We start from the raw sequence: 288358 nt of genomic DNA, 5'->3' as shown, positions 1-288358 counted from the left end.
TTTTAGAAAAAATCGTGCCGAAAAAAAGTAATTTTTTCAAAACTATTTCCCACCCAATCGAGATATACATCAAAAGAAAGGTGTTTTAATGCGTTTTAACTCCTCAACCAAGCTTCCAAACAAGATGCGCTTTTCACTATAATATACTTCAATACAGAGCATCGACTTTCCTTTCAATTGATGCATAAATCTCGAAAATTATTTTTTGTCAGTTTTTAGAAAAAATCGTGGGCTAACCCCTTGCCGAAAAAAAGTGATTTTTTCAAAACTATTTCCCACCCAATCGAGATATACATCAAAAGAAAGGTGTTTTAATGCTCTAAGCCCAACTGCAAACCAAAAGCTTCTGCGAGCTCTCGTTTCGGAAATATTGGTGAAAAAGTAAAGTTACAGAATTTCGCAAAGCCTATCACAAACTGTCTATCGATTGGTCTAACTCCTCAACCAAGCTTCCAAACAAGATGAGCTTTTCACTGCAATATACTTCAATACAGAGCATCGACTTTCCTTTCAATTGATGCATAAATCCCGAAAATTATTTTTGGTCAGTTTTTAGAAAAAATCGTGGGCTAACCCCTTGCCGAAAAAAAGTAATTTTTTCAAAACTATTTCCCACCCAATCGAGATGCACATCAAAAGAAAGGTGTTTTAATGCTCTAAGCCCAACTGCAAACCAAAAGCTTCTGCGAGCTCTCGTTTCGGAAATATTGGTGAAAAAGTAAAGTTACAGAATTTCGCAAAGCCTATCACAAACTGTCTATCGATTGGTCTAACTCCTCAACCAAGCTTCCAAACAAGATGAGCTTTTCACTGCAATATACTTCAATACAGAGCATCGACTTTCCTTTCAATTGATGCATAAATCCCGAAAATTATTTTTGGTCAGTTTTTAGAAAAAATCGTGGGCTAACCCCTTGCCGAAAAAAAGTAATTTTTTCAAAACTATTTCCCACCCAATCGAGATGCACATCAAAAGAAAGGTGTTTTAATGCTCTAAGCCCAACTGCAAACCAAAAGCTTCTGCGAGCTCTCGTTTCGGAAATATTCGTGAAAAAGTAGTAACAGAATTTCGCAAAGCCTATCACAAACTGCCTATCGATTGGTCTAATTCCTCAACCAAGCTTCCAAACAAGATGCGCTTTTCACTATAATATACTTCAATACAGAGCACTGACTTTCCTTTCAATTGATGCATAAATCTCGAAACTTATTTTTTGTCAGTTTTTGGAAAAAATCGTGGGCTAACCCCTTGCCGAAAAAAAAGTAGTTTTTTCAAAACTATTTCCCACCCAATCGAGATACACATCAAAAGAAAGGTGTTTTAATGCTCTAAGCCCAACTGCAAACCAAAAGCTTCTGCGAGCTCTCGTTTCGGAAATATTGGTGAAAAAGTAAAGTTACAGAATTTCGCAAAGCCTATCACAAACTGTCTATCGATTGGTCTAACTCCTCAACCAAGCTTCCAAACAAGATGCGCTTTTCACTATAATATATTCCTTTCAATTGATGCATAAATCTCGAAAATTATTTTTTGTCAGTTTTTCGAAAAAATCGTGGGCTGACCCCTTGCCGAAAAAAAGTAATTTTTTCAAAACTATTTCCCACCCAATCGAGATACACATCAAAAGAAAGGTGTTTTAATGCTCTAAGCCCAACTGCAAACCAAAAGCTTCTGCGAGCTCTCGTTTCGGAATTATTCGTGAAAAAGTAGTAACAGAATTTCGCAAAGCCTATCACAAACTGCCTATCGATTGGTCTAATTCCTCAACCAAGCTTCCAAACAAGATGCGCTTTTCACTAAAATATACTTCAATACAGAGCATTGTCTTTCCTTTCAATTGATGCATAAATCTCGAAAGTTATTTTTTGTCAGTTTTTCGAAAAAATCGTGGGCTAACCCCTTGCCGAAAAAAAGTAATTTTTTCAAAACTATTTCCCACCCAATCGAGATGCACATCAAAAGAAAGGTGTTTTAATGCTTTAAGCCCAACTGCAAACCAAAAGCTTCTGCGAGCTCTCGTTTCGGAATTATTGGTGAAAAAGTAAAGTTACAGAATTTCGCAAAGCCTATTACAAACTGTCTATCGATTGGTCTAATTCCTTAACCAAGCTTCCAAACAAGATGCGCTTTTCACTAAAATATACTTCAATACAGAGCATTGTCTTTCCTTTCAATTGATGCATAAATCTCGAAAGTTATTTTTTGTCAGTTTTTCGAAAAAATCGTGGGCTAACCCCTTGCCGAAAAAAAGTAGTTTTTTCAAAACTATTTCCCACCCAATCGAGATACACATCAAAAGAAAGGTGTTTTAATGCTCTAAGCCCAACTGCAAACCAAAAGCTTCTGCGAGCTCTCGTTTCGGAAATATTGGTGAAAAAGTAAAGTTACAGAATTTCGCAAAGCCTATCACAAACTGTCTATCGATTGGTCTAACTCCTCAACCAAGCTTCCAAACAAGATGCTCTTTTCACTACAATATACTTTAATACAGAGCATCGCCTTTCCTTTCAATTGATGCATAAATCTCGAAAATTATTTTTTGTCAGTTTTTAGAAAAAATCGTGGGCTAACCCCTTGCCGAAAAAAAGTAGTTTTTTCATAACTATTTCCCACCCAATCGAGATACACATCAAAAGAAAGGTGTTTTAATGCTCTAAGCCCAACTGCAAACCAAAAGCTTTTGCGAGCTCTCGTTTCGGAATTATTGGTGAAAAAGTAAAGTTACAGAATTTCGCAAAGCCTATCACAAACTGTCTATCGATTGGTCTAATTCCTCAACCAAGCTTCCAAACAAGATGCGCTTTTCACTACAATATACTTCAATACAGAGCATTGACTTTCCTTTCAATTGATGCATAAATCTCGAAAAAAATTTTTTGTCAGTTTTTCGAAAAAATCGTGGGCTAACCCCTTGCCGAAAAAAGTGATTTTTTCAAAACTATTTCCCACCCAATCGAGATGCACATCAAAAGAAAGGTGTTTTAATGCTCTAAGCCCAACTGCAAACCAAAAGCTTCTGCGAGCTCTCGTTTCGGAAATATTCGTGAAAAAGTAGTAACAGAATTTCGCAAAGCCTATCACAAACTGCCTATCGATTGGTCTAATTCCTCAACCAAGCTTCCAAACAAGATGCGCTTTTCACTATAATATACTTCAATACAGAGCACTGACTTTCCTTTCAATTGATGCATAAATCTCGAAACTTATTTTTTGTCAGTTTTTGGAAAAAATCGTGGGCTAACCCCTTGCCGAAAAAAAAGTAGTTTTTTCAAAACTATTTCCCACCCAATCGAGATACACATCAAAAGAAAGGTGTTTTAATGCTCTAAGCCCAACTGCAAACCAAAAGCTTCTGCGAGCTCTCGTTTCGGAAATATTGGTGAAAAAGTAAAGTTACAGAATTTCGCAAAGCCTATCACAAACTGTCTATCGATTGGCCTAACTCCTCAACCAAGCTTCCAAACAAGATGCGCTTTTCACTATAATATATTCCTTTCAATTGATGCATAAATCTCGAAAATTATTTTTTGTCAGTTTTTCGAAAAAATCGTGGGCTGACCCCTTGCCGAAAAAAAGTAATTTTTTCAAAACTATTTCCCACCCAATCGAGATACACATCAAAAGAAAGGTGTTTTAATGCTCTAAGCCCAACTGCAAACCAAAAGCTTCTGCGAGCTCTCGTTTCGGAAATATTCGTGAAAAAGTAGTAACAGAATTTCGCAAAGCCTATCACAAACTGCCTATCGATTGGTCTAATTCCTCAACCAAGCTTCCAAACAAGATGCGCTTTTCACTAAAATATACTTCAATACAGAGCATTGTCTTTCCTTTCAATTGATGCATAAATCTCGAAAGTTATTTTTTGTCAGTTTTTCGAAAAAATCGTGGGCTAACCCCTTGCCGAAAAAAAGTAATTTTTTCAAAACTATTTCCCACCCAATCGAGATGCACATCAAAAGAAAGGTGTTTTAATGCTCTAAGCCCAACTGCAAACCAAAAGCTTTTGCGAGCTCTCGTTTCGGAATTATTGGTGAAAAAGTAAAGTTACAGAATTTCGCAAAGCCTATCACAAACTGTCTATCGATTGGTCTAATTCCTCAACCAAGCTTCCAAACAAGATGCGCTTTTCACTACAATATACTTCAATACAGAGCATTGACTTTCCTTTCAATTGATGCATAAATCTCGAAAAATTTTTTTTGTCAGTTTTTCGAAAAAATCGTGGGCTAACCCCTTGCCGAAAAAAGTGATTTTTTCAAAACTATTTCCCACCCAATCGAGATACACATCAAAAGAAAGGTGTTTTAATGCTCTAAGCCCAACTGCAAACCAAAAGCTTCTGCGAGCTCTCGTTTCGGAAATATTGGTGAAAAAGTAAAGTTACAGAATTTCGCAAAGCCTATCACAAACTGCCTATCGATTGGTCTAATTCCTCAACCAAGCTTCCAAACAAGATGCGCTTTTCACTATAATATACTTCAATACAGAGCACTGACTTTCCTTTCAATTGATGCATAAATCTCGAAACTTATTTTTTGTCAGTTTTTGGAAAAAATCGTGGGCTAACCCCTTGCCGAAAAAAAAGCAGTTTTTTCAAAACTATTTCCCACCCAATCGAGATACACATCAAAAGAAAGGTGTTTTAATGCTCTAAGCCCAACTGCAAACCAAAAGCTTCTGCGAGCTCTCGTTTCGGAAATATTGGTGAAAAAGTAAAGTTACAGAATTTCGCAAAGCCTATCACAAACTGTCTATCGATTGGTCTAACTCCTCAACCAAGCTTCCAAACATGATGCGCTTTTCACTATAATATATTCCTTTCAATTGATGCATAAATCTCGAAAATTATTTTTTGTCAGTTTTTCGAAAAAATCGTGGGCTGACCCCTTGCCGAAAAAAAGTAGTTTTTTCAAAACTATTTCCCACCCAATCGAGATACACATCAAAAGAAAGGTGTTTTAATGCTCTAAGCCCAACTGCAAACCAAAAGCTTCTGCGAGCTCTCGTTTCGGAAATATTGGTGAAAAAGTAAAGTTACAGAATTTCGCAAAGCCTATCACAAACTGTCTATCGATTGGTCTAATTCCTCAACCAAGCTTCCAAACAAGATGCGCTTTTCACTATAATATACTTCAATACAGAGCATCGACTTTCCTTTCAATTGATGCATAAATCTCGAAACTTATTTTTTGTCAGTTTTTGGAAAAAATCGTGGGCTAACCCCTTGCCGAAAAAAAAGTAGTTTTTTCAAAACTATTTCCCACCCAATCGAGATACACATCAAAAGAAAGGTGTTTTAATGCTCTAAGCCCAACTGCAAACCAAAAGCTTCTGCGAGCTCTCGTTTCGGAAATATTGGTGAAAAAGTAAAGTTACAGAATTTCGCAAAGCCTATCACAAACTGTCTATCGATTGGTCTAATTCCTCAACCAAGCTTCCAAACAAGATGCGCTTTTCACTATAATATACTTCAACACAGAGCATCGACTTTCCTTTCAATTGATGCATAAATCTCGAAAACTATTTTTTGTCAGTTTTTCGAAAAAATCGTGGGCTAACCCCTTGCCGAAAAAAAAGTAGTTTTTTCAAAACTATTTCCCACCCAATCGAGATACACATCAAAAGAAAGGTGTTTTAATGCTCTAAGCCTAACTGCAAACCAAAAGCTTTTGCGAGCTCTCGTTTCGGAATTATTGGTGAAAAAGTAAAGTTACAGAATTTGGCAAAGACTATCACAAACTGTCTATCGATTGGTCTAACTCCTCAACCAAGCTTCCAAACAAGATGCGCTTTTCACTATAATATACTTCAATACAGAGCATCGACTTTCCTTTCAATTGATGCATAAATCTCGAAAATTATTTTTTGTCAGTTTTTCGAAAAAATCGTGGGCTAACCCCTTGCCGAAAAAAAAGTAGTTTTTTCAAAACTATTTCCCACCCAATCGAGATACACATCAAAAGAAAGGTGTTTTAATGCTCTAAGCCCAACTGCAAACCAAAAGCTTTTGCGAGCTCTCGTTTCGGAATTATTGGTGAAAAAGTAAAGTTACAGAATTTCGCAAAGCCTATCACAAACTGTCTATCGATTGGTCTAACTCCTCAACCAAGCTTCCAAACAAGATGCGCTTTTCACTATAATATATTCCTTTCAATTGATGCATAAATCTCGAAAATTATTTTTTGTCAGTTTTTCGAAAAAATCGTGGGCTAACCCCTTGCCGAAAAAAAAGTAGTTTTTTCAAAACTATTTCCCACCCAATCGAGATACACATCAAAAGAAAGGTGTTTTAATACTCTAAGCCCAACTGCAAACCAAAAGCTTCTGCGAGCTCTCGTTTCGGAAATATTGGTGAAAAAGTAAAGTTACAGAATTTCGCAAAGCCTATCACAAACTGTCTATCGATTGGTCTAACTCCTCAACCAAGCTTCCAAACAAGATGCGCTTTTCACTATAATATATTAAAATACAGAGTATCGTCTTTCCTTTCAATTGATGCATAAATCTTGAAAATTATTTTTTGTCGTGGGCTAACCCCTTGCCTAAAAAAGTAGTTTGTTCAAAACTATTTCCCACCCAATCGAGATACACATCAAAAGAAAGGTGTTTTAATGCTCTAAGCCCAACTGTAAACCAAAAGCTTCTGCGAGCTCTCGTTTCGGAAATATTGGTGAAAAAGTAGTTACAGAATTTCGCAAAGCCTATCACAAACTGTCTATCGATTGGTCTAATTCCTCAACCAAGCTTCCAAACAAGATGCGCTTTTCACTATAATATACTTTAATACAGAGCATCGACTTTCCTTTCAATTGATGCATAAATCTCGAAAATTATTTTTTGTCAGTTTTTCGAAAAAATCGTGGGCTAACCCCTTGCCGAAAAAAAGTTGTTTTTTCAAAACTATTTCCCACCCAATCGAGATACACATCAAAAGAAAGGTGTTTTAATGCTCTAAGCCCAACTGCAAACCAAAAGCTTCTGCGAGCTCTCGTTTCGGAAATATTGGTGAAAAAGTAAAGTTACAGAATTTCGCAAAGCCTATCACAAACTGTCTATCGATTGGTCTAACTCCTCAACCAAGCTTCCAAACAAGATGCGCTTTTCACTATAATATACTTTAATACAGAGCATCGCCTTTCCTTTCAATTGATGCATAAATCTCGAAAATTATTTTTTGTCAGTTTTTAGAAAAAATCGTGGGCTAACCCCTTGCCGAAAAAAAGTGATTTTTTCAAAACTATTTCCCACCCAATCGAGATACACATCAAAAGAAAGGTGTTTTAATGCTCTAAGCCCAACTGCAAACCAAAAGCTTCTGCGAGCTCTCGTTTCGGAAATATTGGTGAAAAAGTAAAGTTACAGAATTTCGCAAAGCCTATCACAAACTGTCTATCGATTGGTCTAACTCCTCAACCAAGCTTCCAAACAAGATGCTCTTTTCACTATAATATACTTTAATACAGAGCATCGCCTTTCCTTTCAATTGATGCATAAATCTCGAAAATTATTTTTTGTCAGTTTTTAGAAAAAATCGTGGGCTAACCCCTTGCCGAAAAAAAGTTGTTTTTTCATAACTATTTCCCACCCAATCGAGATACACATCAAAAGAAAGGTGTTTTAATGCTCTAAGCCCAACTGCAAACCAAAAGCTTTTGCGAGCTCTCGTTTCGGAATTATTGGTGAAAAAGTAAAGTTACAGAATTTCGCAAAGCCTATCACAAACTGTCTATCGATTGGTCTAATTCCTCAACCAAGCTTCCAAACAAGATGCGCTTTTCACTACAATATACTTCAATACAGAGCATCGACTTTCCTTTCAATTGATGCATAAATCTCGAAAATTATTTTTTGTCAGTTTTTCGAAAAAATCGTGGGCTAACCCCTTGCCGAAAAAAAGTAATTTTTTCAAAACTATTTCCCACCCAATCGAGATGCACATCAAAAGAAAGGTGTTTTAATGCTCTAAGCCCAACTGCAAACCAAAAGCTTCTGCGAGCTCTCGTTTCGGAAATATTGGTGAAAAAGTAAAGTTACAGAATTTCGCAAAGCCTATCACAAACTGTCTATCGATTGGTCTAACTCCTCAACCAAGCTTCCAAACAAGATGCGCTTTTCACTATAATATACTTCAATACAGAGCATCGACTTTCCTTTCAATTGATGCATAAATCTCGAAAATTATTTTTTGTCAGTTTTTCGAAAAAATCGTGGGCTAACCCCTTGCCGAAAAAAAGTAATTGTTTCAAAACTATTTCCCACCCAATCGAGATACACATCAAAAGAAAGGTGTTTTAATGCTCTAAGCCCAACTGCAAACCAAAAGCTTCTGCGAGCTCTCGTTTCGGAAATATTGGTGAAAAAGTAAAGTTACAGAATTTCGCAAAGCCTATCACAAACTGTCTATCGATTGGTCTAACTCCTCAACCAAGCTTCCAAACAAGATGCGCTTTTCACTATAATATACTTTAATACAGAGCATCGACTTTCCTTTCAATTGATGCATAAATCTCGAAAATTATTTTTTGTCAGTTTTTCGAAAAAATCGTGGGCTAACCCCTTGCCGAAAAAAAGTAGTTTTTTCAAAACTTTTTCCCACCCAATTGAGATACACATCAAAAGAAAGGTGTTTTAATGCTCTAAGCCCAACTGCAAACCAAAAGCTTCTGCGAGCTCTCGTTTCGGAAATATTGGTGAAAAAGTAAAGTTACAGAATATCGCAAAGCCTATCACAAACTGTCTATCGATTGGTCTAACTCCTCAACCAAGCTTCCAAACAAGATGCGCTTTTCACTACAATATACTTCAATACAGAGCATCGACTTTCCTTTCAATTGATGCATAAATCTCGAAAATTATTTTTTGTCAGTTTTTAGAAAAAATCGTGGGCTAACCCCTTGCCGAAAAAAAGTGATTTTTTCAAAACTATTTCCCACCCAATCGAGATACACATCAAAAGAAAGGTGTTTTAATGCTCTAAGCCCAACTGCAAACCAAAAGCTTCTGCGAGCTCTCGTTTCGGAAATATTGGTGAAAAAGTAAAGTTACAGAATTTCGCAAAGCCTATCACAAACTGTCTATCGATTGGTCTAATTCCTCAACCAAGCTTCCAAACAAGATGCGCTTTTCACTACAATATACTTCACTACAGAGCATTGACTTTCCTTTCAATTGATGCATAAGTCTCGAAAATTTTTTTTTGTCAGTTTTTCGAAAAAATCGTGGGCTAACCCCTTGCCGAAAAAAAGTAATTTTTTCAAAACTATTTCCCACCCAATCGAGATACACATCAAAAGAAAGGTGTTTTAATGCTCTAAGCCCAACTGCAAACCAAAAGCTTTTGCGAGCTCTCGTTTCGGAATTATTGGTGAAAAAGTAAAGTTACAGAATTTCGCAAAGCCTATCACAAACTGTCTATCGATTGGTCTAACTCCTCAACCAAGCTTCCAAACAAGATGAGCTTTTCACTACAATATACTTCAATACAGAGCATCGACTTTCCTTTCAATTGATGCATAAATCTCGAAAATTATTTTTGGTCAGTTTTTAGAAAAAATCGTGGGCTAACCCCTTGCCGAAAAAAAGTAATTTTTTCAAAACTATTTCCCACCCAATCGAGATGCACATCAAAAGAAAGGTGTTTTAATGCTCTAAGCCCAACTGCAAACCAAAAGCTTCTGCGAGCTCTCGTTTCGGAATTATTGGTGAAAAAGTAAAGTTACAGAATTTCGCAAAGCCTATCACAAACTGTCTATCGATTGGTCTAATTCCTCAACCAAGCTTCCAAACAAGATGCGCTTTTCACTACAATATACTTCACTACAGAGCATTGACTTTCCTTTCAATTGATGCATAAGTCTCGAAAATTTTTTTTTGTCAGTTTTTCGAAAAAATCGTGGGCTAACCCCTTGCCGAAAAAAAGTAGTTTTTTCAAAACTATTTCCCACCCAATCGAGATACACATCAAAAGAAAGGTGTTTTAATGCTCTAAGCCCAACTGTAAACCAAAAGCTTCTGCGAGCTCTCGTTTCGGAAATATTGGTGAAAAAGTAAAGTTACAGAATTTCGCAAAGCCTATCACAAACTGTCTATCGATTGGTCTAACTCCTCAACCAAGCTTCCAAACAAGATGCGCTTTTCACTATAATATACTTTAATACAGAGCATCGCCTTTCCTTTCAATTGATGCATAAATCTCTTTACTTAACTTAACTCGTGGGCTAACCCCTTGCCGAAAAAAAGTTGTTTTTTCAAAACTATTTCCCACCCAATCGAGATACACATCAAAAGAAAGGTGTTTTAATGCTCTAAGCCCAACTGTAAACCAAAAGCTTCTGCGAGCTCTCGTTTCGGAAATATTGGCGAAAAAGTAAAGTTACAGAATTTCGCAAAGCCTATCACAAACTGTCTATCGATTGGTCTAATTCCTCAACCAAGCTTCCAAACAAGATGCGCTTTTCACTACAATATACTTCAATACAGAGCATCGACTTTCCTTTCGATTGATGCATAAATCTCGAAAATTATTTTTTGTCAGTTTTTCGAAAAAATCGTGGGCTAACCCCTTGCCGAAAAAAAGTAGTTTTTTCAAAACTATTTCCCACCCAATCGAGATACACATCAAAAGAAAGGTGTTTTAATGCTCTAAGCCCAACTGTAAACCAAAAGCTTCTGCGAGCTCTCGTTTCGGAAATATTGGTGAAAATGTAAAGTTACAGAATTTCGCAAAGCCTATCACAAACTGTCTATCGATTGGTCTAACTCCTCAACCAAGCTTCCAAACAAGATGCGCTTTTCACTATAATATACTTCAATACAGAGCATCGACTTTCCTTTCAATTGATGCATAAATCTCGAAACTTATTTTTTGTCAGTTTTTGGAAAAAATCGTGGGCTAACCCCTTGCCGAAAAAAAGTAGTTTTTTCAAAACTATTTCCCACCCAATCGAGATACACATCAAAAGAAAGGTGTTTTAATGCTCTAAGCCCAACTGTAAACCAAAAGCTTCTGCGAGCTCTCGTTTCGGAAATATTGGTGAAAAAGTAAAGTTACAGAATTTCGCAAAGCCTATCACAAACTGTCTATCGATTGGTCTAACTCCTCAACCAAGCTTCCAAACAAGATGCGCTTTTCACTATAATATACTTTAATACAGAGCATCGCCTTTCCTTTCAATTGATGCATAAATCTCTTTACTTAACTTAACTCGTGGGCTAACCCCTTGCCGAAAAAAAGTTGTTTTTTCAAAACTATTTCCCACCCAATCGAGATACACATCAAAAGAAAGGTGTTTTAATGCTCTAAGCCCAACTGTAAACCAAAAGCTTCTGCGAGCTCTCGTTTCGGAAATATTGGCGAAAAAGTAAAGTTACAGAATTTCGCAAAGCCTATCACAAACTGTCTATCGATTGGTCTAATTCCTCAACCAAGCTTCCAAACAAGATGCGCTTTTCACTACAATATACTTCAATACAGAGCATCGACTTTCCTTTCGATTGATGCATAAATCTCGAAAATTATTTTTTGTCAGTTTTTCGAAAAAATCGTGGGCTAACCCCTTGCCGAAAAAAAGTAGTTTTTTCAAAACTATTTCCCACCCAATCGAGATACACATCAAAAGAAAGGTGTTTTAATGCTCTAAGCCCAACTGTAAACCAAAAGCTTCTGCGAGCTCTCGTTTCGGAAATATTGGTGAAAATGTAAAGTTACAGAATTTCGCAAAGCCTATCACAAACTGTCTATCGATTGGTCTAACTCCTCAACCAAGCTTCCAAACAAGATGCGCTTTTCACTATAATATACTTCAATACAGAGCATCGACTTTCCTTTCAATTGATGCATAAATCTCGAAACTTATTTTTTGTCAGTTTTTGGAAAAAATCGTGGGCTAACCCCTTGCCGAAAAAAAGTAGTTTTTTCAAAACTATTTCCCACCCAATCGAGATACACATCAAAAGAAAGGTGTTTTAATGCTCTAAGCCCAACTGTAAACCAAAAGCTTCTGCGAGCTCTCGTTTCGGAATTATTGGTGAAAAAGTAAAGTTACAGAATTTCGCAAAGCCTATCACAAACTGTCTATCGATTGGTCTAACTCCTCAACCAAGCTTCCAAACAAGATGCGCTTTTCACTATAATATACTTCAATACAGAGCATCGACTTTCCTTTCAATTGATGCATAAATCTCGAAAATTATTTTTTGTCAGTTTTTGGAAAAAATCGTGGGCTAACCCCTTGCCGAAAAAAAGTAGTTTTTTCAAAACTATTTCCCACCCAATCGAGATACACATCAAAAGAAAGGTGTTTTAATGCTCTAAGCCCAACTGTAAACCAAAAGCTTCTGCGAGCTCTCGTTTCCGAAATATTGGTGAAAAAGTAAAGTTACAGAATTTCGCAAAGCCTATCACAAACTGTCTATCGATTGGTCTAATTCCTCAACCAAGCTTCCAAACAAGATGCGCTTTTCACTACAATATACTTCAATACAGAGCATCGACTTTCCTTTCAATTGATGCATAAATCTCGAAAATTATTTTTTGTCAGTTTTTAGAAAAAATCGTGGGCTAACCCCTTGCCGAAAAAAAGTAGTTTTTTCAAAACTATTTCGCACCCAATCGAGATAAAAATCAAAAGAAAGGTGTTTTAATGCTCTAAGCCCAACTGTAAACCAAAAGCTTCTGCGAGCTCTCGTTTCGGAAATATTGGTGAAAATGTAAAGTTACAGAATTTCGCAAAGCCTATCACAAACTGTCTATCGATTGGTCTAACTCCTCAACCAAGCTTCCAAACAAGATGCGCTTTTCACTATAATATACTTTAATACAGAGCATCGCCTTTCCTTTCAATTGATGCATAAATCTCTTTACTTAACTTAACTCGTGGGCTAACCCCTTGCCGAAAAAAAGTTGTTTTTTCAAAACTATTTCCCACCCAATCGAGATACACATCAAAAGAAAGGTGTTTTAATGCTCTAAGCCCAACTGTAAACCAAAAGCTTCTGCGAGCTCTCGTTTCGGAAATATTGGCGAAAAAGTAAAGTTACAGAATTTCGCAAAGCCTATCACAAACTGTCTATCGATTGGTCTAATTCCTCAACCAAGCTTCCAAACAAGATGCGCTTTTCACTACAATATACTTCAATACAGAGCATCGACTTTCCTTTCGATTGATGCATAAATCTCGAAAATTATTTTTTGTCAGTTTTTCGAAAAAATCGTGGGCTAACCCCTTGCCGAAAAAAAGTAGTTTTTTCAAAACTATTTCCCACCCAATCGAGATACACATCAAAAGAAAGGTGTTTTAATGCTCTAAGCCCAACTGTAAACCAAAAGCTTCTGCGAGCTCTCGTTTCGGAAATATTGGTGAAAATGTAAAGTTACAGAATTTCGCAAAGCCTATCACAAACTGTCTATCGATTGGTCTAACTCCTCAACCAAGCTTCCAAACAAGATGCGCTTTTCACTATAATATACTTCAATACAGAGCATCGACTTTCCTTTCAATTGATGCATAAATCTCGAAACTTATTTTTTGTCAGTTTTTGGAAAAAATCGTGGGCTAACCCCTTGCCGAAAAAAAGTAGTTTTTTCAAAACTATTTCCCACCCAATCGAGATACACATCAAAAGAAAGGTGTTTTAATGCTCTAAGCCCAACTGTAAACCAAAAGCTTCTGCGAGCTCTCGTTTCGGAAATATTGGTGAAAAAGTAAAGTTACAGAATTTCGCAAAGCCTATCACAAACTGTCTATCGATTGGTCTAACTCCTCAACCAAGCTTCCAAACAAGATGCGCTTTTCACTATAATATACTTTAATACAGAGCATCGCCTTTCCTTTCAATTGATGCATAAATCTCTTTACTTAACTTAACTCGTGGGCTAACCCCTTGCCGAAAAAAAGTTGTTTTTTCAAAACTATTTCCCACCCAATCGAGATACACATCAAAAGAAAGGTGTTTTAATGCTCTAAGCCCAACTGTAAACCAAAAGCTTCTGCGAGCTCTCGTTTCGGAAATATTGGCGAAAAAGTAAAGTTACAGAATTTCGCAAAGCCTATCACAAACTGTCTATCGATTGGTCTAATTCCTCAACCAAGCTTCCAAACAAGATGCGCTTTTCACTACAATATACTTCAATACAGAGCATCGACTTTCCTTTCGATTGATGCATAAATCTCGAAAATTATTTTTTGTCAGTTTTTAGAAAAAATCGTGGGCTAACCCCTTGCCGAAAAAAAGTAGTTTTTTCAAAACTATTTCCCACCCAATCGAGATACACATAAAAAGAAAGGTGTTTTAATGCTCTAAGCCCAACTGTAAACCAAAAGCTTCTGCGAGCTCTCGTTTCGGAAATATTGGTGAAAATGTAAAGTTACAGAATTTCGCAAAGCCTATCACAAACTGTCTATCGATTGGTCTAACTCCTCAACCAAGCTTCCAAACAAGATGCGCTTTTCACTATAATATACTTCAATACAGAGCATCGACTTTCCTTTCAATTGATGCATAAATCTCGAAACTTATTTTTTGTCAGTTTTTGGAAAAAATCGTGGGCTAACCCCTTGCCGAAAAAAAGTAGTTTTTTCAAAACTATTTCCCACCCAATCGAGATACACATCAAAAGAAAGGTGTTTTAATGCTCTAAGCCCAACTGTAAACCAAAAGCTTCTGCGAGCTCTCGTTTCGGAAATATTGGTGAAAAAGTAAAGTTACAGAATTTCGCAAAGCCTATCACAAACTGTCTATCGATTGGTCTAACTCCTCAACCAAGCTTCCAAACAAGATGCGCTTTTCACTATAATATACTTCAATACAGAGCATCGACTTTCCTTTCAATTGATGCATAAATCTCGAAAATTATTTTTTGTCAGTTTTTGGAAAAAATCGTGGGCTAACCCCTTGCCGAAAAAAAGTAGTTTTTTCAAAACTATTTCTCACCCAATCGAGATACACATCAAAAGAAAGGTGTTTTAATGCTCTAAGCCCAACTGTAAACCAAAAGCTTCTGCGAGCTCTCGTTTCCGAAATATTGGTGAAAAAGTAAAGTTACAGAATTTCGCAAAGCCTATCACAAACTGTCTATCGATTGGTCTAATTCCTCAACCAAGCTTCCAAACAAGATGCGCTTTTCACTACAATATACTTCAATACAGAGCATCGACTTTCCTTTCAATTGATGCATAAATCTCGAAAATTATTTTTTGTCAGTTTTTAGAAAAAATCGTGGGCTAACCCCTTGCCGAAAAAAAGTAGTTTTTTCAAAACTATTTCGCACCCAATCGAGATACACATCAAAAGAAAGGTGTTTTAATGCTCTAAGCCCAACTGTAAACCAAAAGCTTCTGCGAGCTCTCGTTTCGGAATTATTGGTGAAAAAGTAAAGTTCCAGAATTTCGCAAAGCCTATCACAAACTGTCTATCGATTGGTCTAGCTCCTCAACCAAGCTTCCAAACAAGATGCGCTTTTCACTATAATATACTTTAATACAGAGCATCGACTTTCCTTTCAATTGATGCATAAATCTCTTTACTTAACTTAACTCGTGGGCTAACCAATTGCCGAAAAAAAGTTGTTTTTTCAAAACTATTTCCCACCCAATCGAGATACACATCAAAAGAAAGGTGTTTTAATGCTCTAAGCCCAACTGTAAACCAAAAGCTTCTGCGAGCTCTCGTTTCGGAAATATTGGTGAAAAAGTAAAGTTACAGAATTTCGCAAAGCCTATCACAAACTGTCTATCGATTGGTCTAACTCCTCAACCAAGCTTCCAAACAAGATGCGCTTTTCACTATAATATACTTCAATACAGAGCATCGACTTTCCTTTCAATTGATGCATAAATCTCGAAAATTATTTTTTGTCAGTTTTTGGAAAAAATCGTGGGCTAACCCCTTGCCGAAAAAAAGTAGTTTTTTCAAAACTATTTCCCACCCAATCGAGATACACATCAAAAGAAAGGTGTTTTAATGCTCTAAGCCCAACTGTAAACCAAAAGCTTCTGCGAGCTCTCGTTTCGGAAATATTGGTGAAAAAGTAAAGTTACAGAATTTCGCAAAGCCTATCACAAACTGTCTATCGATTGGTCTAACTCCTCAACCAAGCTTCCAAACAAGATGCGCTTTTCACTATAATATACTTTAATACAGAGCATCGCCTTTCCTTTCAATTGATGCATAAATCTCTTTACTTAACTTAACTCGTGGGCTAACCCCTTGCCGAAAAAAGTTGTTTTTTCAAAACTATTTCCCACCCAATCGAGATACACATCAAAAGAAAGGTGTTTTAATGCTCTAAGCCCAACTGCAAACCAAAAGCTTCTGCGAGCTCTCGTTTCGGAAATATTGGTGAAAAAGTAAAGTTACAGAATTTCGCAAAGCCTATCACAAACTGTCTATCGATTGGTCTAACTCCTCAACCAAGCTTCCAAACAAGATGCGCTTTTCACTATAATATACTTCAATACAGAGCATCGACTTTCCTTTCAATTGATGCATAAATCTCGAAAATTATTTTTTGTCAGTTTTTGGAAAAAATCGTGGGCTAACCCCTTGCCGAAAAAAAGTAGTTTTTTCAAAACTATTTCCCACCCAATCGAGATACACATCAAAAGAAAGGTGTTTTAATGCTCTAAGCCCAACTGTAAACCAAAAGCTTCTGCGAGCTCTCGTTTTGGAAATATTGGTGAAAAAGTAAAGTTACAGAATTTCGCAAAGCCTATCACAAACTGTCTATCGATTGGTCTAATTCCTCAACCAAGCTTCCAAACAAGATGCGCTTTTCACTACAATATACTTCAATACAGAGCATCGACTTTCCTTTCAATTGATGCATAAATCTCGAAAATTATTTTTTGTCAGTTTTTAGAAAAAATCGTGGGCTAACCCCTTGCCGAAAAAAAGTAATTTTTTCAAAACTATTTCCCACCCAATCGAGATACACATCAAAAGAAAGGTGTTTTAATGCTCTAAGCCCAACTGCAAACCAAAAGCTTCTGCGAGCTCTCGTTTCGGAAATATTGGTGAAAAAGTAAAGTTACAGAATTTCGCAAAGCCTATCACAAACTGTCTATCGATTGGTCTAACTCCTCAACCAAGCTTCCAAACAAGATGCGCTTTTCACTATAATATACTTTAATACAGAGCATCGCCTTTCCTTTCAATTGATGCATAAATCTCTTGACTTAACTTAACTCGTGGGCTAACCCCTTGCCGAAAAAAAGTAGTTTTTTCAAAACTATTTCGCACCCAATCGAGATACACATCAAAAGAAAGGTGTTTTAATGCTCTAAGCCCAACTGTAAACCAAAAGCTTTTGCGAGCTCTCGTTTCGGAAATATTGGTGAAAAAGTAAAGTTACAGAATTTCGCAAAGCCTATCACAAACTGTCTATCGATTGGTCTAATTCCTCAACCAAGCTTCCAAACAAGATGCGCTTTTCACTACAATATACTTCAATACAGAGCATCGACTTTCCTTTCGATTGATGCATAAATCTCGAAAATTATTTTTTGTCAGTTTTTCGAAAAAATCGTGGGCTAACCCCTTGCCGAAAAAAAGTAATTTTTTCAAAACTATTTCCCACCCAATCGAGATACACATCAAAAGAAAGGTGTTTTAATGCTCTAAGCCCAACTGCAAACCAAAAGCTTCTGCGAGCTCTCGTTTCGGAATTATTGGTGAAAAAGTAAAGTTACAGAATTTCGCAAAGCCTATCACAAACTGTCTATCGATTGGTCTAACTCCTCAACCAAGCTTCCAAACAAGATGCGCTTTTCACTACAATATACTTCAATACAGAGCATCGACTTTCCTTTCAATTGATGCATAAATCTCGAAAATTATTTTTTGTCAGTTTTTAGAAAAAATCGTGGGCTAACCCCTTGCCGAAAAAAAGTAGTTTTTTCAAAACTATTTCGCACCCAATCGAGATACACATCAAAAGAAAGGTGTTTTAATGCTCTAAGCCAAACTGCAAACCAAAAGCTTCTGCGAGCTCTCGTTTCGGAATTATTGGTGAAAAAGTAAAGTTACAGAATTTCGCAAAGCCTATCACAAACTGTCTATCGATTGGTCTAATTCCTCAACCAAGCTTCCAAACAAGATGCGCTTTTCACTACAATATACTTCAATACAGAGCATCGACTTTCCTTTCAATTGATGCATAAATCTCGAAAATTATTTTTTGTCAGTTTTTAGAAAAAATCGTGGGCTAACCCCTTGCCGAAAAAAAGTAATTTTTTCAAAACTATTTCCCACCCAATCGAGATACACATCAAAAGAAAGGTGTTTTAATGCTCTAAGCCCAACTGCAAACCAAAAGCTTTTGCGAGCTCTCGTTTCGGAATTATTGGTGAAAAAGTAAAGTTACAGAATTTCGCAAAGCCTATCACAAACTGTCTATCGATTGGTCTAATTCCTCAACCAAGCTTCCAAACAAGATGCGCTTTTCACTACAATATACTTCAATACAGAGCATCGACTTTCCTTTCAATTGATGCATAAATCTCGAAAATTATTTTTTGTCAGTTTTTCGAAAAAATCGTGGGCTAACCCCTTGCCGAAAAAAAGTAATTTTTTCAAAACTATTTCCCACCCAATCGAGATACACATCAAAAGAAAGGTGTTTTAATGCTCTAAGCCCAACTGCAAACCAAAAGCTTCTGCGAGCTCTCGTTTCGGAAATATTGGTGAAAAAGTAAAGTTACAGAATTTCGCAAAGCCTATCACAAACTGTCTATCGATTGGTCTAATTCCTCAACCAAGCTTCCAAACAAGATGCGCTTTTCACTACAATATACTTCAATACAGACCATCGACTTTCCTTTCAATTGATGCATAAATCTCGAAAATTATTTTTTGTCAGTTTTTAGAAAAAATCGTGGGCTAACCCCTTGCCGAAAAAAAGTTGTTTTTTCAAAACTATTTCCCACCCAATCGAGATACACATCAAAAGAAAGGTGTTTTAATGCTCTAAGCCCAACTGCAAACCAAAAGCTTTTGCGAGCTCTCGTTTCGGAATTATTGGTGAAAAAGTAAAGTTACAGAATTTCGCAAAGCCTATCACAAACTGTCTATCGATTGGTCTAATTCCTCAACCAAGCTTCCAAACAAGATGCGCTTTTCACTACAATATACTTCAATACAGAGCATCGACTTTCCTTTCAATTGATGCATAAATCTCGAAACTTATTTTTTGTCAGTTTTTAGAAAAAATCGTGGGCTAACCCCTTGCCGAAAAAAAGTAATTTTTTCAAAACTATTTCCCACCCAATCGAGATACACATCAAAAGAAAGGTGTTTTAATGCTCTAAGCCCAACTGCAAACCAAAAGCTTCTGCGAGCTCTCGTTTCGGAAATATTGGTGAAAAAGTAAAGTTACAGAATTTCGCAAAGCCTATCACAAACTGTCTATCGATTGGTCTAATTCCTCAACCAAGCTTCCAAACAAGATGCGCTTTTCACTACAATATACTTCAATACAGACCATCGACTTTCCTTTCAATTGATGCATAAATCTCGAAAATTATTTTTTGTCAGTTTTTAGAAAAAATCGTGGGCTAACCCCTTGCCGAAAAAAAGTTGTTTTTTCAAAACTATTTCCCACCCAATCGAGATACACATCAAAAGAAAGGTGTTTTAATGCTCTAAGCCCAACTGCAAACCAAAAGCTTCTGCGAGCTCTCGTTTCGGAAATATTGGTGAAAAAGTAAAGTTACAGAATTTCGCAAAGCCTATCACAAACTGTCTATCGATTGGTCTAATTCCTCAACCAAGCTTCCAAACAAGATGCGCTTTTCACTACAATATACTTCAATACAGACCATCGACTTTCCTTTCAATTGATGCATAAATCTCGAAAATTATTTTTTGTCAGTTTTTAGAAAAAATCGTGGGCTAACCCCTTGCCGAAAAAAAGTTGTTTTTTCAAAACTATTTCCCACCCAATCGAGATACACATCAAAAGAAAGGTGTTTTAATGCTCTAAGCCCAACTGCAAACCAAAAGCTTTTGCGAGCTCTCGTTTCGGAATTATTGGTGAAAAAGTAAAGTTACAGAATTTCGCAAAGCCTATCACAAACTGTCTATCGATTGGTCTAATTCCTCAACCAAGCTTCCAAACAAGATGCGCTTTTCACTACAATATACTTCAATACAGAGCATCGACTTTCCTTTCAATTGATGCATAAATCTCGAAACTTATTTTTTGTCAGTTTTTAGAAAAAATCGTGGGCTAACCCCTTGCCGAAAAAAAGTAATTTTTTCAAAACTATTTCCCACCCAATCGAGATACACATCAAAAGAAAGGTGTTTTAATGCTCTAAGCCCAACTGCAAACCAAAAGCTTCTGCGAGCTCTCGTTTCGGAAATATTGGTGAAAAAGTAAAGTTACAGAATTTCGCAAAGCCTATCACAAACTGTCTATCGATTGGTCTAATTCCTCAACCAAGCTTCCAAACAAGATGCGCTTTTCACTACAATATACTTCAATACAGACCATCGACTTTCCTTTCAATTGATGCATAAATCTCGAAAATTATTTTTTGTCAGTTTTTAGAAAAAATCGTGGGCTAACCCCTTGCCGAAAAAAAGTTGTTTTTTCAAAACTATTTCCCACCCAATCGAGATACACATCAAAAGAAAGGTGTTTTAATGCTCTAAGCCCAACTGCAAACCAAAAGCTTCTGCGAGCTCTCGTTTCGGAAATATTGGTGAAAAAGTAAAGTTACAGAATTTCGCAAAGCCTATCACAAACTGTCTATCGATTGGTCTAACTCCTCAACCAAGCTTCCAAACAAGATGCGCTTTTCACTATAATATACTTCAATACAGAGCATCGACTTTCCTTTCAATTGATGCATAAATCTCGAAAATAATTTTTTGTCAGTTTTTAGAAAAAATCGTGGGCTAACCCCTTGCCGAAAAAAGTTGTTTTTTCAAAACTATTTCCCACCCAATCGAGATACACATCAAAAGAAAGGTGTTTTAATGCTCTAAGCCCAACTGCAAACCAAAAGCTTTTGCGAGCTCTCGTTTCGGAATTATTGGTGAAAAAGTAAAGTTACAGAATTTCGCAAAGCCTATCACAAACTGTCTATCGATTGGTCTAACTCCTCAACCAAGCTTCCAAACAAGATGCGCTTTTCACTACAATATACTTCAATACAGAGCATCGACTTTCCTTTCAATTGATGCATAAATCTCGAAAATTATTTTTGTCAGTTTTTAGAAAAAATCGTGGGCTAACCCCTTGCCGAAAAAAAGTTGTTTTTTCAAAACTATTTCCCACCCAATCGAGATACACATCAAAAGAAAGGTGTTTTAATGCTCTAAGCCCAACTGCAAACCAAAAGCTTCTGCGAGCTCTCGTTTCGGAAATATTGGTGAAAAAGTAAAGTTACAGAATTTCGCAAAGCCTATCACAAACTGTCTATCGATTGGTCTAACTCCTCAACCAAGCTTCCAAACAAGATGCGCTTTTCACTATAATATACTTCAATAAGAGCATCGACTTTCCTTTCAATTGATGCATAAATCTCGAAACTTATTTTTTGTCAGTTTTTGGAAAAAATCGTGGGCTAACCCCTTGCCGAAAAAAAGTTGTTTTTTCAAAACTATTTCCCACCCAATCGAGATATACATCAAAAGAAAGGTGTTTTAATGCTCTAAGCCCAACTGTAAACCAAAAGCTTCTGCGAGCTCTCGTTTCGGAAATATTGGTGAAAAAGTAAAGTTACAGAATTTCGCAAAGCCTATCACAAACTGTCTATCGATTGGTCTAACTCCTCAACCAAGCTTCCAAACAAGATGCGCTTTTCACTATAATATACTTCAATACAGAGCATCGACTTTCCTTTCAATTGATGCATAAATCTCGAAACTTATTTTTTGTCAGTTTTTGGAAAAAATCGTGGGCTAACCCCTTGCCGAAAAAAAGTAGTTTTTTCAAAACTATTTCCCACCCAATCGAGATACACATCAAAAGAAAGGTGTTTTAATGCTCTAAGCCCAACTGTAAACCAAAAGCTTCTGCGAGCTCTCGTTTCGGAAATATTGGTGAAAAAGTAGTTACAGAATTTCGCAAAGCCTTTGACAAACTGTCTATCGATTGGTCTAATTCCTCAACCAAGCTTCCAAACAAGATGCGCTTTTCACTACAATATACTTCAATACAGAGCATTGACTTTCCTTTCAATTGATGCATAAATCTCGAAAAAAAATTTTTGTCAGTTTTTAGAAAAAATCGTGCCGAAAAAAAGTAATTTTTTCAAAACTATTTCCCACCCAATCGAGATATACATCAAAAGAAAGGTGTTTTAATGCGTTTTAACTCCTCAACCAAGCTTCCAAACAAGATGCGCTTTTCACTATAATATACTTCAATACAGAGCATCGACTTTCCTTTCAATTGATGCATAAATCTCGAAAATTATTTTTTGTCAGTTTTTGGAAAAAATCGTGGGCTAACCCCTTGCCGAAAAAAAGTAATTTTTTCAAAACTATTTCCCACCCAATCGAGATACACATCAAAAGAAAGGTGTTTTAATGCTCTAAGCCCAACTGCAAACCAAAAGCTTTTGCGAGCTCTCGTTTCGGAATTATTGGTGAAAAAGTAAAGTTACAGAATTTCGCAAAGCCTATCACAAACTGTCTATCGATTGGTCTAACTCCTCAACCAAGCTTCCAAACAAGATGCGCTTTTCACTATAATATACTTCAATACAGAGCATCGACTTTCCTTTCAATTGATGCATAAATCTCGAAAATTATTTTTTGTCATTTTTTAGAAAAAATCGTGGGCTAACCCCTTGCCGAAAAAAAGTTGCTTTTTCAAAACTATTTCCCACCCAATCGAGATATACATCAAAAGAAAGGTGTTTTAATGCTCTAAGCCCAACTGCAAACCAAAAGCTTTTGTGAGCCCTCGTTTAGGAATTATTGGTGAAAAAGTAAAGTTACAGAATTTCGCAAAGCCTATCACAAACTGTCTATCGATTGGTCTAACTCCTCAACCAAGCTTCCAAACAAGATGCGCTTTTCACTACAATATACTTCAATACAGAGCATCGACTTTCCTTTCAATTGATGCATAAATCTCGAAACCTATTTTTTGTCAGTTTTTGGAAAAAATCGTGGGCTAACCCCTTGCCGAAAAAAAGTAGTTTTTTCAAAACTATTTCCCACCCAATCGAGATACACATCAAAAGAAAGGTGTTTTAATGCTCTAAGCCCAACTGTAAACCAAAAGCTTCTGCGAGCTCTCGTTTCGGAAATATTGGTGAAAAAGTAGTTACAGAATTTCGCAAAGCCTTTGACAAACTGTCTATCGATTGGTCTAATTCCTCAACCAAGCTTCCAAACAAGATGCGCTTTTCACTACAATATACTTCAATACAGAGCATTGACTTTCCTTTCAATTGATGCATAAATCTCGAAAAAAAATTTTTGTCAGTTTTTAGAAAAAATCGTGCCGAAAAAAAGTAATTTTTTCAAAACTATTTCCCACCCAATCGAGATATACATCAAAAGAAAGGTGTTTTAATGCTCTAAGCCCAACTGCAAACCAAAAGCTTTTGCGAGCTCTCGTTTCGGAAATATTGGTGAAAAAGTAAAGTTACAGAATTTCGCAAAGCCTATCACAAACTGTCTATCGATTGGTCTAACTCCTCAACCAAGCTTCCAAACAAGATGCGCTTTTCACTATAATATACTTCAATACAGAGCATCGACTTTCCTTTCAATTGATGCATAAATCTCGAAAATTATTTTTTGTCAGTTTTTAGAAAAAATCGTGGGCTAACCCCTTGCCGAAAAAAAGTTGTTTTTTCAAAACTATTTCCCACCCAATCGAGATATACATCAAAAGAAAGGTGTTTTAATGCTCTAAGCCCAACTGCAAACCAAAAGCTTTTGCGAGCTCTCGTTTCGGAATTATTGGTGAAAAAGTAAAGTTACAGAATTTCGCAAAGCCTATCACAAACTGTCTATCGATTGGTCTAACTCCTCAACCAAGCTTCCAAACAAGATGCGCTTTTCACTATAATATACTTCAATACAGAGCATCGACTTTCCTTTCAATTGATGCATAAATCTCGAAACTTATTTTTTGTCAGTTTTTGGAAAAAATCGTGGGCTAACCCCTTGCCGAAAAAAAGTAGTTTTTTCAAAACTATTTCCCACCCAATCGAGATACACATCAAAAGAAAGGTGTTTTAATGCTCTAAGCCCAACTGTAAACCAAAAGCTTCTGCGAGCTCTCGTTTCCGAAATATTGGTGAAAAAGTAAAGTTACAGAATTTCGCAAAGCCTATCACAAACTGTCTATCGATTGGTCTAACTCCTCAACCAAGCTTCCAAACAAGATGCGCTTTTCACTATAATATACTTCAATACAGAGCATCGACTTTCCTTTCAATTGATGCATAAATCTCGAAAATTATTTTTTGTCAGTTTTTAGAAAAAATCGTGGGCTAACCCCTTGCCGAAAAAAAGTGATTTTTTCAAAACTATTTCCCACCCAATCGAGATACACATCAAAAGAAAGGTGTTTTAATGCTCTAAGCCCAACTGCAAACCAAAAGCTTTTGCGAGCTCTCGTTTCGGAATTATTGGTGAAAAAGTAAAGTTACAGAATTTCGCAAAGCCTATCACAAACTGTCTATCGATTGGTCTAATTCCTCAACCAAGCTTCCAAACAAGATGCGCTTTTCACTACAATATACTTCAATACAGAGTATCGACTTTCCTTTCAATTGATGCATAAATCTCGAAACTTATTTTTTGTCAGTTTTTAGAAAAAATCGTGGGCTAACCCCTTGCCGAAAAAAAGTAATTTTTTCAAAACTATTTCCCACCCAATCGAGATACACATCAAAAGAAAGGTGTTTTAATGCTCTAAGCCCAACTGCAAACCAAAAGCTTCTGCGAGCTCTCGTTTCGGAAATATTGGTGAAAAAGTAAAGTTACAGAATTTCGCAAAGCCTATCACAAACTGTCTATCGATTGGTCTAATTCCTCAACCAAGCTTCCAAACAAGATGCGCTTTTCACTACACTATACTTCAATACAGACCATCGACTTTCCTTTCAATTGATGCATAAATCTCGAAAATTATTTTTTGTCAGTTTTTAGAAAAAATCGTGGGCTAACCCCTTGCCGAAAAAAAGTTGTTTTTTCAAAACTATTTCCCACCCAATCGAGATACACATCAAAAGAAAGGTGTTTTAATGCTCTAAGCCCAACTGTAAACCAAAAGCTTCTGCGAGCTCTCGTTTCGGAAATATTGGTGAAAAAGTAGTTACAGAATTTCGCAAAGCCTTTGACAAACTGTCTATCGATTGGTCTAATTCCTCAACCAAGCTTCCAAACAAGATGCGCTTTTCACTACAATATACTTCAATACAGAGCATTGACTTTCCTTTCAATTGATGCATAAATCTCGAAAAAAAAATTTTGTCAGTTTTTAGAAAAAATCGTGCCGAAAAAAAGTAATTTTTTCAAAACTATTTCCCACCCAATCGAGATATACATCAAAAGAAAGGTGTTTTAATGCGTTTTAACTCCTCAACCAAGCTTCCAAACAAGATGCGCTTTTCACTATAATATACTTCAATACAGAGCATCGACTTTCCTTTCAATTGATGCATAAATCTCGAAAATTATTTTTTGTCAGTTTTTAGAAAAAATCGTGGGCTAACCCCTTGCCGAAAAAAAGTGATTTTTTCAAAACTATTTCCCACCCAATCGAGATATACATCAAAAGAAAGGTGTTTTAATGCTCTAAGCCCAACTGCAAACCAAAAGCTTTTGCGAGCTCTCGTTTCGGAATTATTGGTGAAAAAGTAAAGTTACAGAATTTCGCAAAGCCTATCACAAACTGTCTATCGATTGGTCTAATTCCTCAACCAAGCTTCCAAACAAGATGCGCTTTTCACTACAATATACTTCAATACAGACCATCGACTTTCCTTTCAATTGATGCATAAATCTCGAAAATTATTTTTTGTCAGTTTTTAGAAAAAATCGTGGGCTAACTACCCTTGCCGAAAAAAAGTTGTTTTTTCAAAACTATTTCCCACCCAATCGAGATATACATCAAAAGAAAGGTGTTTTAATGCTCTAAGCCCAACTGCAAACCAAAAGCTTTTGTGAGCCCTCGTTTAGGAATTATTGGTGAAAAAGTAAAGTTACAGAATTTCGCAAAGCCTATCACAAACTGTCTATCGATTGGTCTAACTCCTCAACCAATCTTCCAAACAAGATGCGCTTTTCACTACAATATACTTCAATACAGAGCATCGACTTTCCTTTCAATTGATGCATAAATCTCGAAACTTATTTTTTGTCAGTTTTTGGAAAAAATCGTGGGCTAACCCCTTGCCGAAAAAAAGTAGTTTTTTCAAAACTATTTCCCACCCAATCGAGATACACATCAAAAGAAAGGTGTTTTAATGCTCTAAGCCCAACTGTAAACCAAAAGCTTCTGCGAGCTCTCGTTTCGGAAATATTGGTGAAAAAGTAGTTACAGAATTTCGCAAAGCCTTTGACAAACTGTCTATCGATTGGTCTAATTCCTCAACCAAGCTTCCAAACAAGATGCGCTTTTCACTACAATATACTTCAATACAGAGCATTGACTTTCCTTTCAATTGATGCATAAATCTCGAAAAAAAATTTTTGTCAGTTTTTAGAAAAAATCGTGCCGAAAAAAAGTAATTTTTTCAAAACTATTTCCCACCCAATCGAGATATACATCAAAAGAAAGGTGTTTTAATGCTCTAAGCCCAACTGCAAACCAAAAGCTTTTGCGAGCTCTCGTTTCGGAAATATTGGTGAAAAAGTAAAGTTACAGAATTTCGCAAAGCCTATCACAAACTGTCTATCGATTGGTCTAACTCCTCAACCAAGCTTCCAAACAAGATGCGCTTTTCACTATAATATACTTCAATACAGAGCATCGACTTTCCTTTCAATTGATGCATAAATCTCGAAAATTATTTTTTGTCAGTTTTTAGAAAAAATCGTGGGCTAACCCCTTGCCGAAAAAAAGTTGTTTTTTCAAAACTATTTCCCACCCAATCGAGATATACATCAAAAGAAAGGTGTTTTAATGCTCTAAGCCCAACTGCAAACCAAAAGCTTTTGCGAGCTCTCGTTTCGGAATTATTGGTGAAAAAGTAAAGTTACAGAATTTCGCAAAGCCTATCACAAACTGTCTATCGATTGGTCTAACTCCTCAACCAAGCTTCCAAACAAGATGCCCTTTTCACTATAATATACTTCAATACAGAGCATCGACTTTCCTTTCAATTGATGCATAAATCTCGAAACTTATTTTTTGTCAGTTTTTGGAAAAAATCGTGGGCTAACCCCTTGCCGAAAAAAAGTAGTTTTTTCAAAACTATTTCCCACCCAATCGAGATACACATCAAAAGAAAGGTGTTTTAATGCTCTAAGCCCAACTGTAAACCAAAAGCTTCTGCGAGCTCTCGTTTCCGAAATATTGGTGAAAAAGTAAAGTTACAGAATTTCGCAAAGCCTATCACAAACTGTCTATCGATTGGTCTAACTCCTCAACCAAGCTTCCAAACAAGATGCGCTTTTCACTACAATATACTTCAATACAGAGCATTGACTTTCCTTTCAATTGATGCATAAGTCTCGAAAAAAAAATTTTGTCAGTTTTTAGAAAAAATCGTGCCGAAAAAAAGTAATTTTTTCAAAACTATTTCCCACCCAATCGAGATATACATCAAAAGAAAGGTGTTTTAATGCGTTTTAACTCCTCAACCAAGCTTCCAAACAAGATGCGCTTTTCACTATAATATACTTCAATACAGAGCATCGACTTTCCTTTCAATTGATGCATAAATCTCGAAAATTATTTTTTGTCAGTTTTTAGAAAAAATCGTGGGCTAACCCCTTGCCGAAAAAAAGTGATTTTTTCAAAACTATTTCCCACCCAATCGAGATACACATCAAAAGAAAGGTGTTTTAATGCTCTAAGCCCAACTGCAAACCAAAAGCTTTTGCGAGCTCTCGTTTCGGAATTATTGGTGAAAAAGTAAAGTTACAGAATTTCGCAAAGCCTATCACAAACTGTCTATCGATTGGTCTAATTCCTCAACCAAGCTTCCAAACAAGATGCGCTTTTCACTACAATATACTTCAATACAGACCATCGACTTTCCTTTCAATTGATGCATAAATCTCGAAAATTATTTTTTGTCAGTTTTTAGAAAAAATCGTGGGCTAACTACCCTTGCCGAAAAAAAGTTGTTTTTTCAAAACTATTTCCCACCCAATCGAGATACACATCAAAAGAAAGGTGTTTTAATGCTCTAAGCCCAACTGCAAACCAAAAGCTTCTGCGAGCTCTCGTTTCGGAAATATTGGTGAAAAAGTAAAGTTACAGAATTTCGCAAAGCCTATCACAAACTGTCTATCGATTGGTCTAACTCCTCAACCAAGCTTCCAAACAAGATGCGCTTTTCACTACAATATACTTCAATACAGAGCATCGACTTTCCTTTCAATTGATGCATAAATCTCGAAAATTATTTTTTGTCAGTTTTTAGAAAAAATCGTGGGCTAACCCCTTGCCGAAAAAAAGTTGTTTTTTCAAAACTATTTCCCACCCAATCGAGATACACATCAAAAGAAAGGTGTTTTAATGCTCTAAGCCCAACTGCAAACCAAAAGCTTCTGCGAGCTCTCGTTTCGGAAATATTGGTGAAAAAGTAAAGTTACAGAATTTCGCAAAGCCTATCACAAACTGTCTATCGATTGGTCTAACTCCTCAACCAAGCTTCCAAACAAGATGCGCTTTTCACTATAATATACTTCAATAAGAGCATCGACTTTCCTTTCAATTGATGCATAAATCTCGAAACTTATTTTTTGTCAGTTTTTGGAAAAAATCGTGGGCTAACCCCTTGCCGAAAAAAAGTTGTTTTTTCAAAACTATTTCCCACCCAATCGAGATATACATCAAAAGAAAGGTGTTTTAATGCTCTAAGCCCAACTGCAAACCAAAAGCTTTTGCGAGCTCTCGTTTCGGAATTATTGGTGAAAAAGTAAAGTTACAGAATTTCGCAAAGCCTATCACAAACAGTCTATCGATTGGTCTAATTCCTCAACCAAGCTTCCAAAAAAGATGCGCTTTTCACTATAATATACTTCAATACAGAGCATCGACTTTCCTTTCAATTGATGCATAAATCTCGAAAATTATTTTTTGTCAGTTTTTAGAAAAAATCGTGGGCTAACCCCTTGCCGAAAAAAAGTTGTTTTTTCAAAACTATATCCCACCCAATCGAGATATACATCAAAAGAAAGGTGTTTTAATGCTCTAAGCCCAACTGTAAACCAAAAGCTTCTGCGAGCTCTCGTTTCGGAAATATTGGTGAAAAAGTAAAGTTACAGAATTTCGCAAAGCCTATCACAAACTGTCTATCGATTGGTCTAACTCCTCAACCAAGCTTCCAAACAAGATGCGCTTTTCACTATAATATACTTCAATACAGAGCATCGACTTTCCTTTCAATTGATGCATAAATCTCGAAACTTATTTTTTGTCAGTTTTTGGAAAAAATCGTGGGCTAACCCCTTGCCGAAAAAAAGTAGTTTTTTCAAAACTATTTCCCACCCAATCGAGATACACATCAAAAGAAAGGTGTTTTAATGCTCTAAGCCCAACTGTAAACCAAAAGCTTCTGCGAGCTCTCGTTTCGGAAATATTGGTGAAAAAGTAGTTACAGAATTTCGCAAAGCCTTTGACAAACTGTCTATCGATTGGTCTAATTCCTCAACCAAGCTTCCAAACAAGATGCGCTTTTCACTACAATATACTTCAATACAGAGCATTGACTTTCCTTTCAATTGATGCATAAATCTCGAAAAAAAAATTTTGTCAGTTTTTAGAAAAAATCGTGCCGAAAAAAAGTAATTTTTTCAAAACTATTTCCCACCCAATCGAGATATACATCAAAAGAAAGGTGTTTTAATGCGTTTTAACTCCTCAACCAAGCTTCCAAACAAGATGCGCTTTTCACTATAATATACTTCAATACAGAGCATCGACTTTCCTTTCAATTGATGCATAAATCTCGAAACTTATTTTTTGTCAGTTTTTGGAAAAAATCGTGGGCTAACCCCTTGCCGAAAAAAAGTAATTTTTTCAAAACTATTTCCCACCCAATCGAGATACACATCAAAAGAAAGGTGTTTTAATTCTCTAAGCCCAACTGCAAACCAAAAGCTTTTGCGAGCTTTCGTTTCGGAATTATTGGTGAAAAAGTAAAGTTACAGAATTTCGCAAAGCCTATCACAAACTGTCTATCGATTGGTCTAACTCCTCAACCAAGCTTCCAAACAAGATGCGCTTTTCACTATAATATACTTCAATACAGAGCATCGACTTTCCTTTCAATTGATGCATAAATCTCGAAAATTATTTTTTGTCATTTTTTAGAAAAAATCGTGGGCTAACCCCTTGCCGAAAAAAAGTTGTTTTTTCAAAACTATTTCCCACCCAATCGAGATATACATCAAAAGAAAGGTGTTTTAATGCTCTAAGCCCAACTGCAAACCAAAAGCTTTTGTGAGCCCTCGTTTAGGAATTATTGGTGAAAAAGTAAAGTTACAGAATTTCGCAAAGCCTATCACAAACTGTCTATCGATTGGTCTAACTCCTCAACCAAGCTTCCAAACAAGATGCGCTTTTCACTACAATATACTTCAATACAGAGCATCGACTTTCCTTTCAATTGATGCATAAATTTCGAAACTTATTTTTTGTCAGTTTTTGGAAAAAATCGTGGGCTAACCCCTTGCCGAAAAAAAGTAGTTTTTTCAAAACTATTTCCCACCCAATCGAGATACACATCAAAAGAAAGGTGTTTTAATGCTCTAAGCCCAACTGTAAACCAAAAGCTTCTGCGAGCTCTCGTTTCGGAAATATTGGTGAAAAAGTAGTTACAGAATTTCGCAAAGCCTTTGACAAACTGTCTATCGATTGGTCTAATTCCTCAACCAAGCTTCCAAACAAGATGCGCTTTTCACTACAATATACTTCAATACAGAGCATTGACTTTCCTTTCAATTGATGCATAAATCTCGAAAAAAAATTTTTGTCAGTTTTTAGAAAAAATCGTGCCGAAAAAAAGTAATTTTTTCAAAACTATTTCCCACCCAATCGAGATATACATCAAAAGAAAGGTGTTTTAATGCTCTAAGCCCAACTGCAAACCAAAAGCTTTTGCGAGCTCTCGTTTCGGAAATATTGGTGAAAAAGTAAAGTTACAGAATTTCGCAAAGCCTATCACAAACTGTCTATCGATTGGTCTAACTCCTCTACCAAGCTTCCAAACAAGATGCGCTTTTCACTATAATATACTTCAATACAGAGCATCGACTTTCCTTTCAATTGATGCATAAATCTCGAAAATTATTTTTTGTCAGTTTTTAGAAAAAATCGTGGGCTAACCCCTTGCCGAAAAAAAGTTGTTTTTTCAAAACTATTTCCCACCCAATCGAGATATACATCAAAAGAAAGGTGTTTAAATGCTCTAAGCCCAACTGCAAACCAAAAGCTTTTGCGAGCTCTCGTTTCGGAATTATTGGTGAAAAAGTAAAGTTACAGAATTTCGCAAAGCCTATCACAAACTGTCTATCGATTGGTCTAACTCCTCAACCAAGCTTCCAAACAAGATGCGCTTTTCACTACAATATACTTTAATACAGAGCATCGACTTTCCTTTCAATTGATGCATAAATCTCGAAACTTATTTTTTGTCAGTTTTTGGAAAAAATCGTGGGCCACCCAATCGAGATACACATCAAAAGAAAGGTGTTTTAATGCTCTAAGCCCAGCTGTAAACCAAAAGCTTCTGCGAGCTCTCGTTTCGGAAATATTGGTGAAAAAGTAGTTACAGAATTTCGCAAAGCCTTTGACAAACTGTCTATCGATTGGTCTAATTCCTCAACCAAGCTTCCAAACAAGATGCGCTTTTCACTACAATATACTTCAATACAGAGCATCGACTTTCCTTTCGATTGATGCATAAATCTCGAAAATTATTTTTTGTCAGTTTTTCGAAAAAATCGTGGGCTAACCCCTTGCCGAAAAAAAGTAATTTTTTCAAAACTATTTCCCACCCAATCGAGATACACATCAAAAGAAAGGTGTTTTAATGCTCTAAGCCCAACTGCAAACCAAAAGCTTCTGCGAGCTCTCGTTTCGGAATTATTGGTGAAAAAGTAAAGTTACAGAATTTCGCAAAGCCTATCACAAACTGTCTATCGATTGGTCTAACTCCTCAACCAAGCTTCCAAACAAGATGCGCTTTTCACTATAATATACTTCAATACAGAGCATCGACTTTCCTTTCAATTGATGCATAAATCTCGAAAATTATTTTTTGTCAGTTTTTGGAAAAAATCGTGGGCTAACCCCTTGCCGAAAAAAAGTAGTTTTTTCAAAACTATTTCCCACCCAATCGAGATACACATCAAAAGAAATGTGTTTTAATGCTCTAAGCCCAACTGTAAACCAAAAGCTTCTGCGAGCTCTCGTTTCCGAAATATTGGTGAAAAAGTAAAGTTACAGAATTTCGCAAAGCCTATCACAAACTGTCTATCGATTGGTCTAATTCCTCAACCAAGCTTCCAAACAAGATGCGCTTTTCACTACAATATACTTCAATACAGAGCATCGACTTTCCTTTCAATTGATGCATAAATCTCGAAAATTATTTTTTGTCAGTTTTTAGAAAAAATCGTGGGCTAACCCCTTGCCGAAAAAAAGTAATTTTTTCAAAACTATTTCCCACCCAATCGAGATACACATCAAAAGAAAGGTGTTTTAATGCTCTAAGCCCAACTGCAAACCAAAAGCTTTTGCGAGCTCTCGTTTCGGAATTATTGGTGAAAAAGTAAAGTTACAGAATTTTGCAAAGCCTATCACAAACTGTCTATCGATTGGTCTAATTCCTCAACCAAGCTTCCAAACAAGATGCGCTTTTCACTACAATATACTTCAATACAGAGCATCGACTTTCCTTTCAATTGATGCATAAATCTCGAAAATTATTTTTTGTCAGTTTTTAGAAAAAATCGTGGGCTAACCCCTTGCCGAAAAAAAGTAATTTTTTCAAAACTATTTCCCACCCAATCGAGATACACATCAAAAGAAAGGTGTTTTAATGCTCTAAGCCCAACTGGAAACCAAAAGCTTCTGCGAGCTCTCGTTTCGGAAATATTGGTGAAAAAGTAAAGTTACAGAATTTCGCAAAGCCTATCACAAACTGTCTATCGATTGGTCTAATTCCTCAACCAAGCTTCCAAACAAGATGCGCTTTTCACTACAATATACTTCAATACAGACCATCGACTTTCCTTTCAATTGATGCATAAATCTCGAAAATTATTTTTTGTCAGTTTTTAGAAAAAATCGTGGGCTAACCCCTTGCCGAAAAAAAGTTGTTTTTTCAAAACTATTTCCCACCCAATCGAGATACACATCAAAAGAAAGGTGTTTTAATGCTCTAAGCCCAACTGTAAACCAAAAGCTTCTGCGAGCTCTCGTTTCGGAAATATTGGTGAAAAAGTAAAGTTACAGAATTTCGCAAAGCCTATCACAAACTGTCTATCGCTTGGTCTAATTCCTCAACCAAGCTTCCAAACAAGATGCGCTTTTCACTATAATATACTTTAATACAGAGCATCGCCTTTCCTTTCAATTGATGCATAAATCTCTTTACTTAACTTAACTCGTGGGCTAACCAATTGCCGAAAAAAAGTTGTTTTTTCAAAACTATTTCCCACCCAATCGAGATACACATCAAAAGAAAGGTGTTTTAATGCTCTAAGCCCAACTGCAAACCAAAAGCTTCTGCGAGCTCTCGTTTCGGAAATATTGGTGAAAAAGTAAAGTTACAGAATTTCGCAAAGCCTATCACAAACTGTCTATCGATTGGTCTAACTCCTCAACTAAGCTTCCAAACAAGATGCGCTTTTCACTATAATATACTTTAATACAGAGCATCGACTTTCCTTTCAATTGATGCATAAATCTCGAAACTTATTTTTTGTCAGTTTTTAGAAAAAATCGTGGGCTAACCCCTTGCCGAAAAAAAGTAATTTTTTCAAAACTATTTCCCACCCAATCGAGATACACATCAAAAGAAAGGTGTTTTAATGCTCTAAGCCCAACTGCAAACCAAAAGCTTTTGCGAGCTCTCGTTTCGGAATTATTGGTGAAAAAGTAAAGTTACAGAATTTTGCAAAGCCTATCACAAACTGTCTATCGATTGGTCTAATTCCTCAACCAAGCTTCCAAACAAGATGCGCTTTTCACTACAATATACTTCAATACAGAGCATCGACTTTCCTTTCAATTGATGCATAAATCTCGAAAATTATTTTTTGTCAGTTTTTAGAAAAAATCGTGGGCTAACCCCTTGCCGAAAAAAAGTAATTTTTTCAAAACTATTTCCCACCCAATCGAGATACACATCAAAAGAAAGGTGTTTTAATGCTCTAAGCCCAACTGGAAACCAAAAGCTTCTGCGAGCTCTCGTTTCGGAAATATTGGTGAAAAAGTAAAGTTACAGAATTTCGCAAAGCCTATCACAAACTGTCTATCGATTGGTCTAATTCCTCAACCAAGCTTCCAAACAAGATGCGCTTTTCACTACAATATACTTCAATACAGACCATCGACTTTCCTTTCAATTGATGCATAAATCTCGAAAATTATTTTTTGTCAGTTTTTAGAAAAAATCGTGGGCTAACCCCTTGCCGAAAAAAAGTTGTTTTTTCAAAACTATTTCCCACCCAATCGAGATACACATCAAAAGAAAGGTGTTTTAATGCTCTAAGCCCAACTGCAAACCAAAAGCTTCTGCGAGCTCTCGTTTCGGAAATATTGGTGAAAAAGTAAAGTTACAGAATTTCGCAAAGCCTATCACATACTGTCTATCGATTGGTCTAATTCCTCAACCAAGCTTCCAAACAAGATGCGCTTTTCACTAAAATATACTTTAACACAGACCATCGACTTTCCTTTCAATTGATGCATAAATCTCGAAACTTATTTTTTGTCAGTTTTTAGAAAAAATCGTGGGCTAAGCCCTTGCCGAAAAAAAGTTGTTTTTTCAAAACTATTTCCCACCCAATCGAGATACACATCAAAAGAAAGGTGTTTTAATGCTCTAAGCCCAACTGTAAACCAAAAGCTTCTGCGAGCTCTCGTTTCGGAAATATTGGTGAAAAAGTAAAGTTACAGAATTTCGCAAAGCCTATCACAAACTGTCTATCGATTGGTCTAATTCCTCAACCAAGCTTCCAAACAAGATGCGCTTTTCACTACAATATACTTCAATACAGACCATCGACTTTCCTTTCAATTGATGCATAAATCTCGAAAATTATTTTTTGTCAGTTTTTAGAAAAAATCGTGGGCTAACCCCTTGCCGAAAAAAAGTTGTTTTTTCAAAACTATTTCCCACCCAATCGAGATACACATCAAAAGAAAGGTGTTTTAATGCTCTAAGCCCAACTGCAAACCAAAAGCTTCTGCGAGCTCTCGTTTCGGAAATATTGGTGAAAAAGTAAAGTTACAGAATTTCGCAAAGCCTATCACAAACTGTCTATCGATTGGTCTAACTCCTCAACCAAGCTTCCAAACAAGATGCGCTTTTCACTATAATATACTTCAATACAGAGCATCGACTTTCCTTTCAATTGATGCATAAATCTCGAAACATATTTTTTGTCAGTTTTTGGAAAAAATCGTGGGCTAACCCCTTGCCGAAAAAAAGTTGTTTTTTCAAAACTATTTCCCACCCAATCGAGATATACATCAAAAGAAAGGTGTTTTAATGCTCTAAGCCAACTGCAAACCAAAAGCTTATGCGAGCTCTCGTTTCGGAATTATTGGTGAAAAAGTAAAGTTACAGAATTTCGCAAAGCCTATCACAAACTGTCTATCGATTGGTCTAACTCCTCAACCAAGCTTCCAAACAAGATGCGCTTTTCACTATAATATACTTCAATACAGAGCATCGACTTTCCTTTCAATTGATGCATAAATCTCGAAAATAATTTTTTGTCAGTTTTTAGAAAAAATCGTGGGCTAACCCCTTGCCGAAAAAAGTTGTTTTTTCAAAACTATTTCCCACCCAATCGAGATACACATCAAAAGAAAGGTGTTTTAATGCTCTAAGCCCAACTGCAAACCAAAATCTTTTGCGAGCTCTCGTTTCGGAATTATTGGTGAAAAAGTAAAGTTACAGAATTTCGCAAAGCCTATCACAAACTGTCTATCGATTGGTCTAACTCCTCAACCAAGCTTCCAAACAAGATGCGCTTTTCACTACAATATACTTCAATACAGAGCATCGACTTTCCTTTCAATTGATGCATAAATCTCGAAAATTATTTTTTGTCAGTTTTTAGAAAAAATCGTGGGCTAACCCCTTGCCGAAAAAAAGTTGTTTTTTCAAAACTATTTCCCACCCAATCGAGATACACATCAAAAGAAAGGTGTTTTAATGCTCTAAGCCCAACTGCAAACCAAAAGCTTCTGCGAGCTCTCGTTTCGGAAATATTGGTGAAAAAGTAAAGTTACAGAATTTCGCAAAGCCTATCACAAACTGTCTATCGATTGGTCTAACTCCTCAACCAAGCTTCCAAACAAGATGCGCTTTTCACTATAATATACTTCAATAAGAGCATCGACTTTCCTTTCAATTGATGCATAAATCTCGAAACTTATTTTTGGTCAGTTTTTGGAAAAAATCGTGGGCTAACCCCTTGCCGAAAAAAAGTTGTTTTTTCAAAACTATTTCCCACCCAATCGAGATATACATCAAAAGAAAGGTGTTTTAATGCTCTAAGCCCAACTGCAAACCAAAAGCTTTTGCGAGCTCTCGTTTCGGAATTATTGGTGAAAAAGTAAAGTTACAGAATTTCGCAAAGCCTATCACAAACTGTCTATCGATTGGTCTAATTCCTCAACCAAGCTTCCAAAAAAGATGCGCTTTTCACTATAATATACTTCAATACAGAGCATCGACTTTCCTTTCAATTGATGCATAAATCTCGAAAATTATTTTTTGTCAGTTTTTAGAAAAAATCGTGGGCTAACCGCTTGCCGAAAAAAAGTTGTTTTTTCAAAACTATTTCCCACCCAATCGAGATATACATCAAAAGAAAGGTGTTTTAATGCTCTAAGCCCAACTGTAAACCAAAAGCTTCTGCGAGCTCTCGTTTCGGAAATATTGGTGAAAAAGTAAAGTTACAGAATTTCGCAAAGCCTATCACAAACTGTCTATCGATTGGTCTAACTCCTCAACCAAGCTTCCAAACAAGATGCGCTTTTCACTATAATATACTTCAATACAGAGCATCGACTTTCCTTTCAATTGATGCATAAATCTCGAAACTTATTTTTTGTCAGTTTTTGGAAAAAATCGTGGGCTAACCCCTTGCCGAAAAAAAGTAGTTTTTTCAAAACTATTTCCCACCCAATCGAGATACACATCAAAAGAAAGGTGTTTTAATGCTCTAAGCCCAACTGTAAACCAAAAGCTTCTGCGAGCTCTCGTTTCGGAAATATTGGTGAAAAAGTAGTTACAGAATTTCGCAAAGCCTTTGACAAACTGTCTATCGATTGGTCTAATTCCTCAACCAAGCTTCCAAACAAGATGCGCTTTTCACTATAATATACTTCAATACAGAGCATCGACTTTCCTTTCAATTGATGCATAAATCTCGAAAATTATTTTTTGTCAGTTTTTAGAAAAAATCGTGGGCTAACCCCTTGCCGAAAAAAAGTTGTTTTTTCAAAACTATTTCCCACCCAATCGAGATATACATCAAAAGAAAGGTGTTTTAATGCTCTAAGCCCAACTGCAAACCAAAAGCTTTTGCGAGCTCTCGTTTCGGAATTATTGGTGAAAAAGTAAAGTTACAGAATTTCGCAAAGCCTATCACAAACTGTCTATCGATTGGTCTAATTCCTCAACCAAGCTTCCAAAAAAGATGCGCTTTTCACTATAATATACTTCAATACAGAGCATCGACTTTCCTTTCAATTGATGCATAAATCTCGAAAATTATTTTTTGTCAGTTTTTAGAAAAAATCGTGGGCTAACCCCTTGCCGAAAAAAAGTTGTTTTTTCAAAACTATTTCCCACCCAATCGAGATATACATCAAAAGAAAGGTGTTTTAATGCTCTAAGCCCAACTGCAAACCAAAAGCTTCTGCGAGCTCTCGTTTCGGAAATATTGGTGAAAAAGTAAAGTTACAGAATTTCGCAAAGCCTATCACAAACTGTCTATCGATTGGTCTAACTCCTCAACCAAGCTTCCAAACAAGATGCGCTTTTCACTATAATATACTTCAATACAGAGCATCGACTTTCCTTTCAATTGATGCATAAATCTCGAAACTTATTTTTTGTCAGTTTTTGGAAAAAATCGTGGGCTAACCCCTTGCCGAAAAAAAGTAGTTTTTTCAAAACTATTTCCCACCCAATCGAGATACACATCAAAAGAAAGGTGTTTTAATGCTCTAAGCCCAACTGTAAACCAAAAGCTTCTGCGAGCTCTCGTTTCGGAAATATTGGTGAAAAAGTAGTTACAGAATTTCGCAAAGCCTTTGACAAACTGTCTATCGATTGGTCTAATTCCTCAACCAAGCTTCCAAACAAGATGCGCTTTTCACTACAATATACTTCAATACAGAGCATTGACTTTCCTTTCAATTGATGCATAAATCTCGAAAAAAAAATTTTGTCAGTTTTTAGAAAAAATCGTGCCGAAAAAAAGTAATTTTTTCAAAACTATTTCCCACCCAATCGAGATATACATCAAAAGAAAGGTGTTTTAATGCGTTTTAACTCCTCAACCAAGCTTCCAAACAAGATGCGCTTTTCACTATAATATACTTCAATACAGAGCATCGACTTTCCTTTCAATTGATGCATAAATCTCGAAACTTATTTTTTGTCAGTTTTTGGAAAAAATCGTGGGCTAACCCCTTGCCGAAAAAAAGTAATTTTTTCAAAACTATTTCCCACCCAATCGAGATACACATCAAAAGAAAGGTGTTTTAATGCTCTAAGCCCAACTGCAAACCAAAAGCTTTTGCGAGCTCTCGTTTCGGAATTATTGGTGAAAAAGTAAAGTTACAGAATTTCGCAAAGCCTATCACAAACTGTCTATCGATTGGTCTAACTCCTCAACCAAGCTTCCAAACAAGATGCGCTTTTCACTATAATATACTTCAATACAGAGCATCGACTTTCCTTTCAATTGATGCATAAATCTCGAAAATTATTTTTTGTCATTTTTTAGAAAAAATCGTGGGCTAACCCCTTGCCGAAAAAAAGTAGTTTTTTCAAAACTATTTCCCACCCAATCGAGATATACATCAAAAGAAAGGTGTTTTAATGCTCTAAGCCCAACTGCAAACCAAAAGCTTTTGCGAGCTCTCGTTTCGGAATTATTGGTGAAAAAGTAAAGTTACAGAATTTCGCAAAGCCTATCACAAACTGTCTATCGATTGGTCTAATTCCTCAACCAAGCTTCCAAAAAAGATGCGCTTTTCACTATAATATACTTCAATACAGAGCATCGACTTTCCTTTCAATTGATGCATAAATCTCGAAAATTATTTTTTGTCAGTTTTTAGAAAAAATCGTGGGCTAACCCCTTGCCGAAAAAAAGTTGTTTTTTCAAAACTATTTCCCACCCAATCGAGATATACATCAAAAGAAAGGTGTTTTAATGCTCTAAGCCCAACTGCAAACCAAAAGCTTCTGCGAGCTCTCGTTTCGGAAATATTGGTGAAAAAGTAAAGTTACAGAATTTCGCAAAGCCTATCACAAACTGTCTATCGATTGGTCTAACTCCTCAACCAAGCTTCCAAACAAGATGCGCTTTTCACTATAATATACTTCAATACAGAGCATCGACTTTCCTTTCAATTGATGCATAAATCTCGAAACTTATTTTTTGTCAGTTTTTGGAAAAAATCGTGGGCTAACCCCTTGCCGAAAAAAAGTAGTTTTTTCAAAACTATTTCCCACCCAATCGAGATACACATCAAAAGAAAGGTGTTTTAATGCTCTAAGCCCAACTGTAAACCAAAAGCTTCTGCGAGCTCTCGTTTCGGAAATATTGGTGAAAAAGTAGTTACAGAATTTCGCAAAGCCTTTGACAAACTGTCTATCGATTGGTCTAATTCCTCAACCAAGCTTCCAAACAAGATGCGCTTTTCACTACAATATACTTCAATACAGAGCATTGACTTTCCTTTCAATTGATGCATAAATCTCGAAAAAAAAATTTTGTCAGTTTTTAGAAAAAATCGTGCCGAAAAAAAGTAATTTTTTCAAAACTATTTCCCACCCAATCGAGATATACATCAAAAGAAAGGTGTTTTAATGCGTTTTAACTCCTCAACCAAGCTTCCAAACAAGATGCGCTTTTCACTATAATATACTTCAATACAGAGCATCGACTTTCCTTTCAATTGATGCATAAATCTCGAAACTTATTTTTTGTCAGTTTTTGGAAAAAATCGTGGGCTAACCCCTTGCCGAAAAAAAGTAATTTTTTCAAAACTATTTCCCACCCAATCGAGATACACATCAAAAGAAAGGTGTTTTAATGCTCTAAGCCCAACTGCAAACCAAAAGCTTTTGCGAGCTCTCGTTTCGGAATTATTGGTGAAAAAGTAAAGTTACAGAATTTCGCAAAGCCTATCACAAACTGTCTATCGATTGGTCTAATTCCTCAACCAAGCTTCCAAACAAGATGCGCTTTTCACTATAATATACTTCAATACAGAGCATCGACTTTCCTTTCAATTGATGCATAAATCTCGAAAATTATTTTTTGTCAGTTTTTGGAAAAAATCGTGGGCTAACCCCTTGCCGAAAAAAAGTAATTTTTTCAAAACTATTTCCCACCCAATCGAGATACACATCAAAAGAAAGGTGTTTTAATGCTCTAAGCCCAACTGCAAACCAAAAGCTTTTGCGAGCTCTCGTTTCGGAATTATTGGTGAAAAAGTAAAGTTACAGAATTTGGCAAAGCCTTTGACAAACTGTCTATCGATTGGTCTAATTCCTCAACCAAGCTTCCAAACAAGATGCGCTTTTCACTACAATATACTTCAATACAGAGCATCGACTTCCCTTTCAATTGATGCATAAATCTCGAAAATTATTTTTTGTCAGTTTTTCGAAAAAATCGTGGGCTAAATCCTTTGCCGAAAAAAAGTAGTTTTTTCAAAACTATCTCTATCTAGCACGAAATGCTCCACCCTGTATGACAAATATTATGAAACCCCAGTAAAACTCTAAAACAGAAAATTTCTAAAGCAATTTTCCAAAAGGTTATTATTTTTTTCATCCATGATTGTGGCATGTCCCTTTGGCCTTAGGTACTACCCAGCTGACTGTTATTTTTGTGTCTCATTAAAAAATCTCTCAATTTCTACGAAGCTTGTTGGGATTTGAGACCTCAGCTACATGCACATTGGAACATTAAAGAAGGTTTTTGATTCTAGTAACTTTTCGTTCCCCTTTTCATTTCTAATTCAAACATGGTCAATAATTTATTTTGATTGTCGGCTAAATTATAGTTTTTCTTTTAATTTACATTTACTAATGGCATCAATTTGAATTCAGTCGTTTTTGTCGTGTTTTAAATTCGATGGAAAAATGGTATAATTTTAATTTTCTCTCACGGATTTGGTGTGCCTCTGCCGAAAATTAGTCGAGTATGCGTGGAGGGATTTGGGTTTGCCATTATGCTTATAGCTACCTAACTACCTAATGTCACTTTTAGGAAGCAGACCTTAAATTTTCGGACAAAACCTGTGAGACAATCTAAATGTTGTACTCTGATGAATTGTTATATGTAACATAATAAATCTTTAATTCCACTTTAAGATTATGGGCTTGATAATGAACTTGGAATTATTGGATTCTTTTAATAAGAAAGAGTGTTTGAGTGTGTGTGTTTGTTTCAATTTATTTGGGGTATAGTAATAATTTAGATTTATGGTAATTTTGACAAGCATTTAGGTATTTTTTCAAAATTTTCATAACATAATCTTAAATGAGATTAATTAATAATAAAATGCAAGTTGAAAGGAATTCGACAAGGTATGGTGGAATTGGTAGAATTTTAAATTAGTGTTTTTTTTTTCAATTTAAATTTTAAATTTATGGTCACAAAAATTGGCTGTTGCTTATTTTAATTGAAAGATACTTAATATTAAATGGATTTGACACTAGTTATTAAGCACACAGTAAGATTTTTAGAAAAATTATGAAAATAATTTATTAGTGTCTTATTATGCCTCAAGACATTGTGAGTTATAAGTGTTGTCAGGTCAAAAGTCAAGGTAGGAGCAAAGACATTTTTAACCTAGTGGATATTCGTCTTCAACCATATTTCTAAATAAAATCCAGTTTGACCAAGAGTGGTGGAGTGTGCTATCAATGCCATCCCTAACTTGAGGACGATGGTTTAATTTTAAGGGCCGATGTGGAATGTATACCACACCTAAACATCAAGTTTTTTTTTGAGTTTCATTTGACATTTCATAATTTCAGACTAACTCAATTCGAAAAATGGATAGATACACAATCGAGCAACGCGTTTAAGTTATTCAGGTTTCTTATAAAAATAGGCGTTTAAATCGATCGTGATTTTTGTTCAGTCAATTTAATCGTCCAAATGTGAGCAGAATCGGAAAAATCATGCAAAATTTTGAGAAAAACTGGGTCTGTAGAAGATGTGAAAACACCAGTGAATGTTCGTACTGCAGAAAATATTAGTGTTGTTCGCGAAAGTGTGGTTAGAGAACCGTCTACCTTATCTCGTCCTCATTCCCAACAATTGCACCTTTCACTCTCGTCATTAATGAAATTATGCATAAAGCCTTGTTTTTACACGCTTACAACGTTCAATTGACTCAAGAACAAAAAGCTTTTGACCATTTCGAATGGTCAGAATGGTAACAAGAAATGGCAACAGTGGAGTGGATCAATTTTCATCTCAGTAGTTTCGTCAATAATCTGAATTGCGGCATTTGAGCGAATGATATTCTAAAAGTGACTGTTTGGTACGGTTTATGTTTTGGCGACATCATCCCTTCGTTTTTTTTTCCAAAATCAGGGTGGTCAGGCATTTAATCGTGTTGAAAACGAACTTTTTATGGCCCGAATTGGAAGATATGGAGTTGGACGACATGTGATCTTAACAAGACGATGCGGGACAAATTCAAGTTATCTTACGAGGTGGCGGTATCAATTGGTCGCCAAGATCATGTGATTTGACACAGTTGGACTTTTTTCTTTGGGGTCATTTGAAAGAAAAGATGTACGTCGATAAGCCAGCCACAATTCAACAGCTAAAGGATGTAATAATTCTGTACATTAACGAAATAGAACCCCAATTATGCCTTAACGTCATCGAAAATTTGGACCATCTTGTGGAGGTGCAACGCAGAGGTGTTTTTCCTGATACACCTCTTAAAAAGTGCCTAAAACGGGCAGACAACTTTATAGAGCTGCTTGCTAAAAAACAAAAAAAAATGTCTACACAATCTGTTGTTTATTTTTATTTTCTTTTAGGAAAAGATTTAATAAATAAGATTTTTGTCAAAAACGCCCCCAAAAGTGGGCGTTGTAAATTTTTCTGTGAAGTTGAGAAGTCTGAGAGTTTTATGAGAAAATGTTTTTTAAAAAATTGGCTCAAATTTGGGCGTGGCAAAAAAGTGGTGCTGAAGAGAATTAAATATGAGATTACGTTATCTACAACTTTTTAAAAAAACACATAATTCGTTCTATGATCGTTCGAAGACCTTTTTTTTGGTGGAGCTAGCGGGTAAACATTTTCACGTTAAGTTTGTTCCCCAAAACCTTATCACCGAAACTAAAAAGGTCTTAATACACAATGTTTTTTTTAACATTAATTTAGCTGTTTTACGATTTGGTAAATATCACCGAACCTTAGGCTCTATAAAACTTTTTTGGACTGTAAATAACGCCAAGATATGAAAAATGTCATATCGCCCAAAAAAAATTATAGAAGAAAATGCCACAGAGCCCATATTTAATGTCATATTGCCCAAATCAATTTTAAAATATCATAACGCAGAAATTACCAATTGACATTATCAGCCATTAGATTTTATATATTTTGACATTTGTTCGGTCTGACAAAATGTTTGTTTATTTTGGACACTACGACAAACATTAAACGAAAAACATGTCAGACCACCCAAAACTCGGAATGTCAAGAAAGCTTTACAAATATGTTTGGCCTTAATTCAGAAAGCGAAATAACTTCAATTTTCAAAGTGAAGTAAGACCAAATATTTTTCTTTTTTACAATGCCAGCGCTTAGCGTTTGAAAAGTGAAACATGTATGCGGGGCATGATGTCCCTTTTGAAAACCCGCCGCCAGTGCTTTGGCTCACGTTAGGATTTAGGGTAGGTGCGAGGTTGTTTGTATGCAAATATTCTTTAAATGGAAAGAAATTTGCAACTTCGCACCTATTCGAAATACCATAGGGAGCCTAAGCAGGGGGCAGCATGCCACTCCATACATACCACACTGTTTATAGGCGTCTCAAAGCCGAATAAGAAATCTATGGACTTTATGACATTTCCAAATTTGGGTGTTACGACATTAAACGTTGGTTTGGTTGATATGAAATTTAAGAACTTAGGAGTTATTGATTTTTACGACTTAACACCGGAAATTTTCTATCTTTATATGTTAAGCTATTCCTAACCATGTTTAAAAAATTAACACAGATTGCTTGCTATGACTATGACTATCACTATGACTATGACTTTGACTATGACTATGACTATGACTATGACTATGACTATGACTATGACTATGACTATGACTATGACTATGACTATGACTATGACTATGACTATGACTATGACTATGACTATGACTATGACTATGACTATGACTATGACTATGACTATGACTATGACTATGACTATGACTATGACTATGACTATGACTATGACTATGACTATGACTATGACTATGACTATGACTATGACTATGACTATGACTATGACTATGACTATGACTATGACTATGACTATGACTATGACTATGACTATGACTATGACTATGACTATGACTATGACTGTGACTATCACTATCACTATCACTATCACTATCACTATCACTATCACTATCACTATCACTATCACTATCACTATCACTATCACTATCACTATCACTATCACTATCACTATCACTATCACTATCACTATCACTATCACTATCACTATCACTATCACTATCACTATCACTATCACTATCACTATCACTATCACTATCACTATCACTATCACTATCACTATCACTATCACTATCACTATCACTATCACTATCACTATCACTATCACTATCACTATCACTATCACTATCACTATCACTATCACTATCACTATCACTATCACTATCACTATCACTATCACTATCACTATCACTATCACTATCACTATCACTATCACTATCACTATCACTATCACTATCACTATCACTATCACTATCACTATCACTATCACTATCACTATCACTATCACTATCACTATCACTATCACTATCACTATCACTAGCACTATCACTATCACTATCACTATCACTATCACTATCACTATCACTATCACTATCACTATCACTATCACTATCACTATCACTATCACTATCACTATCACTATCACTATCACTATCACTATCACTATCACTATCACTATCACTATCACTATCACTATCACTATCACTATCACTATCACTATCACTATCACTATCACTATCACTATCACTATCACTATCACTATCACTATAACTATCGCTATTTATAAGTAATTATGGCTGACGCTCAATAAAACCTGAGCAACTATTCGACATGTTAATCGGCACAAAAGTTTCTTGAACTGATGTATTTATATTCAAATTTTTCAAACTTTTGAAAAAACCCTAAAACTTAAAAACTAGACGACTAGAACGTTTGCCCTCGTTTTTGAATGTCAATACTGTTACATTTTTCTAAATATCACTTCCATGGAAAGAAACGAACGAAGCGACACCTGAACACCCGCCAAAGAACTTATGATAATAAATTTAAGAATTAGGGAAATTCACCAGATCGCCACCAGTGCTGCCTTCAATGTACTAACATTTTATTTTCTCTGAGAGTATTTAAAATATATTTACTTACCTCAAGAAAAATTCGTACAATTTAAATAAAAAATCCAAAATTTAATTTAACACGTACTTTTATTTATTTTAAAATTAAGTATAAGTATAAAATTATTTTGTTTTATATATTTTTTATTTTTATAACCTACATTTAATTTGTTTCTACAGCTCTTTTTTTTGGCTGAACACACTCTGTTTTGTCCAAAAATAAGTCAATTAAGGATTTAATTTATAAACATTATAAGAAATTCCTATAATTTAAACATTTTTTAATTTTCATGTTCATCTTACAGAGAATAAAAAAAAAACAACTAGAAATAAACAAAATGTACAAAAAATATTTATAACATACCTTAAGTTTTTAAAAATTAGAGAGAGAACTTTTATAATTATAAAAGAAAAATATTATAAAAAATAAATAATTAAAAAAAATAAACAAAATATAAAATTCATATAGTACAGTTTTATGATAAAGTTTTTTATTTACCCCTTTTTTAATATTCTTAAATATTTCATAATTATTAGTGTCTATAGATTTAATACATATATAATTTTTTTTTTTTATTAACTTTTAAATTGTATATATTTCTATTTTTATATATATATAAATTTATTTACAAACTACCAGAGTAAAATCATAAGATTCAAATATGGTAGACAATGATTTTGTATTTAAAACATTTTTTTTAAATTTTATATTAATTGTTTATATATGCAGGTGTATATATATTTAATTTTTGTTTTGATTTAATTTTTCTTCATTAAGGAATTTGGTATATATATGTAAGAAAATTGTCATTTTAATTGTTAATATATATATTTTTTGTTTGGCAATAAAACTTGCCAGTGATGGGTTCGAATTTCTTATATTATTATTTTTTTGTATAATATATATCTTTTGTTTTTTTAAATATCTATATACTATATATATAAATCCATATGTAAATGCACCTGTGACTAAATCTATAAGTATCTATAAATGTGTCAGTTTGTGTATGTGTTTTTGTGGTGTGTGTTTGTTGGTTTCGCGTGTGTGTTATTTACCCTATTTTTATATAAAATATTTGTTTTTTGTCTAACTAGATTTTTAAGCGAGTAAATAATAATAATTAATTAACTTTAGATATATAATAAAACATTAAATAAAATATTTAAACATATCTCGTAATTTGTGTGTAAAAATCTGTTAGGCAGACTTGGAGTTGAGCAAATGAGGGTCGTTCGGCTGGCAAGAGGGCCCAACAATATGCCATAATTGTAAATCTATTTAAAAAATAAATAAAAAGGAGAAAAGGGGGTAATTTAGAAAAATACGTCTTTTAGAAAAAAATTTAGATTGAAGTGAAGATTTAAAAAAATTAAATTTAAATTTATACTTACAATTCATCAGGACAATTAAATGGTTGTGCTAATCTATAACCATCTTTTAAATAATGTTCCATTTCGAAAGGATCAACTTCGGCATAAGGTTGTTTGGCAAACGTACACAATTCCCACATAAGAACACCAAATGACCAGGAGTCACTTGCTTCAGCGAATTGTTTCTTTTGTAGAGCTTCCAATGACATCCATTTGACAGGACGATTTTCACTATCACCTAAGCAATTATAATCAGCTGGGAAGAGATCTCGAGATAGAGAGCTGTCAGAGAGTTTTACACGTAGTTGATCATCAATACTGTAATTATGAAGTTATAAATAAAAAGTTAAATCACTATCTTGATTTTTATTCTGTAAGAAAGTTGTAAGGGACTTCAGAGCTACGAGTTGTAATTTTTTCTTAAAGGGATACCTTAATTATTCCGAAGTACAGATTGAGCTTTAGGAAAGGGGAAGAGGTTTGAATTTCCGTGCACATAGGTTTTGATTTCCTGAATATTGCAATGACTAAGAAAGATACTGTGTTTTAAGGCTTTTCACATTCGCGTAGCACGGCTAAAGAACGAATCTTTATACTTAGCAAAACAATAAAAGTTGCGAACAAGGGTGTACTTATGAATATTTCTGGAGGATCGAGTAATTATAGTTGAATTCCTTGAAAGGAATGCAACTGTCTATTTCACAACAGTTTAATCCGTAAAAATAACTGTGCGAAAGACAAGAAACTTATCGATGGTGTTCAAGCGACGTTAATGATTCAACGATGATATCATCACCAATCAATTTAAATGCTCTAGGTTCAATACTGTTTAAGAGACTTACATAAGTAAAGGGTGTCCCAAAATTAACGCAAGATTTGAATTTAATAGAAAACGCCGTTTTTAGTCTTTTGATAGTTATATTTTTATTGACTCGTAAAGTACATAGGATAGGGTTATGTATGGAATAACACATCGGACAAATGGCCTCCACGGCTTTGCATGCACATGCGCACTCTTTTGTTGAAATTTTCCATGACCATTCTGCTTAAATGTGGCTGAATTTCGTTGATACAGCGTTGAATCTCCTCATTTAAAGCACGGGTGGTTGTGGGCTTGTTGACATAGACTTGTGATTTCAAATAACCCCATAAAAAGAAGTCTAATGGTGTTAAATCACACGATCTAAGAGGCCAATTTTGATCACCGAAACGAGAGAGTACACGACCTGGAAATGTCTCATGCAGTAATTAAATTGTTTCACGGGCTGTATGACATGTGGCAAAGTTTTGTTGAAACCACATACTGGACACATCAATATCATCCAATTTTGGCAGAAAGAACTGTGTAATCATGTCGCAATATCGAGCACCAGTAACAGTCACTGTTTGACCAGCATCATTTTCAAAAAAATATGTCCCAATTATGCCTCCAGCCCAAAATCCACACCATAAAGTCACGCGTTGTGGATGCATTTGTTTTTCGACAATCACATGTGGGTTCTCCGAACCCCAAATGCGGCAATTTTGGCGATTGACAAAGCCATCAAGATGAAAATGTGCTTCATCGCTTAGGATGATTTTGCTCGAAAAATCAGGGGCCAAGCTTTCACTATTTTTGAAATATTCTTTAATAATGAAGACACGTTGTTCTATCGTGTAACGCTCTATTTTTAATAACCCTATACTGTTAGCTGTCAAATTGCCAACACTTCACTGCACAAATGGCGGCAAATTCAAATCTTGTGTTAATTTTGGGACACCCTTTATAATCAGGCACAAAGATGGGAGTTATACTTAATTTTTGGATGCATATAAGTCTTAGGTAAGGTGCATATCATCCACATTTTTAGTGAGTGTTGCATATTTGAAGTTCATTGTTTAATAGGTTCTTTAGTTAGAGAAGGGTCATAAATCAACTGTGATTGTTCCTGTAAAATGGAAGTAGTACCGGAACTTAGCTGGGCACTAACGTGCCATATGATTTTGACAACTATTTTTTAAATGATAATATGCAGAGGTGTGTTTAGGAAGGGGGGGGGGGGGTGAAATCGTATCGTCATCATAAGTCATGCTTATTGGTTGATTTTCCATTTCATATATTTCTCGAAAGTCCCTAGAATATATATAATAGAGTTTTAGAATTTTAAGCCCTTATTATGTCAAGACACAGTGCGAGCTAAGGAAAGTTAGGGAGGGTTTAAGGAAGGATTCGGTGGACATTGGTTTTAAATTCCTGAATATTACAATGACAGGGAAAAACAGAGGGTGGTAAAATATTCCACATTCGCGTAGTACGGCTTAAGAACGAATCTCTTTACTCGATAATACAACAGAAGTTAGGCTCGAGGGTATACTGATGAGCATTCCTTGAACCACTAATACTTTGGTTGAAATGTTTAAGGAGAGGAATGCACCTGGCGATTTATTTAAATAATAAAGCGTTAGAATAACGGTAAAAAAGATTAAGACGAGAAACTTTTTGGATTCAATGATGATATCATAACCAATCAATTTGAACGCACTTTCAATACTGTCTAAGAGACTTAAGTAAGTTGCTGGAGCATCAGTCCAGAGAGGTTTACTCAAGCTTTGGAAGTATATAGGTCTTGTAGATAACAGCTGGATTAGAGGGGGAGAGAAACTTCGTGTTATAATCAGCTTAGGAAACTCAAACAAGTTGCTGAATTTTTGGCAACATCGCGTATGTGATTCTTCTTGAGGAGGTGGTCGGAGATAAACATACCATGAATTTCAAGGATTTCAGTCTCCCTGCTGCAAGTGACACACATGGAAAGTGGCAAACGTGGTTAATAACGTTTTTACGAGAGTTTTTGACGCATTAAATTCTGCTCGATTTTTGGTTTAATAATACTGTCTAGGTCCGAATTAATTGAGCTTGCCATTTCTTGCTGTTAAAAATCCACATCGAAAAGAGCAATATAGTGAATCTAAAACCGAATGTGAAAGCTGAGGGTATTATAGACATCGAAGCAGGTTAGTGTATTAAAAGTTTCAAACAAGAAATCATTAAGAAAAAATGAGAAAAAGTGTCGGAGACAAAATGGAGCCCTGAGGCACGCCAGCATTTATTTTGTAATTCTAAGACTTGAACTGATAAAAGTTAATCAGCAGCGTTTCCATAGCCTTGAAAAAGAGGTGCAATCGGTAGTTATTTTATGGGGAAGAGGATTCACCTTTTTCTGGTATAGGCTGGGCAAATGCCGTTTTCAATCTAATCAAAGGATATTAAGGATAGATGAAAATCTTACCCTGTGGTTTTTTTAGCGTTCAAGAGCAACTCTCCAGAACAATAGTGGGTACCTGGCAGGGGAATAATGTAGCCAATTTATATTTGGACTTTTGCGTATTTGGGCAGTTGAAATTTGTAAAATATCGGGTACCCAAGCGGTATTAAAAATGTTAAGTATTTAGGTAATCGAGAGTTTTCTAAAATTCTGCCAAATACCTATAATTTGGAAAATAAACCTATGGGTATTATATCTTGAGTGTTATTTTGGTACGCGTAAGTTATTTAAAAATATATGAATAACCCGGATACCCGTAAAAGGCTTTGAGTGTAAATTTGTCGAATATTTGGATACTCAAAACTTATAGAGTGTCTGCTCTTAAGCAATCTAAATTTAAAATGGGATATTTGGACATCAAGAGTGAACTATTTAAGTAAGTACATTTTGGTCTTTGAAATAAGCTTTAGTTATTCCTTAATAAGGTAAATAGAGACAAACTCCTAGATGTTTATATTTTCAGGGATTTAAGGGATCTAATTTTTTTGTCTTTTTTTTGGGGTTTTCGAAAACTATTTTTGTCTCTTTTAAGGAATTCATAAAATAAATAAGCTTTGTTATTTTGACAGAGAATTTAAAGGCAACTATTTGGTAAAGCCCACTTACTGACACGCCCCCTTTATATACTGAAGAAGTTATTATATTTTCAGAGATGCTTTATAAAGAGTGTTTTTTAAACGCTTGGTTACCAAGAAGACGAAACAAAACACATGTAGGATAAAGCCATGAGTTTAGCATTATTTTAAATATAGGGGTTTGCTATTTTGCTGTGAAAAGCCCACGACGCGAGATAATGCGTTCCCCAAAAGTTCCCTTCAATAAATTGATGTGTGCTTAAACCGAATCATTTTGGTAATAAATTTGAACGATTTGCAAAACACTTTACAGGAGTGCATCAAACTGAACATAAATATGTGACAGCTGTCAAAAAGACTTATAGTGGCATTTATCTGCCACGCCTACTTTTTTAATCATCAAAATGGCTTCAAACTGGAAAAACCTTACATTTTGGTACAAGGAAAACACACATTTAAAAACAAAATACAAATTTCGGGATTTCTTTAGGTTTTATTAAATGTGGTACCTACCACGCCCCTTTTTATACTGTTTTTGTTTTTAGAAAACGTCTAAGCCGATTTCAATATAATTTGTAAAATTTCTTTTTGTAAGAGAAAACCAATTAGAAATAAGTTTTAGTGTGTTTTTTTTTACTTACACACAGTTCCTTGTTGCAATATCCTTGTGTACAACTCCATGACTATGTAAATGTCCCAAGGCCATTGCCAACTGCGAAGACATCATAACAATTTGAATTGTTGTTATCGATCGCGAACACGACGGCTCGAGCAGGAACATCTTCAAATTGCGCATATTATTCATAGCCTGATAGAGAACAAACGGTGTAGTGTGATCTTCAATTGAAACGCCTAGAACGGAAAGGATTCCAGGGTGCAGGGCTCCATACAGACTCATTCCCTCTTGCAGCAGCAGCGAAACTTGCATTTGACTGGCATGTTGAGCAACTGTCTTCACGAGGACATCTTGATTCTCGTTGTAGGTTCCTTTGTAGACTCTGCCGAAGGTGCCCTCCTGCAACAGGCTGGACAATCGAACGCGACAACGTTCAACAGTCAATTCGGAAATTCGACGATGCAGTTCTTCAGGTTGTTGTGGTTCGATTTTTCGCGGAAGGGTCGAGTGAATGGGAGCGATAATCGACGGCGATATGTAAGGCCCGCACGGCGGATTGGTTTGAAGGCGTTGGAAGCTCGACGTTCTCATTGGTTGGCCGTGATTTTGACGTTTCGATGGCCCACGAGCACAATAAGCGATCACTATCAGAATCACAACCAGCATCAGAGCCAGAATACCGCCGACGATAAGTGTGATCAGGCCAGCCGGTGGGGGAACAACTGTCTCCAAGAGCATTGGATCGTCAACATTATTGTCATCCTGATCGGCTGCCATACAGATCTTCTTCCGCCGGAAAACCAATTCGGTGATGTTATTCGATGCCCGATTTAGGATCACTTCGATGGTGATCGTCACTTCGACTTCAGCTGGCCGAATGCCAGAACACTTCATGCCAATAGAAAAGGTCTGAACGTTCGTTGGAATCTCACCGATTTGTGATATATTGAGTGTTGGTCGAGGCAGCACAGCTGGATCGGATGACTGCACGTTTATACTATAAGGCAACGGACGTCCGGCTAAACTCTGCCATGTAAATGCGATGTCGCGAACATTTGCCGGCACCGGAACAACAAAGTTCAACGCATAGTCATTGACTTGTCCCTCACGGACATAATACAACTCAGCTGAGACACCTGCAATAACAGAAAGAGATAGAGACAAGAAAATATTAGCTAAGTTTTGTATTGTGTTATAAATAAACTTAAAATAAATCGAACAAAATCGTGAGTGAATTACAAAAGAATGGAATTCCACTTGGAGCACGTTTTGGATTTTCGTTTTGTATCAGAGAAGCCTTAAATATGAAGAAGCAACGTCGGCAAAGATGTATAATGCAATTTGTCTAGCTAACTGCCTCCAATTATATGTAGTTCAAAAGATCGTTGGGAATTCCTCCAATTTCCAAAATCGGGAGCAATTTTTCGATTAAGAGAAATAATGGAAAGCAAAGACCAATAGACCGAATGAAAAATTAGGCAGGCAAGGTACTCGTTTGTGAGTGCATGAATGCCTACGAAAATTTCAGACCTCGTCATCTAGAGCACGACAACAAACATTGCCCATTAATTCTCGGAGATGATGATTATCTTTCTTATATTCACCGCAACCTAAAGGCAATGTCATATATAACGTGGAGACTTTGGAGGAATGATGCTGTAGGTACAGTGGAGTAAACAAGTTTTGACACAAGAATGTAATAGAATAGAATAGAATAGAATAGAATAGAATAGTATAGAATAGTATAGAATAGAATAGAATAGAATAGAATAGAATAGAATAGAATAGAATAGAATAGAATAGAATAGAATAGAATAGAATAGAATAGAATAGAATAGAATAGAATAGAATAGAATAGAATAGAATAGAATAGAATAGAATAGAATAGAATAGAATAGAATAGAATAGAATAGAATAGAATAGAATAGAATAGAATAGAATAGAATAGAATAGAATAGAATAGAATAGAATAGAATAGAATAGAATAGAATAGAATAGAATAGAATAGAATAGAATAGAATAGAATAGAATAGAATAGAATAGAATAGAATAGAATAGAATAGAATAGAATAGAATAGAATAGAATAGCTCATCTCTTGTCAATCCTACTGTACTTCAATTTCTATCATTATTTCACTGTACATTAGCCATGTTTGCTCAACAATGACTATAATCCCGTCCTCTGCTCACGTCGAAGGCATCATCATTCTCTTTGGCGCGCAAGCGAGCAAATAAATCGAAAGAATGAAAAAGAAGGGCCACAGCCAACACAAACACAGAATGAAAATGTTTTCCCTTTTTTCACAGACTAATTAAAATTTCACCGAAGGATGATAATCTATTTTTCGGCAAATAAAACATAGTGTACCGCGTGGTTGCCGTTGCTCTTTTTTGAATTTCTAATATGGGAGAGTGTGATATTGGAGTATGGTCCTTGATAGAAAAAAGATGTGTTTGTTTTTCTTTTTTAAATGGAATTTAATTTTAGAAATATCCACTAGCTCATTGTTTGTCTTGGCATGGATTTTAAGGGCCAACAGAAAAAGATAGCCTTTTTGGTAGGACTCTATGGTTGGTTTTTCTCGCCTTATGTTTTGTCTGTTTGTTCTTCACTTTCCACGAAAGATCTTCTTTTTTTAAAGAACACAAAATCAAAAAATAAATGGAAGCAAACCCAACTCGCTGCGCTGGGAAGAAAGAAGCTACTCTAGAATTTTATTGTTAAAAATGTACCCCCAAAACAATCCCAAAAAAGGGTAAAGCTAGCTAAGCTATTATTTGTTTTGTTTTATTTCTATTTTAGTTCTTTTTCGTTGTCTATTTGTTTCAATTTGTTTTATAGTTGGGAAAAGAGCTTACTTTGGGAGACGTCGACTACGACGACGGGTTGGTCGGAAAGTTCGAGAGGAGTGGAGTCGAGCGGAGCAGCGGACCGATCCAAGCGGGAAGAACATCAAGAAATAAAATAAGAACTCAATCTTCTCCGCATCGTAAATATTTGCAGGCGGAGAGCGAAGCAAAGCCAAGCCAAGCCACATGAATTATTACAATTGCACTCTTGCTCCTTGGGAGCGTCCCGTTTGTTAAAAAGGATGTTTTATATCCGAGTATTTTTCGATGTGGTGGGGTGCGGTGGTGCTTTGGAAGCAAAAGAAGAAGGAGCTAAAGCTGAAGCTCTGATGGTGGCTCTTTAACGAGATTCCTTTGGAAAACGAATGAAAGTGACTTGATGGTAGAGTGTAATAATGACGACCGACGGAAACGAAGCCGAAGACGACGATGATAAAGATGATGATGATGATGAGGATTCTCATTCCCCCTCCCTTTGTTTTCTGTCCCATTCCAAGGAGGCCATAAGGAGGTGGTGCTTTGTAACACTTGGTACCGAGTAATGCCGACACTTTGAGGTTGGAAGAATATTTTATATATTCTTTCAGAATTTTTCCTCCTGTTGTTTCTTTCATATTCAACACATTTTGAAAGTAATATGATGGAAAATAATTAACTATGACGAAGTGTCAGGTGTTTTTGGGTGGAACAAGATGAAGTTTATGGAGTTTTGTGTCAACATTTTTAGTGTGATGGCACAAAAGATGAATTTTATGAGATTGTCTTGTTTTTTTTGGTTCGTTTTATAAAGTCACTTTTCAAATTGAGATATTCAAAGTTGTTCTCGGGTTGCGGTATAAACCGAATCGCTTATTCGGTGCCACCAAAAGTAACTTCTTTTATTTATTCCTCGCTTGTGATGTATTAAGATGGGTTTTTGTTATTCTGGGAAGATTTGGTTCAGAAAGACATTGCGATGCTGATGTTGGCTTTACCAAAAGTTAATAGTGTAAATTAAGTTATGTTGGGTTGGAAGGTATAAGAGTTATGAGGTAAGGTTTTTTTTATTCGGTATAAATTTGAATGTTCCGAGGTTATATTTTAATTTTAAGATTAAACGATATAAAATGAGAATTTTGTTACTTAAGACATGGTACTTAGTTAAAATGTAGTAAACATGCAAAAAGTAATGTTTCGTTTAGCTTAAATGTTTCATCACTTTTGTCCAATGTCATTGTTTTATTTTTTGTGGGAATTTGATGACTGAACTGAAAATGGTTAAGCATGTAACTGACAGCAATTTCTGACATTTTAGAATTTAATGTTCAGGAAATTTGCCAATTTCTGTACACTTTTTTAAATATTTTAAGGCAGAGAAGGAAGTCTTGTGTTTTTTGACAAATTTGTGTAAATTATTTACAATAAATGATTTTGAAGATATCATCTTCTGACATTTGACAAATAAGAACCACTTCTATAAAGCATTGAAATTCCTAAAATTGACCAAAGTATGTTGAAAACTAAGAACACTTTCGCTGAGCCCAAAGTATTGACGGGAAACCAGGTTAGTGAATTCCTCGTCTGTCTATTACATAAGGCATTCCACAAATGACACTATATAATAATGGGTGCTTTTTTTGCTACTTTCTTTTTGGAAACAGCCAGCAATGGTTTTGACAGCTTGTACATGTTTCGTGTTTTGTGTCACTGTCAAACATCTTCAGAGCTTGGTCTATAATTTTACCATCAATAGTCTTAAAAAAGAACAAGGCTTGAAAATCATTGAATTTTGTTATGAAAATGTGTCAAAAAAGTTCCATTTTATGGTCAGTTAACGTGATATAATTTAACAGCAAGTTTACATTTTTGGACATTAAACCACCAACATGCTTAGGTAGAGTGCGAACAGAGTAAAATTTGCAGGAATTGGCCTCCGATACTCCGAACTACGTGGAAAATCCTCTATGACTATTTTGGTGTGATGCCATTCAAAATACAACTGATGCAACAATTGAAGCCAAACGACCTACCATAACAACGAATTTTAGGTAAATAGGCTCTTGAGAAGTTGGCCGAATATTAGTTTTTTTCTATAGAATTGAGTGAAGCGACGAAGCTTTTTTTGGTTTGCAAGTTCGGTGAATATTTTATCTAGCGTTTGGTCGCATACACTGTTCGCCTCTAGGCTATTTTTTCGTTGGACTGTATTAAAGCTCATGCTGGGCGATGTTTGGAAGATATTCCATTCAGGCCGAGAGCTCACGCTCTCCCTAAAGAACCTTCATGACCTGATGACATACGTGAGATGAATAAGATCAGCAACCCGGACCTCCTTTGTCACGACTGGAAGATCGCGAAACTGAAGGAGCCAAAGGGTCTTTAAGGTAGAGCGATTATCGTAATCAATAAAGACTCTGTGGCTTCTCTGGCGCGAGATAAGGGAGTGATAAGATACGGTTTCGAGGCAGTTACGCTTCGTATCTATTAAAAAGATGAGGTAGACGCTTCATGCGAGCCTCCACAACCTTTTTTAAAAGCGGTGTCGCATGACGTAGGGGTCACAGTGCTATCATCACCTTCCCTTCCTTGATTGTGGATGTTGATGTACCTGGGCCCCCTTCTGTCGCAGCACAGTCTTCTTTCGAACCCTCTTCAGAAGCGGTGTCGCATGACGTAGGGGTCACAGTGCTATCTTCACCTTCACATCCTTGGATGTGGATGAGAATGTGGCGGGGCCCTATTGTGTCGCAGCACAGTCTTCTTCCGAAAACGTCAAAAGTTTATCCCTAATGGAGACCGATGACTCAAACGACAAAGTTTTCTCCAGTGAGGAAGAAGATGAACTATTAGGTTCCTCTTCTTCTGATCTAGGTGAGCTGGATTTAACAGCGGTGGAGGTTGATCTGCCTATTTGTAGCCAAAATGCTGCAAATACTACAGATTAATCCAAGAACTCTAGAACTCGAAGATGTACCTCTGCTAAATATGTCTTGGTAGAGGCGTCGCTGAATCCATGGAGTTCGAGCTGTTGGGTGCCATCCTCTATGTTTACCCATCTCGGAATACGAATATCTTTGAAGATGTCTCTCTTTTTGAAAGGAGAGCCATTCATGAAGTAATTCTACTGGAATGGTTACGTCCCACGAAAGACCTTTCAACCACAATTGTTGCATAATGATTTTCGCTTAAACGATGCAGGGTGCTATCCATCCAAGCGGATCAAAGATCGTTCTTTTTGAAACGACTTCGACAGGGATTTTTTTAAATGAAAATGAATCCGTAGATGGGAACCAACTGATTCCAAGGGTTTTTGTATGATCCAAAACTCCGAATGTCAGCTTTTTCATCAAACCTCTAATGTCAGTTTTTTAGTACTGTACTTTGTTTTCAAAAAGCTTTCTCGTTTTTCATTGCTTTCGACTATTCTCTGAAATGTTTACAGTTTTTAGACCTTTGGAAATATTCATACCTAACACCAGTCTATAAAAGAGGTCCTAAAATATACTGAAATTGTCTCCAATTCTTAAATTCTTTGAATCCCTTGAATGTGGCATTATTTCTTTTAGTTTTTTTCTTGCTATATGTGAAAAAACAACATCGGTTTGTGAAAAAAAAATCTACAATAACTAATTTATACAATTTTCTAGTTTTTATTTGAATGCATTTGAAAAACATTCTCAAGTCAATTGCATCTCTACAGGCTTTAGCGAGGCATTTGACAAATTACATAAATCATGAAATTCTTCTTAATGAAGTAAGTAAAATTGAATCTCGTTATACCTTAATTATAGATATTACAGAGGAGTAATCCTTCATGTCAAATAAAGTCAATTCTGGTGTACCTCAAAGGAGTCACCTTGGTCCAATACTGTTTATTTTATTTAATAATCATTTACTTCTTTTTTAAATAATGCTATATAACTTATCTACGCAGATGGTTTTAAAATATTTCGAATTATTAACTCCATCAAGGACTTACAAAGTTTTACAAGAAGATCACCATCAATTTTTGGAATGGTATAATAAAAACAGTTTGATTTTAAAGGTTGAATATGTAAGATAATGTATTTTACATGCAAACGTAGTATAACAAGTTATGGGTCTGTGTTGAATTCGTCGTGCATAAATGAAGAATCTTTTTATTGTATTAGTCTCAAAACTAACGTTGAACTGATCACTATAATACTGTATCATAAAAAGCTTATCAGTAAACTTATATTCTTCAAAAGTTTCCTGAGAGTTCCATCATCCATATTTTATAAAAAATCCATGTTTCTATTTTTTAGACAACTATTGCATTCAATGGAACGATTACATCTTCATCTATTCTTTGTCGATTTAATTTTAAACTGTGTCAATCTAGCTTAAGAAGAAATTTTCCTCTTAGAAATATTTTTAGCAGACCAAACTAACGTCTTCTTAATCAGTAAATGCAACAAGTTCTTTATACTCATTGACTCTGCAAATGATAATCTCAAAACTGCAAGCTTTAAATTTGTTGCTGCCGTCGAATTTCCATAACCTTAGATTGTTACAATTTGTATGATTACTAATAAAATATGTTGGCAAAGAGTAAAGGCGTCAAAGTGGAGCCCTGAGGCACACCAGTTTTTATTTTTTGTATCTTACATTAGAAACCATGAAATGCAATTTATATCATTGTTTGGAACGATCTGAAATATTTGATTGTATTTTCGACATTTTTTATGTTTGTTTGAGTGTTGGAGCTTGCTTTAAACATTACAAATCAATTCCACTTTACTACCTTACCATCATCGTCATTGTATACAAAATATACCCCAGCATAGTCGTCAAGGCAAGGTATAAGGTACTTTATCCATAAATACCTATATCTTTATACCTATCAACGGTTAATTGTTCACGCACATTTTCAGACTCAATTGTTATTACATATCCTCGACTGAGCACACAAAACATTGAATATTTTTTTTTTGTTTAATTTTTTGATTTTTTTTTTTTAATCACATCCTTTCAATTTTTTTTTTTTTTTTTTCAAAATACGAAAAAAATTGTAAATCCTTGCAAATATTTTACAACCTCTTCTCGCTGCGTCGAGCCCTTAAAATCCATCATTCAAGCAAATAAACATTCAATAAAAGTCCTTAATTTCATTTCACTTGGATATTTTTTGCAATTTTTACTTTTTTCTTTTCTTTTTTTTTTCATTTTGTTCGTATTTTCTTCTACATTGATTTTATATAAATGTGCATTTATATACATATATATATCCTTTTATTGTTTATCCTGAAAATTAAAAAAAAGAAATATGTATGTTCTGTTGTGGATGATGTTTTCTGGATGTTGATGATGGTATATAGTATATTCTCCTCTGATTTTGAGTCCTTTCCACGCATTCAACCATCATCAGCTTCAGCTGCTGGAGCTGCGATTGTGTGTGACTGCTTTTTGTATTTATTTAACCAGACTTTTGTGGGAATATATGAACATAAAAACAAAAACAATAAAATGGATCTCTGTACCTTACACCCTCCATCATCCACAAATAAATTCGTGTATAAGGAACATAACAAGCACCACACGAAATATTTCACATTCGCGGAAATTCCAAAGTGAATCCTTTCATTTTATATACACACGCAACGCACATACACAATGGGAATACGATTTTAAAACAAATAAAAATTGAAATCCTAGGAAATAAAAAGTTAATCCAGTTTCCCTCGCATATGATTTACACCAATCAATTCGGTTTTACACCAACCCGCAGCCTTACCACCAACGAGTCATTTTATTCTGTGTCCTGATGGTCTACAGTTCTCTTACTCATAGCAAGGATCAAGGACAATGAACAACGACAAATGCTATAGGAACATGCATTCATGGCTATGGAGATGAAGAACAAAACAGGAGACAGGACACAGGATATGCCAAGTGAAAGTTTTAAACGCATTCAATCTATTTCTCATTCTCTGTCTATTTGAATCGAACGAGTAAGAAGAAAGAATGAATATACATAAAAACAAACGAATGAATAAATAAGTTCGTTCGTTCGAATCAAATCTCGAGTCGTAAGTAGGTATCATCAACACAGCGATGACAAACCAACCAAGAAGAAGAAAAGGATGTTGAGGAATAAAAAATCTGTGTGACAGATTTTAAATTTCCTGCAATAAAATCACCAAAAACAACTCCTAGTCGTCGACGTTCGTGGAAAAGGATAAAAGGGATAACGACGATGACGGAGAGTGGATATAATGGCAAATTACTGGCGATGATTTATTCAACAATTGCGCTGTAAGCAATGTGCTTTTACTTCCACAAAATAATATAAACTCCCATCCAACCCACCACTCTACCTTACCTACAAGTTGCAATGAAAAATAAAATAAGGACGAAAAGACAAGCCAGCAAGCAAGAAGAAGAAGAAGAACTTACTTCGTCAGGATATCGCCTTTGTAAAACACCAAGGACATGGTGTCGATTGTGTGTTGTTGTTGACGTTAAGTTTTTGTGTTTTTCTCTGTCGAAAAACAAGGACAACGACAACAACAACAACAGGGAAAAGGGTTCATTACTACAACAGTCCTTCCTTATGGAGCATGGGTTTTGATTTGGTTTGGTTTGTGTCTTGGCTCTTCGGAGGTTGCGAATGGTGGTTATAAAAAAAGGGGTTGATGTTGATAACTATGTATGTATGTAGAACAAAAACAACAACTGATGGTGATGATGATGAGATGACTTCGAAGAGAGGTGAAGAGAAAATAACATCAACATCGCAAAGCAACAAACGGAGAGTTTTAATTAAAAGTAAATTAATTGTCAGTTCAAGAGTTAAGTTAGAGACTCTTAGAGCATCAGAGCGAGGCATCATGCCTTTAGGTTGACTTTAGCTTTGGCTTTTGCTTTGGATTTTGATTTGGATTGGCTTTTGTAACTGCTTTTTTTGTATTTTTCATCATCATGGTTCTTTTGGCTACCGTTATAAGTCAACAGTAAGTTGACTTTTATCCTTTATGTACCTTCACCTAAACCTATTGCTACAAAAAATAAGGAAGGGTTAGAAATTTTATATAAAGTAAAGCTTTTAAATTGCTAAAGGCTGCCGGAGGGGTTGGGAGGAGGAGAGGGGGTTCGTGTGTTTGAGGGGTGTGTGGATGGAGTATAGAGGAGCATAAATTTAGAATATTGACTTTTATGTGTGCGGACTACCGAAAAGTAACGGAAGAAAAGTTTTGATTAACTTTGTTAACGCCACCACCGCCGACGCCCGCCGACGAATGGATTGGTTCGGGTGTCAACGCCGTCGCCATTTCCACCACCGCCACAGCTGAGTTGATGAGATTTTGTTATTTCTAATTTAAGAAGTGCATAGCGAAATAATTATTTACATAAATAGGATTTTGAAGAGAGTCTATTAAATTAATCATATGATTTTTTTTCTCAGAGGGGTAGGTATCGTCTTGAAAAAATGAGATGACTTTATTAAATAACATTTGTATAGGCTTTTGGATTGAAAAAAGGTTGTTTTTTTTGGGACTTATTGGCGTAGGTGGTGAAAAAATATTTTGACATATTTAATTTATTTTTAGAAGGGATGATTAATTATGTTTGGGTTTTGTCTTTTAGTAAAAAATAAGGGGGTTAAATTTAATTGAATTAGGATGCAAATTTGAGAGTTTTTAAAGAGTTTTGGTGAGATATGACACGTGTGTTAATATATTTGTAGTGTAAAGAAGTGTAATCAAACATATGAGCAAGCGACACGATGCTACTTACATAGGGATAAAAAGATAGGAAAAGCTTTTACATTTCATTTTCTTTGTATGGTAACCCAGAGGGTTGGGACCTGTTTTTAAGATTTTTTGTCTAGATGTATAATCGAGGGGGTTTTGTTTTGCGAGTCGTGACACGGGTTTCAAGGCGTTTCTACCTTTCATTGGTTTCTTGGAGTATCTTGTTACCAATGATGTGTTTTTGTTGACAGGATAGTGTGTCTGTGGTTGGATACAGTATTGTACTAATTCTTGCCACCTCATCAACTCTCTCACTACCAGGTAGACCACTCTGTCCTGGTACCCTGCAAGTCTAATGTTAGGCTTTAAGCTAAGAACCAACAGCATTTTACAAGCTTCGATTTGATTGTTGCAACAAAATTCGATTTTAATGGTTTTTGGCTATCAATGAATATAGTGAAATCATTTTGTGAAAGCGAACTTGTTTTGCAGCGTACCTTTCAATACCTCAGCTTGATAGACGCTGCTTAGATCGCGAAGTCTGAAGTAGTTGGCAAGATTGAGTGTCAAGGAAATGCATCCATTGGAACCAGAAAGGAGACGATGAATAAAGAAAATGTCTGAAATTTTTCTAAGTGCTTCCAACGAGTTCAAGTTTATAAGATTCAAGCGGTCATCATAGGGAGAAAGGATAAGAGGATTTTTCTAAGACAAACCATGCGAAAGGCAAAGCAACGTCGTTAGATGTTCTAGATTTTGGAAATATGATATTGCAAAAGTGACTAAACTTAAAACGCTTATTCGAGGTGAAGGCGAACAAAAGTTATGTAAAGGAACCGAGTCGCATTGGGGACAGACAATTCCTTGGACCAGCGTCTCAGGAGATCTTGTGCTGGGTTGTCTTTTAAATTGATATCTTCAATAGAAGAGAAGAAATTGAGCTTTTGGTCACATAAAATGACAACTTCCCGGTTGTTATTAACTGTAGGTTTTGGTTGATTGTACAAAAGGTAGAAACGAGGAATAGTCTTCAAACGTTTAGGTGACAAAGTAATTGATTGACACTTGAAAAATTTAAGTTACAAGCTGTTTTTCAGACACCAAGCTGAAAAACAGTCCAAATTATGTTGAATAAGAGAAGATAAGATGTATTGAGGACACGGTCTTGAGCAATTTTTTATATATAATCAGCATAGAGTGAGATAAGAGATTACCTTATGACCCTTTTAAGATTGTTGACTGTAAGAATAAACAAAAGAGGACCTAGGTGGCTGCCTTGGGGAACACCAGAGGAAGAGCTAAGAAAGGATATGAGGTGAACTTTCTTTAAGTTAGAAGACGTGAAAAACATAGCTTCAATGAGGTAAATAGTTGTAGACTTGCATTAAAGAAAACCATGTCAGGGGGGGGTGCAGTACAAGTGGATTTTTAGTGGAAGATTAACATTTCAAACAAAATAATTTCACAAAGTTAAGAAATAAAGATGTCAAAATCTGAGAAAATTCACCTTGGCCAAGGGTAAGACTGAAGAGAAGATGGGAAAGTTTGGAAAAGCATTTTTATATGACAGGACCAAAACTAAATTCGTCATGAAGTGGATGTAATTAAATTGAAACAAGATGAGATTCGACAATAATAGGGATTAATGGCGCAGCGGAAATTGTTGCAAATAACTAAAGTAGGAAGAATCTCGAACTAAAAAGTCGTCGGCATAAGATTGTTTAAAAAATGAAAAAAAAAAATGTTTATATTATGCGCTCACTAACGGGGTTATGACTACCCTTATGATGACAAGATTAGAAAGAAGAAACCGATGCACATTGGTATTGAATGTAACGATTGTAACGAGTGGACAAAATTGAGCCTGGTAAAGCATTCCACATTCATGTAGTGCGGCTAAAGAAAGAATTTCTGTACTTAACAGTACGTCCGACATTAGGCTCTAGGGTAAACTGATGGGCATTTCTTGCAGTACGGGTTTTACGGTTGAATTGTTTAAGGGGAGGAATGCAAATGCCTATTTCAATAGAGCATTGTTTATAAAAGTAAAGATAAAACAATGACAGGCATGAGACTTTGCGGAGGTGTCTCGGTAAGAGAACGATCTCCAATCATTTTTAGAGCCCTTTTTTTAATTCTATCCAGAAGACTCAAGTAGTTTAATGGAGCACCAGCCCAAATATGAGAGTTATACTCAAGTTTTGGACCAAAAAAAGCTGAGTAGATTATAGGCAGATCAGAAGGGGTTAAAAACTTCTCTAACCGTCGGAGAAAACCTTAATACTTAGCAGCATTTTTGGCGATGTCAAATATGTGATTACTCTACAACAAGTGGTTTGTGATGCACAGGACTGTTAGTTGTCCAAATGCAAGTAGTACCCAGGCATAGGTGACAGTAGATAGCACTGAGTTTTCGAAGCATTAAATTCTACACGGTTTTTGAATCCCCATTGAACAATTCTGTCAAGATCAGAATTTAATGAGCTCATAATACGCTGAAGTTGGTAGTGCACATCCAAAGAACAAGGATGAGACTCTAAAAATAAATACGAAAAGCAGTGGGTACCGTTATCAGCGAAACAATGTAGTGGGTTAGCAGTTTTAGACAAAAGATCATTTATAAATATGAGAAAGAGGGTTGGAGACAAAATGGAGCCCTGGGGCACACCACTTTTTTATCAAATTGTGTGCAGCATTTAGCAACGGAGTTCATTTCTGGTTGTATAGATACCTAAAGAACCAGAACTGCAGTATTTGGAGTAATGATCATGTAGAAGTATTACAAAAGCTACCAATGCATCCAAAAAAGGCAATGTTTGGTGCGGTTTATGGACTGTCGGAATCATTGGGTCGTTTTTTCAAAAATGATATGAATCGCGAGGTTACTGTTCATGGCAGAGTCTATCTTTCATTGCTTGTGGTTTCACAAGACTGTGCGGCAGCTTGTTTCGTTTGGCGCACTGGAAGCCAACAAACGTAAGATATCGGACGAAATAAATAACGCTAAGAATACGTTAAGATTAGATAAAGAGAATTAACCATTTGAGGCGCAGCCACGCCCAAAATTGGCATGAAATAATGTTCAAACAATAAATTATATGAACCGTAGAAATATTTCATACATTTTTCTGAATGTTATGTTTTTTTGGAGGTGTGACATCACTTAAACAATCACTCGTTTGGTCTTATTGACGTTTATTTTCAAGAATGAAACGTCAGCAAGAAAAGTTTCATGACCATTGCATTTTTCTCGACCGAGATCGTGGGATTTCAAATGCCGTTGCCTCAATACTGCCTTTTTAAGCCTTACGAGTTTTAAATTTTGTAGTTTTTCTAAGGAAAATCCAAAAAACCGTCCATTTTGTTCGCCTCCTATTGGAAAACCTTTTCTAAAACGAAGATTTTTGATCTACTCAATTTTTTCTTGAAAATCTCTTTTAATTTCGAACACAAGCAAACCTTAAATAAGATGTGGTTTCATATATAACACCTTTTATATATTTACAATAAATCTTAACCTTTATTAACTGACGACGACGCACGGTTTTAGACAGCTAAACACACATACCTTTAACAAAACGTCTTTCTTTTTTTTTAAATCACCTTACGTGACTAACAACTAAATTGCTATTAAGGGTCCAATTTATAACCCGCACAGCACAACACATAACCCTAATAAATTGGAACAATTCAACAGGTCATTTCTACACATTTTCTACTTTCAAAAGAAACGAAAAGTTAACGCTACTTGTAAGCTTAAAATCCTTTTGGATTTTTTCTTTGTATATGTACCTACATCTTTCTTTGAAGCAATAAAATTGATCCTTATAAGACTTTGGTTGTATGTATTTATATATTTTTCACTGCATCCAGAAATCTTTCAGTAAAAAAATAAATCAAATCAAGGTACCTATCGTAATAGCTGCTGGGTGGGTATCTTCTATATCTAGCTACCTTTAAAGACTTTAGCTAGACACTTGCAATTTTAAATGAACATTCTCTTCTGTTTTTTTTTTGGTCGTTCCTTCCTAAGGATTATTCTTATTTTCCTTTTCGTTAATGCTAACACACTTAATCCTTTGCTCAAATAGAATTCCCGCATTAAAAAAGGGTGTTGCACAAGTACTTTGCATCGCCAATGCCATCACACCAGCATCAGCATCCGGCGAGAATTAAAAAGCCAAAGCATCCGCATCCCTTCTGTACCTATGCAACCAACAACAGGATAACGACGACTACGACACAGGACGATAGAACGACAGGACGAAAACGACAACGATGACGACAATTTTGCATTCAATTCGATTTAATTGAATTTCAAAATATTTTAGACGAACGCCCGCCGTCCCGTCGTTGTGTCGTAGCGACGTTGATCGGTGGTCGTGGTATAGTATGGTGGTGAGGGTGTCGAGAGCGGTATGCTACGCTCTCTCTTGTTTTCAAACAACTTAAATACACACAAACAAACACTAATAAAATAAAGGACGAACAAAAAAGTAACCTAAAATTCTAACCAAGCACAAAACGGACGACTAATCCTGTTTGTCATTGATTAAAATCCTTTCGGGCCTTTCAAACTAAATTTCAAAAATAAAAAAAATACATATATATGTATTCATATTAAAAAGGACGAATAAAAAAGTTATTGAGAGAGTGACAACAAAACGATAAAGAGAAGCGAGCAGCGCAGCAGCAACTCAGAAGCAACAGAAGCAGCTATAAGGACGATTTCCTTTTCCGTTTATTAATTTGTAATTTAATGAGTCCCTCCGTGTGTAAAAAGGACTCATAATGAAGGGCTTAACTTTTATAGAGTGAAAATACAAATACAAATACAAAAACAACAACAACAAATAAAAAAACTATATAACAACATTTAAAGGAAATTAAATTCTTGTCAACTTGTCTCTATACCTAAGTATGTTTACCTTTATTGCTATATTCTAAGCCTTGAGTGAATGTCCTGATGGTATATCCTTTGACAAACTGTATATTATTTTAATGCACATGAATGACAAGCATCACAATGGTATATGTATAGTGTAGCTTTGTAGGTATGTATGTGACTTTATCGCACCTTTTAAGTGATTTATTTACATAAACGAAAGAAAATCGTTACTTTTCGATGGAAAGGGAAGAATTTTCATTTTTTTGTTGTTGTTGAAATTTTCTTTGGAAGGACCATTATGCCCTCAATTACCTTCAATTTGATGAAGGACAATGGAAGGATATTTAAGGGAAGAACCTTTAACTTCTTGAAGTTTTATGCGGAAAAGAAGATTTTTGACAGCTTAAGATTTTGTGAGAATAATGAATGGAAGGAGAGTGGGCGTGGGACAAATTCACAGAAATAAAATGAGTTAAACATTAAATTAAAATCAGTCAAAAAATAACAGGAAGAGGTTTTAAAATCCAACAATAAAGTTGTTTTTTTTTTTCAAAATTTTGACAGACAACTTTTACTTTACTTGATCAGTTGTCTTTCCCTTTTTCAATTTATTAATTTGTATTGCAAATTTTTCTACAGGGTGGAGCAAAAAAATAAAAATAAAAGGAAACTACTTTTTTTTGTGTGAGTAATCGGCTTATTTGTTTTTAGTTTTTTAGGTTACTTTTTAGATTTATCAAAATGAATGCCTGGGATACTGAAACACGAATTTGGATAGTCCACCAGGGAATTAAAGGCGGCAGTTTGGCGGTACTCCCGAGAGTAGATGGACAAATATGAGGCTGGACCATATTTGGGGAATCTGCAATCATCGCACGAAGTCCGTATTATCGAGATCTCAATGTTGTTGTTCAGGATACAATCGCAACTTTAGCATTGGTAACAAAAGCAAATTCAAGCGTTTCGACTAGAATCATGTCGGGCCAAATTGGAGTTAGCAGACGGTTATTACAGCGCATATTTCAAGATTACTTACACTTTTTTCCGCAAAATGATGTCTATCATCTTTAAAAACAATCCATTTCCAAAAAATAAATGAAATACACTGATTAATAAAAAAGTTATTTGAATTTCTTATTGTAGCACAATTTGTGCGTCACCCTGTATTAACTATGAATTCATTCTTTAGAAACTCCTCCGAGAAAGAGTCCGTTTTAAATCGTAAAATCAAAGCTCTTAGATAACTTTACAACAGAAATAGTCAGATATCTCTTAGTTAAAGTTTGTACCTCAAATCTTTCATATTCACTTCTAATTTCTAAGATAATTTGTTCTTGATTACTTGGTTTAAAAAAACGAATGCTAAATCTCATTGGAATGCGATATGCTGTTTGAGGATTTTTACCTGCATATATAAAAAGTCACTGTAATTGTCGTTTTACACGAAAGCCTTCAAATTGTAATCATCAAACAAGATTCTATGGAAGATGAACTCAATTGATTGATGTTTCTTTGATTTCTTTGTAATTCTATAATCATTTTTATATTGAACTTCATGAAAAATTAAATAATAATGTCTTGAAAATATCGTGTAACATATTTTGACAGACTCTTTTCATTAATATACAAAAAAAATTGATTTAATTCTTTTATCCTTGGTCTGGTTTATTTCAATTCAACCTCGATTATAGTTCTTTGCAAACACAATGACTTAAAACCACTATCATTAAAGATCAACCATTGTTAACGTCGCGTCGTCTTTTTCTCCTATAGACGTAATCAGTTGATTGAATTTTATCTATAAACGTCATTGAAAGATCTATATTTTTGACAAAAATCTCCCCAACAATAGCGAAGATATCCGACACTACCGTTTTATTTTACTTTCTTCCCAAAAAAAGTTAAACAAATAAAAAGAAAAGAACTGAAACGAAATTCAATTGTAAAAAAAATAAGTTTAAGAGAAAAATACCAAAACCAAATTCAATAGAAATTCATCATCGAATGCGACTTTAAAAAATGAAAAAGTACAAAAATTGCGGCAAGAGCAATTCAATCCTATCTTTTCATCGAAAGACATTTCAATTTAAAAAAATCGAACAATTGCTGTTTTTATTGAGCTATCGAGTTACCAAAAGCAAAAGCAGGGCTCTAGCGCAGAGATACATTTCATTCATTCATATAAACCATCACCATAAACCAGGTCCAGGTCTACACTCACACTAACTGGTTTGGTTTAGAGGAAAATTTATTTATATCTTTAAATCTACCTTTTTATTGAGAAAAGGGGATTTTAATAAAATTGATTTGTCGCTGTACCGCTTCTGCTGCCGAGATCGTACGTACCCCTTTTTTTTTTTAAAAAAAAGGTACTCTACTTTTTTAATCCCGTTTTTGTCACTTCTTAATTCATTTGGCCTTTGTGACACTTTAGAAAGAGAGATAAATAGAAATGAGATGCACTTTAGGAATAAGTTGAGGAAGAAGAAAAAAAAAAATACCTTCCTAAACGCACAAAGAATAAGCCAGTCAAAAGGAATAGTGAATTTAATCCAAAAGACGAAGAAGAAAAATACAACAAAAAGCACACACACACATAAACTCACAAAACTATAACAGAGCTAAGCGGTGTTAAATCTCCGGCTACGGCTATAGGACACAAGGACCGGAAATAACGCTTAAAAGGTGAGAAATGCTTCTTTTATCATTGTCACGATACGAGGACGAGGAGTAGTGTCGGGCTTGTACCTTTATTCTTATTTTTTTTCTTCTTGCCGAACACAACACAATTCCTTTCAAATTGTATAGAGCGCGAGCTGTCAAGCATTAGGAGGAGAGGGAATCTTTCCTTCTTCGTTTCTTAGAACTCTTGTAGAGACCTACCCATACACGAGATACAATGCAAACAAAAGGACTTTTGTACTTTCAAAAGCTATATGTATGGGTATAGGTACATAGAAGAATAGATGGTCCTTCTGCTCCTGGTTCAGAATAATCGCGCTGTATAAACACCTTTTGACACACTTAGGTACATACACAACACACACAAAAAGGATCCGGTGTTCTGTGCGTTCTTCAGTATTTTTCGCTTAAATGTTTTTTCATGTCTTATTTTTTTGGAAAAAATTATATGAGGTGGAAAAGTATTGGAGTTATGGAAAAGTACACTAGTTTTCAGTTCTAGAAATTTTAAGTGTACCGAAAATTATTCTTAAGACCTCGCGACACTTAGGGAAATAATCTTTCTTCATGCGGAAAACTCTTTTACGACTCTAAAATGGTCTGTGCAGACAAAATTCTTGAACATATTTATTATATCTGTTTTTCTACTTTCTTTTTAAGTTCGGGGGAAGTTTCTTATTTAAGGTTAATTCGAAGCATTGGTAAGAAACTAAGTTCTTGAGTAAGTGTACTATAAAGTAAAAAATATGTCAGAATTTCCCAATAAGGGCTTCACGATAAATGTAGTTAGATTTTAATTTCACTTGATATTATTAGAAATTTTTGCTGACATGATTTTAAAAAGGCCCAACTATTAAACTATTAAAAACCTAGGCAAGCCTTTCGTAAGCCGGTTAGGAGAAGTTCATAACTCAATGAGGGAAGTGTTTGAATCGTTTCCAAATTGATGGTAAAACATTGGTTCGTCATCATGGTTCTCCACAAAAAAGTCCTAAGGGGTCAACTCCAAGATGGCCAATTGTCATAGGTAAGACATCTAGTAACACGATTTGAGAATTTGATAGGTAAAAAATGCTGTCAAAAATGTTGGTTTTAAGCACAATCTGCGAAGCAATAATATAGCGAATGGAATTGCTGAGTTAATTTTCTTTTAAGCAAGACTGGTTTTGAAAGCTCACGTACGTTTCCTGCTTTGTTTCACTGTAAAACTTTTTAAGCGTGGTCTTTAATTTAACCATGAATGGTCTAAAAAACGAACAACGAGCATCCAGAAAAAGTCCTTGTTGAGTATGGAATATGGGCTGGCTGAATCATTGGGTCGAAATTCTTTAAAAAAGATGCGGATCACAAAGCTGCGATGGTAAATAAATAAATAAATAAATGGGAGGGCACAGCAGTCCGTGGAGAACTATTACCTAGTGACTTACAACTCTCAACCATTTCTGTGTGGCGAGCACTGTTGTCAGGGATGAAGGGTACCTACAGTTTAAAGCCGAATCCGAGCACTTTTGATGACAAGAATTACTCTTGGAAAATTTGTCAATTCCTCGCATGAGGCAATACCCGTGAAACAAACTTAAGATGGCATAGGGAGGGATCGAACCTAAAACCTTTTGCATGACAGTCCAACGCACTAACCATTATGTCACGGGTGTTACGTGCGATGATACAAAGTTTAATTTTTGCGTAAAATGAAAGAGTTTGACTTGCATGACATGTGGTTCCATAAAAACAGTGCCACATGACACAAGTTACGAGTAAAAATTTGCCAATTGAGAGACTAGAGTTTCTAACACGTCTGTCTAGATAGTGCGATTTAACGACTTAAGACTTTGACAAGGGCTTTGACAAGGCTCTTGTCAATAGCGGCAAACTTGCTTCGCACTGAAAGCTAAAATTGAATTATTTAACTTTCCGATAACCCCCTTAAAAGTCACTCGCAATAAGGATAATGGAGGTACCCAATTCTTTCTGATGAACTGAAATGCCTCTATACACTTTAAGAGGATTCGAGAGGTATTTAATTTTCCAGTCACATAAACAGGGGAACCAAAACTATTTCGTCGCCTGGCAAAATCCTCATTCAAACCCTTCAAGTGGGTGCCAGTCGGGCAATGATCACCACAGTAGTTCTGTGCGTTCTTGGCAGGATGGTGATTAGCTAAGGTTGAGTTGGATCGCTGAATTGTTGTAACTCCTCAATGGTGTAACGTCCGGAAAACCAATTCAATCATAGTTTAGAGGTTCCTAATTTCAGTGGTGGTGTAAACGTACTTGTACGAAAACCGTGCCGAAGAATGGAAGGCTGGGGGATAAACCAGCCATTAACAAACTCTTTCGGATGCTGTGGCAAGGTCCGTCATATTTCTGCCTTACCCCGGCAAGCGGCTCTGCTAACCTAACCTCATGAAAATTTACTGAAGATTGCTCACATGGCCATATGTATGTTCTTAAACCATGCTTTTGCATCATCGTTCAAAGTACAAGATGTCATAAGAAACCTAGTAGACGTCCGTCTTGGGTAAACTTTGCTTGGATGATTTGAAGTCGTCAAACTAATGGTATCTCTTTCTCAACAAGTACGAAGAAATTTCAGAGAAGAGTTAAAAATAATATAAGTGTCATCTCATCAAGCAAATATTACCTTAACTCATAACTTTGGGTAACCTTTATGTGAATAAGTTCAGAATTCGTTTGATTGGAAAACGATATTGAAGAATTGTAGGTTAGGACACAATTTATCCCTTTTTTCTTTGATGCAGTTGAACGCAGTTAATTGGTCTGGATATGGAGTGTTGTTTTTTCTTAACACGTGATATGATTTTTTAGCGAGACACCCCTTTTAAGTATCTAAAAATAACTCTACTGATTTGAATTAATTGAGCTGCTACGCCCCATCAGAGTATCTATCACATCCTCCACTGAAACAGGACATTTCCACCTACATGGTTTTTTGAATAAAAAAAATATATTATGGGGGAGATTTTTTTGTTTGAAGATAACAACAAATCATAGGAAACATTTTGTTTCAATTTTTTCTAGGTAAGGTTATCAAAAAGCTTGTTAGGGTAAAATGTACCTATAGAACGAATAAAATCAAAATGTAGGTTCTTATTCAATGAATTTAATTTTTTTAAATAATTAAAAACTTTAAACTAAACAAAACAACTAACCTATCAAAAAAAAAGTTCAAAACTTCAAACAAGTGTATAAACCATAAGGATATAGGTATGCGAAAAAAACTGCTTTTGAGTTAGACAAACTCTCAAATTAAAAGTGAAGAGTCCTTGACACATTCTCTTTTTTTCTATCATCACCACACAGGACTTTGAGTACTTAATTTCCTTTCCCTTCTTCTGCCTCCCTCCTTCAACAATGCTCGGCATATTTAACAACAAAAACAACAACAACAACAAAACAGAAAAAAATCACATTGCAATGTTATAATAATTAAAACAAACAAAACAACACTGAACTACATAATTTCTTTTTATGTGTATAATTTGTGTTGTGTTAATTCAATTTTCGTGTCATTTATTTGCAGTGCAATTAATTCACTTTTATATAAAAACAAAAATCATACTCGTCCTTTCGTATGCCCTCCTCCTCTTTTATACCATATATCATCTGTCACACTTAATAAACAGTACAATGCACTTGTTTCTGTGATGATGAATATATAATATAAGTGCGTGGTGTGTATCTCATCTATAGTACCTTAACCCCCCCCCCCCCCCCGATCTACTCTACTTCTGCTCATACTACTGAAATGTATCTGTATCTATATGGTTATAAAATTTTTATTTGAATTTCAACATCTCTGGATGGATGATTTTGTGTCTCTGTGTCTATTTACATAAATATATTATTATTATTATTATTCTTTTTTTGTTGTTATTAAGTTAGTCAAGCTTCATGTAAATTATATGCATCATACTAAAATGCAATCCGCAATGTTCGAACAAAACGAATTGAAATACACACTCCAAGTCATTTGATTGAGTAAATTATTAATTTAAAACAAATTTGATATACTTTTAAAATACATTTTTAAAAAGTTCAACAAAAGATCAAGGCTATTTTTAAAAAAAATTTGATATTTATTTAAATTTTGTAAACTTTTAAGTAAACTCTCCAAATAGAATATTTTTCGGGATAGAAAAATTCACAAACATATATCACTTTGAAGATGAAAGTTGCAAGCTATTGTTATATCTCAAAAAGTCAAGCTATAGAACAAAAGTAACGTACAGACCAATATCAATTATACCCAACATGGCAAAAGATTTCAAAAAACCACAAATGGAAAGGCTAAGCAAAATAATAGAAAAAAGAGGACCAAATTCCATCTGTTTCGATTTCGAAAAAATCATTCCACGATATACCAAGTACTTTGAATTACAGATACTTACTTACTTAAGGTGGCGCTACAGTCCGGGCGGACCTGGGCCTCAACGAACAAGCGTCTCCAGCCAGCTCGGTCCCTAGCTAGCTGTCTCCAGTTTCGCACGCCAAGTTGGTTGAGGTCCTCTAACACCTGGGTGCTCCACCTGAGTCGCGGTCTTCCTCTACTACGCCGGCCGTCCCTCGGGATTGGATTCGAAGACCTTCCGGGCTGGAGCATTGATGTCCATCCGCTCTACATGACCTAGCCATCTAAGCCGTTGGACTTTAATGCTTTCTTTGTTTGATTTCACCGCTGGTATCGTTGTCCGTATTAATGGCGGTGCCAAAGTAAACAAAGTCCTTAACTACCTCAAAGTTATAGCTGTCCATGGTGATGTTTTGTCCAAGACGTCGTTGTTCAATGTCCATTTTTGATGACAGCATATTCTTGGTCTTACCTCAATGACCACTAAACCCATCTTCTTCGCTTTCATCGCAATGCTCAAAAACGCTCCGCTGACATCACGCTTTGTTCTTCCAATTGTGTCAATATCATCTGCGTATCCGAGTAATTGGATGGACCTTTGGAAGATTGTGCCTCTAGTGTTGACGGTTGAGTTTTGCACAATTCTTTCCAGAACGATGTTGAAGAAGTCGCATGACAGTGCATCGCCTTGTCTAAAACCTTTTTTGACATCAAATGAATCGGTAAGATCTTTTCCGACCTTGATAGAGCAGCGTGAATTCTCCATCGTCATTCTGCACAAACGGATAAGTTTGACAGGGATGCCAAAACTAGACATTGCTCGGTAGAGCTTTTCCCCATAAATGCTGTCACACGCGGCTTTAAAATCGATAAAGAGATGGTGGGTATCGATTTGAAGCTCCTGGGTTTTTTCCAAGATCTGCCGTAGTGTGAATATTTGGTCGATAGTGGACTTTCCTGGTCTGAAGCCACACTGATAAGGACCCATCAGGTTGTTGACAAATGGCTTCAGACGTTCACATAATACGGCAGAGAGGATCTAATACTAATAATAATAATTAAGGAGACTGATGCCTCTGTAGTTGGCGCAGTTTAAAGGGTCTCCTTTCTTATGTATCGGGCACACTATGCTGAGATTCCACTCATCGGGCATGCTTTCTTCCGACCATATTTTGCAGATGAGTTGGTGCATGCTCCGTACCAAGTCATCGCCTGCTGCTTTGAATAGTTCGGCAGCGATGCTGTCAGCTCCAGCAGCTTTGTTTGACTTAAGTTTAGATATAGCTATCTTCACTTCGTCAAGGTCGGGTAGGCGGAATTGTTGATCTGCGTCGAAGAGGTTGAGTGGTTCTATCTCCCTTACAGCGGAATTCGGTTCGTCATCGCCGTTATATAATTTGGAGAAGTGATCTTTCCATATTCTCAGCATCAACTGTGTTTCTACTACGATGTTCCCTTGATCGTCTTTACAGGCTTCGGTTCGTGGCTGGTACCCTTGGGAGGTTTTTTTTTACCTTTTGGTAAAATTTACGAACCTCATTTCTGTTGTGACATCCCTCTATCTCCTCGATCGCATGCTTCTCATGCTCTCTTTTTTCCATCTAAGAAGCCGGTGTTCCTCTCTCCTCTTCTGCTCGTAGAGCTCGCGAGCAGCTCTAGTCCTTTTGTGCAGCGTCGTTTTGTATGCTTCTTGTTTTGCTGCGTGCGCTTGCCGTGGTGGCCGTGTGAAACCTAGCACTTTAGAGGCGGAATCTCTGATGGCTGCAAGGCAATGTTGCCACTGGTTTTCAATGCTTAATGCAGGAAGCATAGGACTCCTTAAGAGGTTATTAGAGACTCGATCGGAAAAGGACATGGCAGTCTCTTGCGATTGTAGGCGTCTAACGTCGAATCTTCTCACAGTACTTCCTTGTTTTGGATTGGATCGGGATATCCGTAGCCGTACCTTGGCTTGAATTACAGATATTTGTGGAAAAATTACTTGAAGAAAAACAAGTATCCTCGGCTATATTTTAAGACGTTGTTTAAGCTTTTGACATGGTTTTAAAAGTGATCATGACCACATATGCTGGTGGTACTGTAATATTGGTGCCAGTTAGATCCGTTACAATCAAATTAGTGATGGGACGCAAATACAATATTTACGAACAAAACCATAAATAATATTTTCAATTCATAAACAGTCCCTACTCTAATACTGGCAAATATCTTGGAATGACTTTGAATGCAAAGTTTCAATGGAATGAGCAAAAAGAAAAAAGATAAATAAATACTAAACCTATCTAAAATTTTTAAAACAAAGTCCTTTATGGAATAATAAATGTCCCTTGGTATATAAGAAACAACGATCTACATCAACGGTAACAGAAGTGGTTACAAAACAAGTTGTAGCAAACAATCAGCGAATGGCAAGAAAAAGTCATACCAGCTTCAAAACGGAGGCCATCGTAAATGTAGGATACAAATAGACCATGTTCGGAGATTAAAAAGAACCAAGGTTCATGATCTTATAAGTCTCATGCTCAAAATCAGGACAATAACTTCTAGCATGAGAAGTTTTACTACCACCAGATCGGTGAATCGAGGCACCCCCCAAGGTGGTGTCCTTTCGCCTCTTTTAGGGAACATGGTAGTAAACGACCCACTTACATCATTGGAGCAGAGGGTTTCAAGGTGATTGCCTATGCTGACGACGTTCCAATATCCGTATCTGGGAAGCACGCCCAAGTTCTCTCGGAACTCCTACAAAATGCATTAAATAGGCTAAGCAATGTGGCTAGGACGTCAATCCACATAAAACAGAACTAATACTCTTTTCGAGAAGGTATAAAATTCCTCAGATTAGCCCACCCAAGATTAAAGAAATACCATTAAGGATATCCGTAGCCGTACCTTGGCTTGAATTACAGATATTTGTGGAAAAATTACTTGAAGAAAAACAAGTATCCTCGGCTATATTTTAAGACGTTGTTTAAGCTTTTGACATGGTTTTAAAAGTGATCATGACCACATATGCTGGTGGTACTGTAATATTGGTGCCAGTTAGATCCGTTACAATCAAATTAGTGATGGGACGCAAATACAATATTTACGAACAAAACCATAAATAATATTTTCAATTCATAAACAGTCCCTACTCTAATACTGGCAAATATCTTGGAATGACTTTGAATGCAAAGTTTCAATGGAATGAGCAAAAAGAAAAAAGATAAATAAATACTAAACCTATCTAAAATTTTTAAAACAAAGTCCTTTATGGAATAATAAATGTCCCTTGGTATATAAGAAACAACGATCTACATCAACGGTAACAGAAGTGGTTACAAAACAAGTTGTAGCAAACAATCAGCGAATGGCAAGAAAAAGTCATACCAGCTTCAAAACGGAGGCCATCGTAAATGTAGGATACAAATAGACCATGTTCGGAGATTAAAAAGAACCAAGGTTCATGATCTTATAAGTCTCATGCTCAAAATCAGGACAATAACTTCTAGCATGAGAAGTTTTACTACCACCAGATCGGTGAATCGAGGCACCCCCCAAGGTGGTGTCCTTTCGCCTCTTTTAGGGAACATGGTAGTAAACGACCCACTTACATCATTGGAGCAGAGGGTTTCAAGGTGATTGCCTATGCTGACGACGTTCCAATATCCGTATCTGGGAAGCACGCCCAAGTTCTCTCGGAACTCCTACAAAATGCATTAAATAGGCTAAGCAATGTGGCTAGGACGTCAATCCACATAAAACAGAACTAATACTCTTTTCGAGAAGGTATAAAATTCCTCAGATTAGCCCACCCAAGATTAAAGAAATACCATTAAGCTTTTCCGACCAAGCTAAATATTTGGGCCTCATTTTAGACAAAAAAGGAAGGCAAATATCTGTGAAAGAGTAAAAAAGGCTACTGTAGCGCTTTTTACTTGTAAAAAGGAAATAGGATCAAAATGGAGCTTCTCCCCAAAAATAACCCACTTCGGTAATCAGACCGATACTCATTTATGGAGCTGTCGTATGGTGGACCGCACTGGACAAGATGGTAAATCTAAAAAAGCTCATCAAAGGCCAGCAGTCAGCATCAGGTATGTGCATCACAGGAGCACTTCGCTCAACACCAACCGCAGCACTGAAAGTGCTTTTAAACCTAACACCTCTCGACATCATGTGTGAGGCTAAAGCAACCTCTCAATGGAACAATAACAATACTGGACATACTACTATTCTAGACAGTTTCAGATCTATCCAAGATCCCAAAAATGGTATTCGGTAAAAGCTTCCATGTGTCCATCCCTTCAAGATCCTCCTGGGAAGAAGAGAGACCCCTGGAAGACGATGCGGTACAATTCTATACAGACGGTTCAAAGACCGATCACTGGGTTGGTAGTTGGAAGTGGTATTTATTCGGAACAACTGAATCTCAGTCTATCATACAGACTTCCCAATTAATGTAGTGAATTCCAGGCAAGAGTAAAGGCGATTAAAGAGGCCTTATCCTGGCTAAAAGAAGACGTTATATCTTGTAAGGATATACGAATCTTCTCGGACAGCCAAGCCGATCTTAAATCTCTCGCGTCTGTCGCCACAAACTCTCAAATAGTCCACGATTGCCAATCATCTCTAAATGAGATGGCGGAACAGTTTAATACTCACCTCATTTGGGTGCCGGCCACAGAGACATTCCGGGAATTTGTCAAGCCGATGAGCTCGCCAAAAACGAAACACTTCTGCCTTATGTCAAACAAAAACATAACGTAGGAACACCGCTTGCTACATGCAAATATCTTCACAAAAAAAATTGCTCTAGAATCAACAAATGCTAGATGGTCACAGAGTACCACCTGCCTAGCATCTAAGCAAATATGGCCAAACATAGACTTAAAACGATAAGTTTCGTCCATCCATTTAATCATCATTTCGAAATCTTTGCTTGTAAAAATGGAATCTAATAAGAGTATACAGTCGAACTTCCATAACTCGAGCTTCCTTAAGTCGAATTTCTCTATAACTCAAAATTTTATTGAGAACTTTGATTTTTCAAACTTGTTTTCATGAATTTTGCTCTCTATAGTTAGAAATTCTGTAAGTCGAATTTCTCTATAAATCAATTTTTTAAAATTCTGTTTGATGCCAAATAGTCTCTTTAACTCGAACTTTTTCTCCTATTGGGGAAATTCCATTTTATTTAAAAGCCTTTTCTAAATTTACTAATGCTGCTATAATTATTTTAGACGTTTGTTCAGTAGATACATTCTAAATTCTTATTTGTGAAAACCCCTTTTGTTTCAATTTTTTGAAAAATACTTGAGTCTTCTGTGATTAATTTCTGTAGTTTTGTTTGATGAAAAGGAATGGCTATTCAGAGTGTGTATGTTTTTCATTTGAACTTCAGTTTTGAACGGGTTGCTAGTTCTTATGCGGAAAAGCAGCAATTCACTAACTTTTGTCTCATTTCTTTAAATCGAAGTTTGACTCAAATTTTTTCCTTTCATTTTGAGAGTTCGACTTGTGGAAGTTCCACTGTATATATTCACAAATTTAAAAAGACTTTTTAATTGTCACTAAAATTAAACTCAACAAGACTTCGGACCATTGGCCCAACTAAATGGTGTAGAGTTATTAAGAAGACTTAATAGAACTAAATTTTAAAATAATGGGAATAGGTTTTTGAATACCTGATTTTTTTAAATAACCAAAAGACATCAATCATATGACATGGAGTGTACCCCCAGACAACAACACACTTAGTAATTTGCGTAATTAAAATTTCACAAAATCGTTACGTTACGTCCATCAGGATAAAAGTAGGCAAAATTGTTATAGGTATGGATGGCTCAAAAAGGGAGAAGAGAAAGAGGGTTGAACCATATAAAGCGGGCTTCCTCAAAAGTATGATGGTTATGGCCAATTGCCCTCATCTCTAGAGGGTCAGTCACAATCGCATACAGTCCTAGTTATACAGTCGCAGTCAATCTGGTTTAAATGTAGATTGTCGCGTATTGTTCAGTGAGACGCAATGCACAACAAGCCTTATCGTCATCATACCTACATAGCAGCATTTGAAGTTGAAGCTGAAGCTGTGAAGCTGGAGAAGGAGGTGTCTGTATAGATACTTTGCATATAGGGCAACAAAAATGGAAATTATTAATCGCGAAATGGATTTAATGGATACACATAAAGTTGGGGTGTGTAGATTTTATATAATATTTTTTTTTATTTATTTAAACTTTTATATATATATTTTTTTATTATATTTTTATATGTATGAATATTTGTTTGGTGTTGAGTACAATTGTCGGTTTGGCTCCATGCATCCTTTGGCAAAGGTGAATATTGTGTATACGAAGTGTATGCAATATATATTTTTGTATTTGTTTATATTATTTATTTTTTTTTGTGTAGAATATGGATACTTTTCACTCACTAATGGCTATTTTCAATTTAACATTGCTTTGGACTGCAAACAACAAAAGAAATAGAAAGAGTTCGACTTGACTACTTAAACATGGTTGCCAATTTGGGTAAAGTTCAAAATAATTACTTTTTTAATATTACCTACAAAAGAATTTAAGCAAAACATATATAAGAAAAAAAAAACTATTAAAAAAGGACAATCCAGATGAGGACTGAAATCAAAGAATGATTTTGAATTTCTGAATATTAAAAGACAAAGTGTACTAAGGCATTTCACATTCGCGTAGTACGGCTAAAGAACGAATCTCTGTACTTGACAATACGACAGAAGTTGCGATCGAGGGTATACTGATGATCATTTTTTGAGGCACGAGTATGATGGTTGAATTTTTTGAGGGGGAGGGGGCATGAAATAAGGTAGTTCTCTAAGGCAATGAGTTAAAAAACAATTAAAAAGGTTGGGACAAGAAACTTTACGACTAGCGACGTAAATGATATCATCATCAATCAATTTCATTGATCTATGTTTAATACTGTCAAAGAGACTTAAATAAGTTGCAGAAGCATCAGCACAGAGATGGAAGTTATACTCAAGTTTTGGACGTATTTAAGTCTTGCAGATAACAGCCAGATCAGAGAGAGAAAATTCCATCGCCTTAGCAAACCCAAACTTCTAGCATTTTTGGCGACATCGCGTATGTGATCCTTAAACAAGAATAGGTTGGAGAAACACATACTGAGAACTTCGAGGTTTTCAGTTCTAATTGATACAAGTACCACTCATGGATAGTGGCAAAATTGGTCAATTTTGTTTTGTTTGAGGCTGGGATGTTACCCACACTGATAAGTTCCCATCCCGTCCGTCGATTTGTCTTGCTTAAAAGTTTGTAGGTTTTCGTGTTGTGTTAAAAAATTTGTCAGTTGAATTATTCTTAAAAATTCAAAATAAATAACAATATTTAGAATATAATAAAATAGTTTTATGTCAAAATCTAGTTTTTTCAACGAGATATTTAGTTGAAAACCAATTTTTACCAATTTGAGTAGCATTTGCGTACTATTTTTTGTAGATAAAATAAGTTAGAAGCCATAAACTCAAATTTTTGGAAAGATATTTGTGTCGAAATTCAATTTTTACCAACTTTGAGTAATGGTTAGTCTCTAGGTTTTTATTTTTTATAAAAAAAACTGTCAGTTTGATTTTTCTTAAAATTTTACTGAATGTTAAAAATAGTTTTTTGTTAAAGATATAATTACACTGAAAAAAAAAGAACATATCATTTTGATATTTTTTCAATATCAATTCACATATCATATCAATTTCACTAAAATTGTAGTAAAAAGTTGTTATTCTGATATAAAAAATATCACGATTATATTTTGCATATCAGAAAAACAATAAAATATCAATTTATCAAATCATTTTTTTACATTGTAATATCAATTTTTAATATCAAAACTACTATCGCCATTACTAATATCATTTTCATAATAAAAATGTAAGATCTGCTTTTTTCAGTATCAAAATGGTATTAAAAATATAAATAGTATATTTTTGATATTTTAAAATATCAAAACCAAATTTTTTGAATATCAATTCGACACACCACATTTTATGTTACAAATTTTGATATTTAAAATATCAAAACAACATTTTTTAAATATCCGTTTGATACTAAAAATATAAGTTGTATATTTTGATATTTTTAAATATCAAAACAACATTGTTTTAATATCAATTTGATAGGAAAAATTACATTTTTTTGATGACTTAAAATATCAAACTTCCCTATCGATTTAAGTACCCTTTTACTTTTTACTCAGTCATTGATTTAAACCGGTGGAGTAAGATATTTGTGATTTCGCTTCGCTGAATTCTTATATTAATAACAGTTTGAGTGGAAGTGTCGGTGACGGTAAAAAAACTTTTGATAATTCCGAATGCTCTGAACTTCAAAAGTTGTTAAAAGAGTGGAACTTGGAAGAAACATTCAATGATTTAAAATGTAAGTATTTAGCCAATGCCAAGTTTTCTTAAACCACTTTCTTGAAATTCGTAAATATTTACAAATATATGCTTGTTTTTAATAGCTTGTGGAGTAACCATCAATAGGCTTAGATATTTGTTAAAAGAAGACATCGATGAAATCTTCCCAGGACGGGAAAATATAGGACTTCGTGCAGAGTTAAAGCACAAACTTATGTCATTGAAGTTTATAATGTAAGTTTTTGAGTTCGCAATAACTTTTTACTTATTTATCGTATGCTCATATTATAATTTATAAATATAAATTTTCCCAAAGGAAATCCCAACCGCTTCAACTGTTACTTGCAACTCGGATGTTTGCAATTGGCTGCAAAATCAACATACAAGTGCCTCAAGCACTTCTAAATCGACCTGCTCTGCTTCTACAAACAGTTCATTCTTTCAAAAGCTAAATACGGTAAGTTGATTTATTTTACCAAACATCTAATCCAGAAATAACTTTTGACCTCAACTCAATTTATGTTTTACCAAATGGAAATTCTGTAATTAGAAATAAAACTTTTTGAAAACAAATAAAACTTCTTTTAAAATTTGAACGTTTTTTTTTGTTTTAATTTTAAAAGGTCGAAATGGCTTGAGATTAATGAAAAACGTAAGTATAAATATATTAATGTTAAATGGATATTTTTAAATATATGTATATTTAAAAGCATCAAAGAATAATATCAAATTAAAATTAAATTATCAAATTTACATTCAAAAAAATATTATTTTGACATGATAGACATATCAATTTGATATTTTTAATGTTTTTAAGATAGGTACTGAAAAATTGATATTTTTAATGTAAATGAGAGATAAATATTATTAAATATACGTTCAAAAATATCAAAAAATAATATCATTCTGATAATTATAACGTTAAAGTGTAAACAAAATTATCAAAATAATATTGATATTTCAATGTCATTTTGATATTTAAATTATTAAATTCACATTTAAAAAAATGTTATTTTGATATGACAGAAATATCAATTTTGATATTTTTAATGTTGGACGACTTTTATCACCGAAAAATATCAATTTTACAGTTGTATTATCAACATTTTTTTTCGGTGTAGTTTAAAGCCGATACTTAAAGTTTTTAAAAAGATATTTCAGTCGAAATTCAATTTTTACCAACTTTGAGTAATGTTTTTTTTAGGTTTTTATTTTTTCTAAAAAAAACTGTCAATTCGATTTTTCTCAAAATTTAACTGAATGTCGAAAAAAACATTTCTTATAAGATAAAATAAGTTAGAAGCCATAAACTCAAATTTTTGAAAAGATATTTGAGTCGAAATTCAATTTTTACCAACTTTGAGTAGTCTTTAGGTTTTTATTTTTTATAAAAAAAACTGTCAGTTTGATTTTTCTTAAAATTTTACTAAATGTTGAAAATAGTTTTTTGTTAAAGGTATAATTAGTTGAAAGCCAATACCTCAAATTTTTCAAAAAATATTTGAGTCGAAATTAAATTTTTACCAACTTTGAGTAATGTTTCTTTTAGATTTTTATTTTTTATAAAAAAAAATGTCAGTTTGATTTTTCTTAAAATTTTACTAAATGTCGAAAATAGTTTTTTGTTAAAGGTATAATTAGTTTAAAACCAATAACTCAAATTTTTGAAAAGATATTTGAGTCGAAATAAAATTTTTACCAACTTTGAGTAATGTTTTGTTTAGGTTTTAATTTTTTAAAAACAAAAATGGCAAGCCGATGAAGTCTCTGGCGTTTTTGGTTCGTGAGATATTTAGGGTTAACCAAAATGTTCACCTTTTTTTAAACGAAAAAACCACCCACACCATTTTCTTGAGAGCCCTTTCTGCATCTTTCTGCATTATTATCTGTATAAAGATATTTATATGAAGTTGATACCTCTATTGGTTCTTTAGCTATAAACGACGAAAACAACGTCGCGAACGTACGGACGTACAGATGCAGGGACGTGCGCACATACACACGCACAGACATCTTTTTAAAAATCTTTTATTTCAGCTCTAAGGACCCTGACAAATCGGACCGATTACAAAAACTTCCTATATGAAGTTAATAAGAAAGAGTATTGGAGACAGAACAGAACCCTGGGGCACACCAGCATTTATTAAGCTGATTTCAGACTTAAAACCAACCAATATTAGTTGCATTGAACGGTTCCAAAGGTAATTTCTTATCTAACAAAGAAGACGTCATATTTCAAAACTAAAGGCACTCATTTTCGATAAAAGTGCCTGATATCAACCTATATCAAATGCAATAGTCTTGGTTTCTCCAAAACGATGGAGAAACTTGTTCTACTATTTGGTAAGATGGAATATAACATCACCAGTGGACCTATTACTTCGAAAGCCGTACTGCCGGTCATTAAGAAGCTTCGATCTTCGAGATATTTCTTCTAAAACCTGACACCTCTGGACTGGTATTGCGTTCTGCGAATTACGCACTGCTTCCCACAAATCTTTCGAATTTTTGGGTTTTGCTTTATGAACTGCGTTCTTAACATCCCCCCACAAATTTGCCATGGGGTTAAGGTCGGGGAATTGACCTTGCCATTCCATAACAGTTAACTTCTTCTGCACAAACCATGGTTTTGCCTTTTTTGACGTATGCTTTGGGTCATAGTCTTGTTGGTACACCCAAACCAACGGCATTTCCTTTTCAGCATAGAGTGACATAACCTCCTCGAGAATTTTCACATATTCGGTTGCATCCCTTATACCCCCCATGGCCCTACCCCATAATATGAAAAGCAAGCCCATATCATAATTTTACCTCCACCATGCTTTACTGTATTTATAGTGTACCGTGGATAGTATGCTGCATTTAGGGGTCTTCTCGCATATTCTCGACGACCCTTGGACCCAAAAAGGAGGACTTTGCTTTCACTGCTTCATAGAACATTCTTCCATTTCTCTTTTGCCCAATCTCTATGTGCTTTAACAAACTCCATTATCTTTGCCACATACCTTTTCGTCAAGAATGGTACCTTGCGTGGATTTCGGGCTAGTAACTTCGCTTATAAAATACGTCTTCGTATTGTGACAGCGCTAACAGACAGTTGAAGTCCATTTCTTATTTTCCTAGAGCCATTTTTGCTGAGTAGCCTAGGATGTCTTGAGTATTTTGGTAGGTTTATCCTTCCAAACGCAGTTTTCGAATAAGTTTTCGAATTTCTTCGGTGCAGTGTCTTGACCGTCTGATTGTTTATTGTTGAGCTAATATTTATTAATTTTTTATATGCTAGTATGTTACGAATACTTAAAACTTTATATAGTAAAATATTTATTCACCATAAAATACAAAAAAAATAATTTTTAACACCTTTTAATTATAAAACCAAAACCACTGCTATTTTTATGAACACTCTATCCAGAGAGTTTGAAATAATGATTGTTCACCTTTAAAAGTAGAGTATAACTTCAAGCTAAAAGTCTGTAATATGAAAACGAAAGACCGTTAGATGCAAGTTACATGTTATTTTTTTTGTTAGAATTTTTGTTCTTTAAATAATTGACAATCTAATAAAATGTGACCAGCACTGCTATTTTTATGAACACAACTGTACATCTCACTTAAATTCAAATTCTATGGACCATTGAAAGGCTGACAAATACCTTCATTTTTAGTTCGATTGGGAAGTTCAACATTGGGCGCCACTTTATTTTAATGTAATGCTTGTTTCTTTCGAGTCTGGATTATATTGAAAATTAAAATACTTTCAATACCCATACCTTAACTCTGTTTATTCATAATTTCGAAGTGAACTTTCCAAGCAAAATATATTAAAAAAATTAATTTATTTTTAAACTTAAAAAAACTCAGTTGGCAGCACTGAAAATCAATTCAATCTAATGGATGCATTTTAAGCCTTGTTTGCATCAGACATTTTAATATAAAATTCCAAAATTACACCTTAACGAATGAATATGGATTTTATATATGTACCTACCTAGAGCTTAATTTGTTTTTCTATGTTTTGTTTTTTGTTCCTATGGTTCCTATATAACTACATATATAAATCTAAAAAAAAAAGAGATTCCGTTCTAATTACCAACTCTTCTCTGCAATAAAACTAAATTAAATGGTAAATCGAATCTAATCGAATCGAATCGTAAAACGAGAATCTGATTTGCATTGAACGCTTTTTTTTCCAAAGTCCTACATAATTTTCTTCTGGTATTTGGTTCTACTTTAACTGAAGCTTTAAAATCATCATTGATTTCGGTTTTCAAAAGCTAAACCAAGCGCACTAATGAGATCATTAGGTGCTGCACACGTATCTCAAATTATATTATACCAATCCCAATCAGGTATTTTTTGAAACTAAGGTTTTCTGTGTTGCTGCAAATTAATTGACTAAATTTTTCGGTGTTCTTCGATTGAGGTGTGTTTTGGTTAGTTTTTTTTTTGTTTTAAATAAATTCGATGTTTGTTCGTTTATCTTTAAATTGCCAAAGAACAGTTTATAAAAATGTTGTTTTTCTTTATTTTTTTGAAGTTGTTGTTGGTGTTGGTTGCAGGGAATACACAACAGAGGGACAATAATTATAGGTTTGACATTTTTATGAGAAAGGCGGTAACATCAGCACCTCCTCCTTATTTTTTTTTTTTTTTTTTTTTGAAATGTGCTTCATTTAGAATAATGTTCCGTGTTGTATTTTGACATGTTTATAAATTGACTCATTGAATTTGGAAACGCGCAAATGAATGTGTCATGCCGTTTACCGTTTTTATGATGCACAATGCGTTGGGAATCATTAGACTTTGTATGCATTGTGTTTAAATTAGGGTGGGGTGACATGTGGGAATTCAATGAGAACCTATGTACGGGAAAATATATATTTACATATAAATAAACCGATAATTGATGGGTTTGATTATTGGATGGGTTTTAAATGGGAGTTGCATTGATTCTTTTTGTATATATACGAAGAGAAAACATGCTTTTGACGTTTGTCAGTGTATTATTATAATGTCAAAGAATTTTGAATTTGAGAAAATAGTTTCACAAAATTGTAACAATCAATTTGTCGACGGGCTACGCACCGCCTCCGGATGGAATGAAAATGAAACTGAAAACATATTCTTGAATTTTGATATGAAAATATAGCTTTTTGTACATCTGTCAAAATAAACGGAAATGGCGGATATGGATAGAAACTCCTCCAATTACTTGTCAAATGTCAATATCAAATCAATTCGATTGTCAGATTTCACTTTTTATTTTGTTCCATGGGCATTATTTTGTTCAATTCTTCCTCCATTTCATTCATAAAATAAACACAGAATTGCTTAAGAACTATTTAAGGCTTTAGACCCTAGATTTTTGTCAGCGAACTTTTGAAAAAAAAAATTTAATAACTATTAAAAACTCATGGAGAGCCGTTTACAAAAATAATCAGCAAACCTCAGTGGTCAAAATGTCAGAAGTTTTTTACCAGTAATCTTTCGTGCTCCAAGATTGAAAACGATGATATATTTGAGGCCGTAGATTTGTTGATAAACAAAGATAAAAACAAATGTGTAATCTTACCAACTTGTGCTTAATTTAAAATTGTTCAATGTGTCAAATCCTTACCTGTAAAAAGAAAGAAAAGTTAAATATTAAATTAATGTTGAATATGAGGTAAATTCTGTAAGAACTATCGTTATAAAGTATTAATAAATAAAATGTTTTTCTTTAGAAGGTTTCATTTTGAATGACAGCTGTCACTTTCAATGATGTTTTTGACAATTTGAAAACTACGATATTACTTAAAAATATAACGGTACACGTTTGAACAAATTCCTGACATTATAAGAATTTACAAAAGTAAAGTGTGGCAAAAGAGTTCAAATTTTTCAAAATTAGGGCACTTTTGCGTTGTCGCATCGTGAAACCTCTTCTCGTCTATCAAATGTAAATATGGTCAAAATGATGGAAAAACTTCATCAATTGAAACAAGCTATTGATGTGAAAAATTCACAACTGAACCAAAGCCTTAAAGATGAAATTCGTGAGGTAATTGAAGACATACAGCAACATCTGTCCACAATTTCAGGAAACATCTTATTGGAAAACGCAGTATTTGCACCGCGCAACATTTTTTCCGAAAACGCATAACACTATATGGATGAATTGGATGTGCTTATTTTAGCCGAAGTGAATGCTGAGGATATGGAAGACCACTTCTGCAGACGACGACGAACCGAATTCCGCTATCAGGCAGGATGAGGTCATCCTTCAATAAACACGATGAAAGACAACAATCCCGTCTTCTCTACTTAGACGAAGTAAAGATTGACATATCTAAGCTGAATTCTAAAAAAGCCGCTTGAGCAGATGGCTTGACTCCTTGAACTTTTCAAAGCAGTTGGAGACAATTTAGCTATCAAAACATGCACCAACTTATCTATAAACTATGGTCCCAAAAAAGCATGCCCGATGAATGTAACCTCAGTATAGTTTGCGCGATTCTGAAAAAAGGAGACCTTAACTAAAGCAACTATAGACGAATCAGTCTCCTTAACATCTCCAATAAAATCTTGGCTGCAACCTTAAAGGTTTAAATTCTATCAAATATATATCCTGGAAGAAATCCAACAACATTAAATCAACACCCATTATCTTTTCGACGATTTCAAGGCCGCATATGACAGCATCTACAGGGGCGAACTGTATAGAGTTATGTCTAGTTTTGGTATCCCTGCAAAACTTGTCCGTTTGTGCAGGATGACAATGGAGAATTATAGAGAAAATAACGCTGCTCCATTAAGGTTGAAAACAACTTAACAGAACCATTCGATGTCAAAAAAGGTTTTACACAAGGTGATGCGCTGTCATCTGATTTTTTTAACATCGTACTCGAAAGAATAGTGCAGAGCTCCCACGTCAACACTAGAGACACCATCTTTCAAAAGTCCTTCCAATAACTGGCGTACGCTGATGACATTGACATAATCGGAAGAACTCAGCGTGATGTCAATTGGGCTTTTGGGAGTATTGAAAAAGAGACAGAAAAAAACTGTCTTCAAAAAAGGACCCACAACACCGATGACGTTAAAGTCAAAGCGTCACCATCGACAGACGTAACTTTGAGGTTGTTACAAACATGGTCTTCTTGAATGCAGAAAACAACACTAACGCTAAGACCAATCAAAGAATTATTCTGGGTAACCGCTCTTTTTTGCGGTTAAGAAAGCAATCGAGTAGTAAAGCCCTCTTTCGAGCAACTAAAGGGTCCCTATGTAAGAACCTTACTATCGCAGTCTTGCAACACGTCACGCGCAGAAACTTGGACCATGACAACATGAGATAAAAGCACCCTGGGTCATTTCGAAAGAACAGCTCTCCGTTCGATCTACGGTCCTGTACGCATACAAGGTAAATACATGAGAAGATGGAAAGACAAGCTGAACATGACTTTACAGCGACCTAGATTTAGCCATAAGGTTAAAAGTTCAACGCTGGATTACTAAGAGCCAATGAAAAATAATGCTTCGAAACGGAAAGTCATCAAATCTAGGAGAAGTCCGCTAAGTGGAAAGTGACCTGACGCAACTTGGAGCGCACAACTAGGCACATGGAGCTAAAGACCGAGCCAGATGGAAAAGGTAAGAAGATAGTTGAGCAATTGTTATTGGTGATATGAATGCAAGAATAGGAGAGGAGCAAGGTACGGAAAATATTTTGGCTGGAATAACAAGAAAGTTTAAAGACAAAATTTGCAACCCACGGGGGAAAAAATTACTAGAACTGTACAACTCTTTCGGCTTGAGTATTCAAAATGGAACAAGTAATATGGACGAAAATGGAGACTTTGCCTATGTGGGACGGCAAGGAACATCTGTTATAGATTTCAGTGTAATTTGTGGAGATTGGAAGTCTTACGTCAAAGACTTTGAAATTAGACAGTTACCTTATTCAGATTACCTTCCAATAATTGTTTCCTTTCAATTTGACAGTTTTATGAGCGAGGATGAACAGAGGCAAAAGGAAACAATTATCTAGAGAACTTAGAAAACTTGCTAAGAAATCAAAAAATATCCAATTTTGATCAATTAGAAAATGTGATTAAAACAGCATATCCTATTTCGAACCAGCAGAGAAAAGGTACTAAGTTATTTGTCGAACCATGGTTTGATAGTGAGTGCCTAAATACAAGGGAGAAATCATTTTCGTGGTTGCGAATTTCCCAGCGAAACAGCAGTAATTTCAGCAAAAAAACAATACATGGAAGCAACAAGTTGTTTAAAGAGCTATGCAAACACAAAAAGAAAAAATATTTTGAAATGGAAGCCCAAAAACTGGCGACCTGCAGAAATTCGGGTGAATTTTGGCAATTGGATGTTTTATCGCCGCACTTCAATATGCTTCTTAATCCAGTTATTAACCGAGTTTTCATTTATTATGCTGTTCCAGGAGTCGAGAATCAAATCCTTGATCAACGAAGAACTCCGGATGAGGTGAAACTGGCAGCTGAGAGCCTTAAAGAAAGAAAAGCACCAGGGTCTGATAGAATACCAGCTGAATTCTATAAATGTGCGAAAAGCGGCCTTTTTGAAAGTTTAGCTCTCTTGTTCAATAATGTTTTTGAAACAGGCGTCATACCGCTTCATTTCAAGGAAGCACTGATTTTTCCTATATACAAGAAAGGATGTGCATCGGATCCAGCAAACTATCGGGGAATTTCGTTTCTTAATGCATCCTATAAATTATTTACCGCAAGAGAAAATAAATAATAAAAAGAATTTCAAGCCGGCTTTAGACAAGGGTATTCAAGTGTTGATCATATATTTGTGTTGAGGAGTATTGCAGATTCATTCTTAGACCAAGACAAAAAACTCTACGTGTTCTTCATTGGCTTCAAAGCTGCGTTCGCTACTGTGGATCGTAAATCGCTAATCTATAAGCTGTTCGAAAAAGGAATATCTCCGAAGTTTGGCAGACTAATTGAAAACATATATGAAGTCACTCGAGCTGCTGTATGGTGAAGAAAAGTCTGATTGGTTCCAATTTGCATCAGGGGTTAGGCAAGGTTGCACACTACGCTTTTACTTGCAATATTCATAGAGGATCTAATCGACTGGTTACCCGGAGGTATTGCTTATGCGGGTACGCTGATTAAAGCTTTGCTATTTGCAGACGACATTGTACTGCTCGCAAATACTCCAGAATCACGTTCCAAACGTTGGGGATTAATTGTCAATTTAGAGAAGTCCAAAGTGATGATCTTCAAAAAACATGGAGGGAGAAATTGCGCAAACGAAAAGTGGAAATTCAATAGAAAATTAATTGAAGTGGTTAAAGAGTTTAAGTAGCTAGGAGTTACTTTCACGAACAACTTAAGTATAGAGAAAAACTTTAGTGAAGAGCTTAATAAAGCGAAAATGGCGATAAAACTCACATGGAAAAGATGTTTCACGAAGGAATGTGTGGCTCATAGTAGCAAACTTGGGGAAGTAAATATTATGAGATGGTTGAAAAGCTATTGGGCTTCTACATTAAACGATCATTCTATTTGCCATCCAACACACCGAACTATGACATAATGCTAGAAACGGGAATTTCTTCACTTTTTCCGAAAACATTAAAACTGCAATTGGATTACATTATTAGAAGCTTAAATTTGGTAGACTATCGTTTACCCAAAATATCAGCTCTTAAGGCTAACAATTCAAGGAGTGGATGGTATCGCGAATGGCTTGTATTGGCACAAAATTGTGGAATTTATTTGGTTTGTAATGTCGAGGACCTTTCCAAAAATAAAAAAGGACATGTAGCAAATTATTTCCAAGATAGATGAGGCAGCTAGAACCAAGTACATGGATGAATCTTCAAACTCCTTACATCGTACGGTCTACTGCCAGCTTAACCACAAATTGCAGCAGTTAAACTACTTTCGTGATGAGCTTAGTGTCAGGGAAATATCTATGATGGTCAGACTACGAGCTGAAATTCTAAACCTGAACTATGTACCTCACAGAGCAGATCTTCCAGTCATCTGTAATATATGCAACAGGATAGAGAGGGAAGACGGTGTCCATTTCTTGGGAAAGTGTCCTACTCTAAGAAAAGATTTTCTAACCATTGAGGAAGTCATATTCGAGTTAAATCAAATAAATGTTTCTAAACTGTATCAGTTCTGTACAATTGCTTTAAGATATCGAAATAGAATCTTACAAGGACTTTTTTGATGAAACACCTTTTTTATTCTTATTATTATGTGATAATTGTTAATTAAAATAAATTAAAAATCGCTAATTATAAAATTTAAAGTTAAATTTAAAAATAAATAATATTGTAAAAGTATTTAAATAGTCAAATTGGCAGAATTTTATTACCAACTATCACGCCCAATTATTTTGAGTTTCCTTGAATTTTTTAATATTTCTATTTTAAGTTTTAAGAAAGACATTTAGAACTTTTTATCGAGTTCAATGATGCATACATCATACATCATCCCAATACTTCGTATAATCATACACATATCGGCATCTTTTAGTCTGAACAAGGTGCGAATACCGATTATTAGTTTCTGGACCGTAATTTGTTCGTTATTTCAATCAATTTATTAAACTTTGACTAGTCTACTCCTTCGCATATTAATCAAAAGATGAAAAACTAGTCTCGTTATTATATCACATTATTTATTAATTTATTAGTCTACAGCTCATAAATAATTACAATACTTAAGATTGTTTTCGAAGACAACAAAAACTTTTTATAAAACTTGCAGTATTATTTTCCAAGACTATATCATTACCCTTGAGATGTCCAATGTCCATCATATTCATTCCAACCCCATCTCAAGACAACGACCGACACCAATTTCCTATCTTGATGCGCACATAAAAATAATATTAATTATATTGCTATTATTATTAAGACACTTTTTATTGTTGTTGTTGGTTTTGTTATTGTGATGCTAACATTTTCAACACACATCGTGATGACTGATTTTATTTACGAACCAATTGTCATCATTTTAAATAAAATAAAGATTAAATCAGCAAAAACTCTACAAGAATAATATTTATCGCTCTGGAAAGGTCAACTTTTCTTTTGTTTGTATGAAAGTTGTTCCTTGTTCTTGGGTTGACTCCGAACATAAAATTTGAACTCAAAATAAAAACAGAACAAACCAAAAAATAAAAAGAAAAACTCCAAAAGATTAAGTGATTTATAATGATTTTATGGCTGCTTACAATATTGTTAATGCTATAAATTTGTATCCTTTGAAAGGAAAATCGATTTTGTCAGTTTTAACAACAACTACAACAACGAAACAAAAATTAAAAAAATACAAGGACGAAAAAAATCTGAACTTTGATAAAAGAGCTCAAGCTTCTCTATGTGGTATGTACGTTTTTAACATCGCAGACTTGACACGCAGTATAGAATACAAATCAAGGATATCTTGCCTGACAGTTAGTCACGAGGGCACATACATATTATATAAATATGGAAACATAGCTCAAGGCTATACGAGTATAAGGAGGAAACCTAATATAACAAATGTACAGTGTGTCGTCCTTGAAAAAAGGATATACAAATACGAAGTGCCTTAAATATACACAGTGGAAGAATAAACATGACAAAAAAGGCAACAATAAAAACACACGAATAGGTTGCATGTATTTGCTCCTACTTATTGATTAAGATTTCGCCTAGAAGGAAGGAACTTTCGAAGATCTTCATGTCTTTAGGCATAGTTATAACTTATAACCTTCGCTCCTTGACATGATTCCCAAAAACTGAAAAAACTGAATTTGCAAAAATATCAAAAATATAAATAAACATGATGTGAAAATAATTTTTCATTTCTTTGTTTTTATTTCATTTTTTCTTGTGTTGTTCCACTTATTTTATTTGCTTCAAGCAAAGTTCACATATTTAACCCTTAAAGCAAAAGCAAGGAAAAACAAATAATACGTATATCTTTCCACCCCATATATGAAAGATTAGCAAATTATTGTGAACAGAGGTTTGGATGATTTTTGATGTGAAAATACACAAAAAATAAAAAGAAACATTGATTTACATCTTGTTTGCTTAAAATTCTTCTCACATTCTAAATACAAAAAATAAATAGATGTTAGGAAAAAATAAAAATATAAGGATGATATTTGCAATGCGAAGCAGAAATTCAATGGAGCGATATGATGGAATGAAAAAATTGCAAATAGACGTCGAAGAAGAAGAAGATGATGATGACGACTTCGAGACTAGGATGAAGGATATGAAGGATGCGAGATGGAGTTTTTACTTCTTTCTTATGAAACGAATTTCCTAAGGGAATTTAATACGCGTTTCACCTATAAATATTATATATGAACAACAAAAACGAAACTAACAGGGCTGGACTTTTTTTTGTCCCAGAATATTCTTCGCCATTTATAAAAATGTTTGGTTACCCTTATAAAAAAATTGACAGTTAAAAAGAAAGCTGTCAAATTTTTAGTCAAACAACTAAAAGAAATAATGAAATGAATATAAAATAGAGAAACATACATTTGAAAAAGGATCCAAGTTTTGATGTCTTCACAAAAAAAGCCTGACTAATAAGTTTAAGAGTAATGAGATTTTAAAATACGTCAAGTTTTAAGTTAACTAAGGTTTTAATATGAATTCAACTTTTAAATGATGACAGATAATAGCCTTTGAATGATTACAGGCTTAAATTGGACGCGTTGCCTTAAAAAAAAAAAAAAAATTGGGTGGCGCGACAGTCCGTTGAGAACCAAGGCCTAGTGACTTACAACTCTCAACCATTCCTGTGTGCGAGTAATGTTGTCAGGAATTGAGGGGACCTACAGTTTATATGCCGACTCCGAACGGCTAATTTTGAGAAAGCACTTTTTCATGACAAGAATTACTCTTGGAGAATTTGTCAATTCCTCGCAAGAGGCAGTACCCGTGAAAAGACTTTAGATGGCATAGGCAGGGATCGAACCCAAGACCTCTGGCATGACAGTCCAACGCACTAACTATCATGCCACGGGTACTACGCGTTTACTTACCAAGCTTTAAAATACTACAACGTTTTTAAGTAAACCCACTTAGCTAGTAATCTTTCGAAAACAACTTTTGTCTCAGTAGATGCTCATCGACTCATTTTACTTTGCTTAATTTCATTGTTCAGTAACATTTAGAAATGTTAATTTTTTACTCATACTTCGTTTAAGAAGTGGGTGTACACCACGCCCTGTGAGAGTATTATTTGTGTGCGTAAATTGTTTCTTTTGTTTTCATATCGCCTATACCACTCTGCTGCATTGCATTATTTTACAACAAGGGGTAATTTTAACTAATGCCTTCGATATACTTTTGTGGGTGGATACCACACCCATTAAATCGAAAATTCAGAAACTTTTTCGTTTCATCACAAGACTTATCTTTGTGCGAAATTTACAGTAACGCTTTTTGTGAGTTTTTAGAAGTGCTGTATCTCAGAAACTATTTTGGCTACGGTGATACGAAAATTAGGTAAGGTGCATATCATCCACTATTTAAGTGAGTGTTTAAAGGCTTTTTTAGTTTAGTTAAAGAGGGGTCATAAACCAGCTGAGATTGTTGCTGTAAATAGGAAGTAGTGCCAGAACTTAGCTGGGCACTAACGTGTCACATGATTCTGACAATTATTTTTAAGTGACAATATGCAGAACTGTGTCTACATCTAGAGGGGGGGGGGGGGGGGGGGTAATCGTATCGGCTTCACAAGTCATGCTTACTGGTTGATTTTCCATTTTACATTTAAAAGTCCCTAGGATTTAAATCAAAGAGCTTTATGGAGAAGTTTGTGCTGCATTGAAGGGTATTTATTTTGAGCATTAAGAAAGTTAGAGAGGGTTTAAAAGGAGGTGTCGGTGCACATTGCTTTTCAATTCCTGGATTGTATTGTATGTCTAGGAAAGACAGAGTGTGGTAAGGTATTTCACATTCGCGTAGTACGGCTTAAGAACGAATCTCTTTACTCGATAATACAACAGAAGTTGGACTGGCATACTGGTGAGCATTCCTAGAATCTCGAGTATTTCGGATAAACTGTTGAAGGGAAAAACGCAGCTTGCTGTTTATCTTGCCGTTAAAAAAGATAGAGACTTCTGGCATAGCTTTAGGAATCTTACACCTTCTGCGGATAAGCAGATAAGCGGATAAGAAGTTTCAGACAGGAGATCATTAATAAAAATGAGAAAGAGTGTTGGAGACAAAACAAAACCCTGAGGCACAACAACATTTATTTTGTGTTCCTCAGACTTGAAGCCATTCGATTCCACTTGAACTGAACAATTCTAAATTTAATTTCTAATCCAGAGAGGGCGGATTTGTATAAACCGAAGGCAAGTACTTTCGGTAAGAAAGTCTGATGTCGAACTCTATCAAATAGAAAAATTAGGTGCAATTATCTTTCTCTAAAACTATGTAAAGGTTTGTTCTACTGTAGCCCCATTGCTCTGCAAAAGACGTGCCATTTAAAGTTTTAGATCTTCGAGCTATTTTTGAGCGGATAATTAATCAGTATTTCTATAACTCTGGAAAGAAGGGACGTCCAACACAATTTCATACCAACATTTAACAAATTGAGGAAGAAACTACTATTTTCAACAAAAATTAACTCCAAGTAAATTGAAATTGAAATTGAAATAACTAAAAAGAACGCATACTTCGAATGAATGCAATCAATTCACTGGAGTAAAATAATTGAAAAACAAATAATGATTGCAATCTCTTCAGAGTCAAATGATTTTGTTTTTAAAATTGAAAACAACAATTTCGAAATGAATTCAATGAATGTAAAAAAAGATTGCGTTCCCATAAGATTGTATTCCTTCACAAACCTGAAGCAAAGACATCAAATTAAAGGTAAGGTTAGGTTATAGTGGCTGTCCAAGATGGAAACGGACACACTTAGGCCAGTTTAATGGCCCATTGTGATACCACATTAATTTTGAGGCTTCGTCCTAAGCTCAATGTAACCAGCTTGAGTCCCTTACGAAACGTTAGAGGCTGATTATACCGATACGATTTAGATCGTTTAGATCGTTAAAGAAGAATTTTTCTAGGTAATTCTTGCGTTTTCGAGCTAGAGCAGGGTATGTGCAGAGAAGATGAAGAACCGTTTCTTCCTCTTCCTCGTCCATACAGCGTCTGCAAAAGTCATTTGAGAATACGCCTAGTCTTGTGGCGTGCTTTCCTATTAGGCATTGTCTGGTTATGACACCTATTATAGAGCTAATATGGGATCTGCTTAGAGAGAGCAAGCACTTTGTTTTGTTCTTTTTTGTGACTTGACTTGACCACAACGGCACTCCTATAAAGACCCTTCACTTCCTCTAGCTTGGCTATTTTCCAGTTATGCGTCGGAAGGGATGGGTTGCAAGCTCTGATCATTTTGAGAATGTCCTCGATACCAGCAGGTTCGATCGGTATCCAAATGCGGGCTCTAGGTCTGCTAGGAATGTCTTCCATAGCGACAACCTCGAGCCAGGTTACCTAGAGTGAGAAGGAGCATAGGAGATAGGAACGCTGCGAGCTTTTTCGCCATTACAACGTGGGAGGTAGGATGGGAGTTGGTGACATAAACGTAGGCTGGTATGTTTTGTTTTTTTGGGAATGGATGATGATTTTGAGAAGGTAGAAGAATAAGAACATCCTTTAGTTTCAGGTCTCATCTGGAGAAAATTATCGAGAATCATTGACCTAACTCAGCTTCAACAACTCGACAAGTTCGACGTTCAGAGTAGAAACTGTGAAACTGCAGGACTTATTCCAAATTATTTTTTTAACCATATTTGTCTTTGAAAGTTTTGTTTTATTTTAACAGTGATAGTTTAAAACAACAGCAGTCACTTGCTAAAATATCTGTTGATGATCCAGCCTTGCCTTAATACTATTTTCCTACCAACAACCCTCAATGCACACATCAAACACAGGAAGCATTCCGCACGTGAATCGCTGCACACATTTTTATATTGTGAATGAAAACATTAAGTAAAATTTGCACATGGAAATAAGGAGGAGCAGGTTCACAACCCAAACATCACAAAATGTATATAAAAGGATGACAAGTTGATAGGTGGTTTTTGGATTTAAGAAAAAGGACTGCAGGAGCACCAGAACTACCATCAAGCAGCAACCAGCAAGGCAGCAATCAGCAGAAAATAGTATAGATTGTACGTAAGAGTACGAGCTTATGCAGCACCAACAGCAGCGGCAGCAGCAGTCATGTCTCGCGCTAAATCTTGGAACGCGATTAACGTCAATAAGGAGGGAAGGTACACTACATACATTGGGCCTTATAGTCGTATACCAACCAACCTATCAAGCAGTCAACCAACGAACTAACCAACCAACCACATGGATTTCAAATCTTCCTCTGCCGAGCTGTCATCTGTCAAATGATGATGACAAATTTACGAACGAAATGTGCGAATTCGAAGTGTAGTTTTTGGCATTTTCCAGGGAGAGGGACAGCCTCAGAGACAGGAACATAAACGAGGTATGAAGGTGTATAGCTTCGGAATTGGATGGGAGCTGGGGAGCTATGGAGTTGGAATTGGTGAAAATATTGCAAAGACATGGTTTTGATTAAAACGACGAACAGATGATAAATTACTTCCGAACATGACAATTCCCAACATATGTATGTACAAACGAAACGAACGTCGAGCCCGTCAGCGTCCGTCTGTCCCGTCTTGTTTCTCTTGCGGTCCGCGTTGGCCAGGCGTCAGCTTTGTGCGTTGGCGTTGTCATGTTTTTTTTCTTTTTCTTTCTTTGAACTGTATGTCAGGCCTACATATACTCGTATATCTTTTGGTTATAAAGATCTCGAGGATGATCATAATTCTTTAGTTGAGATTTTTAAGGGCAGAGGCGGCCGTGTATCTTCATCATCACCATCGCTACGTCGCGGTCGTCGTCGTCGCGTTGTTACGAGTTCAGATTTATTATCCCTGGGATGAAGTGTTAAATGGGAATGCATTCAGTTGTTAGGATGGGTTGGGTTGGATTCGAGTTGGTTTTGGTGACCACAAAGCGCGCGAATATAAAACGCCCCCTTAATTATGATTCAACGATGATGCCTACATCGTGTTTCATTTGGTTTTTCGTGTCGTGTTGGGTGTTTTATAGTTAGTTTGTTACCCCTTTGGGAATTTTAGTGCGGGCTTCACTTTTGTAAACCTTCAGTAAAATATATATTTTTTGGTAAAATTTATTTGTGCAAATTAAATTTGCTCTCTCTTGTGTCGGATTAGAGTCAACAAAACGAAGCGAAACGAAAACAAAAAGGGAAGTGAATCAAAAATGTGTCCTTTAGTGGGATGTCAGTTTGATTTAGGATTTACGTGGTTGCATCGCATCAGCAACGCCCTCGTGTAGATATATAGGAAACGACGATTCATCCACTGGATGTGAGTTTGGAGTTGGATGTTGTTTTGGTGGAGCAGGTAGAGGGCTGTGGTGGGACTCAGCAGAGACTCACGCACGGTACAGCAAGTGATTCACACCCGAGAGATGTTTTTTTTTCGTATTTTGAATGGCGGAAGTATTGGACAGAGATTCTGAACATTTTGGGAATGTGACAGGCGCTACAAGGAAATTCGAGAATAAACGGCTCTTGTGATGGCTGGGAGACATTTTTGTTGGTATACATATTTCTTATGTCAATCTGACTACAACGACAATAAATTGTCTTCCACTTGAATTTTGTTTTGTATTATTTTTTCAGTATCGCGTGTTGGATTTTTTTTTTGATTTGGAAAATCTGTTTGAAATAAAAAAGTTTTGTATTTTACTGAATTTTTGGCAACATTTTTGGATTTAAAATATTTTCGAGGTTATTTATTTATTTAACCTATTTTGGGAAAGTTTGTTTGATATTCTTAAGGCAAATTATACTAGATTGGCCACACCCTCCTAAAATTTGGTTTGGAGACTATACACGACTTTGCTTTTGTTGTTGGAAGTTACGATACAATATATTTGTTTATTTCTTTTAATTTGTTGAGTTCGAAATACGAGAGAATTTTAAGTGGGATATTCAAAAAATAGTTTTATTTCTTGAGTTTGTCTAGCTTATGATTTTGCTATAGCTTAAAAACCCTGATCCAGAGAGTTGAGTATCAAAGAACTCAGGGGTTGAAGGGTTATTTCGAAAATCAAAACAAAGTTCTTTATCAGCAAATAGTGGGATATTTGTATAAATGCATACATAACTTGAAAAGTCACAACGTTGAGTGTTTAAAAAGTGGGATATTCGTATAAATGTACAAACAACTACAAAAGTCACAACGGTGAGTATTAAAATGTGGTATATTCGTATGAATGTACACCTAACTTCAAAATTCACGACGTTGTAAGAAGCCAAAATATTTTACTGATTGACCAGAGAAAGCTTTTGACTTAACGATTCCTAAAAGTTTTAATACCGCAAAAATAATTCAAAAATGGGATATTCAGACAAAAATAAACAATTCGAAAGATAATTTAATACAATTAAGATTTCTGAAATTTTTTTTCTATAAATCCATTATTTTTTAACGAAAATCCCATTATTTTCTGATGAACAGTTTTGTATTGAATTTTGTTTGTGAATTTTAAGATTCTTCGGGTCCTTATGACAATAGCAAATAATTTTGAGAACATGCTAGGGTGTAGTTTAGTAATTGGCCAGTAAAAGATTTTTCTCAAGGAAATCCTGAAAGTTTTGCATATTATACGGCAAAAAATCTCAAACATGGGATATTGGGATAAAAAAGTACGATTTCAAAGATTATAAGGGTAGTAAAACCCCCTTGAGTGTGTGTTTATCATAAAAAAACAATACAAAATTAATACTCCTAAAATGTCCGCTCATATTTTTCTATAAATCTATATTTTTTTTACGAATATCCCACTTTTTTCTGAAGAAAAAAATGTTTTATAGTTTGAAACAACTCGTTTTACAACTTTTTTAATGATCTTTGGATTCCAGGACAATTGTAAACGGTTTTGTGATAATGTTAAAGTGTACTTTAGCAATTGGACAGCCAAAGATTTTTGCTCAACGATTTCTGAAAGCTTTAAAATGCAATATATTGAAAACAAAACTTTAACAGTGGGATATTGGCACAAAAAATATACAATTTGAAAAATAGCTTAACCCTGTTAAGATTTCCGCCATGTTTTTTTATGAATCTATTATTTTTTTACGAATATCCCACTATTTTCCGATGAAAAAGATTTGTTTTATAATTGGAAAGAACTCGTATTTCAACCTTTTTAAGGTTCTTTGGATTCCCAGGACAATAGTAATTTTGAGATCATTTCGTATCAATAAATCCGCCAATTTTTTTTATTGATGTATTATTTTTTTACGAATATTCCAATATTTGCTGATAAGCTATTTTGTTTTAAATTTCGAAATATGCCTTAAACCTTTTCAATTTTTTTAATTTTTAGGTGCTTTGGATTCCCAGTACAAAAAGAAAAGGATTTGAGATCACTCTATTAGAACATTTTGTGTGGGATATTCACAAACACATAACTGACATGAGAACTTATTATAGGTTAATGGTTAGCAATTGTATTTAAAGGATTTTTAATACTGTCATACAAAAATATTTCTAAAAGTACAAGTCTAATAAGTGGTAACTTTTTAACCACTATCTTACATGTCTAAGACTATTGATAACATAAGTTGAATAATTAAGCCAAGTCTTAAAATTGTACCTTGTATTTATTTTTAATTTTGAAGAGTGATATAAAATACTTTCGGGATATTCAAGCAGTTTTGTTTGGGATATTCAGACGAAATTAAAAATTAAAGACCACTTTATTGTTATTCTAAATTTATATTTAATTTTTACGGATATATTTTGAGCAACTACAATAAACAAATATTATTTTATAAAAAAATATAAAAAGCTTAATCTTTTTACGAATGTCCCACACAATGAAAATCCTAGAACATTGATTATAATATTTCTAGAGTTATATCCAATAACTAAAACAATGTTAACTTTTTAATTAACTTATGGTTTCTTTGATCTTCTTTCTTTTTGTTTGTGAATATCCCATCAATCAGAAGCCAGAATCAAGGATCAAGGAAAATATTTGAGAAGTTGCTAATTATTTGAAGACCTAGATTTTAAACTTTTGCAGCAAAAATACGTTCAAATGCTTTGCCTTACTGAGTTCACCAAAAACTTTGTATATCCTTTATGTTTTGTGCTATATTGAGGGAAAGACGAAATTCAAGTGTCATTGATAAGAATGAGGGTTATCATCTTCAGGATTTCACATTCAAAACAAAATCAATAAGCAAGTGAAATCGATGTCCAAAAAATAAAAACAACTTGGATCAGAACTATTTTCCTATCAAAGGCCTACTATTGAAAGAAAAGTCCTGGAACCATATGTAAACGGTTAAGAAGTACGTCAAAATCTATGATATAAGCCTTAAGATTTCCTTTACGATGAAACTCACCTTAACTTCTTTTTGCATAACTAATTATTAAAACCACTCTCACGATTATGAAAAATAAACGAATCTATGGTACCTACGTTAAAAATCATCAAAGAATACTAAATCTTAAGAAGAATAATAATCCTAAAAAGAAGAAGAAGAAAAAACGAAAATAGTAAAACTTTTTAAACTTCTTTAGAACCTTTCTGGCAAACATACATTTATCTAGTCCCTCTGTTAGATTGACTTTCTTTTAAAATCCTGCTCAGTCATCAGGCAAATTGAAGAAGACTTTTTTTTTTATTTTATATACAATCTCTGCCTTGACTAAGTTTTGAGCTAAGCATCTTGACCATTTTGTAAAGTAATTTCTCTTAAGTTATTATAACCATTGCGATGATGTTTCCAGAAGACTAAAAAAATCAAAACGAAACAAAACTTATTACAATTTTTCACAACTCAAATAAATTAAAATTAAGAAAAAAAAGTCCTTTTTTCTCGTAAATGGGTTTTTCTCTTTTATGTCATTGCACTTGCTCTAAATAAGTATAAAACGCATCTGCAGTCATAACTTCAAAGTGTAGTTGGGTAAAGGAAGAAGTGTGAATGTACTTAAGGGACAAAAATAAATAAAATAAAACATACAAAAATCTTCAAAGTAACATCAACTGACATTGCCGCCGCCATTGCTATGCCAGTTTGAAAGTTTCTTCTTTTCGTTTTTTTTTTTTGAAAATTTGTCGTCCTTATCCTTTTTGGCAAAAGAGAGATAATAACAATAACTTTTGGACGAAGAAGAAGAAGACAAGCCTACATCAACCCTCAACACAGAGATTGTCTCTGCTTCAGAAAGGACTTTACAGTGTACAAAACATCCAAGGACGAGAAGAGCTATAACTGAAAAACACACTACACCCGGCCAAGTCGTATTATTAAAGTCCTTGGCTAAGTACACAAGAAGCTTGTGCAATTCTGGGTATCTCTTGCTCTACTACACCATACCTACTCATGAAGTACTCCTACTGACTACTATACCATTCTTCTTGTAAACGCGCGCATTGCAGCAAAAATTCCTCTCACATTGTGTCACTGAAAATATATACCCAAAAAGTAAAGGACGACAAAAAAAAAACAACACTTTTCGTCCTTCTTCCTGATCCTAAATCAAGTCGAAAAGCACCCAGCAGGATGCCAAAATTGCAGAACGATACGAACGACAATGAACGGCTGCTGGTGCTGCTGCTGTTTGGATTTTTCTATAGACCAATATATATACCTTGTTAAAGGAACAACGACCAAGGACGAACTATAACCAAAAGCTAGAAGGTATAGGTACGGTATAGAAATAGAAGAAGAAGAGGAAAATAGGTACTCATAAAAAACGCGAAGGCTGTATGATCCCATCATCATTGCTATTGTTGCAGCATCGAGCAACAAACCCTGACAGCATTTCAGATGCAGTTAGAAAAATAAAAATTCTGCTCTGCATTGACTGTCATTCTATAGAAGTTGAATTTCGCCAAAAGCTATGATTTTACCAGCAGTATATAGAACCAACTGTTTTTTCTAATTCCATGCTGGAAGGTTATCAATTTGTAATCAATGCGAACGAGAGAAGCAGAACCTTACAGTAGATAGGGCCTGAGAATCACATACCTTCCAGACGAAATTCTGAATCATCGATCAAAAAAAGGAGATTTCACAGCTCATAGAGAACTAGGGATTACTGTCTTTCCTGTACGCTAGTAATGCCAGGGATAGAGGGGACCTACAATAGTTATGCCAAATCTGAACGGCTCATTCGAGAAAGCACTTTTCATGACAAAAATTAATCTTGGATGATTTGTCAATTCCTCGTAAGAGGTAGTACCCGAAAAGAACCGACGACCTTTTGGCATGACTGTCCTTCCCGCCATAACCATCACGCCACGGGTATTATAGTTTGGAAGCAGAACTATCTATACATTTCTGAAATCTAACAAAATCTTCGGAGAAGGTTCTGGTAAATCTTTTAAATCTGGCGTTAGAAAATCAAAATAAGAATGACAGTTTTTTAAGTTATCAAACTGAGATGGTTGATGGTTTTGTGGAGAAGATCTAACGCTTAATGATGGATAAAGTAACAAAGAAAGAGTTCAGAATTGAAGAGATCAGAGATTGTAATCTTCAACTTGCTGAAATTTCTAAAATTCTGAAAACCAACTTCTAACTATATTTTCAAAAAATTTATATAATCTTTCGTTTTTGCTTGATGTGATAAGACCATGTAAATCTCATACAATAGAAAACTCGTTAAACGCCTTTATAGAAGGTTGAAGAGGGCTGAAGAACTCGATGATTGCTTTTATGCAGTTTTAGACTAATAATCTCCAGAGCACTAAGTTCCTGCTCAGAATTTCAAAACTCAACAAACTCTTCGCTTGATCTAGAATCTTGTATAAGCTTGGATCAACAGCACCGAGTATTCCAACGAGCTACGAGCAAACTTTTGTAAAACATTGATCATTAATCGGGAACGATGAGTGACTAAACTAAGAGCAATACATTTACAGAACTATAAGACGAGCTCAATAGCGGCCAAAAAGCACCAGAATCCTGTCAAAATTTTCATAAGCAAATCTCAAGAAACTCTTCGTTAATCTTTAAGGAGCTTGGTACAAGATTAAATAGCATCGAGTAAGCCAACGAGCGCCGAACAAATCGATATTTTCCTGTTTCACTCATAACAACTTTTTGCTTGATCAAAAATCTTCAATGAAGTTGGAACAAAATTTAATAGCATCGAGCAAGCCAACGAGCTCCGATCAAAACATTGTAAGAACTTTTTCTTCCATTGTGGACAATGGTTTGATTACTAAACTAAGCAATTCTCTAAAGAACTATAAGGCGAACTCAAAAGCGGTCAACAATCACCAGGATCGTGTTTCTTTTGTCTCTTTCAATCCCAAAAACTTGATGAAATAGATTTGTTATCAAAGAGCAATTCAACGAGTTCAGTGATAAACTTTGTAAGAAGTTTATCTTAAATTGGGGAAAACTATTTTATCACCAAGCTAAGTAAACAAGGCAGTCTTCTAGTCCTCTCATAAAAACGATCTTAGAAACTAAGACGAACTCGATAGCAATCAACAAGCATTAAGCACAGGCATCAAAGACATACATCAGGCACTCGTGACTATCATAAAAAAGGCTGTTTGAGTTATTAGAACTTAAACGTTGATTTGAAATTAGAACTTGTTAAAATTTGTGTGAACATTTTCAATAGACTTGCTCTAGAACAGCTTCAAAAACTCTTAGAACCTGTCAACAATAATATTTCTAAAAATTGTATTGATAAGATTGATAACAAGTTCAAGAAAATATTATTTTAGTTCTATGATCCTCAACAGGCTTGAAGAGCTTTTAAGGGGCTCATTGCGTACTTTATTGCTAGATAGAACTTTTGGAAGGTTTCGAAAAACTAGAAAGTCGTCCCAATATGTTTTGAAAATGTAAAGAGTATTGGAACGAAAACCACTTTAACAGGAAAAGGCTTTCGAACTCCTAAAACACTTAAGCTTGCAAATCGGTTCGAAGATGATCAATCTTGATACTTCTCAACCCAAAAAGGAGTTAAAGCATTAGAAGAAAAATTGGCTTAGTCAGAATCAAGTTTGAGAAGTTCTTTGCATTCAATACAAAAATAGCAGCTGAGTAAAACATAGTTCCCAAATGTAATAAAGCTCTCCTTTAATTTTGTTGTTAATAAGACCTGGCTAAATTCACCTTTCATAAATTTCCGAAGGATAACAAAGCGAGTTGCGGACGAAACGAAGCAATGGCATGGCGTGGCATGAAGACCTGGCTATGGTGATGGTGATGGTGATGACAATGGCGGGCGACTAGAAACTTAGTAATGGGACATTTCATGCAAGTGTCAAAGTTGACTGCAAATTATCGCATTCATTACTTACTCCCTGGGCTTTGCTCCTGGCTGCTAGCTGATGGCTGATGGTCGGGTTGGTAAGTTGGTGGTGTTTAGGAGATCCTGTGGTGAGGCACCACAGTACCCATAGTAGCTAGCTGTATAGTTGAACCAGCACTGTTGGAGGCTTTATTACTGCTAACACACTACAACCACACTTTTTCGCGTAACTTTCACCCTCTTTGGCGTCCTTCAACAAATTGAAAAAAAAAAAAAAACTAAGTGCTTCCAATGGGACGGGGCAGTAGGGGTAGGTTTGAAAAAAAAGAAGAAAATAGAAATAAGAGAAGTTTTATTTTTGGTGGAAATCGTTTTGAACGTAGGTGTGGTAGTGTGCTAAAAGGACGATTGGATAAACGCAGCCGCCTTTAATGTTATTCAATGTTTATATTGCAAGGATTTTGCTGCTTGGTTTAAGTTCCCTTTCTTCACAGTTATACGAACGATATTGGACATTTTGAAGGGATAATAAGGACGATGTTGTCAGAGGACAAAAACAAAACCGAATGAAGGAGCAACCAAAATTTTGATTCATTGTAATGCGAATTGGAAAGGATATAGGAGTAATAGTTATTTGTGTTGTTCCTGTTTTTGTTTTATTGAAAACACAAGACGAAAATGAATCCAGGCATCAATAACTTTATTGACTTAGGACATTTAATATTTTGAAAGACTAAAAGCCAGAGAAGGAGGGAAAGCGTTTTTGCTTAAACAAGAACTTCAATTTGATCCCCTTTGTCGACTTTGTCAACATGTCATCAAAGGATCAAATTAGCTTCCTAGACGCCAGACGCGCCTTGCTCGATGAGACATCGAGTTCAGTAGAGTTGACTTGAGTTGAGTTGAGTCGGAAGCGAGATGATTTTTCCGACACATTCACTTTGTATAAACCGAAATCTTTGCTTAAGTTTGACGTTAGAAGCGCGATGTGGCGCGGGGGTGGCGGCAACGCAACAGCAGCCTTTCTTAATTGGTTCGTGAGAAAATCTTAAGTGCATGCTCATGGTTCTAAATTGGGATTTTTTGTTGTTGTTGTTTTTGTCTGATGCTTTGGGTGATGCTGATGATGGGGTGTCTCCTCTGTCTTTGTTTTGTTTTTGTTTCTTCTTCCATTTTTATTTACCGTTATGGAATTTTTTGGAAGGGAAATCGATGTTTTTTATGATAATGGCGCCAGTGCTGGTTTGGCAACAAAAATATTGGCCCTTTGGGTTGGGTGTTGGTTTTTGTTGTTTTTTTTTTGTTAAAGTGCTGAGTGCCAATATGTAGACGGAAGAACAAAAAGAAAATAAGGCGCGAGATGGAAATAGAATGGAAAATTGTACTCATGGGAAAAATTGAAACAAAAAAGTTGAGAAAAATAATAATTTTGTTTTTGTCTTAAGTGCAAATTACAAGTCATTTTCAAAGTAAAATATAAAAATGTCCCTATAGGCAGTTTTGGGATTTTTTTTCTTTTAAAAATGGTAAATGGAAAAAAGCATTTGTACGTGTAGATAGGAACATAAGTACACCCATACATCGAAAAGGAACACACTTGTGTGCATCATGTTTGTTTTTTAAAAACATTTTATAAAAAAAACACTAAGCGTTTGATCGAATTAAGTTTAAATTAAATTAAAGATTATATTTTATTTTAAATGAAAAAGACTTGATTTGGTTTGGTCTATTACAAGAGATTTATTTAAGGAAACAAAATCTAAGGAGATATTAGCTCCGGTTTCGATACAGAAAGTTAACACGTTCTCTAATTTGTATCAATGTAAAGCGAATAAGGAGTAGAATTGAAAATAAGATGGTTTCTCAAAAGTTTTTTTTTCAATACCTCATCCAATTTTTGGAAACATAGCAAAGCCTTTTCTATCTACTTTCTTTTTTCAGAAAATGTTTGAAGTTTTGACATATCAAAAGTTTTATATTTTTGCAATAGACTTATACGAATCTGTTAGTTATTTTTAAGTGCGAACAAACATCTAAATTTTGGAGATATTGAATATTGAGTTTTAGAACCAGAGAAGGTAAGGTTATTATTGTTGTGTTTATAACTTCCGGAGACTACATTTTTCTAAAACGAAATATTGCAGATATTTAAACAAAAAAGTAGTTAAATAATTAGGAAGTTATTGTATTCAGTTTGATTTGTCAAATTAAAAATGTTGACATTTCTCGAAGCTTCAAGGTCCCTAGAATCAAATAAAAGGTTTTAGAGAGGTGTCTGTGTGGGCGTGTGAATCTATTTACGTCTATACGCCCGTCCATTTGAGATACCTTTTTTATTGAGCCATATGTCAAGAAGTGGCAAAGATATCGACTTCTTATTCTTTGTTTTTTATAGATAATAACGTCAAACGATGCATGAAGGACTTTCAAAAAGAAATTAAGGTGGTAAAGTATTTAAAAAAAAAAGTGAACCAGCTACGCTAGCGCCTACCCGACCTTGACGAAGTGAAAATAGCTATATCTAAACTTAAGTCAAACAAAGCTGCTGGAGCTGACGGAATCGCTGCCGAACTATTCAAAGCAGCAGGCGATGACTTGGTAGGGAGCATGCACCAACTCATCTGCAAAATATGGTCGGAAAAAAGTATGCCCGATGAGTGGAATCTCAGCATAGTGTGCCCGATACATAAGAAAGGAGACCCTCTAAACTGCGCCAACTACAGAGGCATCAGTCTCCTTAACATTGCGTATAAGATCCTCTCTGCCGTATTATGTGAACGTCTGAAGCCATTCGTCAACAACCTGATTGGTCCTTATCAGTGTGGCTTCAGACCAGGAAAGTCCACTATCGACCAAATATTCACACTGCGGCAGATCTTGGAAAAAACCCAGGAGCTTCAAATCGATACCCCCCATCTTTTTATCGATTTTAAAGCCGCGTATGACAGCATCTATAGGGAAGAGCTCTACCGAGCAATGTCTAGTTTTGGCATCCCTGTCAAACTTATCCGTTTGTGCAGAATGACGATGGAGAATGCACCCTGCTCTATCAAGGTCGGAAAAGATCTTACCGATGCATTTGATGTCAAAAAAGGTTTTAGACAAGGCGATGCACTGTCATGCGACTTCTTCAACATCGTTCTGGAAAGAATTGTGCAAAACTCAACCGTCAACACTAGAGGCACAATCTTCCAAAGGTCCATCCAATTACTCTGATACGCAGATGATATTGACATAATTGGAAGATCAAAGCGTGATGTCAGTGGAGCGTTTTTGAGCATTGCGACGGAAGCGAAGAAGATGGGTTTAGTGGTCAATGAGGGCAAGACCAAGTATATGCTGTCATCAAAAAAGGACAAAACGTCACCATGGACAGCTATAACTTTGAGGTGGTTAAGGACTTTGTCTACCCACCGCACCGCTATAAATGCAGACAACGACACCAGCGCTGAAATCAAACGAAGAATAACTCTTGCAAATCGCTGCATCTTTGGACTTAGAAGGCAATTGAGAAGTAAAGTCCTCTCTCGAGCATGTAAAATCACCATCTATAAGACACTCATCATCCCGGTTCTCATTTATGGCGCTGAGGCCTGGACCCTGTCAAAGAAAGATGAGAGCGTCTTAGGATGCTTCGAGAGAAAAATTCTTCGGGTGATTTTTGGTCCCGTACGCATAGATGGAGAATGGAGGAGAAGATATAACGACGAACTGTACGGGCTGTACAGCGACACTGACCTAGTTAGCAGAATTAAAGTCCAACGGCTTAGATGGCTAGGTCATGTAGAGCGGATGGACATCAACGCTCCAGCCCAGAAGGTCTTCGAATCCAATCGCGAGGGACGGCGCATTTGAGGAAGACAGCGACTCAGGTGGTGCACCCAAGTGGGAGAGGACCTCAACCAACTTGGCGTGCGAAACTGGAGACAGCTAGCTAGGGACCGAGCTGGCTGGAGACGCTTGTTGGTTGAGGCCCAGGTCCACCCCGGACTGTAGCGCCACCTTAAGTTTGTAAGTAAGTACGCTAGCGACCACCATCTTTTCATCGATTTCAAGGCCACATATTACAGCATCTACAGGGACGAACTGTAAAGAGCCATGTCTACTTTTAACATCTCTGTCAAACTCGTTCGTTTGTGCAGAATAACCATCGAGAATTCACACTGCTCCATAAAGATTGGAAAGAACTTAATCGAACTTTTCGATGTCATAAAAGGTTTTAGACAAGGTGAGGCGCTGTCATGCGATTTCTGTGACATCGTACTTAAAAGAATAGTGCAGAGCTCTCCACATCAAAACTAGAGGCACTATCTTTCAAAAGTCTGTCCAATTACTGGCATATCCTGATCTCAATGACATAATCGGCAGACCTGATGTTAATTGGGCTTTTGTGAGCATTGAAAAAGAGACGTCAAAAATTGGTTTAGCTGTTAATGAGGACAAAACAAGGTAAACGTTGTCATCAAGAAAGGGACTACAACACCGAAGTCTCGTCAAAAGGTGAGGTATTTAAGGATTTTGTCTACATGGGCTTCACCATGAATGCAGAGAAGAAAATCAGCGATGAGATCAATCAAAGAATTACTCTTGATGGGCTAAGGAAGCAATTTAGTAGTAAGTCCTTCTCTCGAGCAACGGTGTAGAAGAATGGACCTTGGGTAGTTTCGATTGAAAAGTTCTTCTAGTGATCTACGGTCCCGTATCCATAGAATTTAAGTAAAGGAGAAGATGGAACGACCACGTGTATGAGATGTACAGCGACGTAAACTTAGCCAGAAGGATAAAAGCCCAAAGACTGAAATGGCTTTTAGTGCGCAATTGAAGACATCTAGTCAGGGACGGACCTAATTAATACAAAATTTTTTTCTGTGAGGCTCTAGTTCTTACAGGACAGTAATGCCACCTCAAGGAAGTAAGTAACGCTAGCAACTTCAATGGAATTTTATGTTGGACTTAATACTAATTTGGTATGAGGCAAAAAAGGATAAATATATATTTGTCCCCCAAAATTTTCGAACATGAGCTAAAATTTTTGAGAAAATTCTAAACAAATGTGACAATTTTCTTAGAAAAAAATAACAATCTAAAAAAAATTGGTAAGAACTGATTTTCTACTGGAATATCTCGAGAACAAATAAATATTTCAGGAACAAAAACAGGTATTGAAATCAAACTTGAAATCACATGCAAAACATTGCTGTAGACTTTCAGCTAAAGATTAAAAGAAAAATCTAATTGAAATTATTAAAAAAAAGGAGCCAAAAATTGATAAAAAATGGTTTTCAACTCAAGTGTCTTTAAAGCAAACGAGATTATCTTCAAACTTTTTTATCTTGCACAAAATAATGTATTCAATATTTTGTAAGACTTGAAGAAATATCTGCAGACGGGCACGGGTGGGAAAGTATCAATATAGGTCACATCCCAGCCTTTTTTTTGATAACTCTTTTTTTAACTAATGCTTACATTCAAATAATTCTAATATCTCTTAAACATAATTTAAAATAAAACGAAGGAAAAATCTATGTCTTCGAACTTTAAGTTCGGGAACATTGATTTTTTATAAAAACAAAGTGGGATAATGAAGCAGCTTAGTTTGCAAATATCAAGTTAGTTGAACAAGAAACATATTTCAAAAACGAGATATTAGACGAAAATTGAAAGATTTATCAAAAAATATAAAAATTCTTTCAATTTCTGGATAAGTGTTAAGATTTAAAGCTTTCAGAGGGAAGTATCTAAGTTGCACACTACCAGGAACAGGCTTATTAAAAATGTGTCAAATATGCACAAAGCATAATTCCCAACGGAGATATTAGATTTAGCTAAAAAACAAACTGTTTTAGTGTTACTAACCAAAGAGCATTCCAAGTCATTGTTAAAAGATACAAGACATAAGCACAGAAGTTATTAAACAATCAATTTCCCAACTTTTAATTGTTTGTTTCTAACATTTACAAATTTAAAGTAACAAATCGATAACTCAATCAAATTGTTTGTCCAAAACACACATAAATCAAAAAAGAAAGACAAATAATCCAACACACCCAATAATCACTTCTATCTTTTCACAGCTTTTATTTTCAACAAACAAAAGCTTAAAACAATATTACCAATCAAATTGAACAAACAAATATATAAAAATAAAATTCAAAATAAAGCAAATAAACTATAAAAATAATTTTCCGCCAAATCTATAAAACTCATTCCCTTAACATTCCTTCCCATTTCTATGCCTTGAATTAAAAACAGAGTGTATTGTTTTTATTTATTTTTAAAGTAGTTTTCAATTCTTCATATTCAAAAAATAGAAATATATTCTAGACATCTAAGTTGGTTGTTTTATATTCTTAATTCAAAATTCATCTCCGCATCTAACATCTCCGATTCCCATCACGGAAATAACATTTCATTCTTCGTACATATATGCGCGCATTGTGCACTTGCATTTGCATTCAAAATACAACTCTTGCGCGTCCGTCCGTCCGTCTCGTCCGTCGCGTCCATCACTTCGTCGTCGTCGAATCGGTTCATATGAAATAAATATCTATAAAATGTATCTTCTTGTATATTTGTGATGTTATATTATAGAATCAGCATCGGAATCAGAATCAGTATCGGAGGGCAGCCAGTGCAGTACGAGTAGTGTATTATATTGTACATAAATTCTTACAACACTGAATAAATATTTCAACAAACATTCTTCGATCAACGAATATAATTTTTTGTTTGTTTTTTTCTTTTTTTTTCTTTATTTTCTTCTCACAAATGCGCGCACATATTTGTAAAAATAAATGAACCCTTAAATTATTACGAATCAACAGTCGCAGTCGTACAAACTCTGCACACAAGAGTCGTCTTATTGCAGGGCATTGTGAGTACGTACAAATGTATATCTACAACTTCGCCCATAGCACCCAATCGTCTGGCCCCCATCCTCTCATAACTTTTCTGCCGCCCCCACTTACGAAAAAATCTGTTTTCAAAAAATAAACACACTATAGTAAGCATCAGTGTGTTTTTTTTGTGTAATATTATTGAAAAGCAAGAAGGGATTTGGTAGCTTTAGAGATTACAGGGTGTTTCACTTTAATATCAAAGATATTTTGTTACATAAATTCCATATCTCTTCGTTTAAAAGTATCTTTTATTTGATAAATAAAGCTATTTTCCTAATGAACTTTGCCAAAAAAGGATAAAGGAGATATTAGCAATAATATCGAACCAAATACCTCACTGCTTCCAGACACAAGTTTCGATTGTAAAGAAAAAAATATATCTATCTGTTAATCAAAATTAATTAATTAAGGAAGAAATGTATTGATGTTCATCATGAAAATAAAAATTAAACATAAAAACGTTTCAAAAAGACCTTCGCGAGGTATTGGCTCTTATTCCTGAACGAATTGTTTCACTTTTTACTAACATACACTAAATACAAATCTATTCATTGTCTATTCTATTGTCTATTATCTATTCTCAGTCTTGTCAATCGAGTCAATCTTTTCCATAATGTGATTCTTGCCAATCTTGTCTGTGTTGGCAGTATTGTCAATGTCTTATTAATCTTGTCAGTCCTATCAACACTGTGAGTCTTGGCTGTCTTGCCAGTCCTGGCAGTTTGGTCACTCTTGTTAGTCCTCTCAGCCCCGTCTTGTTTAAATGAAAAATAAACATAAAAACGTTTCAAAAAGACCTTCGCGAGGTATTGGCTCTTATTTCTGAACGCATTGTTTCACTTTTTACTAACATACACTAATTGAAAACCTCTTCATTATCTAGACTATTTCAAGTTTCAATATTTAAGGCGTTGAAAGTAAGGATAGTTGTGAGACATGAATATTATGAAAAAGAATACTAATATCTTTTAAAAAAAAATCTTCACGAGGTATTGGCTCTTATTTCTGAACGAACTATTTCACTATTTATTATTATATACCAAAATAAAGATCTCTTAACTTACTATGAACTACTCTAACTTAAAATACTAACAACGTTGAATGTACGAAGAGTTATGAGAAACGAAAAAATACAAATGGCTCTTTAAAAAAAAACATCAAGTTTTTTTCGAAAGAAGAAGAAACAACAAAATATTGCTTTGTTTTCTAAACAAATTAGAGCTTTTAAAGTTTTTAAAGCTTACACAGGATAAATAAATACAAATCAAGTATATTTCCTTTCAGAATAAAACGAGATATTTGCTTTAAAAGTAGAAAAAAAAGTGAGGTATAAGCTGCAGATTACACCTCTGCTTTAATGTTCTTAAAAAAATCTTGGTTTCATAAAAATTGTGTTTCGTAGTCATATAAGAATCTTTCTGACTTCTAAAAAGATTTTGAATATAAAAAAAGCACGAGATATTCGCCTCGAAAGGAGAAAAAAAACGAAATTATCAAAAAAATTTGTTTTGAATTGTCTTCAGAAAACAATTTTAAAACTCCAAGTTGGTATCCGATGCATAAAAGTAACATCTTAGCAAATCAATAGTCTTACAGAAACAAAAACCGAGATATTGACTTGCGGACAGAATCGACAGAATCGCCTATTAAAATCTTGTCTTTATTATAAATTAAATATTATTATATTATCGAAAAGCAAATAAACGAGTTATAAGTTCAAGAGTTTAGTAAGACAAAAAGGAGATATTAGGCTATAGAACTAAAACAATAGGAGATATTAGGCTTTGAGTCAACTGTTTTATCATTCTCTAAAATGAACTAATTGCAAAAATAAATTGGGTGGCGCAACAGTCCGTTTGAGAATTTGGGCCTAGTGACTGACAACTCTCAACCATTCCTGTGTGAAAGTGCTGTTTTTCAGGGATGGAAGGGACCTACAGTTTTAAGCCGAATCCGAACGGCAAATTTGAGAAAGCACTTTTCGTGACAAGAATTACTCTTGGAGGATTTGTCCATTCCTCGCAAGAGGGAGTACCCGTGAAAAATACTTTAGGTGGCTAACCATCATGCCACGGGTACCACTAAAAACGAAAACGAATTAATGCTTACGAAAAAAGAACATAACTGAGATATTGGTTCAATGTAATTAAACGAAATATAAATAAACGGTACTTCTTCCTCTCTCTATAGAGTGAGAAACATATAAGACTATATTTGGGTTTCAGAGCAAAAACAAACAAGAGATATTAGAGTTAGATTTTGAGTCAACTGCTTTATCATTCCAAAATTTGTAGTTCATAACGTCAAAAAGGCATAGAAAAATAAAATCCAGTTCATCAAAACTAGAAATCTAATTACTACCGTACGAAGAAATAATATAAACGAGATATTAGAGCAAATTAGGGAAAATATTTTGTGATGCATTCCCTCTTAACAAGTATCAAAATCGAGGTATCACAAACGAGATCAAATTAAATTTTTGACTATTTCTCTATGTTAAAACAAAAAAAGAGATATTAGGCCCCAGAGCAAAAACATTAAGAGATATTGAAACAACATTTTGAACCATTTGCTTTATCACTTCAATATTACAAATTTAAAACGTCAAGGAGACATCGAACGATTAAATCTTGTTCTTTAAAAGAAGAAAATTAATGATTACCTAAGAAAAAAGAGAAAATAAAGGAGATATTAACTCAATATTTAATTTAGCTGATGATCTAGTACACACACGGGAAAACATTTAACGTAGCTTATAACAATTGTGTATCAAAAGCAGGATTTTATTAAACGATACTTTTGACTATTTCTCTATGGTAGAACAAATAAGGAGATATTAGGCCACAGACCAAGAAGAATAAGAGATATTAGGTTTATAATTTTAAAATATATAGTACATAAAGTCGAAGATTCATAGAATTGATGAAACACCCTTTATCAAATAGTTGTTCATCTGTGGCTCTGTTGGTACTTTTGTGTATTGAATGAGTGTAGTTAACATTGCTTGAGCATTCCCAATGCCCTAAATCAATCGACCATCAAAGTTTGTTTTTTTTCTTTTTCTTGTTCATGTTAGTTTTTTTTTTCTCTGAATTCTCCGAATATACTCCAAATCGGATGCGGATACATTCCGACAACTCTACAATATGGAGTAAGTATAGTAGTTGAACGATGCATGGTGTTTTATGACCAAAAAAGAAAAAGTAGAAACTGAGAAGAAAAAAATAACATAATAATTGTTTGGCATGTAATTTTGGGCGGGGTGCATTATATACTATATCATTATCATCATAGCCATCATCATCAGTGTACAAGAACAAGAAAAAGAGCAAACGGTAGAGGGGTAGGGGAATGTGGCCCCCACTAAAATTATAGAGTTTTTTTTTTTGGTTGGACTTTGTTATATAGCCACCCTTTAGGGATTTTATCGACTGTATCATGATGGGGTGTGTTAAACAAATCAACCGGATAATGTAGTGCGCCAGCAATTGTTTTGATTATTTATTTATTTATTTTCTTTTTGTGCTTATTTCTTCTTCTATTTTCATTCAATGAATTTATTGCTATTTTTTAACCTACATTTTTATATTTTGTATAGAAATGAAAGATCTTAACTGCATTTCATGCTGTGAGAACTTTTTTCTCCAACATCAATTTATAATTTTATTTTCTGTGAGAAGAATTCAATATTAAGTATCACTGAACACAGCATACACTATGCTACATGATGTTAACTAGCTGTGCCTCCTGCTGTTGCACTTGCTTCTTTTTTTATTATTTTAAAGTAATTTGCATGCAGGTGATGGATATATGGGTAGCATCATGCTGTGTCAAATGTCCACACCTTAGTGTCAGATTGGAATTTAATGTGGCGTTTATAATACGCGTGTGTTTGATGGTGGAGAGATTTTTCTTGGGAACATAGGAATTTAGAGATAGACATGATGTGTAAGATTTGCATATTAGATTTAATTATTTGCCTTCGGAAGCCTATCTCTTAAAAGACTGTAGAATAACTAATATAAGCTTTGAACATCACATAAGCTGTTAGAATGATACCGACTTTCAACTTTTGAAATTTTTATAATTGGCTACTAGACCATGTCACGCCGACAAGCTTAAAGACGAAATGAAATGCACTGAAATTTAATTGTGTCTTTCAGTTTTGTCCATCTTCTCGGTTTTGTCAATATAGTCAATCTTGTCCGTCTTGGCAGTATTGTCAGTCTTGTCAGTTTTGTCAGACTTGTCCATCTTCTCAGTTTTGTCAATCTTTTCCGTCTTTTCAGTCATGTCAGTCCTGTCAATCTTGTCTGTCTTGTCTGTCTTGTCAGTCTTGTCAATATCTTATTAATCTTGTCAGTCCTATCAGCACTGTGAGTCTTGGCTGTCTTGCCAGTCCTGGCAGTTTGGTCAATCTTGTTAGTCCTCTCAGCCCCGTTTTGCCAGTCTTGTCAGTCTAGTAAGTGTTGTCACTGTTGTCGATGTTGTCAGTCTTATCAGTCTTGTCAGTATCGTCAGTCTTGTCAGTCTTTTATCAGTCTTGTCCGTCTTGGCAGTCTTGTCAGTCCTGTCAGTCTTGTCAATGCTTTATTAATCTTGTCAGTCCTGACAGCCCTGTTAGGCTTGGCTGTCTTGGCTGTCTTGTCAGTCCTGGCTGTTTGGACAATCTTGTCAGTCCTCTTAGCCCTGTCTTATCACAATTGTCAGTCTTCTCAGTCTTGTCAGCCTTGTCAGTCTCGCTAGTCCTGTCAGTTTGGTCAATCTTTGTCAATTTATTCTTATTAGATCTGTAGGCCTTACTGGGCATGTCACTTGTGTCGGCTTTGTGAATCTCATTGATCATGACAATCACTTGATTCTCCAGTCCGAAACGTGCCTTCATACAAACGTGCCACGATACGATCCAAATAATTTTCGATTTTGACAGGATCCAGACTAGTTAGCATGAGAGCAATGGGAATCTTTCGAGGAAGGGGGAGGGGGGTTGACACGTCTAGTGGCCCTACATATTTAATTGTGACAACTGGTAGTTTAAGAAAAAAATAATTATAATTACTTAAAAAGCTAAGACACAGGTCAAACATGCCTTCAAATATTCTCTGTATTTTCTAGAGAGGAATGAAAAAAAAAATAGTTAGCAAAGCTAAAATCTACAATTTCAAAAACACAAATCAAATGCAATGAACGATGACGACAGATTTTGTGAAACCAATGCGCATCATGATCATCAACATAAAACAATCTCCAAACCATAGATAGCCTAGCCATAGCCTGTATCCATCTACAAAACTATAGCCGAATGCATTTTATAAGACCTTAAACCTAACGCTCTTCTGGTTCCTATCCTATATATGCATTCCTTTATTTTTGCATACATTTATTTAGTATATTTAAAGCGTGCAATGCAAAGAGACCTAAAGGAATAAAAAGGAATACAAACAACCGACAGACTATAAGTATCTCATTCCTAAATAGGAAATAACTTTATGTGCATATATTTTGTATTCTTATCTTGCAAAAAAGAATCTAGATTGATTGCACTCATAATAGGATAGCACTGGACAAACAGAGGAGCAAAATATACATATATGCAGAAAAACAGTGATGTTATATGGATTTTTTTTCAGATCTACGAAGTACTTAAGTCCTTTAGGATTTAAGTGGACTCAAATACAAATAAAAGTAAGCTTATAATCTCATTTTCTTGAGAAATACAAGTACAAAAATTTGACAAAGTTTAAATACAAGTACTTAGAGGAAGTATTTGTCCAGTTGAGTACTTTGAGTAATAGGGACTTCTCACTTCTTCAAATAACCACAAATCAGCTTTAACAAAATTTAAAACATAACAAAACATGCAGCAAGATTTTTAGGAACATAAATTCTAAAGTACTTACTTAAAATTCAGTTTAAGTACTTCAAATACTCAAAATTTAAATCATGACATTTTTTTCTGAAGTTTTATGATTGAAATAGTTAAGTTGTTTCTAAAAAAAGCAAACCCAGAAAATTGCAGCAGGTATGTTAATTGTTGCCTACCAGTCACCATTTTGAAGAACACTTTTTGACAAATATCTCAAGTACAGCTTGTCGCACAAAAACTTTCATTGACCTTTTTGAATTGAGAATTCAATGATCTTTCTCTTTTATGTACATAATATTTTTATAGGTCATGTAGTTTAAAAGTTAAAGCACCTTTAAGATTGATATTATGAATTCATAAATTGTATAACAACCCTGTGCAAAATGATGAAACGCAACCACAAAAGATACATTCTGCACTGCAGACAGATAGGCGTACATAGGAAAAGCAACTTTTAAAAAAACCTAAATAAACATTTTCATATCTAAATATCTAAAAATGGTAAAAAATCATCTCTCTTTCAGCTTGGTTGTCCATGTCCATCCATCGTCGTCGTCGTCATCGTCGTCACACTAACTTGATTCGCAGAAGAAAAAAAAACGTTCAAAATAAACGCTACGCTGCCTGGCTTCCGACTACAAAATTGAAATTGAATGCTTAGCCGAATGGCCAGCTTATTATTTGCTCAAGAGGACAACACAAACGAAAAGACCGACACGACGACTGCGACAAGGATGATGATGACGACGACGGGCAACTATCTATAGGGACGCGCAGCCAGTAGTGAGCGCCATGAATTATGTGTATTTTTGCGGCGACAAGAGGTGGAGTAAGGCCAGAAACCTGTACTTATAAGGTGGATCAGATCCTGCCTCGGATAAGAGGCAACCTCTATTCAAAAATCACATGCAAATCCGGGGTGAATGTGCACACCACAAAAACTCAAGTCTCGGGTGCGATGCGCAGATGATGATGATGACGACGATAACGTCCTATACGGCGGCGGCCAGCTCGGCTCGACGAAGACCATCATCATCAGAAGAAGAAATCCAAATCAAAACGACGACGACTCAACTCGACTCTATACTGCTGGATGTATGTTTTTGAGTGTGCCTAACCTATAGTAGTTGTATCTGATGCTAGTGAATCAATTTGGCTGAGAGTTTTGTGCCGCAGGCCTAATGCAGCGTAAAGAAACGTTTGCTGCTGTTGCTGCATCATCGCAAAAAAAAAAAACTGACTGACTTTTCAATTCAATATCATGGCCAACATTTATGTGGCTATAACCAAACCTAGTCAACTCTTTTTATCTTAGCCAATAGGTTAGGTATATTTGTAGGCATAGAAAGAGACACTAGGCAGGCATAAATGTTTTGAAGTTGAAGTTGTATATGAGATGTGTTATGAACTTAAAGAAGCTTGACGTCTGTCAAAACTTAACTTGTATTGCATTCGGGTTTTTTAGTCTTTTCTTCGTTTTCTTTTTAAGCCTTTTTGTTGAGTGATTTTGCAATTAAATCCTCAACCTTAGTCTCCTCAGAAGCACTTTACCAAATGACTGACGTTATGATTGCCTTTAGTTGGTTTATTTAGGTTTTTTTTCTTCGTTTAACCATCAGTAAAACGGTTAAAAACACCAAGTGCACTATTGGTTAGAATAAACGAGAAGAAGAAGAAGACAAAAATAAGCGAACTGTCAGAAAGTTTGATCGATCTCAAGATGACATTTGATAGGCATGAACTTTTTATATGCGTATGGTTGGATTGGTTGTTGCGGTTATACGAGTGTTAAGATGTCTGTTACTTAAAGGTGATTGCATCAAGACTCGTTGTGATGGATTTGCGCTAGCACTGGTTTCTTTGAAAAGCTTCAAAAATCATATATATCCAATATGGTAAAGTATAGGTTTGGACACTTTGACACAGTTGATGTTGGTGGTGGAAGAAACGGTACGCAGACACATTGACTTATTGAAGTTTAATTTCAGGCATTTTCGAAAATTAAAAACAATCAAAAACAGCCTTGAAAAAAAAAGATAACTATCAAAACAACTTTTTGCCTGCTTTTAATTACTTAGTCTTACTTACAAAGTCAAAACTAATCAATTTGACATTTGAATTTTTCCTTTCCAAAATAAAATTAGTTGCATTTAGGCTTGCGCAGATTTGCTGTAAATTTAATAAAAGATGCTTTGGATGTTTTGCATTCGATTGCTTAATGGGAAAAAGATAAGCTAGAAACTTTGCTTAGGCCTTAACGACAGTTCGGTTTTTAGTATTGCACACTTTTTGGGATATTTTAGTGTAATAGAACTTTTATTACTTTAACTTTGACAATTTGTAACGAACTTTTAAAACATTAGAAACAGCACCTTATTTCTAACTCCTAAAAAAACATATCAAAATTGAAGAGGGTTTGTGCAAGACGTCATAGAAATATTCAAATATTTTGTATGAAATTTTTGTTTGTGTCGAAAAAATTATTAAATCTTTTAATATTTAAATTTTCATAGGAAATTTTTCGACGTTTCAAGGTCCTTAGAATCTACGTTAAAGGTTTTAAGATACTATTTTTCATCGACCATATTTCATTTTGTTTTAGAGACAATAACATCAAAAGATTTAGAAATGATTTCTTATTTGAGTTTGTAGTTTTTAACTTGCCACACTTAGAAACTTTATACCAAGTTTTGAATTCGAACAAAATTTCAAACTCGAGACTTAAATGAAACATGGATTGACGATGATAGGAGTCGAAAAAGTTGGTCTTACGATTCCATCTTTCTGTCTGTCCTTGCCCCAACAGTTTAAACCATTGATTCGAGCAGATTCGTAATTTTTTTTAAGATCAAAAACGACAGTAGTCCGCATACAATTTTTTTGATTCAAAAATCGAAAATTTGATTGAAATCGAAAAATTTTCTCTAAGATTGTTTTTCTTGCATCGGCTTTTTTGAATTTAAAAAAAAAAGTCGTTATTTTGATTTTAAATTCCATCAGGCAGAAGCTCTTACTGAGCCCTCCGCAAAAGGTGTTACAAGGAGGGACGGGGGGTGTTATAGTTTTATCACAATAAATTAAAACTTGATATTTTTACTTTACAAGTACCGCTTATCACGACACTATGAAAAAGGGTGTGGCCTCCGCAGGTGTATGTTGATGGTCGATGATGAGGATGCGCAGCGTTAATGCGGTTGTTGTTGCGCTCGTGCCCAAAAATCTGCTGGACGGAGAATAATTTGCTGTCAGCGCCGCACAGTGGTTCGGGTTGCATGGGAGAGCGGAAAAAAGTCTGTTTAATCTGAACGGTTCAATGGATTTAAATTAAATTTGGCAAACATGTTTAGCTTAGTATAATTCAAATTTGGTCAAAATTTGTTTGAACAAAAATAATTACAAACAAAGTTATTGACATTTTTCTAAAATTTGAGGGTTTTGATTATTGTATAGGAGAGCGGAAAACGGTCAATTTAATCTTAACTATTAAACGAATTTTAATGAAATTTGTCACACATGTTAGGATTAGTCTTGTACATGCTTGGTCAAAATTTGGCCAAGAAAAAATTATTGGAAAAAAAGTTATTCACATTTTTCTAAAATTTGAGGGTTTTGATGATTGTATAGCAGAGCGGAAAAAGGTCAATAAAATCTGAACTATTAAACGAATTTTAATGAAATTTGACACACATATTAAGATTAGTCTTGTACATGCTTGGTCCAAAATTTGGTCAATACAAAATTATTGGAAAAAAAGTTATTGACATTTCTTTAAAATTTGATGTTATATTGAAATAAAAGTTTTTTTTAGTAAAATCTTTTAGGACATGTCTTAATACTTCATATTATTGTTTTGACAATTCTGCTTGTGTAAATAAGGCAAGAGCCTTGTCCGGATAAATTGTGAGGAGGGAAAGCATAGTTTATCTCTTCTTGAGGAAACATATTTCTAATTTCGTCCCTCTTATACCTTTTAGCTCGATCACACCATACGTCAAAATTCTTTCGAGGTCTTCCCTTATTATTTGATGTTTGGGGCAATACACTTTGGGTTAGTTCTACTTCGAAAACTCTTTCGAGCCAATGAGTGCGTTTTTTTCAAAATGACTTTTTTCTATGAACATAGACTAACAAAATGAGACATGAAACGTTTCTTTAATTCTGACAGCACAGTTTCTATTTGCTCAGAAATTAAGTTGGGGTATTCCTTTACAAAATATGGTAGAAGATTTTGAAAATCATGACCTTTAGTAATAAGTTCACTACACAACACCGAATAAGGAATTTCGATTAAATCCATTTTAATGTATAGAATTCACTATTTTTGTTTGTTATTATATTTCACCTCACTTTCACTACTTAGTTGATCAAAGAGTAAATATTTTTTTTGAAACACTTTACAGAAATTTTTAATAACTCAATACTGACTTTTTTCATTAATTCTTTTATATTATTTAGTGACAAAATATTTCTAGGGGTGCTCACAGAAAACGTGACAATGGGGGAAGGGGGTCAGAAAAAGCTGATTTTAACGTGACGTATTTTACGAACGGCCCTTAAATAATATTTGACGATCAACAAAATTTTATCCAATTTTTTTGGATTTTAAAAATGAATTTTAAATCATTGTTTTTTTTAGAATTCTCAAAAACTTGTCAATATTTTTTAACAAATATTTAATTTTATTTATACAAATTTTATTTCGAAAAAAAGGGTATATTTACGATTTAAAAAAAAGGACAAAATTGAGACGTCAAATGGATTTAAATTTTTGAAGACATAGAATTATATTTTTGATATCTGGTAAAATGTTAAAAAAAAAAATAAGTGACAAATTCCTTTCAAAAAATAAAATCCCAAAAAAGTACTACTAAATTTTGTAAAAATTGGTTTTCAACTCGAATATCTTGGCAACAATTAAGCATAAAAATTAATTTTTAATATTTGTTCAAATTTTTAGAAAAATCCTGCCTCTACCCAAATCCTACAATGTGGCCAAGAAGGAGTTTTTGCTGCCCCTCTATACACACCTCACTATTCAGGTTATACTGGGGCTTTCCTTGCATAAATAATTTGATCTTATTTCTCAAAATAATTTGGCCCTATTTCTCCGTCAAAGTTTAATGTGATCAACTTTTGAAAATTGGAGTTATTTTACTTTGTGTTTTTGCACATTTACCCCATATTGGAGAACCATAAAACATAATGGCTTGAAATATGGATTTAAATATAAGTATTTTATTTTCAATACGTAGTTTGGATCTTCGATTTATGAAAGGATAAAGCGTTTTTTATTGTAACGTTGATTTTATTTACAATTTGACGTACATGGTACTTAGCCGAAAATTATTTCACCATCGATATGGATGCTGTTATTGGGTAAGAGGCTAATTACATTTAGATCGTATTGCAGCTTGGTTTCAATAATGGAACCAAGTGAACCTGATATGTGAATGCAAGTGTCATCGGCAAAAATACCCTTTTCACAGTATTTTAAATTCGTGAAATCGGATGTATAAAGTATGTATAAAATTGGCCCAAGAACAGACCCTTGAGGTACTCCAGCATTTATGTAAGTTATTTTTAACATATTGAGTTGTTCTGTTAATTTGTTGAACAGTACTGTGACAAGCTCTAAAGCGAAACTGTTCTGGAAGCAGTAGGTTATTTTGATTTATATAAACTAACATTTTAGATTTAATCAATAATTCAAAGAATTTGCGGAGGGACTTAATAAACTTATTGGTCTATAGTGAGTAGGGTCGCAAGCACTTTTGCCGGGTTTTAATAAAGGAATAACTTTTGCTTTTTTCCATGTTGAAGGAAAGTAACTGATTTTTAAACAACTATTAAATAATTGCTTCAAGAACCTTACTCCACTCTTTGGGAGATTTTTTAAATAAAGATTTTTTATTGCATCAAATCCCACAGATATTTTGGAAATAAAATCATTCCTTTGATCAATAATGCTATTTTCAATGTACAAAAAAAACATCAACCATAGTTTCTAACTGATGATAACTTATCGAGTTATTTAGGTTCGAGTGACTGGAGTAGAAAGCATTGGCTAAATCTTTCGCTTTTTCTAAGTTCGATAGTTTAATAGTGCTGTCACTTCTGAGAGCGGGAATATTAGTATGTTTTTTTTTATGATTTTTGTAATATTCCGGAACGGTTTGCTTGCATATTGCAGGCTTTGAAGTTTTTGGTTCCAAGAATTATTTCTGTAAGTGTTAATCAACTTTTTTATTAGTGAATTAAGTACTTGAACCTCAGAGAGCAAGCCACAATCTCTTACTCTCATCCATCTTGTTGTTATTGAATTAAATAAATGGGAATAATTGGGTGTCTAGTGCTCGCATTCAAGATATGCTACAACATTGGAAAGCTTAGTTCAACAGCATAATTTTTCATAGTGAAATCAGATTTGTAAAACATGGTTTAGACATTACAAAAACGATTCTTCCTTTCAACATAACATATAAGATTAAACTTTATTTCTTTAGTTAAGTGAAATGTTTGCTTATTGGCAAAACTGTTCAGCCATCTCAACCACAGCAAATTGTTCATCAAACAGGTGCATGATCGTTACTTTCAACTTTTAACAGGTGATTTTAGTGTTAAGTTGCAACAAGATGTCGTAAGGTATTTTATCAACTCAAGACCCTTGGCATGACAAACCAACGCATTAACCATCATGCTAAAGGCACAACTATTATGTTTGGGTCACGCATTTAAGCCAACTCTCATTGTTCAGGACATTAAAAAAAAATATTCATTCTTCGGTACCTCTTCATTTTTATAGGTCTAATTTCGTATTTTACCAAATACTTTTCACTATGCAACTTTGCACTCTTACTTTGCAAAATAGATTTCAAAAAACTCAAATTTACAAAGTGCATAGTTTTTTTCTGAAAATTGAAAAGTTTTGTTATTTTAAAAAGTATTTGTTCTTAATGTTTCACCAAACAATAAATTTTCCAAATTATATTAATAGTTTTGAAATGCTTTTCAGATATTTCCAAATAAGAGTTTGTTTTGAAAGGTTGTCGAAAACTAATAAAAAAAAGGCTGGGATGCGATCCACACTGATAACTTCCCATACTGTCTGTCGATTTGTCTTGCTTAAAAATTTGAAGGTTTTCGTGTTGAGTTAAAAAGGTTGCCAGTTGAATTATTGTTAAAAAAATTGAAATTAGTTTGAAAATGTAGTTTTGTCGTAGATTTTTAGTCGAAATCAAATTTTTACCAATTTAAGTAGGATTGCTTAGATTTTTATAAATTAGATGAATGAAATCAATTTGAGAGATATCAAGAACCGACATCAATTTTTACCAAATTTGCGTACTATTTCTATTAGATTTTATTTTTTTAAGAAATAACGGAATGTTGGATATTTATAAAAAAAAACTAATGAATATCGAAAACAATAGTTTTTGTGAAATAAAAAGAGTTTGAAGACAATATTTTTAAAAGCTTTTTGAGTCGTACGTAAATTTTTACTAAGCTTTAGAATTGTTTTTTTGTTAGGTTTTTACTTTTTGTAAAAAAAAATAGATGTTCCTCGAAATTTTACTGAATGTTGACAACTATATTCCTTAAGAGATAAAAGTAGTTTATAGCAAATATTTCAAAGTTTTAAAAAGATATTTAAGTTGAAAAACAATTTTTACCAACTTTTATTTTTTTGTTTAGGCTTAAAAAAAAACTTTCAATCCGATTTTTCTCAAAATTTTTCAGAATATTGAAAACAATATTTCTTTTAAGTGAAAATTAGTTGGAAGCCATAATCTCAAATTTTTGAAAAGATATTTGAGTCGAAAATAAATTTGTACCAACTTTTGTTAATTTTTGTTTAAGTTTTTATTTTGTGTAAGAAAATTGTCAATTCAATTTTTCTCAAAATTTTACTTTATATTGACAACAATATTTTTTAATAGATAAAAGTAGTGTAAGGCCAATATCTCAGAGTTTTGAAAAGATAATTGAGCCGAAAATGAATTTTTAAGTAACAACTTTTAATAATTTGTGTGTTAAAAAAACTGTCAATTAGATTTTGCGCAAAATTTTACTGAATGTTGACAACAATATTTTTAAAAGATAAAAGTAGTTTAAAGCCAATATCTCAAAGTTTTGAAAAGATATTTAAGTCGAAATTAAATTTGTACCAACTTTTGGTAATTTTTTTGTTTAGGTTTTTATTTTTTATAAAAAAAACTGTCAATTCACTTTTAAATTTAACTGCTTTGGTAGAAAAAACACTTACGCATTTTTCTTGAAAGCCCTTTCTGCCTCATTATCTGTATAAAAAAATGTTTTTGAAGTCTATATCTCTTCAGGTTCTTGAGCTATGGACGACGAAATAAACGTCACACACGGATATCTTTCTAAAAATCTTTTATTTCGAATCCTTGAAACGTCGAGAAATGTCAAAATTTTCAATTTGACAAATCGGATCCATTACAATAACTTCTTATGGGATATGAACCAGTAAAAAATGAAAAGTAAATAAAATTAATTTTGACGAATTTATCAAAGAACATGAATTTTGATTTTAAGCATAAACGCATTGATTTATCTCTATTTCAAAACTGTCTGATTTTGAAGAGGTTTTTTAATCCATCGAAATGGACTTTGACAGTTTATGGAAATAAAAGGTTTTTTTTTTTGAAAAACTGTTTAAAATAATGTAAACAAAATTAATAGTTTTGGAAAATATTTTGAAAATAAACAAGTTGATAATATTGACAAAAAGTATTGAAACTAAAAATTAAGTTCTTTATCGTAAATGATTTTCCAATAAAAGAGACTTTTCGACTAACGAAAAGTTTACCATTGAAAAATATTTCTAAAATTGGTAAAAAAAAACTACAATTTAATAGCCAAGGGAATATGTGTTCAAGTCCCTTGCAACAACTTTTGTGTACTCTACATTGGATTGAGAACGGAGCAAAATATCATTTCATCCATGCACGAAATAAGCGAAGCAACCTTCTGCAGAGAAGTTCATCAAGTGTCAAAAATTAAAATTTATGAATTTATCTCTAACACCATTTTCTGGGTACAAAACACAATCTAAGATTTACTTTGCAACTTTTCAAAAAATAATTGCAAATTTGTATTTTAAATTGGTGAAACAATTTTTCTTTTCACTTTTCAAATAAAGTCGAAAAATTTTCACTTTGCAACTTTTGTGAAACACTTTGGAATTTACTTTTCAGAATATTATTTTTTTGCAAAGTGAAGTGTTTGGTGAAATGGACATCTGGTCAATGGTGGATTTATGGAGGGAGGGGGGTGTTCCGTAGGGGCAATGATCCAGAAGGTTGTCATATGAGCCATAAGGCTTATATAGTCAAGTTGTATAATTAAAGATGTCATCTCAAGATTTGTTAGTGATTTAACGACATTAACCAAAAAGTGGTTTGCAGCCAAAAACAACTAAAATTTTAGTTTTTACGCAATTTAGAATTCGAAAAAAAACTTAAAGTAAAGCTTTAATTATTTTTATAAAATAAGTTTTTAGGAAGAAGAGAAAATATTCAGGTTTTTAAGTTAAGACCTTGAATGAGAGATCGTCAATTTTATATTAAGTTTCCTTTAAATTCCTGGAACTCGCCTTCAATTCCGTCTTATTTTTATTTTGTTGATGCACAGAAATAGTGAATATTAAAATGATTTTTCTTGCGACATATGTATAGGAACTATATGGCAAGTATTGCATTCGTAAAACATTTCGATCTCGAGCTTTTAATCAAACATGAGCGGGTCCACCGATTGCGTCCGTTTGTCCTTCTGTCCTGGTCCCTACATCTCAAACCCTTGTGTCGATTGAGTTCAAACTGGTAACCAAATATAAAAACCTCTTCAATCTTCGATTTAAAAAGTACAAAAATAGACATTAATTTTCTTCGCACTCTGCTAAGTGGAAAAAGCTCTGTGTACAAAACTCCCACAAGTCCCAAATAAATAAATCAATCAATTTTTTAGAAAGTATACAAAGTCAACGACATTCTACCCGGTTTCTACCTACCAACACCAAAAAGGTTGTCTTTTTTAAACTTTGAACAACAAAAGCTATATAGCAAAAACCAAACAAACAAAAAAAAATTAAATTGTGTAAATAAATAAAAAGCAATTTATCAAAGTCTATAATTTATAAACATTCAATAAAAAAACCATCTAATTTGTTTATTCTCCAAAAAAAAATCTCAATTGCTGTTTTCTTCAGATTCTCTTCCTTCTTAGACGTCTTCATATAACATCTCAATAAATCTACCTTCCTATATCTACGAGTATCTATGTACCTACTATAGATTTGACAATTCCCTTATCTCATCATCAAATTGAAATCTCATTAGCCCCCGACAGAAAAAGTGTATAGAAAACAAAAATTGCCTATCATCGAATACCAAATAAATCCCAAGTCATGTTTTGCCATCCCTTATTTTTTGTTTCCTTTTTCTTGTCTTGTATTTGGTGTTGTTAGAGTCCTGAATTTAACCAACAAACAAGAAGACAACAAAATAAGGGAAGAAAATTGAGTGAACAAAATCTAATCAATTTCTTGTGTGAGAAGCAAACATCCTTGCATCGAATAATAATAATAATTCGTTTAAAAATGTACAACAACAACAACAAACAAACACAGGAAGATGGCACAAAAATCACATACAAACTCAAAAAACGAGAAAGATTTCAGGCTCTCAGGATATGAAATAAAATAAAAATAAACAAAATAACCCAATTTTAATCATCCCTATATAAGGTACACACACAAGTCCATACACACAGTTATACACGATGACAACGACGACAATCCACAACACACATATTCTTTTATATTAAAGGACCAAGAAAGTCGAACCAAGAAGAACAAAAAATCAACTTTCTCTGTATAGCTAACCAAATCAAATCCTTGAGGACCCTCTTCAAGGAGCATATACCCTACCCACCCTATCTACCACCTACCTATCTATTTTTCTAGGCTTTTCTTAGTCTGTTCCTTTTGGGTCTATCCTTTAGTATTAGAAACTTGATTTCCGTATACAGGATCCATGACATACATAGATAATTTTTGTGTCGGTTAAGTTTTGGTCCTTTTACCCTTAAAAATTATACGCAATTTAAAAAGGGAAAAGAAGAAAAAAGAAAAAAAAGAATTGAGAATCTTAACCTAAAATATAGACAAGTCATCAGCAAAGCAGCGTGAGGGTTATATTATGAACATACAAACATATTTATCCTTTTGCTTCTTCTTCATCTTGGTCTTGTGATGTGTGCATGCGTGTATCCTTAATTCAATTTCTGTTATCATCATCCCAAGTGCAAAAACAAAAAAAAAAAAACAAACACAAAAATTGTATCCTTGCTGCGTTTTCTATATACGAGAGTTCCAATGTCTATACCTCTGCCTACCTACTCTACTTTCTTTGCTTTTAAGATAAAGACATTATACATCAGGCCATCATACATAAGATAAAGCCTAGAAATTTTCTAAGGATAAAAACGAAGACAAACGGATATAAGTAGATGAATATAGAGAGGGAAAGTCAAAAAGACAGACAGAGAGGGAGAGAGTAGGAGAGAGAGAAAGAAGGATGGGATAAGAACTAAAAGATATAGGGACACTTTTGACATTGTCCAAATATTTATATTCATGGTGGCAGCAATAAAATTAAATTGAAAAGATAAAATAGGTACCTACCGCATACCAAAATCAACATCAACACTAACACCAAATACAAAACAACAACAAGAACAGCAGGAGCAGAAGAAGGAGCTAAAAATAAAAGGACACACACAGAATGGTTGGTTATGAGGAACATCTAGGTAGAAACAGAAGCGGATTAAGATACAACAAAGGCCTTTATATCGAAATTCTGTCAACATTCTTAAGGTTCCTGCTGATGACTCTTTTATGTGAGAGAGTTTAACAATATCAAATCATAACTTCTATATAATCCAACCCAACAAATGAAAGAAAAAACACCTGATAATAGACAATGAATATCTAATTATAAGCGTTACCGACAAATCTTCGCGAACGAGCTGGAGTGAGATATTTTAACGCGGTAAAAAGTAGCTTAAAACACTCTATAGCTTCATAGCTACCTTTACACAAAAAAATAATATCATAATATTGCTCCGTTGCGACGTGAACGATGGACAAACAAACAAACAAGCAAACAAGCAAACAAACATACAAACTGATTTTCCCTAGAATAGGATTAAAATAACGTATAAAGTTATTGTATTAAATCCCAATTAACGAATTGAAAATTTTGACATTTATCAACGTTTCAAGGTCCCTAGAATCTAAATTTTTAGAGAGGTATCTACTTTGGGGTAAGCCCGTCGCATGATGGTTAGTTCTTTGGATTGTTTGATTTTTCAAGGGGACTGCCTCTTGCGAGGAATTGACAAATCCTCTAAGAGTAATTCTTGTCATGAAAAGTGATTTCTCAAATTAGCCGTTCGGATTTGGCTTTAAATTTTTTTCGTCAGACATATTTCAAGACCCATAATTTGTAAAAACAAATAAATGTTGTTTTTACAGAAAATATTGAAAAAAAGATACAGAAAAGGCTTTAAAACAAGGGAACCATTTTTTGACAGCAAGTGTCTCTAGAAGCAATAACACTTGTGGCGTCAATAAAAAGTTTGTATTATAAAGAAAGGTCAAACCACACGATTTTGTTGGCTAATTCGCGATACTTCGGCGCCAGATAACAAATGCCTTGAAACAGCTCTCGCAATATATAGAGTTTGTCTTGAGCTGTGTCACACATGACATCATCCTGTTGAAACAATACGTCTTTGGTGTCCATATCATCCAATTCGGAAGACAAGAAATTGGTGATCATTGATTTATACCTATCGCCGTTAAAGTTCATGGCCTGGCTAGCATAATTTTCGAAGAAATATGGACCGATGACAACTCCCGCCAAAAATCCACAACAAAAACAGTAACTTTATTAGAAAGCATTGGCACCTCATGAATCACGTGTGGATAGATGCCGCTCGAAATCCGGCAATTTTGGTTATTCCAAAAACTCAAAGCCTTCTTGGTATAACAAGAGGCTTTGTAACTTAAGTAATAAACAAAAAAAAACAAGGCTTACAAAAGAATACGGACTTTCGAAAATAATATCGATTTAAATAATAATTACATGCGTATAGCGCGAGAATTCGATTTTCTTAACACATTTCTACATAAAAATTACATTTTATCGATTGAATCAAACATAAAAACTAATGGAAAATGTTTTTGGTCATTTAATAGTAAAAAAATGTCAAATGGTATTCCTAGCAGTATGAACTACCTTGGTTCTACATTTTCTGATCTTTCAAATATTTTTCATTCGTTTACCTGTTACTTCGAATGAAATATGAATATGAATATGAATATGAATATGAATATGAATATGAATATGAATATGAATATGAATATGAATATGAATATGAATATGAATATGAATATGAATATGAATATGAATATGAATATGAATATGAGTATGAATATGAATATGAATATGAATATGAATATGAATATGAATATGAATATGAATATGAATATGAATATGAATATGAATATGAATATGAATATGAATATGAATATGAATATGAATATGAATATGAATATGAATAAGAATAAGAATATGAATATGAAAAATGGTCCTAAGCAGGAAGTAAATAATTATCGTCCTATTTCTAAATTATCAAGTATATCGAAACTCTTTGAGAAAATTATATGTGAAAAGTAGACATTTCTCCTTAAGGACCATATTTCACCTCTTCAACATGGCTTTATTGCAGGAAGATCTACTACATACTATTTTGATTGAAAAACTGAAACTATTTGGTTTTCACTAAAATATGTTGAAATGGTTGGAATCCTATCTAGGGGGTCGTGTACAATTCGTTTGTAGTGATAAAGTGTTTTCTAGTCCAATTATTGTTAACTCGGGTGTCCCGCAAGGAAGCCCTCTTGGTCCCCTTCTTTTTTTTAATATTTATCAACGACCTGGCTGATGTCTTCTTAAATTCTAATACACTTTCATTTGCAGATGATATAAAGTTTTTCAGATGCATACATTCTTTAAATGATTGTATTCTTTTGCAAAATGATCTCCAAGAGTTAACAGAATAGTGTACGACTAATCAATTATTCATGAACGTTAAAAATTTCAAGTTTGTTTTTTTTTGGCAATTTTTCAAAAAATTCTTTTGATTGCAAAGTTAATAACTTTGTTCTTGAAAGGGTTTTGGAGAAAAAGGACCTTGGTGTATTGTTTGGTTCAAAACTTAACTTTAGCAAGCATATAGAATATATTGTAGGTAAATCCAATTTAATGCTAGGTTTTATTAAAATTAATTCAAAAGACTTCAAGGACCCCTTTGTCCTTAAATCTCTATTTAACTTCTTTGTTAGATCAAAATTACTACAATATTTATTCAAATAGAATTGAAATGACCCAAAAAAATTACAAGGTTTATAATTCCGAAAATAGGTTGGAACATCGAAACCTGTCGTACTCCACTAGATGTAAACTTCTTGAAACTCAGTCACTTGAAAATAAAATACAAATGTTGTCAGTAGTGACATTTTGTCGTATCATATCAAATGCCCTTTCCTTTTATCGTTAATAGATTTGTATGCTCCCTCGCGGCAAATTAGAAAACTTTGCTTATTCCGAGAAAGGAAACATACGGTAAACTATGTTCGTAATGAGACTATAACTGATACATGATTATTTATTTCTTGACCTGAATAAATAAATAAATATTTTCGTATCCATTCATTCAAAAAAATCGAAAAAGCTATTGTTGAAATTCATATCAACTATGGCGGCAGGCCAAAATCACGACGCAATATTCACCATGCCTTGAGCTGCAAAGGGTGGCTTCATTGTTTACTAAGTGGTGGACACGAATTTGGCCACCAAACGATAAATACTCGACTTGGAAGGATGACCAAGACCATTTACCAGGTTTGAAAAAGAATGCAATCTTTTGGGAATGTTATATTTTTGAATGCAATATTTTATGACTTCAATACAAAGATTGCATTTATTAAAGGCCTCAAAACAATGCAAGGACTTGAAGTGAATTAAGAGACATAAAAAGAATGAAACGATTTCAAAAGAATGCATACTTAAAAAAAATGCAAACACTTCAAAAGAATGCAATGTGTTCAAGGGAATGCAAAACATGCATTAAGTCCCAAATGATTGTAATCAATCGATTGCATTCAAATGATCGGAGAATTGGAATGATTTAGTTGAAATCAATGAATGCAATCTTTAAGTTGAACAAATGATTTATAATGATTGCATTCCCAAAAGATTGCATTCTTTTAAAAGTCTGCCATGAACTAAATAAAAAGGGCGCAACTCACATCGTTGTTAACAGAGAACAACCATTTTGATAATAAAGTTTTTTCATTTGCACGTTTTCCTCAACGCTGTAAATAGACATAGTGATTAAGTGACTTAGGCAGAGAAGATATTTTGACATAGAGTAAAAGAATAAACAATATTATTGCGTATATCATACTTTGGAATAAATTTTTTTGAACAGTCATTTCTACCAAGATTTTGGTAGGATGTCCTTGCGCCTTTGATTAACTCAAACAGATCCAACACTGGTTCAAAGAATTTTATAGATACAACTATCTTTCTATGTACCTACAAGCTATAACATCTTAATGGTAACAAAACAAGAAGGAAAAAAAACACATGATAAAGTGACTCCTTCTCAAGCCAACCAAGATACAAGGATATACTATTAGTCCTCTCACTCTATATAAATATATCGCCATATACAAAAATGAATCAAGGACACCCACATTGAAAAACGAAGCAAAACACATTTTCATGAGCCAAAATATATGTATCAAAAATATACCAAAAGGTATTCATGTGGTCGTCGTTAAAATCACAGTGTGTGTCCTTTTTTTTGTCGTCTATATATATATAAAAACAACAACAACAATAAAGCAAAAGTAAAAGTAAAAGTTAAAAAAATACCAACAAACAACAAACACAAAAATTCTAGAAAATATTGTGCTAGCTGTGAAATTTAGCAGAAAAACCATTGAAATTACAAAGGACAATGCCATAATATTATGATGCTATCCTGTGGGGTATTTCATTGTGTTGGGTTTTCTGGTTTGGCTTGGCTAAGATATATGTAGGTATGTAGGTAGGTAGGTAGGGTAGGTAGATAGGTACCCATAAACCTAAGTTGCGTTCCGGTGTTATTGTCAAGTTCTTATATTGTCTATGGATTTATATTATATTATATTGTCTATCCTCAACCTTGAATAATTAAATCCAATGGCAAACAATCATTTTAAGGCAATTCTATAATATAATCGTTATAGCCTGTCGCCTTAGCACAGACATTTATACACTTGTATACAGACACTAAAATAGCAATAGAAATAGAAACTGACATTTTGTGTGGTAATGATTGTGTGTGTGTCTGGTCTTGGTTTTGGTCCTGGTTTTGGTTCTGGGAAAGAGGATGATTTTCATTCGTTTTATAAGTCGTTTTAGCAGAGGCGATAATGACCATTTTTGTGTTTAGGTTTTGCTTATTGCCAAGGCTTATGCGTATATTGAAGTTTGAAGCTCCTATTTTAAGGCCACATCATCGTTTCCATCGTCGTCATAGAAGTCGTCGTCGTTGTCGTCTCATGTCGATTGTGGTCCACCGTATATAAGGAAAACCTGTAAAGATTGTTGTTTGCAATCAAGATAACTTCTTTACGAGCAAATTAAATTGTGAGGTGCCGTTTCAATCGGTCTTTTGTTTTTATTTTCTGGTTCTCTGGTTTAGCATATGCTGATCCGGTCTGGTATGGTGTGGTGTGGTGTCAGTTGACAGTATTAATGACGGGTGTAATTTAAATGACATTGTACAATGTCGCCGTACGCATAAGCAGGCTTTAAAGATTTTTTTTCTGTGTAGGTTTTGTAGGTAGGCCTCTTCTGTCTTCATGCCTCTGTGATGATAAAAATCACAAACAAAATATTATGTAGCTAAAAATGTGTGTTTTGGTTTTGGTTTTCAGTTTCAGTTTTTCTTTGTGTTTATTCAGCGATAATTGGAAAGTTGTTGTGCGATGCTGAAAGAATTCGAAATGAATTGAATTTTTGCTTAAGACAAGTTCTTATTTTTTTTTTGTTCTGTCAACATCCCCCATATATCCCACAAATATTGCCTCCAGAGTACATAAAAGGCATCAAGGCATCATGCATTTGGTTCTAACTTGTGGATGTTTGTGAAGATTCGTATGTTCTGTAGGTTTTATTTTTGTTATTATAACAAATGGTTTTGTGAATTTGAAAATGTTTTCTTAGCAATTAAGTTGTTGAATTTATGAGAAAGCTTGACAATATTATGTAGGAAGATATACATATATTTATGTGGTTAGTGTGCATAAATATTGTCAATTTATCTGCCATCAATGTCAATGACTGTGCTTATAGAGTAAATATTGAAAAGTGAATTATGAAAGCTTCATTGAGGATACCTAACATTTTTTTAGGATAACGACTGTATATAGAAGACTTGACAAAGAAGTGGATTGGATGGAAATACATCCTAAATATTTGTGTAAGATTAAAATAGAGTTTCAACACTGTGGGCTAAGAAATGTATCTCTGGTAAAGAATCTCTTAAATTTTTTTTGTTTTAAACTTATGTTGACTTAATTAATTTGATCGAAAATTATTTGAAATGTCAACATTAATAGAGCCTTACTAGCTCCACGGACTTTATTGGTAAACATTTTTAAAAGCAGTTTGATATTTGAGCATTTCTGAGAAATAATAAGTGACAATTTCATAAAAATTTAAGCAAACAAAAAATAATACGTATACGCCCTAGTGAACCAAAAAGTTTTTTTGTTGATTAAACTAAGACATCGCTTAATGATTTGACTCTTAATGAAGGTTTTTTGAACAGAAAACATTTACAAAAGATTATTATGATCTCTGCTCAAATGCTTCATCTGTTATTTCTTAAATTTAACAATAGATGGATTTGTTTTTGATATTCCATATTTAAGGGACATCGTGTAACAAAGGGTTTAACATACATAAGTTGATAGATACAAATGAAAGCTTTGTTAATTTTTTTGGCACCTTTATTTAAAAAAAAACAAACATAAAACCTTAAAGAAAAAGTATTGTTAAAGAATACAAAAGAAACATCACTCGGGTAAAAATAAATGACATCAAAAGACTTACAAAACGTCAATTTTTAACCAACCTCAAAATTTGTATATTAAAAAAAAAGTGTTAAGCTTATACGACATTGGATCTTTGTGTATTTTGTTGAGAAAAAATAAGATACAAAGGAGAAGAAAAAGAAGTGAATACTAACCGAACGAAAAATTAACAAGACTAAAAAAAACTGAGGGCATTAATATTAGAAGAGGGCGTTTGGCTTAAAAAGACAAAGTACCAAAGTTACTAACTTCATCTACAGTCTACAGCACATCGCGGATGAAATCGATTTTGTGTAGTTTGTTGTTGTTATATTATTTTGAATAAATGTTCGCGTTTGTCGTATTTCTGTGTTCACATGGCTTCAAATTTTGTTCTTCTTTTTCTTTTTTTTGTGTGTTGGTTTTAGGGTTTTATGATCACGATTCTAATGGTTTACATGTAAGCCCATTGAAAACTTGCTAATATTTCGTTTTATAGTTTGTGCAGTATGGTTTTAAAAAATTAAGTTAAAATATTTAACATTAAAAGCAGAAAGGGTAATAAACATTTTCTCTTAAAATTGAAGTTAATTGATCATATCACTGTTCAGGTTTTAAAAGAAATGTCCTCAATCGCCTTTAAAATAAATTCCAAACTAAGTTATGCCTCAGAAGACATTGTTATATCTAAACAAGGTTAGCCATCAAAAGAAGTAACATATTACCGACCAATATCGCTGATACCAACCATAAGCAAAAGTTTTCGAAAAACTGTTACTGAGAAGACTCAACAAATTAATAGAAAAAAGATGACTTATTCCGAAATATTAGATTAGATTTACAAATAAACATTCCACGATAGACCAAGGACATCGAATTACATTTCAGCCTTTGACAATGTTTGGCACTTGAAGCTTGAGTAAAAACTCCATACGGACCTTCTCAAACAGTTATACAAAATATTAAAATCATATACTACGAACCAACGCTTTAGATTACGAAACAAACAAAATTACTCGGAACTATGGAAAATTGAATTCGGTGTACCTCAAGGAAGTGTCTTAGGACCAATATTATTAACACTTTTATATATAAAGGCTGGGAATACTGCAAATTTGGTGCCAGATAGATCAGTTTCAAAGGCTACACAAAAATTGAATAACACAGTCGACAAAGTTAGTACTTAGACGCAAAAGTAACGTATCAACTTATATATGTAAACTTGGGATTTTACAAAGAAAACAAATGCTAATCACGTTAAAAACTTCTTCTTGGAATAATAATACCCTTCAAGGCCTTAAAATTGAAATGGTTACAGAAGTAGTTTAAAAGCCCGCTTTATCTCAAAAGCAGTGACTTCTGAGTCACACCAATTTCGAAATGCAGACCGTCTCAAAGTTACCATACAATTTTCGCAAGAAGAATCAAGCCTCATCAGCTGCTGATTGGCTAAAAGCTATGTAAAAGTTCTGTAACCATAAACTTCTCTTTTAGCGATTTATAAATTAAGAATCGTTTCTCAATCTTTCACAAACTAGTTCTGATTGAACAACGTGGGTTTTATTGCGGTAAGTATCCCACACAACTCGGTATTAACTCTTAGCTAGTGCCTTTTTAAGAAAACAACAATCCGCCATTTTGAAAAGCCCATTTCAGTAAATATCTCCACAACGGTTCATCGTACGTAAAAAGTTTATACAAAATTGAATTATCTTTCTTTGTTTTTACAAATATTTTTTTGAAGAAGTTAAATTTTTCAGAGTTTGAGTCTTTCAAAATGATTTTCTTTAAATTTCTTTAAGAAAAATAGACCTTAAAATTACATTTTTTCTGTATTTCTTTCCTAAACTCCATTCAAATTTAATAAATACAAATTTCGGAGGCAACTCATTTTTTCAATAATCCAAAAGCTAACAAAAAATCTTAGACTATATGGTTCTGGCCAGGGCAGCAGCTCTTTACTTAGCCATTTTACAATCTTCCGTTCATATATTCTTATAAATATTTATATATACATGTTTATTATTTTTTTTCTCTTATTAATTAGCACTAACAAGGAGAGCCTTTTTGTAGCCTGATGATTACCATATAGCAAAACTGGTAAATTTGGGTATTTGTGTTTGGAACAAGATGCTATATAATGGTCTATATATGGGCCCTTTATGGGATACTGTATAGGACCGTAATGGTCCTATGTAGGGATTATAGGATGAACCCAAAGCAAAGCATCATCATATTTGGGGGCGTTAAAGATGTCAATTTAAAGATACACCGCATTATACAATATAAAACCAAACAAAAACAAAACCAACAACAAAAGGAGAGAAGAAAGAAAAATTGAATACCAAACAAAAAAAACAGCTTGTGTATACAAGAGTTTTATGTCATTAAGTATACGTTTCATGGTTGTCTAAATATTTTTGGACTTTTATGCGGTTGCCGATGGCGATGGGTTGATACTATACACATACATATCTATATCTTTAACAAAATTAAAGTAAATATGCTATGCAAGAGAAAATAAGGATTATGAAGTTTGCAGATGTGCTTTTGGAATCTCTTAGAATTTTTGGTACAAACTTTGAATTTATTTTATTTTTTTTTGTTGTTGTTTCTCTGTGTTTTTTTTTTTGTTGCTGTTGTTGGATGGTTTGGTTTTGTTTTGTATTGGTTGACATAAAGCTTGCATATCACGTAATAATTGGGGTATTAGGGCAGACAGTTTTAAGGATTAAGAAGTTATCCAATCTGTGTCAAAATGGAATGAAGATGTGCTACTATAAGTTCAAGTTTGCCTTAAGACAATATACTAGATGTAGATTCTTTACATTTACATATATGGTTGATGGTAATGCTATGAATGAGATCTTTTTTCTTGTTGAAAATCACGAATTTTCGTCCTTAAATCCTTCTTATATGAACACAAAACTTATGTTCATTTTAAAATGAAACGTGATGTAAACACAAATCTGTGTTAAGATGAACTTCAAAATTTACAAAATTCAGGATTTAATAGTCAGAGGATTTAAAGTACATTATTCTCCATCAATCGAGGTTGATCAGACAGTAAGCATCTTAGAACTGGGTTGAAACGATTGAAGTAAGTTTTGATATAATTTTAAGAAGCAAGAAGTGGAGCTTCTTCGTCTTCGAAGAATGAAGTTAAGAATAATACGAAAAAGCATACATTTTCAGTTTATAGATTATGGACTTATTGTCAGAAGAGCGATGGAAAAGAGTTGCAGTAGTGGGAAGCAACACCTGCTAGACAATACTTCAGTAACTCAAGATAGAACCCTCTCTCTATCTCTCTTCTATTTCTAGAAGACAGGTTTAATACCAAATCCCGATTCAAAAAATCCATCTCAAAAACCCCAAACCACAAAATACTAAATCACAGAATCTAGAATCATAAAATCCCGCCGCCTTAATGCTAAATTGACAGCATTGTTTTCATAAAAACAGTGTCACCATATAATGAGAATCAAAAAGAACGAAATTTTAATTCAATATTCAATACAAAGAAAACAGTTCTGATTCCTTTAATTTTTAACGAGCTCTGATTGGTTAAACTCTGTTTTCAAATACGTTCGTCGCTCAAAATAATTTAAAAAAAGAAATGTTAAATTCGAAACTGATTTAGTATTTTCAAGAACTCGACTAAGTTAAAACTTCATAAAGAGATACAAAATGTTCATTGCTTTGGTGCGTTATCGGTTGCGTTGGGTCACTGGTGGTTAGGGAGGGTATAGCGTAGTGGATTTTTTGGAGAAAAAGGGGGTGGTGCTGTCGTTTATTTATGCTGCATTTGTTTTTCAAAATAACTTTTATTTTCAAAATTAAACAAAATTAAAAAAAAAAAAACTTTGAAAACAAATTAATTTTTTGGTTAGATACTAATTAGCAAATAATTTTGTTTGTAAAATTTGCTTGCAACGCAATCGTACCAATATCGCCGCTCAAAGACAAAGGGATCAATGTAAACAGTTTCTTAATTAAAAGTACAGTAAGTTGCTCGTTCCTTGTGGCACAAGAGATTGAAATCCTTTTTTCGAGAACACACCCACTCACTAGAAGTAAAATGAATTCAAAAACTATAAAAGAACGAAGAAATTTTTAAGAGGATTGCATAACGTATTGATGGCAATTTTTGCAATGAATTTCAACATTAAATAAAGCCAATAACCCATTCAAAAGAATTGCGAATAAATTCTCCCATTCATTCGTTCATTTGATATCAATCAAACGAATACAATCTTTTAAACATTTTCACTCGCATTATATTTTTTTCCTACAAAATTATTACAGAATTGAACGTAAGGTTAAGCCTAGAATATGGTAAAAATAAAAAACTATGAAGGAATTCGTTCATTTTTAAAAAGATTGCATTCAATATTGATTGCAATCATTTGAATTAATAGTGAACAAATGTATCTAAATTTTTTTTAATACTATGTCAAATAAATTTATAAAAATCAAGATCCTTCAATAAAGTGAATAACACATTCAAAAATTACAATAAATTCACTCAATCATTCGTTCATTCATTCATTTCACAGCAATCAATCGAATGCAATCTTTTTAAAATTTTTGTAATCGCTAGCATTATATTTTTTTTTTTAATTATCACAGAATTACATGTACTCGTACGGTTACATCTTAAATATCTAAAAATATACATAAAATTCAAAAACTGTGTAAGAATGCATTGAAAAGATTGCATTCGGTATTGATTGCAATCATAAGAATGAATAGAGAACACAATTATATTAAAGTTTTTAAACTTTTTGTCAAATGAATTTGTCAAATTCAAAATATTAAAACAAAGTCAATGAATTTCAAAATTTACCAGAATTCAATTAACTTGTTGCTTGAGATTGAGATTCATTAGAAGCGAGATATGAAAAGTTAAATTTGCTTCGAACCAAGTAACATTTTTCTCTATGGAACAAATTGAAATCCAGTTTATCTACCAACTGTGACCCAGTTGTGCATTTTATATTTTCAATTAAGTATGGACATAAAGAAGTACTTCTATAGATACGAGTATAGTACTTAAACCTTTTTATTTCCGAATCGTGTTTTAAATACATGTAATTAATGCATTAGGGTGTGTTAACTACGAATATATACGAGTATACGTGAACCAGTCTAATTTACCACCTTTTTCATGATTTTGATGTATTTTTTTTTAGTTAAAAATCAGGGTTTACAACTTATGCTCGCTCGCTCAACCCCAATCAAAGATTGATGACTATGTTTTTATTGCTAAAGTGTCAGAGACTTTGTCACGAATATAAAAGGTAATAACATGCAACATTCCATACAAATTATAGATACCTAAGGAGTTCTATCTCTAAAGCTAAATATATAAAAACTCCTTTACCCCTCTCGCCAGAAGCAAAAATATGTTTATCTGTATCTATTAAAACCTATGGAATATCTATAAAAATTCCATCACACGCACTTTTCATGCCAAGACATATGAATTCACTTAAGTCACGAAATACAGGTAGCCTTCTTATAAATAGATAGAATATACTTTTCATAGTTAAACTACTTGAAATTAATATCTAGTTTTTGTGGTTTTCTACACAATTTCGAATAGTCAAGATTTTTTGTTTAAGGCCCATAAAAAAGTCTATATGAAAGATCGTTTATGGACTTCTTAGGGTGGCGGTAGTTTTATGGCAAAAAAAGTAATCAAGATTAAGTATTTAACCGTCACCATTCTTCTGACAACGTGGACAGCTATGACGATGGTAATCAATCAAACGAGGTTAACTGTAACCAACGAACGGCATAGTGCATATATTAGACTCTTCGTGTGCATTTGGCTTTTAAAGTCAAGACTTTATACCAGCTTTAACGTATTGACAGGCGAATTAATGATTGCATAGTGATTAGATACATACGTCTTGGAGTGTTAGTTTGTGCAACAAGCTGCTTTATCTTCCACTTAAAAGTCAAATGCTACAGCAAAAAGCTGCAAGGTGCTTATTACGGATTTAAAAATAATCTTGATGTTTTTATTTATTTTTTCGGCTACCACGTACTGCACGTAATGCACCTCTGCACCTACCTAATCTACCACCTTCCATCATATGGCATAGCTAACAATTTCTAGCTAGTTTGTCGATTAAGATAATCACCTTGTCGAATGTTGAAAGCTTGGTATGCAGTTGCAGCTCAGGTATGTACTTTTTTTGGTGGTCGATTTTTTATTAGTTGGAGTTTATAATTAGATAATTGGCAGCAATGTGCTTTAATGTTTTTAATAGCTCAACAGAGAGTTTAAAAAAAAAAGTATTAAATTAAATCTAAAATGGTTTTTTTTTTGTTGTCTAAAGCTGGCGCCATATCAGGTACAAGTTAATCATTTTGTGTTCAAGCGGGTGTTTCATGTTTCATGTTTTTTTTTTTTCTCTCAATCATGGCCAAACGACAGTCGACGACATCGACGCCAGTCCAGAAAACCAACCTAGTTTTAGGAGAGTTAAGCTATCTAATCACGTGTGTGTAGGATAGCAATTATGCAAATATATTTTAATCATAATTTTATTACCGGGGTCAGCGATAGAGACAACGAGAGAGATGTGAGATGAGATGAAAAGCGCCATATACCTTGATACGTGATGCTTTAATGATTGTTTTGTTTTTTGTTTCTAATTTAATTTTTATTATTTTGTATCAGTTTTAAGCAGGGAATAGCACAATCAAGTACAGTACGAAGAACTTGATTAGGTGCAAAGTTTTATATTTTGCACATACTCAAAGGGTTAAAACAGGGATTTAAGAGGAAAGTTTTGAATAGTTAAATATGTAGGATTGAAAAACAAAGCTGGGCAAAGCAATCCAAACTATTAATTTCTGTTGAAATTAGAATCTCAATTACACAGAGTTAGGCAAAGCATTTTACATTCTTGATGCGAGATTGCAAACAGAGAGATTCAAAAATTCCACATCATTAAATTACTAAATACGAAATCACGAAACATACGATCTTATCATTCAATCGTGCCGTTTTAATACTCAATCAACATCTTATATGGAATTTATTTTCCATAGAATATGTGACAATAATTGATGAGAATCAACAAGAACGAAGTTTACTTGAATATTCAATAGAATGGAATCTCTATGAAACAAAACTGGACAAAGCTCTTTAAATTCTTGATGTGCAGTAGAAAATAGAATCTCTAAAAAAAGCAGAGCTGAGCAAAGCATTCTACATTCTTGATGTGCGGTTAAAAAATTAATCTTTGTAAAAAAGAGCTAGAAAAAATAGAAAATATTTTAAACGTACAAACAACTGGATGTTAGGATCCTCTGAAGGAAAGAACTCGTCCGTCAAATCCGGCAAGGGACCTATTATTGCAATTCTTTTAAAGGTTTCAAATTCTATTCGCGGTGAAGAGAAAAAAAAACAAGGTTTCCACCAAAGAAGTACAATCGCGTGTACTGCAGTGTTATGTGTCAAAAAAAGAAGGTAAAATGTGGGTGAATTTTATTTTATTTTTTATTCACATATGTGACTTTGGTTACTGCGTTAACCACAAAACATTAAACAAAACACGCATACGACTATAATAATTCAATTATTCTATACCAACATTAAATGCAGGTACGTTTATAGTAAAGGTGAGTTCCGTTTTAATTTTTTTGTCATTTATGATCGAGTTACGTTACACATTTTATAATATTCATGTGGCAATTATTTTCTAATGCATGCATCAGCATGCGGTTAATTTAGCTTTAAAAACAACACAAAAAAAAAACGAACATCGTACGAATAAACCTTCACATAAATTATATAATACTGTACATGTACTTGTGTACATATTAAATTTGAATTTTTGTATATGAGAGACCTAACTAAAAAATGTCCCATTTTATTAAAAAAAAAAAGTTTTTCAACGGTGAAAAAGACTAATTTGTTTAATTAACTGGAAAATAATTAGCGTTGAAATAGCAAACGAAACGAAAAAAAAATTATATATTTTGTTAAATGGATTATGAGTTTTGGTAATTGTAATTAGTTCGTTTTATTGTTGACTTTAAACTATATGTAAATACATATGTCTCTAAACATAAATGATTAAGAGCGATAATAGAAACAAAAACTATAAAATAGCAGTGATGTATGTTGGTTACATAATGTGCGGTTTTCAAAACTGATAAATTGACATTTCAAAATGCGGTAAACCTATGTATGCATATACTGTACGGTGACAACAATGTGGATTATCCAGCATACTTTTTAAAAAGGTGTTTAAAAGGACTGTTAACACTTTTACAGTTAAAAAAATAATCTAAAGCTTTAATAGAGGCCTTAAGCTTTAAAAAATTCTTAACTTTGAACTGAGATACCGACACAGAATGGAAAATAAAATGCTGGGTAAATCATTTCACATTCGTGAAGTGCGGTAAAAAATAATTCTCTGTACGAGAAGCATGGGTAACAAAATTAAAAAATTGCGAGAAGAGAATTGCAATTAGCTATTTCACAAGAAGGAGAAAGTGTCTTGACATTAAATGTACACACTCGTAGTGATTTGTAAGTGTTATGTTCCTAGTTTGCTTATTTTTGTATAGGAGGGCTTTGATCTACTCTTGATCTTTTCTCTTTCCAAACTTTGTTTTCAACCACGTGTTCATCTAGTTTGAAGTATTCCTTTTTCTTGCTTTGGTAAGTCTTCGGCAATTGTGAAAAAACCATATGGTATTATTTTTCCAGCGCTAAAGAACACATTTTTAGAAGAATAGTAAGAAAATGAATGTGAAGTGGATTTTGGGAACATGAAGATATTTTCATACTCTAGAAACTGCACCAATGCAAAACTTCTCACGATTGTATCTCATGAAATCGTTTAAACGTCTCATATACAGAAGGAACCATTTCGATTTCACTCTCTGATATCATCGATTTAACTGCTGTTAGGAAATTAAGTTCATCTTTCAAGCTATCAGCAGTAATGACATTGAAATTTTAAAGGAATGAATTGAACTAATTGAAAAATTTAAGTATTGGTTTTGCTTTACTTAATGAAAATAAAATATCCTATTCGAAGCACCAGAGCTTCTTTTTTCAAAATCCACATTTTTTGACCCTACAAAAATATCCAACTTCCTTACTTTCTTCTACTCTCAATCATAAAGCAAAAACGAGTTAATACTTAATAACTGTTTTTTTTTAGTTATTTGAAAGATTTCCCTAAAACTTCCTTCGTTTCAGTATACAAAACAAGGGATTTAGTCATTGATAAAATATATGGACTCAAAGATAGTTTAAGTCTTGGTCCTGATCCTGATCAAAACCTCTCGCTAATCTTCTTTTTTCCTGATTCTAATTCATCAAAATGGTCCCAAAATTTAATTGAAAATTATAGAGCGATAGCAAATTTATCCTGTATTCCAAAACTCTTCGAAAGCTTAGTTTATGGCTCAATCTACTTTCACAGCAAGTCAGTATTTTCACCTGTAAAGGTCAAAAACTACAAACAATATCACAATACCTCAAATTCAAAGCTCTTGGCTTTCCACAAAGTTTTACTCTACGGTTGGGGTCATACTTTGAGAATCGACATCTATCTTTGTCACATCTGGGGTACCTCAAGGAAGTCATCTTGGGCCTCTTATGTTCATAATTTGAGTAAATTATGTCATTCTTATTTTAATAACTACAAAAATATGAAAGACAATTTCTTCCCCCCACACTGACTCTGCACTCTTTCCTTTTCCCGAAAATCCTTTTTCATGAGTGTTATCGGAGTTATCTTAATTTCGAATCTCACATTGGTCATATCAAATCCAATCGATCCCTTGGCTTCAGAAAACGTTAGTCTAAGGAATTTGATAATCTTTATGTAAATTAATCTATTTGTGTCACTATCGTAAGACTTATACTCTTGAAAAAAGGTCACGTTGTTACGAAAATCTTTCCCACCGAAACCGTTTAAAAGAAAGATATACTTATTTTGCTTGACGGCGGCATCTCAGGGGAAGGTAGAATCGTCATAATCTAATTGGTATACAATCTCTAGCAGAACGTCGCGTCGTCGTTAGCAAATAGCTAATGTTCTGTTCGCACATCAATTACTTCTAGGCAACATAGATTCTTCAGCATTGCCAAGTCAAATTACCTCGTAACCTGTCTGTTTTTCCAGTCCGTTTTTCTACCTTAAATCTCATCAAAACAATTAAGGTCAATTTGACCCTTATTCTAAATCTTACGTCTTTCTAATGAAGCCATGCATTCTTTTGATTCTAATAAAAGTAAACCCCATTCCCTGCAACATTAATTCCTTCCTCTGTTGCCCATTTTCAAATTGTTGCTATTTTCTGTTTGAATTTAAAAAAGTTTAAGGACCTTTTTTTATTAGATGATCAAAGATAACAAGAAAAGCTGAAAATAAAAATGACTAAGCTAAAGAATCATCTCACAATGAAAGTTCATTGTTATGAAATAATTCCTAGACTTGCTTATAGAGCTACTTGAAATGTTTTCTTGACAAAATTACACCCGTATACTTTTCAAAACTTTATCACACTACTTTATATCGAGTCTCAAGTTTTTCTCACGAAAACTTAACACTTAAGTCTTCCTACAACATATAACAAAAAAAGTCACAGGAGTTTCAAATTTCAATTTCATCAATCAATCTAACGTCTATGAAGGTTTTTGAACCTTCAACAATATTTTATATATTTTATGTCTTTTTTAGCTTAAATTGTAATTTTATTTTAAACAAACCTTCACCAAAAATTGTTAACAAAAATAAAACTCCTCCAAACCATCAACGATATGATTCTTACCTGAAATGAAAATGAAAAGAAAAAAAAAACATTAATTTTTCAATCACAAAACAAAAATGTAGATAATAAATTTTAATTCTAAAAATGTGCCAACATTTAAAATTTTTTGTTCCTCTCTTGTTTTCATAACAATTTACATGTTAATTAGTTTGTTAAAAAAGACGTGTGTGTCAAATAGTTTAATCCAAGAAAACCAACATAATATTCTCTTGACACGTCTTCGGCTAAATCTGTTCACACTTCCGTAAAATTGTGTTTAAAATGCGGGCGCGCCCGCCTTTGGCTTAACGTTTATACGGCTACATGGATCTTTGGCTTTTTTGACTTTGAAGGTTTAAACAATTCTTTCGAAAAAAGGTGACTGAATATTGCACTTAAATCAAATTGATGTTTATTCATGTGTCAAATGAACATGATTATTAATTTGATAATTATTTTCATAATCGTTTCCTTTTTCGTTGTTTTCTTTTTAATTTTTTTTTTCGTGTGTTTATTTTTGTTTAATCGTTTCGGTGATTACAGGCAAAACAATTGTATAAAGTGCGTGTGCGTGGAATAAATAATTATGTATTATAATAATTTGTTTGCCTGAAGCTGAAGGTATAGTTAACTTAACGCCCTTTGTATATATTTATATATATTAGAGGAAAAGATTTATTTTCAGTATGGTCGATTAAGTAAATTGAAAATAGATTTTTCTTCCTTAGGAAAATGAATAATACATCCTGCAGCAGCGGTAGCAGCGCAGGAATAACGATTGGATTAGCATATTAGTTAATTATGGATTCCTATTCATAATGAAGCTGCAGAAGGCGGTTCATGGATTTGAAAAACATTTGATAGACACACGTACCTAAAGTAAAAGCTTACGAAAAATTATAAGAAGAACTTTTTCAAAACGATTTGATGTGGGATGAACTTAATTTAGAACTAATGAACAAATGCCTGATGGTTTAAAAGAAACTTCGCTGGAAACTCCAGACTTGTGGGAATAAAAAAAAAATACAGTTCAGAAAAATTCGTGAAATCTTTATTTCATCCGATAGAACGGTCGATTTAATTAAAGGTTTTAAGATTATTTTATGTAAATGTTGGCAATGGCTACAAATGGTAAATCCACTAAGTCTGAATTTGACACAATCTTGGGGCTTAAAATCGCATGATCTACGTGGTAATTTGACCGGCCCTAAAAACGAAATTGTATTGTCACGGGTGCTGTGTGGCATGTGCCACCGTCTTGTTAGAACATCATGTCATGCAATTCAAGCTCTTTCATTTAGCGCAAAACAAAAAAGTATTGTAATCAATCTAACCATTCACAGTAACGTTGCGATTCGTAACAGAAGTCCACTGCTGCGAATGGCGTCAAATTACAGCTGAGATATTTTCGTCAGTTTAAACTTTACGTTAGCGTCTTGGTGGTTTAATGTCCAACATTCCAAATTTAATACGAAATTTAGACACAACAGCACAAAAAGAATCCTCATTAGCAGGATTTTTAAATGAATGCAATCTTTTTTGAATGCAATCATTAATGAATGCAATCATTAATGAATGCAATCATATATAAATTCAATAATGAGATTGCATTCATTGACTTCACTTTGGACTCTTCAAATAATTCAATTTCTATTAAATTGTAGCAAATATATTGCAATCATTTTTTCTTCCCGTTCATTTTATCGCAATCAATTGAATGCAATCTTTGAGAATTCATGCATTTTTTGCACTCCTTTTCATTTTTTAGATTCTATTTCGTTGTTTGCATACTTTGCATTCTTTTCCATTCTTTTGAATTTTGTAGACTGAAGTCCCACAATAAAATTAATGAATGTAATCTTCTAATTGAGTAAAAGATTGCATTCACAGAAGACTGCATTCTTTAACAAGTCTGTTCATTAGATCGATTAAACTGATCATAAAATTATCATCCCTGCGGATCATTAATGAACAGTGGGTTGAATAGCGATCACCACTACACCTGTTGTTCATCGACTTCGAGAAGGCCTTTGATAGCGTTTAGAGGGAGTATATCTGGTTAGCTTTTCGGAGGAGAGGCATCACAGAAAAACTAATTGCTATTATTTAAGCAGCTTATGATGGATCCAAGTGTTACGTTCTACACGATGGTTGGTTGTCAGATGATTTTGAAATCCGAAGCGGAGTCAGACAGGGCTGTATTCTGTCGCCAATATTGTTTTTGTTGGTGATAAGCGATGAACTGCGCTCAGCTCTGTCAGGTAAAGGAGGGATCTAATGGACTTTGACATCCTATTTAAAGCATTTGGATTACGCGGACGTTTTTTGCATAGGATCATGGATCTCCATAAAATGACAAGAAGTGTGGAAAGAGAAGCAGAAGTTGTGAGGCTGAAAATTAATTCCGGCAAAACAAAAATGTTCAGCATCGGAACCCGACCATCTTCTCAAACAAACATTTTCTCGCAACCGGTGGAAAAAGTGGAGAGCTTTCAATACCTTCAAAGGCGGAACCGAAGAAGATGCATCTGCCGCATCGGCAAAGCAAAAGCGGCGTTCGGTATGCTGTCAAAAATTTGGAGGAATAACTCTATCAGCTTAAGAACAAAGCTACGACTGTTTCGCACAAATGTCGAATCTGTGCTTCTTTATGGGTGCAGCACTTGGAAGGTTACTTCAGCCATAACAAGAAAGCTGCAAACCTTCGTAAATAGATAAATAGATGTCTTCGTAACATCCTAAGGATTTTCTGGCCAAACTGTATTTCAAATGAGGTCCTTCATAGAAGGACAGGTCAGGAACCTATAGAATTTATAATACGAAGACGTAAGTAACAATGGATTGGACATAGGCTTCGAAAATTTAAAGACTGCGTTCCAGGGCAAGCATTGCAGTGGAATCCGCTCACAAGAAGAGCTGGACGACCGAGAAGCACATGGCGCAGGACAGTCGAGGCGTAATCAGCATCACTAAGCAAGAGTTGGAGGGAGCTGAAACACATCTCCGCAAATTGTACACGATGGCGCATAGGCGTAGTAGAGGCTCTATGCCTCTTAAGGGATCCCCAACGGACTTAACAGGTCTGAGGACCTAAAGAAGGAGGAAGGATAAAATTAAAGAAATTTGATTGTTTGTTTGTAAGACGACTCATGGTAAAATTATAGAAGCGGAAGCTGTCAAAACCAGTGCTGCCAAATAGAAAATAACAACTCAAGAAATCACATATTAGAAACATCCTAATAAGGGTTTTACGTTGGGTTAAAGGTTTTCCGATAAGAGATTTTAAATAGAAAAGTTTTTGGACAGCAGTCGCTTTGAAAGCTGTTATCGCTTAAGATTTGTCAGAAAAAACTATGAAATTACTAAACATGGAATTATGCATTGACATTTTAAAAATTCACTTCAAAAATGGCGACCGCTTTGCAGCCACCATTCGAAAAACTGAATAACTTTTGGGTCACACCTTCTCGGAATTTAATAGCGATACTGGTGGAAATTTTTGAGCTTTTGAAAGTATAGTTAGCAATACCTTATGTTGCAGAAAACCCTGAATTGTCAATAATTTGATATTTCAAATTCGACATTCCGTTAACGCCCAATTTTCCATAGTAAGTTAGTTCTTGAAACTTTCAAAGTTCAGTTACTAAATTTACTTAACTGGATTGAACGATCACCAGCAATATCGAATTTTTGCTAGATTTATTTCTTATAATTAAAAAGATCTCATTTTTTTTTTGTTGAAAAATCACTTCAGTTATAAAGCTCATTTTGACCTGTGAGGATAAGACGAGGTTAATAAGCAGTATTGTCACATTTGGGTCTTGATTGCGCTCTAACGAACTTGGATTAATGATTTAATATTTCCAACATTGGAAAAAACAAACAGGAGAAATAATCGTGAATTTGGTATTTGAAAAAATGCCGTACATCAAGAATGTAGAATTCTTCGCTGAACTATGTTTGATTATTCAACATTTAAGGAGCAATGTGCACTGGTATCTCCTTTTGAATACATCCCTATTTTTTTTACAATGGAATAAACCGCTTCTTTCTTTTAAAAAGTATTCGGTTTTTTCAATAGCAAAATGAAACCACTTATTGGAAAATCTTATTGCAAAATAATGACACCTGAGGAAAATATGTGTTGCATGACGAACTTTAATGCATTTACGATCATATGTTTTATGGTTGTATAACAAAATCTATCAAGTCTTCTCAGTGAAATTATTTACTACAGCAAGTTTATTCATCACATCTTCAAATCTCTTATATCCCTTAAATCCAAAATTCAATCGTTTCGTCCTGAAAACTTCTATTCTCCGTCAAATCCGTCAAAGTAAAGATGATATTTTTCTATTTACACATAATCGTATGTCTTAAGTAATCTGTCAAAGTTTATCTCTTCAAGCATATCTTCTTTACCTTAATCTTTTCACTGTTTCTCGTTTCATTTGATTTCAAAGGGAAGACCCCTGTTTTCGAGAGAGTACACGAAAATCCTCACAAAGTCCATTTTAAGGCAACAGTCAGTCATATTGCATCACACACAAGACACAAAATAAAACTATCAATGTTATGTTTCTTAGATCCTGTGAATGTTTTCCTTCCTCGCTAAGCTCATAAACCAAACCAATATATCCTTTTTTTGGTTTTATGTGTTTTCTTTTTATTTCAAAAAATTCCGAAACTTAAGAGAAGAAAAAAGAGAGAACATAAAATAATGTAATTTTGAACGATTTTTCAAACAGTTCAAGCAATAACCATTTTCAAAGACAAATATCCCACATTTCATTGCATTTTATATATATCACATGTGAGCTTCAAAAAAAAAGACAGAATACGAGATAGAAGATATGAAATATGTGTGGATAGAAAAAAGAGAAAAAAGAATTACCTATATTTATAGTCAATGGAAAAACTTCATTTCCGCCAAATAAAACCAAACGAAATCTTACCTAAGACAACACGGCAACACTTTTTTATCCTCAAAACTAAACGTACGAGTATTTCAAAAACGAAGAAAAACACAAAACCAAAAAGCCTGAACAATATTGAGGCAAAACGACAGCTTCAACACCATAACCACTCTGATGTGTTTTTCTGTTTCTGTCTCTGTCCCTGTCAGTTCTGGTTCATGTCTATTTTTTATTTCATTTTATTTTATTGCAATTGCAATAGCAGTTCAACAAAATCAGCAGCAACCACTTCAAGATGTCTTCCTTCCTTGAAAGCAATTTCCGTTTAAATTCAATTGAGTGATTCTTGAGTGAGAGGCTCTGTAATACCAAGTTTAAAAAAGAAAGAAGGTGAAGTATCTATCGGAAGAACTTTTATATATGTTTGTGGTTTATTGGATTTTTTCATTTGAATTTTATTGCACTTAAGGTCGTTGTTTTCTTATTTTTGTTCATAGGAAGATGTTTTTTGAAACAGTTTTTTTGAAAGGGAGCACTTGTAGTTTTGTGTTTTTTTTTTTAAATACGTATACGTGATTTATGCTTGGGAATGTTTTTGAAGCCTTAAACTGATTTGATTATGGTATTAAAAAGTTTTGACTTTTGGTTTGGAAATGTTGTGAAAAATAAAAACAGTCAAGGAAAGTTAGTGTAAATCGAAACCTGGAAGCACAATTAAGGGAACATTGAAGCTCAAACATGGGCATTGCTGATGTAGATATAAAAGGACTCTTTCTGTAGAGATAGAAAACGAAGAGAACCTATTGTAAGGTTAGGGAAATTGTAGGATTTCATTTAGAATAACTGAAGAAAGCAAAGTCATGGAAGTGCAGAAAGCTCTATCAAAATATTCATGTTTAGTAAAACAGCTGGATTTGTGTAAAAGCTGCTAAAAACCGAGGGATTGAAGGCTTTTTGAGCGAGCTACTTAGAGTGGAAGGAGCTGGTGATGTCATTTTCATAATATCTCTTCAAAAAACCTTGCCTCGTGGTTGGAGCATAAATTCTTCTTTTTTTTTAAACCAATAAAAAAGAACTTTAAGATTTTTAAGACTTCGACTGTTGTGCGTTGTGCATATTTTGCAAAATTTTTGGATTTGCGTGATAGTGTTTTACTTGGAATTTAGAAACGAACAGAACCGACTATAAAATTAGGAAAATACTAAAATTTCATTTAGATGAAAAAATGAAGCACGCAACCTCATGGAAATGCAGAAAGCTCAAAACATTCATGTTTAGTATAACAGCTGGACTTGTGTCAAAACTTCTAAAAACGGACCGATTGAAGACTTTTCCAGCGAGCTACATAGAGTGGAAGAAGGTGGTGATGTCATTTTCAAAATATGGCCAGAAGAAACATTGCCTTATGGATGAAGTCTGAAGGCTTATTTTTTTAAAAACCATTAAAAAATACAACATTTTTTCTATCATTGTTCTCAAGACTTAAACTATTTTCTTGTGTTGTGCATATTTGACAAAATGTATGGATCTACTTGATATAGCTTTATTTAGAATTTAGAAACGAACAAAACGAACTAAAAAGTTTATGACATTGTAAAGTTTCATTTAAAAGAAATGAAAGAAGAAATCAAGAAAAAGCTCTATCAAAACATTCATGTTTAGTAAAGCAGCTGGACTTATGTCAGAGGTCCTTAGAATTGAGGGATCGAAGGCTTTTTGAGCGAGCTACTTAAAGTGGAAGGAGCTGGTGAAGTCATTTTCCAAAAATTGGCAGAGGGAACCATGCCTCATGGTTTAAACTTGAAGCCTTGTTTTTTTAAAAGCAATCAAAATTAACTCCAATATTTTCGGTCATTGTTTTTAAGACTTTAACTGTTTTTTGGTGCACATGCTAACTATAACTCAGAAGAATAGCTTTGCGGAAATAGCTGGGGAAGATTTTTAAAAAAGTTTCTAAAATACAAAAGCAGAAAACCATAACAAAAGTTGGTAAGGCATTTATAGCTATCAAGCCTTTTGGATGTTCATCTTTACGAAATAGAGGAAAGGCGAAGGGTAGTATCTTTTGTATCTTTTATAAGTATCAATTGCTTTTGTTGATGGAAAAAAGATGGAAAAGGTCCAATCACAAGAAGATCAACAGTTCATAAAAATCGATCAAGCTGGCTTAAAATTTACTCTCTTAAAAACTCACATAAGTATTGAGATCAGACGTGCGGGAGAATAGAGTTTAAGTTATCGATCTAGTTTAGCAGAATTAACTTCCTTAAAAGGGCTGAAAAAGCTTCTAACGCAAAGTTCTATCTTAGCTGTTAAAACCCAAAAGACAAAAAAGCTATATATCTATAGAGCAAAAAGATTCTAAATGCAAATTCTAAAATCTTAAACCTAAGATTCTAAAAGCACAAGAAAGCTGTAGCCACCGATCAAGCAAGTTTTTTTTAAACAGCACGTACTCAAGAAGTTTTTAATACTCTTGTTTTGTCAAAAATATTGTGCAAACATTAGGAAAGGAAAAGAGGGTAAGACAAATTGTGGTAAAGCATTACACATTCGCTTAGTACGTCAAAAGAAAGCATATCTGTACTTGAAAGTTAAGTTTAAGACCCTTCTTATGCTATAATCATAGTGTAAGCATTAGAAAAGCATTCCACATTCACTTAGTACGGTAAAAGAAACAATCTCTATGCTTTCAAGTTAAGTTTAGTACTTTTCTTCTGCCAAAAACAAAGTGTAAGCAAAAGGAAAAGATACGATGGTTAAAATGTTACAATTAAAGGGAAAATCAATGTTTTTTAGGATTCCACATTCACGTAGTACGGCAAAAGAAAGAATCTCTATGCCTTCACGTTAAGTTTAGTACTTTTTTTCTGCCAAAAACAAAGTGTAAGCTTTAGGAAAAGAAAAGATAGTTTAAATGTTAGAACTATAGGGAGCGCATTCTACATTCCTGAAGTTTGTCAAAAGAACGAATCTCTGTAATTGTAACATCAACAATAAAACTATTTTAAATTGCATATGGGATGTTCTAGGGCTTGCAATTGACAGATCCCATTTTAAAAATAAACCCTCTCAAGCTGTTTAACTTCAAAGATAACTATTTTTACCATGACGAAAATTTCAATTGCTTAAATCAATTTTGAATAAAATTGAACTGTCAAAAATCTCTTAAACCTGTTAAACTATCAATCAATAAAACAATACCCTATTCTGCAGCGCCTCATGACATTTAACGCGAATCAATTGACACTATTTAAAGAATTGAGCTTCAAATTCACACTCGTCATCATTGATTTCCCAATATTCCAAAACGTTCGTCCAGCTCTATACCTGCTGCAATCAGTTCATCACTCTGCTGCATGCCAAATAAATCTATTAAGCATCGACTGTCCCGCATCTGCATGTAGGTCCAGGTAAGAGTACATATATGTGGTATGGTGTTTGGCCACTGTCCAGATATAATGAGCAATTGAATTACCTTCAAGTAATTATGCTGCTCACAATCAGCCACACACTCAATGACACAGCAACATGACACAGCGGACACAGCCCATCACCATCATCGTCGTCGTATAGTCATGTCGTCATGGTCATACCTCACTTACCATGTCGCACGTTAACAAGGAGCCTCCAAGCATAATTAACCAACCCAAGCATACACATTAGCCAAGTGATGAACGGAGGCATAATACAACATGGATGGAGGCGCAGCAGCAGCGGACATGAACATTGGACACAGGAAGCCCCAACCATCTTCCCATTCTACACCACCACTATGTTATATGATGCCATACAGCGAGCACAGCTCGGTGCTCGATGCTTGGTGGTGGTGGCGTATAAAGTAACGTCAGTAACACCTTTGCGGTTAAATTGACATTAACGGCATAAAAGCCTTTTCAATTGAAGCTGAAGGCTCAATGTTAAGAGATATCTCTCAGTGAGTGAGGGAGGGTGGAAGGTAAGTATGTATATGAAAGAACACGAGGGCAGGCAGCAGTGCAGCACCTCTATGTCTGTTGATGTTGTCTCTGGACGGTAGTAAAAGTGTGAAAAGCAATATTTCAGGTTGTAATTATCGACCCGGTCCAGTCCGGTCAGGTCCGAGTCGCTCAGTCTCAGGTTTCGGCTTTAGGTTCGGGGTCTCATGGTTTAATGACTGTAAAGAGGTTTTTATTTTTCATCTGCTTTTTTTCGTCTGTTTTATTTTTGAAGCTTGTTGAGGCACCGCTTATTGCATTTTAAGTGAGCTTTCATGTGACTGAAACGACGTTCAGTCGTCGTCACGTCACGTTGGTTGGCCGCTCGCCTCAAAGTGTTAAGTGTACACTTTTAAAGAGAATGCTTCATGGGTATTTTTTTCGCCTCCAACTCCAACCAGCCATAGATATGACGACCTCGCACATCACCCTTTTCATTTTTGTTTGTGTCTTCTTTCTCTCGTTGTCTCTTCTTTGTCATCAGGCTGATTGTCACATTAATAATAACTCGCTGATGTGTTTCAAGTTATTTGTTAAGCCGCATGTTAAAAGGGCCCATTTAACAAGTACAAGCTCGGGTATGGTATATTAATCATATGCAGAGCCGCTGAGTGCATATTACATGCACCCATTCACACAGCAACGCTCATTCATTCTGTTAGTATGGTGCGGCTTCTTATCTGTCAAAAATAAGTCAAAATATTATTGTCAAGTCCGAGGAGGCGAGAATGACAGCGCTTACTACGACGACGACGACGATGACGGACGGGGCTTCTTATAAGGGTCATCATCGCATCGAGAGTAATTTACTTTCGAATGTATATTTTGATTAAAACGTTTGCATCGTCATTCGTAAGACGATTAAATGTAAAGTGAAAATAATGATGTTGGGGCATTTCAATTGCGTCCAAAGAAAACATAATTTTTATTCATGTTTCAAGTTTTTCAAGTACTTGTCAGTTCATTTCAGAGTTCATAATATTTCGATTCGAGTAACGATTGAGTTTTGTATTTTTGTTGTTTTTTTTTTGAATGAGAGATTAAATTTCTTTTTTTTAAACTCTGATGCATCTTCAAGTACCGAATAATCAGCTGTCTAAACTATGAAAGTTATGATAGACTTTTAAGGTTTCAAGGGTTAAATATTTTCTTGATGGAATTTAAGTGCTTCATAAAGAAATTGTTGATTAGATTTTTGACGCTCGAATGTATCAATGATGATGTTGTGATGTGTAGTTAAACATATTTTAGAATTGATGTTATTTTAATCAGTAAGTTTTAAAATTTTTTTTTTCAATCGAAATGATGTACTCTAATTGTATAGATCCATTAGAGATGTGTTAACAACATCAAAAATATTGATCTTTGAACTCATTTAATCATATGTATACTTTTTTAATTTTGTTTATAAACATTTTACATTCGTAGTCAAAAATATTTATCTTTTAGCAAAAACTCTTTGACTTCCTTAAGAACAATGTTGCTAGAATGTTTCGCAACAAACACCATATTTTCATTTTTTGTGTTGACAACATCAAAAATATTAATCTTTGAACTTATTTAATCGTAATTAATCATTTTTCGCTGTCAAAAATATTTATCTTCTTTTATATTCTTTGGCCCTTGAGAACATGTTTTGACAATGTTGCTAACATGTTTCACAACAAAAAGCGCATCATAAAGTCTAAGAAAGTTTGAATTTTAGAAGGTATTAGTATATGGTCTCCAAAAACATATCAAAAAGTGACAAGACTAACTGAAACATTTAGAAAATTCAGAACTTTCTTAACGTCTTTCTTGTCGAGTTGAAAATCTTGACATTTCTCGAAGTTTCAAGGTTCCTAGAGTCTGTATGAAAGGTGTGAACTTACGTTCGGAAAACTTTTTGACGTCGCGTCGGTCATATCCCAAGAACCGGCAGAGACATTGACTGCAAATTATATTTGGTTTACAAATAATAAAATCAGAAGATACAGGAAGAACATTAAAAAAAATGTTGGTTGACCTCAAATAAGTCTTGAAACAAGTAAATTTAATATTTTAAAGGGGTTTCTATTAAAAGCGGGCCAATTATAAAATTAAGTAAAACACGTTTTATATGAGATATCAAATGGCCACCGGGCTGCACTGGGCTTCGAAAAGTCCTGTTTTCCATGACTTGAGCGCATAAATCAGACTGAATTTGACCAACGATGGGAACAATTATATTGTCTTTGAGGGACACCGTCTGGTTTATGGCTTATTCGCATAGACCTGCTACTTAAGAAAAAACTCTACAAGAAGATGTCTGAAGGGGTCAAATCACACGATCTTGGTGGACAATTGACGTTACTTCGGAGCAAGATAACCATGCCAGGAAACCGGTTGCGCAGAATATCGATTATATCTTGAGCTGTGCCCGGTGTCGTGAAATAAGACCAATTTTCCAAAATTGGCCAATCAACTTTACAAAAATGAAATAAGGCTAATTGTTGGTAGTTGATCTTTCGATCAATTTGGTTTTATTTAACTTTGTTTATGTGCAATAAGGCCAACTGTTGGAAATGGACTTTATTACATTTTATTTAAAAGAAGTACAGTTCGATGCATCCATCGGATCCAAAAATATGCCTCATCGCTAAAGATGAATTTTAAAATTGGAACTAACTTCCAACTGCTCCAAAATCTAATTAGCGAACACAAGACGCTGCGAATGGTCTTTTTGTTTCAGTTCATGGGTAAGTTGAGTTGGAAGAAGAAAGACGTGAAAGCCTAAGAGTACTATCTACAGCGAAACAATGTATTAGATTAGACGTTGCAGACAGAAGACCATTAATAAAAATGAGAAAGAGTGTTGGACATAGAACAGAGCCCTGGGGCACACCAGCATTTATTTTATGGTTTTCAGACTTGAATCCATCGAATAAAAGTTGTATTGAACGATCCGAAAGGTAATTACTAATCCAATGAAGCAGAGATTCATGAAAACCGAAAGAACTCATTTTCGATAAGTGAGCCTGATGCCAAACCCTTTCAAATGCTTTTGTGCAATAATCTCACTTTCTCCAAAGCGATGTTAAGATTTGCTCAACTGTTCGGTGAGATAAAACTTTCGCAATGCTGCGAAAGCCGTTTTGTTGGTCATTAAGAAGCTTTCGATCTTTGAGATATTTGTTGCGCTGATAGTTAACCAGCGTTTCCATGACCTTGGAAGGAAGGGACGTAAGTGCAATCGGTCGGTAATTGGAGAGTGAGGAAGATTTTACTTTTTTGGGAATGAGACCTGAGGAGTAGTACAGATCAAAAAGCTTACACAGTGGTCTTGTCAGCTTTGAAGAACACCTCTTCAGAACAATAGCGGGGATACCATCCGGATCAGCGGATTTATGTATGTTAAGAACTTTTAGGACTCTCGCCACAGCACGAGTGCGAAAAAAGATTGGCCCCATAAAATCTCAAACTCAACTGTTAAATTGGCGGAAAACTTCCAAGCAAAGAGATTAGCTTTTTCTAAAGAGCTAACAAACGGAGTGTCATTGACAAAGAGCGCAAGAAACGAAGAAGAGGAAGAATTCCTCATATTTTTCACCAATGACCAAAAATGTTTACTTTTTTTCCGTAATTTTTTGTCATGTAGAAATTTGGTCCGTCAGTACGCCATGTTGTGGTCGGCGAAAGGCCAAGTTCTTGAAGGCGAAACGGATTCGACTGCTAACTTCAACGAACAGCGGTGATCTTTTCGGAAGGTTTTGCATATAAGGGTGACTATGTACCCCATAAAAAGGTCGTGCATCGATACTACTAGACAACATCCATTTTGATAATAAAGTTCAATTAGTTAGACGTTTTAATCTCTGATTGTAAGAAGACATTTTGACAATATGGTCGCTACGAGCTGTCATTTCGTCCTTACTGTAAAAATCCCTTTGCATTATAACGTGATACCAAATCGAAATAACTTCTAAATGTTTGACATATGGTAAAATTCGTTGAAACATCAAAGTGACAGTTCTTTACAGAAAATAAAAACTCTTTATTTGAAAAACCTATTTCTTATACAAATGTGTCAACCTGTCATTTTGACACTGACGTAGTAGTAACATTCGATCATGTGTCAATTTTTAAAGTTAGTAGTTATTATTGTTTAACGGGGTAACTTTTAAGTCAATAATTTCCATTGGATAAAAGAAAAATAGGGTATTACATTATTTCTTGCAACAAATCTGCACTATGACTATATTTTATTGTGATTAAATTTGTATTGAATGCAGGATCTAAACAGTGCTCATGAATGCTCCTGGAGGAGCTATATACAATTATAACGTTTATATAAGTTATAAATTTGCCCCATCTAAGCCCAATATTGGTGTGAAATCAGCGTAGTTAATCAAGTTGTGTATATATACAATGCTGCTTGTGAATGAGCAACATTTCACAGAGTTAATACCATGATTGAATAAACATTCTCCGAGGAGTTCTACGTGTGCACAGGGTGTACAGTGCAGTGCTCCGTGTATATACATATGTATAATGCCACTGGGGATTTGTTTAGCTGTTTGCCTGCCTTTCTGATGATGATGATTTTATTTGTTTATTTTTTTTTATTGGTGTGATACAAAACGCTTATTATATTTGCCATTGAAAATGAGCTTGTTGCAAGGCATGACGCCATGAGGGCGTATAGACATAAAATCCAATCAGTTTTTGTCGGTAAAGGTATCTATACATAAGTTTGTATCTGCGGGAACGGGGGGATGTATATAAATGGGATAAAGAATTAATGGCGGCGATGTGGCGAACTCGAGAATCAATAAACAAATTCAAGTTGCAAAAATTGTATAAGATGCATCAGACACTTTGGTTTCTTCGAGAATATAAAAATAATAATTGAGGAAGCAAAAACAAAAATAAAACCCAAAAGAGCACGTTTATGGTGAAGCATCACTTAAGGCGGTTTGTGGTGTTCTGAAAAAATGTATTTCATTTTTAGAACTAAATTGAGATTTTCATTTGTAAGTTAAAATGAACCTGATTTAGATTGATAGAATATATATTCTGATATCATGATTTGCTTACGGATATTTTTTTTTTAAGAGAAAGGTTATGTTATTCAAATTATGTAGCCTTAAGAAAAACTTAACCACAATGTCTCTTACCTTTGAACGCTTGATTCTCAACTAGACAAAATCTTAAGTATTCTTAGACAATAAGTATATCTTCAAAAAATTAGGATTTCATGCATCGAATTGTGTTCATAAGAGCGCACATTTCATATAATCCCCAAATTGGTTAGAAAACTTTGAATACGGGAAATTCGTTTTATGTTTTTTTTTGGTTGGGATTTCAAATTTTGGGACTTTGGTTTTGAGGGATTTGTGATAGAAAACTTCATCTTTTATAGAATTCAGTTCAGCTGAAAATTCTTTATGAAAAAAGCATATTTTTTAACGAATATCCCACTAACAAGGTGACAACAATGTGACCTTAAAGACTTTAAATATTAATTTGAAAAAAAAAAAACTAAAATGTTAAGTTGAAGATTAAGGGAAATGGTACCCTTTCATATTTTTGTATAATATCTTAACAATTTGGTGAGAAGAATACATTGTGTTAGACTTGCACAGATGAATAAAATACGAATATCCCACATATAAACGAATATCCGCATGTAAACATTCACATCAATTTTTCATTTAAATTATTTTTTTTTATAAATTTCATTCTTAGCTGAATTAATGAATATAGTGTAATGAATTAATTATTAAAATAAATTCATATTAGTGTGAATATCCCAAAATGTCATGGATAATAGATTTCATATATAAAAACCATTGGATAACATCTGTATATGCGAATATCCCACAAAAGGAAAGCTACTAAAAACCTTGGTTTTTTAAGAATATTCTTGAATACACCCTTTGATCAGAACTTATATTACGAATATCCCGTTTAATTAGTTACTAACACAGACTATATTATAATATAGAATATCCCAAAATTTCATGGCTAATAGATCTCATATAAAAAAAACCATTTGATAACATCTCTATTTGCGAATATCCCACAAAAGAAAAGCTACTAAAAACCTGGAGCTTTGTTTAAATATATTTTTGAATACAAATTTTGATCAGATCTTATATTTTGAATATCCCGTTTAAATAAGTACTAACACCCACTTTATTATTATATAGAATATCCCAAAATTTCACGGCTTATAAATCTAATATAAAAAAACCATTTGATAACATCTGTTTTTGCGAATATCCCATAAAAGGAAAGCTACTAAAAACCTGCAGTTTTTTAAGTATATTCTTGAATACAACTTTTGATCAGATCTTATATTTCGAATATCCCGTTTAAATAGGTACTAACACCCACTATATTATAATATAGAATATACCAAAATTTCATGGCTAATAGATCTCATATAAAAAAACCATTTGATAACATCTGAATTTGCGAATATACAACAAAAGAAAAGCTACTAAAAACCTAGAGATTTTTATGTATATTCTTGAATACACTTTTTGATCAGAACTTATATAACGAATATCCCGTTTAATTAGGTACTAACACCCACAATATTATAATATAGAATGTCCCAAAATTTCATGGCTAATAGATCGCGTATAAAAAAATCATTTGATAACATCTGTATTTGCGAATATCTCACAAAAGGAAAACTACTAGAAACCTGGAGTTTTTGTTAAGTATATTCTTGAAAACACCTTTTGATCCGAACTTATATAACGAATATCCCGTTTACATAGGTACTAACACTCACTATATTATAATATAGAATATCCCAAAATTTCATGGCTAATAGATCTCCTATAAAAAAACCATTTGATAACATCTGTATTTGCGAATATCCCACAAAAGGAAAGCTACTAAAAACCTAGAGATTTTTATGTATATTCTTGAATACACTTTTTGATCAGAACTTATATAACGAATATCCCGTTTAATTAGGTACTAACACCCACAATATTATAATATAGAATGTCCCAAAATTTCATGGCTAATAGATCGCGTATAAAAAAATCATTTGATAACATCTGTATTTGCGAATATCTCACAAAAGGAAAACTACTAGAAACCTGGAGTTTTTGTTAAGTATATTCTTGAAAACACCTTTTGATCCGAACTTATATAACGAATATCCCGTTTACATAGGTACTAACACTCACTATATTATAATATAGAATATCCCAAAATTTCATGGCTAATAGATCTCCTATAAAAAAACCATTTGATAACATCTGTATTTGCGAATATCCCACAAAAGGAAAGCTACTAAAAACCTGGAGTTTTTTTAAGTATATTCTTGAATACACCTTTTGATCAGATCTTATATTTCGAATATCCCGTTTAAATAGGTACTAACACCCACTATATTATAATATAGAATATCCCAAAATTTCATGGCTTATAGATCTAATATTTATAAAAAAAAAACCATTTGATAACATCTGTTTTTGCGAATATCCCACAAAAGGAAACCTACTAAAATCCTGGAGTTTTTTTTAAGTATATTCTTGAATACACCTTTTGATCAGATCTTATATTGCGAATATCCCCTTTAATTAGGTACTAACACCCACTATATTATAATATAGAATATCTCAAAATTTCATGGCTAATAGATCTCATATAAAAAAACCACTTGATAACATCTGTATTTGCGAATATCCCACAAAAGGAAAGCTATTAAAAACCTGGAGTTTTTCTTGAATACAGCTTTTGATCTGATCTTATATTGCGAATATCCCGTTGAAATAGGTTCTTACACCCACTATAGTAACTTATTGCATAAATTTTTTCTCTTTTTTGAAAGGCTCGAGTTTTTTCTTAAACCTTTTGATTCCAGGTTCGATAAATATTCAAAAGTCTAACATTAATCAACATTTTTCAAATAAAAAAGAGTGTATGCTCTTAAAATCTCTCAATAACATAAAACTAAAGTTTTTGACATTGCTTTTCCACGAATATCCCACCCTGGAAAATGTTACTATTTCTAAATAAGATCTAATTGTTGTAACTTAAAGAGTCTTCGCTAAAACTTCATTTAATCTTAAAATTAATAAAAAAAAAAATGTATAATTTTTGTTTGAATATCCCAAAAATAATATTGGTTGATTTTGAAAGTTCGTTGTTTATTAACCTTCTGTCGAATCTGTTATCAACGAAGAGCGCGTGGTGCACTTTTTATGGGATACATGGCTAACCTTCGAAGTCGACTATTTAACGTTTGGTGGCCAAATTCGAGTCCACCGGCTCAAGGAGCTATCAGACAAGAGCTGAAGTGAGTGTATGTTCTTAAAATCTCTCAATAGCATAAAACTAAAATTTTTGACATTGCTTTTTAACGAATATCCCACCCTGGAAAATGTTACCATTTCTAAATGAGATCCAATTGTAGTAACTTAAAGAGTTTTCGACAAAAACTTTATTTAATCTTAGAATCTAAAAAAAAAAAGTTATAATTTTTGTTTGAATATCCCAAAAATAATATTGGTTGATTTTGAAAGTTCGTAAGTGGATATATTGTTTATTTACCTTCTGTCGAAATATGGTCTCAAAATAGGAGTAATCTATTACCAACGAAGAGCAGTCAATTCCACGTCGCTCACAAGAACTTGACCGTTCGCACGCAACAACATGGCGAATTTTGCGTAGTGAATTTGCCCCTGACCTAGGATGTGAAATCAAAAGACCATACGCAGCTTCAGTGTGTCTAATAATTGGATGTTTGGGTAGTTGGAAGATACGAACGCTATAGGTTGATGATTACCAACTTTTTGTGTCCTGAATTCGACGATATGGACACCAAAGGCGTAATGTTTCAACAGGATGGCTCCACCTGTTACACAGCTCAAGACACAATCAATATTCTGCACAAGCAGTTTTGTGCATTGGTTATCTCGCACCAAGGTGACTTGAATTGGCCACCAAGATAGTGTGATTTGACCCCTTTTTCTTGTGGGGCTTTCTTAGGTCGTGGGTCTATGCAATAAAGCTTCAAGCCGGCGCTTCCCTTGAGGCAACATAAACGATGGCAATCGATCAAATTAGTCTGATTTATGCGCAAATGTCATCGAAAGCTGGACTTTTCGAATGTGCGACAACCATGTTATTGATAGATAACTCTCAAATAACGGCAAAACCCCATCTTTATCTCATATACAACTTTTTTAATCCAACTTTAAAATTGACCTGCCTTTAATAGAAACTCCTTTCTATAAAGTTTTTCTATTTCCAACTTGAAGAGTTTTTATTAAAACTTTGTTAGTTTTTTTCAAAAAGATCTTAAAGAACATTAAGAATCAAAATTTCTGCGAATATCCCAAATTTTCTTCAAATAGCTTTGGTATAAGTTTTCGGTTCAACTTCTTTGTTCAATAATGCAAAAAGGTCTAAAAGACATACAAGAATCAAAATCTAAAAATATTTCTCAAAAAGAGTTTTTGTAGAACACATATCCAACTTTTTTCCCGAATATCCCACTTCTCAAAAAAAATTTTAAAAAATGTTTGTAATTCCAAAAATGTTTTCCTTCTAAATTTAAACTACTTTGCATAAAAGTACACCAAATGTACTCCAAAATAAGATTACACTTTGTCAAGGTATTAAATCTTATAAAATCCTCTTAAGACTTACAAAAATAAAAACACTAGGTACCCTAGCCTTAAAACCTCGCCCTACAAATCTACCTTATTGCAGGTATACAAAAAGTTCAAGTAATAAAGAAAACAAAAAAAAAATAAAACAAGTGAAAATAAATTACAATAAATTAAAAATTGTTCACCTCATGGTCATAAATATAAATTTCCCTTCCCTTCTCTGCCATGCAATAAGTATAATGTATGTACCTTACCTACCTCTCGGCCTACACTTCTTATTCTGTAGGAGGTATATGGAGAAAAGTGGACGACAAATATTGCCTATAATAAACTTTTGGTATAGAGGCAGGGAAGGTAGACCGTCCCACGCCGACAGAAAGATCCGATCCGATACTTATTTTTATTTACGGTACCATTACCAATCACCTTTAACACCCTGTTCTCAGTAAATAACGAAACAATAACGTGTGGCATCGACGGCGGCGTGGCGCGGCGCAACGTCACGCGGGAAGACGGACGCAGAGCGGAATGATGTTTTTTAATTTTTTAAATGACTGTGTCCTCTGCATCGCAATCCTCTTAAATCACTTGGCCAGGTCGTTTGTCAATCCAGTGAAACACTTAAAAATTAACATCACACCAAAAAATTCAAAAACACAAACTCGAAGGAAAACGAAAATGAAAATAGGAAAATGAAGACCTCTCGATAAAATCGAATCAAAAAATAGATCGAAAGAAAACACAGATCACAATCAAATGAATGGAAAGTGGGGAAAAATCTAAATTGGAAATTAATTTCCTTTTTTTTTGGTTTCATTTTTGTTGTAATTTGAAATTTGTAGCCTCTTCTTAAGTGTTTCCGTGTATGCGGTATACTAAATATTTCGAAAGTAGGTATTTAAAAATACCCATAAAAACGATGGGACTATGCAGTACCAACATCAAGTACCCACTTGAGGAAGTGCGCACACTATAACACCCCACAGCACTTAAACGGACCCCCAAATTATTACAAATTATATGTAAACGAGCATCAGGAGTGGAGTGGGAGATATACAAAAAAAAAACGTTTTCGAAACTCAGAAACCCTCTCAAGAACACAATCACAATCACTCTGCTGATTAATCTCGGTTGGCTGCCCTTTTTGGTGTGCAGTGTAGTGTCGGCCTTAATGCGTTTGGTAATTACAAACAGATGAGACTCGGTTTTCTCAACATTCAACTTGACTCTATATTCGATTCGATTCGACTCTGGTCCGAGCTCGGTTAGCCATGATGCCGCAGCCGCAAACCGTAAAGCTGTATAGCCGTAGCCATAGCCATTGCCGTAGCCGTATCCGTTTATAGGCGATATTTTCTATATGAAATATTATTTTCCGCAATCTTCTTTTTCGTCTTCTATTAAACTTACTCTGATGGTTGTTGGTCGTGTTGTTGGTTTGGTACGGTTCCGTTTTATATTGCTCGCTGATTATTTTATTATAAATTTTATGGAATGGAGATGGGGTCGCGTCGGTGGAACGGTACCTAATTCAGCAGCATCAGTTTCATCAACATCGACTAAGTGGTTCCTTTTGTTTTCGTTTTTTTTTTAATTTTATTTTTGTTGGTTTGGATTGATGAAGAAATTTACTCCTCGAGAGTTAGAGGTAGACTTCAATTATATAAACGGGAAAGTTATTAACTGCGCTTAACGAGGGATAGCCCTGCCCTGTGTATAGTGTAGTGCCTGCAAGACTAGGGTACAAGACCAACAACGATTACAACAACGCCGACGACGAAGTCAAGATGTTTTTTTCTTGTTTCTTGTTAAGGAAGTGAGTTCATTGAATTAACGTATACAAGAGTATTTTTTTTCATGAATGGAAAGGAAATTGAACACAGAGACGTACATTTTTCTCTGAAACTCTTATAAACAGCCCCGTAAACATAGTAAAAAAGATAAATTTATGAATATTAATTAGTTAAGGAAGGATTTATGTAAAAAAAAATTAAATTGATGAGGAGTCAGTCATATAAATGATTAATTGAATGAATTATACACAAAAACATTGTCCTTGCGCGCTCTTGTTTAAAATTCAACAAAATGGGGATGATGATGAAAGTGAAATGTTTTTTAAAAAATGGGGATAATATAATTATTATTGTATATGGGAATAATTAAAATGGAATTTATGAAATTTTTAACAAGTTTTTTTGTGTATAATTCTAATTGAGAGAGATGGAGATGGGAGGGACGGGACTTCATTAGGTATTAACATTAAAATTAGTGTTTTTTAACTTGTCGAAAAGTTAACAAAAGAAATGAAACTGGGACAGTTTAGGTAGGTATTTTAGAAAGGGGCATCATCAAGGTCTTGGGTGATATTTTAAGGAGTGATGATTTTTTAAGAAATTTCGTCAACTCAAAATCCTCATTGGTAGCTCTTGGCGACTGGCTGCTATTCGCTTCAAATATGGCAGTTTTGCTTGTTCACTAAACCTGGAAATAAGCTGAGCACAGTCGTTCGATAAAAAAGGAGATCTTCGGACAACTTTTCAAGAACAAATTCAACTAAAAACCGACTAAGAATCTTGCTCGAATATATTGAAAGGCTTCAAAATCGAATCCTTTCACAAGATTTTCCCCGTAGTCGAGTTAAAGAGGTTGCGAGGAATTTAATGTTAAGTAACTATCATAGAAGTTTTAAAGAACTAGAAAAATTAAGGACCGTTTTAAAGAAATTTTAAGGAACTTTATAGAGGCCTTTCGAAACTTCGTAGAAGTTTGAAAAAAAACTGGATATAATTGTTAAGGAACTTAATAAAAGTTTTAAGAATACTTTATAGTCTTGAGGAACTTTATAGAAGTTTGAAGGAACTAAGTAGAAGTTTGAAGGAACTAAGTAGAAGTTTGAAGGAACTTGAAAGAAGTTTTACGGACTTTTATAGAAGTTTTAAGGAACTTAATAGAAATGTAAAGGAATTTATCGAAGTTTTAGGGAACTTTATAGAAGTTTTATGGAACTTTATAGAAGTTTAAAAGAACTTTATAGAAGTTTAAAAGAACTTTTCATAAGTTTAAAGGAAATTCATAGTAGCCTTAAGGAACTTCATAGAAGTGTTAAGGAACTTTATAGAAGATTTAAGGACATTTATAGAAGTTTAAAGTTTGATAGACGTTTGAAGTTTGATAGACGTTTGAAGTTTGACAGAAGTTCTACAGATCCTAATAGAAGTTTTAAGGAACTTGATAGAAATGTAAGGAATTTATTGAAGTTTTAGGGAACTTTATAGAAGTTTTATGGAACTTTATAGAAGTTTAAAGGAACTTTTCATAATTTTAAAGGAAATTCATAGAAGCCTTAAGGAACTTTACAAACGTGTAAAGGAACTTTATAAAAATTTTAAGGACATTTATAGAAGTTTGAAGGAACTTAATAGAAGTTCGAAGTTTGATAGAAGTTCTACGTATCCTTATAGAAGTTTTATGGAACTTGATAGAAATGTAAAGGAATTTATAGAAATTTAAGGGAACTTTATAATATTTTTAAAGAGCTTCATAAGATGTTTGAAGATATTTTGTTCAAGTTAAGAAGAACTTAATAGAACTTTAGGGATTTTTAAAGACGTCTTTAGGTACTTCATAGAAATTGGAATGAACTCGATAGAAGTGTTCAGGAACTTAATAAAAGTTTTAAGAATACTTTATAGTCTTGAGGTACTTTATAGAGTTTAATAGGAACTTGATAGAAGTTTGAAGGAACTTTTTACAAGTTTAAGGGAACTTTATAGAAGCCTTGAGGAACTTGGTAGAAATCTAAAGGAATTTATAGAAATTTTAGGGAACATTATAGAAGTTTTAGGGAACTTTAAAGGAAATTTATAGAATGCTTAAAGAACTTGATGAAAGTGTTAAGGAACTATATAGAAGTTTTAAGGAACTTGATAGAAGTTTGAAGGAACTTTTTATAAGTTTAAGGGAACTTTATAGAAGCCTTAAGGAACTTGATAGAAATTTAAAGGACTTTATAGAAATTTAATGGAACTTTATAGAAGTTTAAGGAAACTTTATAGAAGTTTGAAGGAACTTTTTACAAATTTTAGGGAACTTTATAAAAGTATTAAGGAAATTAAAAGAAGTTTGAAGGAGCTTAATAGAAGTTTGAAGGAACTTGACAGAAGTTCTTGATGTTTTAGGGAACTTTATATGAGTTTAAAGGAATTTTTACAAATTTTAATGAACTTTATAGAAGCATTAAGAAACTTCATAAACGTGTTAAAGAATTTTTAGGGAAGATTGAAGGGACTATATAGAAGTGTGAATGAACTTAATAAAAGTTTGAAGGAAATTGAAAGAAGTTCTAAGGATCTTAATAGATTTTAAGGAACTTGATAGAAATTTAAAGAAATTTATAGAAATTTAAGAAGCCTTAAGGAACTATCGACCAAATATTCACACTACGGCAGATCTTTGAAAAAACCCAGGAACTTTAAATCGATACCCACCATCTCTTTATCGATTTTAAAGCCGCGTATGACAGCATCTATAGGGAAGAGCTCTACCCAGCAATGTCTAGTTTTGGAATCCCTGTCAAACTTATCCGTTTGTGCAGAATGATTATGGAGAATGCACGCTGCTCTATCAAGGTCGGAAAAGATCTCACCGATGCATTTGATGTCAAAAGAGGTTTTAGACAAGGCGATGCACTGTCATGCGACTTCTTCAACATCGTTCTGGAAAGAATTGTGCAAAACTCAACCGTCAACACTAGAGGCATAATCTTCCAAAGGTCCATCCAATTACTCGGATACGCAGATGATATTGACATAATTGGAAGATCAAAGCGTGATGTCAGTGTAGCGTTTTTGAGCATTGCGACGGAAGCGAAGAAGATGGGTTTAGTGGTCAATGAGGGCAAGACCAATTATATGCTGTCACCAAAAAAAAGGTCATTGAACAACGACGTCTTGGACAAAACGTCACCATGGACAGCTATAACTTATCCTTAACTAGTTAAGGACTTTGTCTACCGCTCTCGCTGCTTCTTTGGACTTAGAAGGCAATTGAGAAGTAAAGTCCTCTCTCGAGCATCTAAAATCACCATCTATAAGACACTCATCATCCCGGTTCTCATTTATGGCGCTGAGGCCTGGACCCTGTCAAAGAAAGATGATAGCGTCTAAGGATGCTTCGAGAAAAAATTCTTCGGGTGATTGGTCCCGTACGCATAGATGGAAAATGGAGGAGAAGATATAACGACGAACTGTACGGGCTGTACAGCGACACTGACCTACTTAGCAGAATTAAAGTCCAACGGCTTAGATGGCTAGGTCATGTAGAACGGATGAACATCAACGCTCCAGCCCGGAAAGCCTTCGAATCCAATCCCGAGGGACGGGCGGCGCAGTAGAGGAAGACCGCGACTCAGGTGGCGCACCAAGGTGGGAGAGGACCTCAACCAACTTGGCGTACGAAACTGGAGACAGCTAGCTAGCGACCGAGCTGGCTGGAGACGCTTGTTGGTTGAGGCCCAGGTCCGCCCCGGACTGTAACGCCACCTTAAGTAAGTAAGTAAGGAACTTGATTAAAGCATTAAGGAACATTATGGTAGTTTTAAGGAATTTTATAGAAGTTTTACAGGAGTTTAAGTTCTAAAATTTTACAAAATTCATGGATGAAATCGTCAAAAATGGATATACATCATAAAAAAGTTATTTAAATAAAGTCGCTCCAACAATTTGCGTGTGGTGCCCTGCACACTTTTATATTTATTGTTTTGTCAGTGCGGCTCTGTCTAAAAAAATATAATCAACCACATGTAATTACAGATAACTTAAAGTATTTATTTTGACAACCATTTTTTCGTAGTTTTTAGAAGTCTTCAGTAATTTTAAATATTTATATAAATTGACATAAAAAAAAAAACAAATCTTCTTTAAAAAAACATTCAAATTCTGACAAGAGACATTTTTTTAAAATAATTATTTTTATTTCCTTTAATAAAAATAATGAATTTAACCTTCTTAACTACCAATCAATCATATTATTTATTAATTTACAAATGTTGACCTTCGTCACTTTAATCAAGTGTCAACTTTTTTACCTATCAAATTAATTCTTCTTAAAGGGTGTTTTTTTTTAGATAAAGGGATACAACTTTGAAATGGAATAAGACAGAGATATTTTTCTTTGATTTGATATAAAATTTACTTAATTTGAATGAGAATCTTTTGGCACTATAAGGAAAACCTCAATTAATAATTACATGTAATTAAATTACTTATAATTGAACTACATTACTGTAATTGAAAACAGAAGTAATGATCAAAAATGCAGTAATGACAACTTTTTTCAGTAATCATTACATAAAAATGTTATTCAATATTATTTCTTCAATTACATTTTCTCAAATTCTAAGTTCATTTGTTCACTTGAAATAAATAACTAAATAAAGAAATCAATTACATTGAAACTAACCCAATTACATTTTTCAATTACATGTAATTACTAAGTGCATTTTTTCATTTACAATTACAATTACAAGTAATTGAAATTATATATTTTTGTTCAATTAAAATTACTGAAATGAATGTTGAAATTAACTCAGACTCCATACTACAAATAAGACACTTGACAGGTGTCAAAATGGCCACCGCCGGTTAAAATAGTGTTGCCAACTTAAAATTATATATCACCTTTAAAAAAACACCCGTTAAATGAATGCTTTTCCAAAAGTTAACTTTAATACTTTTTAAGCTGTATTATAATTGAAATTGGATATTTTATTCAAGTTTTATTTGGTTATTATTTCTTTCCTTAGCACTTTAATTCTTTGATAGAAGAGATGAAAGAAGAGAGAAAAGAGAAGAAAGATTAAATCGATATCACACAAAAAGTTAACTCATTTAAGTTAATGACAGGGCATTTATATTACGCTGGATATGGGTCTTGGTTTGGACTTCAGAGGTGGGTTGTCGTATAGGAGGTAATGTTGCAAATAATAAAGTCATTTATCTTTGACAGAGTTAAATAAAAATATGAGTGTCTTTATACCTTTTTTGTCAACCCTCAAAGAGATATCTTTCTATGTCTTCAAAAAGGTCCCAAAGAAATATACGTACATAATTATGTATGAAAAAGATGCTCAGAGATGATTACAATAATATTGAAAATAGAAAAATGAAACAATAGACGAAATAACGAAAACCTTGATAAAAATTTTGATTTATCAAAGATATATGACGAAATGAAAAAAGGGAATGGTTTTCCTTTTTGTTGTTACTTCTTCGTTAAGTAAGTAATCATTCGGCAAAGGCAATATACGCTCGAGTTAACCTCTGGCATAACCTTTGTGAATATGGCATATACTGAGACTTACCTATGTCGTTTTTATTTTATTTTTTTTTTAAACCAGGAGGCGGAGGAGGGAGTTCCTGGTTGCTTTGTTGTGCAATTTGCCTTGTTTCTTTTTCTTCCTTTTATGTGTCCCTTACCTATTTATTATTAGTTTCGTTTCGTTTCGTTTTTTTTTTTAATTGTTCAAGGCATAGGTATACTATACCTAGGTTATAGGTACCTATCCTCTTGTAAGAGCACATCGAGTCTAGTCTGAAGAGGTTTCAGGATGCACATGCACACAGAGATTCTCTCTTTTGCTTCTGGAATCATCATCGTCGTCATCATCTAGATTCAGATCCAGCATCGTCATGACTTCAAAGGTTTTTTTTTGCTTCTTCATCTTCTTTTAGTTGTTGTTGTTGTTGTTGCTTCCCGGTCTGAATGTTTCATTGTTATTGTTTTGTCTACGGATGCCGCCGCCGCCGCCGCCGTCACTGCCACTGGGGTACACTCGCCGCTTTTGCTCTAGCACTCATGATGCGCACAGAAATTCTCGACTCCATATCAAGTACATCTCCAACTCTATCTTCAAAACATCCCATCCATAGAGATTCAGGCCCTTTGGGTATGTCGTGCGGTATGGATTTTCTTTCAAATTATGTACAAAAAGATAAGGTATAGGGAGGGATAGAGAGAGTAGCTTTATTCATTCGCATAATATCCCTTGTAGCATAATGTGAATAAGGTATATGTTCAGCTTATTCCATTATTTTGCTGAATTTCCTGAAAAAGTTCTTTTATTTTTTCTAAGCTGAGAAATACCAAAACAAAATATCTTGACTGCACGCTTCTGCTCTGCTATCAATCTCAAATTTTTGTTAGATCCTATGGATTGTGTATTGGATTCAAGAAGAATTAAAATTAATCGTTTTTGGGATTTTAAACTTTTAAGTTGAGTTTTTATAGTGATTTTTATATTTTTCAGACTTAAATTCACAACTTATTTTCATTGCTTAAAAACAGAGGAAAATCAAGGCCAAATAAGTACTAGTTAACATTTTTTAGCAGTGTTGTCGAATGTACTAACAAATAAATTACTCCACTCGACACCCCTGTTTTAGTACTTTTTTGTGTTTGTATTTTTAACGTCAACTTTAAGATTAAGAATTGAAAAAAAGTGTCGAAATTATCTTTTGAATGTTAATGTTGTTAGTGTCTTTTGACATCTCATCTAAACCTATGACTAAGTGACAGTTCGCACTAATTCCACTTTTTATTTGTATTTGAGAGAAGACGGATATATATTGACACTAACTTTCCAATATTAATCTCCATTATAAAATTTGAGTTGTCAGATTTCAATTAAGTATTATTATTAAGCATTATATCAATGGTTCATAAATGATCTTAATTAGTGACTTTTTAACGGCAGTTTGTGATTTAGTGACATATTTCAATATTATAATTTGTTATTGAATAACAATTGAATGTGGTTCTTTGTTTGTATGCCATAGATACAGTGCGAGCATTAGAAAAGAGAGAGAAGAATAATTGTAAATGTCATTACAAATCAGTATTTGACAAATTGACAAGTTGTCATTAAATGATCCATATATGGTCATTATAAATCAATACTTATTTTTCAGAGCATCAAAGTTGGATCCAGTAAACTCTGGTAGTTCATATTTCTGTTTGGCTTTGACCGTGAGTTTTTCGATTAAAATTTAGGATTAAATGACACTTAGTTCAAATTGTGAATTTTAGTGACATTTTCTTCTTCTTCTTCTTTTCTTTCTTAAGGTGTAATTGATTTTTTTTTCTTTATTTTTAAGAAAGTTATTTTATGACATTTAACATCAATGTAATTTTGTGACATGAGTCAATGTGTCATTTAATGTCATCCACTTTTACTCAGTTTAAGTAAAATATGACAAATTCAATTATTATAAAGTAAAATCTTTCTTATTGGTAAGGAAATATGATTTTCAAAAATCCACATTAAACTATGGTTTCAGTAACGTTATTTTATAACTCAAACTGACATTTAATGACGTTTCTGGTTCGCAAGGTAGTGAAAATGAGTTTGACATAATTCAATGTTAATCTCTGATGTGTGATTTATTGATTCTATTTAACTTATATACAAAACTGTCATTTAGTGACGTTTTTATTTTTGGTTAATTTGACACATCATGGACATATTAAACGTCAAATCGTAATTTAGTGATATCTTACATCTCTAACTGTCATTTAGTGTTATCCGTTTTTTTTTTAATTTAAATAGAATTCATTTAAAAATTAATTATTTAAAATCCAATTGCAGATTAAGTGACATATTGTAGTTTGAAACTGTCATTAAATGACGTTTGATTTGAATTATAACTAAGAAAACAAGATTTTCAAAAGCGCATATTAAACTGCGATGCCAAGACATACTCAAAGTTTAGTAAAATCTCATATGTGAGGCTCTTATCCATTTTCGTCATTTGATACCTCAAACTGACATTTAATGATGTTTCTGGTTTTCGAGTTAGTGAAAATGAGATTGACATAAGTCAATGTTAATCTTTGATGTGTGATTTATTGATTATTTTTAACATAATATACAAAACTGTCATTTAGTGACGTTTTTATTTTTGGTTAATTTGACACATCATGGACTTATTAAACGTCAAATCGTAATTTAGTGATATCTCACATCTCTAACTGTCATTTAGTGTTATCCGTTTTTGTTGAATTTAAAAAGTATTCATTCAAAAATTAATTATTTAAAATCCAATTGGGGTTTAAGTGACATATTGTAGTTTTAAAATGTCATTAATTGACGTTTGATTTTAATTATAAGTAAGAAAACAAGATTTTCAAAAGCGCATATTAAACTGCGATTTCAAGACATACTAAAAGTTAAGTAAAATCTCATATGTGAGGCTCTTACCCATTGACGTCATTTGATATCTCAAACTGACATTTAATGATGTTTCTGGTTAGCGAGCTAGTGAAAATGAGTTTGACATAATTCAATGTTAATCTCTGATGTGTGATTTATTGATTCTTTTTAAAGTATATACAAAACTGTCATTTAGTGACGTTTTTATTTTTGGCTAATTTGACACATCATGGACTTATTAAACGTCAAATCGTAATTTAGTGATATCTCACATCTCTAACTGTCATTTAGTGTATCCGTTTTTGTTGGATTTAAAAAGTATTCATTCAAAAATTAATTATTTAAAATATAATTGGGGTTTAAGTGACATATTGTAGTTTTAAACTGTCATTAATTGACGTTTGATTTTAATTATAAGTAAGAAAACAAGATTTTCAAAAGCGCATATTAAACTGCGATTTCAAGACATACTAAAAGTTAAGTAAAATCTCATATGTGAGGCTCTTATCCATTTTCGTCATTTGATACCTCAAACTGACATTTAATGATGTTTCTGGTTGCGAGTTAGTGAAAATGAGATTGACATAAGTCAATGTTAATCTTTGATGTGTGATTTATTGATTCTTTGTAACATATATACAAAACTGTCACTTAGTGACGTTTATATTTTTGGTTAATTTGACACATCATGGACTTATTAAACGTCAAATCGTAATTTAGTGATATCTCACATCTCTAACTGTCATTTAGTGTATCCGTTTTTGTTGGATTTAAAAAGTATTCATTCAAAAATTAATTATTTAAAATCCAATTGGGGTTTAAGTGACATATTGTAGTTTTAAACTGTCATTAATTGACGTTTGATTTTAATTATAAGTAAGAAAACAAGATTTTCAAAAGCGCATATTAAACTGCGATTTCAAGACATACTAAAAATTTAGTAAAATCTCATATGTGAGGCTCTTACCCATTGACGTCATTTGATATCTCAAACTGACCTTTTGTGACGCATCTAAATTAGGTAACGCAAGTCCATAGGGAACCAGGGCCTAGTGACTTACAACTCTCAACCATTTATGTGTGCGAGTAATGATGTTGGGAATGGAGGGGACCTACAGTTTATATGCCGTATCCGTCATGACAAGAATTAAGATTTGTCAATTCCTCACAAGAGGCAGTAGCCGTGAACAAAGTTAGATGGCATATGCAGGGATCGAACCAAAGACCTCTTGCATGATAGTCCAACGCACTAACCATCACGCTGCGGGTACTACTAGTGACGCATGACATAAGTTCTTACTTATCTTTAATGTGTAATTTATTTATTTTATTAAATGTCAAAGTTCCAATTATGAACCCTTACATACAAGACTTTTATTTAGTGACGTCCGTTATTGGTGAGTTTGGCACGAAATAAGCATGTTGAACGTCAAATCTTAATTCAGCGACATCTCACATTTCTAACTATCATTTATTGTCACCTTTTTTGCTGAGTTCAAACAGTAGTCATTTAAAAATGAACAAATAAAAATGAAGTGACTAATTATAAAAATTATTAAGGATTAAGTGACACATTGTCATTTTAAACTGTCATCGTGACGTCTGCTAGTAGTTATAAGTTCGAAAATAAAATTTTGATCTCCGGACATACTAAAATTGTAGTGAAATATTATGTTGAAAATTAATCTAATACAGTGACGTCATTTGATACCTCAAACTGTCATTTAGTGACGTCTAAATGCCAATGACCCTGACATAAGTAAGTATTAGCCTTTGATGTGTGATTTTTTAACTATATCAAACTTCGAATTGTCTTTACGTCTTGTATTGGTAATTTTGACATATGTGAATATTAAACGTATAATTAAGTGACATCTTACATCCCAAACTGTCATTAAGTGACGTTTTCTGTCAGTATATTTTATGAAATTACATTTGCCTTTTGAATGCAAATGACATCTTACACTTCTTCAACAACCCAAAAACAACCTATTCGCTTAAAAGTTCAACAGAAAAACACTAAGACAAAAAAAATAGAGTACCAAAACATGACAATATTGTGTCAAAGCAAATATGTAAAACCTTTTAGCACGCAATCTAATACAACTCCCATTTTTCTTTTTCTTCTTTTTTTTTGAAGAAGAAGAATTTAACTTAAAATTTTGTCCACATCAACTTTTCGTGTTGGTTTGATGCGGGAAAGAGCGGACGCAGGCGGTCGGAAGCAAAATTTTCATTGCTTCCGCACCAAACAAGACGAGATGGCTTTTTTGTTAGAAAAGTTGCAACTTTAGAGTGAATCGTGTTTTTGAACATCAGGGATTTTTCTTGTACGGAATTTCGTCGTGCAATGAGATTTGCTCCTTGTCGTCTTTTATACACCGACCGCCCGCCCATCCCTCCATTACCTATCACATAGTGGGTTGTTGGCTTTGGTTTCAAAGGAAGTCATAGCTCGCTAGTGGTGGCGGTAGTTGTGTGTAGCTAAAAGGTGTATCAAAGGGCAACCTATTGATGTCAATAATGGAAATAAATTCAAAAGCAATAAAGTTGTGTTTAGTGTGCGCGCACTATGATGCTTTTGTGGAGCAGGAGCTAGCTATATGGCTTTGGTAGTGTATAGGAACTCTATTCCCACTACTGTTCTCTGGAGTATGGATTCGGATTCAGAATCGGAATCTCTATAGCCCCCCAGGGGTTGGTGGACTTCTTTTATCATAAGAGTCATAGGGAAGACGAAGACGAAGAAGAAGGAGTATGGGAAAAAATGGCATACTATACTATAGTAAAGTTTAATTCTCTGCGGTTTATAACTTTGTTTTCGGGTGGTTTAATTGCTTTTGTTGTGCTTTCTCTGATGCGCCTTTGATTTCACCGCTGCTGCTGGAATACCCTCCCAAAACGCCTTACTCCATAACCCTCGTCGACGCGACGGCTTTCTGGTGATGGTCGTGAGGTTAAAAACGTTCTAGGAGGCTTTTAGCTATATAGTTTTGGATTCGTGTATTGTAGTTTCTTTGTTCAATTGGCAGCAATGATTGAAAAGGTATTTCAGCCATCATCAGACTATGGCGCTTCTGGGCTCTGGTACCGCTTGCTATTTTGGTAAGGAGGGGGGAGGGGGAGTGTCTGTATACACTTTAGGGGAGTATGGAGGAAGAAGAAACACACAGATTTTTGTGGGTAAATGTTTGAAGTTATTTTTGTTTCTATTATTTTATTTCTTTCTTTTTCTTTTCTTGTTGTTTTCCTGTGTTTTGTTAGTTTTCTTGTTCCGAGGAAAGGTAAATATTTTCGTTTTACAAAGAAACTTTTAGATTTAGGTTAAAGTTTGATGTTTTTTTTTGGTCTTGTTTGTTCTGTTGTTGTTTTTGTTGTTGTTAATCAGTGGCACACAAAAATAAAATCACTGTAAACGGAGTTATAAAACAGAAAATTAGATAAAGTTCAAGGAACCTGGAATATTCGAATGGAATAGTTGTTACCAACCTTAAAGGTTTACCTAGTGGTTTTTCGTATAATTTATTTGTTAAAGAGAATCAAAGCCAGAAAAGTAAAGTTAGAGGGATAAAGTTTAATTTTAGTTTTACGTGCTTATTCGTTTGTGTATTATTTAAAGTTGAAGTTTGACTTTGGTTTTTAAAGACCACATAATAGAACTTGAAATTCAATAGAATTTTTCAAATTTTGACAAAGTCTAAGGAACAAGAAGGCAAACGAATTATCATTTGTATGGTACCTTATAGCGCTTCAAAAATCTCAAAAACTAAAAGTCTTAAAAATATAAAATTCTGAGAAAAAATCCAAGAAACCAAAATGTCAGCAAAAAACCAAAGTTCTTACCACATTCCTATAAAACTACACAGGATGAAAATTTTGATTAACTTGTTATAAAAAAATGTTTGCGGTTTTAATATGTTGGTTTTTGCTTGGAAAATAATAATTCCAACACTGACAATTGATAAGGTTAGGCTAAAATGGTTGTCATTGATGGAGCAGGACAAACTAAGAACAGTTTAATGGTCCATTATGATACCACATGAATTTTGAGGCTTTCTTTTAATGAAACCAATTTGAGTCCCTTTGGTTAGGTTAGGTTATAGTGACTGTCCAAGATGGAAACGGACACACTTAGGCCAGTTTAATGGCCCATTGTGATACCACATGAATCTTGAGACTTCAGAGAAGATGAAGAACCGTTTCTTCCTCTTCCTCGTCCATACAGCTTCTGTCATTTGAGAATACGCCTAGTCTCGTGGCGTGCCTTAAGAAACGTGAGAGGCTAAATTTGTAATATGATTGATATCGTTTAGATCGTTATAGAAGAATTCTCCTAGATAATTCTTTAGTTTTTTACCTAGAGAAGGGCATATACAAAAGAGCTGAAGAAATGTTTTCTCATCTTTCTCATGAATACAGCTTCTGTAAAAGTCACGTGACATGCTTTCCTTTTAAACAGTGTCCGGTTATGACAACTATGATCGAGCTTATACGCGATCTGCTTAGAGATAGCAAGCACCTTGATCGCTTTAAATCTAGTGTAGGCCATATGTTTTTTGCGACCTGGGACTTGATGTTCTTCCACCTGGTGTTTCCCTTCTTTATAGCGTCCTTCATAAGCAATAGTTTACACATAGCGATTGGTATGCCAGCATTTGACAAACGTGGTAGAATGGGTTGCACAGTATACCATTTCTGGCGACTTGATCTGCCCCAAAACTTCTTGAAATGTCTCAATGGAGGACCCACAAAATTAAATGGGGTGGCGCAACAGTCCGTTGTGAAGCAGGGCCTAGTGACTTACAACTCTCAACCATTCCTGTGTGTGAGTACTGTTGTCAGGAATGGAAGGGACCTATAATTTTAGGCCGAATCCGAACGGCTAGTTTGAGAAAGCACTTTTTCATGACAAGAATTACTCTTCAAGGATTTGTCAATTCCTCGCAAGAGGCAGTACCCGCGAACATTTTTTTTTTAATTAAGGTGGCACAGGCAGGGATTGAACCCAAGACCCCTTGCATGACAGTCCAACGCACTAACCATCATGCCACGGGTACTACAGAGGAGCACCCAGCAAGGGTAAATATTAAACTGTTGTTCCATCTCCATTAAAGATGATCGACAGGTGTCGACTGCGTTTGTAGAGACAGAGACAGGGGAACTAAATTTGATAAGACCACAATTAATTTTTGAACAATACAATATTTCTAACAAACCTACATTTTTAAATCTCAAAAATCCTAATTTCAGTATTTATAAAATTTTATGCCGAGATAAAAATTTTCTAAAAGTCTACAAGTTTTTGGTTTAAGGGACTGGAAATTTTCGAATACGACTTAAAATGTCAAATACGAAGAAAATATGTTGAAATCCCTAAATGCAAAACAAAAACACTGAAACACTAAGTTTTTTTTAAGACTAAAGCGAGACAAACAAAACTTCGAAATACAACAAAACTTAAAATACAAAATTTCAAAATAAAAATCTCAAAAACTTAAACCTAAGGAATGTTTGACGTATAAGAAAATATTTGTTTAAATTAGTTCGATGGATTTTTGAGATCTTGGAATTTGTTTTGCAGCTTAGCTATACCGATTAAGAGGTTAAAATGTACAAAGAAAGAGCTGACAAATCAATGTCTTAAAATCTAGAATGTTGAAAACGTGGATCACAACAAAAAAAAAAACAAAAATAAAACATTTGAATCCAACAAAAAAAAAAAAAAAAAAGAGATTTTCAAGATTTTGAGTGGAAAGTTGGAAAAAAAAAATGGAATTTTAAAATTTTAGTTTAATCGAATACGAAAAAAATGTGTAAATCCCTGTAATGCAATACAAAAACACTAGAACTCAAAATACAAAGTTTTAAAATAAAAATTTCAAAAACGAAAATTCTAAGGAATATTTGAGATATAAGAAAATAGTTGGTTATATGAGTCGGTTGTATTTTTGAGACCCTAGGATTCATTGTAGTTTAGCTATACCGATTAAGGGGTTAGCATGTAGAAAGAAAGAGGGGACAAATCGACACAACAAACGAAACTAAAACATCCAAATAAAAAAAAAAGCCAATTTTCAAGAACCCAAAGTCGCCAAAAATACAAAACCTAAAAACTATTTAACTTGCTTAAATTTTCAAATCCAAAAGACGTACAAATGTATTTTAAAACATTATAATGTCACGTAAAGCCCCAAAATTATTGGACAGATTTTGTTAACGAAAAAGAAGAAAAACTGTAGTTTCAGTCAAGAAATCGGATTTTTCTAAGAATATTATCTTGTGTTATTGATTTTTTTAAAATTATATATATATTTGACATAAGATCAAAAAATTGAATTGAAGCCGTAAGAAATATAGGTTCTAAATTTAATTACTTAATTTGCTTTATTTTTTTTCAGTCGATAAGACTATTGGTTCTTGAGATATGACAGATGTAAAATAGTATTCCAAACGTACATACACACGCCCACACATGCCTCTCTTAATATCTTCGGTTTAGGATTCTAGGGCACCTGAAACGTAAAGAAATTTCAAAATTTTCTATTCGACAAAACGGACCGATTAAAACAACTTTTTTTTGTTGAATTAATTGAATCTTTGCTATGTGACTATAACATCTCTTAATTTTTGAGTCTGTAAGATACCATGAATTTAGGTTTTCTGAATAATGTTGCGATTTCAAAGAAAGGAATATTTGTACACTGTTTTAATATTGTTTTTGAAATAGGAACGATGAAGCTCTTCAAGAACTATGAATATCATTTAAAAAATTGAATATGCACCCTTTTCAAAACATAAGAAGAGCATACTTCACTTTTCTACTTCCTATGAGACAACAGAAAAATGAAGAAATTCCACATATGTCAGATTTGACACTTTGCCCCATCTCAGTAAGTCAAACCAAATTTTGTATACCATTTCAATTCCATGAAAGTAACTCATTAAAAATTAACCAACTAAAAAAAAGATACATTTTCGAAACTCGTCTAGATTCCATCAAAAATCATTACCATTTCCATCAAACTCACACAAAGTGGGGAGAAGGAAAGAAAAAACCCTAATCCCATTAGTTCATAGCACACTCGATTCACACTCAATAACGCCATAAACCTCTTAGGGGGTTTTTCGTAGACATACTCTACATATATCGGGGATCATACCCTAGAGACATTAGAAATTATAGACCACCCTATACGCAGTGGCAGCAAGCAAGTAAAGTATCAGCAAGGTGTGGGAATCCTTGCTTCCATCACAAAGCAAACAATACAACAACAACAACAACAACAAAAATAAAATAAATAACAGTAGCATCGTGTCTCTTAAATCTCATCCCTAAGGGTTCAATTTTTGTTTGTCGATGTCCTGAAACATATGCAAGAGGAAAAACACCGAATAAGAAAGGACAACAATTTTGCGTAATTTCCTTCTTCAATGTTTTTTTAAGTTTTTGTTGTTGTTCAATCTTCTTCTTTTTTTTTTTGTTGACAATCCTGACTATGCCTACATTTAACATCTGACCCAGCATCTTTTTTCCCCTTCTCGTATTGATGTTTATCTCTTGTATTTTGTTCCCCCTCCATCCAGGAAAACAAAAAACCCAAAACAATGAGGGTTGATTGATAAAAATAAAAAAAAAGTAAATAAATATTAAATTTATATTACACAATCCGTAGAAATAATTAATGACAATCGTGTGTTCCTGACTCTATCGGGGGTAAGACAGACAGACAGACAGTTGAACCGAGATACAAAACAAAATTCGACCCGGCGGGATGCCTTCACACAGGTTTGATAAATGATCTGTCCGCATGTTATGGGCAGTTTCATGGGCACCACAGGTGATCTCAGACACGTTGTTATTTGGGGCTGGCTGGAGTCTTCTTTTTTTGGGACTTACCTCGAGACAATGGTAAAACGATTAGTTTCCAATTTTTGTTGGTTGGTTCATTTTTGGTCTTCGACATATTTGGTTTCCTCCAATTTATCGTATCCTCTTTAAGACCGTGGATTTGCTTAAAAGGAACAAATGTTTTGAGGCGGCGGCCGGCGTGGACATTCGGCAACAATCTTTTGGACTGGGGCCCTTTTTTTTAATTTAAAAATCCACCCCTGTCTTCTTAGCATATTTCTAAAGCCTTTTTTGTAAAGACACAAAAAAAAAAAAAAAAGAACCTGAAAAGTGTCAAATTTCATTTCGATTTCAATAAAAGAAACAATCGAATATAAGTTGAGACTTGAGAGAATCCCGCCAGGGCAAGTCGTCAACCTTGACTGCGCGAGATGTATTTGGGTTTCATATTTAATTACGTCATAAAGTAAGTCTCTGTCTTGTGCGATGCTTAACTATACCCTATACCTAACCTAGTCCCTATATAAATACATAAATATTCCACTCCTTTTATAATTATTTTTAACAAAACACACAAAACCAAAGACTGAAGAAAATAAAATAAAAGAAAACAAATTTAGGTATAACTAAATTAGAAGATGAATTCATCTGAATACGGGTGTGTGATGTGCCTTTATATTCGAGTTGATGCTGTTGATATTTTAAGAGAACCTCGAGGATAAAAGATTTTTAATCGACCATAGAAAAAGGAATTCGTTTCGGTTTCAACAAAAAAAATACACACATCCAATGGAATATTGAGTCATTTTATAGAGAATTTTTTTAAACTTGTAGCTAACGAGAATATGATACATATGATGAAAAACTTAAAAGATTTTGTCGTGAGGAAAGAATCATTAAATTAGTTCATAAAAACGTTTCTCAATTAATATTATTAAGGTGTTATAAAGAGTTTTGTTTGCTTGTTTTTTGTGTTTGTTTGTTTGTTTGAATGCGCTTATCTCAGGAACTACTGGTCCAATTTGAAAATTCTTTAAGTGTTGGATAGACTATTTATTGAGGAAGGCTATAAGCTATATAACATCCCTCGAAGAATAATAGGGGCGTAGCATCTATTGAGGGCTTTCACTGTACGGGCTAAGGAAACGTTAAGTTTTGCTAAGATAATGTTTGACAAAATTATTCCCCTTAAATAGTTCTAAAAAAAGATTGCGAAAACATATGTCCATCTTTTATAGATAGTTGGCTCACTATAAAAATTGTATACTTACCAAATTTGTTCTTAAATAAAGCATACGAGTAACGCCACAGCCGCCGGGGCGCAGCTAGTCATTTATCAATGAAGCTTCAAAGCTCTGACCATATGTGCCTCGTGTCTTCTATATCTGACTTTAGGGATTTGAGGCTTTTATCCGACTTATCAACTTTTATGCTTACACAGTGGTGAGATCAATAGCTTTTGGTTACTGTCTGTCCACTTTATGTCAAAGCCAACTATAACTTTAATATCGGATCAGATTTTAATTGATTCGTAGTACCTTTTACGTGATGGTTAGTGCGTAGGACTATCATGCTTGAGGTCTCAGGTTCTGCATTTTTTTTTTTCGCGTGTTCTTTCATCTCTGAAATAGCTCGCACACAGGAATGATTGAGAGTTGTAAGTCACTAGGCTCTGGTATTCTACGAACTGTTTCGCCATTTAATTGTTTTGATTTATCTACAGTGCTTTCGATAGAATTTCTATGCTCTATTTTCACTAACTATCAAAGACTATAATCAGGTTTTTTAAAGGGTGTTTTATTGGCCTAAATAAGTGAGGTCCTTAACCGGTTTTACGGCGTTTAAAGAGGCATCAACAGTGTTTCGACTAATTATTTAAACAACAAGTAACTAGTTTATCATAGTTTTCAACAGACTATTAACTATTTTTAAAAATAGATTGGAAAACGATTGTATTTGGCCTTAAACCGGCTAATCACACCACATCAGATTAAAACCGAAATGCTAATGGATTTAAGTAGACTTTTTGAGAACTTGATATCACAGACTTTAATCTTTTTCAACGGCTTATCGACACCTGCAGCGTTTTTAAACCAGTTTATGAACGGATATTAACAAGCTTATCAATTGTGTTTCCACAAACTTATTAGTTTTTTTCCATTTAACATAGCATAGGCTTTTAAACAACTGTATGAAGTTTTCAGTTGTTAACCGGCCCATAAATGACCTTAAACCCTTTTTTTATAATAAACACACACTCAAGGGGATATTACTACCCTTATATTGCAATGACTAGGAAAGGCAGAGTGTGGTAAGGCATTCCACATTCGCGTAGTACGGCTCTAGAACGAATCTCTGTAATTGACAGTACGACCGAAGTTGGGCTCGAGGGTATACTGATGTGATGAGCATTCCTAGAAGCGTGAGTATTACGGTTAAACTGTTTAAGGGGAGGAATGCAACTGCCTATTTCACTAGAGCATAAGCCGTTAAAATAACGGTAAAAAAGGGTCAGACAAGAGACCTTACGACGATGTTCAAGCAAAGTAAATGAACTTATGATGATATTATCATTTATCAATTTAAATGCTCTACGTTCAATACTATTCAAGAGGCTTAAGTAAGTTGCAGGAGCACCAGCCCAGAGATGGGAGTTATACTCAAGCTTTGGACGTATGTAAGTTTTGTAGATAACAGCCAGATCAGAAGAGGTGAAATATTTCTTCCTACGCCTAAGGAAACCAAAACACCTTGCGGCATTTTTGGCGACATCGCGTATGTGATCATTCCACAAGAGGTGGTTGGTGACACGCATACCGAGAATATCGAGGTGTTCAGTCTCATTGATGCAAGTGCCATCCATGGATAATGGCAATGGGGGTATATCTTGCTTTAGCGATACAAGACAGCATTGGGTTTTCGAAGCATGAAATTCCACGCGGTTTTTTAATCCCCATTGACCAATGCTGTTTAGGCCAGAATTTGATGAGCTTATCATATTTTGTCGTTGCAGTTCCACATCCGAAGAAGAGGGATGTGAGTCTGAAAACGTATATGAAAAGCTAAGAGTACTATCGTCAGCGAAACAATGTATTGGATTAGATTTTGCAGACAGAAGATCATTAATAAAAATGGAGATAAAACAGAGCCCTGGGGCACGCCAGCATTTATTTTATTGTTTTCAGACTTGAACCCATCCAATACTACTTGTATTGAACGATCCGAAAGGTAATTACTAATCCAATGAAGCAGGGATTCATGAGAACCCAAAGCACGCATTTTCGATAAGTGAAGCTTTTGAAATATCAAGTGCAATAATCTTACTTTCTCCAAAACGATGTAAAGATTTGCTCCACTCTTCGGTGAGATGAACCATGAGATCACCAGTGGACCTTTTGCTGCGAAAGCCGTATTGTCTGTCATTAAGAAGCTTTCGATCTTCAAGATATTTCTTGAACTGATAATTAATCAGCTTTTCCATGACCTTGGAAAGAAGGAACGTAAATGCTATCGGTCGGTAGTTAGAGGGTGAGGAAGATTCGCCTTTTTTTAGGAATAGGCTGGACAAATGCCGTTTTCCATCCGCTCGGAACGAGACCTGAGGAGTAGGACAGATGAAAAAGCTTACGCAGTGCTTTTGTCAGCGTTGAAAAACACCTCTTCAGGTCAATAGCGGGGATACCATCCGGACAAGCAGATTTATGTGTGTTTAGATCTCTTAGGACTCTTGCCACAGTACGAGTGCGAAAAAAGATTGGTCCCATAGAATCACTAACTCGCTCAAGTACACGCGGAGTCATAACACTCACTGGCAGCGTAGAATTGGCGGCGAACTGCCTAGTAAAGAGATTAGCTTTTTCTATAGAGCTAACAAAAGTAGTGTCATTGACAACAGGCGTAGGAACCGAAGAAGAGGAAGAATTTTTCATGTTTTTACAAATGACCAAAAATGTTTACTGCCTTTGGGACATGACAGTATTTTTTTGCCGTAAATTTTGGTCATATAAAAATTTGGTCCGTCGAATATGGGCGTTACCGGCCTTCCTGGCTTGTTTGAACTTTTTCCGGCTTTCCTCATTACGGTTGGCTTTATATCAACTAAAACTTACCTCTTTGGCCCTAATAACCTCTTTACAGCTCGCATCAAACCAAGCGTTTCCTTGGGTCTAATACTTCAAACCCAGTTCGGTATAAAAGTTCTCATTCCCAGGAGAATTAAACTTGTGATCATATCAACGCTGGCGTCAACGTCACTATCGAGGAAGCATAGTGACCAGTTAAAGATCCTGAAGTAATTATTGAGACCGTCCCAGTTGGCTTTCTCGTATTGCCAAACGGTTCTCTTAGGAGCTCTTTCTTTAGCTGAACAGTTTTGACACGAGAAATTTGCTGATATAACACAATGGTCAGATGTGCCTAGAGGAGATAAAACACTAACAGTGTACTTATCAGGGTCAGAGGTAAGAAATAAGTCAAGAGTGTTTTCTGCTCGACCTTCAACGTCCGATATTCGGGTGGGCTCGTTGACAAGCTGAGTTAGGTGGTTCAACTCAGCCAAGATTTCTGCACACACTCCCTCGGGTGTTGTCTGGCCTGAATGTTGAAGCCATGAAGAATTGTTTTCATCGAGAGCAACGATTCAAATAATTTTCGAACTTGTTTTGAGATCAGAAAAGGCCTCACTGTTTCAAAAATCAACTCACTTCAAAAGTAGTTCATCTTATACAAAATATTAAAATAAGTTAATCTTCTTAGAAAAATGCAATAGGCCACTGTTGAAGTACAATGAAATTAATCTCTCAAAAAATAGAAAAGTTCGAGTATGGTGTTGGTGGACTTAGTTCGTGACAATGAGTGGATTTAATTGAAATAATCTTTCCTATGTTTTAAAAAAAAATCTTTAGTTTCAAAGAAACGAACTAGTTATTTTTAATTTTTGTTTTCGTCTTCTTCATACAAGTAAACTTAAATTTCTATACGAGTTCGTTGTTTTTGTTTCTCTTTGAATCAATAATATAAAAAGTAGGCGTGGCAGTGGGTGGTTTATACTAAATCTTCTTTTATATTTTAAATTTCTCTAAATTTAATTTTTTATTTATATTTTTTATTTATATTTTTTACCCGCTTAGCAATTGAGAATACATTTATTTTAAAAGTGGGTGTGGGTTACGCCTACTTTTTAAAAAGACACTATACATAACATTATTCTTAAAAGACCAATTAAAACACAAGTAAATTGTTCGGTTATAAAGTAATGGGATAATCAAAATTAAAAGCCCAATGTCACTTCAAGGAATTAATAATTATGATTTTCTTAGAGTAAAATGTTTTATTTTTGTGTTGTTTAATAATTCGTCATTAATTAGTGCATTTTATTATAAGTTCGGGAATATTAGAAATTGTTTCTAAACAAATCAAAAAAAAGAACCTACATCAAACTAGATCCATTTCAGTAAGCATATAGTAAGCAAGTCCATCAAGGCTATAATCTATTGTTTGCATGTAGGTAGATATTAGTCACACACCTTTTTAATACCAAAAAGAAATGCCTACCTAACACAAGGTGTGCTCATTAGGAGATCAAGTTAATCATAATCTGATAAAACTGTGTTCTCCGAATTTTTAATTAACTCTCAAAAACATACACAAAAATAAAATCATAGGAATTCACTGCCCTGTTTACAAAAAATAAAAAACAGACCAGCATAATAATCTCAACACCTGCGGGATCGATAATTACGATTTGCTTTCAATAAATCAAATCCAATCCGAACCCTTAATCAAAAAAATGTTTGAAATAAAAAAAAAACTAAAAACCTATCCTTACGAGGCAAACAAAACAAAAACAACAACTAAAACAGAAAAAGAAATCAAGGTACCTTTATGTGTGTTTTTGTTTAATTTAATTGATTGTTACCTTTCATTATCACGACAAACAATCGAAAACGATTTTGTCGTCCTATAAATACATGTACACCCTTTTTCGAATTCCATCTAACCAAGCTATAGGTAGGTAGGCTAGAGATGTTTTAAAAAAGGTCCGTCATGCATTTTGGGTTCAGAGAAGAAAACAAAAATACAAAATCAAAACGAATCGAATTGAATCGAAATCCTGCCACTTTTAGCTTCTGACGACATCATGCAACAGAGATGCTTATCTCTTTGGCTTTGAATTTCGTGGGTCTTTTTGTGTGGCTTTGGTTTCTTTAAAAAACAATAAACGCTCAAACCACATGAAGGTATTTTGTGTTTTTAAGCCAAAACTTAAGCAGACCTTTTTCAGCGATGGATTGATTGAAGTAAACGCTGATGCTGAAAAGTTTAGGCTGGTCTTTCTACCTCAGCTTGTAAAAAAACAAATCTTGTTGATTAGGTTATTCTTAAGATAACACGAAAATGGATAAATTTCAATCTTATTCCATTCTCCTTCTTAAGAAGCACAAAGGGAGCAAGAGGTAGGGAAAGAGAATAATCAATTAATTCAGTCAATGAATAAAATCAGTGGCAAGCGGCTTAAGCTTAATATTTAGGTTAGGTACCTGGAAGTAGCAATCTTGTTAACGAGTTCTCCTTTATTTTATTTTTCTGTTTTATTTTTTTGTTACCAAAATTGAACTCAATAGTTCATTAATTTTAACAAGTATCTCAAGAAACGTAATTCCAAACAAACAAACAAGAGATCAAAAAAGGTCTTGTTTTATGCCATAAAAAGCTTTTGTTTTACACCATAAGACATCTAACCGGGATGGTCTTCATTTAAAAAAAAAATATTCGGATGCGGCCCGCACTGATAACTTTCCAATCTTGCCCGTCTGTCGATATTTTAAAAAGTTTTACAGAATATTAAAGATAACCAAAGCTTTGAAGTCAATATATTGAGTCTTTTATTAGTTGTTTTTATTTTTTTTGTTTGTCAAAAAAAGTTGCTTATTTAATTTTTTTTAAAAAGATTAACATCAATATTTTGCATACGATACAAGAAAAAATTGGATTTAAACACCTGTTGTATTCTTGAGACGCATGGGAATTAGAGAAGATTCACTGTGTTAAATTTCAAGAATAAGCTTGTTTGTATACAAGATTTTGATCTACTCATTGTCGAGACCTTTTCTTGGTTTCTTAAAAACGACTCTAAAGACTATTATAAGCTTTTACAAGCTATTTTAATAACTAAAATACTTTTCAAAAAAAAAGCTTTTAATTAAATCCATCTACCGCCACGCCCACTTTCAGCAAGTCTTACATTTTTCAAAAATTGTGTTTATGATCGGAAATCAACCAAAAATGCATTTTTGTTTCAAACTTCTGACCATAAGAACTTGTCGAAGCCCCATGATAATAAAAACATGCTCACACTTAACTTTTAGCTGAATTCTTTCACAGCTTAATGTTTTCGTACTTCGTACGTAACAGTGGCTTTTTTCATCGTATGAAAACCTTGAAAAGTTACTAGCTAAGAATCGTTACCGAAGATCGTAGTTTTGTATATACTAAGGCGCATTTGTTATTCCAGGAAGGACTTTGTTTTTTTTTTTTTAATTTTTGGATAGGTTCCACGTCGTTTGAAGTGTAATAGGTTATAAACCTAAATTTACGGAACTGCAATTTTTGTGTAGCCTTTGTTACGGAGCTATCTGGCACCAATATTATATCAATATCATCATTAAAGGTGTCCATGATAGAGTTAATATCCACTGGATTATCACTTGTATATAAATTAAACAAGATTGGTCCTATTGCACTTCCTTGCGGTACACCGACTTAAATTTAATTTTGGTAGTACCGTTCGCTAAAGAGTCGGTTCCTAACATGTGATTACAAATTTCATAGCACTGCGTGGAAAAGTCATTAAGCAGTTTGTACCCAAGTCTCATAGTGCTAAACTTTGTTCAAGGCTTGAGCACGAGCTTAGTTGTATTTCCATATATTCTTTTTTGAACTTACTGATTATTTACTGTTAAAGACTGTCTTATCACCTGTAAATCTTATATTCAAAAAATTTGAAATACCAAAATTAGCTTATATTTTTCGACAGCAGGATGTTTTAAAGGGTTTTCAATTGGCACGGGTAGATTTTGGCGCCCCGTGGAGGCCATTTTGTTTTGGTGACACGTTACACGATTGAACAGCACGTTCATTTGAAAACGTTGCGCCCATTGCGCCCATTTTACGGTAGACGTGGTGGCCCTTCACAGTAGACTCTTCAACTTTTGGTGGCCAAATTTGAGACGACCGGTTTAGTAAACAAATCAGCCTACACCCGTACGCAAGATCGACCGCAGTACCCGAGGAAGTCTATTCCTCACCGTGCACAAGAACTCGGCCTTTCGCAGACTTCAACTCGTCAAATTTGGCGTCGGGACTTGGGCCTACACCAGTACAAGGTCCAACTGACCCAGGAGCTTAAAGTACATGACCATAGATAACGCCGTTTTTTCATGGTTTTGGTGTGGTGTGGTTTTCGGCCGGTGGCGTAATTGGTCCGTAGTTTTTTAAAACGACGTTTTTTAGGGAGCGGTCACCGTTAACAGCGAGCGTTACAAAACTATGATAACTAAATTTGTGTGTCCTAAATTAAACCGTATGGACCCTGAGATATGTGGTTCCAGCAGGAGGGCGCGCCCGGGCGCTTAGAGCCACACAGCAAACGCCACGATTGACATTTTGCATAAACGATTTGAGGGTAAGGTTATCTCTCGCAGGGGTTTTCTGAATTGGATACCAAGGTTCCGCAGTTGGACCCCATTAGAATTTTTCCTACGGGGTTTCTTGAAGTCCCAGGTCTATACAAATAAACCACAATGGCTGATGCCCTAAAGGTAAACATAACACAGGCCATCGCTCAAATTTTTTTAACCTTTGTCCTTATAAGTCTAGATCCTTTATTGGTTGTGTTTAGAATTAAAGTCGCTACTATTAAAGAAGTCTTCTTCAGTTGGAGACTGCCTCAAAGGCTGATACTATACAAATTGATAATATATAATAATAAAAAATATAGCTTCAAACAGAACAACCGGAAATGACTCTTTTGTCTGCTTACAAATAAAGCACATATTTTCTTCTTTTTAAAACATAATCATCACTTTTATATAAAAGCTCTCATTTTCACTTAAATTAAAAGATGTTTTCAAAGTCCCATGTACCTATGAACATTAAAAATAAAACAAACAAACCTTTTACACTGATTACTCTCTATTTTTGGCCTAGTTAACTTTTAATCATTCTCTTAACTTTCATAGGTCATTGTACCTAGTCTTTTGTTATGTATTTTATCCTTTTTGTTTCTTCTTAATCAAAAATGAAAAATCTTCAAAACTTTCATTATAACATTTTACAAAGAATAAAAACAAAATCTAAGTACGAGTTGGAAGTACTTTTTCACATATCGTTGATAGCCATTTTTGGAAGCCATACTATATTATTGTCTAGACTCTAGACTGATTACTTCAAATTCGTAATCCATAAATGAAAAGGATTTTCCCATTTGTTTTGAACTTCTTTGCTATCTTTTAAGTTGTGTTTCTTCTTTAACTTTAACAAAAAAAAAGTTAATTCGAGCGAGAAGAAATAAAAATACAACAAAAATTTATATTCTAATGTAACCCAAATTTTATCCTTTGTCAGCAAATAAAATCCTTATTTCGTACAGGAAACAATTGAAAGAAAAATGAAAAACCGAAGAAAATGGTTTGATAAGTTTCTCGTCACTCAAAAGTGTTTTTTTTTTGTTTGTTGGTGTTTTTAGATTTCAAGGAGAGATTTGAAAATCTGAAAATTTGAAAAATAAAGGATCAACACACAATGAGGGTGATTCGATGATATTATTTTTATTATGATAGTAAAAGACTTTTTCTTTAAAAAAAAATGTCTGACAGTCAAAAGACCAGAAAGTCACCAAATAGAAACATTTTTACCATCAACGATTCAAACAAAACTCTATTTACCGCGAGATAAGAGTTTTTTACTTTTTAGTATTTGTTCCTTTTTATCGTGTTTAGTCCTTTGTAAATGGAATTCTTTTTGTGTTGAGCTATTTTTCAAACTTTACGCAACAAATTATAAAAAGCTTTTAGCACACAAACACACTCTTGAAACTAAAAGAACAAAATAAGCAAAAACTAAATATATAAAACTATAGTCAGGAGCGTATTTCGAGTATGTCCGAAGAGTTAATTGAAATGGGCCCAAAGTGTTTTTTGAGGGGCCCATATACATTTTGAAGGAGTAGCTTGAAATTTAAGCATTGCTCAGTATAACAGCTGCTATAGAAGTTTTTGTAAATCATAATTGTATTAACACTACCTTCAGAAATTACATACGAACTTTATTCATTCTTGGTTTTCTGATTTTTTAAAGAATTTTAACAATTGTATTTTTGACACTTTCATATTTTACTTCGTTTAATAAAAGTTAATACAAAACTAGACTCTTGCTGATCGTTTTACTTCAAGTCAGAGGATTTTAAGAGAAAAGGAGATCAGAGAATTTGAAAAGAGAGGCCAATAACTTAGGTACCAGACTTGGTTAGTAAATTAAGTAATGTGTTATCCATTTTGAGGTTTCAAAAGTTAAGGGCTGGAATTTGATATCTGTCAAACTAAGTTGCTAAAAAATTTTTTTTAATTGTCAGTTGCAGGTCTGACATTTACAAAAATGGATCGCTTAACCATCGCACAAGGCATACAAATAGAAATTTTTAAAGGGTAGGTAGAAATGGCGATCTCAAGGCAACCTAGCCTGAGATCCAATTAGCGTTGTAGTGCGCCGTTTTGATACCAAAAACTCGTTTGACCTTTGATTGAAAGGGATAGATTGATAGAGAAGCTTCATAGCGATTATGTTAGAGCCATTTTGTCGCATTGAGAAAAAAGATTAGGTCTCTAATCTTTGTCTCAGATAGCTCATCAAGTTCTTCAAAGAATGCTTTTCCAAAGCATTTCATTCTGGTGTTTGCCAGAGCAGGGCATTTGCAAAGGAAATGGATTATCGTTTCACTTTCTCTTTGGTCACTACAACTACGGCAAAAGGTGTTGTAAGAGATACCCAACTTCTCTGCATGAACTCCTATAGGCCAATGTCCGGTACAAACCGCAACAATCCTGGCTATGTTTTGCCTTGGCCTGCATAGAAGATCGTTTGTACGGGTTTTGTTATAGGGGGGGCATATCTTCCTAGATATAATGCAGTTGGGTAAATTGCTCCACCTTAAATTTTTAGAACCTACTACAAAAATGGTGATTCTGCCAAAGCCACATATCGTGCTTTAAGAGGAGAGCAAGCAATTGGCGAAATTGTGAAGAAATTTGAAGGAGCCGAACTCGTAACAGATGTTGTAAGGCCTGTGCATCATCGTTTCGCTCGTACCACTCAAAATATCGCTGCTGTAAGTGAAAGTGTTGCCGAAGGCCCGAATGTGTCGATTACTCGCTGTTCTCAGGAATTAGGACTGTCTTAGGGCACACTATGGCTTTTTTGCATTTGGATCTACACCTAAAATCATATAAAGTCCAGCTCACTCAAAAAGTAAAGCCAGCTGACCATTCACAACGTCGGTCGTAAATACGTCGAATGCGTCCTTGAACAACAGGCGTTGGACTACGATTTTTCGAACATAAGGTTCTGAGAGAGAAACCTCAAGTGAAGTTGAAGTTGAAGAGAGGCCATTATATCCACAAAAAGTCACTGTTTGGTGTTTACTTTTTGGTCCGTCGAAGTTGCGATTGAGCCTTACTTTTTCAAACACGACGATGTAACGATTGTCACCGTCATTTAGGAGCGCAATGGTCTTATGATAACTGACTTTTGTTTCCCTGCTTTTGAAGACTACGACTTGGAGAACATGTGGTTTCAACAAGACGGTGCCACATGCCACAAAACTCGATCGAATATGGCTTTATAGCAAGAGACATTTCCTGACCGCTTAATTTCTTGTCGTGTCTATATTAATTGGACACCAAGATAATACGACTTTTTTGAGCCCTTAAAACCAACATTCGTCATGTTATGGCTGAGAGATCCAACTTGAATCTGTTCAAAACAAATTGTATTAAACAGTTCGAAAGAAGAGTTGGGAAAAATGATTACAAAAAAAAATTCAATTACAATTTCTTGTAATTAAAATTTCCATCTACTTTTCCAATTACTTTGTAATGTAATTGAAGAATTTTAATTACTAATTACATGTAAATAAAAAGCTTTCACTATTTGCAATTTAATTACAATTACTTAATTGAAAACAAAAGTAATGATATGAAAAAGAAGTAATGATTACTTTTTGTCAGTAATCATTACATACAAAATGTAATTACAAATTATTTTCGTCAATTACAATTTCTAAATCAATTACCTTAATCGTAATTTAATAAAGCTTTTTGAAGAACTTGTTATTCAACTATTAAAATTTGAAATCAATTAGAATTAAAAGGAATTAAAATGTACAATTTCAATGTAATTGTAATGAAATAAGCGACAATTACTAACTTCTTGTAATTGAAATGAAAATTTAAATTAATTACAAAAAGTAATCATTACTTTGCAACTCTCTTAAATAAGTCAATACATTTTTGCAAATTTTTCGAAAAAAAATATGGGCTCTTTAACAAATGGTTAGAGGCCCTGGTCTAGTCTGGAGACTACAATAACGTCTACAATGAAGAAGAAAATGATGACATGACAATGCACTCAAGTTTCAATCTAGAAAAATGACGAATAAATTAACAGCTTCAAGCAAAAAGTGTTAAATAGAAATAAAATATATTTTTATGAACAATATAATAATAATGTCATTCAAAACCGTCATACAGTCATCGTCATACATAGACAAATAGATATAGGTGCATATTTATAAATAATTACAAAATAAAGAGACATTAATGAAGAATGATGAGCAAAACAAAAATGAAGATGAATTTTACTTAAGTTCAAAATAATTAGCGAAGATGGTTCTGAGAAGTGTGTGTGTGTGTGGGGGGGGGGTGCGAGAGGGGAAGCCAAATGGAAGAATGTTGAAGCTCCAAGCTCCTAAAGTCAAAATCATTTCGAAATGGATTCTCATTCCATCATCAAAGTTGAAGATATGTTTTTGAATACCGTATCATGATGACGGGGTTGGAGTATGTCTTCATACTTCATCACTGGTCCAAGGTTTTCTTTTCTGGTGACAACCTCAATTCCATGTGACAATAGAAGTGAGGTAAAATTCACTTGAAGATACAAGAAGAGAGATAGAAAACACGCTAACAGACAGTCTTGAGATGAAAAAATGTTGATATAGAAGGTCGATGATGTATGGCATAGAGATGGGTAAATTAGAATACCTTCAAATCTAGGACACGAGGGATTTGAAGCGGCAATGTTTTTTTACTTTCACGAAGAACAAAATAGTACGCAGCATAATTTTAACCTAAAAAACAACCAAGAAAGTTTGTGTATTTTTTTGTTTTCTAATTAGAAATATTGTTGAAGAATACACTCCAGTAGAGTAGCAATGACAAAGGCAACCAAAAAAGAAACAAGAGTTATCTTCGGCACAAGGAACACAAGAACCAAATGTGTTAGGTGGTTTAAAATTAATATGCCAAAGTGGCATAAGGTAGAAACTCTCGATGGTGGTGTTTCAAATCACTCTGAATATATGATATATGAAAATATAGCAATGAAAATAATTTAGAATATTAATTTTAAGTTTGTTACGTTTGTGACAAGTTTATGTTACTTAAGTGACACAATTTGAATTTTTCTTAAAAACATAAAGTAATGATTAGAAATGTAAGTGGAAGTGGTTTTTATTTGTAGAATATTGAGTTTCATTAGTTATTGTAGTGAAAAAGAGGTATTTCGTTCTTTTTTGAAGAGAAAGGTAACAACTTACAAAAATTCGTAACTAAGAATACAAAATTTCAAAAATAATTAATACCACAAAAAAAGATGAAATTTTAAAATGCCAACATTTGTTACTGTTGTAATACAATCTATTATAAAAATGTACAATTGTGTCAGTTGTTACAGATTTGTGTCATTAAAAATATCAAAGTTTGTGACGGTTGTGACATAACTAGGAAATATCACATTTTTTATGATTTTACACAGATGTTTACGTTTTACTAACGTCCTCGGGTCTATAAAGTCTGTGGGTGTTCCCTAGCGGGACATAGAGCCTCAATAAGTCCTGCACGCTATCGTATGCGGTTTCCGAAAATGTGTTTGAGCTCCCTCCACCTCTTTCCCAATTTAGACGATTCCTCCACGACTAATCTTCTTCACGTGCTTCTCGGTCTACCGACTTTTCTGATGTGAAAGTTTACCAGAGAGAATGGATAGGAGGTTTCATGGGACCGCAAGATCCGGTCAGTTAATTCCAATGACCTTAGTATGTTCCCTAAAATCAACAAGATATTCAGGAAAAAGAACGACAATGACCTTCCGAGTCTGAAACTCCAAAGAACTGATCCGGAAGAAGCCATCTTTGACGATGACTTTAACATAATTGAAGATCCGAAGGAAAGAGTGGAGGCGGTGGGAGCTGCTTTCCAGCAAGTGTACAAGGTGAATGTTAGCATTCGCCCCAACCACGACCTGGAAAACAGAGCCCTACTTAATCACTTTTACCTTCGAAATGATATGACACAATGGCGATCTGAGAACCGCGGTTCTATGACGAATAATGCATATTATCAAGTACATTGTAAGACCGCTGTGGTTCATCCTCTCACAAAAAAGGGAAAGGACAACTCCAACCCGACAAATCTTCGGTCGATAAGTCTTCTTCCGAGCATCAGCAAAGTTTTTGAAAAAAATCATTAATAGGGCTCTGACTAAGTGGGCAGCGGACAAGAAAATAATTCCGGATAAACAGTTCGGGTTCAAGGCGGGTCATGGTAAATTCATGCTGCGTCTAAACTCGTTTCTGATATCCAATGGAATAAATCAAAACAACAATGAACAGGTGCTGTTCTGGTTGATTTGGAAAAGGCCTTTGACACCGTATGGTTAGAGGGTCTTCACCTAAACCTGAGCAGACTTGGCATAAGCGAGCCATTGTTGTATATACTTTATGATATGCTTAACGGTAGAAAGTTTGTTTTCAAAAGTGGAAATGTAACTTCTACCAAAACATTCTCAATTCGCCGATTCTCTTCCGCATTTACACCAGCGAGCTGATAGGTAGTCTTACAAAGGCAATTGCGTACGCCGACGATATAATTGCGTACAGAACGGCCCGAAAGGTTAAGGTTATTAGAATTCTCTTGCAGCGTGATTTCGACAAGATTCAGCGATATTGCGAAGTCGGAGACAATTCTGTTCCGGAATCTACTGGCTAGGGCCACGAGAGATACGTGCAAGTATTGGCGCAAGATAGTTATCGTTGATCTTCACGGGCAGCCATTAGCGAGCAAAAGTTTTCTGAAGTACCTCGGTATATGGTTAGATCAGTATTTATATTTCGACAGACATATAAACGCTGCTCTGGCCAGGGCTAGAGGAGCCTTCGCTCTGAAGAAACGGCTGTTTTTAGCAGTCGGCTTGACCCTAGAGTGAAGGCCCCTTATACGGCCAATGATCGTTTATGGTTGTCCTGTGTGGTTAAACGTTGCTCCTTCCCTGGTGGAGAAGTTTCGGGTGTTCGAGTGGCAGTGTTTACGACGCTGTACCGGCTTATATCGAACATCCGAATCTTCTATGTGCATTACTATTCCAACGAGGTCCTATACAACTGGGCCCGAATCAACAGAATTGACAATTTCGTGATAAAATTCGTTCGAGGTCACGTTGCAAGAGCTATGTCTTCGACCAACAATTTAATTTTCGGGGCGTTCTATCCGAACGACGAGTATTTAGAGAGTGCACGCTTCAGCGGCTTTATTTCACCAAAGGCATTCCTCTTTTTAGATAGAAGCGGTCTAATACAGGATAGATTGGCAGTTCTGCTAATCTACCACGCCAGACGAAGAACCGTGGATAGGCAAATCCTGTACACTCGGGACCTCATGGCACAAGCCGGAGCAGAGCTCTTTCGGTTCAGTAGGGCTGTGTCCGAATGGGACCGAACTGAAGCAGGAGAACCAGTTTTGGTGGCTTCAATCTACAGATAAGTCGGGATGGTTTAACTTAGAGTGTCCGCATGGGACCAGTAAGTTAGTTGTTAGTTATGGTTAATTAGGCTATTTTTATGAATTTTTGTCTAGCTTTAAAATAGGTTTAAGATTGAATTAATAAAAATGAATTTAAAAAAAAGTGCTTGCGTGTAAAACACATTGATTAACATTTGTCTATGTTTAGTAAAAGCTTATTAATAAAACACCATTAGCGAACCCTATTTAGGTTATCTTGTAGGAGTAAACAGTCGTCAAGTGAGTCGATGCGTTTTCAAAATTTGAATGTCATCAGAGTAAATAAAAACAGATGAATGTCTTATAATAGAAGGTAAGTCGTTAACTTAAAAAATAAACAGTAAAGGTCCTAAGTGGCTACCTTGTGGTACGCCAGAGTTGGTATAAAAATATGATGACCGCTAAAAACCACGCTGTATGATCTATTATATAAGTACGACGAAACCTAACTAATAAATTTATCATTAAAGCCTTGAAATTTAAGTTTGGAAGTTAACGTTTTATAGCACAATTTATCAAAGGCCTTACTAAAGTCTTTGAAGACACAGTCAACTTGTTTCCGTTTTTCAAATGAATCCAAACAAAAAGAACTGAAATGAAAGTGGTTAGTAACTGTTGACTTATTTTGAACAAAGCCATGTTGACTGTCACAAATTATAGACTTACAATTAAACGATATGACTTTACAAATAATGAACTTATGGGACGATAATTTTATTTTTACTAACCTTTTTATGTATCGGTGTTATATACGAAGTACATGCGAATCTCTGTGCAGATGGACCTTTTTTCTTCGCATCTCGTGGGACCAAAAATGAATAAAACTAACAACAAAAACAAAAATAAAAACACAATTGAGACCGGTATCTCTTCAGGACCGGGCGGCAGCTTGGTGTCAAAGCCTGCTGCCGTATCTCTTGCGGTAAACACAGAGAAGGGAGTAGTGGCTAACCATGGACCCTCCTCTGCTGTTGGTTGCAACAAGGCCTCTGGTGCATCATCGGGGGCTGAAAGGACACCGCAGCAAACATCTAGCGTCGAATGGGCGAAAAGCATACTTGCTACAACAAGATCCAATAAGGACTCTACGTCCAAAAGATAAAGTTCTCTTGAGGGGGCCGCACCGACACCAAAACGGCCTCGGGTGCACAACACCTGCACCCCCCTCAATCCCATCAGGAAACAATCCAGTTTCAGTGACGTCGCGAAGGGCAAAGTCGTGGTTGCGGTCATTGACAGGAGCGATGATGATGGCACAATATCGGCTGATCGTTGGCAGTTGGTCAAGGTTAAGCTCTCGGGTGGCTTTTTGAGCATTTTGAGAAAGCTTCCAGGACCACTTCCTTCCATAAGCGATGGGGGTTGGCATCGTGGCCATGTCAAACTCATGGTTTGTGGCACCCAGAGGTCTTGTGACCTTTACAAGCTTGGTGTCAGCCGGTTAGGTGAAATTTGGCCAGGTGCGAAGCTCGAGGTTGTCGTTGTGGAAGACATTCCTAGCAGACCTAGAGCCCGCATCTGGATACCGATCGAACCTGCTGGTATCGAGGACATTCTCGAGATGGTCAAAGTGTGCAACCCGTCCCTTCCGACGCATAACTGGAAAATAGCCAAGCTAGAGGAAGTGAAGGGTCTTTATAGGAGCGCCATTGTGGTACTCAATAAAGAATCCTTGGCTCCTCTAGCCCAAAACGAGGGCTCCATAAACTATGGCTTCGAATCCATCAAAATTCGAATTTATAAAAAAGATGAGGTTAACGCGGAAAACGGGCTTCCAAAAACAACCGAAGGTTAACTAGCGGTTGGTGAACCTGGGACGTCGTCTTCTCTCCTAACAGAGCGTGACGATGCACCCATGTCCTCTCCAATCACGACTCCACCCTCTACAAAAGTCGTAGACAGTCCATCCTTAATGGAGACTGAGGACGACCTTAACATGATCCTTCTGAACGAGGACGAATTCTTGGGTTCATCCTCAGACTCAGAGGATCAGAGCAAAACCGTGGTGGAGGTTGATCTGCCTAATTGTAGCCAAAATGCTGCAGTTAGTACAGATTAATCTCCAACACTCCATAAAGGAGCAACTAGTTGTACCCGTAGCACGATGGTTAGTGTGATGGACTGTCATGCGAGAGGTCTTGGGTTCGATCCCTGAAGCCTTTACTAAAATATGGTTTTATTGACATTTTTCCGCCATATGAGGGCATGTCAAATAAAGATGTTCTTTAAGGCTTCAATTCTATTATTTACAAGAGATAAGACGACAAAACAAAATATGTGCTGGATTATTTGTCTAAAAGGCATTTGATATTCTACGATATCCTCATGGAATAGGTCTCGAAATGTTAAAATATATGGTAATTTTTAAGAGATTCTATCTTTAATAATAAGGGAGTTCCTCAAGGTTCATTCGTTGGTCCTTTGCCTTTTATTATTTTGTATCAAATTCCTTATTCACTCTTTGGTCAAGATAACTTCTTTTCGAACTATACTCGCTTTTAAGACTTTTACTTCTTTCGTTATTTGCAAATTATTTAATACACTGCCTTCAAACTTAAGGCTCTTTAAGAAATCAATCTTCTTTCTTAAAGGAAGTTAAACTTTGGCTTCTAGCATTGAACTTATGAATTATTAAATTTATTATTTCTTTAATTACTAAATTTTTAATATGTTCTGCAAATTGTCAATACTTTTAAAATGATGTCAATATAATGACACCCAAAAAAAATGACATTAAGATCTTTATCTTTCATCTTAAAAAAAAACAAACAACAATAAAACACACCGAAAAGATTAATTTATTAAAACTATGAAAAAGATATTAAAATTACATAAACTAATGATTGTTTTTCTTTTTGTTACTGTTGTTACCTTTAAACAATATCAAAGCTATAAACCCAAACTTACAAACAAATTAAAACAAAAAACAACCTAATTAGAAGTTTTAACATTTATGACAAAATTCTTAAAAATCAAATCTTACAGATACCTTTTTAAATTCCAAAAAGAAAAACTACACCAGAATATTAAAAAGAAAAGAGATTTAAAAAATACTAAAAAATAATTTATGATCCATAGCCACTAGTTCAAGTCGAAGGGATTTGAATCACGAAGAAGAAGAACAACAACAACAACTAAAGAAAAAGAAAACTTCACATCGTATCTACAATAAAATCCTAAAATGTTTCCAGTTTTTTCAACTTTAGTGACAAATAAAAACGTTTATGCGGCAGGGTTGGTGTGAGATCAAAAATAAATAAATTAAGAAAATTAAATTTAAGAAAAAAAAAAAAGAAAAACAAAAAGACTGCCAAGAAGCATTTTCCTTAAATTTGAAAATTAAGTTGAAACTTGTAATTACGACCTCTGAATGGAATGCTACGACTATGAGTAAGTCATAAACTCAGATATTTCTTGTGAAAGTAATTAAAACAAAATAAAATAACCAATAAAAATCTTATAGACTTTCACAAAATAGGCAAACAGAAAACAACAACAACAAAAACAAAAAAGGATTAAAATACACACAAAGAAAAACAATTAAAAACATTTTTAATATCCTTAAATTAATCCCTGATGGATATTTGTAGGGAAAGTGTTAGCACATTAGAATAGACATTATTTCACCCCTCTCCCCCTTCAAATACAAAGGAGTAGCCAAAGTATCATCGAATGTTGGGCTTCCATTCGTAGTTGTTGTATTTTTTGTTGGTTTTCCCAAGAAACTAATTTGTTTTTATTTTTGAAAGAATTTTCTTGTTTTTTTTTGAGTTTTTGAACTTTTTTAATCAACTCTATTTAAAGGGCTTAAGTATTAGCAAAACTTAAGTCTACACAATTTAGACTCGAAGTCTCCAAATGTTTTGAATATCCTGAATTCTAAATCATCCATTGAAACGAATAAACTGGCCCACACATAAAGTGAACAGAAAAATTTGCTTCAAGTTAGCAGCTGGCATTTGACACCTGTCAAACCCGGTGGTCATTTAAAATATCATAATATTAGTTAAATTTTGTGTCATTAAAAATGATTTCAAGTTTGCAGCTGGCATTTGACACCTGTCAAACAAAGTTGTCATTTGAAATGTCATAATATTATTTAAATTTTTGTCATTAAAAATGGTTTCAAGTTAGCAGCTGGCATTTGACACCTATCAAACCCGGTTGTCATTTAAAATGTCATAATATAAGTTGAATGTTTGATATTTAAAATGATGGATGACATTCAAATCGAACAAAGATATTAAATTATTGAAACTAACCACCTTAAGAAATAGATTTTAAGTCTCCAAATACTTTGAATATCCTGAATTTAAATCCAACGTTTAAAAAAAAATTAACTGTCCAGACTTTTTAACCGTAATTACAATAAAACAAAATTTTATCGATACGAGATCATTCTTTTCATGGCTTCAAGTTGATAGCGCTCAAATTATTTGACACCTGTCAAAACATTAGGATGTCATTTGAAGTGACATTATTTAAGTCATATTTTTACCATTTACGGTGATGGATCGCATACAAATCGGACCAAACGATAACTTTCATAAAACTTACTATACAAATAAGGTTTTACGTCTCCAGAGGCTTTGAATGTCCTGAATTTAAAATTCAACCTTTGAAACAAATAAACTGGCACAGACTTTTCAATTTTTAAGTAAACCGAAGAAAGTTTTTGTTGATATAAGATCAATAATTTCGTAGTTTCAAGTTGGCAGCGTTGGCATTTGACACCTGTCAAACTTAGCTGTCATTTAAATTGTCATAAATTATATTAACTAATAATAAATAAATCGAACAACGTGTTAAAATTATTGAAATTTACTACAAAAGTTAAAGAACAAAGATTTTACAATGATCAATAATTTCGTAGTTTCAAGTTGGCAGCTCTGAAATTTGACACCTGTCCAAAAATTAGGATGTCATTTAAAGTGCCATTATATTAGTTAAATATTTGCCACTTAGAATGATAAATCACATTTAAATTGAAAAAAGATGTAAAATTATTGAAACTTACTATAAAAATTAGGTTTTAAGTCTCCAAAGACTTTGAATGTCCTGAATTTAAATTCAATCTTTGAAACAAATAAACTAGCACAGACTTTTCAACTTTTAAGTAAACCGAAGAAAGTTTTTGTTGATATAAGATCAATAATTTCGTCGTAGTTTCAAGTTGGCAGCGTTGGCATTTGACACCTGTCAAACTTTGAACGTCTAAGGTCCATCGTCCATCAACCTGATAGTCGATCAAATGTTCTCACTTCTTCAAATTCTGGATACAACCCTAGAACATCCAATCGACACCCACCATCTTCTCATCGTTTTCAAAGACACATATGACAGCACCTACAGGGTCGAACTGTATAGAGCCATGTCTAGTTTTGGCATCCCTGCCAAACTCGTCCGGTTGGAAACAACTTAACAGAACCTTTAGATGTCGAGAAAAGCTTAAGACAAGGTGATGCGCTGTCATGGGATTACTTAAACATAGTACTTGAAAGAATAGTGCAGAGCTTACACGTCAACACCAGAGGCACTATCTTTCAAAAGTCTATCCTATAACTAGCATAATATGCTGATGACATTAACATAATCTAAAGAACTCAGCGTGAAGTCAATGGAGCTTTTGTGAGTCCACAACGTCTTGGTCGAAACGTCACCAACGTAGTCAACGACTTCGTCTACCTAGGGTCCGCTATTAACGCAGAAAACCAACACCAGCGCTGAGATCAAACGCAGAATAACTCTTTCTAACCGCTGTTTCTTTCGACTAAGAAAGCAATTGAGTGGTAAAGTCGTCTCCCGAGGGACCAAAGTGTTGCTATATAAGAGCCTTATCATCCCCGTCCTGCTATACGGTGCAGAAGCATGGACTATGACAAAAGCGGATGAAAGTACCTTGGGTAATTTCTAGAGAAAAGTTCTTTGCGTGATCTACGGTCCCGTATGCATAAAAGGGGAGTGGAGGAGAAGATTCAACAACGAGCTGTACAGCCTCTTAGACTTAGCCAGAAGGTTAAAAATCCAACGACTAAGATGGCTCGGTCACATAGAGCGCATGGAAACCAACCAATAAATCAATTGACAAAACAACAAGTCAATTCCAAGAAAATATATTTAAATAAAAATTATCACCCATAACATGTCCGTTCAAAAAAACATAAAATAAAAAAAAAAAAAAACAATCTAAATTTTTGGAGAACCCAAAACAAATTCAGGAAACTAATAAAATATAAACAAAAATGAGCCCAACATTTTTCCTAGCTCATTACGTAATCCGAACAAAACGCACAAAAAGAAAGATGAGAAAAAAGAATCGAAATCGAATAATAGGGTTGTGCTTTTTTTTACTCTTCTGTGTCAAGATGTAGACTTCAGATACAGACTGTCCAAAAGGGATACAAAAATATTCTTTAATTACAGAAAACAACGACGACGAAGGAGACATTCATAGATGAAGATAGACTTTTAAGGTCTATCTGCAAGTTAAAATCATTTCCTCAAGAAAAGGACGCGACAATGTTTCCATAATCAGGGATCTAAAAGCAATAATAGATTAAATGGACCCTGGAAGATCCTTAGTTCTATATTGTGTCACAATGGACCAGAACAATTAGTTTGCATCTATATAAACTTATTATAATTTGACATAAGGAGATGTTAAGAAGATAATTGGGGAACATCCTTAAAACATCGGATTGATCGGTCTTATGATCTTCTCTAGTGGCAAAAATATAAGATTTATCTTTAAAGGTTTATTTTTTTTTGCTATAAGACGCACAACACTTGAAAACTTGACATAAAAGTCTCTTGTCTCTTGATACGAACACAGCTGCTGTAGCCGATTGTAGGACTTAATTGTCCGTACATCAACTCGCCATCGATCTAAACACCTCGACAGAGAAAAATTCTGCACAAGGATCTTGACCTATTTGCTTACAATGTTCCAATTGATTGGACTGAAGTTGAAAAGCTAAAGGAATTTGGAAGATCTTTGGTTCATACAAGATGTCAATTGATGGCTCTGGAGATACGATTTGAGCTTTTTGAGAATAATGTTAAAATCTAATTTAAAAATGGGAATTCTGCCAAAGCCATCGTCCTTTAAGAGGAGAGCAAGATATTGTAAGACCTGTGCATCATAGTTTTGCTCGTACCACTCAAAATATCGCTGCTATAAGTGAAAGTTTTGCCGAAGACCCTAATGTGTTGATTCCTCGTCGTTCTCAGGGATTAGGACTGTCTTACGGCACATTATGGCGTATTTTGCATTTGGATCAACACCTACATCCATATAAAGTCCAGCTCACACAACAACTGAAGCCAATTGACTTTTAACAACGTTGGTCGTAGATACATCGAATGGGTGCTTGAACTACTGGCGGTGGACGAACGGTGATTTTTGGAACACAATTTTCTTCAGCGACGAAGAAACAAAATTGTAGTATTAGGAGTTCTGAGAATCTTCAATTAATTGAAGAGAGGCCTTTACACCCACAAAAAGTCACTATTTGGTGCGCTGTTTGGTCCGCCGCCGGAGGTGTGATTGGACCTTACTTCTTCTAAAACGATTGTCACTGTCATTTAGGAGCGTAATGGTCTTATGATAACTGAATTTTGTTTGCCTGCTTTTAAAGACTACAACTTGGAGAATATGTGGTTTCAACAAGACGGTGCCACAAGCCTTTATGGCTTTAAAACAAGAGACATTTCCTGACCGCGTAATTTCTCGTCAACTGGCCACCAAGATCATACGATTTGACTCTGCTGGACGTTTTATTTGTGCGACTACGCGAAAGACCGTGTTTATGCAGATAAACCTTTAACTTTTGAACACTTAAAAAATCTTTTAAACCGCAAAAAGGTATAACTTTATATAAACATACCTTTTTCATCTTCAGCTAAAAGTTCAAAACCACACAATACCAACTTCATGAAGATTCTTTTATACATACATAAATCATAAGAACAACATTTTCATTTACAAATCTTATTTTTGGATTTGACAGAAGATGCGCAGCCAAAGAAGTTCATGTCCAAAGACAAACACAAACAACAATAATAAAAAAAAGAAAAACTTTTTGGAAAATATCCATCAGCAACGTAATCTCAGCAAGCGTAAATTATGATTGAACATTCTTATAATAATTATAAATAAATTAATCACTTACCTAATAATCTCATGACTTCTTGTAAATTTAAATACAAATTAAGATGTCCCCGAGCTGGTGGGGCAGCAAATGCAAAAAGCAATAATCCAATCGTGAGGATTCTAAATTTTCCTAACACTGCTTCCATTGTGATATTGTGTAAAACTGATTTTTTAAACTTTATATTTAAACAATCTCTCACACTCCCACCGAATCCACACGACTTGCAGAGGGAAGCTCAAAATATTAAACAATTAAATCAAAATCAAAGAGCAGATTTAGCGGCTTAAGTAAATAAGCAAAACAAAATAAATATAAACAAACTAAAATATTCTATTTTTTAACACATTTTCTTTCTTTTTTATTTTTAATTTTATTCTTCTGCTTCTTTTTCTATTTTTCTATCTTTTTGCTCTCTCTCTCTCTCTCTCTCTGCGGCCCGAGTCAAAAAGAAAAAAAAGAAAAATAAAAAAGGGATAACTTTTATTTTTGTTGATTTATATTTTTCAACTTCAATTTAAAGCCAATTTAAATGAATTATCTTGAGATATTTCGGAACTTTTCACTTCACTAAATAACACACAATCGAATGGTATTAGTTTATTAAGAAAATTAAATAATTTTGTTTGATAAAATCGAACAAATTAAAACAATATATTTATATCAACGATTTATGTTTGTTTGATTTTGGTAATTTACAACACACGGTAGAAATGTCAAAAAATCGATCGACCGCAAACGTGACCACCACGCATGAAATTTCGCTGTCAACTGAACAGCGAAGTGAGAATACTAAATTGCCAAACAAAATGACAGCCGAATTGAGTTCTTTTTCTTTTTTTTTTATTTTAGTTGTTTGATTTCTTGCGCAGTTGATTGTCTCTTTGCAGATATAAGCGACGTCTGGTGGAAAAATGTGGAAAACGTTTGTAATGATGGGCGATGGCGGCTAAAGAGAGAATAATGATTTTGGTGTATAACAGTTTGGATCTTTTGGGGGAAGTTGATTTATTTCATGGCAGTTGAGTTTAGAATTTGAAGTTTTTAATTGTTTGGTTTATATTTTTCTGTATTTTCAGAAATATAACCAAACATTTTTCACTTTTGCTGTAGGAAATAATAAATATTTAAAATGATTCTTGTGATTTAATATCTCAAGAATTCGCTGCCGCTGAATTCAAAAGATAAGAAAGAAAATACAAGATTAATTTGATTTCTAGAGAAAATTTAAATATACTAATAGTTTTAGTTTAGTTTAGTTTAGTTTATATAACTTTTTATTTAACTTGATTAATACAACGTAATATAGTCAACACCAGAAGGAGTGTGTGCTAAGATCTTCGCTGAGTTAAAATACCTAACTCAGCTGGTCAACGAGCCCGCTCGAATATCGGACGTGGTAGGTCGAGCAGAAAACACTCTTGACTTGTTTCTTACCTCTGACCCTGGTAAGTACACTATTAGTGTCCTATCTCCTCTAGGCACATCTGACCATTGTGTCATATCAGCAAATTTCTCGTGTAAAAACTCTCCAGTTAAAGAAAGAGCTCCTAAGAGAACCGTTTGGCAAAACGAGAAAACCAACTGGGACGGTCTCAATAATTACTTCAGGATCTTTAACTGGTCACTATGCTCCCTCGATAGTGACGTTGACGCCAGCGCTGATATGATCACAAGTTTGATTCTCCTGGGAATGAGAAATTTTATCCCGAATAGGGTTAAAAGCATCAGACCTAAGGAAAACGCATGGTTCGATGCGAGCTGTAAAGAGGTTATTAGGGTTAAAAAGGTAAGTTTCCATTGTTTTAAAGCCAATCCTACTGAGGAAAACCGGAGTAAGTTCAAGCAAGCCAGGAAGGCCTGCAACGCCCATATTCGACAGACCAAATTTTTACATGACCAAAAATTACGGCAAAAAAGACTGCAATGTCCCAAAGGCAGTAAAAATTTTTGGTCATTTGTAAAAAATATGAGGAATTCTTCCTCTTCCTCGGTTCCTACGCTCGTTGTGAATGACACTCCATTTGTTAGCTCTTTAGAGAAAGCAAATCTCTTTGCTAGGCAGTTCGCCGCCAATTCAACTCTGCCAGTGAGTGTTATGACTCCGCCTGTACTTGAGCGAGTTAATGATTCTATGGGGCAAATCTTTTTTCGCACTTGTACTGTAGCGAGAGTCCTAAAATATCTTAACATACACAAATCTGCTGGTCCGGATGGTATCCCCGCTATTGTTCTGAAGAGGTGTTCTTCATCGCTGGCAAAACCACTGCCTAAGCTTTTTCATCTGTCCTACTCCTCAGGTCTCGTTCCGAGCGGATGGAAAACCGCATTTGTCCAGCCTATTCCCAAAAAAGACGAATCTTCCTCACCGTCTAATTACCGACCGATTGCACTTACGTCCCTTCTTTGAAAGGTCATGGAAACGCAGATTAATATTATCAGCTCAAGAAATATCTTGAAAATCGAAAGCTTCTTAATGACCGGCAATACGGCTTTCGTAGCAATAGGTCCACTGGTGATCTCATGGTTCATCTCACCGAACAGTGGAGCAAATCTTTACATCGTTTTGGAGAAATTAAGATTATTGCACTTGATATTTCAAAAGCATTTGATAGGGTTTGGCATCAGGCTCTCTTATCGAAAATGCGTGCATTCGGTTTTCATGAATCTCTGCTTCATTGGATTAGTAATTACCTTTCGGATCGTTCAATACAAGTAGTATTGGATGGATTCAAGTCTGAAAACCATAAAATAAAAGCTGGTGTGCCCCAGGGCTCTGTTTTATCTCCAACACTCTTTCTCATTTTTATTAATGATCTTCTGTCTGCAACATCTAATCCAATACATTGTTTCGCTGACGATAGTACTCTTAGCTTTTCATATTCGTTTTCAGACTCACATCCCTCTTGTTCGGATGTGAAACTGCAACGACAAAATATGATAAGCTCATTAAATTCCGACCTAAACAGCATTGTTCAATGGGGATTAAAAAACCGCGTGGAATTTCATGCTTCGAAAACCCAATCGTTAAAGCGAGATATACCCCATTGCCATTATCCATGGATGGCACTTGCATTAACGAGACTGAACACCTCGATATTCTCGGTATGTGTATCACCAACCACCTCTTTTGGAGTGATCACATACGCGATGTTGCCAAAAATGCCACAAGGTGGGTTTCCCTAGGCGTAGGAAGAAATATTTCACCTCTTCTGATCTGGCTGTTATCTACAAGACTTACATACGTCCAAAGCTTGACTATAACTCCCATCTCTGGGCTGGTGCTCCTGCAACTTACTTAAGAATCTTGGATAGTATTGAACGTAGAGCATTTAAATTGATAAATGATAATATCATCATAAGTTCATTTACTTCGCTTGAACATCGTCGTAAGGTCTCTTGTCTGACCCTTTTTTACCGTTATTTTAACGGCTTATGCTCTAGTGAAATAGCCAGTTGCATTCCTCCCCTTAAACAGTTCAATCGTAATACTCGCGCTTCTAGGAATGCTCATCAGTTTACCCTCGAGCCCAACTTCGGTCGTACTGTCAAATACAGAGATTCGTTCTTTAGCCGTACTACGCGAATGTGGAATGCCTTACCACACTCTGTCTTTCCTAGTCATTGCAATATTCAGGAATTCAAAACCAATGTGCACCGACATCTCCTTTTAAACCCTCTCTCCTCTTCCTAGTGCTCACACTGTGCATCTGCATAATAAGGGTAGTAATATCCCCTTGAGTGTGTGTTTATTATAAAAAAAAAAATTAAAAAAAAAGTCATTTATATTTTGTATACTTATTTATTTTCCAAATTCACAAGGAACCCTCATACAGATTAAGTTGTGCCGAAAATAAATAAATCAAAAAGTAATAAAGTTCAGCTTTCAGTTGAATGAAAAAAACATGATGAAATGTCATTTCCAGGCAACTTTTGGCAGCTGGCCAATCAGTTACTAGAAACTTGCCTGATGTCGTCTGCACCTGCCCAATATCTCCAAAAATATCACAAACCGTAAACAACTATACTATTTTTTGTCTCCTTTACTCCCTTGATTTCTTACGAGAGTGAAATTAATACAACCACCTCTTTTACTCAACTTTGTTTTAGATTTAACTCCTTTAGTCTCCACAACAATTGTTCATTACCCCCAGCGCCGCCTATCAACCATCAATGAACTAAAAATGCATGTCCCATAAGATTACTATAGGTTTTATATACAAATCATCTAGTGTATAAACATATGTATGTGTAGCTAGTGATTTCGATTATCAATTAGGCTTAGGCTTAGCTAAAGAAAAAAAAAAACACAAATGACAAGTATTCTATTTCTTATATGCATTGTATACGTATGCTACCTTTAATAAAGTGAAATATAATCCGTTTCTCATATCATATTCACATCATTGTAGGTAGTAACAAATTGCACTTGAAGATTTTTTCTTTTACGACAGCCCTGACTGACGCAGAATAATTATCTAATTCCGAAAAAACAACAACAAGCAAATTGTTTACAGTTATTTTCGATGACATCTGCATTTTTTCCCGCATTCGGTCTCGTACTCGTTATCGTTACGGTATTAAAGAAGCTTCGGCATCAATCATTCAATTTAATTGTGACTGTGAGTTTGAGTTTAGTGTTTGGTATTTTTGTTTAATTATCGTTTTGCAATCAAGTTACATTTGGCTATTGTTTTTTAAAAGTCTTGCCAAACTATTGAAATTTGTTTGTTAACAATTAATTCCTAGATTTTCCTACATATGTACATATGTATCTACAACATTTATAAAAATCAAATACCTATTATTGATAAATTTAAAGTAAGTTTTGCATTTATTTTGTCTGAGTTCAGATCAATAGCAAAAGGATTGTTTATATTTTAGGTCTAAAATGACGACACAAAATTCTTCTTCATCTCCGAATGAGAACACCGTTTTCGAATGCGATCAACATGCAGCAAATATTTACCAAAAATTGCAAAATTTATACAATCAAAAGAACTTGTTCGATATTGTTCTCATTGCTGGTGTTGGCAACGGCAGCAACAGCAACGATTCTGCGATCAAGATTTCAGCTCACAAAGTCGTCTTGTGCGCATTGAGTGAGTATTTTTGTGAGATTTTCAATTCAACACAAACGAACGAATTACACTTGAAAGACATCGAGCCATCAATCCTTAAAACAATACTTGATTACATGTATTCGGGATCGATTCAACTAAATCTGGAAAATATTGAGACAATTTTGCGAGCTGCGGTTTTTTTAAAAATTGAAAATTTAATCAAAGGATGTTGTGATTTCGTTGAAAAAAATATGAATAGCAACAATTGCTTACATTGGCGTCGTTCGGCCAAAAACCTTTCCTTATCTGAACTTCAAGTTAAATCTTTGAATATCATTTATAAAACGTTAAATGAAGTTATTAAGAATTCAGAGTTCATGGATCTAGACAAAGACGAATTGAAGGATGTATTATTCAACGACAATCCTCGTGGACACTTAGAGGAACAAGTATTTTTGGGTTTGTTGACTTGGATCGAATATCGAATGGTTGAACGTGAGAATCTTTTACTGGAGTTGCTTTCATTGGTTCGCTATCAATTTCTTACACCAAAGTTTATCATTCAAAATATAAAATCAGTTGGCAAAACTGTTGAACACTGCGAATTGGTTCACGGGTGGCTTCAATATCATTTGTGGCCAGAATCTAGAACAAGTGAACAACAAAACTTTCAGTTAGTATCTAAGCCAATGCCAAACAAAGATGAAAACAATGGAATTGCAGCCATTCATATAAATTATAGTAATGAAGCTGAAATTTACAGTTTAAATAATACTGTTATGAAAAGATCACGTCCTATTTCGACAAAGTCACATTGGTTTTATAGTTCCAAAATTGTGATTGACAGAAAACTATTCACAGTTGGAGGGACCACTAAATCGGGAGAAGTAACAAATGGCTTTGAGTGCTTGGACTTACAAACGTTTGAATTTACTGTTTTGCCTCCCATGCAAATCCCCAGAAACCAGAGTCAGTTGGCAAATTTAAATGGATATTTATGTGCCTTTGGTGGTTTCCAAGATTCTAATTGCAGAATTTTCATTGATTCAATGGAGATTTACAACTTTTCAACACGTCAATGGAGTTACTTACAGCCGCCTTATAAACCTGAAAAACGAAACCGAATAGTTAGTCATAATGGCAATTTATACATTTTTGATTTACATTACGGTTGTTTGCAGTGCTATGATGTTTCTTCTAAACTCTGGACTTCGACAAAACTGCCCATAATTGATAACCTTGAAGATTTCCGAGGCTTTTTTGTGGGCGATGTTGTGTATTGTGTCTACAATTTTGTTAAAATCAAATGCTGCAATTTATCCAATGGTAACCATACCTGGCAAGAAGTAGCTTCCATCGAATTGTCCCCTTCGAACATTGGAACGTTTACATTTTTTGAAAATAAAATTTTATTTCTTCAACAGAATTACCACGTTTTGGAATATAATCTTGATTCAAAAATAATCTCAGATATGGGAGAGTTATTTTCTCGCAAAACTGTTTATTTATTTCCATACAAATTTGAACATTTATCAAGTTAAAGTAAGCGAGATTAATTCTTCTTGTATTTTTCTGTTTTTTTTTTTTTTTTTTTAAAGAAAAATGTCTATTAGTATATATAATTTTTTTTAAATAAATGCATTTGAACTAAATTAAGTTCGTTTAATTAACCTAAAAACTAAAGGTATGATACAAGTTCATAAGTTAATTTAAAAAAATTAGATAATAATACAAAAGAGTTCAATTGGATGGGAAATAGCTGGTGAGGCCATAACATAATATAGCATTATGAAGAACCACTTCCAATTGGATCCATCATTCTATTTTTTGTTTTAATTATTTAAGAAAAAATAATGGACATACTTAAATATCTACATTACTGAACGCACTGATTCTAAAACACGTGTGCAGACTTGCTTAGGTAAAAAATCTATTAGGCAGCTCAACGGTTTGTTGAGAACTAGGGCTCAGTGACTTGTTGTGCGGATTTTACCTGCTGTTCATAAACGTCAGATGAAAATCAGAAATGGCCGCTTTTGAAGACGTATGTAGGTCTAAGTTATGCAGATGGAAAAATCGTGCAAAAATTTGTGTACTTATGTTCAGCTCGTACTACAGAAAATATTGCTGCTCTTTGCGAAATTGTAGCCTCAACTCGTCTTCGTGCCCAAAAATTGCACCTCTCACGCTCGTCGTTGATGAACATTATGCATAATTACTTAAGCTGGCGTGGGTATCGATTTGAAGCTCCTTGGTTTTTTCCAAGATCCGCCGTGGTGTGAATATTTGGTCGATAGTGGACTTTCCTGGTCTGAAGCCACACTGATAAGGACCAATCAGGTTGTTGACGAATGGCTTCAGACGTTCATATAATACGGCAGAGAGGATGCCTCTGTAGTTGGCGCAGTTTAGAGGGTCTCCTTTCTTATGTATCGGGCAAACTATGCTGAGATTTCACTCATCGGGCATGCTTTCTTCGGACCATATTTTGCAGATAAGTTGGTGCATGCTCTCCACAAAGTCATCGCCTGCTGCTTTGAATAGTTCGGCAGCGATTCCGCTTTGTTTGGCTTAAGTTTAGATATTGATATATATCTTCACTTCGTCAAGGTCGGGTAGGCGGGATTGTTGATCTGCGTCACTGAGGTTCAGTGGTTCTATCTCCCTTACAGCGGAATTCGGTTCGTCATCGCCGTTATATAATTTGGAGAAGTGATCTTTCCATATTCTCAGCATCGACTGTGGTTCTACTACGATGTTCCCTTGATCGTCTTTACAGGCTTCAGTTAGTGGCTGGTACCCTTGGGAGGTTTTTTTTACCTTTTGGTAAAATTTACGAACCTCATAGTCCTTTTGTGCAGCGCCGTTTTGTATGCCTCTTGTTTCGCTCCGTGTGCTTGCCGACATTCGTCGCCACTGGTTTTCAATGCTTAATGCAGGCAGCATAGGACTCCTAAAGAGGTTATTAGAGAATCGATCGGAAAAGGACACGGCAGTCTCTTGCGATCGTAGCCGGCTACCTTCTCACAGTACTTCCTTTTTTTTGGCTTGGATCGGGATATCCGTAGACGTACCTTGGCTACAACGAGGTAGTGGTCCGAGTCAATGTTGGTCCCTCGGAAAGTTCGGATATCTTGTATAGTGGAGTAGTGGTCAGTCTGGTTGACGGTTGATTGATCAGGAGATTTCCATGTCCCCTTGTGGATATTAAGATGCGTGAACTGCGTACAACCTACCAGAACGTCTAATCACGCAGCGAAATCAACAAGCCAGAATCCGTTGTCAGAGGTGGTGCCGTGCAGGCTGTATCTCCCGATTATGCCACCAAAAATGTCTTCTCTTCCTAGCTTGGCATTAAAATCTTCTAAGACAATTTTAATGTCATAGCTAGGACACTGCTCATATGTCTTGTCTAAGAGCTCGAAGAATATGTCTTTGGTGTCTTCATCTTTCTCCTCTGTTGGGGCATGCGCGAATTAAGTTAACAGACAACGAAAGTTTTTAAAAAAAATAAACAACTTTATTTGTTGACGTCCAAAAATCAAATGCACAAGATTTTTAATTCATAACCTTCACAATGAGAACAAACTATAGATACATATTTATTATTTGGTGTGAGAACGGAAATGCAGAAGGCTTCTCACACCTGAATTTAAATGGTTTTAGTTTACAAATTCAAAATAAAGCAACTATGTGCTGACAATCAAATTTAAATGAAATGTAATATTATTTACAATGAACATTAAGTAAAGGTTATGATTACATTGATATTGTATATATATATATTTATGAAGATTCATAACTCCTCCCGCCTAAGTATGAAGTGACGGCCATGATAATGTAACATTATCGTTCGGAGCTTCTTGGTCCATTGCTTCCTCTTCAGGATTATTGTTTCTATGACGTTTAAGGTATAGTATGGTTGCAGTTAAGATAAAGATGATGATGATGTAAATCAAAAACTCTGGTCGGTGGTCTGGCATATCTTTGGTCAAAGTGATAACTTCGGTGTTGGTTATTTTGGTTGCTTCCAATGTACTGCTATTAAATTTGTCTAAATGAAGAGAGTTATTAATTTTTATAAAAATTGATGGAATAATTTTAATTTGATCCCAAAACATAGTTAATTTGTTTTTGTAGATAATATTGTTAATTTTTATTTCACATTCTTCATAATGTAAAAGCAGGGTTCCGGAGATAAATTTGTCATCGATTCCACATGTTGAAGTCATCTTCGTGGTCGGGGAATTAATTAATAGTATGAATCCTTCTTCTGGTTGGGTGATACTACTGTTGATGGTGGTTTCGATGACGTCACAGGTTGCTTCCTTGTTTTGAATGATTTTTGGTATGCATTTTTCAGAGGTCAAGTTCTTTAGCTCTTCTTTTGGGCAGTAAAACGTATGTTCAATGGATGTACAAGGTTTGCTCATGTATTGGATGAAATGTTCATTCATAATTACATAGGATTGATTTAAATTTATATTGAGAGTTTCGTTTATAGGGAGTTTTATCAAATGGTATAGGTTGAAAGGTTGTGGGAGAAGGATAGGTAGTTTTATACTGAAAATTATGTTTGTATTATTATAATAAGCTTGTAGAGATAAAAACTCATAAAGTTGTTCGTCAGAAGAAATTTTAATATTTTGTAAATTCATATGTTCATGTATCAGATCAAGCTCACCAGGATTCAAAATTTGTTTGGATATTATATTAACTTTAGCCAAATTAATTGATTCAATTATTTCTTGCAAATGGCTTGTAAGAATTTCAATATTATAATTAATCTGATATATATATTGCATGTATTGAAATTTGTCTTCATCGGTTCGAATTTTTTGAGAGATTACTAATTGATACTTGTTCAAATACTCTTCTAAATCTTTTTGCTGTGCATTAATGTGATTGGTTATGTTTGCAAATCTTTGGATCATTTTGTCATTGATTTGTACTTGTCTGTTTAATTCTTTATTCATGTCATGTTCGTTGAGTTTTAAATTTTGTATGTCTTTATTTATTTGTTCTGCGTCATTATTGTCCATGTTGCCTGTAATTGTTTTGATCAAGGAACCTAGTCCGTTGATTAATCCTCTCCTTTTCCGGTATCGGGGAAGTAAAGACAACAATTTTGTTTGTAGTTCTTTAAATTTGAGATTAGTGACATCTTTCATTAATCCTAGGTTTGTATTTTTATTAATGAACTCTACAGATTTCTTAATGTTGTTAATATTTTCTTCATAGGCGGTTAAATTTACGATATGGATGATTTTTATGTTAGATTCAATCACTCGACTCGGACCTAATTTCATGGGAAGTATGCCTTGACTCTTGGATAGATCTTGTATGTCCATGCGTTGACTCATGGCTTGGGTTACCCTGAAATTTTCGTTTTTTTAGTAATTTATTTTTGTGAGCTTTTCTATTGTTTTTGGTTAGTACTGTTATTTTATTGTCTTTGATTACTGTAAGTTTTTTCGCTCTGGGAGCCATTTTATTCCTTCTGTTATTCCGTTCGAAGATTATATCATCCTTATGGAATAAAGGTGGAGTTTCCCTATTTTTATTAATTTTATCTATGTTTAATTTATTGTGGGTTTGGATTTTGTTTTTAATATCTCTATACAATTGGTCTTGATAAGTTTTTAGTTTGTTAATATAATCATGTTCCGAATCATCACGTGTTAATTGCTTGAATTTATGTGTCCTTCCCGTCATTAGTTCAAATGGTGTTAGGTTTGTCACAGTATGTATGCAGTTGTTGTAGGTTATTAGTGCTTCATTTAATATGTCAGTCGGAATCTGTTTGTTGTTTTTATCGTAAATAATTCGATATATTTCGGTCAAAGTTGAATGGAAACGTTCGACCGGTGAGTTACCAGTAGAATTTTGAGGTGTCGTTATGTGTAAGTTTATATCGTATTGTGTGCAGAAATCTTTGAATAGATTAGATTTAAATTCAGCAGCTGAGTCACACACTATTTTCTTTGGTGTACCGTGTTGCGAAAAGAACTGTCTTAATGAACTGGATATACACATACTGTCACGTGCAGTAAGAATAAAAGCAGAAGCAAATTTCGAAAATTTGTCTAAAATGGTTAAAATTTGTACGTTATGAATGCTGTAAACATCAATATGTAAAATATCCATGGGTTTATTAGGTATTTCTGAATGTTCGTATTGAATTTTCGGTGGATGTCTGTCGTATTTAAGAAGTTTACACTTTTCGCAATTATTAATTGTTTTGGTTATTTTTTCTTTCATTTTGGGAAAGTAATAAGTTCTTCGGAGATGGTTAAAAGTTTCATTGATGCCACGATGATTACTATCTTCATGGTATTTATTTATGATTTCATCTTGTTGGTCGGAATTTGTAACATCGTTTAATTTTTCTGTACACCTAATAAGTTTAAATATTTTATTACTTGCAAAATATTTTGAAAATACATGCTGCACTAGTCTGAATGTATCATTGTCAGTATAAACAGCTGTTAGTCTTTTAGGGTTGAGATATTCTTTTAAGATTGAAATTATAACAGATTCTTTGTCTAGGTCAGGTTGTCTAAAAATGCGTCTATGTTTGGTCTCAAAAAGAACATTATAAACCATGTTTGGTTTCACTACATAGTTAGTTTTGTTCAAAACTAATTGTTCAGTAAACTCATTAAGTGGTCTTTCAGAGATGTATATACCATCGTTTAGATTTTCAGAAGCAGAATGAACAGTTGATATATTAGAATTATTTTCTGATAAACTTGCATTATTTTGAACAGATACATTTGAGGCTTGTAAAATAGAGTTCGAGCCATTAGATTCGTTAAAATGAATTTCTATCCGACTTAAGGCATCAGCATTTGTGTTTGCTTTACCTTTTTTATACATAATCTCATAGTCGAATTCCTCTAATTTCAAACGCCATCTTACAAGTTTTGAATTGGGTTCTTTAAGGGAAAACAACCAATTAAGAGGCTTATGGTCCGTTATGATTTTAAATTTACGACCAAATAAATAGGGTCGGAAATATTTTGTCGACCAGACAATAGCTAGAAGCTCTTTTTCGATTGTACTGTAATTTTGTTCCGAACTCGTGAGTGTTCTTGAAGCGTAGCAAACTGGTCTATCAGATCCTATTGGGCCTTGACTAAGTACTCCTCCTATGGCGACATTACTAGCGTCAGTTGTTAAATTAAATTCTTTAGTAAAGTCGGGATATTGTAATAAAGGATCATTACTTAGAATGTCCTTGCAATGATTGAAACATTTTATATATCGTTCGTTAAGAACTATCTTATTTCCCTTTTTTAAGCATTCTGTTAAAGGCTTTGTAAGATTTGCAAAATCTTTTATAAATTTTCGGTAGTATCCAAGCAACCCCAAAAAGGATTTAATTTCAGTTTGAGTTGATGGGATTGGATAATTTTTAATTGCATGGATCTTATTAGGATTCGGTTTCACACCTTCAGATGTCACTAAGTGACCAAGAAATTCTACTTCTTTGCGTAGGAATTCTGATTTATCCAATTGAATTTTAAGGTTAGCCGATCGTAATTTTGAAAAAACCATTTCTAAGTTTTCCATATGTTCTTGTAAGGACGTTGAATAAACGATTATATCGTCCATATACACAAGACATACTTTACCTATTAATTCACGCAGAATATTATCCATTATTCTTTGAAATGTTGATGGGGCATTTTTGAGCCCGAAGGGCATTCGAATATACTCGTAATGTCCATGATCAACAGTAAAAGCGGTCTTTTCTATATCCCTAGGATCTACTTCAATCTGGTGAAACCCAGATGCAAGATCAAGTGTGGAAAAGTACATAGATTTTCCAAGTTTATCTAATATTTCTGTTATGTTCGGTAGAGGGTAACGATCGCCTATAGTTTTATCGTTTAGTTTACGGTAGTCTACTACAAGCCGCCATTTCTGTATGCCAGAGGCATCACGTTTCTTTGGAACAATCCAAATAGGACTACTCCAAGGAGAAAAGCTAGGTCTTATTATTCCTTGCTTTAAAAGTTTTTCGATTTGTGATTTTATCTCCTGTTTGTGCACTTCTGGATACCGGTACGATCTTGTATAAATCGGTATATTGTCTGATGTTTGAATACGATGTTTAATTGTATTTGAGAAGGACAATTTTTCACCTTCAAGAAAGAAAACATCATCATATTTCCTACACAATTTAAAAATTGATTTTTGTTCTTCAGTATTGAGATGTTCTGATCGAATTAGTTTGGTAATATCAATTTCGGATGATATATTTTGAATTTGTTCGTTAAAAGGGCAAATATTGACATTGTTTATTTCTATGAACTGTTGAAAATTTTCTACTGTAATAGGTTGTTCCAAAAAAAACTTTTGTTCAGTGTTTGAAATATTATGTACTTCAATATCACTATACCAGTTTTTTGACTGGTAGATGCCTTCAGGTATTTCTAAATAATTATTAATTTTAGTCGGTTTTATGTATATATCACCATCTTTGTAATCTACAGGTAGTTTTGCTATCATTCTACAATTTGCTGGAATATTGTATATTTTAGACATTAAGTTTGGTTTGAATAACAAGGGCAGAATTGCGTATTCAGTTTTAAGTTTTTTATTAGGTAAGTCAATAGTTGCATTAAGTTTTTTGAGAGTTTCTAAACCTATCAATCCATCAAAATAGTTATGAAACTTAAAAAGGAGAAATGTTATAGGTTCTTTGCAATTGAATTCAGGGAATGCATCAAAGGTAATTTTTTTGTTTAGTGTATGGGTATTTAAAACTGTCTTGATAGTAACGTCTTCTATGTTTTCATGATATTGAGGGTTTGTATATTCTGGGTTAATAAAATTTGCACAAGCACCGGTGTCTATTAAGAATTTTAAATGTTTACCGTAGGGTGAAGCTATATTAATATATGGTAATTGGTTATTTCCATGATTATTTAATTCTAAGAAACCGTATTGTTTTCCGAGGCTTTTATGTGAAAATTTGAATCATCAATTTCATTTTTGTTTTCTGACTTAATTTCCTGATTTGATATGTCGTATTGATAACTAATATTATCTTCATATTGTTCAACATAATAATCTAAATTTGGTTCATAATTAGTAGAGTCATTGGAATTTTGATAATAATCGTAGTCATTATTTGTTTCTGGGTCATAATCAATGTTATGTACTTCTTTTATTGAATATCTAGGTACTGGCTGAGAAAAATTTCTTTGATAGGGATGATTTTGTACGGGAGTTGGAAGCGTTCTAGCTTGGCCGCTTGCAACTTCCATTGGTGTAGAATTAATTTGTGGCTTATTGAAATTGAAGTTTGGTCTAGGAGTAGAATTATAGTGCAATTGGTTAAATGGTTTGGAAGTAAGCATATTATTTGATGGAACAGAAAATCTATTATTAAATTGTTGTTGCGCTGGATATTGTAATCTTGGAGCACTCTGTTGAATTGGTCTATATTGTGGTAATTGGTTGTATTGAAGGTTTTTAAAAAGATGTTGTGGGGAAGAATTATTAAAATTAGGTTGGATTGATTTATTAGGTCTGGAAAATAACAAATTAGAACTCGGTGAAGGTTTAATCAGAGAAACATTTTGGTTGTTCATATTTTGAGAAGGAAATTTGTTTTGAGTTGTGGAATATTTCATATAAAACATATTTTGTTCTTGAACACAATAATTAAAGGCTTCTGTAAGCGTTTTGGGCTTCATTGCACGAATTGTTGAACCTAATGGTTCTTTCAATCCGATTAGGAAGGTATTTAGACACATATCCGTAAAGAGAGATTTTTTGGCTGTAACAACTGATGGTAATTTTTCATGAATTTGAACATGGTTTACTATTGTGGACAGTAATTCTATTACTTTCGCGTAAAATTGTTCAATAGTTTCTGTTGTTTGTCTAAGACCGTGAAGGTCTCTTATCAGAGATGTTTCATTTCTCTTGTCTGCGTAGTGTAGAATGAGATTAGCTTTTATAGTATCCCAGTTTGTTGGGGTGCCATACATGTTTAGTACTTCATTGGCATCTCCCACAATTTTGTTTCGGACAGCTCGTAAAATAACATTCGCATACGGTGTACCATCTATTTGTGTTAATAAAACTAATATTTCCTCTACGTTTTTAATGAAGTCATACAATGACCTCGGGTTACCATCATAGAGTGGTAGGTCTTTTATAGCGTCCGGAATACGGAGACTTTGAAATATAGCGTTTACGTCTGGAGCCGTTGGGATTGTTGGGATCGTTGGGTTAGACATTGTTGAGTTACTAGCAGAAAGATTTGGAAGGTTTTCAGTTTCTGTGCTAATATGATTTTCTTCCAAAATTATTTTGGATTCGTAGGGAGCTGTATTAGATACACGACTTTGTTTATCTTTAGGCATATGTTAAAAAATATATATATTATTATTAATATTACTACTTTTTTTTTCTTAATTATTATTTAGAATTATTTAGAACCAACTTTATAATATATTTTTTTTTTCTAGGCTTAAATTAATTTATTTTATTATTTATATCTAATTAGAAAGGCAATTTGATTAAGGAAATGAACAATATTCATCAATACAGAACTCACATTAAAACAATCCAGTAGAACATTGTTTCCTATCCTGAATTTCGGTCTGGTAAAGTTCTTCTTTGCTGTAGCAGGTTCCTGGTTTGATGAAGGTGTTGTACTTCTGTTGTTGCGTAAGTTCTTTGTGTCTTTTTCACAGTATTCACAGTTAACCGGTGTCTTTTTTGTTTTTAGTATCCACAATAAACCGTTGTGATTTTCTTATTTTATTATTCACTATTAACAGTACTGTTTTTTTTTTTATTTTTTTTTTTTTGATTTTACACAATAAACCGTTGTGATTTTCGTATTTTATTATTCATTATTAACAGTAGTGTTTTTGATTCTACACAATAAACCGTTGTGTTTTTCTATTTTATTCAACACGATTAACTGTATTGTTTTACACAATAAACCGTTGTGTTTTTTTTTGTGAAAAAAAGAAATCCGCACGACTGCGCCAATTAAGTTAACAACGAAAGTTTTTTTTAAAAAAATAAACAACTTTATTTGTCGACGTCCAAAAATCAAATGCACAAGATTTTTAATTCATAACCTTCACAATGAGAACAAACTATAGATACATATTTATTATTTGGTGTGAGAACGGAAATGCAGAAGGCTTCTCACACCTGAATTTAAATGGTTTTAGTTTACAAATTCAAAATAAAGCAACTATGTGCTGACAATCAAATTTAAATGAAATGTAATATTATTTATAATGAACATTAAGTAAAGGTTATGATTACATTGATATTGTATATATATATATTTATGAAGATTCATAACTCGCGCCACCTGATTCGCTGTCTTCCTCTACTGCGCTCTCCTGTGGGTGTAGATTCGAAGACTTTCCGAGTCGGAGCATTGGTTTCCATGCCGTCTACGTGACCCAGCCGCCTTAGTCGTTGGTTTTTTACCTTTCTGGCTAAGACTACTTTTTTGTACAGCCCGTACAGCTTGTAGTTGCATCTTCTATTTCACTCACCTTTTATGCATACGAAACCGTACATCAATCGAAGAACTGTAAATTAATCAACTTCACTGTTGCCATTTCTTTTCAGCATTCTGACCATTGACGGCACTTGAAATGATTAAGAGGCTTGTAAGCGTGTAAATACAAGTCCTTATGCAAAATGTTCAAATCGTAGACATGTGCATTTAAGAGGACACAATCATCCACATGGTTTTCTCAAAATGAATTTCTGTCTATCAACTCCTGCTCTCCACTCCCCTCAACTGGACTTGGGTTCCAACCGCAGTGGAAAGGTGTTGGGAGTAGCAAACGAGAGAGGGGGAGATAGGTGTTTCCACTAAGGCACCTCTGCTTTCATTCAGACGGCAGCGGAGGAATTCCAAAGATAGATTCAACTGTGGCGGTTGAACTAGTGAACACATTATAGGGCTACTGCGACATATATAGCCCAGTTCTGCAAGAAGCGGTTATGCCGGCTCTCGCCCTTGGAGTTGAATCAAGGTTGAATCAGGTTGAAGGTCGTGCGTCAGTGTGACTTTCTGACCACTTAAAAAAACCCAGTTGACAAACCACGCAAACGAATTAAGGACAACGACCTTTGGATATGCACGTGGAACGCTAGGTCCCTCTCAATAGACCACGTGAAGTCAAAGAATTAGTTGAGGCCCTAGACTGCTATAAAACTGACATCACCGCCATCCAGGATAAACGATAGGATGGGCCGGTCAAAAGAGGGTGGAACACTGCCATTATTATTTTATTCTAAACAAAGTTTTCTTCTCATATTGCTGCCCTTTCTGCCCTACCTGGGAAATACACAGAAAAGATACTAAGTCTAGTAGTCTATTCTATAGTATGCATAATTATTTATAGAGAAGTTATTTTCATTACTAAGCCAGGTTTCAGTTCGTAAATTTTATTAATTATCAGGAAATAAACTTATTCATGTTTTAAATTGGCGCAGGTAGATTTTCGCGACCCGTGGCGGCCATTTTGTTTTGGTGACATCTGTCAAATCTTTTGTTTGTTATTCAGTTGAACAGCATGTTCAAATGATAAAACTTTATTATCAAAATGAGTGTTCGTTAGCGCAAAAGTTGCGCGAATTGCGCCCATTTTACGGTAGGCGTGGTTTCCCTTCACAGTCCTTGAGACGACCGGTTCAGTAATAATCAGCCAACACCAGTACGTTCAAGGAACGCAAGATTTACCCACTCAACCCGACGCAGTCTGTTCCTTGCCATGCACAAGAACTCGGCCTCTCGCAGACTTCAACTTGGCAAATTTTGTGTCGGGACTTGGGCCCACACCCGTATCAAACTGACCCTGGAGCTCAAAGTTCATGCCCATAGACAACGCCGTTTGTTCGCTTCCTGGGTTTTTTTGGAATGGCAGTATTAACCAAACGAGGATCACCAGGTAATAACGCATCCTCAAAAAATTACAGTTTGTGTGTGAACTTTGGGCCGGCCGGCGGCGTCGGAATTGGTCCGTACTTTTTTGAAAACAACGTCACAGTCAACAGCTAGCGCTACATAACGATGATAAGTAATTTCTTATGGCCCAAATTGAACCATATGGACCTAGACGACATGTGGGTCCAGCAGGACGCACAACAAACGCCACGACATCTATACACAACATCTACCCTCTCTTATTGAAAAACACTGTGTATACAATATCAATTTTGTTGGTACCTAACCTGTTATACCTTAACTACCTACCTTAGATACCTTATAGTCAGGCAACTTTAATCCAAGTGCAATTATAACACGTGCTCTATTGCAAAACCCCTTAAAGAAAAGTTCTTATACATCGCATGTGTATGTTGAAAAAGGCATATATCCTTTTGTTCTAAGGGAATACAGCAACCCCCGAACCCTGAGCTCTTCCTTACAATACCCTTACTACGAGTTTAGGTATGTATAAGACCAACAAAAGTTCCATCCCCACATCGCATCATCACACATCAACTAACTTAAAGCCCAAGCAAACAATTTCTAGATTTTCCTTATTAAAAATCTTCTTTTAATATCTCACACTAAGTCCTTGTAGTTGTATTATGAATCCTTCAAGAGTGTGATTTGAGTTCTAAGGAGATATTTTATATGGAAGGATTTTGTTATATGTATGTATGGAGGTATTTGTGCATTAATTCTTGTACCTACCTATATCTACATATGCTTGTGCTATGTTAAACCAGGCGGGCGTCGTCGAGGAATGACGGTGGCGGCGAGGATGCCCCTAAAGTAATACAACAAATAATAATCTTTTAAGTGGAATTGAAACGTGTTACTGAATATAAAATCACTGTAATGTCCTTTCCATCTAGCATCCAGATCTATGAGTAGAAATTGTATGTTAGGTACTTGTTTGTACATAGATGTGGTGAAATGATGGTTCTGGATGGTGCTGGTGTTATCCTGGATTTGTTTGTTCCATATTTTCTATTGTTTTTGTGGGTAAAAAAAAAATATTTATGATGAAGGGATGATGTTATTTGGATGTCCTTTTTTCGATAGAATTGATTCATTCTGTCGTGGATGGCGATGGCCATGGAAATGCGTGTCGATGTCGTTCTATTCGTCCTCAGCACCATTGTTGTCGTCGTCCTTGTAGTACAACCCACCATTAGTATAAGGACTATGATGAGATAATATTTTGAAAGCAATCACAAACAATGTAATTGTCCTTTTTCCTTTTTCCATTTTTAATTTTCCTTCTAATTCTTTTTAACATTATGAGATTGTGTGTGCTTGGGTTTTTGTTTTTGTTTTTGATTGAGTTATGGGGGATAAAAGTTTAATTTCGAAATTATTGTCAAATCCTTAGAGGATTTTAATTGTAAGGACATTGTTTGATCAATATACACATGTGTGTATGTATAAATTGATACCATAGTGCGTTGGTTGCAGGATTTGTTGATACTCTTCCAGGAGGTTCTATGTTCTGTTGCTTAAGGAGTTAAATAAAATCCCATGACACATTAGACAGACATTATATACTCCTAAGGACACCGTAAGACTATGCATGTCTGTATACATTTTTATTTTCTGTTTAGAGCCTTGGGAGGATTTTTGAAGTGCATACGCACAATTATGTATTTTGGCACAATATTTTCCTCACTTATATTTCAAAGGAATTTTCAAGTGTTGTGTGGCTTTTTATCTATTTGAATCGGGAAATACTTGACTTGGTTTTGCAGCACAATTTGAAGTGTCTTGAACCTAATTTATATCCTTTGATCCTTTTTTCTTTGAGATTTATATAACAATATAGTATTTATAACAATAAAAAGAATCATCATTTTCTTCCTTGGATGTGAATGAATGATTCAATTCTTTTTGGAACAACCTCGAAACCAATTATAATTCTTAAATCCTGTCAGAGCCCAGTTACAACTCTAGAAGATATAACTTCTCACTAAGTATCTACCAGGAGCATACCTTGTAGCTCATTCATTAGGTATACGAAGATCAGTAAACCAAATAGCTTTGTTTCTTCATTTAAATTAGAAAGGATTCCCACGGTCTTCGATTCCATTTGCAATACAAATGCAGGGTTTTTTAACAGTGACGCTACAAAAGTAGATGAACAGAGACAGCAAACGACGCCATATTTCTTGCAGCTCTTTTGACGTTTCTCTTCAGTAAGGTTTGCCATTTCATGATGGAAAGTTATACGATCCAATACTTACTTACTTACTTAATTAAGGTGGCGCTACAGTCCGGGGCGGACCTGGGCCTCAACCAACATGCGTCTCCAGCCAGCTCGGTCCATAGCTAGCTGTCTCCAGCTTCGCACGCCAAGTTGGCTGAGGTCCTCTTCCACCTGAGTGCGCCACCTGAGTCGCGGTCTTCCTCTACTGCGCCGTCCCTCGGGATTGGATTTGAAGACCTTCCGGGCTGGAGCGTTGATGTCCATCCGCTCTACATGACCTAGCCACCTAAGCCGTTGGACTTAATTTCTGTTAACTAGGTCAGTGTCGCTGTACAGCCCAAACAGTTCGTCGTTATATCTTCTCCTCCATTCTCCATCTATGCGTACGGGCCCAAAAATCACCCGAAGAATTTTTCTCTCGAAGCATCTTAAGACGCTCTCATCTTTCTTTGACAGGGTCCAGGCCTCAGCGCTGTAAATGAGAGTGTCTTATATATGGTGATTTTAGATGCTCGAGAGAGGACTTTACAATTGCCTTCTAAGTCCAAAGAAGCAGCGATTTTCAAGAGTTATTCTTCGTTTGATTTCATTCGTTGTCCGTATTAATAGCGGTGCCAAGGTAAACAAAGTCCTTAACTACCTCAAAGTTATAGCTGTCTATGGTGACGTTTTGTCCAAGACGTCGTCGTTCAGTGTCCTTTTTTGATGACAGCATATACTTAGTCTTGCCCTCATTGACCACTTATCTTCTTCGCTTCCGTCGCAATGCTCCAAAACGCTCCACTGACATCACGCAATTATGTTAATATCATCTGCGTGTCCGAGTAGTTGGATGGACCTTTGGAAGATTGTGCCTCTAGTGTTGACGGTTGAGTTTTGCACAATTCTCTCCAGAACGATGTTGAAGAAGTCGCATGACAGTGCATCGCCTTGTCTAAAACCTTTTTTGACATCAAAAGCATCGGTAAGATCTTTTCCAACCTTGATAGAGCAGCGTGCATTCTGCATCGCCATTCTGCACAAACGGATAAGTTTGACAGAGATGCTAAAACTAGACATTGCTCGGTGGAGCTCTTCCCTTTGGATGCTGTCTAACGCGGCTTTAAAATCGATAAAGAGATGGTGAGTATCGATTTGAAGCTCCTGGGTTTTTTCCAAGATCCGCCTTAGTGTGAATATTTGGTCGATAGTGGACTTTCCTGGTCTGAAGCCACACTGATAAGGACCAATGAGGTTGTTGACGAATGGCTTCAGACGTTCACATAATACGGCAGAGATTATCTTATACGCAATGTTAAGGAGACTGATGCCTCTGTAGTTGGCGCAGTTTAGAGGGTCTCCTTTCTTATGTATCGGGCATACTACGCTGAGATTCCACTCATCGGGCGTGTTTTTTTCCGACCATATTTTGCAGATGAGTTGGTGCATGCTCCGTACCAAGTCATCGCCTGCTGCTTTGAATAGTTCGGCAGCGATTCCGTCTGCTCCAGCAGCTTTGTTTGGCTTAAGTTTAGATATAGATATATATCTTCAATTCGTCAAGGTCGGGTAGGCGGAATTGTTGATCTGCGTCACCTAGGTTGAGTGGTTCTATCTCCCTTACAGCGGAATTCGGTTCGTCATCGCCGTTATATAATTTTGAGAAGTGATCGTTACATATTCTCAGCATCGACTGTGGTTCTACTAAGATGTTCCCTTGATCGTCTTTACAGGCTTCGGTTCGTGGCTGGTACCCTTGGGAGGTTTTTTTTACCTTTTGGTAAAATTTACGAACCTCATTCCTGTTGTGACATCCCTCTATCTCCTCGATCGCACGCTTCTCATGCTCTCTTTTTTCCATCTAAGAAGCCGGTGTTCCTCTCTCCTCTTCTGCTCGTAGAGCTAGCGAGCAGCGATAGTCCTTTTGTGCAGCACCGTTTTGTATGCCTCTTGTTTCGCTTGTATAGTGGAGTAGTGTCGTGCGTCGATCGCAATGTGGTCAGTCTGGTTGACGGTTGATTGATCAGGAGATTTCCATGTCCCCTTGTGGATATTCAGATGCGTGAACTGCGTACCAGAACGTCTCGCCACGCAGCGAAATCGACAAGCCAGAATCCGTTGTCGGAGGTGGTGTCGTTCAGGCTGTATCTCCCGATTATGCCACCAAAGATGTCTTCTCTTCCTAGCTTGGCATTAAAATCTCCTAAGACAATTTTAATGTCATAGCTAGGACACTGCTCATATGTCTTGTCCAAGAGCTCGAAGAATATGTCTTTGGTGTCTTCATCTTTAACTGTCAATTCGATATTTCTTTTAATCTAAGCCGATTTTAAAAACCATCCCTGACAACAGTACTCGCACACAGGAATGATTGAGAGTTATAATTACTTAGGCCCTAGTTCTGAACAGACTGTTACGCCACCAAATTTATTTATTTAGATGTCAAAAACGTCAATTTTTTTAGTGCACAACATTATTTTGGAGGTATTAACTTTTTTCATTCAAAGTGAGAAGTATTTTGATTCAGTTTTTAGAAATAAATACCAGTTTTTTACGACGTAATTTCCTTGGCTTCTTCTACAAATACTGAAGCACAGCTGGGATTTTTTAGGCATGTTTTCTCCCTTGTTTTTTGAAGGTTAAGACGAACACAACATATTTCTTTTCGATTAAACGATTTTGACATTTGCATGTGTCGTTGAAAGCTATATCCGACCATGGTGGTTGTCAAAAGAGAAGAGTTTATGACAGCCAACAACATTTCTTTTATAAACTGTCAAAATTATCAAACCGCTACCCTCATGTCACTTTCAAATACTTATTCACAGCATCATCATATTTTGGTAAATACTTACCATTGCGTTAGCTGTGTCCATTTTAATGTTTTCAATATAAAACAAAATGTCCGCCCCTGTATGAACTGTCAGAGTCTACACAAATTTTATTTGAAATTATGAACATTTTTTGACAACTCCATTCCGAATGTAAATAATATGAAGCTTTTAGTCATAAATTTTAATATGATGATTAAATAAGTTATCATTGCAAACCACGTGTTCCATTTGCCCTATTACTGATGTTGTAGTAAAATATGACAACATCCATACCACCAAACCCCTCTCCTCCTCAAATCCTTTCGAAGCCAGTACCAACCGTGGTAGTCTAAGTACGATAAGTGGTAAATTTTATAACGTTGTAAGGTAAGGGTATTAATAATTTATGGCTTTATTACTTAACGAATTTGCATCATCATCTGCTTATAACGGGTGCTGTAAAATATACATATGTATGTATGTGGGTATGGATGCTGATTTAGGGGCTAGAGCAATAGAATCAACGTACTATCTTAATCACAAATCTACCCTTCTGTTTTATTTCTAGATGTCAAATAAGTTGCGAGAAGGGGATCGTTTTAATTTCTTTGTAACAAGTCAACACTTTAGAACTTTTAAGACCGATAAGTAAATTTACAGGGTGTTTTAAATTTGTGGTAAATGATAAGTGAACTATCTTGTTTTAAGGAGAAAGTTAATCATGCTGTGGGTAGGTGCATTTTGACATGTTGACGATGATAGAAATGTCAAAATTGACAACCTATGTATGAGATTCCTAAATGGTGCTGTAAATCGTATGGTTCAGAAAAAAACATTTCTGGGGGATAGCTGTAAGCAAGCACAAGCAAGAAAGTAAGTGGATCGCTAAGTAAACCATTAAGCAAGACATCAAGTAAGTAAGGATGAAAATAAGGATCTAGGTGTGTTGGTTATAATTTTAAAATTAGGGCATATCACGCTATCTTAATCTGGTCCTTATTGCCTCAATAGGCAGTCAAGGTTGTTTTCATAGCTAAAGCGGGAAAAAGGTCTATAAAGACCTTTAAATTTGTCATCCTTTCTTCTCAAGATCATTAATACAACCTACAAGACTTCTTTCTATATGTCGAAACATATTTCATTGTTCTATTCTCTCTTCCCTGGAACCTGATTGTCACTTGGGATATGGTGGATTTTAGGGTGATTGTCGGCCTCTCTTCTTCTCCGCCTGTCAAAAACTGGGGAAGATGTCGTTCGCATCCCAGAGCCCTGGATTGTGAAATACCTGGCTGCTCTGAAAAGTCTGATTAAACCAGAACTTTCTGATTACCCCTTGCGCTCTCTTGAACTTGATCAAAAAGTCGATGAGTTTACAGCAGCCCTCAATAAGCCCATGGAAACTGCCTGCCCCCTCACCAAAGTGCGGGTTGGGATGCTGAACTAGAAATACTCAGGAAAAGTTGTAGAAGGCTTTTCAATCGAGCAAAAAAGACTAGATATCCCCAAGATTGGGACTCCTATAAAGAATCCCTCAAAACGTATAAACAAGAATTGAGCTAAGCCAAAAGATCCCCATGGAGATCCTTCTGTAGCTCAATAGAAGAATCTTCGGAGGCATTAAGGATAAGGAAGATCCTCTTGACAAATCCAACCATGCCTAGTTGTCTTTAACACTCAGATGGTACATGGATTAACTCTTGCGAAGAAACGCTAAACCTGTTGCTAGACACCCACTTCCCGGATAGCTCTAAGTCCGTTAATACAACGAACCGTTCTGGGTCGGTTATTAACTTAACTTTTCCTCAAGGTATGGTTACAAAAGAAAAATTGACATGGGCTCTGATTAGTTTCAAACCTTATGAATCTCCAGGTCCATTTCAAATCGTACCAGCTGAGCTACAACTTACCATTGATATAACTTTGCCCATTATTGAGATGATCTTGAAAAGTTGTCTAAATCTGGCCTATATACCTTAGCGATAGAGAGATGTAAGGGTAGTTTTCATTCCCAAGGCGGGAAAATGTTCGCATGTCAACCCTAAAGATCTAAGACCTGTTAGCCTACCATCATTCATTCTCAAAACTCTGGAACGATTGATTGATATCCACGTACGTAATAGCATTGATAACAGACTATCGATGTCTCAGCATGCTTACTGCAAAGGGAAATCGTTAGAAATTAGCAAAAGGAATATACTATGGTAGCCTCCTGGATATTGGGGGCGCTTTCAACAAAGTTGGCACATCCTCTATCACTTCTGCTATGACAACCCTAAACGTCGAATACTCAATCTGTGAGTTGATAAATCTAATGCTAAAAAGCAGGATCATCAACTCTAATATGGGGGATTTTCGTACGAAAAGGTCTGTCGGTAGAGGCGCTCCGCAAAGTGGTGTTCTGTCCCCTCTCGTGTGGAACATAGTGGTTAACGAACTACTAATATCCCTTGAGAGGGGAGGCTACAGAGTGGTTGCGTATTCCGATGATGTTGCTATCACCGTCACAGGAGAACATCCTAATACACTCAAAGACCTCCTCCAAAACGAACTCAATGTCCTCACTAGTTGGGCTGATCACTGCGGACTTAGTATTAATCATCAAAACCTCATCCTTTTTACACAGAAATACAAGATCCCAGTAATTGTACCTCCTTCAATAAATGAAGCCAAATATCTTGGTCTGATATTGGACACAAAATTAAGTTGGAAATCTAATATTCAGGAAAGAGGTAAAAAAAGCTACAGTAGCTCTTTTCCTTTGCAAGAAAGCCATAGGAAGCAAATGGGGTTTTCAAGCTCGCATAACCTATTGGCTATACACATCGCCTCAATATTCATTTGGTATCACAATGAGCCAAGAACTGGCTTATGTGTGTCTTACTACATTCCGGAAAACCACTTCAATTAACACCCTGTGAATTTGGGTATCACACTACCTTCCTCCCACTTCAATGAATAATTTTCATTTTCTTAAAATTAATTTTGATAAAGATACGCAATACAGTTATTTTCTCTTCTATTTACTTTTTCTATCTTCTTTAATTTTAAACACTAAACATAGCAAATCCACTTATCATTCCAAAGTAGTGCGGTTAAAATACCAGATGGAGGGTTGCATTTCCTGTCGCCTCATTCCTTTCCAACAGACCACCACCACCACCGTCCCTCACCGTTTGTGTATTTTTTACGTCGGAATAAAACTTTTGCCGTCTGATTTTAAGGTTCGGCAACAGAATAAATAAAAAAACACAACCTCTCGGGGATTGTAAATCATATAGAATCATCATCCCTGGGGGAGGGTTATACCTTTTGCTAGCTACTACCAGGGTTGCCAGATTGGGCTACATATATTTTTTTTCGAAATTGCAGACAAAAGAAGTGAGCCCAATACAAATTGGGCTATAAGTAGCCCAAACCAATGTGATTACCACGGTGACCATGAGGATGAAAATTATGTCAATTCGAAATAGAATATCACAAACACACGCAAACACACACTGGAAAGTTGTTGGGGGCAGCAAAACGAGAGAGGGGGGAGAGGTGTTTCCACTAAGGCACCTCTCCTTATCCAGGCGGCAGCGGACGAATTCTCGAGATAGAATCAACGGTGGCGTCTACAGTTCCAGTAAGGTTGAACTACTTAGTGAACACCTTATAGGGCTTCTTCGACATATTCGGAACCCAGGCCTGTAAGGAGCGGTTTATCCGGCTCCCCTTCCTTGGAGTTATACTAAGGATCTGGAACTCCAGGTTGGGGGTTGTGCTGTCGGGGTGACTTCCTGGCCACGTAAAAACATCATAGTTTCGAAGCACCAACAAGCCTTGGATACGGACGGATTCACTGTTGACAACCCACGCAAACGAAATAAGGACAACGAACTTCGGATATGCACGTGGAATGTTATGTCCCTTAACAGACCACGTGCAGCCGAACAATTAGCGGAAGCCCTAAACTGCTGCAAGGCAGATATTACAGCCATCCAAGAAGTGCGATGGGATGGAAACTAAAAGACTGCGATATCTACTACGGCGACTGCTAACGATAACAAAGACAGCGTCTATTTGTGTGTGTATTTGTTGTTGGAACTAGGCTCCGGCAAAAAGTCAACAGTGTGAGCAAGCGCATCACGACAATCCGCATCAAGGCTAAATTCGCCAATATAAGCCTAATATGCGCGCATGCCCCAACAGAGGAGAAAGATGAAGACACCAAAGACATATTCTTCTTGCTCTTGGACAAGACATATGAGCAGTGCCCTGGCTATGACATTAAAATTGTCTTAGGAGATGTTAATGCCAAGCTAGGAAGAGAAGACATCTTTGGTGGCATAATCGGGAGATACAGCCTGCACGACACCACCTCCGACAACGGATTCTGGCTTGTCGATTTCGCTGCGTGGCGAGACGTTCTGGTACGCAGTTCACGCATCTGAATATCCACAAGGGGACATGGAAATCTCCTGATCAATCAACCGTCAACCAGATTGACTACATTGCGATCGAAGCACGACACTTCTCCAGTATCCAGGATATCCGAACATTCCGAGAGGCCAACATTGACTCGGACCACTACCTTGTTGTAGCCAAGGTACGGGTACGGATATCCCGATCCAAGCCAAAACAAGGAAGTACTGTGAGAAGATTCGACGTTAGACGGCTACAATCGCAAGAGACTGCCAGAAAAAAAAGCATGGGAAGCGCACGATCGAGGAGATAGAAGGATGTCACAACAGGAATGAGGTTCGTAAATTTTACCAAAAGGTAAACAAAACCTCCCAAGGGTACCAGCCACGAACTGAAGCCTGTAAAAACAATCAAGGGAACATCGTAATAGAATCGATGGCGATGCTGAGAATATGGAAAGAATACTTCTCCAAATTATATAACGGCGATGACGAACCCAATTCCGCTGTAAGGGAGATAGAACCACTCAACCTCGGCGACGCAGATCAACAATTCCGCCTACCCGACCTTGACGAAGTGAAGATATATATATCTTAATATAAACTTAAGTCAAACAAAGCTGCTGGAGCTGACGGAATCGCTGCCGAACTATTCAAAGCAGCAGGCGATGACTTGGTACGGAGCATGCAGTGTGGCTTCAGACCAGGAAAGTCCACTATCGATATTCACACTACGGCAGGTCTTGGAAAAAACCCAGGAACTTCAAATCGATACCCACCATCTCTTTATCTATTTTAAAGCCGCGTATGACAGCATCTATAGGGAAGAGCTCTACCGAGCAATGTTTAGTTTTGGCATCTCTGTCAAACTTATCCGTTTGTGCAGAATGACAATGGAGAATGCACGCTGCTCTATCAAGGTCGAAAAAGATCTTACCGATGCATTTGATGTCAAAAAAGGTTTTAGACAAGGCGATGCACTGTCATGCGACTTCTTCAACATCGTTCTGGAGAGAATTGTGCAAAACTCAACCGTCAACACTAGAGGCACAATCTTCCAAAGGTCCATCCAATTACTCGGACACGCAGATGATATTAACATAATTGGAATATCAAAGCGTGATGTATGTGGAGCGTTTTTGAGCATTGCGACGGAAGCGAAGAAGATGGGTTTAGTGGTCAATGAGGTAAGACCAAGTATATGCTGTCATCAAAAAAGGACACTGAACAACGACGTCTTGGACAAAACATCACCATGGACAGCTATAACTTTGAGGTAGTTAAGGACTTTGTTTACCTTGGCACCGCTATTAATACGGACAACGATACCAGCGGTGAAATCAAACGAAGAATAACTCTTGCAAATCGCTGCTTTTTTGGACTTAGAAGGTAATTGTAAAGTCCTCTCTCGAGCATCTAAAATCACCATATATAAGACACTCATCATCCCTGTTCTCATTTATGGCGCTGAGGCCTGGACCCTGTCAAAGAAAGATGAGAGCGTCTTAGGATGCTTCGAGAGAAAAATTCTTCGGGTGATTTTTGGTCCCGTACGCATAGATATAGAATGGAGGAGAAGATATAACGACGAACTGTACGGACTGTACAGCGACACTGACCTCGTTAACAGAAATTAAGTCCAACGGCTTAGGTAGCTTGGTCATGTAGAGCGGATGGACATCAACGCTCCAGCCCGGAAGGTCTTCGAATCCAATCCCGAGGGGCGGCGCAGTAGAGGAAGACCGCGACTCAGGTGGCGCACCCAGGTGGAAGAGAACCTCAACCAACTTGGCGTGCGAAACTGGAGACAGCTAGCTAGGTTGAGGCCCAGATCCGCCCCGGACTGTAGCGCCACCTTAAGTAAATAAGTAAGTAAACACACGCAAATCAGATTTGAGCTACTTATGAAGCTCAGTTATAATTGGGCTTTCAAGTAGCCCAAATCTAATTTTGTGCGATGTTTTTATCTTCGCATAAAATGAATGACGACTACAAATAAAAATATAAACGACAGGCTGTCAAGTAGCCCAGATGCAATGTACCAATGTGATGACTTAAAATAATAATAAAAATAAATATTATTAATGTTAATAGTAGTTTACTACTTCCTTTTTATTGAAATTGGGCTACTTTTTCGATTTTGGTAGGTTTTTGGGCTACAAATTTTTTTTAATTGGTCTATCGAGCTAGTTTAGGACATGACAACCCTGGCTTCTACACAGGAATTGGAAAAATTTCCGTTTTAACACAACTTGCTGCTGAACCCCCTCGCCCTTGTGTTACGTGTTTTTTTTTTTTGTTGACCCCGATGACATTTGGGTAAATAAATTGTGGGCTTAGAAAAGTACTGAATCTCTCTGGACATCATTTTAAAAGATGCATTTGACATAAAATGGGGGATAAGGTCTTTATTGGGCTTAGCTCACAAATCAGATATATATATAAAAAGAAGATGACTTCATTTATATCGGTGGATATCCATGTCTGTATCTATATAATAAATAAAAGGGTTGTATTTTTCGTAGACTTAATACACTTTGCAGCAATTGTATAGTTTTGTAAATGAATATATTAGTATTTACATATCTAAAGTTAAACAAAAATAATGCAAATTAAAGTGTGCAGATTAAGATATAAAATAAATTGACTTTTATCCTTTAAGAAATGGCTTAAGGTAGAAGGATGCGTTGATAGAGAAAAGCTTTATTATTATATATGAATCCATTCAGGGTAAATATTTATTGTTTTGATAAAGATAAAAATTCAGAAAAAAAAAAACACATTTTCCGTGTTGGAGTTTTAATCTAAAGTTTATCTAAATTAGAAAGGCTTAAGCTTTGCAATTGATAACAGAATGTGTTTCCTTTTAGTAAACTGTCTAAATGTGAAATTGTTTCTGTACCCGTATTATTCGCGTAAAAAAAAGAGGCTGGGATGCGACCCACACTGATAACTTCCCATCCCGTCTTTCGATTTGTCTTGCTTAAAAGTTTGCCTATATGTATTCGTATCAATTTTTACCAAATTTGCGTACTATTTTTTGTAGATTTTATTTTTTATGAAAAAAACGGACTGTTGGATTTTTGTATAAAAATTACTGAATATCGAAAACAATATTTTCTGTGAAATAAAATAAGTTTGAAGCCAATATTTTTAATTTTTAGAAAGCTATTTGAGTCGAAAGTAAATTTTTACCAAGTTTTAGTATTGTTTTTTTTTAGAGTTTTATTTTTTGTAAAAAAAACTTTCAATTAGATTTTTTTCAAAATTTTATCGAATGTTTAAAACAATATTTCTTATAAGATAAAATAAGATTGAAGCCAATATTTAAAATTTTTGAAAAGCTATTTGAGTCGAAAATCAATTTTTACCAACTTTCATTAAATTTTGTTGTAGGTTTTTATTTTTTGTAAAAAAAAACTGTCAATTCGATTTTTCTTTAAATTTAACTGAATGTTGACAACAATATTTTTTGAAAGATAAAATAAGATTGAAGCCCAAATTTCAAGTTTTTGAAAAGATATTTGAATCGATATTCAATGTGTTTTTTTTTTTTTTAATTTTTGTAAAAAAAACTGTCAATTCGATTTTTCTCAAAATTTTACCGAATGTTAAAAACAATATTACTTATAATATAAAATTAGTTTGAAGCCAATATTTAAAATTTTTGAAAAGATATTTGAGTCGAAAATCATTTTTTACCAACTTTTATTAAATTTTTTTGTAGGTTTTTATTTTTTGTAAGAAAAACTGTCAATTCGATTTCTCTCAAAATTTTATCGAATGTTGAAAACAATATTTCTTATAAGATAAAATTAATTTGAAGCCAGTATTTCAAATTTTTGAAAAGATACTTGAGTCGAAAATCAATTTTTACCAACTTTTATTAAATTTTGTTGTAGGTTTTTATTTTTTGTAAAAAAAACTGTCAATTCGATTTTTCTCAAAATTTTATCAGATGTCAAAAACATTATTCTTCGTTGCACAAAATTGTTTTGAAGATGAAATCATATTTTAGTCGTAAAATTTTGGAGGTGACACATTTTTTTTCAGTTTTTTTGATTTATTAAAAAACCGTTGGATGGATTTTTTTCAAAAAATATACTTCTTTGATATTACGTTAATGCCTCTAGCATTTTTGGTTCGCAAGATATTTGAGGTTAACCAAAATTTTCACCTTCTTTTCAAACTGCTATGGTAAAAAAACCACCCACGCAATTTTCTTGAGAGCCCTTTCTGCATTTTTTTGCCTTATTATCTCTATAAAAAAATGTATTTGAAATCGATATCTCTTCTGGTTCTTGAGCTATGGAAGACGAAAAAAACGTGGCGAACGTACGTACACACGACTCTAGGGACCTTTAAACGTCGAGAAATGTCAAAATTTTCAATTTGACAAATCGGACCCATTACAATAACTTCCTATGGGAAGTTAAAAAGAATTATCATAAGTCTTTTTTTCCGTTTACTTTTGAAACCGCAAAATGGATAACCCTGTATTTTGTAAAACTTTTAGAAATATCGACATGCGGGCACTAATGGGAAGTAATCAGTGTAACTGTGGGTGGCTTTTAAGTCTAATTTTTGTATTGGAAAATTCATACAAGGATTTGTACGAGTTTTGGTTCTTTTGCACACCAAATTCTAAAACCGTGTTATCTGACATTTTGTTCTCTTTAGGGATTTTTAGAGACTTTGTAGAGGCTTTGGAGGGTTACCACTTTTGAAGTGATCAAGCGGTTGTTCGTCACTTTACGTCTGTGTTACTTTTTGTACTTTGGCCGATGCCATTCAAAATTTACGTTAAGTATTTTCTATACAAAACTTTTGTATTATTTTCATCACATATAATTTAATTTGTACAAATCCACTTAAAGTCAGCAATTTAAGACTCATCTCAACCCCCCTCACTCAAGTTCACAGGAAATTAAATTAATGTAGTTTCGTGGAAATTTTATAAAAATTCCTTAGAATGAAAAGAATGTTGAATGACATCTTCAACATCATTTAACCTAAAGACGCACTTTTACTTTTGACAACTAAAAACCTCCTACCTAAGGGTTCAGCTTTGTTATTTTTTAATTCCCAAATACATAATTTAGCGTTCAAGACGAAGAAAAAGAAAACTGAAATGTTCCATTCGCTTATCATCATATTTTTCCCCATCATGATCCCGTGTGCCTTGTGCTTTTTTGTCAGCCCATTTAAAAGTGTTAAGTGCCGTCAGCTTTAGAGCCGCAAAGAGACGACTTGACTTTTACCTGCTGTGTCAGCAATGTTACGTAATACGTGCGCTGGCTGTCGTTGTAAATTCGTAAATTTATACAAAATCCGCTTAATAGATGTCGTATATTGCGTAAACAAATATTCGCAGGGGCTGATGTGCGTCTTCGTCTCGAAGTCGTATAGGCGATGAACGAGCTACGCGACGTTTTGTGCGTCCTTTCGGATTTAATTAATTTAAATAAAAATAAAGACTACGGCTCAAGGAAGTAATGCATAATTACCTGCTTTGCCTATACAACACTCTGCCTCGTTCGAGCTTGCTATCAGTTCTGGAACAGCACACGATAGCGGTGTGGGGTGGTACGGGAAACCCATTTCCAAATCATCTACACCTTCCATCATTGACACTTTTGAAAAAAAAATTATATTTTTGTGCTATGTTACTTTTGCAAGATACCAGGATAGTATTTCACGACGACGAACGACGCGTATGTGCTGCTCTCAATATTCCTGATGATGGCATGAAAAATCCATTTTCATTGCGTCCTTTTTATTTTTGAACATGTAAGCACCTGGAGATGCAAACCTTCCCATCCCATTTCTATTTAGCTTCCAGGTCTCTGAGCTCTGACGTTATTACATATATCCGTTCGAATTTAGAAGGTGTTTAATAGAACTTCAAGGGTTGGTTCCGAATTCATATGCGTCTCAAGCGAGTGCCGTATATTTCGCGTAGAAAGTTCGCTAAAATCGGAACGGAGATGTCTTCTACATTCTACTTGTATCTGTATGTATATAAGTTGCTGGAAATACCCGCTTCTTGTTTTATGTAGGTATGGGAAAGGAAGATATAGGTGCTTCATGTTCGCACTAATTGAAGCTCGTAGATCCCCAAAGAGGATTTCGTTTTCATTCTATTTCTCGATTCTCGTTCTTCAGTTGACTCAAGTCAAAGTTTTAGACCCATAAGCACATCCAAGATAAAGTGGCGACAAAGTGGAATTTCAACATTTTAAAAAAACCATTGTTCTTATCATCATCGTAGAAGACAAATATTTCACAGGAAAATAAAACAGACTTAAAGGTTATAAGTTTGCTTGTGTTTGGTTTAAGAGAGAAAGAGATAGCTATATAGATTAGCTTCATTTCTAGGTAACCTTTAATCTCATCTGACAATACTTTTTTCGGAGTTGGTTTTTTTTCGACAGCTGTCACTTGATTAGTCCTCAAGATTTGGATTTGGATCTTCCATGTTGAAACGTTTAAGTAACTTCTTTATGTATTTCTGTTGACTCTCGAAACATTCGAAATTTGGATCTCATTTCGTTTTTAAATAATTCTATTTCTTCCATACTATTGGATCTTATTATCTTGTCATCCACATATTTGGCGACGATGACTTTGTTGGATCCTCTTTGTAACATTTAAATACAAGGATCTGATACTAGGGTTTCATCCCCGTTTTTAAAAGTTGTTAATTGAGTTTGATGTACCATTGTCTGTCTGATTGTTTCAAGCCGTATATTGCGTTATGAATACGACAAACCTTTTTTTCTAAATTGTTCTCCGGTTAATTCGAAAAACATTCGACGAATTTTTCCATTTAAATAAGCTGTGACAAAATCTAGCTGATTCAGCACTAATCCCCACTCAGCAGCAAACGCCATCAGGGGACGAATTAAACATTGCCTAGCCACTGGAGCAAAGGTTTCTTTAAAATCTTTGCCTGTCCGCTGACAGCAACCTTTTGCAACTAACCGGGCCTATTATCTATATGCTTTTGCGTTTTCGCAGTACCCAACAAATGACTATGGCTTCGACTTGGGATCAAATTTACTTCTACTTTTATTTTTAATCAAAGAATGTGCTTTACTACCAAAAACCTGGAATTGGTTCAACTCAGGGACTTTCCGCCCAAAACGATTGAGATAGCTCCGACTGCAGTAACATACATCGTCCTATTTCGACAAGTGTCCGGATCATCCTTTTGGAGACACCATTTTGTTGCGGAGTATACTCGATAGTAAATTGATGGTTGGTGCCTCCCTCCGAAAGATATTCAGCGCTATCACAAATTCCATTGTAATCAAAAATATGCTACGTTTCCCGTTTGAAGTATCAAAAATTCCATCGTAGTAGATTCGGAGTGAAAAAATCATTTACGATTTTAGATGTTCGTATAAATTGGCATCACTGAATTCGAATGGAATGGAATGAAAACAACATTTTCCCCGTTAAATAATTTGTGTCAAACGTTTATTATAAGTAATTTTACAAATTCTATTGTTTTATGAATAATTGTTTGATTTTAAAGGGCAAAAACAACAAACAAGGCACAATATGAAAGTCTCTATGAGCTAATGAGCGAAAGAGCAGATCTGGCGCAAGGCTACACAAAACTGGCAAAAGAAGAAAAAAACTTCTGGGGAAAATAAAAGGCGAACTGAACAGTCTTGGGCCACACATGAAAGCTCAATGGAACCAGCTTGATTCCCTTCCGAAACGTGAGAGGCTGATTATAACGATATGATTTAGATCGTTTAGATCGTTAAAGAAGCATTCTCCTAGGTAATTGTTGCGTCTTCGAGCTAGAGCAGGGCATGTGCAGAGAAGATGAAGAACCGTTTCTTCCTCTTCCTCGTCCATACAGCTTCTGCAAAAGTCATTTGAGAATACGCCAAGTCTCGTGGCGTGCTTTCCTATTAGATAGTGTCCGGTTATGACACCTATTATCGAGCTTATATGCGATCTGCTTAGAGAGAGCAAGAACCTTGAACGTTTTCAATCCAGTATTGGCCAGATCTTTTTTGTGACTTGACACGTGGTGATGTTGTTTTACCTGGTGCCTGCCCTCCTCACAGAGTCTAGCATTAGCAGCAGCTTACAAGTAGCGATTGGTATGCCAGTACTTGCCAAACGTAGAAGGATGGGCTGTACTGTACCGTGCCTGGCGAGTTCATCTGCCTTACAGTTACCTGGAATGTCTCTATGGCCTGGCACCCAGCACCCTGGAATGTCTCTATGGCCCGGCACCTAGCAAAGGTGAATATTAAACTGTTGCGCCATCTCCATCAGAGATGATCGACAGTTATAGACTGTTATAGAGTTTGTAGAGACAGAGTCCAGAGATTTGATAGCTGCCTGGCTATCAGAGAAAATACGAATTTCAGATGTTGATATCACGTTTACTTTGAGCCAAGCCAAGACTTCTTTTACCGCCAAAAGTTCCGCTTGGAACACGCTACAATGATTGGGAAGGCGGAATGAGAGACTTAATTTCAGTCGTTCAGAGTACACACCTCCACCATCCCCTTCTTTTGTTTTGGCCCATCTGTGTAAAAATGGATTGACTCATCCTCCCAGAATGTCCTATCTTCCCAAAAAGATCTGGTACGTATGGAAATCTGAAAGTTTCTGTCGAATTGTAGTTGGGGGATGGTGTAGTCTGTGTGCTTTGGAATTGATTCTAAGTACCTTAGAATTACGGAGCTATTTGTTTGCTAAATATTTCAAGAGGTGTAAGGTAGAGCAAGGTGCCCAGTGCCGCAGACAGGGTCGTGCGAAGCGATCCGTTTATACATAGGCAGGCTGAACGTACGTTAAAATCGGTCTGATTACCGATGTGTATAGCCAATGTGTGATTCTGGGTTGTAAACCCCATTTATTACCAATAGTTTTTTTGCAAGAAAAGAGAGCTACAGTAGCTTTTTTGACTCTTTCCTGTACGTTGCGTTTCCAATTTAGTTTTTTGTCTAAGACAAGACCCACGTATTAGACTATACCACCCCAAAAATGGTATTTGGTAAAAGATTCCATGTGTCCATCCCTTCAAGATCCCTGGAAGACGATGCGGTACACTTCTACACTGACGGTTCAAAGACCGATCACGGAGTTGGAAGTGGTATCTTTTCAGAACAACTGAATCTCAGTCTATCCTATAGACTTCCCAATCAATGTAGTGTATTCCAGGCAGAAGTAATGGCGATTAAAGAAGCACTATCCTGGCTCAAAGAAAACGTTATATCTTGTAAGGATATACGAATCTTCTCGGACAGCCAAGCCGCTCTTAAATCTATCGCGTCTGGCTCCACAAACTCTCGAACAGTCCACGATTGTCAATCATCTCTGAAGGAGATGACGGAACAGTTTAACATTCACCTCATTTGGGTGCCGGGCCACAGAGACATTCCGGGAAATTGCAAAGCCGATGAGCTCGCCAAAAACGGAACACTTCTGCCTTATGTTAGACAAAAACATAACATAGGAACACCACTTGCTACATGCAAATATCTTCTCAAGCAATATGCTTTAGAAACAACAAATACTAGATGGTCACAAAGTACCACCTGCCTGGCAACCAAGCAAATATGGCCAAGTATTGACTTAAAACGGTCAAAAGGCTTGATATCACTAAGCAGACAAAGTATAAGCTCTACAATTGGAGTAATAACGGGACACTGCCTCATAGGTAGACATGCTCTGAGGCTAGGGGTCTACACAAATGACTTCTGTAGAAGCTGCATGGACGAGGAGGAAGAGGAAACAGTCCAACACCTTCTATGTACATGTCCAGCACTCTCCATTAGAAGGAATTACTTTCTCGGTAATCCCTTCTTCGATAATATCAGTGAACTGGCAAATATTGACACAAAACGTCTCTCTAACTTTATTAAAAGTACAAAATGGTTTGTTTAAATTCATTACTCTCCCATGAGTAACCTCATTAGTGGTATCACAATGGACCCTTGAGGTCTACGTGTGTCAATGATATCTGGACAGCCACTCTAACCTAACCTAACCTAAGACCCACGTATTTAGCCTCGTCTGAGAATTTTAATATTATTCCTTTAATATAGGGAGGGTTGACAAATGGAATTTTGTATCTCCTCGAAAATAAGACCAGATAGGTTTTGTGTGGGTTAACACCCAGTCCACACCGATCAGCCCAAAGTATTAGTGTGTCCAAGGCATTTTGTAAGATATTAAGATGCTTTCCTGAAACTACTATAGCAACGTCGTCCGCATAGGCTATCACTCTGAAACCCTCCGCATCCAGACTAGTTAGAATTTCATTCACCACTCGGTTCCAGAGGAGAGGGGATAGCACACCACCTTGCGGTGTCCTTCTACTAACGAATCGTCTACTAGAAGAGTTGCCTAGTTTTGAGTTAATTATTCTGCTAGGAAGCATTAAATGAATTTACTCCCGAAGCGAACTCTCTGCATTTAGATATGTCAGTGCAGATGTGATTGCAGATGTGTCCACATTGTTAAAGGCACCTTCGATGTCAAGGAAAGCAACCATAGTGAACTCTTTATGATGGAGGGAATATTCGATGGTGAGTACTAAAGTGTTTCCACCGAGTTACCTTTACAGTAGGCATGTTGAGACGAAGAAAGAAGTCTTGTATCGATACGTGCCCTTAAATGGATATCAATCAATCTTTCCAAGGTCTTAAGAAGGAATGATGATAGACTTATAGGTCGTAGATCTTCAGAATTGACAAGGGAGCAATTACATGCTTTAGGTATGAAAACAACTTTAACTTCTCTCCATGCCGAGGGAACATGGACCAGGTAAAGACAGCTGGTAAAAATTGCCTCAAGGATTGGTGCAATTATATCAGAAGTCTTTTGTAATTCTACTAGTATTATTCTATCTGGTCCTGCAGCTTTAAATGGTTTGAAGCTGTTGAGAGCTCATTGTAGCTTATCCTTTGTGATCAGACCTCGTGGATATGTTGTATTTGAACTTGAACGTATAAAACTGTTGCAAGTTTCGGTAAGAGAACCACCAGGAAAATGAGTGTCCAATAGTAAGTTCAGCGATTCAATACATGAATTTGTCCAGGAGCCGTCTGTATTTTTCAAGCAGCTTGGCATAGCTGGATTAGTTGAAAGAATTTTCCGTAACCTAGAGGCTTCAGAAGTTTCTTCTATCATGCCACAGAAGGATCGCCAAGAAGATCGCCTCGATTTCCTTAGTGACTTCTTGTAGAATTTTAGGGATTCTTTGTAGGAGTCCCAATGAGAGGCTATTCTTACAGCTTTGGCCCGGTTGAAAAGTTTCCTGCATTCCTTCTTGAGCGAGTCAAGCTCTGAGGCCCACCATTGTGGTTTCCTCTTTCCTCTTATTTTTATAAATGGACAAGCAATTTCTAGCGATCTGTTCATAGCTGAGGTAAGGTCATTGACTTTGTTGTCAAGTTCGTTAGTGTTAGAGGAAGGACTAGATAGTCCAGGTTCTAGTAAACTCTGTAATGAGTTCCTGTATGAAGCCCAGTCAGTTTTCCGAAAGTTTTGAAAAGTCAATGGACTCGGGTTATCATCCACATTTATATTGAACTGGATATATCTATGATCAGAGACCAAGTGTTCTTTGGATACTTTCTAGTCCAAGATCATATGCACGCAGCGAAACAAGAGGCATACAGAACGGCTCTACGAGCAGAAGAGGAGAGAGGAACATCGGCTCCTTAGATGGAAAAAGGAGAGCATGAGAAACGCGCGATCGAGGAGATAGATGCAGTCACAACAAGAATGAGGTTCGTAAATTTTACCAAAAGGTAAAAAATACATCCCAAGGGTACCAGCCACGAACCAAAGCCTGTAAAGACGATCAAGGGAACATCGTAGTAGAACCACAGTCGATGCTGAGAATATGGAAAGATCACTTCTCCAAATTATATAACGGCGATGACGAACCCAATTCCGCTGTAAGGGAGATAGAACCACTCAACCTCGGCGACGCAGATCAACAATTCCGCCTACCCGACCTTGACGAAGTGAAGATAGCTATATATAAAAACTTACATCAAACAAAGCTGCTGGAGACGAACTATTCAAAGCATTCGTCAACAACCTGATCGGTCCTTATCAGTGTCGCTTCAGACCAGAAAAGTCCACCATCGACCAAATATTCACATTACGCCAGATCTTGGAAAAAACCCAGGAACTTCAAATCGATACCCACCATTTCTTTATCGATTTAAAGCCGCGTAGGACAGCATCTATAGGGAAGAGCTCTACCAGGCAATGTCTAGTTTTGGCATCCCCGTCAAACTTATCCGTTTGTGCAGAATGACTATGCAGAATGCACGCTGCTCGATCAAGGTTGTAAAAGATCTTACCGGTGCATTTGATGGCAAAAAAGGTTTTAGACAAGGCGATGAACTGTCATGCGACTTCTTCAACATCGTTCTGGAAAGAATTGTACAAAACTCAACCGTCAACACTAGAGGCACAATCTTCCAAAGGTCCATCCAATTACTCGGATACGCAGATGATATTGACATGATTGGAAGATCAAAGCGTGATGTCAGTGGAGCGTTTTGAGCATTGCGATGGAAGCAAAGAAAATGGGTTTACTGGTCAATAAGGGCAAGACGCTGACCCTGCTGTCATTAAAAAATGACACTGAACGACGACGTCTTGGACAAAACGTCACCATGGACAGCTATAACTTTGAGGTAGTTAAGGATTTTGTCTACCTAGGCACCGCTATTAACACAGACAACGGCACCAGCTGCTTCGCTGCTTCTTTGGACTTAGAAGGCAATTGAGGTAAAGTTCTCTCTCGAGCATCTAAAATCACCATCTATAAGACACTCATCATTCCGGTTCTCATTTATGGCGCTGAGGCCTGGACCCTGTCAGAGAAAGAGAACGCATAGATGGAGAATGGAGGAGAAGATATAACGAGGAACTGTACGGGCTGTACAGCGACACTGACCTAGTTAGCAGAATTAAAGTCCAACGGCTTAGATGGCTAGGTCATGTAGAGCGGATGGACATCAACGCTCCAGTCCGGAAGGTCTTCGAATCCGAGCCCGAGGGACGGCGCAGTAGAGGAAGACCGCGACTCAGGTGACGCACCCAGGTGGCAGAGGACCTCAGCCAACTTGGCGTGCGAAGCTGGAGACAGCTAGCTAAGTACCGAGCTGGCTGGAGACGCATGTTGGTTGAGGCCCAGGTCCGCCCCGGACTGTAGCACCACCTTAAGTAAGTAAGTAAGTAACATCAAAATTTTGAATACATTTAAAAAAAAATGGTCACTATGTTCAAACTTTAAACATGTTAAGGGTATTAACAAACCCTTGAGTTCCTGCAAATCATAAATAATACAGTCAAGTTTATAGGTTTTTTTTTTAAAAAAACATGTTTATCTTTTGGTCAAAACTTATCAACTGGCAAATTTCACCTGTTTTGAAATTATACAAAATACATAAAATGGGTCTTTTAACGAATAAAGTTCTCTCATGCTCATGCTAATGGTTCAAATTCCTTCACACGAAGTCTCTAAAAGTTTATCTCTCTTCCCTCCTTCCAAAATTTAAAGCAAGGGAAAAGGATTGATGGAAGACGGAGCTCTGGGCTGTTGATGATAAAATGTATAGAAGTCAAAATACAACTCTTTACACCGGCAACGTACAGTTGGCACTTGCCTCATCGTCATCGTTGACTTTCGTGAGATTTTCATTTAATTTATATAAGAACAGTCAAGTTGAAAATTAATTTTTCTATGTTAAACTGGTTCGACTCAGTTAGAGTCAGAATGCAGGGATGAAATGAAGAAGATGCCGATGACGAAAATGAAGATGAAGTCGAAGCAAAAGCCAGAAGCCGGCCAAAACATAAAGTTGCGAAATGCGATTCCTGTTGAAAGGGAAAAAGCTCCTGTGAGTTAACTACTGTGGACAATTTGTCGTTGTCATCGCAAGAAAGATCCTTAATATAATTTTGTCAAATAGAATTTTATGCGAAAACTTTTGCGGGTAACCCTAAATATACACATCGTCTTATTCTATCCAGAGATATGTGTAAGCATGAATGTATCTGCATGATGGAGAAAGAAGCATCCTTTTGAAGACTTAAGGTTGGTTTCGATGTCTCGAAGCCCATGTACTCGTCGTACATATGCTATGTATTCGATTTTATAAGATGTGAGCATGTTTCATAAAGTTTTAATGCTTCACAGATACACAACAAAATATAGATTTGGTTATGGTCATAGATTTCGAGCTGAGCCAGAAGAGGACAAGGCAAAAGCCAACCAAGCCATACCAAGAAGTCATCTTGAATGAGAGAGGAGCTTTAGAGGAGGAGTGAGAGAATCCCCCTTAATAGTTTGCGGTTTCCTCTGATGAGTACAGAGGCAGAAAGAAGTTTTGTCAACAATAACAGCATTTTGAAAGTTTTAGAAGGTTAATTTGAGGCGGTAGGTCGATGAGATACTCGAACCCTCTCAAGACTCAACTATTCCGATCTTTTTTTCTCTCTCTCTCTGACAATTCTTTGAACCTTACCCACATCATCTATGGCAATGTGTAGAATAGCATAGCATAGCTTGACTTAAGCGACTTGCACACTTGTGTGCACACCGGTGCACTGACTGACACCCGGTGTCACACATTAGTTGTGAAGGAGATCTCAAAGAGGAAAGATTAGATTGGGTGAAGTTGACGCTTAAAGCTTTTATTGAATCAATTTGCCACGCACTGTGGCACACTGACACAAGTGTGAACTCAATTTTTGTGTCTATAGGCCGCTTTAGACTGCTTGTGTTTTACTCGCAATCTTTCTTGGAAATGGAATGTTAAACTGTTAATTGAGTTTTATTGTTGTGGATGATGATGGTTTTATGTTAAGAGGCCCTCTCAACTCTCCCTTCAACCAATTTCCAGCCCCAACCGACCCAAAATGTAAAATACATAAATAAAGGTAGGATACTGGAAATACGATTAGGGATTTTAAGTTAGTGCGAAAGTTAACTTTGCTTAAGGAAGTGTTTTGAAAATTGGTTTAATGCTTGACGTCATACTATTTTGTGAATGGCCCAGGTTGAGTTTTAGAGTGTTTTTGGTTAACACTTAGAAATATTTCTTTTGAATTAAATTCCAGATATACCTTTAGATAAAGTTGATTGAATTTCAATTTATATTAAAGTTTACGCATATTTAAGAATTTTGGCCATCCTTATTTAGGTACACACATACATATATACATCAGATGTGGAGTTTTATAGTCTTCTAATGTCACTTGGAAGTTCAGAAACGTCGGGTTTCATTATTTACTTTACTCAAGGTGCATCTTCGACTAGACACACCTCAATTGACATTATTTTCATAAACGTCATTCTTACGTCAGATTCAACAAGTAGATTGTCATATTTTTTATTTTGGGGTCTTTTACGAACGTTTCCCTCGGAATTAATGAGTATCAGGAAAAAAATGCCAGAGCTCGCATTTTGATAATAAAATACATTATTTCGTAAGCATTTTTTGTTAGTTAGACGATTGCTGGTTAAACTATAGACTACACTGGAGATTTTTGACACTTTCAGAAACGTGCGTGAACTGTCAAAACCAATGTTTTCAAATTGTAAAAAGCAATCAAATTACACAAATATAAAAAAGAGTTCATAGACGTTAGACATGATTATCCAAATTACTTAATGTGGATCTGCAATCAGAAAAACCTCGCAAATGACATTTTTTATATAAACGTCATTCTAACGTCAAAGTCAATATGAAGATTGTCATATTTTCAATTTTTGGGGTTATTGCGAATAAAAATTCCTTGGGTTATGTACGACGTTTAGAGAAAATCCTGCTAAGGCATTAATTGAATTGCAAGTTTAGTTAAAAAAGAATCTATTTGCATTTTAAGTATTTAGACAAATTATGCGAGTAAACTCAATTTTCTTGAGTATTAGATAATCACTTCTTTGTTCGGTTGCTGTATTTATATAATATACTAATTTTACAGATTAAATATCCTGTGTGGATATTTCCCAACCACGCTTCTTCGAAATGATCACCGCACTAAGAAATAAGACTGTCAACATTAATGATCTAGGCAGTAAGCCAGGTAAATCTATTTCCACCATTTCCAGGTAAAAATTTGCAACAAAAATATTGTAATAATTCATATTCATTCGATTTAAAAAACCGATTTATAATTAGTGTGTTTGCCATTTTGCATAAAACTGTAGTTTAATGACATCAAACACTACTGTTTGCATGTGTTTTTATTTGGACAGTTCATGGTAAACAGATCATAAATTCAAAGTAATTATGTAATTTATATTACGCAGGTTTGATGTTGGTATAGAACCGAAAGTGATCAGGAAACAAAAATGGCGGCTTTAATCACTTCGAGTCTAACTCACGCATCAAACTGTAAATTGACACTTGAGTAGTGGATAAAAATACTAAAATGTGACATGCAATTTTATGTTACCTACTTACTTAAGGTGGGTCTGCAGTCCTGTGTGAACTAGGGCCTCACCCAACAAACTTCTCCATCTAGCTCGGTCCCAGCAAGATGTATCCAGTGTCGTGCTCCAAGTTGGATGAGGTCACTTTCCACTTGTGTGCGAAACCTGATCCGCGGTTTTTCTTTACTGCGCTTTAATATGGGTGAGATTTGAAGAGTTTCTGGACCAGAGCTTTGGTTTCCATGCACTCAACGTAACCCAGCCATCTCAGTCGTTGTACTTTTACCCTTCTGGCTAAGTCTACATCGCTGTACAGCTCGTCGTTCCATCTTCTCCTCCACCCCCTTCGATGCATACGGGACCATAGATCACACGAAGAACTTTTCTCTCGAAGCGACCCAAGGTGCTTTCTTCCCCTTTTGTCATAGTCCATGCTTCTGCACCGTATAGCAGGACGGGGATGATAAGGGTGTTATATTGCAACACTTTGGTCCCTCGAGAGAGGATTTTACCACTCAATTGATTTCTTAGTCCAAGAAACAGCGGTTGGCAAGAGTTATTCTGCGTTTGATCTCAGCGCTGGTGTTGTTTTCTGTGTTTACAGCGGAGCCTAGGTAGACGAAGTCCTTGACTACCTCAAAGTTACGTCTGTCAATGGTGACGTTTTGACCAAGGCGTCGGTGTTGTATGTCCTTTCTTGACGACAGCATGTACTTTGTTTTGCCCTCATTAACCGTTAAACCCATTTTTGCCGCCTCTGCCTCAATACTCACAAAAGCCCCATTGACATCACGCTGAGTTCTTCCGATTATGTCAATGTCATCAGCATATGCCAGTAATTGGACAGACTTTTGAAAGAAGTGCCTCTAGTGTTTACGTGTGAGCTCTGCACTATTCTTTCAAGCACGATGTTAAAAAAATCACATGACAGCGCGTCACCTTGTCTAAAACCTTTTTTTGACGTCGAAAGGTTCTTCTAAGTTGTTTCCAACCTTTTGTGGAGCAGCTCGAATTCTCCATGGTCATAGGTCATCCTGCACAAACGGACGAGTTTGGCAGGGATGCCAAAACTAGACATGGCTCTATACAGTTCGTCCCTGTATATGCTGTCATATGCGGCCTTGAAATCGATGAAAAGATGGTGGGTGTCGATTTGGTGTTCTTCAGTTTTTTTCCAGAATCTGCCGTAATGTGAATATTTGATCCACTGTGGACTTTCCTGGTCTAAAACCACACTGATAAGGACCTATCAGGTAGTTGACGATGGGCTTTAGACGTTCTCATATTACGGCACAGAAGATTTTATAGGCGATGTTAAGTAGACTAATTCCACTATAGTTGGTGCAGTTTAGAGGGTCTCCTTTTTCAGGATCGGGCAAACAATACTGAGGTTCCATTCATCGGGCATGCTTTCTTCCAACCATATCTTACAGATAAGTTGGTGCATGCTCTTAACCAACTTATCTTCAGCTGCTTTGAAGAGCTTGGCATTCAAGCCGCTCCAGCGACTTTATTAGACTTCAGCTTAGATATGGCAAGTCGGGAGGACGGCATTGTTGGCTTTCGTCGTCTATGTTGAATGGATCATACTGCCTGACAGCGGAATTCAGTTCGTCGTCGCCGTTATACAGTCTGCAGAAATGGTCCTTCCATATCCTCAGCATTGACTGTGGTTCCACTATGATGTTTCCACTTTCGTCTTTGCAGCCTTCGGTTCTAGGTTTATGTACCTGTGAATTTCGTTTGACCTGTTCATAAAACTTTCGAACCTCATTCCTGCTTTTAAACCTCTCAAATTCGTCGACCGTACGCTTTTCGTGCTCTCTCTTTTTCCTTGTGAAAAGTCGGTGTTCCTCTCGCTTCTTCTGCGCATAGAGCTCATGAGCAGTTCTTGTCCTTTTATGCAGCACCGCTTTGCGTGCCTGTTGTTTGGCTGCATTTGCCTGCCGACATTCCGCATCAAACCAGGGATTCCTTCTTGGTGGTTTCTTGAAACCAAGCACATCAGAGGCGGCTTCTCTGATTGCATCTTGGCAATGTTGCCACTGGTTTTCGATACATTGTGTTGCCGGCAGAGAACTTCGAGAGAGGTTACTTGTAACTCGGTCGGAAAAGGATTTGGCGATCTCTGGCGATTGTAGCCGTTCGACGTTGTATCTTCTCCCAGCACCTCCCTGTTTTGTCTTGGTTCTGGAAACCCGAAGTGCTACCTTTTTTACACAGAGGTAATCCGAATCCATGCTAGCTCTTTGGAAAGTTCGGACATCCATGATGGTGGAAGCGTGTTTGGCGTCGCGTCGATTGCAATATGGTTAATCTGGTTGACGGTAGATTGATCTGAAGAACTCCAAGTTCCTTTGTGGATGTTGGGGAGCAGAAAACGCATTACTGCCTACAACGACGCTCCGCCCCGAAGCAAAATCTATGAGCCTGAATCCGTTGTCGGAAGTGTTGTCGTGCAGGCTGTTCTTCCCGATTGTTCCACCAAAGATGTCTTCGATTCCTAGCTTGGCATTAAAATAGCCCAGGACAATTTTAATATCGTAGCTAGACACTGCTATATGTTTTGTCTAAGAGCTTGAAGAACATATCTTTGGTTTTGTCATCCTTCTCATCTGTGGGGGCCTGCGCGCATATCAGGCTAATGTTGCCGAATTAAGCCTTGATGCGTATGGCCATCGCTCAAAATTTCTTGCCTAAGTATGACCCCAATGACGAAGCCTTATCCAAATAAGCGCTGTTGGTTTTCGTGGTAGCAGTCACCATAGTAAATATCGCAGTTTTTCATCCTCTTTTTGCCCGGCCCATCCCATCGTATTTCCTGGATGGCGGTGATGTCTGCTTTTTAGCAGTCCGACCTCCGCTAATACTTAGGCTGCACGGGGTCTGTTAAGGGACATAACATTCCACGTGCATATCCGAATTTCGTTGTCCTTAATTCGTTTGCGTGGGTTGTCAACAGTAAATCTTCTGTATCCGAGGCTTGTTGGTGCTTCGCAACTATGAAAGGCCAGGAAGTCACCCCGACGGCACAACCCCCAACCTGGAGGGCCAGATCCTAGGTATAACTCCAAGGATGGGGAGCCGGATTAAACCGCTCGTTATAGGCCTGGGCTCCGAAGAAGTCGAGGAAGCCCTATAAGGTGTTCACTAAGTAGTTCAACCTTACTGGAACTGTAGACGCCACCGTTGATTCCATCTCGAGAATTCCTCCGCTGCCGTCTGGATAAGGAGAGGTGCCTTAGTGGAAACACCTCTCCCCACCTCTCTCGTTTGCTGCCCCAACAACTTTCCACTGGGGTTGGAACCCAATCTCCAGTTGAGGTACTAGGCAACCGATGTTCACCACGGGTAGGTCAGAGTAGGAGTTGATAGACAGATGTGGGTTTTGTGAAAAACCTGGGGACACATGTTTACCATTTGAACATCGTAGTCATAGTTCTTTAAGATTATTTTAATCGCCCTCCAGCTCCAGTTTATGTATTAATTATAATCCGACCCTGCCCTAAAAAGTTAAGTATGTAGACTTTGCCTAATGTACGGACATTTAAATTGATAGGCAAAATATCAAATTGGATATATATATACTACTTATGGAAACTCGTTAATTGCAAGTATCGAAGGTAATCAAGAGTTCTAAAAGGTAGATCGTCACAACAGGATGAGTGGCATACAATATAATAAAGCATAAATGTCACTCTCATATTGACATGCACTCGTAATAACACACCAGCTAAGCAGCATCAGTTCAGCCCCTCAACATCAAATTCAATGAAGCCTATCGGACGCACGTCCTACCTATACCCCATGCCAATATATATCGGCATCAGCCTGATGGTATATGAGAGTCCATATAACTTCAACAATAGTCTTTTGTTGCTGATGATTACCAAAGAAAAATGATTGGATGGTCCGGTCGGTTTGGTCAGGGTTGGTTTTGCCCATAATGATGATGGACCAGACTTTATAGAAAATTCTACATTTGAATGGACATAGAGTGTTAATCTAATAATGATCAACCCTTAACACCTCATCAGCGCATCCCTACCCTACCCTATATCTGCATCAATTCTCATCGTCATCATCCAGGAGCATCAACAACAGGCATTCGTGCTAGGTCCCTATGTACGGATATGAAGCGAAGAGGACGAGTGTCATTTGTCTGGTTATAAATGTAGATGCTATGAGGACGATAGATGCGATGGTGACGGTTCCTGCTTGATTGGAATTGGATCGAGTTCTTCTTCGTTCATGTCTATTATTATTACCGTAATCATTGTATAGACCACATGCCATGCCATTTACGAGCCAAGATATACATCTATACTCGTGCATCCACCCTCTCAGGACATAGATTCATTTTCATTCTAGCATCCTGGAATTTGACCATCTCTGTATAGGTATATCTTCGGGTCTTTTTCTCAATTGAACTGATCGCAGACAAGATATACAGTGTACAGCAACTGAACTATAAAGTCCAATCCAATATGAAGTCTTGCATTAGCATTAATCACTGGCAATGAACTCCAATCGATGTTCCTTCCTGAAAATCAGCATCGTTGTATCGTGTATCCATATCTAGAGAGAGATTCGAGAGAAGCATCGACTTAGAATAGATGGACCTTTGGAATCAGATACAACCCTACCTTAAGCAAATTTATGTGATTGTGTTTCATTCAGATTGCTTGTCTTTTTATCTGTCTCTTTTTTTCGTTATGATCCAGTTCATTTGTATTTAGCCAGAGTTGCCATTTCCAGTGAGCCAATTTGAACTGTCAAAAGATAAAGCTTCTTTTTGTCTAAAGTAATTTGTAAGGTATCCATCGTGTGATGGTGAAATGTACATAGGATTGACATGTGTGAACTTACATTTTTTTACGGATAATGCCTCTTACGAGGAATTGCCAAATCTAATTAGATTTGGCATTAAATTGTAGGTTCCTTCCTGTGGTGAATGTCAATAGGTTTTTAGTTAAAACTTTTATATTTTATTTTAACCTTCTTTTTTCTTTCAAATTCAAATTCAAATTCTGTTCCTGTATAAGACATTAGCAGCTGTGATCAATAACATTTTACTGTCAAATTAATCAGTATAGTTTGACAGCTCATTATTATCATCATTTCATATGCATATATACATAAGCTTGCTTAACGCTTGTCTAATGTTTGTGCAGTTTTGTAATATGTTGTTATTCATTTTACAATTGACATTTCAATTGTGTTAATGCAAATGGTGTATTGCCAATTTGACAGCTGACGGACAGGAAACGGTTTGATAATTTGATAACTACACGGACAAAAAAGGAGTCTTTTTATAGTATTTCGAAAGGACTGACATTTTGTTGTGGTCAGATTTCGGAATACTAATATTCCCCACTTATTGCTTCGATTTTGACATTCAATCAGTTTAGTTCATAAGTGGCATATATTTATTTTAAGAAATAAAGAAAAATTGAATTTCAATAAAAGACGAAAACCCAAAGTATTTCAAAGATCCTGAAATGTCAGCTGTCAAATAATTGTTTTGTAAGCTTCATGCCCGCTTTATAAAACGATCGTAAGCTCAAACTCAACGACCGAATAGATCTATTTTCCATTTTGTGGCATTTTGATAGTTGACAACTGTATTGTCATTGCAATTATGTTTGTCATATTTAAGAATCTGTGTAAAGCAACAGTGTCTTCACTTCTTTTTTTTTAATAATTTATAAAAGACATAAATAAATATATCAAACAAAAATTTAAGTAAACTTTTTCCTCAACGCCCGAAATTTGAAGCTTTATCACTTACTTTTTTAAGGTCCGGGGCAGACCTGGGCCTTAAACAACATGCATCTTCAGCCCGCTCGGTCCCTAGCTAGCTGTCTCCAGTTTCACACGCCAAGTTGATTGAGGTTTTCTCCCAACTTCTTGCGCCACCTTAGTGGACCACGTATCTTCTCCTCCACTCTCCATCTATGCACACGGAGCGCGCTCTCATCTTTCTTTGAAAGGGTCCAAGATGGACTTTTGGAAGATTGTGCCTCTAGTGTTGACGGTTGAGTTTCTTACAATTCTTTCCAGACCGATGTTGAAGAATTCGCATGACAATGCATTGCCTTGTCTAAGACCTTTTAAACTCTATAACAGTCCATAACTGTCGATTATCTCTAATGGAGATGTCAAAACAGTTAAATATTCACCTTTATTGGGTGCCGGGCTATAGAGACTTTCTAGGAAGTTTTTAGTCCGATGAGCTGGCATACAAATCACTACTTGTAAACTATTGAAAATGCAAGACTTTATGAAGAAGGCAAACAGGCCACAAAAAACATCTGGCCTACACTATACATTTAAAGCAATCAAGGTGCTTGCTATCTCCAAGTAGATCGCATATAAGCTCGATACTCGGTGTTATAACCGGGCACTGTCTAATAGTAAAGTACGCCAAGCGACTGGGTGTATTCTTAAATGACTTTTGCAGAAGTTGTTTGCGTCAGGAAGAAAAGAAAAGAGTTCTTTAACTTCTCTGTACATGCCTTGCTCTAGCTCAAAAACGCAAGAATTGCCCAGTAGAATTCTTCTATAGGGCTTTTTGGCGCAGCTTGATTTTGGGGCCCCGCCGCCGTGGTGGCCATTTAATTTTGGTGACATCTGTCTAATCTTTTGTTTATTATTCAGTTGCAAGATCGGCCGAGCACATCGCCACAAACCGTGAAAGTGTACAGGAGAATCAGAGGCAGTCTATTCCTCGCCGTCCACAAGAACTCGGCCTTTCGCAGGCTTCAACTTTTTTTCTCAGGGGGACATTACTACTATGCAGTCACAGTGTGAGCACTAGGAAAAGGAGAGAGGGCTTGAAACGAGACATTGGTTTTGAATTTCTGAATATTGCAATGACTAGGAAAAACAGAGTGTGGTAAGGCATTCGTGTAGTACGGCTTAGGAACGAATCTCTGTATTTGACAGTACGGCCTAAGTTTTACTCGTTGGTATAATGATGAGCATTCCTAGAAGCGCGAGTATTACGGTTGAACTTTTTAAGCATAAACCGTTAAAATAATGGTAAAAAAGGTCCCACAAGAAACCTTACGACGATGTTCAAGGGAAGTAAATTAACTAATGATGATATTATCATCTACCAATTTAAATGCTCTACGTTCAATACTATTAAAGAGGCTTAAGTAAGTTGCAGGAGCACCAGCCCAGTGATGAAAGTTATACTCAAACTTTGATCAGAAGGGGTGAAATATTTCTTGCATCGCCTAAGGAAACTCAAATACCTTGTGGCATTTTAGGCGACATCGCGTATGTGATCGTTCCACAAAAGGTGGTTTGATGACACACATATCGAGAATATCGCGGTGTTAAGTCTGCCATCCATTGATAAATTAAATTCCAAGCGGTTTTTTTTATTCCCCAGTGTACAGTGCTGTTTAGGTCGAAATTTAATGAGCTTACCATATTTTGTATTTGTAGTTCCACATCCGAAGAAGAGGGGTGTGAATCTGAAAACGAATATGAAAAGCTAAGAGTACTATCGTCAACGAAACAATGTATAGGAGACCATTTATAAAAATGAGAAAGAGTGTTGGAGATAGAACAGAGCCCTGGGGCACACCAGCATTTATTGTATGGTTTTCAGACTTGAATCCATCCAATACTACTTGTATTGAACGATCCGAAAGGTAATTCTAATTACTAATCCAATGAAGGAGGGATTAATAAAAACTGAGAGCCTGATGCTAAACCCTATCAAATGCTTTTGAAATATCTTGTGCAATAATCTTACTTTCTCCAAAACGATGTAAAGATTTGCTCCACTGTTTGGTGGCGAATTTTGCTTCGGAACTTGGGTCTACACCCGTACAAGATCCAACTGACCCAGGAGCTCAAAATTCATTATCATAGACAACGTCGTTTGTTGTTCGCTGACTGGGCTTCGAATCGTTTGGAAAAGGACTCCATTTTTTGGCCGAAGAATCATCTTTAGTGACGAGGAGCATTTTTGGATGAATGGCTGCCATATATGGGACGAAGCTAACACACGCGAGGTTCTCCTTAAAAAGTTACCGTTTGGTGTGGATTTTGGAAGTTGCATGATGTGGCAGCTCCATGGCTGGAACAAATTTTAAAAGGATGCTGCCTTCTCACACATGTGCCATTGTCGTGGAGACAGGTCAAAGTATTTTTTATCCCGAAAGTGGGTAGGCGAGGACACGAATCCGCGAAGGATTTCAGACCAATAAGCTTAACATCTTTTGTGCTTAAAACCTTGGAGCGCATTCTTGATTACCATATTAAAGAAATCCTAGTTGGACGACCTCTCGAAAGCTCTCAGCATGCTTTTCTTAAGGGCAAATCTACGGAAACTGCCCTCCTTGAGGTAGTGCGTACTGTAGAACAAACAATCCATTATAAAGAATTTAGACTAGCCACCTTCCTAGACATAGAAGGTGCTTTTAACAACGTCCTTATCGAATTCATAGAAGAACCGCTCGTTAAGTTCAGTGTAGAAGACTTCATTCGAGAATGGATTATTTCCATGCTCAGTGGTAGGAAGATTCGAGCCACTCTAGGCAATACAATCGCAACAAAACACGTGAGTAGGGGAACAGCCCAGGGTGGTGTCCTTTCGCCTCTTCTATGGCTTCTGGTCATGGATACAATTCTCGTTGAATTAGAGAGATGTGGAGTGAAGGCGGTACATTACGCAGGTGATTTAGTGCTATTGGTGTCAGGAAAGTACACCTCTGTGATTAGTGAAATCACGGAGTCAGCTTTGAAGAAAGTTAGCAGGTGGGCCACGATTTGTGGACTGGGATTTAACCAAAGTAAAACTGAACTGTTGCTCTTTACCACCAAAACTAAAGTACCGCCCTTCACGCTACCTCGACTCAACGGTCAAATCCTATCATTGTCTTCCAGTGCAAAATATTTGGGAGTTATACTCGACCCTAAACTAAACTGGAAACTAAATATTGAAGTACGGGTTAAGAAGGCCTGTGTTGCCTTCTCCGCCTTCAGCAAAACTTTCGGCAAAAAGTGGGGACTTCAGTCGAAGATGATTTTATGAACGTACACAGCCGTAGTACGTCCAATCTTAACATATGGGTCGATTGTGTGGTGACCTGCTCTTAGCAAAGCCTATAATATAGATAAGCTAAAGAAGGTTCAGAGAACAGCTTGCGTGGGCACCGCAGGGACCATGCGTACTTGCCCAACGAACGCCTTAAACGTTATTTTGGAACTTCTACCAACCGACCTTTTTATTAAATACATAATTTTCTGCAGCGCTATTAGGCTGAAGGAATCAAACAGCTGGTTGTCAAAACCGTATGGTCACAGCAACACAACGAAATTGATTCCCTTAGATATTATCTCGGTAGACACTGACTACTGCACTCCTACTTTGACAAAGCTTTTTGGTTTACTGATCTTAGTACGCTTGATAGATGACCTAGAAGGTATGCTCTTGGTAGATACTAAGTGGGAAGTTATATCTTCTGGCGTAGTAACTGGGTACAGACGAGATATACAAATTATTTTTGGTTTCGAGACAGCTTTGATAGGAATGACGTTGTACTACAGTTCTACTACAGTTCCTGTAACGGTGTCACTATTGGAAGCTAAATCTGAGGCAACAATTTGAGGTATATTAAGAGTTCCGGTGGGATCTGTAGGTATTGGGGTGATGTCGACATTTGTTCTTTTTGATGGTGTGGTAGAATTTCTAGCAAGTTCAGAGTTTTCTCGGTTTCTTTACTTAAACTTTTTCTTTTGTTTCTCAGGTACACTTTCCGTTATTGACACCAGAACCTTGCGCGAGAATATCTTCACATGTAGAAGAGAAAGTAGTAGGAATAGGCTGTGTCAAATTCTCTGCAAACTGCAGTGTTGAAAGACTTCAGTAGCTCTTCAAAACCTTTAGAAAGTTTTAAATAAAAATAGCTACAATTTATCTTCTCTGAAGACTTGTAGCAACCATATAATTCACAGTAGCTCTATGTATAGCTCATATTATATGGATTCTCGATTTTTCGACCATGATCAACAAATCCATAGATACCGTCTTCTGAAGTGCTATATTCTAATTCAGGTTTAATGGGCATTTCATTTAGTAGTAAGATACACTTTCGCTCCAACTTGGAGAGAGACGAGCATTTTGAATTAAGGAAATTAAGAACACTATCAACTATTCCAGGCGAAAATTCGATATTCATGTGCCATCTTTGAATGGTGGATACAGCAGGAAAAGTAAATCCGATTTCAAGCAAGTACTTATACAGAACGGGCGATTTGTAAAATAATTTTAGAAATAAATCCCGCTCTTCATTACCCCATTTTGAGTTGGGTTTATGAAGTAACTGACAGGAAATAAATGTCCTGACTGGGTCACTTTTATTACTGAAAAGTTCGTTTATTCTCCTTTCAGCCTTTCTTTTCCTTTTTTTGGGGATCTATAAATAATATTTGTGAGGTTTGCCCTCTTGAAAAACTAGTGGATGGAATCAAGGAAGAACCATTATCTAAGAATGGAAAATGCTCTTCTATTATTTCGACGTCTTTAGAGATAATTTTAAAAAGAATTATTGCGCAATATGTTGCAGTAAACTTTTATCTCTGGACCTGGAGGAGAGCGATTTCCTTCTAAAGACAAGTAGTCGTCATTTATAAACGGAGAAATGTAGCAATTAACAGATTCTTTAACACCAGAAAATAAAGGATAATTTTTTCCAGACGAAGCCGAAGCCGAAGCTAAAGCGTGTTTGTGATTCAGCCATAACACAGTCCAACAATAAGTTGGACTCTCTCCTTTCCTCTTTTTTTAAAGTTTTTATTTTGTGCTTTATGGCTGAATCACAAACACGTTTCAACTTCGACTTCGTCTGCGCTACGGTGGGCCTGCTTCGAAGTTGCTTTGAATGACATTTCTAATATTTCATCCCTCCAAAGAGCAAATATTTTGTTTGTTGACATTTTTTACAGCTGTTGAGCTGTCAGACAAAGCAAATGTTCAGATAATTGAACTAGAGCTTCCGTTTGGAGTCACATTACGTTACATTATATTCTTTTCCTTACGATTGTCAAACGAAACGTGAGGTCGAAGCTCCATTGTGATAGCATGCATTGAAATCCTATGGCTGAACTCGTAAACGTCAGGTAAAGGCGAAGCTGAAGCGTGTTTGTGATTCAGCTATTATTGCCATTGTTCACTCAAGATTCAAGAATATTTTTGCTCAAGAAATCAAAACTGAGACGATTGCAACGCTCCATACGCGGTAAGTTTGAAACTTACTTTTCAAAAAGATGACTCCTCCATGTATAAATATTCAATGGTACGATCTGACTGAAAACCGGTTTACTTAGATAATTATTTTACTCTGCAGGTCAAGGCTTTAAGAACCAGTGCAAACGTTCTTGAATTGAATAATCAACTAAGTTCATGTTTTGTGGTGGGCAGGCAGCAGGGGGTGAATACTATCTTACAAAAAAGTTACAGTTCACTTATTAGTGACTTTACCATGACTTTTGCATGTATTATAATCATGTTTAGTTAGACTAATTTTTTGATTTTTTTTCCATTGATCGACGCACTCTGACCACCCCCCCTCCCCTTGATGAAAAGTCTGGATCTGCACTTGACTTTAACCTTATCCAAACTAACCATCTTTGTACTCGAGCAGTTTATGAACAAAAATCGATTTTTAATCTTTAAATTCCCATATCTCAGTATATACACGTTCAAGACCCCTTAAACTTGTCATACTGTTATTTAGGAATCCTTTGCTGTTCATTGATGTAATACTCCAACAAATTTGTTTTGAATTGATCATCGATTAATGTCATTTTTTTGAGAGTGTCTGCAGACACCAATTCCCCCTCCTGGCTATTGTCCAGAATGTAAAAAAGAAATTCTTAAATTTTATTGTCTGCTAAAATCATTACATTTGCCAATGAATTCTCGGTATCGACGCGACTGCAAAAGAGGCATGCAATCCCTTAAATGCCGCCGCCCGCCCGGCCGCTGGAAAAACCGTCCGTGAGTTGTGTGTGTTTGTACGTAATAGATGCTGAATGCTATATAAATGGGAAAATCATTGCAAATACGTTTTAATTTATGTGCACCCGGCCCGGCAGAGGATAGAGAGATAGATAGTAAGTCCTGTCGTCCATTCAAATCGTTTCCGCAGCCGTAAATCCTTTTTCGGATATTTTTGTTGATATCCTATTTTGGTGTTTTCGTCGCATTTTATTTGTTCATGTACAAATAAAAATGTTATTTTCGAGTGCGGAATATAAAAGGAATTTACTTACAGTTAACGGTACATCCTCTGACATTAAGGACAATGAATTATTGCATTGCAACAACTGCCTCTCCTCAGCCCATCATCGTCAGCCCTTATTGTGAATGTCAATTGGATGTTGATAAAATTGTGGCAGCTTTGGAGGCAGGTAGTTTATAGATATGAGAGTAGAGAAAGGTCTAGCATGTTTCTACTTATTCAAGGGTAAAATATGACAGATTTCCGAGAGTTAGGTAGGTATAGCAACCAGTATCGAGACCAATTCTAGAGTAAACTGCAAAAGGAAGCCCCGGTTGCAATTGTGTGTTTTATCGATGATGTGGGATCTAAATTTTAATCGGAATTGGAAAATTTGTAATTTCATACAGATGCACAGGCACATGCCTACCTACACAAATTTCCATCAGGACATTTTAAAGCCGGTTTTGTGAAAAAGATTATCAATGTCAATCAAGTTGACTGGTGTAGAGCTAGCTTGTAGATAAAATATGACCATCATAATTCCTGCATTCAAAATTTTCTATATTTTATATAGAAAATGTATATGTAGATACTTTTGGTGGTAATGAATGTGAAAATTACTTTTTATAGATAAGAGTCTTTGGGATTTTGGATTTTAAATGTTTTCTTTATTAAATTATGATGTAGAAAGTAGATGAACATTACACAAAGCTGTTAATTGGTTTTAAATTAATGTTGATTTTATCAGGATTGTTTGTTCGTAAAATACGCAAGATGACAATTATTTTTTTTTCGGTTTTTTGATTTATAAAAAGATTGTTAATTGGGATTTTTTCCTGAAAAAACGAGACCCTCTGAACTGCTTCAACTATAGAGGAATCAGTCTACTTAACATCGCTTGTAAAATTTTCTCTGCCGTAATATGTGAACGTCTAAATCCCATCGTCAACAACCTGATAGGCCCTTATCAGTGTGGTTTAAGACCAGAAAAGTCCCAAATATTCACCTTACGGCAGATCCTGGAAAAACCCAAGAACCACCAAACATTTATACCATTGAAGCTGTTCAAGGGACCTCAGACAATGTCATTTGCCACCAAATGAAGCAGGAAGGGAAGGTATTATTTGTGTCTTTTGTTATAAACGGTATCTCTTTACAGTTTCAGCTTGATACCGGAGCAACGTGTTCCATGATTGGTCTCAAAGCATATAGGCAGCTAGGTGAACCTGAATTAAAACATACAAACCAAATTTTAAAAGCGTATGGAAACCAACTTGTCCCTATTAAAGGAGCTACCTGTGTGAGCGTTAGCTGGAAAAATAATGTCCACAAGTTGCCGTTGATAGTAACCGATATGGAGGAAGGTTCAAGTATCATGGAAATGGATTGGTTTCAAACACTAAAATTTTCGATAAGCTGTTGCAATATGATTGAGGAACCATCTACGTTGCTGGCTGCTGCTCCAAATGCTAACTTGGATAAAATGGTAAGAGATGTGTGTTCACGATTTCCTGAGGTTTTTTCCCCAGAGCTAGGTTGCTGTAAGGATTTTAAAGCTAAATTGTTTCTGAAGCCAGGAGCCCGTCCAAAGTTTTGCAAACCACGCCCCCTTCCTTTTGCCTTAATGGAGCCCGTAAAGGCTGAGCTTGATCGTCTTGTTAAAGCTGGCGTATTGATGCCTGTAGATTTCAGTGAATGGGCAGCACCCATTGTTGTAGTGCAAAAACAGTCAGGCAGCCTCCGAATTTGCGGAGATTTCAAGATAGGTGTGAATCCTCAGCTGGATGTAGCTAGACATCCAATGCCGCGTTTTGAAGAAATATGCCATAAGTTGAAAGTGGGCCAGCATTTCACTATAATTGACCTTTCTGAAGCGTACTTTCAGGTTGCCGTTCACGATGATTCAAAGCCTATACTGGTTATAAATACGCCTTTTGGACTGCTACGTTTTGAGAGGTTACCACCAGGAGTTGCTAGTGCACCAGGAATTTTCCAGAGCCTAATCGAACAAGTAATAGGAGGAATGGATCATTGTGCAGCATTCGTTGATGACTTGATTGTCACTGGTCGCAATCCAACTGAGCATTGCCAAAATTTGGAGGAGCTTTTACACCGTTTTTCTGCCAATGGATTACGCTGCAACATTACGAAATGTAAGTTTGCCCAATCTAGTGTTAGGTACTTAGGACACCAAATAGATTCTGAAGGAGTAAGTCCATTGGAAGATAGAGTGGAAGCCATTAATAAAATGAAACAACCTACCAATTTAGGAGAGCTGCCAGCTTTTTTAGGGAAAATAAATTATTATGGGAAGTTTTTAAAGGATTTTTCTTCAAAATCTGCTCCGCTTAATGAGCTTCGAAAGAAATCAGTACCTTTTATATGAACAGAACGACAACAAAATGCATTTCAAAGCCTGAAACGCAGTATTGTGGACGCACTTTAGAGATGACTACCCGCTTATACTAGCATGTGATGCTTCGTCTTATGGTATAGGTGCCGTTTTGCTGCATAGGTATCCTGGTAGAACCGAGCGTCCGATTGCTCACGCCTCTAAAACCCTCAATGATTCTCAGAAAAAATACAGCCAGGTGGAAAAAGAAGCGCTATCAATTATCTTTGGTGTTCAAAAATTTCACCAATATGTTTATGGCAGGCGCTTTGAACTAATAACTGACCATAAGCCACTTTTAAGTCTTTTTCATCCACAGAAACAGCTTCCAGTGATGACTGCTCATAGGCTTCAGAGATGGGCCATCATACTAATGGGGTACGAATATTCAATCAGGTATAAGCCAACGCTTGCACATGGTAATGCTGATGCGCTCTCACGTTTACCTGCTGGCTCTGATCAGATGTTTGATAATTCAGAGGCATGTCTGGAAGCAACGCTGGAGCTGGATGAAGATATTTCAAATTTTCCGTTAAATGCTAAGCTTATTGCAAAAATGACACTAAAGGATCCAGTTCTTAAAAAGATTCTAGAATTTGTTGAAACAGGTTGGCCAGAAACCTCAAAAAACTTGGAACCTTCTCTGAAGCCATACTTTGCTCGGAGGTTTGCTCTTACGTTTCACAATGGAGTTCTTGTTTATCAAACAAATCATATCAGATTGTTATACCTTCTTGTTTGCAGGACCGAGTTTTCAAACTATTACATGCCGGACATTGGGGAGTTGTGAGGACCAAGCAACTTTCACGCCTTTATTGCTGGTGGCCAGCCTTGGATGAGTACATTGAGAGGAGCATAAGCCAATGTGAGCCTTGTCAACAAAACAGTAGTAGCCCGAAACAGGAATTCGCCAGCTGGCCAACTCCTCAAAATGCTTGGAGTAGAGTACATGTGGACTTTTCTGGTCCATTTTTGAATCGTATGTACTTTATTTGTGTAGATGCCCTGAGTAACTTTCCGTATGTTGTCGAAATGGGGTCAACGACATCTGAGGCAACAATAAAAGCTCTTCAAAATAAATTCGCTATCGAAGGTTTGCCAGAGACACTTGTTTCTGATAACGGAAGCCAATTTTCTTCCTCCGTGTTCGCAGAGTTTTGCCATGAATTGGGTATCGTTCACATTAAAACTGCGCCATTTCATCCAGCTTCAAATGGTGAAGCCGAGAGAATGGTGCGGACGTTTAAAACTGCTATACAAAAACAAATTTCTGAAGGTGTCAATGAAAGAGATGCTTTATTAACTTTTTTGACTTCTTACAGATCAACACCAAATGTCACAGGCAAGTCACCATCTGAGCTTTTACATGGTCGACCAATGCGTTCCTTGCTTTCTCAACTGGAGCCGATGTCAAAGCCTGATATCAAAACAGTTTCTGCAAAGTTCCACCCATAGCAGCAAGTATTTATCCGTAATTACGCCCGAGGCCCGAAGTGGATTACAGGTGTTGTTCAAACTAAGATCGGGAGGAAGATGTATCAGGTGAAAACGTCAAAAGGCACTGTACGTCGACATCAAAACCAAATGCGTGGTGTGTTATCTTCAAAAGAATTCGATGCCGGCCAACGTCTAATTGACAACACTAGAACGACAAGTCCGCAGTTGGAAGTTGATAACCGACCTTCTACATCAGTGCCTCCTCAAAGTATTTTAAAGCCAATTGAGTTGAGGAGATCTACCAGGCCATCAAAACCTACCGTCAGATTCCAGTCCACGGAAACACTTAGAAACAGAAGACGTTGAAGCTAAGAAGGGAGGAGTGTAGTGTATAGAGAATGTGTTTATTGTATACAGTACCTATATTTATATTTGCTTCTTACATAAATACTTCTATTAAAGACATACTACTATATCTTTGTATATACTACTACTATATTAATATCATATAATGTAATGAGAGTGTCTAACGCTCAGTAAGCCTCACTTGCTCTAACTTGTAACATCAATTGTATTACCTATTTAATTATACATTATTCTATAATAAATTTAAGTTGAATTAAGCTGGTTGCATTTAATTTCCAACAAACACAATAGACACCCACAATCTTTGCATCTACAGGGACGGGCTGTATAGAGCCATGTCTAGTTTTGGCATCCCTTCCAAACTCGTCTGTTTGTGCAGGATGACCATGGAGAATTCGCGCTGCTAAATAAAGATTGGAAACAACTTACCTTTCGATATCAAAAAAGGCTTTAGACAAGGTGCTGCGCTGTTTTTTAACATCGTACTTGATAGAATTTAGTACCCGTAGCGTGATGGTAAGTGCGTTGGACTGTCATTGCGAGGGGTCTTGGGTTCAATCCCTGCCTGTGCCATCTAAACTTTCCTTCACTGGTACTGCCTCTTGCGAGGAATTGACAAATCCTCCAAGAGTAATTCTTATCATGAAAGAATAGAGCAAGGCTCACAAGTCAACACTAGAGGCACTATTTTTCAAAAGTCTGTCGAATTACTAGCATAATATGCTGATGACATTGACATAATCAAAAGAACTCAGCGTAATGTCAATGGTGATTTTGTGAGTATTGGGGCAGAGGCGGCAAAAATGGGTTCAAAAGGACTGATCTAGATTGACTGATCTAGAACGAGAAGTTTGTTGCGTAAGGCTGTTGGTTAAGAGTCGTAAGTTACTAAGCCCTAGTTTTCAAAAAACTGTTTCGCAACCTAATTTATTTTTTCCCCTGAGCAAGTCTGCACATGTGCCTCAGAATCAGTGTGTTCATTAATGTAACAAAACAGAAAGACGCGTGTAATAATGCATATATTTAAATATGTAAGAGGCTTCATCTCTTACGATACCAAATATCATTGTACTTAATAATTACTTTGCTCAGAATAATTAAATTAAAGCTTATTTATTTTTCACTGTTTCCATGCAATCAAAATAATATTTTTCATTAGTAATAAAGAAGTTTTGTTCAAGTTAATACGTTTTGTTTCTTATTTTGATCAAGAAAAGCCCTACAATAAATCAGAAGTGGGATAAAGTTCCTCATTTAATTGAATGGTGGTTGCATTTCTTACGATAAATTAAAGAAAATTTACTAAACAACATTTTTTTTTCAAACATGGATTCAAATGCAATGGCTCGTGTTTTGAGTTTTTTGGAAAACGCTTCTGTGCAAATCCTTAAAGAGAAGCTTGTCCAGATGAATTTAAGCACACATGGTACCAAGACTTCACTTAAGGCTCGTTTAAATGAAGCCAATGATTCGCTTGAACCTGAGCAGATTGAAAATCTGTTTCCTGTTGTTGATAAGGAAAGTGAAGCAAGTTGTGATGACGCACATGAGGACGAGGACAACATCTTGAAAAACTCCGTAATTTAGTCAAGAAAACGGACGAAATCGCTGCGTTGGAAAAACGTTTGGCTGAACTCAGCACTACAGCCCTATTCGTGATTTCCAGCATGTTAGTGCACATTCGTCACGTGATATCGAGGAGTCCTTACCATTATTTAGTGGCGACGATAATTACCCTATTAGTAAGTGGATTGAAAACGTCGAGGATGCTATGGTTCCTTACCATCTGAGAAAGTCAGAGGCTTTCATTTATTTCAAAAGACTCCTTAAAGGTACGGCCAAGTTATTTTTGCGGTCAAGAACGTTTCGATCATGGAAAGATCTGAGAGCCGCTCTGATGTCCGAGTTTCACTATCATACAACCGCAACAGACGTCCATAACACATTGCGAAATCGAAAAAAAACGTTGAGATGAAAATTACCAGCAATACGTTTTATCCATGCACGAGATAGCTTCTTCCGCAGAGATTGATGAACAGGATGTGATTGCCTATATAATCAAGGGGATTCCTGATTCAATATTTAATAAGCAAATCATGCGTACTGCAAATACCATCGCTGATCTCAAGAACATTCTGCGCAAATATGAAAAAATGAAATCCAAGTTGCAACCTACGAGTTCTGGATACAACAGATCTGTACAACCTTCGAGAAGTGTGCCACGTGTTGATGCTTAGGTCGGGTGCTTTAACTGTGACGAAGAGGGTCACATATCAAGTAACTGTCCCAAAGCTCGCCGAGCAAAAGGTTCGTGTTTCCGACGCGGACAAAAGGGACATATTATCACCAATTGTCCACAAAAGTCTTCAGTTCTCGTCGTCATAAAACAAATGTTAAGTTAGCGATTGGTGATTTAGATACTAAAATAGTAGCAAACAAAAGAGCTGATGTTAAAGAACAAGAAAAATTTGAAAATGTTAAAAATTTAGAATGTGTAAAGGATTTGAATATTAGTTTTAAACCTGATGATGAAAAGTATGTTGAAAAAATGGAAAATCCTGATTGTGAAAGGACGAAATTGTTAACTTGAATATAAACGTTAATTTGCCTTATGGTGAAAAGATAAAATTAGAAGATTTAGTTTTCGGGAGTATTACAACCAATGCGAAATATTCAAATAACGGTTATGAAATGGAAATAGTTCTGACTAATCCAAACTTTTTTTTTTCATTGTGCTCCTAGGTTAGGTTAGGTTAGGTTGGAGTGGCTGTCCAGATATCATTGACACACGTAGACCTCAAGGGTCCATTGTGATACCACTAATGAGGTTACTTATGGGAGAGTAATGAATTTAAACAAACCATTTTGTACTTTTAATAAAGTTAGACAGACATTTTCTGTCAATTGTTGCCAGTTCACTGGTCTTATCGAAGAAGGGATTACCGAGAAAGTTATTCCATCTAATGGAGAGTGCTGGACATGTCCATGTAGCTTCTACAGAAGTCATTTGTGTAGACCCCTAGCCTCAGAGCATATCTACCTATGAGGCAGTGTCCCGTTATTACTCCAATTGTAGAGCTTATACTTTGTCTGCTTAGTGATATCAAGCCTTTTGACCGTTTTAAGTCAATACTTGGCCATATTTGCTTGGTTGCCAGGCAGGTGGTACTTTGTGACCATCTAGTATTTGTTGTTTCTAAAGCATATTGCTTGAGAAGATATTTGCATGTAGCAAGTGGTGTTCCTATGTTATGTTTTCGTGTGGTGTTCCTGTGTTCCGTTTTTGGCGAGCTCATCGGCTTTGCAATTTCCCGGAATGTCTCTGTGGCCCGGCACCCAAATGAGGTGAATGTTAAACTGTTCCGTCATCTCCTTCAGAGATGATTGACAATCGTGGACTGTATGAGAGTTTGTGGAGACAGACGCGAGAGATTTAAGAGCGGCTTGGCTGTCTGAGAAGATTCGTATATCCTTACAAGATATAACATTTTCTTTGAGCCAGGATAGTGCTTCTTTAATCGCCATTACTTCTGCCTGAAATACACTACATTTATTGGGAAGTCTATAGGATAGACTGAGATTCAGTTGTTCTGAAAAGATACCACTTCCAACTCCGTGATCGGTCTTTGAACCGTCAGTATAGAAGTGTACCGCATCGTCTTCCAGGGGTCCCTCTTCTTCCCAGGAGGATTTTGAAGGGATGGACACATGGAGACTTTTACCAAATACCATTTTTGGGGTGGTATAGTCTAAGCGATCTGGGATAGATCTGAAATTGTCTAGAATAGTAGTATGTCCAGTATTGTTACTGGTGGCTCTAAGCCTTACACATGAGTTGCCAGCCACCTTTTTAGAGAAGATGTCAAGTGGTGTTAGGTTTAAAAGCACTTCCAGTGCTGCGGTTGGTGTTGTGCGAAGTTCTTCTGTGATGCACATACCTGCTGACCGCTGGACTTTGATGAGCTTATTTCGATTTACCATCTTGTCCAGTGCGGTCCACCATACGACGGCTCCATAAATGAGTATCGGCCTGATTACCGAAGTGTATAGCCAGTGGGTTATTTTTGGGGAGAAGCCCCATTTTGATCCTGTGGCCTTTTTACAAGTAAAAAGCGCTATAGTAGCCTTTTTGACTCTTTCATCAATATTTGCCTTCCAATTTAGTTTTTTCTCTAAAATGAGCCCAAATATTTAGCTTGGTCGGAAAAGCTTAATGGTATTCTTTTAATCTTGGGTGGGCTAATCTGAGGAATTTTATATCTTCTCGGGTTGGTTGACTTCCAGTCCACATTGATTAGCCCATTTAGTTAGCCTGTTTAGGGCATTTTGTAGGAGTTCCGAGAGAACTTGGGGGTGCTTCCCAGATACGGATATCGCAACGTCGTCAGCGTAGGCAATCACCTTGAAACCTTCTGTTTCCAATATTGTAAGTAAGTCGTTTACTACCATGTTCCATAAAAGAGGCGAAAGGACTCCACCTTGGGGAGTGCCTCGATTCACCGATCTGGTGGTAGTAAAACTTCTCATGTTAGAAATTATTGTCCTGCTTTTGAGCATGAGACTTATAAGATCTATGAGTGATTTCTCTAATTTCAGCTTATCCATTGCTGTTGTGAATGCCTGGTAACTGACGTTGTTGAAAGCTCCCTCAATATCTAGTAAAGCTACTAGGTTATATTCTTTGGATACGAGGGAATATTCAATAATACGTACCAGCGAATGAAGTGCTGATTCTGCTGATTTTACCTTAGAGTAAGCATGTTGAGCTGTGGAAATGAGACATGGTTTTAAGTTATGTCTGATGTAAATTTCAATCAATCTTTCCAAAGTTTTAAGAAAGAAGGATGATAGGCTGATTAGTCGTAGATCTTTAGGGATAACGAGGGAGGGTTTCCCTGCTTTAGGAATGAAGACTACTTTTGCCATTCTCCAGGCTTCGGGAATATATCTCAACCTTACACAGCTTGTCAGAATGATTTCCAATGGTGGAATAATCATGTCTGAGCATTTTTGTAGTTCGGCCGGAATGTTACCGTCTGGTCCTGGACATTTATATGGATCAAAGCTGTCTATGGCCCATTACAATTTTTCCCGCGTTATTAGATTAACGAAATTGCTTGTATAAGCTAAAGGCTCTGATGTTAAGTCATTATGTTAGAGCTACCTGGAAAGTGGGTGTCTAATAACAGATTAAGAGATGCTTCATCTGTGATAGTCCACGTGCCTGATTCTGTCTTTAAAGCACTAGGTATTGTTGGACTTTTTGAGAGAATTTTCCTGAGTGTTTTTTTCTATTTTACCACAAAAATTTCTCCAAGAAGACCTCTTACTCTTTCTTAATTCTTTTTATATTGCTTTAGAGCTTGTTTGTATAAGTCCCAGTCAGAAGGAGATCTAGTGTACTTAGATCTGTTGAAGAGTTTACGACAGCTCTTTCTGAATGGTTCTAATTCTTTATGCCACCAATGAGGTTTCTTTTTACCCTTTAAAATGGTTACAGGGCATGAAGATCTCATTGATTCATTTAAGGCTTCGGTGAGATGATTTACAGAAAGGTCTAGTTCATCTTTACTGGAGGAGCTTTTAAGACGTCTTCCATATGCGCATAAAGTTCTGGACGATTTGCTTAAAAAAAAGAGGCTTGAATTCGGCCCAGACTGATAACTTTCCATCCCGTCTGTTGATTTGTCTTGCTTAAAAGTTTGTAGGTTTTAGTGTTCGGTTAAAAAAGTTGTCAGTTGATTTAATTCTTAAAACTTTTAAAATTACCAAAAATTATTTTTAACATAAAAAAATAGTTTTCTTTGAAAATCTAGTTTTGTTACCAAGAACCGAAAATCAATTTTTCCCAACTTTTGTTACATTTTTTTAGGTTTTTTTCTTTTTAAATTTTGTAGAAAAACTGTCAATATATTGAAACAATATTTTTTATAAAATAAAATAAGTTTGTAGAAGAAATTTCAAGTTTTTGTAAAGATATTTGAATCGATATTCAATTTTTACCAACTTTGAGTAATGTTTTTTTAGATTTTTATTTTTTATAAAAAAAAACCTATCAATTCGATTTTTCTCAAAATATTATGAGGTGTCAAAAACATTATTCTTCGTTGCACAAAATTATTTTGGAGATGAAATCATATTTAAGTCGTAACATTTTGGAGGTGACAAATTTTTTTTTCAGTTTTTTTGATTTATAAAAAAACCGTTTAATGGATTTTTTTTTCAAAAAATATACTTCTTTGATATCACGTTACAATATATTATATAAAATTTGTTTGATTCGTAAAATATTTAGGGTTAACCAAAATGTTCACCATTTTTTCTAGGAATTCAAAATAATACGAAAGTTTGCGAATAATTAAGTCTTGTCCGTTATAAACAATGGCTAGTGAAATAACATATTGATTAATTTTTTATGTTTGGTATACAGTCTCAAGCTTTAATAGATTTAATGCAATTAGAGATCATATTTAACGAGAGTGTGTTGATGTAATTTACAATAATTTATGGCTTCAAAATAGTCTTCAATTTTCTTACATTGTAACCGATGCGATTTCAAGTACCTCTGAAAATAGTAAAAATAAAAACCAGGAAGAAAAACAAACAGATTTTAATTCACGTAGTTAGTGGTCTAAGAGACGTAAGGTTGACGATATTATCAAAAACAGAAGTCGAGAATAAATTAGGAAGCGAGGGTAAAAAAGATTCGGCTTCAATTGTGCTTACAATCCTTCTGGTATTGTTATAACAGAACTAGCAACCGAAATAAACCTTCAATCCCTACTCGACCACAGTATCATTAGTCTTTGTGAAGTTCAAAAGGAAGTTTTTCAAGCTTTGATTGAGCTGAACAGTCTAGTGTTGACGTGTGAGCTCTGCACTACTTTCAAGCACGATGTTAAAAAAATCGCATGACAGCGCATCACCTTGTCTAAAACCTTTTTTTGACATCGAAAGGTTCTGTTAAGTTGTTTCCAAATTTTATGGAGCAGCGTGAATTCTCCATGGTCATCCTGCACAAACGGATGAGTTTGGCAGGGATGCCAAAACTAGACATGGCTCTATACAGCTCGTCCCTGTAGATGCTGTCATATGCGGCCTTGAAATCGATGAAAAGATGGTGGGTGTCGATTTGGTGTTCTTGGGTTTTTGCAGGATCTGCCGTAATGTGAATATTTGATCAACCGTGGACTTTCCTGGTCTAAAACCACACTGATAAGGACCTATCAGGTTGTTGACGATGGGTCTTAGACGTTCACATATTACGGCAGAGAAGATTTTATAGGCGATGTTAAGTAGACTTATTCCTCTATAGTTGGTGCAGTTTAGAGGGTCTCCTTTTTTCAGGATCGGGCAAACAATGCTGAGGTTCCATTCATCGAGCATACTTTCTTCCAACCATATCTTACAGATAAGTTGGTGCATGCTCTTAACCAACTTATCTTCAGCTGCTTTAAGGAGCTCGGCATTCAAGCCGCTTCAGACGCTTTTTTAGACTTCAGCTTAGATATGGCAATCTTTACTTCGTCTAAGTCGGGAGGACGGGATTGTTGGCTTTCGTCGTCTATGTTGAATGGATCTTCCTGCCTGACAGCGGAATTCAGTTAGTCGTCGCCGTTATACAGTCTGCAGAAGTGGTCCTTCCATATCCTCAGCATTGACTGCGGTTCCACTATGATGTTTAAACTTTCGTATTTGCGGTTCTAGGTTTATGTACCTGTGAATTTCGTTTGACCTGTTCATAAAACTTTCGAACCTCATTCCTGCTTTTATACCTCTCAACATCTTCGACCGCACGCTTCTCATGACCTCTCTTTTTCCTTCTGAGAAGTCGGCGTTCCTCTCGCCTCTTCTGCTCATAGAGCTCACGAGCAGCTCTCGTCCTTTTATGCAGCGCCGCTTTGCGTGCCTGTTGTTTGGCTGCATTTGCCTGCAAACCAGGGGTTCCTTGTTGGTGGCTTCTTTAAACCCAGCACATCAGAGGCAGCTTCTCTGATTGCATCTTGGCAATGTTGCCACTGGTTTTCGATACATTATGTTGGCGGCAGAGAACTTCAAGACAGGTTACTTGTAACTCGGTCGGAAAAGGATTTGGCGATCACTGGTGATTGTAGCCGTTTGACGTTGTACCTTCTCCCAGCACCTCAGTGTTTTGTATTGGGTCTGGAAATCCGAAGTGCCACCTTGGCCACAACGAGGTAGTGGTCCGAGTCGATGTTAGCTTCTCGGAAAGTTCGTACATCCATAATGCTGTGTCTGGCGTCGATCACAATATGGTCAATCTGGTTGACGGTAGATTGATTTGAAGAAGTCGAAGTTCCTTTGTGGATGTTGAGGTGTGAAAAACGCGTACTGCCTACAACGACGCTCCGCCCCGCAGCAAAATTTACGAGCCTGATTCCGTTGTCGGAAGTGCTGTCGTGTAGGCTGTTCTTCCCGATTATTCCGCCAAAGATGTCTTCCCTTCCTAGCTTGGCATTAAATTCGCCCAGGACTATTTTAATATCGTAGCTAGAGCACTGCTCATATGTTTTGTCTAGGAGCTCGAAGAACATATCTTTGGTGTTGTCGTCTTTCGCTTCTGTGGGGGCGTGCGCGCATATCAGGCTAATGTTGCCGAATTTAGTCTTGATGCGTATGGTCATGAAGCGCTCATTGATGCACCTATAGCTCAAGACTTTTTGCCTTAGTCTGGCTATAATGACGAAGCCGCATCCAAATAAGCGCTGTTGGTTTTCTTAGCAGTAAATATGGCAGTTTTTCATCCTCTTTTTGTCCGGCCCATCCTATCGTATTTCCTGGATGGCAGTGATATCTGCTTTATATCGGTCTAGGGCCTCCGCTAATTCTTGGTCTGTTAAGGGACCTAACATTCCACGTGCATATCCGAAGTTCGTTGTCCTTTATTCGTTCGCGTTGGTTGTCAACAGTAAATCCATCCGTATCCGAGGCTTGTTGGTGCATCGCAACTATGAAAGATTTTACGTGGCCAGGAAGTCGCCCCGACGCACAACCTCTAACCTGGAGGGCCAGATCCTAAGTATAACTCCAAGGATGGGGAGCCGGATAAAACCGCTCCTTACAGGCCTGGGCTCCGAATAAGTCGAAGAAGCCCTATAAGGTGTTCACTAAGTAGTTCAACCTTACTGGAACTGTAGACGCCACCGTTGATTCCATCTCGGGAATTCCTCCGCTGCCGTCTGGATAAGGAGAGGTGCCTTAGTGGAAACACCTCTCCCCACCTCTCTCGTTTGCTGCCCCCAACAACTTTCCACTGGGGTTGGAACCCAATCTCCAGTTGAGGTACTAGGCACCCGATGTTCACCACGGGGAGGTGAGAGTTGGAGTTGATAGACAGATGTGGGTTTTGAGAAAAACCTGTGGACGCTTGTGTCCTCTTGAATACACATGTCTACCATTTGAACAGTTTAGAGCTTATCAAAATAATTAATAAATTGGGTCGCACAACAGTCCGTTTGGGAATTAGGGCCTAGTGACTGACAACTCTCAAATATTTCTGTGTGCGAGTACTGTTTTTAGGGATAGAAAGGACCTACAATTTTAAGTTGAATCGGAACGGCAAATTCGAGAAAGCACTTTTCATGACAAGAATTACTCTTGGAGAATTTGTCAATTTTTCGCAAGACTTTAGGTGGCATAGGCAGGGATCGAAACCAAGACCTCTGGCATGACTACTTAGTACTACTTAGAGCTTATCAAGCGGTTTCATATTTAACTAGAGATCCTGATCTGTGGCTTCAAAGTAAATGTTGAAAAGTTCCATGAATACTCCAAAAAATACGTGAAGTATATCTTGCAGAATATTCTTGGTATCCAATTCCTGGTAGCTTGCACATAGTACTTTTCCATGGGAAAGATGTAATAGCATCACCTTTTGTTCCAAATAGCCAGCTCTCTGAAGAGGCATAGGAGGCGCGTAACAAACACAATATACAGAGAATCATTCACCAGTAAAACATCAATGATTGACACCAATATTGATTTGCTGCATAGGCTTCTTTTAACGGCGAAGAAAAAACAGGTTAACTGGAGAAGTACTGCAGCTTTTAGAAGATATCACTTCTCTGCAACAATATACCCAAACTGTTGAAGGTCAGGCTAACATTTTGTCGGATGATTATGATATCGAATAAAATCAATTTTAAAATAAAAAAATTGTTGCTTATTATTTTAATATCTTTCCAACCAATAAAGCTAGCAACCTCAATTCTTTAAGACTTATTGTTTTTTTTTTATAAATTAAATACAAAACACTGAAAAAAACACCTTAATTATTTTGCTAACAAAAATCCGACATTCCGACAACAAAAAAGGTTAGCCGAAAGTGTTAGAGAAAATACGTCAAAATTCAATTAAAACAGTCGTTCCTCTAGATCCGTCAAGATTTTGGGTTAAACAAATTAACAAGTTCTGAAAGGACCATCCTTTACGGAACACCCTTAATATACTATAATATGTAATCATATCGTGTCTCCCGAAGAAACTTTAGTTGACAGATTTTTAACACAAATTACAAATTACAAATACTTACAAATGTCGAAAAAAAGAAAAAAAAAATCAAAAATATATTTATGAAGAGTTTCAGCAAAATAAATGTACTTACCCATATAAATAAATAATTTCAAATTATGTCGTCATCAAAAGCTCACTCTACCCACATTACCGAAACCGACTGCGAGATGCGAAACAAGAAAATTAAAACAAATTCAAAATAATTCCACTAAAAACCACTAACTTAAGACCTCTTATTTCTTACAAATTTAACTTTAATACACACTTTTTACTTTTTATTTACTTTTTCACTGTTCATTGAAAATAAATTGACTTTTTCTACATCAAAAGAACAAAAGAACACCAATGAGACGAAATTCAAATTTTCAAACTAAACCGCCAATCTAAATTACCTAAAACCAAAAACAACACTACCGAACTGACCAATCACCAGACAGAGCTCCGTTATGAAAATAAATTTAACTACATTCCAATTTACAATTTATAAAACAAAATAAAAACACTTAGATCTCAAATTAACTGAACTTTTTTATCGATAAACTTTAACATTACAACTTACGCAACATTTTGCGTTACTTTTTTCTACCGCACATATAAAATTAATATTTTAATTTAATTTTTTAATTTTCAATTCGAGACGATCACGACCGGGAGTATACGAAATACGAATTCCACAAACTATAACTGCAAATCGCCATACAACAAAGATAAAAATAAATAAGAGGAAGGAGAACTATGTGTGTGATAGCGATGGCGATAACTTAGGGAAAGTTGATTATGCAAAGATGGCGCTTTATCCGGTCGCGTTCACCATTCATACGTTTTTGGGTGAAAATACATTGATTCGATTTTGTTTGAATTGTGGTAAGTTTATACGCTGGTTAAAAGAATGGGTTGAGGAATCGAATCGAATTCTATGTTGGATCAAAAAACGAATGAAAGATTGAAATCAATTTTAATTGACATACATTATAAGGAAATAAGATGAAAACCCTTAAAATGATTATTTTTTTGTAATAAGCCGAATTGGCATTTAAGGAAATTCGAAAATAATGCAATTAAAAATTGAAGTTTGAGCTGCTTTTTTATTTATATATTCAGTTATGTCAAATCAATTTATTGTGGTATTTTAAAAAGTCATAACAAATTTTATAAGATAAGACAAGTTTTAAATCGATGTTTTTATTTTGTTCGAAGATATTTCAGTCGAAAATTAATTTTGGGTCGTATTTTGTTGTTTTTTTACAAAAAACTCAATTGGATTTCAATAAAAAGAGGCTGGGATGCAACCCACACTGATAACTTCCCATCCCGTCTGCCGATTTGTCTTGCTTAAAAGTTTGTCTATATGTACTCGTATCAATTTTTACCAAATTTGCGTACTATTTTTTGTAGATTTTATTTTTTATGAACAAACGGACTGTTGGATTTTTTATATAAAAATTACTGAATATCGAAAATAATATTTTCTGTGAAATAACATAAGTTTGAAGCCAATATATTTAATTTTTGAAAAGCTATTTGAGTCAAAAGTAAATTTTTACCAAGTTTTATTATTGTTTTTTCTGTCAATTCGATTTTTTTCAAAATTTTATCGAATGTTGAAACCAATATTTCTTATAGGATAAAATTATTTTGAAGCCAATATTTCAAATTTTTGAAAAGATATTTGAGTCGAAAATCCATTTTTAATAACTTTTGTCAATTCCGTATTTTTCAAAATTTTACGGAATGTTAACAACAATATTTTTTTAAAGATAAAATAGTTCAAAGCGAATATTTCAAATTTTTGAAAAGATGTTTCATTCGAAAATCAATTTTTACCAACTTTTATTATTTTTTTTAAGTTCTTATTTTTTGTAAAAAAAAACTGTCAATCCGATTTTTCTCAACATTTTCAGAATGTTGAAAACAATATTTCTTATAAGATAAAATAAGTTCGAAGCCTACATTTCCAGGTTTTCAAAAGATATTTGAATCGATATTAAATTTTTACCAACTTTGAGTAATGTTTTTTTTTAGATTTTAATTTTTTATAAAAAAAACTGTCAATTCGATTTTTCTCAAAATTTTATCAGATGTTAAAAACATTATTCATTCTTGCACAAAATTGTTTTGGAGATGAAATAATATTTCAGTCTTAAAATTTTGGAGGTGACACATTTTTTTTTTCAGTTTTTTTTTTTTGATTTATAAAAAACCGTTTAATGGATTTTTTCAAAAAATATACTTCTTTGATATCACATTTCAGTTTACTATATACAATTTAACTCAAGTCTCTAGCGTTTTTGGTTCGTAAGATATTTAGGGTTAACCAAAATGTTGACCTTTTTTTCAAACTTCTATGGTCAAAAAAAACCCACGCAATTTTCTTAAAAGCCCTTTCTGCATCTTTCTGCCTTATTATCTGTATAACAAAATTTATTTGAAATCGATATCTCTTCTGGTTCTTGAGCTATGGAAGACGAAAAAAAACGAACGTACGGACGTACGAACGTACGTACACACGCACGCACAGACATCTCTCTAAAAATAATTTATTTCGACTCTAGGGACCTTGAAACGTCGAGAAATGTCATAATTTTAAATTTTTAAAAATCTTATTGATTCTGGTAAACTTTTGGTTTATAACGATGATTTGCTGATTGCAACGAAGACTAAAGAAAAACTTTTTATAGTCTTAAAAGAGATCTTAGACGTTGTCTCCAAATATAGTTTGCATCTTCGTTTAGATAAGTGCATTTTTATTTATGAGAAAATAAGGTATTTGGGATAAAAGTCTGCATTTCGCTTCACATTGTGGAAAAAAAGAAGCAGTGTTGCACAATATTCCTAAAGGAGACAAGCCATTTAAAACAGTTCACATCGACCATTACGGTCCATTACCTCCCTCAACTTCAAATAACAAAAAACATGTACTTGTTGTAGTCGACGGATTTACAAAATATACGAAGCCTTACGCTTTTAAAACTACGACGACTAAAGAAGTAATTCAATGTCTTGAATCTTATTTAGACTTCTATACAGACGGTTCAAAGACCGATCACGGAGTTGGAAGTGATATCTTTTCGGAACAACTGAATCTCAGTCTATCCTATAGACTTCCCAATCAATGTAGTGTATTCCAGGCAGAAGTAATGGCGATTAAAGAAGCACTTTCCTGGCTAAAAGAAAACGTTATATCTTGTAAGGATATACGAATCTTCTCAGACAGCCAAGCCGCTCTTAAATCTCTCGTGTCTGTCTCCACAAACTCTCAAACAGTAAACGATTGTCGATCATCTCTGAATGAGATGACGGAACAGTTTAAAATTCACCTCATTTGGGTGCCGGGCCACAGAGACATTCCGGGAAATTGCAAAGCCTATGAGCTCGCCAAAAACGGAACACTTCTGCCTAATGTTAGACAAAAACATAACGTAGGAACACCACTTGCTACATGCAAATATCTTCTCAAACAATATGCTCTAGAAGCAACAAATACTAGATGGTCACGGAGTACCACCTGCCTAGCAACCAAGCAAATATGGCCCAGCATAGCCTTAAAACGGTCAAAAGGCTTGAAATTCCAGAGCTGACAAAGTATAAGCTCCACAATTGGAGTAATAACAGGACACTGCCCCATAGGAAGACATGTTCTGAGGCTAGGGGTCTACACAAATGACTTCTGTAGAAACTGCATGGACGAGGAGGAAGAGGAAACAGTCCAACACCTTCTATGTACATGTCCAGCACTCTCCATTAAAAGGAATAACTTTCTCGGTAATCCCTTCTTCGATAAGACCAGTGAACTGGCAACGATTGACACAAAACGTCTCTCTAACTTTATTAAAAGTACCAAATGGTTTGTTTAAGTTCATTACTCTCCCATGAGTAACCTCATTTGTGGTATCACAATGAACCCTTGACGTCTAGGTAAGTCAATGACATCTGGACATCCACCCCAACCTAACCTATGTGCTACCGAAAAAACCAACAACTCTTATTTGGATGCGGCTTTTTCATTGGAGCCAGACTTAGCTAACGAGCACACAGCTATAAGTGCATCAACGAGCACCTCGTGACCATCCGTATCAAGGCTATATTTTGATATGTTCTTCGACCACTTGGACAAAGCTTATGAGCATTGCCTAGCTACGATCTTAAAATTTTCGTGGGAAATTGTAACGCCAAGCTTTGAATGTAAGACATCTTTGTTGGAATAATCTGAAAATCACGACAACTCTTCCAATAACGCATTCAGTCTTATCGATTTTGCTGCTGGGCAAAACGTCATGGTAGCCAGTACGCATTTTCAACACCTTAAAGTCCACAAAATAACATGGAGTTCTCCAGACCAATCTACCGTCAACCAGATTGATCATATTGCAATCGACCTAAATTAGGACTGACATTTAAGTGACATTTTTACGAACCGTATACATGGAACACTAATTGATAGATTGATTGCAGTTGAAATTTGGTTTTCCATGAACAAAATGAATCAATTTATTTTTGATCTAGATCTGTGAAAACTCAAATTTCCTCTGTTTTTACATACTGGTCTCATTTTGAAAAAAAATAAGGCCTATAAATCATAGATTTTCATAGCAAGCCTTAATAATTTTACGCGTTGCTCAAAGGTGTATCGTTCCATAATTAAAATTGACTTTGGCTAAAAATGAGAAATGTCAAATGAAATACAGAAAAAAAAACTTGACGTTTAGGTGTGGTTCACATTCAATCAAATTTAAAATTGTTATAGTTAAAAAAAACACCCATTCAAATTATTTAGAAAGACCTTTCGGCAAATTTGTTGTCTTTATTTCTAAACAAAAGTTTATTTGAAACCGATATCTCTGCTGACACACAGGCATCTCTCTAAAAACTTTTCATTTCGATTCTATCGAATTTGAAATATCGGCAATGCCAAGTTTTCAATTTGACAAATCGGACTCATTAAAATAACTTCATAAGGAAAGTTAAAAATATAACAATATATTGGTCATATTTTAAGGAACTATTTTTCTAGCAGGAATGAGGTTCGTAAATTTCACCAGAAGGTAAAAAAAACCTCCCAAGGGTACCAGCCACGAACCGAAGCCTGTAAAGACGATCAAGGGAATATCGTAGTAGAACCACAGTCGATGCTGAGAATATGGAAAGATCACTTCTCCAAATTATATAACGGCGATGACGAACCGAATTCCGCTGTAAGGGAGATAGAACCACTCAACCTCGGCGACGCAGATCAACTATTCCGCCTACCCGACCTTGACGAAGTGAAGATAGCTATATCTAAACTTAAGTCAAACAAAGCTGCTGGAGCTGACGGCATCGCTGCCGAACTATTCAAAGCAGCAGGGGATGACTTGGTAGGGAGCATGCACCAACTCATCTGCAAAATTTGGTCGGAAGAAAGCATGCCCGATGAGTGGAATCTCAGTATAGTGTGCCCGATACATAAAAAAGGAGACCCTCTAAACTGCGCCAACTACAGAGGCATCAGTCTCCTTAACATTGCGTATAAGATCCTCTCTGCCGTATTATGTGAACGTCTGAAGCCATTCGTCAACAACCTGATTGGTCCTTATCAGTGTGGCTTCAGACTAGGAAAGTCCACTATCGACCAAATATTCTTACCGATGCATTTGATGTCAAAAAAGGTTTTAGACAAGGCGATTAACTGTCATGCGACTTCTTCAACATCGTTCTGGAAAGAATTGTGCAAAACTCAACCGTCAACACTAGAGGCACAATCTTCCAAAGGTCCATCCAATTACTCTGATACGCAGATGATATTGACATAATTGGAAGATCAAAGCGTGATGTCAGTGGAGCGTTTTTGAGCATTGCGACGGAAGCGAAGAAGATGGGTTTAGTGGTCAATGAGGGCAAGACCAAGTATATGCTGTCATCAAAAAGGACACTGAACGACGACGTATTGGACAAAACGTCACCATGGACAGCTATAACTTTGAGGTAGTTAAGGACTTTGTCTACCTAGGCACCGTTATTAATGCAGACAACGACACCAGCGCTGAAATTAAACGAAGAATAACTCTTGCTGCTTCTTTGGACTTAGAAGGCAATTGAGAAGTAAAGTCCTCTCTCGAGCATGTAAAATCACTATCTATAAGACACTCATCATCCCGGTTCTCATTTATGGTGCTGAGGCCTGGACCCTGTCAAAGAAAGATGAGAGCGTCTTAGGATGCTTCGAGAGAAAAATTCTCCGGGTGATTTTTGGTCCCGTACGCATAGATGGAGAATGGAGGAGAAGATATAACGACGAGCTGTACGGGCTGTACAGCGACACTGACCTAGTTAGCAGAATCAAAGTCCAACGGCTTAGATGGCTAGGTCATGTAGAGCGGATGGACATCAACGCTCCAGCCCGGAAGGTCTTCGAATCCAATCCCGAGGGACGGCGCAGTAGAGGAAGACCGCGACTCAGGTGGCGCACCCAGGTGGGAGAGGACCTCAACCAACTTGGCGTGCGAAACTGGAGACAGCTAGCTAGGGACTGAGCTGGCTGGAGACGCTTGTTGGTTGAGACCCAGGTCCGCCCCGGACTGTAGCGCCACCTTAAGTAAGTAAGTAAGTAAGTAAGTATTTTTCTAGCATTCTAACCATGAATCGGGAAAAGTCACGTCTCTGCCGGATTCGTGGGCCTTGCTGTCAACCCTGTCAATCTTATAAGCCCAGCCTAGACAGTTCCGTCGATCACATTAGCCTCTTTCGTTTATTCGGTTATTTTGGTTTCTTTAGTCTCGTTTGCCTCGAACTTGTATAAAGGACTTAGCTTACTCTTGTCCCCTTTTTCTTTCTTTCGGCCAATCCACGCCTGGCAGATAGTAATTGTAAAGCTTGTATTCTCAAAAGTAGACGTATACATTCGTCCAAATAAGGACGAATTATTAAGATTAGACAAAAGCCCTTTGCTATTCTACTATATACACTTGGCAACGTTATCTCCGTTTTTTGGAACTCTCAAAACTTCTCATAAGTTCCCTTTCCTTTTCAACAATTCTCTTCTTTAGAACGACGTGCAAACTGCACACTTTAACACTTTACTGCATCATCATCTTCCTCGTAGTCGTCGTTAGTCGTACTCGTAGTCCTTTAGGACTAATGTGAATTTTCATACTCCCTGCAAGCCAAAACCTATTTATCTGTCTATCGGCCTTTTCAGTTCATCTTTATCGTCTCTCGCTTCTCTCTTCTTGTATAAATAAATAGACATACAAAACCAAAAACCAAAAACAGGATAACAATAATAATTGTGAATTAGAATTGGACAGCGGCCAAATTTTAATTGGTTTTGTTTCAACAGCCTATACTCTATCTAAAAGTTATAATGTATGTATGCACATCTTTAAAGTAGTATATACTGAAATACCAAGGACTAAGGACCAAGGACATGTTCATATGGATAAGGATAGGGAAGGAAAAAGCCCTCCCCTCATTTGTTCTAAATTAAAGTAATAGTTTTCCGGCACTGGCACCATAAGCACTGCTGTTGCATTATCATATCCTTGGAAGAGCGGAAATT

The 288358-nt window shown here is 35.3% G+C and overlaps 4 protein-coding genes across 4 annotated transcripts; 3 read left to right on the top strand and 1 right to left on the bottom strand.

Moving 5' to 3' along the window:
* Positions 1–47171: 47171 nt before the first annotated feature.
* LOC129949630 (tyrosine-protein kinase Dnt) lies at positions 47172–210740 on the bottom strand. Its single transcript, XM_056061201.1, has 4 exons — positions 209974–210740; positions 52139–53249; positions 47639–47935; positions 47172–47521 (listed from the first exon to the last, which is right to left on the bottom strand). The coding sequence occupies exons 1-4, from the start codon at positions 210098–210100 to the stop codon at positions 47410–47412; spliced, it is 1647 nt and encodes a 548-aa protein (XP_055917176.1). The 5' UTR covers positions 210101–210740; the 3' UTR covers positions 47172–47409.
* Positions 210741–214516: 3776 nt separating this feature from the next.
* On the top strand, positions 214517–216606 carry LOC129950322 (kelch-like protein 1). Its single transcript, XM_056062216.1, has 2 exons — positions 214517–214773; positions 214837–216606. The coding sequence occupies exon 2, from the start codon at positions 214844–214846 to the stop codon at positions 216554–216556; it is 1713 nt and encodes a 570-aa protein (XP_055918191.1). The 5' UTR covers positions 214517–214773; positions 214837–214843; the 3' UTR covers positions 216557–216606.
* A 34412-nt stretch (positions 216607–251018) lies between these two features.
* LOC129950705 (uncharacterized protein K02A2.6-like) lies at positions 251019–270466 on the top strand. Its single transcript, XM_056062627.1, has 5 exons — positions 251019–251096; positions 251174–251308; positions 267256–268249; positions 268524–269154; positions 269233–270466. The coding sequence occupies exons 1-5, from the start codon at positions 251019–251021 to the stop codon at positions 269276–269278; spliced, it is 1884 nt and encodes a 627-aa protein (XP_055918602.1). The 3' UTR covers positions 269279–270466.
* LOC129950704 (uncharacterized protein K02A2.6-like) lies at positions 269521–269943 on the top strand. The gene has a single exon (XM_056062626.1). It carries the CDS (start codon positions 269521–269523, stop codon positions 269941–269943), a length of 423 nt encoding a protein of 140 aa, XP_055918601.1.
* Positions 270467–288358: the final 17892 nt, after the last annotated feature.

Source organism: Eupeodes corollae, chromosome 3, assembly GCF_945859685.1.
Source record: "Eupeodes corollae chromosome 3, idEupCoro1.1, whole genome shotgun sequence".
Classification (NCBI taxonomy): Eukaryota; Metazoa; Arthropoda; class Insecta; order Diptera; family Syrphidae; genus Eupeodes; species Eupeodes corollae.
This window is presented reverse-complemented; position numbering and strand designations above follow the sequence as displayed.

Excerpts from the sequence above, each read along its gene's own strand:
- LOC129949630 (XM_056061201.1), bottom strand. The coding sequence starts at position 210,100 with ATGGAAGCAGTGTTAGGAAAATTTAGAATCCTCACGATTGGATTATTG. Across the intron at positions 47,936-52,138 it reads ATTGCAACAAGGAACTGTGT|TATTGATGATCAACTACGTG; the intron begins GTAAGTAAAAAA and ends TCATAATTACAG. Across the intron at positions 47,522-47,638 it reads TTTAATTGTCCTGATGAATT|ATTTACAATTATGGCATATT; the intron begins GTAAGTATAAAT and ends TTTTTTAAATAG.
- LOC129950322 (XM_056062216.1), top strand. The coding sequence starts at position 214,844 with ATGACGACACAAAATTCTTCTTCATCTCCGAATGAGAACACCGTTTTC.
- LOC129950705 (XM_056062627.1), top strand. The coding sequence starts at position 251,019 with ATGTATAGAAGTCAAAATACAACTCTTTACACCGGCAACGTACAGTTG. Across the intron at positions 251,097-251,173 it reads CATCGTCATCGTTGACTTTC|TTAGAGTCAGAATGCAGGGA; the intron begins GTGAGATTTTCA and ends GGTTCGACTCAG. Across the intron at positions 268,250-268,523 it reads ACGCTGCAACATTACGAAAT|TATTGTGGACGCACTTTAGA; the intron begins GTAAGTTTGCCC and ends CCTGAAACGCAG.
- LOC129950704 (XM_056062626.1), top strand. The coding sequence starts at position 269,521 with ATGGGGTCAACGACATCTGAGGCAACAATAAAAGCTCTTCAAAATAAA.